The sequence below is a fragment of the Clinocottus analis genome, unplaced genomic scaffold, assembly GCF_023055335.1.
Source record: "Clinocottus analis isolate CAN_PGR_092001 unplaced genomic scaffold, fCliAna1.0.p SCAF_2, whole genome shotgun sequence".
In the NCBI taxonomy this organism is placed as follows: Eukaryota; Metazoa; Chordata; class Actinopteri; order Perciformes; family Cottidae; genus Clinocottus; species Clinocottus analis.
Genome location: NW_027175931.1, coordinates 21,787,447 through 22,058,742, shown reverse-complemented (window position 1 = coordinate 22,058,742; position 271,296 = coordinate 21,787,447). Strand labels below are relative to the sequence as shown.

Here is a 271,296-nt window from a genome sequence, read left to right as displayed (position 1 = left end):
GCCACTTTGTTTTATATTGTATCTATTCACCTTTGCCATCCAAGCTTACGGTTCCCGATTGATGTTTGCATCTCTTAATATTTGCTGTCGACATTCTAAAAAGGTGCAGGCAGTGCGTTTGACCTACGAGAGAGTTTTGAGTCCTGTGCATGTAGCCTGGTGGGGGATGTCACACTTTAGTGCAGCTGATTTTTACTGTTGTGTTCCATTTACAATTTGGTATGTTTACAAAAGTTTGGGTGTTTAATTATTTTTTTTTAAATTATCATTGTTTGTTTGTTGGCAGCAATATTCTGGATCTTTTTAGAAGTCTTTGTTTATAAACCCCCACCCTCCCTCCCGGTAGCACCTCGTGGGAATTAAATAGTGCCGGCTTGGTCGAATTGCCAACTGACTCTGTTGGTTATAGGACCACATGTCTAAAAATGTAGTCACCAGATAATTATTCTTAATTGTAACTTAACACTTTTATTTTAACAAGCCAATTATGGTATTATATTTTTTATGGTACATTTTGATAATGACTAAAAAAATGCCTGTCTGTTCTCATTTTGTATGGAAAATGCTGTAAACGGCTGACAACGCCATTAAAGGGTAACGTTTGATAATCTGAGATGTATTAAATTGAGTAACTACATCATTTGATATTGGTGTTATTGCTGTGATTGGTGGTCTGTCTGTGTTGGGATCATTTGCAGCTTTCACACAGTGTGAAATACTGTAAAGTAAATATTCATATCATACTTTCCTTTCTGTTGCCACAAACCCATAACTGTGAGAACGTTGTGTTTAATCAGTAGCAGCACTAAACCATCGGGAGGCAGTGTGTTTCACTTAAAGATCCAGTCATAATTCTGCAGGTTTGTGCTAAAAAGCCTGCAGAGTACCCTTAGGTACATGTTGAGGTTTTCACACTGCATTCAAATGAGTGTACCAAAACACCAACTCATCTCTTATCTGCATATTGCAGTTGCTTTCGACAGTAATGTCCAGGCAGTGCAATGCCAGCAAATGAAACTTGCAACACGAGTAGTTTTGCAGAAATATCACACTCCACACATGCCTCATAATATTGCTTGTGCTATGTCATGTATAGAGGAACTGGCGGCAATGAACATGTGTAACAAAATCTGAGTTGTGTTAGCACCTTGAGATGTGACAGATGTTCCAAGTCTTCCTGTGAAAGGAAGCGCCTGTTATTCTTCAGGTGTGACTGTTTACATCCTTTATAGCTTTACAGCGTTGCATCACCCAGTCAGACTTCTTCCAGTTGTCAGACAACGACCTGCCAAAAAGATTCAAGGTTTAGTCAGAAGGACGGTGACTTATGATCCAACATGGTGGTGTGAAGCACATATAGAATTTGGGAATTATAGAATGTATGTTTTTACCAGAATCTGGCAAAAGATTTCCATTTGACATGATGAACTTCATAGTGTGCTGAACCCTAACAGACAGCATGTTTGGAAATATCGTGATGAAAGCCAGATCAGCAGCTCACGAACCATAATTCAGTTTCTTTGTTCCAGCTAATGGCTACTCCCAAAACAAATGATGTTAGATTCATGGGCACATGGCTTTGAAGATAACACCCACTGTGATCCACAGTAGATAAGACTTATTTGTTGTTGAGGTCCTCTGCTGATTTTGGCTTTGTATTTACTTTAACTTTGCCTTACAGTTGCCTTTCACCCTACTATGAGGGAAAAGGGGCCTTTTAATAGTGCAGTGTGCACAAATAGGCTGTCAGTCAAGTTTACATGTTGTGATATGAATAAAGCCTCAGACTAAACATATGTACATTGGCACACAAAATTACTCAACGGTGCTGACACGCAAGTTAAACGGTTTTTTTTAAGTAAATGAGGAACTGCACTCGGCTGCCAACGGTAACTGGCACTCTGCCACAAGCAAACACTGGACAAAAAGCCACTAAATTATGGATTCATTTGATCGAAATTGTGCTTTTGTACAGCAGGGAGTAAGCACTTTTGAAACTTACTACCAACTGTATTTTCTATAATTCAAGATAAAGAATCACCCATGAGTGCTGCTCAGAGGGTGGTCGTTAAGTATTGACTAAAACTCAAGCATCCTCCTCTGTGTTGCCAGGAAGTTGTTGGTTTGATAGAAGAGAGTTGCACCGCATGTGTTTTACAATCCGCTATCTGGATGTTGGTGTCGTCTGCGTCTCTCGCGGCTCTGGTCTCCTGTGTGGTGGTCGAGCTGCTCACTGCTCGTAGATGCGAGTGATAATAACACCACATTTCCTTTCTGGCTGGAACAATGTGTTCGTTCCTTTTTTTGAGTCTCTTGCTCCAGTTTCTATGACATTTGTTATCAAACATCGACTGTGTGGTCTTCCCCCCCCTAAATAACTCTCGGCCTTGCTATTCAAGCATGCAGTACAGCTTGTTTTTCCCCCTCGAGACACCAGTAAAATGTGTATTACATGTACATGTAGCTGGAGAATGAAAACCATCTGCATGGCTATTTCTGGTGAAGAATTGTTGAAATACACAGAGTTCATCCAGAAAATGGAAACAACAGGCGAGGTCTTTAAATTCCAAACATGGTGTTCGGGTCAGCGGTGCCTGAAGACTGGGCGACCCCGTTCATGTTTATTTTCAGTGAAGCAGAACTTAACTTAAAACTTTTTGTCCAAAGTGCATGACATTTGCTTGTATTATGCAACATTAAATGATTAATCTAAGGCAGAAATATTGTCGGTCACGCTTTACAATAAGCTCTGCCGCATCCAAAATCACTCGTTACTGATTCCGAAACCACTTTACCTTCACAGAATTGTAAATATAGCATTACAATTAGCTTATTGTTGATGGTTTAGTTGTTGGGGCTTTGCCACTACAGAAACTGTCAAGTGAAGAAAAATAAACGTTGGGAAAACAAGAAGCCAAAACTGTTTATAAGACATACGATAAACAGGCTTTTTAAACTAGTAACGATGCAGTTGGTGGTTATAGCGGGGGAGGGTGAAGTATTTGTGGGAAGGGAGTATTTGTTTTACAAAGCAGTCAAAAGCCTGCTGATAAGGCCTGTGAGGGAGCACCAGCAGCACATGCTTTTCTTTTTTTCTAAACGTCAAAACAATAAATTCAATCATAAGTGTAACTGGGCTCTTTTTTCCAAGTAAAGAAGAAGACGATAACGTTAGGATGATCACTATCATGAAAGGCTCCATTGAAGCGTTACAATCTGGAGAAGGATATTGCAGTCTCACTGATGAAACATCTCTTCCTCTTTGTGCCTTCTCTGGTCATTTAAGTGTTTAGTCTCTTTGGGGAAAGATATTTTTGTTGTATTTGTTCCTAAGGACAATTCTGGATGTGCGCTCACAGACGTTCTGTTGCTGTGGCAGTCCTGGACCACGTCCTTGGCCTCGGCCGTCCGTGTACGGACTGCAGTTCTGTTGGTTTGTGTCCGTTTCACTTGTCATTTGTTTATTTGTTAACGCCAGCTAAACATTTGTGCGGCCTCTGTTTCCAAGGTGAACACGAGGGAACCAGCCAAAAAGCTCTTTGAGTTGCAGCAAAGCTGTTCGTGGACCAGAATGTCTTTTTTTGCCAAGTTAGACATTTGTTCAGCAGTTTTCACTTGAGTTGCTCATTTTGCGTGTTGCAAAGATCAAACACAATGAATTTCAGTGCCGCAGGTTGTGTTATTTTAGATCTTCTGCAAGAGGTGGGATTGAGGGATTGAGCGATTGTTTTGAAAGTCACATGAGTATCAAGTCTCCTAAATCCCAAAGTTGAGTCCCAAATCCAAGCTATTTGGGGGTTTGGAGTCCAAAACAAGTCCATATGCTTCATCAAATGTAATAACATTTTAAAATGTGACACACAACCTCATTTTAATAAGCTTATAGTAACATGCTATTACTATTTACTGACAATGGGTACACTGGGGGCGCTTTTTTAGTCGCGTGGCAATTAAAGTGAAGTCAGGTAACTATTTAATTGCTGTTTAAATGAATAATTCAACATTTTGGGAAGTGATGTCATTCCCTCTCTAGCCGAGAGTTAGATGAGAAGGTAAACTCCACTCTCATGTATGTATGTAAGCTTAGCTTAGCACAAAGACTGGAAACAGGGGGAAACAGCTAGCCTGGCTCTGTCCAAAGGTAACAGCATCCACCGACCAGCACCTGTGAAGCTCACAAACACCAGCTGCTCAAGCAATGCATGTTTTACCAGCTAAGACTAATATCGTAAGGGTTACCTGTTGACTGAAGGTTCACCAATGTTTAGCATCTTTTAGCTTACAGTTCTGGTCTACGACACATTTAACCAGCTGCATTGCTCTCCTGTCAAAAATGTGCTCCAGGCTTCTGTTTTCTGTTCATTGTAACCAGTTAGCTCAGTGTAGTTTGCCTCATCTGTCTCAAAAATAAGTTTTAAAAAAAGGTGTTCAAGTGCGGAGCAATTCAGAAGTAAAACGTGAAGGTTCAGTCATGGCGAGGAACACACCTTTAGTGGAAAGCCACATTTCTGTTGCATTCTTTCAAAAACATTTGTGAATTTTGAAGTCATCACCAAATGTGTAACTCGCGTCCGACTGCGCTTTCTGACCACCTCTGATCTCTGGGACACAACCGTTTATTATGTCACCTGCTATCTTTCTCATGCCTCTTTCTCTTCTATTTTAGAAGCCTTCAGTCTTGGCCTTGACGGTGCCAGACAGTTTCCTGGCATTGTGAGAAATTTAACAGTCAAGGGATTTCAGGCACATGTTTTTGTTTAGCGACCACATACTCGCATGTGAAGAGCTTGTTTTTATGTGCTGTATGGAACTATTTTGCGAGTGAAAGACAATAGTACAGGTTTTCTTGAACATTTCACTCTAGCTTTGATGGTGTTTATGTTGTGGTGGAGCGACAAAGAGAGGCACAGTGGCCATAAAACACCCAGTGTCTCTTTGATTCCCTGCAAGATTTTCCTTCATTTGTTTAGGTATCGTTGCTAACTCTGTGACGTCGAGATGAAACATTGTGGAATTAGTGTCATGTTTCTAAACTAGAGCACATTATGTTTGTATCACTAGAGTCAGTGCCAAGATGGGAAATATTATTGGAATCAATGCAAATTAGCTGACTAAGTCCTCCCGTGCTTGCATGTTTTACTCAGATGTGAACCACAAGAGTGTGAATTTGGAAGAGATGCACTTTTTTTTTTATCTGCGGGACAATCATTTCTTTACTGATGGGAAAACCCCAGTAGGTAGTATTCACCCCATTCAACACAGTTACAGCCGGCCTACACTAAAACAATTTACAGTATTCACTGACTGCGCTGCCGATCGCAAATACTGAGAGCACTTTCAAGATGTGTGAGACTAATTATTGATAAACTTCACATTCCTCCCTGCTAAGCTGCTTCACTCGCAACAAAGGCCTCAATGTTTTTTTGCTGACTGCCAAGTAGGGAGTTTGAACTACAGGAGAACTTGAATGCTATTTTGCAGCGCTGTGAAGAGAAAGCTGTGGGCATGGGCTGACATGGGCGGCTGAAAAAACACTGAATAGAGCGCGCTTTCTGTTCCGGCTCTGTGTTCCTTGTAGAATAAAACAGTGCTTCTATAGCAGAGCTGCTGCCCACACAGGCTGTCAAAGAAAACAAGGAGACAGTTCAATGTTGGTGTCCCACCCATTAGACCTGTGGAGGCCGTCACCACCAGTTTTATAGGGTTTTAGTAAACTTCTCAGGCCATTTCAACATTCATCACTCATGCATTATAAGTAAGCATTTATCATTTTTATATTATTGTAAGATTTTAAGAATATAGGTGACAGAATAACTTTGTCTTCATAGCAAGTACTAATTAGAGATGCTAAATGAATGTAATGAAGTTTAAAAAAAAGGAGTGGATTAAGAATGTACAGTAGTATTTGAGTACATGTACTGCTGTAAAGGGTGGTACAAGGTTTACGAGGTCACAAAAACATTGAAAAGTTATTTTATCTTTACACATTATATCACATTTTAACCAGAAGTCAGAGCTGGTCTTTTGATATGATTATCATGAAATTATGTTTCAACTCCAATAGCAGCCCATAGCACTTAATTCACTTTTATATCTTATAATGTTTTGAGAACTCTAATTAATACAAAACATTGCTCAAAAATGAGCTCAATATTTTTGGTTTTACATGTAATATTGTGTTTTTCTACTTTTGCTCTGTCACTGCTCAAACATTTGTTTTAAAATGATTTATTTCATTTACATTTCTTGATGTATGAATATGTGTTCATATTCGAGCAAATGTTGAGCATGTGTTGTGAGTTTTCGATGAATTGCCTCACCATGCTGAGTGGTTGAATCCTACTCTAACTGGAGAGCAAACAAAGGACAAGGAGGAGTTAGATGGGAGGCAGTGGGAGGGGTTACCACAGCTGCTCTCCCTTCCAAAGTACAAAATCTGCCTGTGATACCGGCACAAAGGAGAAGAAGAGCTCAGTCTGAGTGGGATGTGTGCTGAGCACAAGCTTGGAAAGGGCTGTCAGAGTGAAGAGAGACAAACGGGGAAAAGAGTAGACTCACTGGGTGACTTACAGATAGGGGGAGAAAGTAAAAGAAAGAGGAGGGAAACAGTGAGACACTTACATTGTGACACACTCAAAGCTCCAGAGCTCCTTTGAATGAACCTGGTGGTTCGTAGTGAGGATCTTGTGAGAGGTGGAACGCTAACAACAACTTTGACGCTTTTGGAACTGAAAAGGACAAAAACACGGGACTCAGTTTTTGACAAGGAGAAAGGATTTTGCCATGCGGACGTCACTCTACGGGGCCTGAATGTGGATTTGCCATAGTTCCCTTTGTGGACTCAGCGGCGCGTGGTAATTGTGTGACTGATCCATCTGAGTGAGTGAAACTCAGTCTGCAACTTGTGGGCTGCAGCCTGCTCGGGAGAGACAGGACAGGGGGAGGGGAGACCGCTCCGGCCTGCATCTCTGTCCTCTGGGAGGGGTCTTTTCAATATGAGGTAACCCCCGAGACAGCCACACCAAGACAGGGACTCATGGTGACCATGTGCTGCAGTCCTCTCTAACATGGGCACTTGCGTTGAAAAGAAACCTTTGAACCAATGGCCTGGATTATCAGATGACAGAGTGTATATGTATCGACGGTTCTGTGCTTTACTCTCCATTCATGGTGAAATCATTGTGCAGGGCAGCCTTTTCATTATATAGCTATTGCATAACGGACACCCCTCGTCCCTCCACTCTTTGTCTCTCAGAATGTACAACAGTACCCTTCCTCCCAACAACTTCCCCCAGCGCTGGGCTGAAAATAGCTCCACCTGCGTCAAGAACGATGGGTTCAAATACCCGCTGTACAGCACCGTCTTCAGCATCGTGTTTGTGGTGGGACTGATCACCAACGTTGTGGCCATTTACATATTTACTTGTTCCCTGAAGCTGAGGAACGAGACCACGACCTACATGATGAACTTGGTCGTGTCTGACCTGCTGTTTGTCTTCACGCTACCTCTGCGGGTCTTCTACTTCATCAACCAGAACTGGCCTTTCGGAGGCACGCTCTGCAAGGTCTCCGTCTCACTCTTCTACACCAACATGTATGGCAGTATACTCTTTCTCACCTGCATCAGCGTGGATCGCTTCCTAGCCATCGTGTACCCTTTTCGCTCGAGGGCGCTTCGGACCAAGCGCAACGCCAAGATAGTGTGCGTTGCCGTGTGGGTCTTGGTGCTGTCCGGGAGTCTCCCCACTGGGTTCATGTTGGAGACCACCTCACGCCACAACAACAAGACTAACGCCATGTTCTGCTTCGAGAACTTCTCCTCCAAGCAGTGGAAAGCTCACCTGTCCAAGATGGTGATATTCATAGAGACGGTGGGCTTCGTCATCCCGCTTCTCCTCAACGTGTGTTGCTCCATCATGGTGCTGCACACTCTTCGCCGGCCCCAGGCCATCAGTCGTGGGGGAAAGCTGAACAAAACAAAGATCCTGCGCATGATTATTGTGCACCTCTTTATTTTTTGCTTCTGCTTCATTCCCTACAATGTGAACTTGGTTTTCTATGCTTTGGTCCGCACTAAAACTTTAAAAGGCTGCTTTGTGGAGTCGGTGGTCCGGACGATCTACCCGATAGCACTCTGCATTGCTGTGTCCAACTGCTGCTTTGATCCCATTGTTTACTATTTCACCTCGGAGACCATCCAGAACTCCATCAAGAGGAAGTCTCAGGGGAACCGTTCTTACGACGTCAAGTTCTCCGAGGCGCTGCAGTCAGAAACCAGTACCAACCTGCAGAGCAGCTTGAGGAATCTCAAAGCTAAAGTCTTCCACAATGAGTCGTCAGTGTGATGGCGCATTTGCTACACACAAAATGAAAGGTATATTAACCATTCTTCCTTTGAACAATGAACCTCCTTGAGACAAGGGGAAAGTTTATTTGTTTTTGGTGTGCTTCATGGAACACCTGCCAAAGAGGTATTATCTTCATCTCAGGGCAAATGTTTGGACTTGTTGTCGACAGCCTCGGCGCTGCAGTATTACTGCTACATGCATTTGGGGATTGTTTATTATTCCTCACTCCTTTTCCTTTACTGTGGAGTATTTAGTAATTGTGTGAGACACAACGCACACGCTAAGCATGTGTCTTTGAGGGGAATGTGATCTCTGAACAGAGGGACAGTAAATGATATTGAATGCTACTTGTGCCTGTATATTTGTACATTCGGTGGTAGGTTTTGGTGCTAACTTCAGATTAGCATCTATTAAATTAACAAAATTATATAAAGATATAGATTGTACAGGGTTTCCTTTTTTTATTGTGAATTACAAATAGGTCACAGAAGTGCCTTTTTTGTTCTCGCACCATTTCTTTATCGCCTATGTCTTTATTGACCATTAAATGCACTTACACAGAATTCCACATACTGCACTCATGCCACAGTAATGAATAAAAGTCATGTACTGTTTAAAACAAACGATTGTACCTGAAACTTTTTGTCATTTAAATGAAGAAGATGCTCTTTCTTTTAATACTTAAATAGCTTCCTGTGTGGCAACCAATGATGAATCAGAGAAAGTCTTTATTGATGGTTACTGTTCATTTCCGGGCAAACACTAAATGTGGTGTAGAAACTACCAGGTTTGAATCAAGATAATTGTGTGAGTGTATGCCATTACAACGTCTGCTTGAACATAGTGAGAGAGGATCAGTTGGTACTAAAAGGGAGTGAAGTGCAGTGCAGTGTCTTTTATGTTTAACTTATCCGAGATAGGAATTTCATTTTATCACTGTAACATTTTTTTCCCCGTCACAACAAAGAAGCACCAATTTTAACAGTAAAATTCAAACAGTCATGCGGCATCATTTGAAAAGGATGTTGCCTTATGATCATAAAGATAGAAAAAACATAGGAATGAGATATTTGTCCAGTTTGTGAACACATGTACAAGTGATATGTCATCAGCGAGTGAACACAGTGTGAGAAAGAAGAACAAGAAAGCAACATGTTACTTTAGTTTTATTGACACAGCCTAAAGGTCACGCAGCAGCACTTTATTCATACTCCACCTATAACTCTGGTTCTGAAGCCATGTGAGGGACTCGAAGTCGGGGGTCAAAGACCCGAGCTGTAATGAAAACAAACAAGTACAATTTGACTCGGAGGCAGTTCACGTCATCTGCACAGGAGGCCGTCCTCAGGCGAGTCGCTGCGACTCGGCCGCACACGTATATTGAGCAACTTGAACGAGAACCTGTTCTTGACTAATCGAGTTTCAAGAGCATGTTGCTGTTTAATGCCTCTGCATGAACGAGTCGGGTAGTGTAGTGTGTATGAAGCTCGCACGACCGTTATCTAACCCCAAGGTGTTCATGGCTGCTGTCATCTGGGCCAAAGGTCAGGACAGACAAAGAGGAACAACTGGCGGAAATCACAAATGTAGTTGAGATATGCAAGTAGATTGGTTTTCTCCACTAAACAGTGCAAGCAAATACATTTCTTACTAAAAAACACCAACATTTACTCAGAAAATGAATCAGCACCTTCTTCATAAACACTGACTGATGTAACTGCTAGATGTTTCCTAATTGTTCCCACTTTGCAATGCTGCTTAAAATGTCAAGCACATGAGGTTGTGTATACCACGAAGTCTTGTGGTTGTATAAGCTCTCTGCATCAGGGATCGGACCCCCTCACGTGAGCCCAGCAGGCGGCCCTGCATACACAAAAGTTATCTAATCAGCCTGACCTCTCCTTCCCAGCGGGCTGCAGGGTGAGAAAACACAGGCGCCACGCTGCGTGTCGTCACGTACACTCTGTTCTTCACTTCTCTGGTAATTTCAGATGGTAGCGTGCATCAAAGCGTTTTTCGTGCAGAACAAGATGGCCGGGGATCGGGCAGTGGCGGGCCGTTAGGGCCAGCTTAGCCGTGTCTGCTGGCCTAAATGGTATCGCAAAGTTATTTTAAGCTATTTTATAATTTTATTGTTTTTAACAAATATACCACATGTATTGTAATAACTCATACAATCAGATTTTACCTTTTGTTTCTCCATGCAAAAGTAGTGCGTTAAACAACATGCTAACGGTCAGTTAGCTAGCCTTAAGATCTGCTAGCATTATGGATGTTGTGATTCGTCAGGGCCCGCGTGACCATTAACATGCGCTGTGATTGGTCAGTAATGGTACACACTCAACTGAACTCCGCTAAATTTGTTTTAAGGAGAAACACTGGACTTTATCTTTTATGAACAGAATCTGGTAGGTTTACTGTTTTTTCATCTGCGGTGGCGTTGTGTTGATGTGTCTATGGTGCTGTTTTTACGGGGTTGGGCTGGTCAGGCACTGTGTCAGTCAGGACGCACACCATCGCTGTGGCGAGGTTGAAGGCGTTCATCTGAGAGGCGCTGCGTAACTGTGGGTTGCTCAGCAGGGGTGTCTGCTGGTGGTTGAAGTGGCTTCGTGGGTCGGTCCACGCGTCCCGTGTGAGCTCCTCCCAAGTCCAGAATGGCGCTCCGTAAAAGCGCATAGCTGAACGGGAGCGTCGGCTGTCTCGCGGTGGATCTCCGCAGGTCGGTTCCTCACGACCCCCCCTCCATGCTCGTCGCAGTGCTGTGGATGTCTGCTGTGTCCACACGTAGTAGACTGTATGAACACGCAGTGTATTGAGTGGGTCGGTCTGTGGGGGGGTCAACAACAGTGCGCCGCGAACCGCTGTTAAACTAAACAGCTTGCGTAAGTACTGATTCCACATCCAATAGTTTATCTGCTTAAAAAAGATTTGTACAGCCTTGTACAGCCTGTGAGAATCCATCATGTAGATAAGTCGTTTGTTTTAAGTAAGTGATAGAATCACACAGGGTCATCAAAGTCAGTGTCTTCCTCCAGGTCTTTCTTTTAAACCCAGCATGTTTTTTCCAATGAACCTCCTAATGGCTGCTTTGAAGTTCTGTCAGTCCCAAATGACTAAAGATCCTCTGGTGTGTTGAGAACTCGTGTCAGGAGTAATCTCCGCTCGGGCCTTAACGGGGACCTCTCAGTATGACGGGATATCGTGGTGAGGTCTTCGTCCTCAGATTCACTCCACAACTCCGGATCACAGGATAAGGGAAGCTTCTGTCCCACTAAATGGATCTGTGGTGAAGGGGGGGCGGGGGGAGTCTCTGCAAAGAATAATCAGCCATGTTCCCTGTGTGGCTCACAAGATGAATTTCAGAGGAAATAGCTGTTATTAGCCTGATACGGCCAGTGCCCATTTAGAGATGTGCAACATTTTCCCACAATTACATGATAATCTTATTCCACATTTCTGGTATTTACAGTCCCACCTTGGTTTTTGGAGGGTAAACGGGTATTATTATTGCTGTGTAAAAAGTTTGTCACCCTCCAGGGGGCGGAGGGTGGGGGAATATTTCCTGCACGCAGGCTCGGAAAGCAGAAGGCAATAAAAACAATGAAGAGACAGAACATTGTATTAAACAACCATTCATCAGGATATGGTTTAAAAGAAGAAAAAAAACGAAGGCTGTTGTGTTTGTGCTCGCACAACAGCCTCACTCATTCTAAAATCAGAGGCAGCACTGAGCTAATAATCGGGGGTGGAATGGGCTCAGTGTCCGCAAGGAGGGCGGTCGGCTAAATAACTGCACCAACCAGTCCAATGTCGTCCTCCTCAACTCACTGTCGCCTCGAAACATAAACAGGCCTTATCATTTCTGGAAGAGTTATTTGACCCAGTTGGGCTCTTGATCGCATGACATCATAAGAATGAAACAGAAAGCGCAGACAGAATGTTGATGAAACACTCTCTCCATCTGAGTGCAGTTTCCAAAGATAGTGTTTGCAGCGAACAGGAAAGCTCATGCTTGTCTCGTATGCATTTCAGCAATGCAGACAGGAAATTAAATTTGGCCATTTCAACTGCTTCTCACTGAGGGTGTGCGTACAAAGCCCATCATTGTTCTTCGACCGGATGAGTCTTTATAAGAGTCTGTTTGTGCCATGTGTGACACTAGTATAGAAGATATAATCTGACAGGAGCTGCTTCTGGATGGATGGAACTCTGTGGCTCCAACTAAGAAAAGTCAGGCCTGGGGTGTTTTGATTTTAGGCAATGACAAATACTTGGTAGATTTTGTGATTAGCTTTACTAGTTAATCATACTGTGAGAAGTATGTGTGCAGATTCAGCCTGGGACTCTCCTCACAAGTGCCAGTTTAATCTGTGACTTTATAGGAATAGGTTCTAAAGAAGTACACGCTGTAACACTCATTTCTCATTTTCCCTTAAACACAAGGTTTGTTTCGGTCTGAGTGTTTCAGCTTGACTGAACATATAGTAGTCTCTTGGTGAAAAAACCCCGTTGTGATTAGGTGCGTTCTGCTTGATGGGCCAGGTTGGGCTCTCCTTAACTGAGAGTCCTTCCTCTGTGAACTCCTATGGATTTGAACAATGTCTGGCCATCCAATGTAGACATATCAGTCTTCCCCAGCAGCTACAGCTTCTAACCAGAGAGGACAGCCCACTGGTTCGACCGACGGTCTCGTGAGAGAAAGTAGAGGTCACTGGGTCAAATCCCACAGCAGCCACATGCCCCATGTCAAAATGCTGTATAACTGACTCGAATGTTGCAAAAATTTGCTACAATGTAAAATGTGATGCACGTAACAATCAAATTAGTACAAACAAACAAACTTGAATTGCATTTTTAACAATGGGAAATATTAGGTTAATGTTATTGTGATACACTCAGTTCACTGAGTTTAATGTATGACATTAACAGGTGTATTTATTTTTATTATAATTTAGAGGACCTCCACTGTCACATCTTTTCAAAGTTACGATCTTCTGAATCCTTATCTGCATGTTACTATGGACAGTGGAATAGAAATACCTCAAATGGACTCTGGACAGTCAACACGTTAGAGCTGATCAGCACAACTTGTAATGAAACATGAAAACATAATGAACGTAATGAAGCCTGGAGTCCACCTATCCAGTTTCACACAGGGGCTCCACTAAACCCCTGGCAGGATTAGTGTAACCCGCACCCCACTAATGCTACAGTACAGACTTAGAAACAAATGCCCGTAGCACACCCTGCAGCACAACCACACATAAAAGCTGATGCTTACAGGTCAGCCTTGAGGTCAGCATACTCCCCATAAGGAATTTCCACCGACCACACAATACTTTCCCATTCTTCTTCACCAGTAGTCTATCTCCTACAAACACGTAAAATCACTCTGTAAATCCCCCATGAGGTGGTGTTGTGGTGTTCTCAAACCCGCTGTTGTCAAGAAGCCACAGCTCTTACTAAGACTTAATCATGATTATGGTTGGCTCCGTTATTTAAATAAGGATTTATTCCCCTCGGAAGAACATTGCTGAGTTGTGGTGTCACTCGGGTGGGCCCACAAACGCGGTGCACTGACACAGATGTTGGTGAAGTTTTAAAGGGGTAGTGATGTCGACAGGCTGAGGTTGCACTAGAAAGTAGGCGGGCAGACAGGAAACGCACCAGAATCAGAACATGTAGTTCAAGTTTTACAGGCTGCTGAGAGGGTTGATTCGCTGATTGCAGACAGGTGTGTATGATAAGCAGAGGAGCGAGGCAGGAGGACGCTACCCACATACAGGAAGTAGAAAAACAAGCAGGAGCGCAGGCCGCGGCCGCGGCACGCTGGTTCCTTGTTGAACTTCTAGAGATCAAAAACACAACTTCCACATTCCTTTGAACCAGCCTCCTGAAAGAGACACCTAATTTATTGACACTTTGGCCGTAGGGAGGGAAGGACATGACTCATTGATACCCCCAAGGTTATCTGCATTGTTCAAAACAACTCACACACACACACACACACACACACACACACACACACATTTAGCCCCATGTAACAGACAGATACGATCATTCCACAAAGGTAGCATCACGCTAGAGAGTCCTGTGCCATTTAATCATCATATTTTGATTGAACTATTTCATTTGTTTTCCATGAACACAACATTAAGGGGACATTTTACAAACGATACAGGTGCATTTCAATTGCTATAAACTGTTAGCCATCCTCTGGAGTTTTTTTTTTCTTCCATCCTTTTCCTTCTATTCATAATTTTCTACATGATAAAAAAATGAGTTGATAAATGGATTACACAACTTCTAAATGTCAAGAGTCTATGAAATGATTTCCATCCCACGTGGAAATGAGTTGAAGCTGATGACTGCCCCGACAAAACACATCTGAAACAAAATCTGAAACATTGATTCAGCCGAACCAACTTAAAAGCATCACCGCATAGAACTTTTTCAGAGTTGTAAAAAAAGGTTGTGTGTGTTCGAAAAGTCCAAGTGACACGATGTCTGGTCAAGACATTAACCATAAACTTGTCCTTTCTCCCTGTCTGCACTTGTGCAGTCGGGGTTACACTGTTTTAGATCATTGCAATAAATCCTAACTGTGCCTTTCCAGAGATTCAAACTTGAAATATTGGATTCAAACTGAAGCGTGAACCTTCGTGATATTCTTTGTTATGCGTGGCATACAAAGCAGTTTGGATTTTAAATGAATCTCGGTTGACCTCATTGATAAATAAACATACTATTTTTGAAAAATATATTCTTCCGACTGAATGGCAAAGCTATACTGTGAATCTGTTTATTGGGGGAGTTTCTCTGCATCAAATGTATGCATCCAAATCGACCCATTCCAAAACCACAATGCAGGATGTTGCTTCTCACTGAATACAAGCAGAAATATAGTGGTGGATGTGTGTCACAAGATTCATATTTCAATCGGTGTGTAGATCGGTGAAGTGATAAGGGAGCAAGCGCTTAAATTCAATTTCTACTCTAACATGAAAAAAAAGAACCGATTAGATCCAAGACGTCAACCTGGAATACCTTATAAACTGGAATTTCTCACCATGAGATGATAAGGGAAATTGGCTGCTGCCAACGTCACACAAAAACAGTATTTTAACTGCCTGTAGGCCACAACTGTTGAAGCTTTTAAAGAGTGCTATTGATTGATTATTGACTCCAAGGAAGGATGCTAAAGGGACAGGCCAGCAGAGTCTGTGACCCCGCCCGTTAGGAGTCACCAGGCGTGTTTGAGCCACAAACAATAGCAGGCTTTCAAAGTGCATATGCCCAGATAACCTGAGCACAGCCCGCACTGTCCCACTTCACTGAACACAGGATCCAAATTCAACTGTTCCTGTTTTTTTTTTTTTTATACCTCGACCAGCCGATGAATTGTGGAGCTCCACGATGTCTATTGTCTCATACGGAGCATGAAAACGTCGGCAGGAGACAATGGCGGGTCATTGCAGAGGGCTTGAAATAATCATAACAATGACAGCTCCCATATTTATAGTTGCAAAGAGACCTCCAACTGCAGCGCCTAAGTGCTTTGTTATTAACAGGAAGAGCTGCTCCCCGTGAAGAATAAAAGCACTTCTCTTGACTGGGTGAGTCACGATAGCAGGTTTCATTGTTTCCCTCACTGTGTGGTTGATACCACTGGGGTGATAACTGTCTACTAAAAACTAAAATACTGTACAGAAACAAATGTACCTGAACATCTAAATACAAATGAATGAAACAAAACACAGTAGAAGTGTGAACACTTCTCAGTTTGCTCTGAATAAGAAAAGGAATTTGGTAGAAAATGCCTTTCGAAGCATTAGTTGCCAGACAGAGATCACTGGGTCATCTTGCAGCTGTAGCGCTCTTCCTGTGTGAAACTGGTGAAGAGTGTGTGTGTGTGTGTGTGTGTGTGTGTGAGTGTGAGGGGTGGAGCAAGCCACAAAAACACGACAGAAAGGGAACAGAGATTGCTGGAGATATTCAGCTGCAATATTTCCCTGTAAAAAAAAAGGAGATTCAAGCGAAATAAAAGGTCTCCTGAGCATCATTTGATGCTTGATTGGTCACGCAATCAGGTCCCCAGGATGGAGCGGGAAGAAAATCAATTAGGCCCTTCAGATTAGACGTCGGACCAGGGGCCAGGGAGTAGAATATGTAATGGAGGATGTTGCATGTTTTAAAATGACTAGAACCTCAAAGTAAACTGAACAGAGAAAGAAAAAGAGGAAATGCGATCATGGCCCTCAGTTTCACAGATTTTTTTTTCTTCACTCGTGAGCTGCTCAGCTTGCACGCGATGTTCAAAAACCCAAGGCACTGTGGGTTTTGCGTGTACTTATCCAACAAACCAAAACACTGCGGCGAGTTTGCAGAGGTTTTTATTGCAGGAGAAAGTGACATAATGCATCGATCGTCAAACTGATTTGACTTTGACCTCAATACCTTGCTGTTAACACTCACGGTAGAAATGCTGCACAGAGGAACAATTCATTCAAAGAGAAATTCCTTTTTTGACCCATTTATAGCCATTGAGATACAACAGACACGACTTCACATCCTTCCTGCAAAAGGAAGCCCGTGTTCAACTGCTTGATCCACTCTATGTTTTCCAAAAAGAAACTTCAGAAAATTGTTCAGTCACGATTTAGTTTTTCCCATGCAGCACCCCTAACGTAACAATTAGGCTTGGACTTAATAACATGAACACTTGCACAGTTCCATGCAAATCAATAGTTTTGCAATGCATTCCTTCTTTGTTTATAATTATTGAGACTTTGTTCATTTCTGAGATTTTATGGTGTTATTATTTTCTTATCATTACATAACAGCAATATAGTGTGAGATGCTGTCAATCATTTATGATGAATAAAAACAGCAAAAGCCAAAAAAAAAGAGATTTAGGTCTGCAGCAGACGCTGTGACTCAAGACGAGGTGGGCCTATTTCCTGGTTTGTTCTATTAGTGACACTGAACATTATATTCTTATTAATAGAAAATGAATAATAAGAATAACAAAGATGGGAATAAAACATATTTGAAATGTAAGAATCAAAAAAGAAATTGTAATATAACAGACAAAAAGGTATACTTCCACTGCATGCATCAGCTGTGCATGTTGGCTGTTGCTGACTTCAACATGGTTATTTATTGTAGGACAAAAAGTATTGTGATACTTTATTAAGTCAGTTTGCAACAGAAATCTTGTTGCCAACACCTGGAACCAGAACGAGCGGAGTTTAAAATGTTTGACATTGGTTGTAATACAATGATGTTTTTTGATCGTTTGAGGAACATGAACACGTTTTCACTTTTATTTCGTAATTTAACACAAGGAGACAAATTGCTCAACATTTTAATGTTTGATAAAGAAGAAGAAGAATAAAGAACACTCAATGGTGGAACGAGCTCCCCATTGACATCAGGACAGCAGGAAGTGTCTACTTCTTCTGTTGCAAACTAAAATCACACCTTTTTTCGATGACAACTTAAATAAGGAAGGTAGCACCGAGTAGCACTTAAATTACAATCACTGGTAGCACTTAGTAGTTCAACTTTATTAAAACAATTATACTTTCTTTATTCTTCCTCTTCTTCTGAGTTTGTACACATGGTTGAATGCAATGTAAGTCGCTTTGGATAAAAGCATCAGCTAAATGTAATATCATGTATCTCTTCATGAAATGCTCTTTAAAGATGAAAAATGATTCCTGTTTTGATCAGAAAATATTTGATCAAATAATAAATAATTAAACGTTATTTGATGCCAACTTATAAAACCTTACTTTGTGATACTTAAGGCTAGTCAATATTTTAGTCTCGTAAAGTACTGAGGTTAAATAAATCTCAATTTTTTTTCATTACAGTCCTTAATAAGAACATAATACTTATGAAACCATTTCAGCTCAGACAGTTTACATGATGGCTGGTTTGTCATGGACGCTGATGGGAGACCCTCCTATCTGCAGGACACACAGCATGGTGGTGTTGCACCACTTTATCTGTATCCTTGCTCAACACGGACATCATTGGAGGTACAAGGGGAGATAAAGTAAGAATTAAAAAAAAGCAGGGGGCTGGGGTGTGAGGCCCTGAGGGGGATCCAGTGTGTCTTAAAGATAAGGGGCGAGCTGTGGCCCCCGGCTTCCTCAATAAAACACATCGTGGGCAGATATGTGGAAAGCGGTCAGCCAACTGGAGGCCTCAGCCAGCGGAGGAACTTTGGCAGCAGGATAATGCATCGCTGGTGTGACTGTTGATGGTGAATCAGCACCATTATGGTTTTGTTGACTCAAGGGTCTGTATCTATATCCTGTTGAGCCCAAACCGTCATGGGCGAGGCTTTTATTTTTGTGTTACCAACATGTGGTTGAGTTCTTGCCCGCTTTTACTGCATACGGTTGAGCTTCTAATTTGGCAAAACAAAGATAGAAACCGGCTCTACTGGTTCCCTTTTATTAAATGTCTTTATGCTCTTTGCGGTGCCAATACCTAAGCAGCACGAGCACACCCAGATTTATCGGACTATCCCGGATTTATCGGATTATATTCGATTCTTAATAGCAAAAAAGAAGTTCAATAGAGGTTTAATTACATATTAGCCAGTAGAAGACGTTGCACTACAAACGGCTCACATCAGGGGTTTCACCTCCACCTAGTGGTACATCCATAGACCGGCAGTCCCCTCTCAGCGTCTGCTCCACTATATGGGTCGTGAGTGTCTCACCAAGGAGGGAAAGACAAAGCGTACCCATGACTGGACATGGTTAGTGTACTCATCATATTGCATAGGAAGTGGACATCAAAAGGGCGGACTCAAAGTGCTGCGACCCTGTGGAGACCCAGCTGCTCTTAGGAGAGTATTTCCTGTTCCCCCCACGCCCCCGACCAAAGCAAACAGGAGCTTCCAGACGGCCTCAATCCACTGGGAATGTTATCGTTGGAAACTCGTACAGTATACGCTGCAGATGTGCAAAATCCAATGGGAGGCAGAGACACAAACACACACATCTCAAACATGTTTGTAAAAAAAAAAAAAGGTTTCACAACGACAAGTTTAACAATATCCAACTTAAATAGTCGTGTTTGGCTGCAGCAGTGCGACCAGTTCACTTTGTTACGGGTTTTTTGTAAACTTGGATATAAAGATGCTAGAAAAGTTGGTCCTTTTTTATTTGATCAAGACCTGGTCTCATACATATGATGTGAAATGATTCAGTGTGTATCGTGAATGTAAACGCCTTGTGATTGTGTGGGCTCAGAACAAATGAGGCCTTAGTGTCCTGACAACATTTTCTCAACTTCATCCATCCAGTCGCATGGAGATTCTTCCTCAAAGTCTCTGTGAAGCGAGGAGAAACAGAACAATACACTTAAACTTTGTCTCCATGTTATAGGGGATGCAAAGACAAACTACACATCCCAGACATTCAACAGAGAGTCACACAACCCTGCTCTTCGGACGTTTATATTTAATGTGAATTTATCTTTCACAAGCGATTAAATAAGAGGTAAGTAAGAAGTCGGGGGTTACTTACGTGTCCTCGTCATCAGAGCGTGACTGCAGACGCTCCTCGTCTTCGGCCACTTCAGGCTCACCGCCGTCGGTGTCGTCCCCTCGCGGTTGGGAGAGGGGTCCCACCAGAGGGTCCTCGACTGAAAGAGAGAACCCCAGAGGTCGGTTTATATCACACGCGACGATGACAAAGAAGAAATTTGCATGGTAACAAAAACTAAATACTGCGTTATTCAGATGTCAACAGACCTCCTGTGTTTATTGAAAAGGTGCTAAAGGCTCTGCTGATGCGGGCCTTCTCCAGGAGACTCAGAAGCCTCTCAGGAGGGTCCTTGTCCCATTGTCTCCTCTGCCTGCTTTCCTCTGGCTGTTCTGGCACATCTGGACCAACACAGGAATACAGCTCACACACTCACACACTCTGATACGGTATGTCACGCCACAAACTGTGAGGAAGTGAAGACGTGGCCACTGCTCTCATACCTCCATGAGTAGAAGCCATGCTGTCGGATGAGAGGAGGCTGGCGTTGGCCAACATCTGCCGCACGGTTTCCGATGGCTCGGCGGCCCACTGCTTTCGAGGACCGGGCCCTGTGCTTTCACGGGAGGCTTCGGGAAACTCCACTCCTGAGGTAAAAGGTTGCTTAAGATACTTTAAAAAAAAATCTTTTCTTGTTTTCAGTAAGGTCCTGATGAGAAATCACATACATATTCTGTAGAAGCTGCAAGGATAAAAGCACAAAGAGTACGGGAAGGGAAAAGAAAGCATCACACAATAAACAAAGAGGAGTTTTGTGAAATTCTCTTGATGTCATGAAGATTGGTTTCAGTTGCAACAAGGATGGATTGTTCATTTCTTTCAATTGTTAGCGTTCTCAGGTTTCCCTAAAATAACGCACCTGAAAGTGTTCTAGAGAAAACACTCATGTGATACTTTCCCTGTGTTTTGGCTGTGGTGGTCAGTAGGTATAGCAAATCCCTTCACAAAAACCCTTCGGGGATCAATAAAGTAATTATCTATCTATCAAAGTCCACTCATAAGTTGAAAAAATCCAATAAAAATCATGTGTGACACGTGAGCATTTGTTCACTGCCAACCACACGTGTCCTCCCAAAAATGTCTGTGATGTGGCTCTCCCGGCGTTGCAGCGGTACATCACTTTTTCTTGACAACGCTGTTAACTTTGCTTTGCACTCTACCTTCACATGTTGACGTTTTGATTAAACTCCTCTCTCCCAGAAGATTAGCCACCTTCTTCCCCTCTCGTCTGTCCCATCGACCCGTACGCCTCCCCTGTTCCTGCGTCTCCAGCACCTGTAAAAGATTCAAAGCGCTGTCGTAAATCACAACACATAACATGAGCACCGGGGGCCATCTGAACCAATAGCGCCGTGTCAAAGGTCAGATTCCACACAGACTTCAGCTGGGGAAATTGTGTAAGAGTTTAAATTCTTACTTGGACAACTTATTGCGTGTGTCGCACTGACGGACGAGCGGCTATAAAATCATGCCTGTGTCAACTATATGCAGGAAGCTCAAATTGCAGGGGAATGGCACAATGTGTGTGTGTGTGTGTGTGTGTGTGTGTGTACCTGGGAGGGCAGGTGAGTACGCAGTAGTCTGGAAACGCGGTGAGAGGTCAGGATGCTGTGCAGGGACGGCCGGTCTTTTGGGTTGGTCTTAAACATCTGCTTGAGCAAGTACTGCAGCTCGTAGGGCAGGCGATTGGGAAGGGGAGGGTACGCACCCCGGCACACCTTCAGGATCAGGCTCCTCCAGCTGGATGCCTGGAACTGGACACGAGAGCGAGCCGTGAGACCAAAACACGTCGCAACATCTGAGCCATAAAAAAAATACACAGCAGATGATCAGAACTCAGCTGAAGACACTGGGCCTCCGTCTTCCCACAACAAAGCTTTTACAGTATTTCGCTGTGACGCAGAATGACAGCAGGAATATTGTACACAACCATTCATTGACAATATTTGGAGAGGGGCCCAGAGTCAAAACCTGTGGCGCGAGGAGGGATGGGGGGGGGAAAGTACCGGGTGTCGCAGGGTGCAGAGCTCGTAGAGAACGCAGGCCAGAGACCACACATCACTGCAGGACACACAGACACAGAGATGGTTATTCATCCCACTCCAGACATCAGTCATGTACTGGCACGGGCGAGAAGATAAGACGAGACAGGCCAACCAACGCGAAATTTACATAATCACCACTGGGCTGAGAACACAGGCTTGTTTTGAAATCTCCCGACTGTTATTGACAGTCCACCGCCCAGGATAGAACATTGTGGGCATTGTGTGAAGGAGTTATGTCGATGGGAAACCAAGGTGGAAGGGGAAGTCCAAGCAAACATAAAGTCCAAGCAAACATGGAAATAAAGGAAAAATCATAAGGATTTGTTTTCTTTGATCTAAATATTAAAGTGTCCCTTTAAAATTGTCATGAATGGAGTTTTGGAAATTGTCTGTGCTCGTAATTATGCAGTAATAATGTCAAGAAAACAGGGCGGCTTCACACGTCGGGTCAACCAGCACCAGGAGATGGAGCCAGAGCATGGCTTTGATATATCAGAATTACAGAGGGTAATGTTTGCATCCTGCTCCTCTGTACCTCACGTCTGCGTCTTATAAGCCTCGATTTCCCTCATGGGAATTAATATTGCAAATTGTCTTTACATATGGTCAATAATGTAGATAATGTGAACAGTCTACAGATATCTTATAGGCATTAATATACATATTCTAGTGGGTGTAGTCTTTCCTCAGTACACCAACATTAGCCTGGACACTGTCGTTATGTACCCAGGCCTCTGTACCACATTTACAAATACTATTTATTCATCAGCTTTTCTTTTATTGTTCTATGATTCAGGGTTTAGGTTTTTTGCTTTTACCAAAATGAATACTTCCTGTTGCAATACCCCAATTTCCTCGAAAGAGCATTGATTCAAAGTTATGAAGGTTTATCCTTTTTTTTCTTTGATCCTGTGTCTCAATAGAACACTGAGGCACTAGTCAAACAAACATGGAGAGATACCTCTTATTGTTATATGGCTTGTTGTCCCAGATTTCTGGAGCCACGTAATATGGTGTCCCAACATATGTATGAGCATACGCCTTTGAGCTGCAACACAATTACAAAAAAAAATGGTCAGAGCCCAAAATGTGGCAGCAGCAAATGGAGCACACAGTAGTGATTTAAAAGAGGCAAACTATAAATCGTTGCCGTTCTCTTCCCGTACCTGTTTAGAATACACGCTGAGCCAAAGTCTCCAAGCTTGATTGTCCCATTATCTGTCAGGAAAATGTTCTGGGTACGGAAATGAAAAAGAAGCGACGGCTTGAGATGAGGCCAAAATAAGAGCAACCAAAATGATGATATTATGCATAAGTGGGAGATGAAGTTGTGATCTTATCTCAGTCAGCAATTTCATCATTGTTCATTTCCCTCCCCAGTGTTCACACTGATGAGATTTTATCAACATGCATCAGACCAATAAACTAAATGATCAACTTCCTGTTCCAACTCATCCAGTCTTCCTCATAAGTTTGCAATGTCTGTTCTATGTATGTTAACCGTTTCAGACATACAATGGAATATATGAACTTGTAGCTACAATAACTATAAACTAAGATGTCTCCAGACTACTGCACCTTGGACTTCAGATCTCTGTGCAAAACCCGTCTGTCGTGGATATGCAGTGCGGCTGCACACATTTGAGCAAACCACCTCAAGATCTGGAAACAAGAGATGGCAATAAAAAAAACCCACAAAATACCTAAAACATCACGTGAAACAAAAGAAAGGTGAGAATAGTTGCAAGCTTAGTCAAGGCTTACGTCATCGACAGAGAACTGCACAGCTTTCTGTTGCCGGATCCTCTGGAGCAGGTCTCCTCCACTGCAGTACTCCATTACAATACACAGGAAGTCATCAGCTGAACAAACACAATCACACAGTCTATCCTACAATCCAAACCAGAATAAGTGTATGTCTTGTTGGAAGAGAGATAGTGTTGTGAATACCTTCGAATGCCTCCCTGAAGGCCACAATGTTGGGATGTCTCATTCTGGACAGCAGGATGGCTTCTCTCCTCGAATTTTCCAATTTTGAGTGATTCTATAAAAATGCAAATACGAGCATGGATGCATTCTCTATTATGCCAAACAATCAGCCTCCACGCCTCTGTACAGTCTGGTAGGTTATCTGCACAGAGCAAATACACCTAACATTTTCATATCCTACCCCAGGGACATAACAGTCTGGAATAAAGTAGTCTGCAGCAGGTTGGTTTACACAGGGTGGTGCAAAGCCAACATCTCATTGCGTTTAATTCTCTGTTTTATGACTAAAATCTTTTTTTTTTTTTTTTTTTTACCAGAAAGGCTCGCGTTGGGGGGATTTATTTACTTTGCAGGTGAGGGAAAAGCTGTAGTAACAGTGATATCTCTGTTTGCACATACCTTTGGCAGCTGGACTTCCTTGATCACATACTTATCCTGACTGCTTTTACACCGGACTAACAAGGCCCGACCGAAAGAGCCCTCACCGATGATTTTCTGGAGCGAGTATCTCTCCATCGAGCTCCTTCATAGACCACAAAGAGACCACAACAAAGGCCACAAACAACTACTAAACTAGCTACAATAGAGTGAGCCGATGGAGGCGAGAAGATTGTCTGGATTTCCTCTTCAGTGATCACACTGAGCCATTTACAACGAGTAATAAAAGACAAATTTCCTCCAAAAATCTACCTGACTGGTGCTGTTTGTTCAGCCGCTACTTCCTTATTATTATATGACGTAGGCGAATTACACACTTGTACTGCGCAGCTTGGTCGGTAGATGGCGGGAGATAATACTGTGTAGTTTCAGAGCTATAGTCTCTTCCGGGTAGACTACCCGATAGAGACTATAGCCTCTAAATACTACAATTATCATAACATATTTTAACAATTTGTCTTCGTAATCAAATAATGTAATATTGTGTTTTGTTTTCTAACCTTAGTTTTTGAAGCTTAAGACTTTTTAGGTACCGTTTCTTCGTATGTTATTTATTTATTCCAAATCATCACTTGGTATTATTGTGTCTATACTGTACGTATTGTTCTAAATGTTGCTATACTGCCATGCTAGCCTTTCTATAAAATACAAACTCCACTACAAACCACAAATTGTAATTGGTAATACCGTGCGCTTCCAGCAGAGCCCGGATAGCTCAGTCGGTAGAGCATCAGACTTTTAATCTGAGGGTCCAGGGTTCAAGTCCCTGTTCGGGCGGTAATGTTTTTGACTTTTCTTTGCAGATTGAATCAGTTTTAGGCCAAGATATTGAAGGAGTAAAAGTTTACGGTCTGTGAATGGAGCTGATACAAAACCCTGGTTCCTGATCTGAGACAAGTCCGTTTACATTCATATCAAATGTAGTATAAGATGATGCTGTGCACATTGCAACGATAATTCAATTAATGAAAAGCAATGCAGACTTCACTGTCAAGCATCTTCAAATCTTTATACTGTATCATCAAAATATGCAATACAATATTAAAGTGTATGCCACAAGTTTTGTAGCTGAGGGGCTGAAACTTGAAAACACACAGTGTGCAGCAGTATTCTGCAAACATTGTGTGCAGCACAAACTAAGTGCTTCATAACCAAACGATTGCATAGTCAGTAGGTCCAACCCTGTGGCAATGCTCTTCCACAGGAGGAAAATAAAGGCAATCATGAGGTAAATATTGGGTATGTTACAACATTTTGTCAACAGCTCCTAGATTGTGCCGCACAAGCTGTTTAATAAAATGCGATGGATCCTTTTTGTTTTGTTGGAGCTGAAAAAGTTCCATCCATTATTACCGCAATTCCTCAAGGGATCGCCTGGGACAGGAATCGATCCAGGCTGACATTGGGCGGGCGTGAGGCTCAGTAAATTAGGTCTCCGCCCTGGGCAGGAAGCCGGTCAATCACAGTACTGACACATAGAAATCAAGATAAAGACAGACAACTATACACCAGTTATCATTACCTGCATGTCTCTGGACTGTCGGAAGTTGCAGGACTTGCAGAAAACACTGCACACAGAAGGGCCGGATAGTGGTTTTGAACTTTCAACCACGACTTTCAAAGATGTTTGAGCTACTACTGACAGATGGACGATTTCTGTGTTTTCATACAGACTGAGTGAAATACTCCTGGCAAGGTTGGAAATAATGAGAAACTAGAAAGAGTACACTAAATTTACAAAACGGATCCAACCAAAAAACCCAGTTTTGTCAACTCTTTTCCAATGAATGGAGCAGCACTAACACAACAAGTTGCTAAAACGAGCAAGAAAGTTATCACATCACGCCTCCCTTTCAAAACCACTCCTGCAAAATTATCATTATGAAACTAAACACATCATAATGAATGTAAATAGTAATAAAGCAGCTTGTGGATAGGACGGGCTTCTTACACACCTGCGACAGTCACAAATAGATTTTATCTTTCTTTTTTTTGTCAGAACATTTGATACATTGATTGCTGTTAGGATGTAACCCAGATTTCAAGAACAATGTCAAAACATTGTTTTTACATTTTTGTTCAACTCTGCCTGTATTTGAGCCTTTGAGCCTTTGAGCCAAGATAGCAATAAGCTCTTGTTATTATATAAAAGGCTACCAGTCTCGGGCTAAATCAGAGTCGGCCAACTACCACCTCCATCTGGTGATTTTCATGACAGAAAAATAGATGATTTTCAGAAAAGAAAGTGTCTGAACTAAAAAACATTTTCCTCATACAAAACGTTATGAAGTCCATTCCACCTATGCAAAGATCTAAAAGAAGTTTAAATAAAACCTCAATGGACGGAGAGAGAAAGCATGTTCAGTCTCCTCTATGTTTTTTTTAAACCCCAAATAAGAACTCGGCCCTTCTGAAAGCTGTAACAAGACGTCGTTTGTATACCTGACTGAAGTACTGTCAGGTTTGTTTGAGTCTGATTTGCTCCTTAAGTGACAAACTTTCACAGGACCAACTATCTCATCATTCACTGGGTTTTACTGGTTGTGAAATTAAAGATCACGTTACTCCAGAAACATAGATTTCTGTAAGTGGTTGTGGTGCTGAAGGAGCTTTTAAATGCAGAATCATAACATATGGGATCTGTCAGAGCTTGTGACACTTCTCAGAGTTTGTGCCGACAGAAGACTGACATGAAGCAGCTTCGGGGCAATAAGGAATTAAAACTGAATGACGTTAAGAACCTTGAGTGTGGAGGTTTCTCAATCCAGGGATTGGGCCCCCACGTGGGCCTCTTTGACGTATAGAGCGATTCATAAGAGTTATTTATTCAAATGAGAGAGAAGATGAAAAGTATGACTTATTCAAGTGACAGCTTCATAACTTTGAAGCCCTTTGGGACAATGCCAAGTTTGAGAGCAAAACAACAAGTCGAGTAAATTGTGATGTAAAAATATGTTCAGAGAAAGTTGCCAAAGTGTCATATAATCTGTCATTTGTAAGCTTTGGTTCAATCTTTATGTTTGAGTTTTTTAATAAAATACATCTTGTACAAATACTGGTCTATGATTTACACACATTAAATTCAGGTGAATACTTAGACAGACCCCTTAAAAAACAGAGAAATATATATAAAAAGAGATGTTATATACAAAAATGGATGTGATATATATATATATATATATATATATATATATATATATATATATATATATATATATATATATAAATGACACAGGAAATTGGTTATTTCAAGAGCCTTGTTGTCCAGGCGACACATTTTAAGGTATCAGACAAATTGTGACGGCAGTGTCAAATGTTGAAATTGATGTCCTGTGAGGAATGAAAACCATTATGTGTGCCATTGATGTAATAAACCCATGCACACAGATCCCATTAAAGATGTAGCCTGGTTCCTCGACACATCTTAATATAGTGAATGAATGCGCTGAAACAAAAAGGCAATTCACTTTGATTACCAGGCCATTACAGACGGACATCAAAGAAGCCAAACCACGACCGTGTGCCATGTCGGTGGAGCTACTTTGTGGATGAAGGTCACTCTGTAGGATGATCCAAAGTTGATCTTTAATAACAGAGGTTTGATTCCCACTTTTAAGATGAAAGTATATGTTGATCCCCTGATAATTACCGTGGATGCTGTCACCTTGTTCCTGTTTTTCACTTCACTGTCTTCAGTACTGTTAATATAATATTTTATCCTTCACAGGCTGTCGGGGATGGAATAGGCCGAATTCTCTCCCTTTTTTCTTCCCCACAGAGGCAACAGTTAAACTTCACTAATACAGAGGGAACCTGCCAGTTTTATTATAACTCACAAATAGTAGGACATCACCATACTAGATGTTGGTGTCTTATGTCTTCTGCAGCAGTATCAGAGAGCTGAGACGCTCATAGCAGACCTACAGTCAAGGTCTTTAGAGGGGTGATGAGGTGAGCTGATGAAAGAGTGATGGCTTCGGAAGAAAAAGCCTATTGTGGACAAATCCTAATGAAAGACAAGACATTCTTTTTTGACATGGTGTGAAGAGAGTTACTGCCTAGAACCCCTCGTACCACATGACTGTTTATCAAGGGGGTCCTATTCCAGTCCTCAGAGACTTGTGATCTATTCTTGATAGACTTATCACAGGACCATACCACATGCAGAACCTGTGGTAAATTACCACAGAACATGTGCTGCATTCCTGTGGTAGGTGGCTAAAAAGTCAACATAAGTCTCTGATTACCACAGAAATGTCATAGGAAGACAAAAAAGTACCAAAGGAAGTTACAACAACAACTCTGGGTACTGGCAAAGCAGAAAATGGCATCTGGGAATCCTGCTATATAGTGTCATTTACTTGGTATAGCATGCAGTGGGTTTTATCACGGCTTGTTTGGAGAGTTAGGGATAACTCTTTTCTTTTTAACATTGCACACAATGTATCAGGAAACATCAAACAACAAAGGTTGTGGGGTGATGTTCATCTGGCGTCTTATGTACATAGGCCTTTAATTTCTAGGTTTTTCTAGGTATATCAGCAGGCTCAAAGTAACTTGACAAAAACATCATTTTAAAGTTAGGTCTATGGTTACTGGGGATTAAGGGATCGAGGCTGGATTCTTAAACTTGAAACCGCATAAACACCAGTGGCCAGAGAGCTGTTTGTGACTGATAACATGTCGGGATTAACTTCACCAAAGGCCTTCTGGACGAGCTCTGCTGGGACAACATCTCGGGGATAGGTGATGCCCTTTAGAGCCTCTTTAAAAACACGACAGGAACATAGGTTTGAGACAATTCCAAAAGGCATAAAAAACCGCAGCAGAGTGGGAACCGGCCGCGCACAAGCTTTTGATGAAGGATAAAAGAATCAGCATGTTTCTCCTGGGAGGATTCTGTACGGCAGAGTGCTGATAGCAGAGTTGATTACACTGAACAGTGCCGCGGTGTCGCAATGACTATTAGATAGGAGCTCAGCGAATGCTGCTCTTGCATCTTCTCTGCATATATCTCACATTACAATAGGTCTTCCATAGGGTGCTAAAATATTTGCACTTTATTGTCTCTGATGTTCCATCCCTGCAGGAGTGCACGCTCCCAGAGTAAAGAGAAGCGGTGAGGCTGGGTTTTCCTTTTTCAGTTTGAATAGTTCAACAGAGATCCATTCAGGGAACAGTGCCATCTCTGCAAACTTTGAGGAGTTCATAATATTTTGCTTCTTTCTTTGAAACTATGCCCAGCGCTATGATTCCAGTTCTCTGGAAACTTGTGAGGCGTTACTTTTCGTGTTTAGAAAGTATAACGTTGCTGGAGCCAGGTCTCACCCGGCTTACAGAATAATGCTACTGCCAAAGCTGGAACTTGAACTGAGGTTGCTTGAAAGGCAATGCTGCATCCTTCATCCTGCAGATTGACATTGATGATAGCTGTACGGGAACAGTGGGAGGATACAACAAACATTTTCATTCTTGCTTCCTTCCTCCCTCCCATCCCTCAGCGCCACTCAAAGACAAAATTACTTGGAGATGATGGAACAAAGTGGCGCAAAGGAGTAGGAAGACATTTGATTGGGATTTAGATGTTTCATTCTAGAGTTCTCGCCTGTCCTGTGTGATTTTAAACCCATTTTAAAGAAGCAGTTATATAGATATTAGTGAGGCGCGATCATCCTGCATGCAGATGACTGATGACCTCGTGTTACATCCACACAACTTCCCCAATTTGTCTCTCTTTTGTTGCTAATTACATTTGAATTTTAAGGCTCTACAAACCCGTGTTAAACCCACACAGGTGCTTTACATTACTTTGGCTGATCTCACCTTTCCTCAGGACTGAGCACAAGCGTGCAGCGACACCACTTGATTGACTCTCGGAATCGTTTGTTAGCTTTGCTGCGCACACAATGTGAGGTGGGACAAAATGACCCCGTCATCAGAACCCTTTTCCACAGAAGATGTTTTGAGAGGCTTAAACACATACAAATTAAAAGATGGGGGCATTCTGTTTGGTTTTAGTCTTCTGCTTTTGTGCATGCTATGCTTCTCTTCCAACTGTGACAAATCAAAATGTCTGCGGTGAAAAAAAGCCTGCAATAACGGCCCTGTTTGAACTTCAAGACAGGTTTAATCAGCCATTATTGGAAACACCTGTCTGGGTGTGTATGACCTTTAAAAAGGTAAACAGAGTGGCACTGCTAATATCGAGGACATGACATTTCGTCTTCATAAAATATGGCCCTCCTCGTATGAGGATTACCTTTTTTCCTGAGATCAAACAAACTTCTAATTTAGAAGCCCTGCTGCTTTGACTAACAGCCTCCAATCCTCTTCGCTGATGCAGTTCATCTGGCGTATGTTTAATGAATCATGCGGACAAGGAAATATGGTAATTGACACGCTACTAACTGGCAGTTCCTAATTGCGTGGGGACATGTACGACACAGTATGGGACAAAAATGGAGTTTGATTTGAAATCAGAAAGATTGAGCTAATTTAAATATGCTTGGCCCAAACCACTGCACTTTCTGGGGAACACTGATTGTTTGCGATATAGTTAATGTGAAACTCCTGCGTGACTTTGTTCTCATGCTGCAGATGATACACCGAACAAATATTTTACACTACTGCCAGCGCATTCACATGTAGTAAATTACACAAGGCGGCCACACTGCTATCTTGCTATCCTACAGCACTAGCAAATAATAAAGCAATATCTTTATGGAGATTGTTGTTATTTTAGCACAAAACCTTTTTAAAGCAGAGCTGCTCTTAAGGGCAGTAATTATCTTGCAAGAGTACTGTCGAGGAAAGAGAACTAATTAGAAAGGAATTAATTGATGAATAATATCAGCGCTTTCACCCTCAAAGAATCCCCGCTACTATACTATTAAAACTACAGTACAATTTAAGGCTTTTCAACTGACGCCATGCGATGGTGTCGCTTGCAACTTCAGCAGCATTCACTTTAAGGTATGATTTTGTCTTTCTTTGCTGGCTTTCCTTCAAGGTTAAAGAAAATCAATTAGGATAATTAAAAAAAGAACATTCTCATGCAGACTATATGTTTTGATCCAGATGCTAATTTGCAGCCTGAAGCGCTAATCCAGAAATGTAATCCTGCACCAATTTCCCCAAATCATAAACGTAATGGAAAAAAGGAAATCAATGTCGTTTTTCAAATTGATGTATACTGTATTTAGCTATTTTGACGAGAAGTATTTAAAGTGTTGGCTAATCTGCATTTATTTGTTGGTTCCACCATTAAAGTGATTGCATTTTGAACATTTGCATGAAATCAAATCCAGCAGGTGTGCAGAATTCTCTTAAAGGGCCAGCTCACCCAAATTATAAAAGAAAACTTGAATGGTTCTGTTTTTATTTCCCTCTGAGTTTTCTGCCTCTACTCGATTCAAGAAGTTTTCTGTATGAACTAGTGTGTGGTTCTCACTGTATTAAACAATTATACTTTGCGATTGGCAGCTCAAGTCCTCTTTAATCAGTACCAGCAGTTGTAATATCCCTTTTATCCAGTAGCTGATGAGAGCAGCGGCAGTTCCTCTGCTATCACACATTTTGCATGTTTTAAGACAATCAGCCTCCTACGAGCAGCAACCCCTTAATAAGATTGCATTGTACAACCTGTCTGTCACTCCGGGGTGCGGGTACTGATGTAAAGGAGGGAGCAGTCCAACTTAACCCCAATGTGTCAGCCTGTGCTGATGAGGCATCTGGTTGACACTGTCACAATCACAAGTGATATCAATCAGCACGGCAGATCAGAGCCACAGAGAGCAGAATGCAGAGGAGCCATGCTAACATATTAAACAGAGCAAGTACTGAGAGAGATTTCTCAAGTGACGATGGAGGAGGAGGGCTTGCCGTCATCTGGGGACGCCGCGCGCTGTGAGAAAACGAGCATGCTAATAATGAGGGCCAAATACTTTGCGTACAGCTGCATTGTAAATGAGCTGACTTTGTACACTCCAGCTCGGATGAATCTCTGTAGGTTTGTTTGTTAATCAAAGGATAGTAAAACGGAGAGGAACAACAAAAGGACTAAAAATAGTTGCTGGAAAGCATGGGTGTAGCTCACATAGAGCTGTGCTAATTGCTATGAAAAGGTTGGCGTTATTGTAATTCACGCTGTGAAGGCACGTGGAGGGACCCTAAGATAGCCCTTGACATTAAGCTGATGGATGCGCGGCTACTTCATGTCCCAGGGTGTGATTGCATCTCAGGCTTTGTCTGGAAGACTCAAGATGATTTGAAGTTGAGTAACCTGATCAAAAGGCAAATAATCTGACGAGAGGTCACAGGGATTTACCTCATCAATAGTAGTGAAAAGTCAAATTCACAAGCGCTGCTCGTCCTTATCCTCTTTATCGATTTTGAGCTTGGGGGCTGACTCCAACTTGTAGTGAACACCACGGGGATCAAGAGGTCATGGGAAAAGCTTTTCTGGAATGTGAGACGAGGCCTGTCCAGTTAACCTCAGGGTGTGATGTTCGACCGAAATAACTTTGAATACAACATTTCAATAAACATTTATTTACAAAATGAAAATAATGACAAAGAATACTTCGAAGAGTGAATACAAAACATGTGCTAATATGATAAAATACATTATCATACACAACGTATATCATCTTATGAATGTGTTAAATAAACTATGCTTAGACTTTTGGGATCTGAAAAGGTTGCGTCGAGGAAGCAGGCAGCCAGTGTTGGATTGCTTTACATTATAGGGATTATTGCATTTCAGTTTGTGTTTAAGGCAAGGATGAGACATATAGAGGAGACAGAAACACTTCACGTAACAATGAAGCAAGATTACTTTTCTCTTCATCATCATCATCATCATCACAGGGCACACTATTCACATAACATCAATGACTGAAGAGGAGGAAGACAAAAAAGAGAATACTCTTAAAGAAATGTAACAATTTTACAAATAGGATTGGTCCATACATTTTTCATTTAAGAACAGCTCTTGAGAGAAGAACAAGTTTTTCAAAGCCATGTCTGTGTATGTGTGTGTGTGTGTGTGTGTGTGTGTGTGTGTGTGTGTGTTGTATTATGTATTATGAAACAGTCCCTGCAGTTGTCAGATGAGTTGTGTCCCATGATGCACCATAACGACTTGGTGTCTTTGGTGCCTGATGTGCTGTACTGGTGTGAGTCCACGGGGCCAGGGTCCTTTCCCCCGCACCGCCCGAGGTCTCTGCCTGTCCCCCCTCCCCACCCCCCTTCCCGATGCTCCCCTCAGTACGGGTACTGCTTCTGCTTCTTCCCGGCAAAACAAGACAGCCAGGTGCACAGCAGCATGGCGCCCGCCGCCCCTGCCCCTGTGCAGTAATACGCCCAGCCGATCTGGCAGGAACCTGCAGAGGGAAGCACAGGATTTAGGGTGATATCATTCCACCGTCGGGTTTTCTCTGTCCGTCCGTCAGCAGGACATCTCCAAAAACCCTTGAATGGATTTTAATGAAATTTGTACACAGGTAAGCCTTTGGCCAGGGAACAACTGATTGTGTTTCACCAGAATGTCTGAAGGGTCCTGGACTGTTTATTCTCCACTTTGGGAGTACTGCCCATAAATCTGGCATCACTTCTGTAATAAAGGAGCTCAAATTTAAAACTGTTTACTCCATACATATAAATAAACTGCAGGAGGATTTCTTTCTTATTCAAGTCATGTACCTGAAATGTTAATATTAAAGTGGTTCAAGACACTTTAGTTTTTTAATGAGGCCTATTTATTTTGTTTATAACCCTGGCTGTGCTCATGCTATGAATATCTCTACAGTGTTGTCCAGTGCTCTAACAGGCACTGGACAATAGTTTATGAATGCAGAGCCGAATGGGGATCCAGGTGTGGCATGTCCACCCTTATGCATGTTTGTGGTCAGAAAAAGATTCTTACTTCTTTTAAGATTGGAAATGTTTGAAGAACATGTTTGCATGTTGTGGAAGTTTTTAGTGTTGATGGATGTTTACACTTTGTCTTAGTTGTGTGTTTGTGCTGTGTTTGAGTGAGCATAGATGCAAAGGTCACCACCTTCTGATAATATAACTGTCGGTTCATTTGAAATGCTTTAGTTGTGTGTTTCTGTATGATAAAAATATGACACTGTCTCTACTTTTGGCATTCGATCAAACATTAACATGTAAGTTTTATTTACAGCTCAAAATCATGAATCACAAATACAACACGTGACACTCTGTCCTTTTCTACCCTTGTTTCCGACGAGGAAAACGTCCTCTGAGTTGAGAGCAAAACAATGTTGTGAACTGCTTCACATTTTTGTTCAAGCCCCAGCATTTCCCTTCCTCTTGTGAAAAAGAGTTGTCACTGTTGAGACAAATGCACTGGACATCGTGAAACTTAATTTGCAAACAGACAGACAGTCTGGTATGTGCCAAATGCACTCCTCACAGCACAGACTTTTGGAAAGCACACCAGAGGCAGAATGTGTTGAAAGTGAGCCAAAAGCAAGCCTAAATTAAAACATAAAGGACCTCCTTTTATAATCCTCAAAAGGGAATTATGTGCACTATTAGAGAAGGATCTGACCTAAATCTGCCTCTATATTTGGAAAATGTTGCGATGACCATCAGAGCTTCTCATTATAAACATCAAATTTGGGGAGGATGTCTGATTAAATGCAGTTATCTGATTACCAGCCGGGTGGTAGGAGGAAGAGGCGTCTCATTAACGAATCATATCAGATGTCTTCTCACTGCGGAAAACCTGATTCAGCAGGCAAAACTGAAAACACGTCTAATTTTCTTCTGTTGCAAATTTCTCTCAGTGTCGGCATTACTGAAATTGAGCTTCCCCTCCTTTGAAAAACGTGGTTATACTTTATTAACTATTAACAGGATGTTGGAGTATTCCATTTAAAAACATGCCAGGTCAAAGCAATGACTTGGATCGTCCATGCATTCATTCTGTAGACATAGGTGGGATCATTTCCCCAACTACATTATTTTGTTTCCCATATTGAACATGCATGTAATTACTGTGCTCAGGCTGTAGCGAGACTCAAAGCTATGTTTGAATTAATAAAATACTGACTGCTCTATTCATGATTAATTAACGATCTACTAGGTTATGGCACTTGTGTGAACTTGACTTTGCTCCCGGGAGAACATTGTCATGAATAAAGACCGCAGTGAAGCTGAAACAACTACGATGTTCTGAGATGAAATCACAAAAGTCCAGTAATGAAGATGACATGGTAAGGAATTCAAATCTGACAGAATCATATGGACATGAGTTGGACATCTGCTCACGTTCAGGTCGCTGCGATCTGTGTGAATCTATTTCTGAACTGAAAACTTATTGAATTGATAGCTGTTGTGTTTGCCTTGTTGGTGATGACGAGTGACGCTTTGCCAAGTCACAACTTGACCTTGAGGATCATATGGTCAATCAAAACGGTTGGATTTCACACCCTACTGGGGACACTGAAGGATCTCTAGGACTACGCTACCCACAAAGTGACCATTTGTATCAGTCACTTACTTTCCTACGTGCTACTGTGAATTCTTGGAGAACACATTGTTTTTCTCACATTCCTCCATGGTGAAGAGAGGATCAAAAAACAGAGAAAAGACTTGATAAATTGAAGTAAATGAGGGTCTCTAACAATTTCAACAATTTCAATAACAAGTCTCATTAATCTAGTTTTAGGCTCACTAATTCATCTGGACTTTTTTTTTGGATTCTCTGTTCAAATGGTAATTTAAAGGTTTGGCGGGTGAAGTACAAGTTGTTTTGTAACAAGCTGCACCTTTTTGCTCAGCAGTTAGCCAGTTGTATGAGCACAGAGAAAGTAGAACAAATAGGTCTAACTTCTTTAAACAATAAAAGTAGAAGTGGCAGAACCTCTCGCATGGCGGACGTTGATGTAAATTGAAAAAGAAAGCAAATCTATGCGTACCTGATAAGTAATGGTCTCAACAGCTCTATTAAAAATGTCCTTTTGACATTTAATTACAACGTTACAATCACACCAAGTGATTTTTCCCTGTTAATCAGAGGTTCAAACGCTGTTTGATTAGCGTCAACTAAAAAGAAAAGCAGCTGCAGAATGAAAAGCCCCTCCACCTGCCGAGCGTCTGATACTAGCGTATTATTGTCTATTTCTGAGATAGCCATGACAATGCCAGTTGAATACAGAGCACGACTCTGGCGCCTGCTTTATTCTCGACACATATTCAGAGCTTTAAAACTCTGCAGAAAACTCTCTGTTGACTTTTCATCATTCAGAAAATATATATCTTTTCGCTTTTCTGCTTTTTCATCCAGAAAATCAGTTATCAGTCCTGCGACAGACAAATGTACACAGTCACGGTTGAAGCATCGGTGTGTGGGCTGTAGCCGTGAGTGTGTGTGCTTGTGTGTGTATGTGTGTGTGTGTGTGTGTGTGTGTGTGTTGGATGGACATCTCACCTAGTTGAAACTGGTCTGAGCTGTTGTTGCAGGTCTGCTGCACTTCCTCACTGTCCCATCCCAGTGGATAAAGTGCACAGCCGGATCCTATGAGCAGACCTGAGGATGAGAGAAAGAGTCAGTCAGTGATGAAGGACTCGCACCAAAATAAAGGACTCGCACCGACCTGATCACGTCTCGGGGCTGACAAGACGGCAAGGACAAACTCTCACCATCAAGGTGCTCCATCAGCTCCTTAAGGAAATCTCATTCACTTTTCTTCTTTTTTTTTGAAAGACCTTGCCTTGATGTGTGTTTTCTAATTTGATAATATTTTCATTAATGAGGAATAAAAATGCAAAGCAGTGTGCTGTTTATTAATTAAAACTTGTGCCTGTGGATTCCCCCTCCTTATTTGTTTGTGTTGTTTATGTTTTAATTAAAATTATTAAAAAGACAACAAAAACAATGAGCTGCTGCTCATAGAGTGATGGTCTGTGACTTTACCGCTCCGATTTATAATTTTGTGTCACCTTATCAACTGTTTCCAGCAGATAAACAGTAACTCTGACCCGTTCCAACGGTTTTACCTAACAAGCCTCAAATCCCTTTGTAAAATGACACGGGTTGTGATTTTAACACTCCATCACGTTTTTACCGCGACGAAATAAAGCACTCCTCTGCCAGGAGCTTGCAAAAAAAAAATGAAACAAGGAACATATGCAAATGGATTGGCAATTCCTCACAAAGACAACAGCGAGCAAAAAACAACAACAAAAAAACAAGCATCTTTTTGGTGTGCAATAATTACTGTAAAATCCTTGAGGGACTGCTTTATGTCAGTGATTAACGAGACTTATGACTGCGCTTAAAGCTCCACACAGAGACAAGAGTAAAATCTAGTCAAGGCCATTTACATTAAGGATTAATAGCCACAATATTAGCCTACAGCCGGGTCTTGACAAGTTGTTCCCCGGATGCCAAGGCCTGTCTCTTGAAATTACCCTGTAGGTGGCTCTGCCATCACATTAGCTTAATCCCCTCCGATGTGTCTACCCTGCTATCAGTTTTGGGATGTGAGGATGGCAGCAGAGGAAGAGAAGGCAAGAAAGCTCTGCCTTCCAACCTGATTAGCGCTGTCATCCAGGACTGCCTTATTACATATAGACCGAGATAACAAGCAGGAATTAATCCATATGCTAATGCCGATGGGCCAGACAAACTGGCTAATCAGAGGTAGAGTTGGAAAAGTGAAAAAGACATCTGTGTTTTTCCTCGACCGCGGCCAAAAGGGCGGCAAATGTCATTCGCTCACTTCTGGGGAGAAAATACACCCGCTGATGATGGCACCTGTGGTAGAAAATCAATTCGGCAAAACTCTGGCATGTTGATGAGAACGAGGGGATGTGAAAAAGGCTCGGACCGAGGAGCTCAGGATCAGAGGGGATCCGGGGATTGTCAAACGTAACAACTCTGCCGTTTCTCCTTCAGCCCCTTGAGAAAACTTCAGCGGAGTTTCTGCTTCAGACCCAAAATTACAACCTTTAAGTAACACCGAGGCATTTGATGTAAATCCCTGTGCCAGCAGCCACGGTGGATCTGTGACGAACAGAAAAACACACTATTCTACAAGGTGCAGGACGGGAGCAGGACGAGCACACACACGGTCTTCACTAAATATTCAAAGTTACATAATGTTATCCAATGTGTTTTGATTGAAATTTGTAACAGTAAAGACTGTAAAGCACGCGAGCAAGATAATGTATTCAAGATTAATATTTAACCAAATCAAAAATTCCCTTTCAAGTGTAATGCAGAGAGATACAGCAGCATGCAATCAAATGGAATTTTCCTTGCAGCACACGAGAGCGGGAGGGAAATAATACAAGGCAGAATGCGGCTTTGTTTCCCATGGACATTGTTATTCTGTCCTGCAAACTGTAATATTTCCATTTGACAAAATCTAAATTCATGGGGATTTGCAGCCATTCTTTGAAGAACCGATTTGTTAAAATGATCAAAAGCAGGTCCCTCAGAGAGAAGGACGGAGGAACGAAAGACTTCAGTGAATAGTTTCCACATCAGGTCAGAAGATGTTGATGATGATGATGATGATGATGATGATGATGATGATGATGACATGGAATGCTGAGACTCTAATACTGTACAGACGGGAGGGAAATTACTGCCACAACAAAAGACAAAGGCTCAGTTCCATTGTGTAAGCACAAAACAAAAAGAATCAAAGGTTTCTGGGTGAACTGCCAGTCTTTTCTGTTGTTTTTGGGGATAAACTCAGTGAGCCTGCAACACTGCAGTGGGTGAAATCAATGTGAGCACTCGCTTGTTACCGTGACACTGTGGAGACAGATACTGCGTAACACAAACCACTGTGGGAGCAGATACAAAATAAAAACACATCGCCAAGGTGTAATTCAATACGGTGTCCCACCGTGGCCCTACATTTCTCTTTTGGCTTTTTCTTCATTTGATTTTGATTTTTTTCTACAGTTAATTCCATCAAATCCCATCCTCCACACTCACGATGTGGGTTTTTGAGAACCAGAGGTAAGGAGGCTGGTGACTGGGATGTGGGAGACAGATTACCAAGAATGGAAAATGTTCTTTCACACAATGTTTATGAGGCAAGCAGCTTGAGAGATGTGTGAACCTGTGAGAGAGAGGCAGCTACCTCGGGCTCTGATTCTCCATGCGTGCTGTTGAGGACTGATGCTTCCTGTCCTCCTCATTTCCTAAACTGACACAGATCTGCACAGACAATCAGTTGGGGATTCGTGTCATTTGGCGTGTGGTTGTCAGCTACAGTAGTACTTCTCAACCGCTTTGGCTTGAGAACTCTTAAACTAAGGCCTTCTCCTGACCTCCCATCACAGTGTGACAACACATGTATCATCAGGTCATGGGTTTTTTCCCCCCAAAAAATATTTATTGACCTAAATCTGGTATCCTGGCCTCCAGCTTGAAAACCACTACAAGTGAACCTGCTCCAGGCACAAGCTCTAAACCACATGTTAGACTTCAACTTAATATTACCCTCGGGGAAAAAAACATGGTTTGCTGTTGCTGAAAAGAGCCAAAACATGCAGAGCAAAAACATGCAGTTAACAAGTTAAATGACAAATAAACTCTTGAATGTTATGGAGAACGAATAAATGAAATGAAAACATTCATATTGGATTCCACAAATGTGTTTTTTTTTTTTTTTTGATGAACTCCATCACTTTACCCATCTCAGAGAGGTTCACTCTTCTCCCGCAGACAACACGATCAACTTCAACGAGCGGTTCATTTTTCGGCGAGCAGATGGCCGTCTCATGATGAAATCATTGCACAACTCCACTCAGGCTGCCACGAGGGCTGTAGTGGAACGAGTCACTGCGCGGCTGTTGCTGCAGCCGGTGCGCGGCGACTCCATCGCACTGTGGAACGGACGGACAGAAAAGATCAGAAATTGGGAGAAATCTGCCGCCACCTCAATCCACCGTCGCCCACGTGCGCCTGAATGTTGTTTAGAATCAAAACCAGTTTCCCTTTTTGCATCCTCCCCCCGCGCACTCGGGTCAAACGTAATGATTTCTGTGAGATCGAAAGAGGTTAAAGTGCCGCTCTATCACCACACGCCTGGGAGGTTTGTTTGTTTATTTTGCTGCTTTCTGCCCACAAAAACCTCTTTCCGGGGTCTCGTTTCGGTTGCTACATCAGCCAGCTGGAATGATGGTCTTCTCTGGCAGAGGAGGTGGAGATTAAGAGGGTCAGAGCAGAACCTCAGAGGGACTACGACTTATTCACAGATTGAGTTTCAATTGATCTGCACGAGGTCGTTATCACCACGACTATCTCAGGCCTAATGGCTCCTCCGAAGGGTTATTCTACGAACTGGGATATAGTTCAGATAAATGGACTTAACCAAATACAATCAGTCCCACGTATCAGTGTTCAATCCATAAAATCTGCTCTAACACAGTGAACTTTCTTCTGCACATCGTTGCCGCGGATTTCATCATCGTAGTGGAGCTCACTTCTAAAATGGCTTTAAAAAGCTCACAGAGAGGTGCTTTGTTCCATCAGAGCCGCTTCATTGTTCCCCCGTCCTTTTTTCTGTCGACGCTTTCTACCTGAATGAAAAACTGGCCCCCTTTTCATATCCCCCACATTCTCTGATTTAGGGAGTACTGATGCCTTTTGTCGAGCTTCCCTGCTCTCTGTCAAGAAGAAATGCATTTCTTTACCCTCCCTTCTGCCCCCTCACCCTCCACCCGCGACACAATACCATTCAAGGTTATCATTCAGAGGGCCAAAGAGGACAGGGAGAAAGGGCTGCCGCTAAGCTGCACAGCATTTTGGTGGCCGGGGAATTTGAGTGGTGATGTGACTGAATGGGCCGGCTTAACGTAAGACGTTCCCTTCGGGGATTGGATGATCGTCTGAAAGAGAGACCCACACCTGGGACGGCAGTTTTACAGGAACATGTTAATATCGCAAGGAAAAGGTTGAATACTCAGCGGGTAGTTTGAGTTGTGAACCTTAATATTGTCGAGATATTTGCTTAGTTGCCATTATTATGCACCGTAAACAGCTACCCTAGTTGCTCTTCTGTGGTATTTCTGACAAGGTAGCTGCTCAATGACTGTTTGCTGTAGCACCGCGGGGTTAGCGCTAATACAGTGGTTAGCGTGGGTGTTTCGCACCATTATCACACGCTATCTGGTTCCTCGCATTGGAATTGATAGATAAATAAAGTGTATTTACGATGACAGTGTCAACATGTGTATGCTATTCTGAGATTTAATTAGAGGAAGTGACTGACTGAGTCCCACGGTGTTACTCCAGCCCATGTGACTGATCTGTCAACCGCATCCCTGCATGTCGAGACATGTTGGTTGTTGTTGTTTTTAGCTCCCGTCACTTGAAACACAAGGCACACATCAGCATTCCTGCTTTTCGTGTCATGTTTTGCTTCCCTCTGTCATTCAGTTTGGATCACTGCAGTCGTTTTCAAACGGGCTTACTCCTATGAGAGCGTTTTTCCGCCGCCGAAGCTGGTGTTTTCATGTGAGCGGGACGGGGATCTGGAGATTCCGTTGAAACGTTAGATTCTGGAGCTCTGAGAGATGCAGGATGAGCGGCGGGTACAGAGGAGAGGAGGGATTTAAAGAGAGCATGTGGAGTACGTGAGATATGTGATGTGCAAAGTGATGCACATGAATAGTCGCTGCAGCCTGTGGCTGGCATTCAAGCGTTATTCAGCCAATATTCTACTTTTTTGTTTTGTCTTATCCTCATTACTTTCCTCAACGGCTGTGGTTATCCTGCACAGCCCTCTCCATAACATTGTACCTCAATCATCCAGTTGAATGAGAGGTGTGTTCATGGTGAAGACGTTTTTCCGGTTGAACGATGTTTCCTCCCAACTGTGAAATTTTCATATACAAGTTTCCCACCCGTGTGGCCGTGTGACCGCACATTAGATCTTTCCATTCTTGCAGTCTTCATTACAGTCCGTTGAATTTCAAACACAGGAGACCGTATTACTGACCGGACCAGTAAGAACAGGGCTCTGTGACAAACCGGCTCTCCACCATGCTCTGACTATTCATTCCAGAGTGTGACCATGCTCTCTGTGACCAATTTCTGCCTCTTCCCTCTGGAATCTGCCACCGCCGGTCCCAGAAAAGGTCAGACAGTTACAAACAGTCCTTTTTATTCCAGCAGCCGCCAAAGGACTTAACAAGACGCATTGTCCGTGTCCTGTTCATGTGAGGCCTGCATGGTAATATTTCCATGTCATCCTGCAGACAGGCCGTCATGTTTTTCACTTGCCGCTTTGTCAAGTTCTTATTTTATCTGCTGTGTGTGTCTGTTTCCCTCTGGGACTAATTAATAATAAAGTGAAGCTAACTGTTTTAAACAGCCATCAGCACACTAGGCGGAGTGTTGTGGTCCATCAAGTTCACATTTGTGTAAAGTTTTGCTCTGTCAGGGTTAGGGCTAAGAATTTAAAACAGCCCCAAGAATGTGAAGTGGTTCGGAAAAGGATCTCTTCACATGCTTTGCAGAGACTAACTGGCGGAGGAAGCGATGCTGAATCCAGGTGTGTTCAGACACGGCCGGCAGTGCTGCCAAAAGTCATAAGACGAGAAAATGTGAATGCTTACAAGCCAATCGGTCAATGCTGTTAAACACAGCAACACAGGAGTGCAGCAAAGCATGCTGGGAAACATGACTTGCTCCAATCTATTGAACGCTGTATTGGTTCACCAATGGAAAAACACAATGGAAATACAAAGAAGAACCTTGTGTAAGGGAGACATTATTATGGACAAAACGATACAATTAGATGAGAGAATTTGATCGTTATTGAGAGCGTGATGATCTATCACGATCACTCATTGATTTTTAGGGAGGGACAATGTGGTTTTATTGCACACTTTTCACATGTAAATAAAGAGCACTGCTTTGACTCATGTTGTGTTACTTTCCTGTTCATGTGAACATCTTCATTAAAAGGAGGTTATTCTTCACCTAAATTTCGGTGCATTTTAATCATGCCCGTAAATTATTATTCTACTCTGGACTACAACAACGTTCAGGAAAGTTGTTCACAGGCATGAGAGCTCCCCAATAGTGAAGCCAACACATCTCAATGTCAATCTGTGGGTTTAGGAAGCGCTTGATTTCATATGCAGCAATTTATTTTTTTCTGTGAGCGGAGCACACACTTCAAGTGTCAATACCCAATCTATCATGCTCCTTTCATTGTGGGAATCCAAAACGGTGAGCGCGATTAATATTGATTGATTGTGCAGCACTTAAAAAGTTGAGATTGCGGAAAGGTTATGGTGATGTCGAAGGTGAGATTCGGCTGAATATGTTTTTGAACTCGTTCTTGGCCTGTTCCTGGGGAATATGTAATCTGACAAAGTGATGTACAGTATGTGCTGGTTTGTTGGCTTGTGCCACTCTCCTGTAACACGGTCTCATTTCACTCCATCACCTTCCCTGGCCCGGGGCGGAAAGAGCAGCTTGTGTTGTATTGATCTGTTTCAGTGCTTTCGCTACAGGCATTCTGTCAGGAGCCCACCTTATCTAATCTCACCATTCATTTGTCACACAGTTTCTGGCTCCAACCGGTAATTAATAAACACAGCAATTACGAGAGTGAATTTAACTTCTGGTTCATTAAGCAGTGGCCGATTATTAGGCAGGGAAAGAAGAAGAAAAAAACACATCCGGTCTCTAGCACATTGCATGAACATGGAACTGGGTGGCGGGCTGAATACGCCGCAAATAACTTTCAAAAGACAACGTCTTCTGGACGTGTGGGAAGAATGAGCTCTTCGCACGAGGGTGCAGATATTTTCTGTATGTCTCACTCTTTCCAGCGACAAACCCACGCTCCCCTGCAACCCCAACCATTGCTCCTCTGATCTCATGTTGCAAATTGGTCATTCTTCCCCCTCCTTTCAGTAATGAGGAAAAGTCAAATAAGAGGCGGGAGGGGGGGGGGGGGACAAGGGAAAGAATTCAGCAGGATCTGAAAGAAATTCCTCCTTTTGCTTTTTTAAAAATAATTTTACTTTTCTCTTGTAAATGTCGCCATTCCTCCAGCAGAAACAAAGAGCTCATATATGTTAGTATTCTATCTGAAAAAAAGGCCATGTCCAGACCACCTGACTGCTGCACTTGTGCTAATTTGCTGCCTTTTTTCTCTCTCCGCAAGTCATGGGGAAGATTAGCTTTTGCAATATCTTGCAATATTTTAATGACTTTTTATCATTGTGAGGCATGCTGGCCGGGTGGTGACAATAAGCTACTTTACTTGCACATGACAAAGACAGAGTCAAAGCCAACTTACAGTAGATTCTGGACAACAGCTTTTCAGCCTAATTTAACGGAAATTTCCTTTAGGAAAATCACAGTAAGTTGAAAAGCACGCTTGAAAGGAAATATGAGCACCTTCTACAGAATGTTCAGCAAATCAGCATGCTAGTCTGTAATTCCTTTGTAAAAAGTGATGGCTGTTCAATCCATCAGAGAGGCCAGTGAAGAGGAAAAAGTGCGGGGAGAACAAAGCCAAATCCTCCTCAGGGTAGGATCCACTTTATATGGTCCTACAAGTGTAGCTCTTCTAACTGGGTCATGTCTGATGTGTTGAGCAGCCCCTCCTCCTCCCACTGACAGAAAAGCACGACGGTGTGCCACGTGTCCAAAAGTCAGCGTCCACCTACAGCGATGCATTCCTGCCTCAATGACCTTTTCCAATGAGCGGTAAACATGCTAACACAATGCCTTCTGGGATATGAGGGGAATCCAAGACACCACAATCAGCACTTTAATATTCATCTTAATAGCATCCAAATATGCAATGAATGTTTCAGTATCTTGCACACAGATGCTGGCAGACATCAAAATGCATCTCAGACAGCACTGGGCTCATCATGTGCGCGGCTCCATAGTGCAAACACAAAGAGCCTCCTTTCAAAAGACAATGCAGCGCTTCAGGGATCGAGGAAAAACTGACTCCCACTGCCAAGTGTACAAAGTACTCCATAGCATGTGTTTAAAGCGCCGGCCCACTGCATTCACGCCATCTTCTGGGATTCACAGCAGGCGAGCTTATTACCCCTGGGGAGTGAGTTTACTTCCCATAGTCCCAGAAATCAATCATCCCCTCAACTAACAGGTCACTTCTGTCCTCAGAGTTTCATTGTGTAGGTATGCTGTGCAAACCATTCTCAATCTAAAGGTTGTAATAACACCAAATTATGACCTGATACACTACAACACTCTAAACAAAGCACCACATCTGAAGTAGAGTTTTAAAATACATGTATTTAATTGTCTAGGATTTTAGGAAATGTACCTATTTGCTGTATTGAAAATCAATACCAGTCTTATTTCTGTGCAGCGAATATGAAGCTAACCACCAGCAGCTGGTTAGCTTAGCTTAGCACAACGATTGGTTAAAGGGGGAAGGAAACATTGCACTTACTTCTGCCCAAATGTGACACAATAACCCAAAAACTCATGTATTATTTATTTATTTAATAATACAAAACACAAAAAGTGGAATGATTCGTGGATTTTGGTGGCCTAGCTGTTACTCTATGCTAAGCTAAGCGTATGTCTGAACAGTAGCTTTACATTTAGAGACCCGAGAGTGTGACTCTTCTGATCAAAATGTCAAACTATGCTTTTAAGTGGACGTTTTCAGACATCTGATGTTTCTGAAACTGTTAACTATCCTGACAATTTTTAATTTAGAGGTATTCTTACTTTTGTAATATATGTAGATGGATAAATATTATATGATTCAGCTCAAGTGGCTCCTCTCTCATCACATGCTGTTATCGTGACATTTGAGTCAAAGAGGAAGAGGAGACTAGTGGCAATGAGAGCACATTATGTAACATGTCAAGTAATCTGTGAGCAATACAATGGGGCAATACAATGGAGAGGCTCAGATCAGGTTTTGCAGGGCTGTGTGTGCTCTTTTTTCTGATATTGAATTGGTATTGTGATCCTACATAATCACATGATATCTGGTTTATCCCGTCAGCTCGAAGGATGAAAAGCTCATTCTGCCCTGACGATTGAAACGACGCAAATGTCAAGAAAGAGGCGACCAATTCCATTTCACATGAATATTTACCATAATCTTTTCATGCTGCCATGTCATTTCTGACAGGGGAGTAAAAATAAATGAGGTAAACAGACGCGGATGCTGTTACGTTGAGATAAACATTAGCCTTGTCTTCTTCGCAGTGTTGTTCGGGAGTCCTTTGAACCCACGCATAGTAAAATAACATGGAGCATTCTTAATGCTGATTGTGTGCAAGAAGATACATGACACTGTCATTTGTTTATTTGGCCTTGGTGGTACAGATGCCTGGTGTGCTAAAACACGATGAAAAATGCTGAGCGCCTGCAGGGCTTTTCCCAAACCGTCGATTATTTTTACTACATCAAGGCACCGGTTCAGTGTGACACCTTGCTTCTTGTTTGGACAGGCACAGTCATTACAATCATCATCTTCATTAACAGTTTGTATTTCTGTCGGTTAAGCCCGGAGGCAAACAAAGTAAAAAAACATTGAATATGTCAGGGTAAATAATTAAAACCAGCTGGATCACAGATGAAGCCAAACAAATGTAAACCAAAAGGGTTCAATGATGTGCAGTGGGCTGAGAATGAAGAGGTTTGTATGGGTTAATACAGAAAAACACACATCCAAACCTCTATTTGATATAAATTCCTGCACTTGCTGCTTCCACTTTGGTCAATGTGGGAAAAGCACGACGTAATGCAGAATATACAACGGGCCAGTGTTCCAGCATGATGTGTTTCTAATAAAATGAGAACTTTTCAAAACAGAACGGTGCCCTGGTTTCTTTATATGCTCCAAACAACGCAGACATAACACCTCGATCACACACCAGCCTCGCACAAACACATGGCTTCAATCACGCTGCAGGGATTCATGTCATGCGAGTCAGTAGATGGCATGAATCCAGATATTCCAGCATGGGAGCAAGGACGAATGAAAATCAATAGTTCCCAGAGTCCTTCGCAAAACTGCCTCTCACTGAGAATGTTTCAAAGAGAAAAAAATAAAACTTGCAGAAAGGAACAGTGCTATTTAAGCACCAGTGGTTTCATCCCGCAGCCAAGCTGGTTACACTGCATTTCCACTCCCATTGTCTAACGCTCAATTCACACGGGACTAATAGCACAGTATGTTCATGTAATTCACCAATTAGCTCCATACCCTCAAGTGTGAGGACCAGGGAATGAAATGTTGGATACAAGTCTGTTAAGTGAAACCTTTTTTAGTCGGACATTAAGCACTTCAAATTGACTCTCAAAAGCATTCCCAACCAAGTTCCACAGCTTTCACTACTGCCTCAAGTGTTTTTTTAAGTGCAACATTTGACCTTAAAAGGGAAAATACCAAGAACAAAATCAATTTGCATGCATTTAGTAAGTATTTCCCAGGGACCTCTGACTTCACCGCAATGTGGCAGGTCATTTTTGTTGCTTGAATTGCAACCGTGGCAGACTCACATTGGGATTGAAATCATCAAGGACCTCCCTCAATTATACAAATCACTTCTCAGCCTCAGGTTATATCAGTTTCGTGCAAATAGAGCTTTGTAAAGTTCCATCAGTATTCATGAACATGAACGGCTCTTCTTCAGAGGCTTAAAATGAGATCAAACTTGGGTCTGTTGCCCTGACGGTGATTAGAGATCAATTTTATGAGACAAAACTGTGAAACTTTGCAGCCAAATTAACTTTGTGCCATAAAAGGCTCTTAGTGATGAGGCAGAAAAGTTTGCCTGCGGTGGAGTGTCATGTGTCCACAAAGGCTCCCATTCACTCATAATGGGAGCCATAAGAGCTCCGTCTCCTGATTAAATCAGTTTGAGTGCTCTGAGAGGGTCTTGTTCCTGCCCTTAAATTATGACCGAATTGTCCAAGATCACAGGTTATTGCATGTACTCATATTTTCAGGGATGAATTTTTTTTTCTTCTTCTTGAATGTTGATTACTGTTGCCTCACTGTGACTGAAAGCCTCACTGGGGCTGTTGGGAGTGTACCACTGGACATTTCAGAGCTAGTCAGTCTGATGGATTGAGCCATAAAGTGTTTGTCCGTGGGGCTAAGAGGACTCGGATAAAATATTAGGAGTCCGGTGCTGAAAAGTTGTATATAAACACGTGGCTCGGCGGCCAAATGTACGCACACTGAATTGGAGCGGTTTAAAAGCCAGTGAGGACGAAAACCATCACAGGGTATCCCCGCGAGACAAGCTTAATCCAAACAGAATTGTCTCAACTCCATAATGAGGCAAACAAGCGCATTAACAGGCAGATGAAGCAGGACAGCAACACAGACTAGACTAAAAGAGACAAACAAAGGCAATACATTTCATTTTCCCCTCTCAATCAGAAAGAATGTGATGACGTTGGGAAAAAAATAAAAAAATCCTCTGCATATTTACAGAGGACCATGTCCATGTTAAACCCTGCCCCGCCCCCTGGACTTCGGCTGCCTGATTAGCATTCAGTGAATTCATTAAGACACAATTGCGGGTGTCTGGGAACATGGGAACTCCTGATGGAGGAGAGGTTGAATTCAGCCCCATGGGTAGGGTCTCTACAGAAAGAAGAAGGAAAAAAAGAGAGAAGAAAACGCCCCATCCCCCAAACCTGAAGGTCACCGTGTCCTTTCTCGGCTACTGATCTGATGATCACAGGCAAACAGCAGTTGTGGGGCTCTGCGTTAGGATCTTCATTTGCACACGCTGTGCTGTCGCCAGCATGCAAAAAAGCCGCTCGATCCCGGAGAAATCGGTAAATGTGAGTGTGACTTTTGGCTTAATGGTCACCCAAAGGCAATCCCCCACAATTCATCACCCGGGAGGGAGTGCTGCTGTGATGCGTTATAATGTAGGGTTTCACTATGTAAGTGTTATAAAAAATGTATAACACAAGATCAGACTTTGTAGCCAGCAGACCATCCATCCCTCATAGGTTGTAACCCCTCCCGCCCCCCACATCCACCTCCAACTATTAAAATCAATGTTGAGATGATTGAACAGCAAAAGCCAGTGGTGGGTGGTGGTGTGGGAGCACCTGGTAGAAAAGTCTTCCGGCTGCTCCAGTGGTTCATAAGTTAGAGAGGCGAGGGCTGGTCGCGTCCCGGAAAAAAACGGCGATGAATCATTCCTCAGGGAAGCACTTACACACTTCAGCCAGTTTAATGAAAAACACCAAAAAACCTGTCCTGCATGAAAGCCTCACAATAATAAATCACCGGCAAGGAGAAAATATTGCATACAGCCACGGTGCACAAACCCAATAGAGTTTGGCTTAACTCTCCTCCCACTGCCGGACTGTCAATCTTGTATGTTTCTTCCACTCTGCCACGTTATCAATTGGACCTGCAGCTCCAAATACAAATCCTTATGTCATCACTTCCTACGTCTGCAAACGATTTAAAATTATGAGAAAATAGTCAAACAGGCAAAACAAAAACTAACCTGAGTTGAAAACTGCAATTTAGGCTCCTCTATTTTACTGAGTGTGGTCTCTTGATGGCTGAAGATATATATTTTACCCGCATAAGTTTGAAGGTATTCGCAAAAAAACTAATTACCATTAAAACGAACTAAGGAGAATAATACGAGGAGCAGCCTGACAGTCCTCTCTCCTTCTACAGAGGAATCTGTGCCATATCCTGAAGCTGATTTCGGTTTTCCTCCACCATACGGAAGCAAGACTTTGATCATCCACTATACTGTATCTCACTCACCAGGAGAGGAGGGAAAACAGAGTCAGGGCACACAAGTTGTGTCTTCCACAGAGAGGAATGCAGAGTAGAGGAAAATGAGGCGAACTGTCAGGAAAAGAAAAGCAGAAAAGCTCCAGCCGCTGCAACACACTTGACAGCAAACCAAGCCGCTGAAGCAAGTGTCAAACAAAACAAATTGCTAAACCTTTCCTGACACACAGAGCGGTCTCTGGATTGTCCCGACAAAAGTGGAAATTAAGTTGCCAGGGACAGAGACGGCCATGGATGGATCACCAACGTCAAGATTAACAGTATGACTTTGGTGTTGCAATGGTGGTGAGGTGTGTGTGTGTGTGTGTGTGTGTGTGTGTGTGTGTGTGTGTGTGTGTGTGTGTGTGTGTGTGTGTGTGAGTGAGCTCAAGAGGTATCATTTCACATCTGAGAATTAATTCAGAAATGCTCGGTTATTGGCGGTCCCTTTGTCCAAAAAGCAATTTGAATTCCTTCGTACCACGTTCAGTTTTTGTCATGGAGCCAAAAGCTAAAATGGGCTTCCTCTCAGCAGAGACCAAAGTATTCTGTCTCAAAAGATTTCCTTTTGGAGCCCCGGCAATGGCAGGCACATGAGCACGGACGTGAGCGGGTCAATAAACACACCCAGGTAGCACGCTTTCATTTGGGAAGGAGGGAGTACTTTATAAAAAAACAAAAAAAACAGTCAAGAGAAAATACAAAAGAATGAAGGGGAGTGTGAGCTGGCTGTAAATGTATTTTGAGATGGACAGGTACTGATACCTGTACAATAGCTACGATGAACACATAGGCAGTGCATTCAAGTTCAAGTCAAAAGAAGGAAAAAATTGATTTGACGTGTCTAAACCACGCCTCTATGTTAATCCATTCTGTGCATGTGTGCTGGACCATGTATTTAAAATGTAAACACTGCAGAATAATAAAGTGAGATACAGTATATTATTGCGAGCAAATGCTCCCTCAAAACGGTTTTGTTTTGACAAAATGTCCACATAAAAACAGAGGGTAACCGCTAGCCATAAATCACACTAAAACACCGTGACGCTAATGCAAGAGGGAGTGAAAAACTGCAAAAGGGAGATATACTGTACGAGAGGTATTCCAGAGGAAACGGCAACAAAGAATGGAGTTGGTTTCAGTGCATGTGAGCGATAAGATCGGGGGCATGTTGCAAAGGTAGCCATTACTGCAGAGTGAAGCAGCAATGGGATTACTGGTACCCAGAGGGCACAGATGGCACCGAAAGTCCTCGGAGTCGTTCGGAAAAGGTCACGCACGCAAAACACAGGGGAGCCACCTCCTCACCCGCCCGTTCACCGCCGCTCACAGATTCCTCGGGCGGGTTGCGGGTCGGACTTTTGGTCCCTCATCAGTCATCCGAATGCTCCGCAATCATTCTTTTCAAGTGTGGGACAGGGAGAAGAACGGAAATGCCGTTAAAATGTCAAACGGCGGCGTGCCTCACTCGTGAGATCGGAGCTGTGGCTGTTCTCAATTAAGAAGCTGCTGGCGTCATGGAGGGAAAACCGATTTCATCGCCGCTTTTTTTTGTTACCATGTTTAATGGGACAGGGAGGGGAGAGGGAAGAGATCTAGCGTGATGTATTAAACGTCATTAGTCTTTCATGGCCATGCAGGGAACAAATGAATGGCTTGGCACCTTGTGATTTAGTCTGAAGGTCAGTTTTGACCCTTTCCATTCTCCTGCCTCTCATTTATTCGCCCTTGTCATACTGCATGTGCTCGCTCTAGCTCTGTGGTTTTTGCACCGCAAGCAAAGACACTCGCATTCCTCTTCTGTCTTATTTGTATTTCCTGCCACCATACGGCTGCATCCTCCCCAGGCGCTGGCTCCTTTACCAACACCATATGGCAAAGCCAACGAGACAGGCAGCGCTCCGCAAGACTCTCAGCGTTTCCGTTATCCCGGTTTCTATTTGAGGGATCCGATTACAGAAGGTTATTACTGTATAGAATACACATACATACATACTAACTTAAGGAATTGGAGCACAGAAATGCAGCAGAGCAATTAGACTGCATTGTATACAGACAACCCTCAGGAGGGATTTAAGGTGAGAGGCTGTTTGGAAAACCATGCAGCTTATTTAAGTCCTTATTCTTCTAAAATTATACGAGTAAGCTAAAAAATGTGCATACTTTAATAAATAAACAAGCTTCTTGTGTATGAGAGACATCTTCACTTCACTTGATAAAAGGGCCAGAAAGAGAAAAGTGGAGTTTTTATTTACACCTACGTGTGCATCATGAGGTCATCATACAACAAAAAAATCAATCTCAGGAGGTGAAAGTTTGCCAGGAAGGCTAATAACCTCCACAATCCTCATCCCTCCTCCACCATACAGCTTGTAAACTCACAGAACATCCACTGGGAATGGACCGAGGCTGACAGCTGGCAAACCAATCACTGAACTGCGGGGAGCAATTCTGATGATGACATGAGTCCAAACTCTCTCCACCCGCAAACAAAGTGGTGAATTACAGCTTCCACCAGGTGTTGTGGATGTGAAATGAAGTGTGATTCTGGAGCTGAATGGCTCATTTCTGACCAGTTTTCTTGGATACTTTACTTAACAATACCACAACAACAACTACATCTATTCCGTAGGAAGTCACACGGAGAGCCGGCGACAGCCAAGTGAGCGGCGTGTTCATCCCGTCAGAAGCGGGAACGGGTCATAATAGTGGATGAGTGAAGGAGAGCACTGTCAGTCACCGCTGTACGGCGTGCTTGAATTTCTCTCCAGACCACAAGGAGTCAAATTTGTGGGTTGGCTGTGTGAGCAAACCGTTTCCTTCCAAAACGCAGGAATTACAAGGCGCAGTGCATCCGTATTTTGGTCGGCAGACACTGAACCGCTGGACGGAAACGGCTTCACCTTGGCATCGCCGCGCGTAAACTCGCCTATTATCTCCTCAGCTTGGGAGTTGGGCAGTATTGCGATTGGTTGGAAGGAAGTCAAACACAATTTTGTGCATGCTGACAAAAAGGCTTTTTCTTTAATTTTGGCAGCAGCAGTGTTAGACTGAAACCAACTTGTGATGGAAGAAAGAGTGAAAACCAAATCCGGAGTAGTAGATTGACTTATCAAACTGGGACAGCAGACAGACATGTGGAGTACGTGTTGAAGCATCCGTACCCCAGTATCACACTTCATTGCTTCTCCACCCTCGTTTCAAATGAAGAGGTGTTACCGCTCCATTTGTTCTGTACATCCTGTTGCAAGAACACTGAACTTTGACCCACTATGAGATGAAAATCTTCCATCTATGAATCAAAGATGAAATAAATGAAATCTGTGTTAAAACGATAAAAAAACGATACGTCGTTTCACATGAAATGCTCACATCGAGCTCCGCATTTGGCAGGGACGTACACGAAGCGCATTATGCAGCCACACATACCGGTGTCAACACATGAGGAGTGACAGACAGTCAGCACCACCCCTGACATCTGTGACTGATTACAAGTTGTAATGTGCCGGTGATAAATGTGTGAACATGAGGCGGTGATGAATTTAACACCGCTCCCCAAGGAAGCCAAGCCTTCCATTACATGTCTTATTACTGTCTCTCCTCTCCTGATGGCTTAATTGATCCTTGTGGGCCAACAAAGTAAGCTCTCCTCCACCCACCCAGAGATCATGATACCCGATAGGAGGGGGAGGAAGACAAAGAAAAAAAGGACTGCGGCAGCTTTTAACCCAACTGGCCCTTCGTTCAGCATTCAATTACAGAATTGCGAGTCTCTCGTAATACCATAAAGGTGAACGCATTTTCACTGGATGCAACTTTTTTTTTTTCCTCGGCAGAGAAAAAATATGAAAATAGAGCCCACCGGTCTGATTGGCATGTCCCGCTGCCTGAGCTTCCTCTGCTGTGGTGCGTGCTAAACTGAGCGCCTTCATGGATGATTTCAGAGTAGAAATGCAAAGCATGGAGGAATAGCACCCACAGAGGTTGACCACAGCATATGCTGCCGCTTATTATTCCCTGTGTCTGCCTGTTTTCCGTTGTATTTATAGCAAGTGCGGGGGGCTTGATTTCGATCTGCTCCATCTGGTGATTTGTTGTAGGGATGGGTTCCACATCTTCTGCTCTTCAGCGGAATATGCCCCCCCCCCACTCTGCTTACAGGCCTTTATTCAAAGAAGATGGTAAGGGAGATAGCAGGGCGTCGCTCCTCTCTCCGTCTTCTTCTCTGACACCAGCTGCCGCTGCACACTTTATGATGTTGGCTGGGAGGCATTGGGATGGAGAGAGGGGAGGAGGGTGTAGAGCCTGCAGAGTTGAAAAAAAAACCCTCCCACTTTCCCTGGTGGTATGCAAAGATTCCACAGGCGGCCTCCAGAGCCTCTTTCCTTCCACAACCCTCCCCCAGCCTCAGCTCCCATCAACCTTCAGCAGCCTCTGGAAGGGTGGGGAAGAGAGTGGAGGTAACAAAGCTGAGGATTGGGGCGCAGAGGAGGAAGAGGCTGATTAGAAGCCATTCTTACCCACTGACTTCCATGTTTGTATCTCTTTATGCATCTATAGAAAGAAGCGCAGGGTTTTCAAGCGTTTATGAAGCAAATGTAAGTAGCAAAGTATTTAATTTCCTGTAAATGCACAGGAAATGTAGGGGAAGAAAGCGGAGCTACCAGAAGAAGATTTTTTTTTTTTTTTTATCTAATGAAGCCTCAAAAAAAAAAAAAACGAGAAAAATAACTGCAAAATAAAATTTGCAGAACATTTCAGCAGCACAGACATGAGCCCATTTCCGCTATAATTATATTTTAGAGGAGACCATAATACCTCTTAATGGGAAGGAAAGTCATTGCAATGGACAACTGGTAATGTGATCGTCTACCCATGACTGACACTCTATTCAGATCTATCTTTAAAAGCCTTTATTTCATTAGACTCTAATGTATTCTTTACTCAGGGTGCTGGCGCAGGGAGAAGTGGATAAAATGAGGGAAGGGATGGTTAAAGATGAGCTACTATTGCAAATGCCTCATTTCATGGGCGATTTTTCTGCTGAAAATACCCCTGCAAAACTTTAAAAACCGGGTGATTTAATTGGCATCTGGCTTCAGCTGAAACGTGCCGTTTGTCTCCTCCACTGAAGTGTTACATTGAAGTTTGTTAAGGCTGTATTTGACTTCCTCTCGAAGGGAACAAACAAGCGGCCGGGCCTCCAGCCGCTCTTCCAGGGGCAACCTGTCATTCACTTTGGCACGATTGCAAGACTTTCTGAGTGTACTTGCCAGAGTAAATAAGTCACCATGAGGCCGGCTGTCTGTCTGGCGGACCTTAAATGTTTAATGCTGAATTATATCTAAGCCAGAATAATAAACCAAGCAAATGCAAAGTGCTAACGATTTACACAATGCTAAAACAGACTGTAAAGCCCTCAAACTAGTCGGATGGAGGCATTTTGTGACAAAACACATCCAAAAAAGAAAAAAAAAAAGCACACAATGACTTGCAAACACTTCTTTGTCTTCCTTGAGCTCAGCCGAGAACAAACACACTGATGGGGAGCATCTTTGGCTGCCTCTGCACCATGTGCCCGTGTTTGCATAACTGCGAGAATGATTGTTTGCTCTAATCTGGCTACGTGACAGAGCTACGACGGAAATCTGCAACAGGGGGAAGACAAAAATATAAAATGTTGTTTCAGCAAATATTTATGTGCAATATGTGAGCAGCTTCCAAAACAAAATGGAACCCGTGGCGAGAAACAGGAAACGGCACAAACGGCAGAGCCCGGGAATGTAAGCTCCCGGGCTCTTTGCTCACCGTCACCTCGGAGTGCGAACACTGTCACGCGCGCTTGTTGCCGAGAAGGCAAAAAGGGCCCTCCCCACTTAATTTAATTTGCACGCTCACTGATGGAGCCTGGGGACGGGGGATGCCCGCCTGGTGACCAGATGAAGGCTTCGGGCTTCAGCATCCCCTTCGGCGCTCTGCACTACGCTGGCCCCCGCCTGCAGTCTGTCTTAAAGACGGATGAGGCAATGGCGCTGGGCCTTGGGGCCCCTCTGGCTCCCTGCAGGGACCTCACTATCGGGCTGGTGGATTAGGTCTGGATCACAGTTGACGTGCCACAGCAGAAAGCAATGGGCTGGTGGAGAGAGAGAGGGGGCGGAGTGTTTCTTTCCTCTATACTTCAAAAGAGGAGCAGCCAACATGTGATCTCGGGTTTGAAATAGACAGAGTCTTTGTATAAAGTCATATAAAGGGTAGACACATATCTATTGCTGGGACAGTTAGTCAAACAATCAATTATTCAATCTGCAGAACATTGGAATGTAACCGTTTAAAATAAAACTAAATTATAAATCCTACTGTACTGGTTGGACAAAACAAGCTGTTGGAAGGTGTCACCTTGGGCTCAAGGAAAAGAGCTGCCCCTCCCCTCCCCCCTCCAATTTAAAAGCTTGAAGAACCTGTGTGCAGCATTTTGTGTACTGCTCTGGGAACATAATAATAACATATCGCCCTTCCAATAGTTTCATATTATCACTGGCGAGACCACATTAGCAGCCACTCAAGCGACAGCAGCCCGTTCCCCCCCCCCTCCTCCTTGTTCACCCCACCACAACCACCCATTACTGCTTCCTGAAGATATACAGCCAGCCATATACATGCCAATGAATCACAGCCCCGCTCTGCACGCGACACGTTGCCCTTGGTTAGGTGTTACTTCTCAAGCTCAAGGTCTAACGACGGAGTAATTACCGCAAAGCGATGAGATAAAGGAGAATGTTTGAGGATGGTGTGTTTAGCTGGAGTGGGGCTGGCGGGGGGGTTTCCTTAATTGCTCGACGCACGACCAATCCCTTGAGGGCTTTTTGAGACAAAAATCAGGGAGAAGATCAAAGTGCTACATGTGAAGAATGAAGATTAAAAAAAAAACGTGCGCAGAAACACATCCAGAGTACGCAGCGAGGCAGCCAAGAGACATTCATCACCAAGTGCCAAGTAGTGGTCAGTTGGTAGCTGCGGACAGGATGTATATCTCTTTTTCACAGATCAATAAGTCCCACAGACGGCCCTGCCACAAGCCCGGGGCCCGGCTCCTGCTCGAGTCCCCCCCTCTCCCACGCCGCTCCGACCTACCACTCGCCTCCTGTGTAACTGCCTGCGGGGCTCGCCGAGGATAGAAGTGCCCGCTTCAGAACAACAAAGCCTCCTAGAGCGAGGACGCTGCCTGGCTCCCAGCTGACAGATCCCGAGCTTTGATCATGATTATTACAGATCGCTGTGGCTCTCAGGGCAGGTGTCTTCATGACTCGGCGACACCCTGCTGAGAGCCCATAAGGAGGCAGTCAGGAAGGATGACTCAGTAACACTGTTTGAATGCTGTGGCACGGCAACACACCTTTAAATCCTCACGATGCAAGCTGTCTGCTTTTGAAGTGTTCTTTTGTAAAGTTGCCTTCCAAGAAAGAGGATGTTTGTGAACACTCGGAGGAGCTTCTGACGGGTGTTCAGAAGGAGAGCTCTTCAAGGAAATCACAAACTCTTGCCCAAAAAAGTATTTAAGAAGCGATCAATTAGTTCATCCCATTCATGTATCTGTTCTTTCTTATCAAGCCTATGCAGGTTTTTACTTGCTATCCCTCCATCAAACGTTACAGCAGAGAAAACCATCCATAGTGACATAGTTATTTATTTCTGATGAACTTAAGATCACTTTGCTAGTAAACACACAATTCAAAGTGATACTTATGTCAGATATTTTTTTACTAAGTTGCTGTGGCATAATTCATTAATTTAACAATGAATAACAATTCAGTTTGTTAGGGGTTAGAAGCAATGCTCAGGCCAAGCTTGATGTTGCTTTACTTTTCAGAGAACGATCCCACGTCCACACAGTGAGGCGGAAAGCTTATTGATTCAACACTGGTATCAGATCAGTACTCGTATGGGCCGAGAGCCCAGGCTATCGGTATCTAGACTGAAAAAGCCGGGTCAGTGGGTCCCGAATAATCAAACTGTCGAACAGACCGGTGTAGCAGTCTCTCCTGCAAAGCAAACTGCAAAACAGCCCCTTGAATTTCCATAAAGAGGTGCAGCTCGCTTGCTTTACAGTCTGATCCAAAAGTTGGTCATACGGGATGCATCCGCCAAGATACATAATAAAATCCTGCTCATATCCTAGAGGACATTTCCAGCACGGATCAACAGCCAGCAAGGCCACATGCTTTTCAGCTGTTTCTCATCTCTTTTGACAGGCAAAATAATAATGGATAACTCATCTTCAACTGCATTGCCCGGGGAAGTGGAAGCTCCAGGAACAGTGGAGGCTGTTGGAAGATGCTGAAGCAATAATGGACATTTCGTGGCCAAAACCCAAAAGGGGTTGGCGAGGTCTCTTTCTCTGCTTTTATTGACATTTTGTGCATGCAGCCTGGGTCATTTTACCGGATGGATTACAGACTGACCTTGATGTCGCTGCTGTTCATGGGTGATGGGCAGCGCAACTACTGGATGACAGATGTCAAAGTCGCCTCCCTCCATTATACCCACCTCCGCCACCTCCCTTCAGAGAGCGGATGCAGTTACAGAGGTGGTAAAAAAAAATCGGTTTCATTTCTGGGCAGGTCAAGAGAAAGACCTTGGATGTGACGTGAAATCAAAAATCAGATATCTAGGGGGCGATCAAAATAAAACAACCTACTCTTTGTCCACTCTGCTGTGTGGCTGCTGTTTTATCAGCAGGCCTGAGAGCCTGACTTCTCCACTTCTATTATCTCCCTCTTTGCGAGCCATTCGGCATTCGTCATGAGCGGCTGAGTGCTTTTCGTTTGAAAAAAATAAATAATTTTAAAAAATGCTCCGGCCAACCACTTACTCTGTGGTTATCTTCAAATGTCAGATGGCCAAGCCCATCGCGGTCAAGGCTGAGACACGTTGAGCAGAACAGCTTTGAAGGACTTCATTTCCTGATCCAGTGGATCACTCAGTGATCTAGCAATGTTGGGAAAAATAACATTGACTTCTGGACTTGTCAGAGTCCAGCCAGCCACTGAAACTTTGTTGTTATGACAAGCGATCAGCCGAATCTCCTCATATTTGTCGGAAATGATTGCTCGAATGCGTGCCTTTTGAGAGAGCCAAATACAATTCGAGCATCCACCTCTGGCAGTGCTCTAAATGCAAGCCACATCTTTGGTTTTCCTGCATCTACGTGCTCCAGCAGAGAGACAGGAAACCGCGGGAGGCAGGGAAGGTAGTTGCCCTGAGGGGAATGCCAACAAAGGACCAGTATTAGAGGAGCACTATCTGGACGGCCACGATAGCGACACATTCACTAATGATCAAGTCTTAGCTGGCGGTGCAGGAGATAAGGAGATGTGAGTGATACCACTGGAATCCGAGCAGCACGCTTCACCTCCCGAGGGTTTGGCTTCACGTGTAATCACTCTGTACAAATCCTCCCCTCTGCTTCACCCGAACAGGTGACACCTTTGTCTTTAGTCGTGTCCTTGAGGCTCCGTTGAAATTCCCCCTGCAGCGGCACTTGGGATTGGAGTAAGAAATTGAGGTTTATGCGTTTCATAAACAGAAATACAAAATCAATACTTCTTTCAGATGCTGGATACTAGAACAGCACACTCATTGCCAGAAAGAAACAAATAATAATTTGATCCCATTTTCGCTTCTGAGTGGATTTAGATTACTCTTTCTAGCGACAACATTTTGTAGATGAAAGCCACAAGACAAAGCATACAAATGGCGGTGGTCAGTGTTTGCATTATCTTGGATCCACACACTGATGATTGTTGTTTTCGTTATGTTGGTGAGTCAATAAAGCCAGAGAGTAAGTCACATTTCATAATTTCGATTCCTCCACAACATCCCCCGCCAGAGACAGCAGCTCGTGCGCCACGCTCAAGCAATAGCTGCAATATGTGATTAAAAAGCCCTGGGTTCGGTCACAGTGTGACTTTAGATCACTCCCGTGGAAAGTTCCGGTCGTATCCTGATGCGTCAGGAACGAGGAATTGGTCGGCGTTGCCATGGGGCGAGCCCATGGGCCAGGGGCCGGGTATAGTTGGCCCGTCAGGCCTGAGAGAACAATACCATGAGGCTCAGACTGGTTCAGAGACAGAATTAGTGCAGAGAGCAAAGTCACTCTGCTGGATCAAAGAGTACCTTTGTTTCCGTGCTCCCCTTTCGGAAAGCAGCGGAACTTTTGCAGCCCGCGCTTTTCGTTTCATTTCTCTGTGTCATTTTGTTTCTGTTTCATTTTGAACTTGTACAAGAGTCGAGAAACTTCTGAAGAAAAGACAGAAAAGAGAATATGTGACTCAGGGTAATAAAGGGCATGAAAGCGGCAGAGGAGCAGGCGGAGCGGTCATGGAGGGCAGGTGAGGAAAGAGATACGGTATCGCTGCTGATACCGCTCTCACCACCTACCACACATCTATTTGTAAACCGCTTCTGACACAACATGTCGGAGCAAGTCCCTCAGGTTAGAACTCCGACATTATTTTATGTCTCACAATCGTCTCTGCAACAGCTTCCCAACCTCAGACGGGTCTGCGTAGCCCAACAGAGCAGTTTTTTTTCCCTGTAACAGCCCTATATAAGGCCATCAGCGCTTGCTGATCTTCCTGAACACATGCAAATATGGGTCGAGCGCGTCTGCTGTCCTGTTTATAGCTCTCTCGGAGATGGAGCTCTCTCAGAGCATTCCAGAGACCTTGTGTTATGCTTTCATGGCGCTGCTTTCAAAATACATCCAGCCAGTCTGTCTTACGGGGCGTTCCATCTCTCGGCCTCTTACAGCACCTTCACAGCCTTTGTGTCTGAGTAAAAGCCAGACTTCATGCTCTTTCTTGCCGGGTTTTGGTTTTTCGTCTCTCGTTTGGGTTCACAGGAAGGCCAGTCAACGAGGTGGGGTCAAAATGAGGCCCAAAATGAGCTTTTGGAGTTGAATTCCAATCAGCAGAATGGCGGTGGCGTGTTGATTCTCGTATCTAAAGGCAACTTGTTGCTTCACTTGTTTATCTTGAGCAACAAACCAACAGAAAAGACTCGGGGGATTTCTCCAAATGTTGATCCTCCCTCTCCCTCCCTCTCTGCTTTGGGTCTGCACCCCCTGCTGCTGTGGAAACCAGATCCTATAAGGGGGAGAGCCCACCCAACTGCAGCTGACCAGCTGGAATGAGAGTCTGGGAAGCAAAGCAGAACTGAAATCACAGTGTGTCGCCTTGCACCCAAACATTAAACCCTCCCCGGTCCCCACAAGCACAGACGTGAACCACAAAATGGAGAATATTGTTCAGCTTGTGTCAGCCTTATAAAAACTGAGGCATGCACTTTTTTTTCTTCCTTTTTTCCTTGAGACATAATTTCATGCGGCACAATTACAGGTTTGTCATTTCATGATAATGGCGGGCGTGACATTTTGCTTATTACTACGCCAAGGTGCCTTTGATGGTGTGTTTCTGCAAGGCATCAAAACAAGCCCAGAATGCACATCCCATTCCTTCAAAGGAATTCTTATTTGTATTGATCACTAAAACACACCAACGCTCGCTCTCTCTCTCTCAAGGCGCTTGCTGCCTCTAATTTATATGGGATAAATTCATGACGGAAAAATCCTTGCCTGTGTTAGCACGATCCCAAGCTAAATATAGATTTTAGCCCGCTGCTGTTACGACAACAAGAGGAAAGCTGCGGAATTTATTCAACTCTCACACTTTCACTTGTGCAACACATGCAAGCACACTCATTAAAAGCCTCAAATTAAACTGCTAGTGGTTCTAATGATGGGGGAGTTTTGGTAGAGGGGCAGGGGGAAGGGTGGGGGGGGGGCACCAGAGTATACTTACTCTAAATTCCCAGCATTACTTCGGGCAGACAGTGAATGCAGACCCTGGCCTCAGCGCACATGGGACATTAATAAACTCAGCCGCTGAACTCCCAGCGCTCTCAAACACATATGGACACAGGAAGCAACTTCACACTTTACAAGACTTTTCACACATGTAGCACCGCCACCAAGTGATCCAACAGACAGGTTCCACTGGGGACGGACAAACGCGTGTGCACAGGTGACCCCCTCCTCCCGCCCCCCCACTTCCCCATCCTCCTCCGATCTGATCTCCAGCTGCCTTTTACGCCACCTTCACCTGTCCCTCGCTGTCGAGCAGCGCGGCCACATGTGTTTGAGTGACCCACGGACGGGACAATGCTTCTCTCCCGGAGCTGCACCCTGACCCTGATCTAATTCACCCGGGGACCGAGGCGACTCTTTTCCACACATTACCGCCCGTGAGAGCTCCGGCTTTTTCGTGCAGCTCCTAATGCTATTCCTGGCCTCTCGGGGTTAAGATGCAGGAGATGCTCAGACACGCTGAGTCAAATTAATAGAGACATCCAGGAGTCAACGTGGCGAAAAGGAGAAAAAAATGTCCTTGTTCTTAAGAGGGTATTTCACATTGGCTTTTTAGGACAGGGAAGTGTGTGCTATAATGTATATATGGTTTTATAGGGAAAAAAACTAAAGACAGGCAATTACTGTGGATTCTTTTGCCAAAAATAGAATCCTCTCCCAGCTATTATACGCTGCCATTTTTATTCACAAATCCAGCCCATATTCTATTTCTTCGCTGGCCTGCAATTCGACCTACAAGAAGGCAGCACAAAAGCAGTATTGACCCCCACATTCCCCCTCACTAGGAGGAACAGGGTATAATTAACTGTAGTGTTAAAGGAATGGTGCCTCTGAGACTGTAAAACAGGGTATGCATACTGAGCAAACTACTTCATCCCAAAGGACTCCGGCCCAATCCATCCAATCCATACTTATTCATTTATTCAGCCGACTCATGGCCTCTGACTCCCTCCGAGATGTTTAACAGGTCAAATGTGGGCTTTCCATCTTCTTCATCTCGAATTAGACATAACACGTGAGGAAGTTCAGGAAAACATTTTCCGTTTTTTTTCTTTCCTTCCCTTGTTCTCTCTTTGTGTTTCTGTTCACACAGCGAGGTTTGTCTGCCACAGAAACGAGGTCTAGGGTGGCTTAGACTACATGAAAGGGGTTTATTCTTGTATCCTTACCTGTGACTCAAGTATCGCTCACTGTAAGTACCGGCTAGTGCACTGACACCAAACATGCCCTTCACAATGCGTGTCACCAGCGATACAGAGCAGCGGCGCCTCCACCATCTGTTAAGCATCTGCCGGAGCGGTGATTCACACATATTCACTGTTTTAGGTGTCAGTGGCAAAGACGTGATACGTGTTAGCAATTAATTCTCTGACTGCTTTGCTCCGTCTATAGGAGAACATCCTGGGTAATTATCTCAGGAAAGAAGCAAACTCTTCACAAAGAGGCGAATTTGCTTCCTATGTTCCAATACACTTGTCAGTTGTGATCGTGTAGGCACTCTGATGTTAGCATTTAGTTGCTAGCATGGCTAACTCTTTGTGCTTATTTAGTCTCGCCAACACCCGCAAACTAAAAACGTTAGATTTGTTACATTAATAAATGAATTGAAGATAATCCTCACATTACAATATTGATTAGCTGGCCTGGAACCAGCAACGGTTTGGCATTGTTGCTTGGAAATGATTAATAAATCACCTATTAGTGCCATCAAATTGATATCCCAAATTCATGAATTCCCCACAACTGGCTCTGTGTTTCATAGCCGCATTAAAGCCAGGCTCTAATGCAAACGCACCGCACACGTTTTCTGTAACAGTCCTGTTCCGAGTGAGGAAAAACGAGCCGATATGCAGCACGCCTGCTACTATGGCAGTGAAAACAATGACTTAACAGAGGAGCAGACTGAAATAACCCTTCTGTCTGTGCTTTGGTTGCCCAGACTTCCTGTTTGACAAACCTAAATCCCTGTTGATGCTGGGCTTTCCGCCCTGTTTCTCTCCGTTTCTGTCTCACTCTTTTTTTTTTTCATCACTCTTTCTGTCCTTCTCGCTGAGCCCAGGTCCAGCCTTCGGGTCACCGGGCACTGACTCAATCTTTAAAAAAAAAAAAAAAGTATGACAGACAGCGCACACACCCACTGCAAGGAGGAGGAGGGAAGGAGATGGAGAAGGAGAGAGGAAGGACACAGAGGGGCGGACAGAAAGTAGAATTAGGGGAAAGGTGAAACAAGGAAGTTAAAGACCGAGAGAATTGAAAAGGCGAGAGGAGGTGTGTGTGTGTGTGTGTGGGGGGGGGGGGGGGGGGAGTTAGAAAAGGGGGTGTGGGTTCATCCTCAGAAAGAGTGAGTGAGAAAGATAGACCAGAATGTTGGAGAGAATAGACTGCCTATAGTGCAGAGGCTTCGTCTTCACCACTCTGACTCCCTCCATACACCCTTGCGGTGATGTTGATGGGGGTTTAGGGAACTGTACGTTAAGCGAAAATAGCTGCCGGGCTCAATGAGCCCATTACAGTGTTGCAAGAGGGGCCTGCACTTTAGGTGATCAATCAACCCGGAGGTGGAGACGTCCACTTTATAACCATCAGTGGCCGGAAACGCCAGCGATAAAGAGTGAGATGGTGTTCCAACAAACATTACACGAGACTTGTGTCCGTAGTGGGAAGGCCCGGCTTCCTCCTCTCGAACATATGGGCCAGTGCTATCTCATTAGTTTTATGCAATGCCTACATGACATATGAGACAGAGTAGTCCATCATTGTCACATCAAACTGGCAGGCCTTTGAGGAGGAAGGGATACAGATAGTTTTTCTGGGAGTAAAAGGATAAAAAGGCACGTCAGGGAATATTCATCCATCGCTGAGGAAATGTCTCGTGATCCGACAGGACTGTCAAGAGACACTGCCCCCAGACAGAATACCCCCCTCACCCCCTTCTCCCACTACCCCTAGGAAACATGAGCTGTTCATCCCAAAGCCTTCCTCATGCGGATGTGATTGCATTTTTGTTGTACCTCTTGAAAACGAGTGCTGATGGCGAGAGGGGAGTGGAAGCACACATCGTGGGACTGGGCGCGATCCAGCTGGCAGGAGCTCACAAAGCCGACACAAGGACAAAGCTCCCGGCTGTGGTGGTATGGCTCTCGAACAGGACAACACGCCCCTGTGCCAAATAGCCCTCGGCAACCTCGCGGAAGCCAAAATAGCAGACCATCCGTAAATTATTTCCATGCCTTTACATTTATCACCCTCGCCCGTGCCCTTGACGTACACTTTGAGGTGGCGCATGCAGATGTGACAGATTTAATTTGACCGACACATGACCAGGATGCTGTATTACATGTTACAGCTCACCTCTTAGGGAACAATAGAGCTACTCAGGAAAGCAAACCGCAGTGAAACAGACCCGGAGTTGAAAGTATTTCATGTGCTTTTCATCCTCTCCGCAGCTTCATATTGTTAATTTACTGACATCGCACACCACTGTGGGCAAACGAGATGCTGGCACGGAGATGTAAACGGAGCCATTCAACAAGCAATAGAAACGGCAAAGCTTTTCCAGCAGGCAACGCTGCCAATTATTTGATGGTTCAGATCAACTGCAGCTTCACCGGAGGCAGGTGGGGGAAGTTTTCAACCAGTGCGGCCAACAGGCTTGCGCACCATATGGAGGCTATAAACCCCAAAACATAAACCAACAAACATGTCCTTTTGTTCACACAATCCAGCCCGATAACGCTTCATCTACTCCTTCTGCTACTAAGTGATGGTTCTACGTTCATTCACTCATCTTCAATTCCGCTTTGAAGAAAGAAGAAAAAAAAGTTTTGCAAGCGGTCAAAGCATAAATGCTCGTCAGATAAATTACAAGTTTGTCATCTCTCTCTGGAAGGCTTTACATGGGGGGCATCACAAGGCAGAGATGCATGTGGAAGAAAACCAACATTTTTCATCAAAAACTGTCAGAACCCAGGGGTAATATTTAATGTAATAGACATTAAATGTCTCTAATCTATAATAAATGCTTTTAGCCTATCCCAGAGCAATGGCATTGAATATTCCTGCTAAAACTGTGAAGAGTTCTCAGCACTTCTCCCAACAATGACAGACACAATTAGAATATATGGATTCCCTGCTGACCGCAACCTTCCATTATGGCAGTGAAATATGCTGCGTTGGGCCGTTTTAAACTTCTTCTTTTTTTTTTCCCCCTATGCCTTTGGGACAAAAAACCTAACACAGCAGGCCTGCACCTCCTCTGAATGGCAGCAGCTCACCTGAAGTCTTCTGCTTGCACCAAACTGCTCCAACAAACTCCCCCCGAGAGGCCAAGTGCAGCATCCAATGCATCACATTGTTTGTCCTGCTATTTCACCCTCAATTTGAAGGACGCGGCGGTTCAGCACCTTCTCAATAAAAAGATATAGCCTTTATCCTGCAGCCTCGCACGGCTATATCGCCTGACATTTTTATCAAGAGATCTCAGTCCATCTGACATTCTCCTCGGGTCGAGGTAATATCTTTGAGAGATTTAAGGCATGTTTTGGATCGATGCTTTATCACTGCCTCTCCTAATGTGACTGGCGATGTTATTTGGGCTTCACACGCAGCAAATCAACCTTTGGAGCCTTTATTTTGGGGATCACAGCAGTTTTATTTGATTGATTGGTTTGAAAGGGCGAGGTTGGGGGTAGAAACTGGGTCTAAATTTGCAATTTTTGTTACTAAACGGACATTACCAAAACTTCAGAAACCTCGATAACAACATGCATATAATAACGACGTCACATCGGTGCACAGTTGAGATGTAGCTATTTTAACCTCCCTTTATAATTTAACTCTGGCTGTGGCACAGACAACTATTTAAAGCACTCTCTTTTACAAATCTGGCACCCAGCCCTGACGGTCTCTTTTTCAGCACAGTTCACACACACTCTGACTTCTGTGTGCTGGTATTCTTTCTCTTAACTCCAACTGCACCGCCGTCATTTCAGCCACATTTTAGGTTTATTTATAAGTGAGCGAAAATAGACCCTCATCACTGTTCCTACTATTTAATTGGTGATGGAGCAGACCCGTCGTCCAATCACAGAGCCCGCCAAAGTTTCAGTCACCATGAGGCGATCAAGTAGCAAAATGTCAAAACAAAACCACCTGTCAGGCGCAGAGAGGAAATAAACACCCTAAAAAAGACACGACAGAATAAGTTAAAGGAAGCTTATAAAGCACTTAAAAAAAAGGTACACTGAGGACTTACATCGAGCCGGTGGAAAACAAACGTTAAACAGCTTCCCCCCCCTGCTGCGCACAACCCTGCTTGAGGAACCTAAAAGACAAAGCGAGGCTCTGCAGGGGAGGGGATCCAAATCCCTAACAACCAAATCCAAGTCAAAAATCTTTTACTGTCTGAACCTTTCGTCTGTGCCACAGCCGTTTGCGCTTGCACCGCTGCATAACTAAGACAAGAAATTACCGCACAGGCGGTTGTTTAGTGTAAACAGCACCGAGAGCTCAGGCCTTTGATTTATGAGCCAGAACAGTCTCATAGTCTCATACTCGGACTCAAACTCTCCAGCCCGTAGAGGCAATCTGGACCTCTGCCATTTGCAATTAACCAGCTTTGGAGCAACTTGCCCACAAGTCAACTGTGAGAAAGCAGCATTACAAGAGGTAACCAACAACACAAGCAAGTTTTAAAAGGCACTCTTTCAGCCTTGCAGCTAATGAGACAAAGTCCTGATAAATCCTTTCTGCTCTAATCTATTTCATGGGATTGAGACAAATTACAGAGAGATATTAAAGTGGAGGTTTTGCTCGCGATGGCCCAGAGGCCCCGGCCTCTCTGGTGAGACGCTCTTCATTAGTGGCCAACAATAGGAGCGGAGGAAGCACAAAAGGAGGAAGACACCGGCATCAGACACCATGAGCCTCTTTTACATCTAACGAATACGAAATGGTCTCATTTACTCCCTCTCACTGTTCCCGCTAATTGCTGAGATTTGATCACATCTCACAGTAACATTTCGGTATGACCCCCTGCCCCTCCCACCAGCAGCGGGTCCTCATTTCACAGCGAGCTTCTCAGTTAATAAGAAGTGAATACAGAACGGTATCATCAGGTTTTGTTTTTTTTTCTCTTCCTCTTCTCTCTCCCAATTTACCCTGACATTTCTCCACTCTTTGCGAGCGGGAGAAGACAATGCACGGAGCGGCCCACCGAGCTTCCCAATTGTGTCACTTCCAATTAGCCCTTCTGAGACATCTCTGCCCTTTGGCTCGCCAGCATTCAAGTTAAAAAGAACTGAGTGCTGCCCCTTGTATTCTACCCCGCCCTCCTCCACGCTCCCTCCTTCTACATTCACCCCAGTGCTGGATTCAGGAGTCTAAGAAAAGAGAGAAATTGCAAGAAAGACAGACAGGGATTTTTTTCTTTTTTAATCCTATAACCAAAAATAGCATCTTGCTGTAATACTCTATGTATGGGGTTGCTGTGAGCTTAAAAGGAGCTCTCCTTACATAAAAGTGCACATTTCTGAATAAGCCTGCCAGCCTTCACCTTAATCATCCTCCATATTATACATCAGTAATACTGACATTCCCAAAGCAGCTAAGAACTAGGACATGACACGTTGTGGTGGTCCTCTGTAGATTTATCCTTCTGCAAAAAAAAAGAAGAAAAAAAAACCTGGCAGCTCTGTCAAATCTGCCTGCAACCTGCTTCTCTGTCACATCAGTTTTTAAAACCCGGCTGAAGTGACGGGGATTGGTGGTGAGCCCACAGTATGCGGGCAAACGCTTTTGAGTTAATGAGAAGGCCGGAGCGCTGCAGCTTTTTAAACTGGGGCACAGGAACTTGCAGCTTCAGTGGAAGCCTTCGCTCAGACCTCGCGTCCCCGGGAGAACGCGGCGACGCAAACAAACTAAACAAAAAAGCATTTCCATGGCCAGGACTCCCATCTTTTTGCAAAGAGAAGGAGAACGGGCGTGGGTCTCTTTGCAACTCGAAAAGGATCAAAACCACAACAGAAAACCAGGCTGATGTATTTTGGGCACACTGGCTTGACTTTCCATCATATCATCAGTTGAACTAAAAAAAAGAAAAGAATAGTCAATTGATGCCAAAATCTGCTCCACATAAGAGTTAAAGTAAAATACTCCACACTTTCTTAGTTGAGACCAAAACCACATCTTTGGCGCCAAGACAGGTCAAAACAACAATTCAGTTTATAAATGGTGCATTTCTTCTTGAAAATCTTGTTTCAAATGTTCATTTGGTGCAGAATGCTGGGCTCCATTCCTTGTGGAGCCGTGTATCGGAGGAAACGACAGCTTTTCTGGGCCAACAGAAGGTTTGTTGGCCGAGAAACCTGGAGCCTGAGGTGAAATGTTCACGGTTGTTAAGATTTCTATACCTCCTTGTTCCCTCGCGAATATGATCCCGTTTCCTGAACAAACCATGTGAATCACAGTTCTCTATAAACATCTGAGGAGTTAGATCGGATTTTTTAATGCAAAGCGAACCAACAGGAGGACCATATGTGATTTGAGAGATCAAAACTTGATAGCCTCCTTTATCTTCTCAGAATTCCAACCAGAGCCTCAGCCCAGCACAGAGAAACACACACACACACACACACACACACACACACACACACACACACACACACACACACACACACACACAGAAACATAAACTCACCTCCAACAAACTGAATACCGCCGGCCACGCGGCCGATCGTACGCGAGATGAGGTCCGAGACGCAGCAGCCCATGAGAGCTGTGAGGGCCACCAGCAGGAGGAGGCCGCACCCCACGCCCGTCACCACCGTGCAGATCCTCCACTCCAGGCTCGGGATGCCGAGGAAGGAGGCGTAGCGCCCGCACTGCTCCAGCATCACCGTGGCCTGCCTCTCCTCGTCCCTCACCGGGTAGGAGCAGCGGCGGAACGTGCCAAAGGACACCGGCTTGTCCATTTGCGTCCCCAGGAGCCAGTAGGGCATGAAGAAGCCAACGCAGGAGGCAGCGGCGCACAGCAGTGACAGCAGGGCCCAGATAACACCCGTACATGTCAGACTAGACGCCATGGTAAACAGGCTGCGAGCGGTTTACACAGTCCCTGAACTAACAGCAGTTATACGAGCAGTCGCAGTGTGGTGGGAAGCCTTGCAGTGAGCATTTAACAGGAGCAGCTTTCACCTCCTCAGTGACTCCCGGCCCCTGTCAGGAGGAAGAGATGCAGAGAAGAGGGGGGAAAAGTCATCAGTGGGAACAAGTTGTTTGCTTTTGGAATAACTTAGATAGCCACAGCTCGATAGGTTGATAAGAACCCAAGAAGGAGAATCTAATTGCTTATAGTTAGATTAATTAATTAGATCCCCTCCCCCCGCCCCCCCTTCCCTTTTTCTTTCCTTTAGTGCACTGAAGGATTTTTCCTAAATGATGACCTAAGCAGATAAGTAAACTCAACAAAACTAGACATCATTTAATGATAAGAGGCATAGCTACTCAATACCTTTAATGTGATTTGGATTCACAATTAATCTATTATCAATATCAGGCCTACACTTTATTAACTCAAGTATGATGAGATGAGGGACAGAGCGGTTATTCTCTATTTCTTTCATAATCACACAGAAGAAACACATTACGCATTCTTGTTCGTTCACAAAATGCAGCACCTTTAAGGCATCTCTGAATATGCATATTAACAAGCAGTATATCCCAACAGGTAGACTATTAACGGATAATAGCGCGTGTGGTACTTGTGACTTTAGTTTTAATTTTAAAACAATGTTGACTCTTGTCCAAAAAAGCTAACTCGTTCATACAATACACTTTATCATCGTGGGACTCACATATCAGAGCACAACTGTAACTGTGGGAATACGAATGAAATGAAGCTGGACATAGAGTTGAGGGAGCGACGGGAAGTCGCATCGCAGTGGGTTTTCGTTAGGGGTGACCTCACGGAGCGCGCTGTATTATCGCAGTGCTCACACCGCCGGAATGTAAATCATGAAAACCAGAAAAAGAAAAAGAGAAACGAGCGCTTACATGTCGGGAGAGCTCCGGAACAAGGTGCGCTCGGTGTCCACTGAGAGCTTATTTCCATCTGCTGACTCCAGCTGTGTCGGATCCAAAACGCAAACTTTTTCTTCAGTCGAGGAAAAGAGGAGAGAAATGCGTTCGACCGAAGAATGTTAATCCCCTCCTCTGGCAAAAAAAAAAAAAGAAGAAAAAGTGACCGCAGAATCCGTTCACAAATCACTTCCTCCTCATTAATATATTCAACCGAGGCAAAGATCAATTATTCACTCCTGTGCGGTGCAGAAACGTGCAGCGCGGACTGACTGACTGAACTCCCGGTTTCCACATTCCTGCTCTCAGAGGCAGGAGGGGGAGAGAGAGAGAGAGAGAGAGAGAGAGAGAGAGAGAGAGAGAGAGAGAGAGAGAGAGAGAGAGAGAGAGAGAGAGAGAGAGAGAGAGAGAGAGAGAGAGAGAGAGAGAGAGAGAGAGAGAGAGAGAGAGAGAGAGAGAGAGAGAAGGAGGGGGCGAGTCCATGAAACACTCTCGGGAGGCGACCATCAATCACACAAATCCCCACCCAGGGGCTGGGCTCACTGCTACTATCATTCCTGTCATGCTCCTGATGCATTCAATGACGCCTCGTAAACTGATGGACTAGGAAATAACGATCCTGCATCTAGTAAACCTAAATTGAGTTGTCGTGGCGAAAAAAGATAGGAAAGCAAGGGCAGCTAGGATATTTATGAACGTATTGGTGTAGTAGGCCTTTAGTATTTAAAGCACATGGTGAATATTCGAATTAGTGAATTACTTGCAAGTTTTTGGTGTTTTTCATTGAGCATTTTGTAACAGTAGGGACTTCGAGAGAACAGATCAGAGCTCATATTGTGTATCATATAATGTTTTTGCATGTTTCGTCTGCCTTTGAATTTTAACGTATTGAGACAAAGTTGAAAAAAGTCTCACATTGATGTATTTCCTGTTCTGTAGATCAATAAATACAACCAAAGGAATATTTTTCTAAGACGTAGGTGATTGATAATACTTTGGGTTTAACCTGATGTATTAACATTCATACTGTAGGACGCTTGCTTTTGTTACATCCTGTGGAAACACGTATATGTTTATTAGCCTAGGATACACTATCTATTAACTGAAAGACACTATTAGTGACTCGAAAGGCTACCAAAAGAGTAAAATGTATTTCTGATTTCTGTGGACTGCATTTATGTAAAGATCTCACAGAATATACAATTGCTCAGAAAAGGATGGAGAAGTTGAACTCCTTAAATAAACAATACTTAAGCAAACATATTAATATGCTTTATACACCATGTTGGAACAAGACAATGGACAAGTATAGCAGGTGTTTATTATCAGTGTGTTACAGGTAAAAATAAAAATAAAAAGCGGAAAAATCTGTGTCGGGTCACTGATAGTCACGTAATTTAGTCTACAGGTTACTAAACCTAGGCCTGTGTATCTAGGACATCACCTCACAAACCACAAGGTCACCCCACTATCTCTACTGTCTTCATTCTAAAGAACCGAATGAGGATCTATAACAAGTGGAATATTTCCATATGTACCTGAACGCAGCATCTCCTGAACGTGCGTTCAATCGTTTTTAACTGTGGGCTCGTCTCTCTTTTCTTTTAAAAGTTAATCTGACTCAGATATCGACGCAGTAAATTGAATAACGGAGCGTATCACTCGATCCTTGTTCATATTTACTTTGAATATGTAGTTACATGGCATTACAGTAATTATATAATAACACAGATTCTGGAAGACGTGATGACGCCTAAAATTGAGAAAAGTTATAATTGTATAATTGTATTGCATATATTATCGTATGTCAATCCAGTGGCTATAAAGTAAAAAAATAAATAAATAAATTAAAAAAACTATACCGTATTTTAGCAAAAAGAATTAACTGCGTAACGGAACGCTGTATTGTTTCTCACCGGACGTTCATCTCAGACGGACCAAAACATCTTTCCGAAAGTTGACGTGGAGGAGTTCGTGTACGATGGCTGATACTAAACTAGACGTTACTACTGACAGCTCTGCTGTATTACAGAACCCAAATGCGCCTTCTCAGCCCAATAACCCGCTATCGAGGAAGCTGAACAAAATACTGGAGACGAGGCTCGACAATGACAAGGTACGAGTTTAGCTTCTTGCTAGCTAGGTTAGCTGTCAATGGCTAAATCTACAAGGTAGTTGCGCTAAATTAGACGCTGCTCCCTCGGGGGTAATGTCACCCACCCCATATTGTTCCTCACTGGCTGTAGTATCAACGTCCAACAAGTGTCATTACTTGAACAGTTAACGTGTTGCTGCAGTAGTTTCAAACGTGGGTCCGAGGTCCTGGTTTGTGTCCCTGTCACACAAGTTCTTGTTGTGCTTCCAGGAGATGCTCGAGGCTCTGAAGGCGCTCTCCGTCTTCTTCACCGACAACAGTTTGCGCACCAGGAGAAATCTTCGCGGTGACATCGAGAGACGAAGCCTCTCGATCAACGAGGACTTTGCCCGAATATTTAAGGACGTGAAAGAGGTACGTTTCTAAAGAAAATGCTGTTTATTTACCCTTACACATGTCCAACTCAATTTAACCAAGCAAATTGCCTATGTAGAGATTATTATTATATTTGACTGAGTTGGGTTGACACATATTTTCATGGAGAGGCTGCTGAGTCTTTACATTGTTTACTATAAGTTACTAAACAACGCAGACTGGCCTTTGTGTTTTGTTTTCATATTATTAGAAATGTGTTCATTGGCCAAAGCTGTGATTGTGATGTAGAACAGAAAATCCAATTTAGAAAGTTCATTTTTAAGTCTAGGGCATGAGATGAAGTTTTTAGTCCAAAGAGATGTGTAGTTTTTTTTCTTTTTAGATCATTTATGAGCATCTTACTCTCACCAAGACAGTGGACCGTAGTGGGAAATCTGTAAACCTGAGATTGAAGCAGGCAACTCCACAACATTTAATTGGAACAGTGTTGTTTCACTATACATGTATGAACACGGCTGCATATTAAATTGTAACTTCATGTTCTCCAAAGGAGCTTGAAAGTGTTCATGAGGATGTCCAGGCCATGAGCATATGTTCTGAAGAAATGACCAATCGCTTAAAGGTACAGTATGTTATATCTTATTTGCATTTCCAGATAATGACTTACTAAATCTAAACTCTATTTCATTTTGAGTATAATATTTGCAATCCAACTTTTAAAAACACAGCAACTTTTCTTCAACAGGCCGCAAAGGCGCAAACTCAAGACCTGATAGTAAAAACCAACAAGCTGCAGGGAGAAAAGTGAGTTCAGTCTGAAGAGGCGAAGTGTCTGTGTGTGTGTGTGTGTGGTGACCAGAGTTAAACTTGTAACTTGACACATAGTGTTTGCACTAAGTTAGACAAGGAATAAAAAGGAAATACAGTTAGTTACCTTTTAGATTTTTTTGTCTAGAAATCCTACTAACTGGCTGACTTAGAATCTTCGTAGAAATTTCTAAAACGCATGTATCTTACAGTTATTGGGATACATTTGTACTTTTGCCTCAGATATACCAGGAAAGTACAAACATTTTTAACTTATAATGCAATCAAATAAACAGTAATAATTAACTACCACAATCAAACAATTAAAACAGTAAGTTTACCAAACGTAATGTATCAGAAAGCTAGTTCAACTCGACTGCAAGTTTTGTGGCAGTAGTTTGCCTCTCTTGATTTGGATTGCATTATATGTACAATATGATGTACAGTGTTATTGAGCAAAATATCAGAAGAACCTGTACGGTTCTTCTGATATTTTGCTCAATAACTCTCGTGGACAAAATGTTATGTTTTATTGCACAACACCAAGTTACGCGGAAGAGGTTAGTGAGCATTCAGAACTTTATATTTAGCTTCTGTTCATCAAAGTTATAATGTATTACTCTGATCCAGCTTTGATACTCTCTCCAACTCTCCAAGTGTCGATGTGGGAATTAATCCAGAGACACGGTTTTACTATTTCAAAGCAAGCGCAAGTTGTGTCTGTATGACTGTAGCTAAATCACCAAAATGACGAGACTGCCGCCTGTGAACTTTTATACGAGGGTTTCAGAGTGTCAGCGAGGGATAAGAGAGATAAGGTGGTGACTTTATGCAAAAATGTCTTCAGAACTTTACAAAGAAATCCCAAACTGCCATTCTCCTCTTATCTGTTCTGAGGCCACAAGTAATTCTGGAAAACTATTACAAACGACGCTGATATTCATCTTCATCAAGCCAGAACTCAACTTCCATCAGCTCACTCTGTCTGTAGTCTCATTTCTCTGGTAGAGAAATTACCTCTTTTCTATACAGGCACATTTCAAGACAAATAGCACTTCAATCAAACCACACTGCAGGAACAACGTGGCCCACTTTGGAAGTGATATGTTTGATTGCATACACGATCTTTGGGAAGGGAGACCTCGCCCAATCTGCTGGTACTTCCTTGTTTTCCGAGACTTGCCTCTAAACGTTGTGAACCATTTAGTTAGAGCCAAGCAATTAAATTAGTAGATTTCTAGTCTGCAAAATGCAGCTCCTTTTATAGTGTCAGACGTTTGAGAGATATGGTGCAGGGCAGGAGGAGCTGGCAAGCACATCTTTATTTCTGCTGAGGAGGAATGAATGATTTATGAGTTGGAAGAATATTTCTCCCGCAGTTGTCTATTTGCATAAGGAGGGCAGCAATCATCATTACCGAAACTTCATTTGTGTTATTCGTAAGGTCTTGTGATGTTTGGCTTTGAGATACACATCAAAGTAGTTCTTGTTTACACTACGTTACTCCTTTATCTCATGGAAGTCAGGCGATTACAACTGGAGAGCAGCCCTTCAGTGTGTTCCTGTGTTTGAGCCGGTGCATTGGGGTTTGCTGACAACACATATTAGCAGCCATCAGATATGCAGATCTAATATATAGAGCTCTGCATGACGTGGACTCAAGAGTGAAGTCAAATGGTGCATCTCGCCCAGCTGTTACTTTTGAAATACTGATGGATGATTTTTGGGGTTTAAAGCCCTCCCAATGATATGAGTTGAGCGATCATTAAAGCTGAAGTGCATAACTTTTACGTATAAATGAACATCCGTTACGTTCAAGGCTCTTGCCAAACAAGTTGCCAAACATCGCCGCCAGGGAAAGCTCTCCGTATTCAGCAGTAGTCAGTGGTGTCTGGTGGTGACTTTCGTGTACCTCCAGGTGCGCTCGCTGCATCCCTCCCACCTCTAGGAGCGCTCTCGTCAAGTCTTAATTCCATCCTCTGAACTCTGAGTGTATCTTATTTTATTTTTGTATTTGGTGCAACCACTCCTGATAGCTAGCTGCTGTTCTATCATCATGGCTCGTCCAGTAGTGCTAATCCTCTCACTGCCAGAGGGGGGAGACCAAAGGCCCGTACTCCAGCTTTAATCTATGAATTTATCAGGACAGAGTATTGGACGGGACTGTGAAAAGAAAGCGCATGCTCCTGTTCGCTCGTAGCTAAGGGCCGGGGATTGGATTCATTAGCATTTAGTGTCGATTGTGACCTTTAGTGTTCAGTGACCTTGTGAGCAAACACAGAGGCAGCGGGCACGGGCAAAGATAATGTCGATCACTGGCAGAAGACAACGCATACCGCTGCGATGCACAGAGGCAATTCCATGCTCCGTTGGCACAGCTTCAGGACCTCCTTGTCAGAAAGGTGCCGCAGGAGTGGGTCTGGGGGGGGGTGCTCTCAATCTGACAGCAATGAAAGACACCGGTGGGGATCCGCCACCAGCGAATAAGTGCAGGCAGTGAATTAATGTAAGTCGTATCGTTTTGTGGAGGGAGTTTCTTTTTTTTATTTTATTTTTTGAAGGTAGGTGGTCAGAGGTTTCACATGGTCGCCCTTCTGAGTGCCCGTCTTTGCACACCGGCCCCGTCGGGACCTGCTGTCCGTCCGCGTGACATTTTCATTCGCGGAACTGCAGTGACCCCCACAGCCAGATGGGACAGTGTCTTCACGCGGGGCTTTGACCTTGTCTTTAGCGATTTCTCTCTCAGAAGAGCTGCCAGGGGAAGCGTACAGACAAGCTGTCCTCCTTCAGCCACCCATCAGTCAGCCCTCTGCACCACACCACTCCAGTTTTCTCGGTCAGACCTTTTTCAGGTCGCACAATCCTCTGCAGTCCCCAGCCAATGTCTTTTTTTTCTTTTTGCGGTTTCTCCTCTCGACACTTATTACAGCAGCGCTCCATAATCTCATATTTGGGGCTTACAGGGCTGCTCTGCAGATGCGCCTGATGCGTATTTACCTAGCAGAGCAGGCCTGTCCCGAACTGTTTGCGCACTGTGTCATTTGTCAGCTCTAATGAAACGGAAAGCAGCCGCCCATCGCTTACAGTGTGCAGAAGCCAAGGTGGGAGAGGTCGGGCCGGCGACCCGTGTTTGTCTGCCGGCTCACAGACGTGCTCCTCTTTTGTTTTGGGCTGGCCCTGTTCAAAGGCGCTGTCAGCGAGATCCCTAAATGGGTGTTGTGTGTCGTTCCCTAATGAAACGTAACGCTCCCCAGCTGCCCTGCACCGTGTGATCTTTGCATTAGCGTGACATGTCATCTGCTGAACAAGTTAAGACGTCTCCCTCGCGGATGCTTCCGAGGACTGTGTGTGACCTCACGAGCAGCTGGAGGTAGGAGGGGAGGGGAAGAGGAGCGAGGGGGGGATTTGTTGGTTTAGTTCGCCAGCTATTGCTGAACTGCACAGGTACCAGAAGGCCTGCATGACTGCAGGCAGTGCAGATGCGTTTAATAACCATTAAATGTATGTCAGTGAGACAATGTTCCCTGACATAAAGCAAATGTTTTCAGTATGATGTCACCAAAAAGTCGGAAACCCTCAAGAGAACGATTAGGGACCTCAGAGTGTGAACGACGACTTGTGTACAAGGACACGGTGGCTGGGATCATTGGCGCGTAGCTAACTAGAGGCTCTGTGAATGCCAAATTTCCACGCAAAGCCTTTAAAATGGCCCCTAATAGATTTTAATGGATAATCGACCCACACGGTGTCCAATTTACGGGAGGGTTGGACGTCCGCTTGTTACAAAGAGAACAGTCAATCTCAGCATCATCCACTCTGTATGGATTATCAGTCAGAAATGAAGAAGAGAGAAAAAAAAGTAAATCTTTCAATTGGACAATTAAAATGAGATTGAAATCAAATAAATTCCATTGAGTGTTATCCACCGATCAAGCTCTCATGTTTCATAAACTTGGTACTGCACCACCAGCTCAGCTCTGTGAGGTTATTAAACAGGCATAGGCAGTCCCAGTGTTTCAGTCTGCCAAAGCTGTTCATGAGATTGGGCTGTGTTATGCTACTTAAACGATATCTCTGCTTGAACAGACAAAATCAATTGAGAGAGAATTCAGAGAAATCTGAGCACACAAAGAAACAACCGCTGTAACTGTGGTTCATTCCATCGTGTCGCATTATGTAACCTGCCTCTAAGTTCACTTATCACACATTCTGTAAGAAGAGTTTCCACATTGAGTTAATTTAAGTCCTTCCTTTGAACCACCAGCCCAGAGTCTCCGCATACTTGCCAGTGCAGTGTGACGTTGCAGATTCACTCAAGTATGTTTCCCCTCTCTGGTATTCGATAATTGCAGTCTGGAGAAGAACGTGTCATGTCCTGACAGCGCCGTGGAGAACGATCCTGCTACTTCGCCGTTCCCTTGCTCTCCTTTGCTCTGCTGCTACAGCTCCCACAATCCCCCTCTCCTCTCCTTTCCTCTCTTCTCTTCAGGGGTCTGTCACTTTTGGCTGAACACGGGTTTAGTGAGGTGAATCTATTGCACAGGTTTGCTGGTGCTTCCACATCTGTGAAGTTGACGGAAGCCTTAATAAATAAGAGACTAGGAACAATCGCAGCCTTAGAATAAAGCTCATGAGGTCAGCTAAGTAAATTATTGAATTGCCGGTCAGGTGGCGCAACCCCAGAGAGCACCGTTGCAAGGTGACTGGCAATAAAAACAGATGCTGCCTTTGTCCTTTTTCAAAAATAGCTAATAATTTTGTGTTTTATGCATTTCACTGTCAAATAGTATTACATAGTAATCTGTGGCTTAATCTTATAAAGTCCTGAGTACAGCACCTCAGATCAACTCTCATAAAGACAGGGAACACAATCTAATTTAAAGGCACCATGTTGGTAAGAGTGAATGAACGTCCAAGCTATGGCGTGTTAAATGTGACCAATCAGATGATGCTTGGGAAGCTTTAGTTCATGCCTATTAGAATCAGATGGCAAATCAATTTTATGTCCCATAAAACTGATGCGCTGGACGTTTTTTTTTTACAATTTTTATCTCTGATTCATGTACATTTCCGTCTTTTCCTCTCAATTTTGTGGAGATAATAACTCAACAACCTTTAATGATATAAATTCCCTAAGTGAACCACAGTTTCTCACTGTAGAACCAAGCTCTCTGCACACATTTGCATTTTAGTGATAAAATCTCTCCTCCCTGAGACTTTACATATTTCATGTTAATGTTGCTCATGCGTGGAATTAAGAAAAGCATGTTCGCGTGGAAATAGTTTCCCTAATGTCTGCATCACTTAGTTTAATGAATAGCCTCATTAGCATAGCTTGTTATCTTTCTTATATTTATTACTATAATTGTAATGGTATATCAGGTAGCTGTGCCTCTTGTTTTAACTTGTTATCTCTCAGCATGATGTGTTTTCTCCTCTTTGTCACGTATGCAGGGTCTGGCAGTGACAGATACCTTTTTAAATACAAATAATGTAATATATAATAAATGTTTCTGTCGCCGAAAAAAAATCACTGTAATTATAAATATCGTGACAAGATAAAATATTGCTTTTGACAATCTCAAAGTGAAAGCGTGCAGCCTTTTTTTTTATCTTTAAAAAAAAAAAAATCAATATTGTTACTCCTCCCGTTGCTGTAATGAGTTTGTCTTTGAAAGTATGACGTTTGTGTGTGTGTGTGTGTGTGCGTGTGCGCTCGCGCGCGCGTGTGTGCGCGGGGGGAATTAAACGCACTGGGACAGCCAAGCTGTCGTCTTTGTGCGTCGTAACAAAATCTCAACCCATGAAACACATAAAGGGCAAAGATGTCCTCAAGGTCCCGCGTGTGAGGCTCCGTGAGCTGCACTGAGAAACACTAAATCAAAGAATCCTCTTACACATTTACAACCCGTTATGTTCAGCTGGCTGAGCGCTGGTAATGGCTGTGTGAGAGACAATGGTCAGAGGATGTTAGGTTCCTCTTCTCCACCAAAACAACCTGGTGATTTACCGTTCCTGCCTTGTCTTCACAGACGGGAGGAGAGAATGTAGCCTAAGTGGTTTGGGTGGAGCGCTCCCTGTTGTCCTGCTATCCCGTGACAAGAGTTCCCGGTTTGACTGGGGCGGTTACCATGGACACTATTGTGTTGAGACACTTATAGTGACACGGATAGCGATCGCTCTACTGTTATTGATGGCGACAAAAAAAACCTGGCTGGTATCTGGCCCTGTATTCTTTTTGTGTCTCTTGTCTTCCTCTGTTATTTATTCCGTGCACAGGATATCGTGTGTAGGTGTGTGCGTGTGTGTGTGTGTGTGTGTCTGTGTGTGTGTGTGTGTGTGTCTGTGTGTGTGTGTGTGTCAGTCACTCTGTTGTCTCAGTCTGAGCTCACTGTGATCAGAGGGGTGTGACTGCCATCTGCTGGCCAGCTTCAAACATTACAGCTTGTTGACAACTTCCATCTTTCTTTTTTTTTGAGAAATAAAAGCATACAAGTTTGTCCTAGTTTCCCTCTACTGATGGTTCTTTTTATTTGCACAATGAGGAAAAACAAGGGGGGTGATACAACCCTGTGATGAAAAATGGAAGAAATGACCTGAGTGCTTTTGTGAGGAAAAAAAATCATCAAGGGCCATAAAGACAGACTCCAAAAAAAAGTAATGATGACTAGAAAGGTCCCAGCTGAAATGAACAGAAACTAAATTACAAAACATCACAAGGAAAAAATAATTCTCTATACACAGATATTAAAGTGCAACAATGGCAGGGGAAGAAAATTACAACATGTGTCTCTTTCCCCTCAGTCACCGGCTGGAGTTAAGAGCTCAGGTCGCTAAGGCCTTCCTTGCAAAGTTCCAGCTGTCTAACGAGGAGACGGCAACACTGCGAGGCGCTCGGGATGCACCAATCACCGAGGTAATCTCCATTATAATGTCGGCTACTTAATGGAATCATGTAAAGGATCCTCCCATCGCCACCCAGAGGATGCGAGGATGCAGTACCGGGTATCTGACGCTGTCTTTTCCCTTCAGTTTATTTCAGTTTATCTCTGTCTTCTAGTGTTAGATATTCTCACTTTGCCAACATGCCGCCACACTATCAAATAAGTTTTATCAAGACATCCCATTGTTATAAAATAAATATATTTATTTATTTGTGATGGTCTTTATCTCTTCCTACCATCTCTTTATGCTAAAGACCAAACAATCTAAACACTGTTTACTTTTTAAATGCTTATGCTAATACACATTCAATAATTTTGCACATGAAATAAAACCCCACATCTGTCAGCTTCAAATCAAGGGTATATATCAATCAATATAACATGGTCACGGCAGAAAACCTTTTTTTAACCAAGGCAGTAATTGTTTTGCGCTTGGCCAAACCTGCATCCCATATTGTTCCTAATATATTCACGTGCCGTTCAATTTCCCAGGATTTCTTCAAAGCTCTGAGCCGAGTGAAGCACATCCACGAGGATGTTAAAATCCTGTTGCGAACCAACCAGCAAACTGCGGGGTAAGCTGCACGTCTCTCCCCAGTGTGTTACTCTGTGCTCAACTCCCTCTGACACAATGGAATAACAGAGTTTAAAAAAGTGATTTGGTTATAGATGTTAAATTCATTTTGGACCTGCATGGTGGAACAGATGAGTGGAAAAACATCCTTGTCTGGTATTTATGTCACTGCCGGGGATCTGACACTATGCAGCAGGTTATGGATATATGTGCTTTTGGTTTGTGTGCTTGCTCCAGGTTAGAGATCATGGAGCAGATGGCCGTGTTACAGGAGACATCGTATGAGCAGCTGTACCGCTGGTCTCAGAGTGAGTGCAGCACACACACCAACTGATGGGCGTCTCACTGTGACCCCCAGTACTTTCTTACTGATTTACACCATAATCAGTGATTTAAGTCAGTCTTGTGTCTTATGTTTCTACCGTTTGATGGTTTGGCCACTCAAAATTTTGTTCTTTCAAGTCTAAGTAATGCGTGTAAAGGACACATTTGAGGACTCATGTGACTCATAACCCCTGACTGAGTTTTGCCAAAAGAATGCCAGAAACCAAAATGTTCCTTTGCTTTGCCATGTGTTTTGTTATTGAAATTGAAGTGGAAAGAAAGCATTTAGATCACAGACGCCACAGAACCCAATATAGAGCATCTACTAAATTATGAGCTACAGATGCTCATTTTGCTGTGTAGATTTGCCAAAACACCCAAATCCAGTATTTTGAAAGTTTGGTGATGGTCAAATATGATTTTTTTTAAATGATCATAGTGCTTTCTTGCCAACAAGGTTACCTTGGCCCAAAGAATTTAGCAGCAATGAAGGCGCCACAAGCATAGTTACTGATTAGATACAGTCCCAATCTTATAGATGCACTTCTTGTCCCATGTTCCTTCTCTCCACAAAGACGAATGCAGAGGACTGACCCAAGAGACCTGTGATATCTGTCCTGTGTTGACTCAAGCCATGGAGGCCTTGCAGGACCGGCCTGTCCTTTATAAGTAACTGACAAACACACACACAACATGTTGCATGGTCTGTCTCTTTATTTATCTTCGTCTCTGTGCCAATCTGTGTTTATCACATCTTCTGAGAGCATCAACAGCTGGTAAAAGTAGACCGGTATCGTGGTGCATGTTTTATAATGAGAAATATATGCATTTATTCATTAATTTATTCAAATGAATAGTAACTTGAACCCTAAAAATGTTCTTGACTCACTTCTGTTTCAACTGATCTTAGTCAATAGCTAGAGGCATTCATCAGAGCAGCAGAAACATATATCCGTTAGAGTTGGACATTGAGTGGCACTTTGCAGGGATTTGATTGGAGAAGCTTCAGCCTGAAGCAACAGAAAAATGTCCCCGTCATCCTCTTCCCAGCAGAAAGAGAAAGCCACGAGAAACCACAAGAAAAATATAAAATACAAACATCAGCAATGAAACAAACTGTGTCTGAAGGTTTCTTACAAACATTGTATGAGGAGTACACATTTCAATTGTATAGTTTGCCGAGATTATTCAAAATATATTCACCCAAAGGTTGATAAACAGTGCTCAAATATATCAAGTAAATCTATTACTTGATATATTTGAGACATCGTATGAGAGCCAACAATAAAGCAACTACATTGTTTTATGTAGCTTGTCTATTTAGTTTAGAATTACTGAAAGTGTTTTTCATGAGTTGGGGGATACACTTAAGCAAAACGCATCGAGAGTGCAAGTTGAGTGAGTTTGACACGTTACCCCCACGATATGTTTTAATGGCAAAACCCTCGATCTGTTTGTCTGCCTTTTTTGAAATGCCCAGTAAGAGTTCAAGGTCATGCGCCGGCTGGAGATGTTGAGGCTGTGAGAGCGGAGACTGCTGTTCCCGGTCTCTTAATTCAGCATTATCTTCTGTTTAGTCTGTCGCAGAGACCGCCACCGCCAAATAATTAAAACAACTCCGAAGCATTTCCTTTTGGAGAAGCTGCCCGTGTTGATGTGTGTAAGCGACTGACCTCCGTCACACAGTCTGCACGGTACACACCGCGGCCGGCGTCCTTCTTCCCGTGAGGCCTGGGAGTTGAATGTTTCCTTCTTTGTCGTCTGTTTTGCCAGGTACACTCTGGACGAGTTTGGGACTGCGCGCCGGTGCGCGGTGGTCCGAGGCTTCATCGACGCCCTCACCCGCGGCGGACTAGGAGGGACTCCTCGCCCCATAGAGATGCATTCACATGACCCAATGAGGTACCTCTCAGGGATGACCTGTCATACAACAGGTTTTAGTTCTGATAACCAAAAATACATATTTTCGTTCATGACTCTGGATGAAATGATGAGTTCAGTGTGGCTGAGCTCAATTTAAAGGATGGTTTGTAAAATAAAATCAATCTCCCCTTTTAAAAATATGTATTTTATTTTCAAAGATTTAATTTGATATCATCTAAATTCGATCAAACTTCAAATCTGTTTCCAGTTAACATGTGGCCGACAACCAGAGCTGAGTTTATATATTTTGTAAAATTCAGTCTGTTTCACAATTGTTAGGATTTTGCTTGAAAAGAATTTTCGTACTCACAAAATATTATTACAACTGCAATACTTAAAACGACATTGTATACAGTGCATTTACATGGAATCATATTGTATGATTGCAAATATTTATTTGAATTAGATTTTGTTCCAAACTCATCACATTCTTAATTTTAAAAATACGATCCAAGAAGATGTTTAATGTCTATTTCATCAGCGTCTGCGTGTGTCTGAGTTTCCTGTGGTACTACATCCTCTTCCCTCTTCCTCCTGTGCCCAGCAGCCAAATGGAAGATTTTCTCAGAATACTAGTTGTGTGGAACACAAAATCACCTACACTTTATAGGAGGCATCAACAGTTCTGAGAACATCAAGCTCTTTCTCACCTCCCTCCGTCCACACACACACACGCACACACAGGCTTACACACAATAATTAAAGTTTAACCTTGCTGTTTTCCACCGTTATGTAACACCGTTGTGTGTGTGTGGGTGTGTGTGTGTGTGTGTGTGTGTCTCATGACCCATGCCTCAGTGTAGCTGTGGTCACAGCATGGTCAGATTAGGCCTCTGAGTGGCATATTGTTTCATGCAGACGGTTTTGTCGCTCTTTCAGGTATGTCGGGGACATGTTGGCCTGGCTGCACCAAGCCACCGCCTCCGAGAAAGAGCACCTAGATGCTCTGCTGAAACAAGTCACGCTGCAAGGTAGGATGTTTGCAGCATGTTAATCACGCCTACGGCCATTTTCCTCTTTTGTTTTCATCTTGCACTTATTGGAAATGTTTGCATTGTCGCATATTTGAATTTGGCATAACATAAGTCACGCTGACTCACAAGTAGCGTGTCAATTGGAGAGAGTTTGGGTAGGCAGTCCTTCGGTAAGGATAGACATGTTGGCAACAGTTAGAGAGTGTGAACAGAACTAATTCCAGTACATTTAGTTCAGCTGGACTAATCCGGTGCTTGTTTCCCTCATTTAACTTCTCCACTTCTCATAGCAGTTGAGAACGAACACGGCTCAGGAGGGGGGGGGATCAGTCAAGAACAGAGTTTTTCCTTTGGTCCACTGTGTTATGCTGAGCGGCTGCTATTACATCCAGATTCTCAAATGTATCTCCTATCTCGAAAGTAAATGTTGGGTATACAACAAAGGAAGTTTTCAAATAAGTTTAAATAATGGCATTAATGTCACCTGCTTAAATACAATAAATCATTTTGTATTCATTAATACTGCGCTTGTATTCATGGTCACCTCAAAAGAGTTGATGTATTTAACCCCAGATACGCTGTGTGTGTGTGTGTGTGTGTGTGTGTGTGTGTGTGTGTGTGTGTGTGTGTGTCTCTTCCTCTCACACTAGGTGTGGAGGAGAACATGCAGGAGGTGGTTGGTCACATCACTGAGGGAGTCTGCAGGCCTCTGAAAGTGAGCAGCAAGAAGGCGCCGTTAATAAACACTGAGCAGCTCTGTTGGCTGCATGCCGGTTTCTGTCTCGCTCCGCTCACGTCCTCACTCTGCGTTTTATGGATCTGTCCCTCAGGTTCGGATAGAGCAGGTCATTGTGGCTGAGCCAGGCGCTGTTCTGCTTTACAAGCTGTCCAACCTACTCAAGTTCTACCACCACACCATCAGGTATTTTAACTCACTCAGTCGACAACAGTTTTCAAAGTCTGTTAATAATTTATAGAGCAAAACATACGTTGATATATATTTTTTGCTCATTTGGGTATTTGGCGCTTTTCTCTGTTTTGTGTCTTTGTAAATTCAAAACTCGTTTGCTTTGCAAAGTCAGACGGACAAACAAGCCATTTTAAAATGTTACTTTAGGCTCTCGGACAAGTTTCAATGTGCATTTTTTTTTTTTTAATGTATTTGGATCTTTTGGTATCAAAAGACATGCATCATTTCTAATGTAAATATCTCATGATCTTTGTCCAGTTCCATCATTGGGACCAGTGTGGCCTCTTTGCTCATCACTATTGAAGAAATGCACGTCCTCAGCAAAAAGATGTTCTTTAACAGCCTGAGCCTTCATGCAAGCAGACTCATGGACAAGGTGCAGTATGAGTATTTCAAAATCCACAATATTGCTTTCTCTGCTGCAGATGTGAGAAAGTCACTGTGTAGGTGAACAATGCCATCACCTGTGGAAAAAAAAGCTTTTGAAATGGAGACTTTTTGATATGTTTCATATCATAAAAACGCCTAAACGATGTGCAGTGTGAACCCTGTGTACAGTCATTGTGTGTTTGAGCTCCGCGTTGAAACCCTCAAAGACAACAAAGTTATGTATGAAGCACTTTTGCTTGTAAACATTTTTAGCCTTCTGGCCACAGCATCGAAATGGCGCTAGCTGCCAAAAAACACCAAACTTGTTACCATTTAGTTAAATTGCCATCCAAATATACCTCAGCACGAGCGGGAGCTCTTCCACATAACATGCTGGCTGTGTCCTGATCAATAGCAGTTATAAGAATTATCCCTGTAGCTCGGTGTTAATCAAATTGGAGGCCCTCAGGGTTTTGGTGTCAATTCCAGCTAATGCCAGGAACACAGCCTTCTCATAATTTGCTCTATTAGGTTGACAACGGTGGCTGGGCTCAGTTCTGTGTTGTGAATCCAGCAGCCAATGAAATCAAAACCCTCTTCATTAAAGAAAATGCTCTACTGACTCTGAACAAGCTGCGACTCAGGGTAGCAGCAGGAAGCAGTCGTACACCCGGTCTGTCATGCTGCTCATTAGGGAAGTTTAATGCTTTGATAATGTTACGAGGATCGCTTGTCTTGGTGGAGACTAAAGGACACGCACAACTCATCACCGCGAGAATCGCTTATGCCTTTTTGCCCCATCTACTTCTACCCCGTCTTCTTCCGTCCGTGTCTGCCTGAACAGGTGGAGCTACCGCCTGCAGACCTGGGACCAACAGCCTCCCTCACTCAGACCCTGTCCCTCCTCAGGGAGGTGCTGGCTTCCCACGACTCATCAGTGGTTCCTCTGGATGCCCGCCAGGCGGACTTTGCTCAAGTAAACTCTCACTTAAACAGTAGAAAAGTAAAACACGTCTCCCTTTTGTAGACATTTTGAAATTGCTCAATGTTGATCTGATACCAATGTGTTGATCATTGTTTTTGTCACCCGCCAATGATGTTTCTTTCATATTTAAGGATCTGTCTTACTTTATCTTTCCCAGGTGCTCTCTTGCATCTTGGACCCCCTCCTACAGTTATGCACCGTGTCCGCCAGTAACCTCGGCACTGCTGACATGGCTACCTACATGGTCAACTCCCTGTACGTCATGAAGACGACCTTGGCTCTCTTTGAGTTCACTGACAAGAGGCTGGAGATGCTCGAATTTCAGGTCTGTCCTAATAGTAAACAATAGTCCTAAACAATAATAGTGTCAGACAATTCAATTATTTTTTTTCATGTTTGAGGTATCTATTTGTTTACAGATGACAGACCAAACTTTAGTTCAACAAGACAACTGAAACTATGTCATCTGACATTAAAGCTCAGCTCATAGGTCAAACATTGTCTTTGCATAAAGATATTGTTCATTGAAAATTGTTCTTCTTTCTTTCATTAAAACCCACATAGCCCAAATCTTTTAGTTAAAAGATTGAATTTGCTTTCTAATAAAAGGGTGTGCGTCATGCATTGTTGTTCCTGCTCAAATGCTCCATACAGCCTCTATTTTTAGCGTGTCTTTTGTAATTGTACACCACAAGAGCTCCTGTGGAAGTTTCATTCTCAATGGCACAGCGGCTCTCAATTAACAACAAGTACCATCGGCTCACAGTGCGGCCTCGGACCGAATATAAAACCACTTTCTCCCACATTTTTTTAGATCGAGGCTCACCTTGACACGCTAATCAACGAGCAGGCGTCCTACGTGCTGACGAGAGCCGGGCTGAGTTATATCTACAGCTGTGTCCAGCAGCATAGTGCTGAACAGGTCTCCCATGGAGCACTCACCTCCGCATTCACATGCACTCACTCACCAAGTTGGGAACTGTGTTTTTCCTCTCATCTTTCCTGTTAGAGTCCCTAATGGTCCCCTTTTTATGTATTTTATAGGCACTAACAATATCGTTTATGCTACCTCTTTAGACTTTACACTAGGTATTGCTATGGTTACCACATGACAGATGTCTTTATAGCATTTCGATCACATGTTCATATGAGCAAAAAGAGAACGGGAGGCAGATCATTACATGTTCTATAACAAATATACAAGCCTCTCCAGACTGGTCCTGTGCAAATGAGAGAGCTGATGCCCTGGATTGTTCTTCCTTCTTTGTAATGCTCTGCGCTGACCGAGACCCATAGTTGTGGTTTCGCATGCACGTCTTGAAACCCTGGGTCATGCCAGGACACACCACACCCTGCTGCTGCAGCTCAACGCAAAGCTCAATCAAGAACTGTCATTCTTCTCGCAGGCTACCTCTCTCCTCGGGTGGCCTGTCTCGGGTTTGCTTTAAATAGTCTTCTGTTTGAAAAGATTTAAGTCGAGCTGTCCACTCTCGACAGCATACCAGATGTCAACGATTTATTTTAGACGCTCCAGGTTTACCTTCACGATCCGCTTCCCATTTTATCATTGTTATTGCCTTTTGATGCATCAGATGAACAAGTCACATGCAAGACAGCCCCGATTAAATCAACACGCGCTTGATGCCGGCCGATGAGTTTGCAGTCTCACAGTGTGTTTGTTAATGCGCTCACATCCCCATAAAATACCTCTCGGTACTCTAGTTTTGACCCTTGCACTGTCTCGCACTATATGCTGCTTTTAATGTTGTCAATTAAGGCATTTAAGCTTGAGTTAATGTTGCCGTTCTGGATAATCGGTGTCGACTAATTGCCTTAACGGTACCAGCGGTTGAGTTCACACAAGTTCAGTGATGTTGTTAGCTATCAATAGAAAGGGAGAATATGTGTCTTCTTTTCTCTGGTAACAAATCAACTTTCACAGAGGACAAGTTCAGTGTATTTGGAGAACATATTTTTTTTTTCTCCCAATAAACAGCGTCTGTACAGTAAATTATTCAGCAAAGTGATCAAATCACCAAATTTATGAATCTCTTACCTACTTAAATTGACTAGTTTTTTAATATGTGAATAGTCAGAATCCCATATAATTAGACTACAACAACACATGACATCAAACAGACCACCCAATTAGACGTTTAAAAAGTTATCCAGCACGACAAAAACAGTGTCCTGAACTGATGCACATGCACCATTTATAGTCATTGAGACTATTATATTGTACAGCCGTAAACTACATTTAATGTGTTCTTGTTTTTCATCAAGGGTGGGAAGCAGAAAGACAAAAATGATTGTGTGTTTTTCTTTTTATAAACTTTCTTTAAACAAACTTTTTTTATCTAGGGGCGACTGGCTCAGTCGCCCCTAGATAAAAAAAAAGTTGAGAAAGGAAAAACACTTTTCAAGACTGCCTGCAAATGTGAATAAATACATTGAGATTCAACATTGTTGTTGTTTAAACAGCAACCTTGAGTTGGATTCCAAGCTGATGTTGACTTTTCTGTCTCAGGGTCCTCTGTCGCTTCTTCCCAGCATGGACAGCTCTGCTGTGAAAGCAGCAATGGTGAGTGAGTGAGTGAGTGAAACACATCTTAATACATTTAAACGTAATGATTATAATTCCATGACTCATCACAAAAACACCAGGTCCAGTTCGATCGGTACTTGTCGTCGCCTGACACTCTTGTGACGCCGCAGCTCAACTTCCTGCTCAGTGCAGCCATCAAGTGAGTTTCTGTCCCAATTGTTGATAATAGCTCTTTCTGTTAAATGTTTACACGATGTCGTTTTCAGTAAGGTATGCAGCATATTCAGAGTGATTGAATTAGAACAGGGGTGTTGGCGTAATAATGTTCAACATTCATTAGTTTGCCAGATACAATCATTATTGCATTCCAAACAAAACACTCTAATGCATGCATGGGGAGCTCGGATGCTAAATTGCTAAAGCCACCAAAACATTGGGAGAGTGGTCGGCAGGACCTGTATTTGTCTTACTGATCAGGGAATTCATATGCTTTTAGTTTCCGGTTGCTACATTGGAGGGTTCTTTCTATGAGTCACGTTTACTGGGAAGTGCAGCAGGCTTGAGGAGCACTCTGTACCTCAGGTTAATGTTCTCTATTAATGGACATGGGAGGACTGATGGGCAGGACGCCATTAATTAGGTTGTGGTCCATTTCACACTCGCAGTCGTTCCCTGAAATTGTTCCTGTCCTTTGTGTGTGTGTGTGTCTCTGTCTCTCTGGCTCTCTGGCTCTCTCTTTCTCTCTCTCCCCCCCCCCACCCCACTATCTCTCTCTTTTCTTTCCCCACGCTGTCTCTCAAGTCTGCTTCTCTGCTCACATAAATACACAAAAACACCTGCCAGCACTCTGAAAAGGCTCCTGGATTTCAAAAGTAATGGGGGTTTACTTTTAGACTCCCTTTGTTTCACAGTGCACCTTAAAACCGTAGTGCTGTGTGTAAAACATTACTTCGTACCAAATGCACCATGTTCTCTGTGGGCCAATTAAAAATATGGATCTCAAGAGTCTGAGTTGGATACAACGAGGCGCTCCTGCTGTGTCCTTGAGTCCTCTTAATGGGCTCTTCAGTCAGACTGTTCTTCCATTTGTATTCCTCAGCAAGAAGTAGTCACATTATGTCATTCACTTATTATAGTATTAAATTATTTTAAATCAAAGTTTTTAGATAAATGATGAACAAAATCAAACAAGATATGTTGTTTCTAATTATATATTTTTTAAATGCGCCAAGTGAGTTATAAATCCATGTTGCTTTCAAGACAGTAACAAAGAAAATATCCATCATGTTTTAATTGATTCATGTTCGGTCTCTAAAATGTTAGTGGCACACAAATGATGTGTTTTGTCCAAATGTCCAAATGTAGTATAATTATTATCCAAAAAGCTGTTCTGTGACTTTTTTGCGGCACTCTTTTTTTATCCATGGATCCAGAAAAACTATACTGTATGTTACATTTTTTGATTATAAAACAGCTGCAAATGGGGAATAAATTTAGGGAATACAATATATGATATCAGTATTTGTTGCTGTGGCTGACACTTGATGCTTCTGCATTCATGCAGTGATATATATATATATATATATATATATATATATATATATATATATATATATATATATATATATATATATATATATATATATATAGTAATCAGGAGAACATTCTTCCTCGTAGTGAACTTGCTCAGCTCTTACAGCCTCTGCTCATCTGATTTAGACTTGCAATGTTGGGATTTAAAAGGCCCACTCACTTCTGGTACTTTGTTTTGTGAGTATAAAAATGTAAAGAGCTTTCATCTGTATGTATGTGTGTGTGTGTGCAGGGAGCAGATTTTCCGTCAGTCCACAGAGCTGGTGTGCAGAGCCTACGTGGAGGTGTACACGGCGCTCACCAGCCCAGCCAACGGCTACAAAGACCCAGAGAACCTGCTTCCCAGATCACCTCAGCAGGTTCAGACCTTGCTGTCCTGAGAGACACGTTTGTCCCACCAAGGACCGCCTGCAGCTTATTTAAAGAGCTGTGTAATTTGTACGACATAATAACATATACAATAATATGAAATGTGGTTGCGAAGGTGGGGTTTTTCTTTGTGGGATGCGGGTCACTGACTTCAGAGAGAGACTCTCCTCTGTGCCAGAATGGAAAGAACATTATATGTATGTGATCCATACACTTTCACTGCTTGTGGGCAGTCGGCTTGTTATTCTCTCTGTAAAGCACATGTGTGTCCTCCTTTCTGTCTGTTGTCATGTACTCCCTTCTACCATGTCCAAATTGTACAAAATAATGTATTTTTTTTTGCTTCTTTTTTCTTTTAAATATTGAATGTTATAAAAAAAAAAAAAAAGGCGACACTTGATTTAAGAGACTGGTCTTATTTTTCCACAAAACAAATAAAGACACAATGTGAAGAGGAGCCTCAGAAGCTTCAGGGCCACGTGTTTGTTTTCGTCTCATCTTTTTTCAAGTTGGAGGGACGAAATTGAAAATCGGTCTTATCTCGTTTTGATTTTCAAAAAAAATGAACATGCTGACTAACATATAAATGTACAAACAGAACAAATACTACTTTAAATGAATCTTTTACCATATAACACCTGTGTTTCAGGTGGAGAAAAAACATTTTCATTTGAACATTATGCCTCTGTGCTATCCACAGTTTTGGGCCATAACTCAGGAATGAATTTGTTAATAATGACAATTTCATACAAATGTTCAAAAGGCTCAAATGATAAAAATGTGACATGTTGAACAGACATTGATGTAAACTGCAATATAGCTGGTTGGTAAGAGCGAGGCAGGAACACTAGTTTGATATATGAAGTGATTTTGTATCTATATAATGCAGTGGTGATTGGAAAAAAGATAATATAGCCATGTCTAGTGCTCCTTTTAATATACATATAAATAACAGACTCAAAAAGGCTTTGGTTTCATAAATACAGATCTACAGAATCCAAATGGACTATTTTTCTATATTATCTGTAAAGTAATCAGATGCACATTCAGGATAGCTGATCCCAAAAGTGGGCTTTTTTTCTAGAAATTAAACAAGGTCCGCGTATGATATCATATCTGACCCCACCCGGCCCACATAATCCCCAATAAAGTGCAACTAAAACGGTAGGGAATAAGTGGATATTGATCCAGGACGTTGTTATGGTCTCTGGCCTGAGAGGCAGCATTTCATTCCTGCGGCCTGACATCAAGGTTCACGGCAGCAGGCCTGATCTTGGCATCTCTGCCAGCACTGAGACGCAGGATTTCCCCAGCTCACCGGATGCAACTCCGATATCATTGGCCGGGACATTGAGTACTGGGAATAAATGGAATACCGCAAAGTTCAGCATCTGGACGATTCTCTTAAATCCTTTAAATAGACCAGCTCTCTCTTCCAGTACTGCTTGGCTCCGGTTGGATACAAGCTGGATCTTTTGAGTGTTTTTACTCCGCACTCTTTGGCAAAAAAAAAAAGAAGTGTGATCAACTGAATCACAACATTATTGTGCATGTGTAACGATACACACAGTGCACGGCCTCACTTACTCAGCTTCACTTCAGTGTGTGAATCCGTGTGGGCCTACACAGTTGAGCGTGTGAGAGATTTTTCCTGCCGTTGGCTGTATTAATGAGTTAGCAGATGTGAGAGGTGATGGAGTCACCACTTAGAGGCAGGTAGTGGTGAGCAGGGTGGCAAACATTCATCCCATCATCCGCTCCACAAGACAGCGGCCAGCAAGCTTTTGCCTGCTGAAGCATGAGACCAGCAGGAATCTGGGTTAAAGGATAATATTGAGCACCCCCCCCCCGACCCCCCCACAATCTCGCTTCAGTGACTAATGATTACTGTCGATGCAGAGCTAACAACTCCAGTCGTATCTATTGCCTCAGCAGAAACTTTGAAAGGAAAATGACTCATGCAAATGTACAGCTTACTGAACTAATGCTGCTTATTCTCTACGTTCATGCTTAGAAATGGCATGAGCTGCTTCCTCGCTCCGAAATGAATGAATCATCAGCCCCTTCAAAGTAGGATTTGATAAGTAGTTGAAGAAGAGGAACGAGCACGATGCAAACGCTGAAGAGCTTTTTATTTTAACTCAAAAATTGGAACATGCATCTAAAACACTCTTCAAAACAATGTTGATTTAGTAATTGAGTTCACAATGTTACCTGAATAGATTAATGACGTATATCATTTGTCCTTATATAGGACGCTGCCATCGTGATGATGCTGTTGTCTTACATTTCCAGAACCCAACCATCACTACCATTGACTTCCATGGTGTTTATTTATGATTGAGCGTAACCTGACTCTTAGTAGCATGGACAGAATATTAAAAGTGTAAAATATAAAGTAATAGAGCACTACAAACTCCAAATAGGTAACCACAGATTAACTCAAGTTATGAATTGCAGCCTTAGGTAATTTGGAACATTTTGAGTTTAGAAAACATTTTATGAATGACCAAATAATGGACTTTGAGCCACTAAACAACGTAGGAACACTGCAAGGTGTACAATGTTCCGTGTTATCTGTTTTGAGAACACTTTCCATTAACCGCAAACTTTCTGCAGGAGAGTTTTTTTTATTTATCCGCAACAAAAGTCTTATTTATGGGTCATTAAGTGTAACGTGATCTTAATCAACGCTTATTTTCTGGATTTCAAATTGGATTTTTGGTTTAAATTGAGCCGCTTATCCGCCTCAGCCCTAAAATACATCATCAAAGAAATGACATTGGTTATGTAACATCTCCATGCTTTGTGCCCTAACTGCTTCAAGCCCGGGGCATTGTCATCCATCTTATTGTGAAGCTCAAATAACTCCTGCCTCAAATCATTACGAACCATAATTATTTCTCCACATTGCTTGTATTATTTGAAAAGATTACCTCAGGTCAAACCTCTTTCTCTTCGAAGTCTATTATGTAATTTGTCTATTAGCGCGGGAAAGGGGGACACTGAAGTACTGACCTGAAACAGTAATTAGTTCTCCTTTCTGGTTCTCGGACGTTCCCATCACACTAATCAGCATTTCAGTCAGTGCACTCAGCACAACATGGGACTAAAATTCCAAAACTGCCAAAAAAGTCAATGTTTGCGGCTTGTGATTTTGGCAAATAAGACACAGTTATTAATGCACGTCCATCTGTCACCACTATTGACCGGCACACCCCTTTGCTGACCAGATGCATGTCCAGGTGGCCATGACAAACAAAGCATATCAGAGAGACACTAACAGCACAGTGTTTAGTTAGTTGTGGGATGAGAGGAGAGCGCGGCGATGACTGGCTCTCTCCGGCCAAAGATTAGCCAATGATAGAGCGGCCGTGCCCTCGCGCTGTTGGAGGAGGTTGGACCCCCTGATGGTGCCCCAGAATGCTTGTACAGTATTGCGTGTGGCTGTGATACTGTTTGCTTTTGCTGGTATGAACACTTTGTACGGCGTCCCGGGCCGAGCACAAGCACATTCAGCGGTTTCCGAATTGTTTCACTAATGACCATATTTGTCCTGTGTTGTTGGATTTTGACTCGCCTGTGAAAAAGTCGTGTTTTTCTATATTTTATGAAGTTGTGTGCACCCCTAAAGAGATTTTTTTTTAAACTTGATAGTAGTCTGAGATTATTTTCTATGAAATGTCCTTTGGATATTAAACTGAAGAACTTTTCTTTTTTGCTGCCAGACCTTTTAAAGACCGGGTTTGCAACCAGCACACGACCGCATTCATGAATGTGACAGACAGACAGACCTATTCACACTTACAGAATGGAGAACAAGAACATGTAACAAATTCACCATGACTAATACCTCCGTGAGTAATGCAACATGCTGTCAATCATTACTCACCATGTCTCCGCTCTCGTGGGCTCCCAACGCGGCCCTGCTGCGCGCTTCTTCAAAGCACAGTCCCGTGACTCCCGTCCAGAGGCGAAAGACCACGGCCGAGCCGCGGGAGAGAGAGAGACAGGCAGTGATTATATCGAAAGGGGTCGTTCTTGTCGGCCCGGGTCACGGCCACAGACCCGGTCACCCCACTTTCATGTGTGCCTGCTCAGGGCCAGAAAACAAACATGGCAGCGAGCACCAGCTCTAGCCGCATTACACGCGCTCGTGTTTTGACGCCGGACGATGCAACGGTAGCAGGCCGGGACCCGGTCAGAGGTGGCAACATCCACACTGGTTCTGTGCTCAGTCACGGCATAAAGTGTGAGTTTAAAGTTGAGCATCTGCATCTTGTACTTGGATCTATCGCATTGATCATATGTAAGCTCTTGGCCCATTTAGAGCACCTTAGAACAGCTTTCACACGCCAAATGATTGCAGAGCAACCTAGATTCCTTGAAAGACACATACATGGCATTTCATAATCCTACAAATGGAGGTAAAGTAATGCCTCAGATGCAACAGGTTAACCACACATTTCCCTCAAAGTCCCTGTATTTTCTCTCATGAAGTAGTCGATGTGTCCATTCTGTCTCTCTCTTCCTACAGCTGCCATCCACCCTGCTGTTTTCATTTCTGACATTGCTGATCAACCCAGTCCATTGTTGCTTTTAAGCCTTAGGCTAAATACCTGATGCTGGTTTGAAGTAAGCTATAGCTTGTCACATTCCTTGAGGCAGTCTGTGACAGATATGTATTCACATAAATGAAACTTTCAGGTTTTCCGACGGTGACAAATAGAACATTGTTTGATGATTTCTTCTTTCAAAGAGAGAAGAAAAGAGGAGAGAACGGTGACACATCTGCAGGGTGTGTGTGTGTGTGTGTGTGTGTGTCTGGTGGGAAGTGAGGGGGTTGCGCGGGAACCGCACTAGAGGCCTGAGAGGGGAAGAAGAGAGCCCCAGTTACTGAGTAACCCAGCGGCGCAGTCCCATACTCACCTTTCCCCTAATAGCCCTTCACCTCCCGAACCACGTGAAGTGGGCCTGAATGCTGACTCCCCATAGTGTGCACTCAAACAGACAAACCAACAAAGTTTAGCGAGTGACAGAGAAACACAGCAGCACACGCTTGCAAGAGCATCAAGTGGAAGTTTCCCCTGACAGCAGAACAAGTAGAACAGCAGCAGCATAAAGGTGGAACGTGTGTCCTTTTACTGTCCCGTCACACAAAATGAGCAAAGTGCTCAGCGCTTGGGAGCCGTTGGGCCATGTGTTCACTGTAGTGTTTACTGTGTGATCAGTACTACTATCCCTTTCCCCTTTGTCCCGCCCTCTAATGCAGACCGACCAATGTTAGTGTAGAATCTGCCGACTCCGACCACTTTTACATTGAAATCTATTTTTATTTTTTAACTTGTTTTCGCTTCTGAACTAGTTTGATATCCTGAACATAACTGTCTGTTTCTAACAGTTTTTTATAAACAAATCGGATATTATTTATGCATGGAGTGCAGTTAGTGACAGTGGGGGCTCCATGGCAGCTCTGACAGCTTGACTGAGAAGCATTAGGAGTCAGGGCTTAGCAAAAGGTCAATTGGCTTTACTCAATCCTCATCACCGGTCATTCGACAGAGCGTTCTGACTTGACATTAGAGACAGCTGGCCTGAGCATTTAGTAAAGATTCTCCATGTTACACCTGTTCTCTGGGCTGACAGTGGCATTGCAAAGCAAAACTTTTATTAGCTAGAGTCCTATTTTCATCACGTGGAATCACAATTTGTATTCGGAGCACATGGCGAGATTGTTTGTTTTGGTACACCGCAATGTGTTCAGAGGGCACGCGCACACTACTGACTAGTTATTTCCCCGTTTGAATGTTCAGAACGTACATGCCGTAAACTGTCCGTGGGCTGCAGCGCTGGCTGCGCTCAAGTGAAACTTTTAGCAAGCGTCAGTTCTTTCAGGTTACTCAGCCAAAATCACAAAACATTACAGTTATGAATGTTAATAAGCCTGACAAAGCAGGATTATCACTCCAGTGAATGCAAGGCATTTTAATATTGGGTTTCTTCTTCACTTTTAATGGTTTTCTTTAATTAGCTCGTCGCTGGCGGAGCTCGCAAAAGGCTTACGCTGCTTTAAAGTCAAGCACGTGAACTCTGTGAAGCATGGACGACAGTTGAATGTGGCGGTAAGGAGCAGTGTCTAGGAATGTGTGCACCACTGTGTCAGCAGAAAGCCACTCCTTCCCATTGTAGCTGCTGAATGAGTAAGATGTCAATGGAAAGTATGAGTCACTAAACCTACAACTCACAACAATAATATTTAGCAGGAGCGGGAAACTCTGAGCAGTCTGCTGAAGGTAGATTGGTAATTAGTGGCTTTATATGCAGACTGGGAGTGGCTGCTGGCCTGATGTCATTAATCCACCCCCAGTCCGCACACACTCCACGCCAGACTGGTGAGGGAGGTACCGGCTGAAAGACGGGCCGCCAATGCTGTCCAGGGTGAGGAGCAGAACTAGAGCGATCCAGATCAGCCACACTGAAGGTTTCGCCCGTTCCCGTCACAAGGGTGTGACTGGGACATTTTCTGGTAATGCCCAGGGTCAGAGAAGAAAAATAAATGTGTCACACTCCAGAGGGCATTAATCCATGTCACTTCATGCATACTTTGTGGGTATTAAATGCATAGAAAAATGTGATATGTTAAAAATAAACCAGAAATATATAAAAATGGAGCTTCACGTTTTCTGACGGGGCAATTTGACTTGTGCTCGTCACTTTCTATCAGATTAGTCCTTTACATGTTGTTTAGCAGTAGGGTAGGAATGAGAAGTCTGGATGAGGAACTTCTTTAGGTGACGACTAAAAACTTGAATCATGTGTTGTTTTTGACGACCCCTGAGGAGAACTGTGGTAATGTCCCTTGAGAAAATCTTGACTTTGCTGCGGCCAGGTTTGACAGTCCTCGCCCTGGCCCTCCAGAGTCTCCAGGCCCGGCTATACGGTCTGTGTCTTTGATGAAAACCAGACATAGAAATGCTAAAGACACATACATCCAAATGCTGACCGAGCAACAGAATGTAAACGAATAACAGTGAAATTCGTGCTCGAGATCATCGAAGGTTGTGACGTTCAAAAGCGCCACAGCAGCAGCTCTTTTAATATGTCAGCATTAGTGGAAATCAGGCAACAAGACAGACCTCACAGTTTCTAGATAATATAACTCACATGCACGACTGTCAGCTGTCGCGCTGATTCAGCTGTTCGTCTCTTGTCACAAGAAAAGACCAAGAATCCACCAAACGCTGCCACAAATTCCTTGAGAGCTCAAAATCATTTGCAAAGATCGAATCTAATAAGACAAACAAATAAGAAGCAACACATCATTCTTGTGAGCAAGTTGGATAAGAGAAGCAGCTTTTTAGTTGTGCAGCATTGATGCTTTGGAAACACGGCAGAATGTGTATATTTTTCTTAAAGCGGTCATACTGTCATTATAGAGTGTCTTTATTGCCTTTGCAGTCTCCATGTGGTATTCACACACTAAGTATTTATACTGTACAAATTAAATTGAGTAATCATTCGCATTTACAAATCTGCCTGTGAATCACGAAGCTGGAGTTGGTGGTGTTGACTCAGAAAATGAATCATGGAACCTGCAGAGAGCCCAGATCATCTGAGCAGCTGTCCCAACAAGCCGGGGGCCGGGGCCAGATCAGGCCCTGTTTTCACTGAGGACGGGGGCGAGGAGGGGGGGGAGGGGTTTCAAAACTTTCCACCCGATGTTTTTTAAAAACGTTCAGTTTCAAAATCGTGGAGGCAAATCAAACCCATGCGGTGAAAACAAGCGCTGGTATTTAACCTGAGTGCACAGTAGCAAAGAAGGGGTGTTATCATTGAGTGACTGGCATGGCGGAAGCTCCGCAGACATTTCCTCCCATTCATACACTGAAAGGTCTTGACTTTCTCTTAAGTGAAATCTTGGCTCGGCCGAATGAAATGCTCCGGATTGATCAAGTGTTAGGAAGCTGCGTTTGACCCGAACTAGGAAATCACAGTAGGAAGTGAGATAAAATTCAAGAATCAGGCTTTCACAAAACACATTACCACTTTACTTTGCAGTGTGATTTATGGGGATTTATTTTTGCGTTTGCCTGCGTTCAACATCCATACAGACATCATGTCAAACTAAAAAGATCTGCTCACCTCACAACACTTTGTTTTTTCCCCCGTTCAGCTTAGCTGTTATGCATCGTCTCCACAATCTCCTTGTTCTACTTATTTTTCTCGAACTTTGCAAAAAAGCCCGATTCGTGACAGTCCAGAAGCTAGTTTTCTAAATACTTTTGTGCGTGACAAATTATGGTTGTTGTGGAAACAGATTTTAGCTCGGCCCTCTCATGCGTGGGTGGCCCAACATGTGAGTCAGCGAAATGGACCACTCGGATTGCATCTGCTGTCACGATATGAGAGGGATCATGAACTCTATTTATTTTTTTATTCCCTGATGAGAGCGACCATATGGTCAAGCCTTCTTTCTGCTGGTGCAATCCTCAAACTAGGTTGTCTGGTCTATTTTTTTAAATGGATTTTTCTTGATTATAGCTTAAGGAATGCTGATGTCAAATGAATCAGGAGCAGCAATATGTCGGTTATGCAATATGATGGAATAAAGTGTTTGCTTCAGCTATTTCAGTGTACCCTGATCATTAAAACGCTCCATGAAAGAGGCCGAGCAGGTGGATCCCAGTGAAGCTTTTGGTCTTCAGTTGGATGTGAGACTGGGTTCAGCACAGCAGGCACAAGAGCTTTGACTCGTCAGAGTGATGACATTAACGACATCATTGTTATTAAAAAAGACACCTGCACTTTTCCTTCTCTGACTTGCAACATGTTTGCTGTGAAAAAGGTCAATCATATGGGCAAAGAAAACATATTTTTCATACAGTATTGATGAAGTCAGAATCTGTGCTGCTGTGACCTTTTCATCTTTTTATTCGATGTTTACGTTAAGATATGTGAGAAAATAATTTGACAAAACAACATTAATTCCACTTACGCGGCATATTTCCTTTAATTAAGGCTGGTTCGAGGGGAGTAGTAATTCCTTGAATAAGGAAAGTGGCACGGCAGTAGCACTTAACTGGCACTTACTGATAGCACTTGATTGAATAAATTGTACTTTCTTGATTTTTGTTATTCTGAGTTTGTGCTCATGGTTGAATGCACTTCTTGTAAGTAGCTTTGGATAAAAGCAATGTAAAAAAAAGGTAAAAAAGTAGATGGAACACATTCCAAACTACCATTTGGGGAAAATACATTTGTTTGCTTTCTTGCTTAGAGTTAGAGGAGAAGATTGACACCACTGACTTGTCTTTTAAGTTGCATGAAGCCTGGAAACAAGGATCTCTGTCCAGGCAACAACATCCACCTGTCCCCATCCCAGAGGAACGCGTTGGGTCGGATTTGTTCGAGCTCCAGCTACATATTGAATTGAAAAATATGCATGATATGAATCTTTACATCTAACCATCGACAAAAAGCTGATGACTGTGTTTCTTCAAATCTCAATGTATAAGTTCCAACAAAATAATACAAAAAAAGTTGCAATTGAATGAAAGGGGGAAAAGAAAAAAGGATAAAAACCGACATGAATCCGGCAACCATGAATCAAACACAAAAGTATAGGTCAATAGAGGATTTGATAATTAGTAAAATGAACTGCTGATTGATTTTTGATTGAGTGTTATAGTTCACACTATTTCAGTACATTAATAACAAACATCTCTTTAAAATTCTTTTAACGTCAATAAAAAAAGAATCTCTTGGTTTTCCCGCTGGAAGTCAACTATCCTCTTTCCTCTAGACAGTGAAAAGGCTGGGCTACTGATGAGCTCAGGGAGTCCAACAGGCAGCTGGAGCCTTCCACCTGCTCCCTGGCTCAGGCACCCTTGGGAGCCGGTCTGGATCGCACCTTGCAGGCAGCGCTCCGGCCCCAGGAGATGCCAGGCTGCAGAGGGCCTTGTCCAGACTTGCCGGCTCACAGTCGAATTGACTCCCACCATTCAGGTCAGACCTGTTTTCCTCCGTGTAGCCTGGAGCCGTGTACGGGATAATAAGCAAACTTTCAGGGATGAGTGTGACACTGGATTAACTGTAACACCTGAGCCACCACCATACAGTATGCATGTGATCTTGTGGAAAAGGTTGGTTATTTGTGAAACTGGTCCGACTTCTGTTTCCAGAGCCAAATTCTACTTTCATTTTGAAGTTTCCTCTTCGATTTTTGTCTGTACGCGTCTATTCCATCAATTTGTGTAATTAGAAAAGGGAGAAACAACAGAGAGAGAAGAATAAAACCACATATGGTCTTTGAAAGTTATTAATGTGGTTCAAAACATGCTGGTGTTTTGGGGTTAAATCTAACAAATTTCTAAAATACAACAATTTAATAAGCCACAAGGGGTTAACAACTCATCATTCATGGATTTATTTAGGAATATTAAGTAATTTGTAGAGGCTCTATAGACATTAAAATAATTGCTATGTCCTTACTTTATGCCTTACTAACATAACTGTTAGTAAAGCAGATTTTGTGACTGAATATATTGAGCATTTTAATAATAAAGTCTGCATTTCTAAATGTAATACGGTTGTTCAAGGATTTTGGCCTCAAACTGAGTTGCAGGTACAGTATAAATATAATGTCAGATGTGCTCATGGAATCACCACTTATGACCGACGGTCCATGCAACGACACCCATGTAGTGGATCCTGTCTGGCAGAGTGCACTCTGCAAGCCCTTCCAAAGACTCAAAGTCCACTTGATGCTGCAGTAGCCCGCTGCACGGCAGCTCACTGGGATCTTCAAGCTTTTTAGGGCTGAATACTGTCTGTCATGCATGCAGCAGTGGCCCTGCAAATCGAAAGGTGAGAGGCGCCAGCGAGCAGTCCCGACAGATCTTCCCACAGCTTGTGCAAGAGTGTGGCTGCGTTACAGCGGGCCTTGTGGGCATCAGCTGGGAAAACAAGCCCAGACCGATAACAGACCGGGCCCGCATTCCATCCTGGGCTGTGCTGAGGGACAACGCCGACCACTGATTCTCACACGCGGCGATAGCGATTAGCGTGGGAGAAAGGGTGAGGCCTGCAGAGGCGCACGGTTGGCGGCGTTTCACAGAGCTTCTCTGCTTTGATATGCATCTCATGTCACGGCCAGGTTCGGCGTCACGTGACCGCCTCAATGGGAGAAGAAAACAAAAAACATACATCTCACTGGCTTTAGGCAGTGTCAGTTTTAGGCTCGACTGTTTTTTAATAATGTGAGGAATGGTTCGGCACTGTAAGGCCCAGGTGCTGACAGAACTCCCGACGCGCCGAGCAGGCTCTCTGGGTCCATGCTGTGCAGGCCTGGCTGGACGCCTGAGTGCAGGTTGCCCAGCAGGCTGTGTTGTCTCAGCCTTCAGCCAGGGATGATGGATGGAGCTGGAAACGCTCCCAGAGAGGGGGTGAGCACATGTGTGGCAAGACGTGGCAGGTGGTGAGCGCTGACTTGACAGCAATTAAATGTACAAATCTTTGATTAAGCTCATGGGAAGGCAGTCATTAGCAACACTGAATCGGCTCTACCCCAACACACACACACACACAAACGCACACTGCCTCTCTCTCACGAACATACACACAGGCACACTACTGTAGTGACTAATACAGTGTACACTTTGTAAGGAGGCAGTTTTGAGATTCTTATCAACTGAATTAAATTCAATTGATACATGTGTCTGTTGCTTCTTGTCGACAATCAGACTAAGTTTGTTTAAATTTAATAGAAACGGCTTTAATGTTACTCGAGATAAAGACTCTTTTGAATCCGGGTGGTAAAACGTCAGAGTTCTGTTATTTTGGTTGTAAATGTTGCTCAAGACAAATAATCTTTTGATACGCCTGAATTAAAATGATTATGAATAAAATAATAGCTTTCTTGCATCTAACTTCTCAACTGTGTGTTGTTACGTGTCAGTGGCAGAGTAAAACCCTTTTTTGAGACGACATGGGTCTGCGATCGTTCTTTGAAAATGAAATACGACGATGAAGATTTACAGCAGAACTCAAAGGGCGACGGGAGTGGCGACCACACTTGCTATTAAAACAGTTTTCTGATTTGAATAATATTCTATTATCTCTTGTATTGTGAAATATCGTGCACACACACCTATGAACAATGCATAACTTTAAAGTGGATGCTATTATTGTGGTTGTTACCTCCAAATAAGTAGTTTAGTATTCTGGACTTCTTTCAAACTTGTTGGACTGCTTGTCTTGTTGTCCTAGCAATCTGTTGATTTCTGACATATCTCAGCAATTATCGCAGCAAATAAAATAATGCCAAACACTGATAAGAATGATGGCGTTGTAAAAAGAAATAGAGCTTGTGTTGAAAATACGTAGAAACACGCTGGACGAGTCTGTTGGTACATCCCACTTTCTCACTGAACCTGAAGGCAGCGTCACAGCACTGTGGGTGGAAATGGTATTTAAGAAGTAACGTGCACTCCTCAAAGTTGTTCCCCTGAAATGTATATCTGTATAATATGGAAATGAATACAGTAGGTAACAAAACAAGTCCTCTCAGCCTTTAAGCTCAGTCTTGAAATCCTAAACCCGACATGAAGCGGTCCCTTTATGCCAAACTATGAGTGAATCAAATAAATGAATGAGTCGTCAGTTCAGTATTTATTTTCGTGGTCTTAACCTTTATGAATTTCTCATCCTGAATGCTTCTGATAGAGTGGTTTGATCAATCCTCATATGAGCTGGTGAATTATAACTGATAATTTATGAAACCATGAGATATTTAAGTTCTGTAAGTTTTTCAATGATCCTGATTAACATGGCGTTAGCAGTGCTCTCTGCTAGGGAAAGAGGGGCATTCAAGTCTCTCACTTGTTGTAAAAGGTGACACCTTTATGCACAATGTATCACACACACCTAACAAGTCCCTTCAGAGTTGCCCCTGTCTTCCTGTGGAGCTCAGACTGCTAATTGTCATCCTCTCCCCAGCTCACTAATAAGAGCGATACCCAGGCTGCCCCCGCGGTTTAGACTTATCTCACTGTCTATATCCCATAATCTCATTGTCTAGGAAACAGAGGAATGCTCTACACCTGACAAGCCTCCAGTGTATTCAATCGGCTCTCGGCTACAGCACAGGATTATTCAACATACATCACTACTCAGGCCAACATAAAGGCTCTCGAGCGTCACTTTGTAGCCCAACTTAATGTGTCTTTCACATGAACGGATCATTTAAGGGCACAATTCATGTTTAATCGTCTATTTCTAACAACAGTTTCAGTAGAAAGAACAGTTGTTTCTTTTCTCCAGTCAATCTCGAATGTCTCTCTTTCGAACAAAGCGCTTCATCTTCAGCTGTCGCGTGTGCCGCTCTGCTCCTTTCATGGGAATCTGTCACCGTGGAGATGTAAAGGTGCTCCCTCCTGGCCGGAGCCGGCAGCTCATCCCGCAGGACCAGATCCAACGTCAGGTTTACACCTGTTGACTCTTCATGATGGGATAATCAGAGACATGGAGCCTCATCAGCAACACTGCGACACTATGCCTGTTTCTAATTTGAAAGGAAATCACAAAAATACCGAAATGAAAACAATACCACAGACTTCATATTGGCGTTTCATCACGAAAGCAGACTTACTAGGAAAAAAAAGAAAACATATAATGTCTTTGAGGTCAATCTGCGAAGCATTTTACATACATGGCCATTATTTGAGTATTGTACTCCAATACTTTTTGCGTTCATTTAAAATATACATAACGTGCTTCTCTTGAAACCTAATCAACAATCCAGTTTATTGATATGGAAACACCATTTTTAGGAGACAGGGTAATGAACTGGATGGTGCTCCCATTACATCATTAGTATGAATTTAAGACAGTTAGATGATCAATAACCTTTCCTGGGTCTTTTTTTTTATTTCCCCTCGGGTTCTCCTGCTCCTCCCCTCTTCTAGGAATACGCCGGCCCGCCTAATCACAGGAACCGACCCAGGATGGAGGTGCATGCCTTTGCACATGGCAGCACAAATTAAAATGTCTCCTGCCGCCCGCCTCTCTAATTCCCTGGCACTGTGCCCTGGCCTGTCCCACGAATTACAACCAGACCTCTCCGTATGGTGCAGCCAGCATGGGGCAGGCCAGCTTATTGACATGAGCTTTTTCCTGAACTCTCTGAGTCAATAACCGAGTAGCTCAGAACACAGACGTTTGGCCGTCCACATCCTTGAGCGCTAAGTCCAAAATGCAATCATTCAGAGCAATAGTTAAAGGGCTCGAAGAGTATCAGCAGGATTTGTAATCTCTTATCAAAAGGAGAGGAGCACTTACCAAAAACACCTGTATGATGCAAGAGGCGGAGGAGGGGGGGGTCTCTAGTTCGCCTAAAAACAAAGAGAGGCCGGGCCATGTCCACCCCAGAGCTTTAGCTTTGGAAGCACACTTTTATTGTCTTTACATTTTCAAAGAGTTTTGATTCCTTTGTATTTGTCTGCCATTTTCTACGCTTAAATATTATTATCCTTCAGTTACTGTAAGATGTATCACTCTCTCTTGATGGATACGAGGTGAGAGTTGGGATTATTTTCTTTTTGAGCCTTTATTAGGCAAGACATAGGTACTGTTCATTTTAACAGTCATAGGTTGATGCTATATTTGGTCACTCTGAGAAAGACGGGACTGTGTGGTATTACCATAGCAACAGTAGGTATTGAGACCTGTTTTATAACAGAAAAGGCGCATGACAGTTAAAAAAGGTTATTCAAGCATTAAGGAAAGTATATACGGCAACACTCAGTAGTATTTTAGTGGTAATGTCCTTATCAGGGCGATAATAGAAACTAGGCTGATATGTAGAAACATGTTCAAACAGGTCGAATATGACTCTAAACTGCAAATCTTATTTTTGGAGTTGTACATTTTTGACCAATCCTAGGACAGTTTGTTTCTGTGTTTATGCCGGTAAAAAAACAAACATTTTATAGGCTTTTTAATCAAATAAAACCTTAAAAAATTCAAGTTTAGACAACACATTTTAGGGTGAAAGCAGTGAAGAGAGGTTACAGATGGAGCATAAATAATGGAGCTTAAATAATTGATAACTTGAAATTAAATGCAAGAATCTTTACCGCAACACAAATCTTTTGGTTGCTCAAAAGATGAAATTCATACCATACATTTTGAAATGAAAAGAGGGTTTTGGTTGCCACTTCCTTTGCTTTGTTCTCTGAAGGGTGGATAACTGGTTGGACTTTTTTTTCACGTCTATTCTGTCTGCTTCTCAGCTCTTTGCAGAGGAAGTAGTTCACATTTCCCTTGGTGTAAACCTGCATTGATGAAACAATGAGCTAAACTCCATCATGTAAATTCCCAATGAGACCGAGTGCTGGAGCGAGGGACAGCCCCGAGGCGAAGCAGACATCCCCAAACCAAAACCCAGGCAATGATGTTGTTGTTGACCGTTATCATGAGACAAATATTTGGCTGCAAAGAGGTGGGACAAATGCTGTGGTTGGAACACGGAGACGGACGGCCTCCACCTGCAACACCTGCCAGTCTTTTACAAACACACATGCTGCTTTGTTAGGATCCGCGTTCAGTGTTTGTCAGCCGCGCTCAGTGTTGTCGACGGTGTTGTTTACCCGTCCTGGTTGGACATTGGTTCTCGCCCACATGTGCTCTGGATGCAGATTATCAGACCGGGGCTCAGGTAACCGATATGTTCCTTTTTTTTTTTTTTTTTTTTTTTTTTTACTTTTTATTGCACAAACAAAATAAAGACAATACATAGACATAACATCAACAGGACGACAAAACAGACAGATACAGGCCAACAAGAGACATATTTAGTGTATATAAGTATTGTGTTTGTCCATCAGAGAGAAGAGAAGGGTGTGTGTGTGTGTGTGTATGTGTGTGTGTGTTAATAGTTAGGGGTAGATTGATATGTATGCAAATATGCATGTATGTGGGTTTCAGGCTACAAATAAATAAATAAAATTTAAAAAAATGTGTATTAATAGAATGGGTGGTGATTATGTTTGTAAAAACAGAGTGAAGGATGACCAGATGGAGTGGTGTTCTGTATTATAAATGACGGAGGAGGTTTGGCTTTCCATTGAGATGTGTTGGATCATTAGGTTTTTCCAGTGTGTGAGGTGTATGTTATTCCTTAATTTCCAGTTTAAGAGGATTGTTCTTTTGGCAATAGTTAGGGCCACAAGGAGTAATTGACGGTTAATTCTGTTTAGCTTTATGCTTGTGATGTCTCCTAGCAGGCACAGTGAAGGCGCTAAAGGGATGAGGCAGCCCAGGAAGACAGATAGGGACTCAGTTATTTTTCCCAAAAGTGCTGAACTGGTGTGCAGTGCCAGGTGGCGTGAATGTAGCCATCCGGACTATTTTGAGTGCAATGTGGACAGATGTCTGACGTGAAACCCATTTTAAACATTTTATGCCCATTGTAGTGAATTCTGTGAAGTATTTTATATTGTATTAAATGTAAATTTGCATTTTTGGTCATGAAGTAGATGTTATTGCAGATTTGGGTCCACAAGTCAGCAATCGGTGTGATGGATAAATCTGAATTCCATTTTATTGACGGTATGGATGAGGTTTGGTCAGACTGTGAAATTATATCACATATTTTGGAGATTAGCTTTTTTTTGGAGGTGATATTAATCAATTGTGAAGTTGAGGGAGGTAAATCTAAATTAATGTCCGAAGTGTTAAATTTAGATTGAATAGATGATTTGATTTGCAGATATTCCAGAAAATGATTGCTCCCGATGCCATACTTCTGAACCAAATGGGGGAATGGAACCAGCGTGTTGTTAGTGAAGATGTGTTTCAAATGAGTGATACCTTTAGCAGACCATAGGCGGAGATAAAGAGGTTTTTTGTGGCTTAGAAAGTCAGGATTGTTCCATATCAGAGTAAAATTTGAAGGCGCAAAAGTGATATTTGTAATTTTGTGGAATTTCCACCAGGCAGTCAGAGTTTCTGCTATTGTTAGTGTTTTGAAGCAAGGATGGTGTTTGATTGACTGGCTGATAAAAGGGAGGTCTGAAATCTGAATGTCCTTACAAGATGTCTGTTCTATATCTAACCATGTGTGAGCTGATTGGTCGGGATGAATCCATTTAATAATATATTAAAGTTGATTTGCTAGTGAATAGTGGAAAAAATGAGGGGCTTCAAGACCTCCTTGTGTTTTGTTTTTTTGTAAAGTTGCCAGTTTAATTCTTGGTGTTTTGTTTTTCCAGTAGAATTGTGTGATGATTGAGTCAAGAGATTTAAACCAGGAGTGGGTGGGCTGAGATGGGATTATTGTGAATAGGTAATTTATTTTAGAAAGTATTGTCATTTTAACTGTAACTATTCTGCCCATAAGTGAAAGTGGTAGGTTCATCCAACGGAGGAGCTCGTCAGTTATTGTTTTAAGTAGCAGAATGAAGTTGAGTGTGAACAGCGCTGACAGCCTGGGGGAAATATTTATTCCTAAATAAGTAATGACACCAGTGCAAAAAGGGATAGGTGGTGCATGGGCTGCCCCATCCCAACTGTTATACTGTAGTGGAAGGATGGATGATTTGTTCCAGTTAATGGTGTAGTCAGAGATTTTTGAGAATGAATGAATCAATTATTATACAGTTTCCTGTAATGATCAGTTTGGGTTTTGTAAGACAGCGATATATCGTCTGCATAGAGGCTAATCTTGTGATGGGTGTTAAGTGTTTGAATTCCTTTTATATGGGTGTTCTGACAAATCGCTGCTGCTCATGGTTCAATAAAAATTGTGAAAAGTGAGGGAGAGAGTGGGCATACTTGCCTCTTCCCTCTGTACAGTGTGAATGTTTTTGAAGTTTATCCATTGGTGATAACAGAGGCTGTAGGTGCAGTGTACAAAATCTTAACCCATTTAATAAATGATTCCCCAAAGCCAAATTGTCTAATGTGCTGGTGAGAAAAGTCCAGTTCACTTTATCAAATGCTTTTTCTGCATTTAGGGAGGCTATGATGGTTTTGGCTTGTTGTAATGATGAGTAATTGATTAAATTAAACAGTCTGCGTGTGTTAGAAGATGAGAGTCTACCTTTGATAAAGCTCTGGATGAATTATGGAAGGAGTGACTTTTTCTAATCTGTGAGCTAGTGCCTTAGTGATGATTTTAATATCTACATTAAGGAGTGAAATGGGACGGTAACTAGATGGAAAACTTGGGTCTTTGTTTGGTTTGAGGAGGAGTGATATACAGGCTGTATTCATGTTAGCTGGAAATTGTGAATTTTGTTTTATTTCAGTTATCATTTTGATAAAAAGTGGAGCTATAATTAACCAAAAGTGTTTATAGAACTCAGCAGGGACGCCATCGGGTCCTGATGCTTTGTTATTGGGCATAAGATTGAGGGCAGTAAAAAGTTCTTCCTGTGTCAATGGTGAGTCAAGTATGTCATTTTGTTCTTTATTAACTTGCGGTAGATCAATGCTATTAAGAAATGAGTTGATGTCTTCTTGATTTGGGTTCTTTTCAGTTGAATATAGATTGGCATAGAAACCTCTGAAGATTGTATTGATGTCGTCGGGTGAATTTGTGGGTTTCCCTGCTGAGTCCCTTATGATTTTCTCAGGGTCTAAAGTGGAAAATCAGAGCTCTGCACCTCACAGTTGTAAAATGACCTGGAGCTGCTGTCTCCACAAAAGTGAGTACACATGCAAATGACCACTATTGTTCAAAACCACAAAATGTACTGTACTACGAGCCACAACCCAGCAAAGTACCCAACAATTCCTGTTGTGTTTAGTCTCTGTGAAAGTGTACAGCTGTTTGCTTAGAGAGATTAATAATTCAGTGCCGGATGGATGTATATATGAAATAGAGCATTTGTGTTTCTTTCGTCCCGCTCGTGAGACACACTACAGACTGTTGTTCTTGAGAAAAGGGGAATTTAAAAAGAAAGCATATTTATAATGTGAAAGTCAAGGATCAGAGTTCTTCCATTTCATTGAACTCGTGGAATAATGTGCACAAGTTAAACAGGAAATATTCAGCTCATTTACACTACAGTACTGCAACAATGCACATCGATATCCTTCATCGTTCCCTAAGGTGCTTTGTGATATCTTACTTTATCTTTCTGCCAGTTACAGTTGTATCTTGGAGATCATTTATCTTGACTACTGTGTGTTGTTTTTCCTGTCTTGTCTTTCAACACATTTGAGCATAAATGCAAAGCATGTACCTCAAGTCATTTGTTTGAAAGATGCTACCCAAACAAATCTGCCTCACCTAACTCTTTCCTTCTTCTGTCTGTTGATGTTTTACTTTGTTCAAATCGTTCCCTCTTTTCTCTCCTTTCCCTTTTTGTCCTCTTGTAATTGTACCATAGAAACTTCAGTGTTTACATCCTGTGTCTCTCTCAAGAAGATCTTGTTTATTCTTCAGGGTGCCAGTGTGGGAGTCTCGCACTATCATTCTGGAGGAAATACCATGAGTCGCGTGCCAGTTGCAGCTAACCACAAACCCAAGCTTGGTGGAGAGGGGCATTTTTCATACAAATCATGGAAAATGTCTCTCAGCAGGCCGTTGCCAGGCTGAGTGAACATCCATAAATAGACTCCTATTGCATGTAGTAACAGCTTTGAGCAACACAAAGGCAGACTGTATTAACCATCGCCTGTGGTATAGCTGGGTAAAAGGGCTCTTATTGTTTCTGTGCATTTTCAAGTTAGTCATAAGATGTTACCAGGCTGTCGGCGTTCATTCAGCAGGCATCAGTAGTGCACCTTTAAATTCATTTTAAAACCTTTAAGTTTCCTTCGTTTTCACTTCAGTCCTCTCCTCTCGGCCACACAGGGCACGACATGACAGTAAACTCCCTCAATAAATCCCACCTCGTTGTCAGCGGCCGGAGTCTCTGACACTTACATTAAGTCATAAATGGAGCTCCTTGGAATATGTATACGGTGCTGAGATGATAGATACTTAAATGATGATAGAGGTGGTTCAGGAGGGCTTCTTGAGCGAGAACGTGTGGCAGTACAAAGGCTGCATGGAGCAAAGACTGATGTGGAATGTAACTGCCCTGGAAGCGGAAGTCCTACGGGGATAATCAGTTCCAGTGATGCATAAATTACAAAAGGGGGAACAGTGATGGTCAGCAGCACGTTCAGACACAATGAAAATTAAAAAAAAGGTAAAAGGTATCAGATATTTATGTGTGAATGTATGTCCTGCCATATTGGGTCTTATCTGTGCTGACTGAGAGGTCAAGTCAGGACACAAATCACACTCACCAAGTTCGTCTGTCTCCTCTCAACTTACACAACAGTCGAGCGACATCTGTTTCTCTTTTCCTCTCTCTGTCTCTCTACATTGCCCTCTCTTGTCTCTTCCCACTCCTGAAGTTCGTTGTGCCACAGTGACGTTTGTTGGCCCAAAAATGGAGTTGCTTCGGTACAGGATGACGTGGTGTACAACTTGTCATTGGATCAGTGGCATGTACAGGCTTTTCAGTGGGACAGGGAGGAAGACAAGGTGAAACCTTGATGGTTCTCAGGGGCAGGTCTGTTGTTGGGTTTAAAATTAGATCACATCAGATTAGCACTTGAGCCAACCAAAGGGTCACTTGGCTTTACCATAGGAGCAGCACTTGGAGAAACCAAAAGGCTACTTGAGAGGCAAGTGGAAGAAATGTAGGAACTTAGGACAACGACAAGGGCTTACCATCGGGGTACGTAGGTCAATTAGAGACACCGTGGACATTGGTTTTCAATAAGATGGGGCTAATCAGAGGGTCACTGAACCAGATCAAATAGGCCGTTAGCTGGTTAAGCACTCAACCAACTGGGCACTGACTGGGCTCAATTGGAGAGGCACATTGCCATGCAGCCAGAAGGAAATTGAGGCCAACAAGAAGGTCAAATTGGTCAATCGGAGGATTCATTGAACCAACCAGAGTTCCATGTTGTTTACCGGTTGTGCACTTCAAAGGTATTCCCTCACTGAACATCGTGAGCAAACTATGGGCACTTGGGCTACCAAAGTAGCACTTGCATGTACACTTGCATGTACACGTGCATGTAGCTTTGCATATTACGATGTCTCGCAGTTGTTTTAATGCTATGTTGTAGTCATGACTTTCCTGTGGCCTCCAGGTAAAAATTAATATTTTCTCATTGTTAGTTAAACTGACTGGCATTTAAGTCAACATTTCACTAGTTACAGGTGCCATTACTTGATGTCTTCTGGGTCTAAGACTTATTTGTTTGAAACCACAGAGATCTGGAGACACACCTCCAACGCTCTCACACAGGGTTGCATGATAGTTGAGTACAATAGATACAGTACGTCTCAAGTTTCTTTGTGTTTTTTTTACTATTTACACGTCATACTGGTTCAGTTGAGTCCCTTTATAAATGTTATTCAGAGTATTCAGATTGAAAATGTTTAGATGTTTTGTACAAGAAAGCCCTGTAAAAGGCAGCATTATCTGGCAGTGTGATTTAACTATTATTGATTTTGGTCCAGGATGTGACTTTTTGGTTCCTGTCTAATTATTTATTTTCGCTTCTTTTCTACTCACAGATGTAGTGCTTCACTTAGCCCTTAACACTTTTTTTCCTAGATGAGCAACAATGTGCATGCCTATACACTTAGCAGATGCCCCCTGTTTTTCTTTTGTGAATATCATGTAAATACTACATATAATTTAAAATGTGAAGTCTAACTTTTCTTTCCTCAAAACACTTATGCGATAGTATGACCCACTTCAAGAAACGTGTCAATGTTTTTTTACACTAAAATGCAGCGCAGAGTGTGAACTCCCTGGCATATTATGTGTCCTCGCTGTGCCTGTGTCCTGAGATGGCCCCAACAGTCTCACCACATTTCGCCTTCTAGCACCCAGGGGAACATAAGGATCGCATATGCCTTTGGCAGGAGTCCACACCCACATTCCTCCGCAATGTGCTCACAAGCAGCCTCTCTGCCCAAACCCCCCTCTCCTCCCTCTCCCTCCTACTTTGCTCTGACACCCAAACTTTGGCCCACATCGCTGTGCACTGTAAAGAAATGCAAACACTACTTTTTTCCCCCTCGAAACGGAGGGGGGAGAGGGGGACACACACACACGCATACAGAGTGCCGCTTCTTGCACTAAGTTGAACCTTCCAAGCTCTCCTCTACATGCTAGTGGCTAAACTGACTGTTACGCGTGCAGTTTCTGACTTGGGATTCATTTCAGCAACGATACCTTGACGCTTCTACTCATTTCAAGGAAGCTTTCTTTAGTGTGAAATTCAGCCCTGCAGGAATGAGCAAGAGGATGGACATTTTAAAGTACGACAAAAAGTTGAGCAGGGGAACCAGTCTAGTCTGCAACTTCTTAAGAATACTTCTTAGCCAGGGTGCTTTTTTATGAGACTAGTTCCAGTGGCTTGTTTAGTTAAAGGTTACCTTTTACTCTCAAAGTCAAAGACACTGGGGCCAGCGAGGCTGTGCAGCTTGCTGTCTGGGGTGACTGGGTTCAGTGGTGGGGGGTGCACTGTGAGGAATGTGGCTGTAAGAAAAAGCCAGGGAGAATCATTGTAGGCAAGAAATGAGACGCCAGAACGGGAAGTGCAGCACAAAAGTAGATCATTTTTTTGTCTTTCATAAAACAATCCCCTGTGCATGGCTTCAACCTCCTGTTCTATGATTCTGTATCATTATGTGACGACGCTCACTTTACGGTTAGTGCCAGTGTGAACACTGCATGAAAGACAATATATGCTTCAACTCTGATCTTTGACTGTCTGGCAAAAGATTGATAGCTAACAATGCATATAGCTTTTGGCTTTTTTGACTTGAAATATATTGTCAATGACCTTTCACAACTTTAATAGACGTCTTGTCAAGTACTGTAGGTCTGGAAATGTCAGTTAGCTCATTAGTTGGGATGGAAATGTAATATTGGACCAGACAACCTCATACAATGTATCTTCTGCAAAGCCACCAAGCAGTTTAGATATTGCAATACAAAGAGAAATGGTATACGAGTGAACCAGTGAATCAGTGACTACCTGCTCTGGAGGCAGGAATCAGTAGTAGTAGTAGTAGTAGTAGTAGTAGTAGTAGTAGATGTTATAACTTAGCTTATCTGATTTTCTTTAAAGCCTATAATCCCTCTTGTTATTATTGTCATTATTATGCATACATGTATTGTAAAAAGTGATGATCATTTGGGCTTAGATGTATGCACGGCTGTTTTTTCTTTTTTTGCTTATTTTTATTCTGAAATTAAAATATTGTGTACGTTCATAAACAAAATGTTATATATTCTATATTAAATCAGACACTGGCACAGTGCTGTGTGCGCTGGTTTGGGGGTCAGAAATATTTACATCACTGAAAAAAGGTTGAGAATCATTCCTTCTATTTGACAAATATAATGTTACGAGTTTTCCACTTCATCTCCCCTTCTTCAGCACATGGTGACGGATTATCTCTTGTGTTTGTACCAAACCAAAACTTCTGCATGCAATACCCGTGTTATTGTTGAATGACACATTTGACACATCTTTAACACAGGAGAACATTTATTCAGGTCTTAATACATTAATATTGAACAAGTTACATATTTGTATTGATTGCGAATCACACAGCACAATTCCAATTTATTCCTGTATAGAAATTCAATGTAACAGATTTTCTTTTTAAAATATGTAATGGGAAATCTTCCTCTTGTTGAGGAGCACTTTGTTATAACATGTAAGGAAAAGTGCAATATCTTCCTACTCCAAAAAATTACAAAAATTGGTCCAGAATCTGCATTCTGAGCAGGACTTCTCTGACAGACTAAATATTGTGTTTTCCATTTAAAAAATTCAATATATCTTAACATTTTTTTCATTAATTTGCTTTTCGATGCTATTTTCTAAAAATTGTAGCTAAATACAAGAAATACAACATTGTCAGTTAACAAAAGCTTAGCATATTAATCACTTTATCATCTATTTTCTAAATAAACTTCATTTTTATCCCATATACCTATCTGGAACATAGAGTTTTGACAACAACGACACCATAATATCTCACAGCGCTATGTTACAATAAAATATCTCTGTCATACGTTCAAAGAAAAAGAAAATAGCAACAAAAATTAACGAATACAATGCATAGATTCAATCATTGAAAAATGTAGGGATATAATTTACTTTTAGAGTGAATCCTGTGTGACACTGACTACATGGATTCATTACAGTTTATCCTGACTTGAGTGACCGGCACAAATATATTTAATTCTGACCATGATAAAAATGCTCAATATATCACTTTGACTTCAAAAGGCAAATTTGGCTATAGTACACGATGGCATATTTGGGTAAGAAAAGGCAACACCTGGCACCAAAGCCAAACAGCAGCTTCTTTAACGGCCTTTTGAAATGTTAAGAATTTAATTTTACTCTTCTTAAACCTGCCCCACTTCCTGGATTCTTAAATTTAAACAACATTGGCGGTGTCAGATCATGTGCTATTACTGATCTGGAGTATGCAAGTTTTAATTTCCACCAAACACTCAAACTAAGTAAAGAGCACCCCACCTGTTTGGAGGGGAACTCATTCATACAAGGACTTAAATAAAAACCTGCATACTTAGAGCCCTTTACAACGCATGATCAGACTCACGCTCACGTTGGTGGTTTTTGAATAAATAATGCGATAAACATTAAGGTAGAGTAGGCAGCTAAAGTTTGTTATCTCTAAACCACCCGGTCTTTCAGCCACTGAACCAGTCGACTTCATTAGAAGCAGCCGTGTTCACAGACACCATCTTCACAAAAGGTAACCACAAACTTGCACACAATTTGTGACGGTATTATAAGACAGGCCGACAAGCTCAATGTTAGTACAGCGATAAGTGAGAGAAGCGAGACAGAAAATGCAAATATACACGCTCGATAAAATACTTAACACTTAGTGACGCTTTTCAGGCATAAATTAAAAGCAGACTTGATGTTAAGAAGATGATTGGAGCTATAAAATCACACGTTAACGTTATGTTATCAATCATTAGACTTGGAGATGGGTAGAGGTAGAAGGGGCAGAGTGAATGTGGAGTCTCATTAAAAGCAAACAAGCTGATCCTACCGATAGCATCTGACAGCGCTTTTTGGACAAAAAGTCATCATACTGTACTAAGTTTAATCAGTCACACTAACCGTTTGAGACAAAAAAGAAATTATCTTTTGTAAGTTCTGAAACTATACAGAGGACAGGCTGCTTAAATACTCACAGTGTCTTTAATGACAATCCTCGGCCTCAACGCGAAAACAACAGCGGTACAGAATATCTTATATCCACCAACCTGCCTTGACCTCTTAACATTCACATAGCTGCGAAGCGTTCAGGAAACCCTAACAATAACCATCTTTATTTCTTCTTTACTTCTAAAAAAAAACAGTGAAAGCAGAAAACTGGAAATAAAGAATACACTAAACTTTTTCTTCAAGACTGCTGGATTTGAGTATCTTCTGGACCGTAGACATTTACAATATAAAACCCTTCAAGCCTGCAGTCGATATCTACTTGGTTAGGCACAATAAATAGGCCCCTGTGGTTTTAAGGTTCAGAGTGACGAACGACTCAGAACAATTCTGATGTCTGAGTGCAGGTTATGCACTAGAATAAATCTATATTAACCACAAATAATTTAGGTCTGAAATATATACGAAATTCAATAAACATCTACTACATAATTTTAATATACATTCTTAATGTATGTACAAGAAATCAGAAAGTGTGATACATTTTACAGCCTGATTGAGAAGAATTCCTAAAGCACAGATCGGTCCACTCGATGTGTGTTTCAAAGAATCTGATCCAGTTTTCAACGTGGGCTCACTTCCGCTGCCTTGACTTTTGCTTTCGCTCTGTAAACACTATTTACAGTCTTAGAAAACACACTAAGAGGCTTGATTTTATAAACTGCTTGATGACACTATGTACATTCAGGCATTAACAAAGTGATTTATTATGTAACATGATCCGAGGATCCCTTGAGAAGTCTTTCACTTTACATTACATCAGATTACCTTCATGATTCTCCTGTATTGGTAATCAATTATCACTGCGCTGTACATACGGAGAGGTTTATTGTGGACACCCGGTAAACATCATGGTATGAGTTTGTGCACTTCTTAAGATTGTGCTGCTGCTGCTGATGACATGTAGTTGGCAGTGTCACTTGTAAGGAAATCACTGCAACCTTGGTGAGTAAACCAGAGAGGTGTGTTTCAGTTTGGCTCTTATGTTAAGGCAAATTGTTTGGCACTTAGTTTGTACAAATTATTTGATATTTCAAAGATAACTCCGATTTCCTCTCCACCAGTTCAAGGGCTCGAATGGAGTTGCGTCTCAGTCCGCTGATGTGATCCGAAAAGTATTTTTGAAACGGAAATGTTGATGGATGGTACGATGACTGCAGGTTGAGTTAGGTTGAGGATTAAACATCCAAAGATACACTTTTGTTTTGTCTCAAATGAGTTCCGATTGTGCCTTTTACCAAACAGCAACAGCGCTGCAGTGTCTACCCTGACACCCAGCTGTGCGTGGTGGTCTTCACCCCATGGGAAAAACCTTGTTGGGTCACCATTGGCTCAAAGTTGAAGTCCAGGGAGTCTCCGTCCATCAAAGTGTCGTGAAGGACCGTCTCCATGTCAAACTCAAACTTCTCGATGGACATGTCGTCCAGGTCGCTGGGCAGCTTCTCCGGGTGCAAAGGCTGTGGCAGGCCTGGTCGGCCATATCCGTTGGTGTTGAGAGGGCAGAAGCCACCGGGCATGCCTCCCGCACTGAGGTGGCTGGAGAGGCCATAAGGCATCTGCATGGGGCCTTTGGCTGCAGGAAAACGCGTGGGGACCCCACTGTGGCTCAGGGACATGAGCAGGCGGCCATTCATGGCCGGTGACGTGGCCAGGGCTTGGCTGTGCACACTGCGAGGGTGATTGTGAGCGAGACAATGCGGGTGGCCGTTCCCTCGAGCCATGAGTTTGGCTGCATGCTGGCTGCTGCTGTACGGCGGCAGCATGCAGCCTCCGCTGGACTGAGACACCACGGTGTCCACCGACGGCATGAGCTCACTGTGCTGGTCTGTATCGGACGTCAGCAGCTCCTTCAGAAGACCCGCGGGGCAGCTGTACTGGCCCATACTGGTTCCGAAGCTGGGCTTGCTCTCTGGCAGTGTCTGCAGCGGCATGGACGACAGAGTGTTCATCCCTGCTTGGCCATACGCACACTTGCGGTAATCCTGCTGAGGCTGCGCGGCCATGCTGGCGGAGCTGTAAGCGGGGTAACCAGGGCTCGGCTGCATCATCGGAGAGGGAGAGGGCTGAGAAGAGCCAGGGGCCGTCCCCCCTCCTCCAACCTGAGAGTTGTTGGGCGAGAGCAAGTTCAGGTTGTCCAAAAGGTTCTCCATGACATTCTCGGAGCCGTGTCCCAGAGAGCCTGTCATCTCTGTGAGACTGGGCAGGGTGGCTGTCATCTTGGGCCCGGGGGCTCCCGGGTAGCCCATATGCACGTCTGCCTCCCCGAGGTCGTCCTCGGGCATGAAGGGTGAGAGGCGACCGCTCAAGGTGCTGGCGTTGGAGCTGGTCCGAGGCCTGAAGCTGTTCCACGCGTCAAAGTCATCGTTGCTGTGGGAGTTGGGGCTGCCAGGCCACTTGGAGTATGAGCCTGGGCTGTCGGCGCCGCCGTCAGGTCCGCCCTGCAGGGACAGCTGTGGGGAGAAAAGGAGACACTCAGAGTACTGTATGCACCAGAGACATTCAGTGGAACATGTGTTGTGGGCAGAAACTATTGGCAATACAACCAAGGGTTGGATTTTATTATGAAAAGATAATATTGTCATATAAGTATTATCCCTGTGTACCGTATCAATAAAGTCATACTATTTTGGGAATAGCTTTTTAAGGGATGTTTACAGACATGAAAACTTTTCGAAACAGTTAGATGGATGGATATAACTTCATTTCCTCAGACTCTACGAAGCTATAAAGGCTAGATGATTGTATTTAGCTGTAATGTAGCCATAAAGACCAAGAACGGGCTAATTTAGGGTTAGAATATGACCAACATCCCAAATGATGTCTGGCCTTTATCATGATACATGATGAAAAAAATCTTGGCATGGTTCAAACATTTATAATGTTGGAGCACAAAAGCTAGCGCTGGATTCTTTATTCATCTACCTTTTTCTTAGCAGCTCTTCCTCTGCTCTTCGTGAACTTGCTGTTGTTGTCCATGGAGGCTGCCCTGCGTCGCGGGGACTTGCCGCTCTTGCCTCCCTCCGGGTTCAGCATCCACCACGAGCTCTTTCCCGTGCCCTCATTCTGGACGCGAATAAAGCGGCTGTGCAGCGACAGGTTGTGTCTGATGGAGTTCTGGGGGAGAGGGAGAAAGAGGGAGGCTGGTTGAGAGGCAGACACACCAGAAAGTTGACAACAGAATTATCTTTGACCTTTTCCCACAACACCTCAGATCCGTTTTTGCACATAACTGCAAATCCATCCATACAGATGGTCCTTTTTTAAAAACACATTTGGCTTAAAGGCGAGAAGTGGAGCTTTTAAAGGTTACTCAAGGACGTAACGTTATGTTCAATTCAAAGACATGCACGCGCACAAACACACACCCTCCATGAGCAATACATCATGACCAGAACAAGGATTAATCTCCAGCCACTCGTATCTCCACACATAGTGTACATGAGGGCCTTTATTTCCTACACAAAATCAAAGGAGTCCATTTTAAAACACCAATATACCGACTCACATTCCACCTGACTTTGTGTTTTGTCTGAACCAGCACAGAATCAAATGGAGGAAACCGACACATTAACGTTGCTTAGTGACACCCCCAGTGGAAAAACTAATTTTTGCGCAGGAAGCTAGTGAAGCGGTATTAAAACACTGCAAACAAGAGCGAGAATATTGGGCAAACGCCTGCAAAGCAAACCACAGACAGAGAGACACCATATGTGTCCTTCTTTACTGGAACAATGACTGTACTTGGGCCCTTTCTTTGTTTTTCGTCCTGTTATGGTTTTTGAAACATTTAATCTTTCCAAACTGTTATTGAAGTGACCATTTAACCCTCGGAGGATAAATTACACTCTTTGGCTCCGTATTGTGTCGCGTCCGGGCCACAACATGAAGTAATAAACCTTGGCCAGACATTACTGTGCATGTGTAAAGCTTGTTGTTTTGGAAGAAAGGCTGGAACTCCCGACGCACACACACACACACACAGAGAGCCTAGCGTGCATAGTGGCGCACGTCATCCAGCCCGTTCCTGCTGTGAGTCACTGCTTCACATCTGGTTCACAGCCTCTGCTCTGGTTTCACCTCTGCTTCGCCTTGTCGCCACCATCTCATGTCCCATTCCAACCTAAGTATTTTCATTGTCGATTTCTTTCTTTACTGAAGTATTCAATGATTTGTTAATTCCCCCCCAAACGTCTCAAATTCATAAACAATGCTGGTCCCAGTTTTGCATTGCCTTCAAAAGATATCTTCAAATTGCTTGTTTTGTCCAACAGCCTAAAAAACAAAGCTATTAATTTTTTTACCATGATATAAAACTGTGACATGGAGCAAATTCCACCAGCCAGTTAGTGGTATACGTCCATAAAGTTGGTAGACAAAATCGAAAAGATAAATAATAAGAGGCTGTATCCTGACTTCTCTTAAAACACTGCCTTTCTCATAATTCAACTTGATGCCATCTTTTAATAGTCTGTTAAATGCCAACATATTTCAAAAACCACAACCCGAGTTTGTAATGAAAGGTTTCACCTAGAAAATGTAAATCTCTCGCCCAAACTGAGATGACCCTGATGACGTCATAAGGGTCATGTTCTCAAACTTTGGAAAGCTCCCTCCAGAGCCACCGAAGACAATACTGTTTGTCTCCTCGTGATACGTAAACTGAGCTCCGTGAGTAAAATAGTCTGCCTTTAAACAATGAACAGAATTGTTGTTGAATCATTTTCAGACAATCAATGGCTCAATAATTGAACTAATCTGCGCATCAAACTCTATTAGCTTCCTATCCAGTCTTTCATTTTCCTGTTTCTTGTTTTTTTTTTCTGTAAAACATCTCCTGTTTTTCCTTCCCTCTACCTCTTTTGTCTCCTCTCTGGAGGACCTCAGGCGCTCGGGCACATGGGGGCCTGCATGAACACTGGCCCTTCACAAATGACACCGAATCAAATGACCCAACTGTCTCAGCCAATAGTCTCGGGTTAGTCTGCACTGTCGGAGCGACGTGACAGCCCTTCCCTGATGAGCCTATCAAATGCTTTTCTCCTCACTCCTCACCGCATGCACATCACTGACAAAATGTGAAAAGTAAAGTCTGGTCATGAGCCTCTCCTTTCCATGGCCAATAAGAGTGCTGGCAATTTCAGCTGTGCTGCAACAAGGAATGACTGCAATGTGAGTGCCGATGCCGTGATGCCCTGTTACAGCCCTATATCTTCCTGATGACAGGAAGGAGAAACTCACAGCTAAAGTCTCCACTTCGGAGGCTCTGGTTTCTATTTTGGCTGAGGTCAGAGTCAATACCAGTGTATTGTGATTCTGGAGAACGTTGTAAAAGCAGTTCAAAAGTCTTGATGTAAGTAAAGGGGTCATAAAAACGGCTCTGATGGGAAATACCAGAACTCGGCAGAACTTGGAGTGCTGTGTGGGGAGTGTGGCTGAGATGGTCTGGTGGGGCCAATGGAAAAGACTCGTCTCCCAGTGTGTGTGTGTGTGTGTGTGTGTGTGTGTGTGTGTGTGTGTGTGTGTGTGTGTGTGAGAGAAAGAGAGAGAGCTCATGGTTTGAGTGCACTGGCAGTACGACAAACAGCAGCGTGGTATGGTTTTTATTCTGTCGCTCTCACCACTGCAGCCAGTGTTATTGCGGTTTGAAAACGTGATTTGGGATGAACACACGCACATGAACACACGGTCATACCACACTTAATGACACAAAAACCCACACACACGAACATACAAACACATTTTTTTCCGCTTTTTTTTTTTGTCTGTCCCTTTTGGACTGTATGTGACACTGATCTATCTCAGTACGCAGGAATCTTAACATTCCAGCTAATCACTGTGTGCAAAGTTCATTCGTAATCTCAGCCAACTTGTTAGTATCTCTGAGGAAACAGTAAAGGCAGGATTCCCAGCCAGGCAGCCATCACAATCAACATTCCTCTGCAAGGTTACAAAACTCGCAATTTCACAGAACTGAACTGTGATTACCGTCGCACGAGGACGGACCTATCTTGTGTTGTATAAATATATGACAATAACACCATGCCATCTCAACAGTATCCCATCCCTTTTTTCCCACCAAAAAAAATAGACGGTAAAGACAAAAATAAAAGATTGCATGAAGATAAAGTAACCTGCAAAATACTATGAATACATAATGTTTGTAATGTGAACAAAAACCTTTTTATCGCACTGAGGAATTCAGTCATTGGAAAACAGGTAGTAACTTGACGTTATCTCTGAAGGCTATTCCATGCAGCCAGAGATAATAAAAATACTTTTCTCTGTTCTGTCTGAGCCCGCCGCAACCTCTGTTCTCTGAGTCAACAGAGCGGCGCTGGCTAAACACGAGGAAGTGACCACATGAAAGAGGACTGTGACAGGAAACAGAGCTGACTTCCTGCCTCACAGGAAACGTGGCGGTCATGAGGCAGAGAAAAAGGCCAGGAATGCGAAGCCACGGCGTCGTGAGCCGAGTGGACAGCACAAGTTAAACTTTGGTCCTCACGGCCATCAAGTTTACTTTTTGCAACAGGCGCTAATCCATGATGTCACACTCTTTGAAAAGTAATGCTCACTTTGTCATGTGACTGCTGAAACTGAGTTACATGACTGGATACGTCATGACTTTTCCAGTGTGGGGAAAGAGAGAGAGAGAGAGAGAGAGAGAGAGAGAGAGAGAGAGAGAGAGAGAGAGAGAGCAGGTGAATCACTTTAGATGGGAGGCTATTTGAGAATAGAGAAAGAGGGGTTGTGTGTGACAGAGTGAGCATGCATCAGTAAAGAACACACTGTGCTGGTTTAAACTCCCTCACTGGCAGCTCTACTGAAAGGCCACAGTGTTCAGTACATCACCCTCTCCTCCTCTTTATTCCCTATCTCCTTTCCTACTCATTTAATTTCATCTCCTCTCTGCTATTCTCCTCTCCTCTCCTTCTTTGTCATTATATTGTTTAATTTATTCTCTTTCTCCCTCCTCACCTTCTTTCCTTGTCTTCTGTCACTTCCTTCCAATTCCTACATTTCCTTATGCTGTTTCCTTCCTTGTCGTCTCCTCTCCTCATCCTGTTTCCTTTCTTCTCATCTCCGCTCCTCTGTTTCCCCTTCCTTCACCACTCCTCCCCTGTCCTCTTCCACTCTCTCCAGCAGACAGAAGGAGTGATCTGCAGAAACCTGGAGGCAGTGAGCCCGCTGGTACACTGTCCGAGGTGCTGACGCTCTCAGAGCTGCTTAAATGTCAACTCGTCGATTGAAAAAAATCCCCAGAAAAGCAAACACCAACCTTCTTGCAGAGATGCTTTGAATCAAGTGAAGCCACAAGTGAAACCTCAGCTGCAAAGCTCCATACAGCTATAGAGCATCTGCAGCAATGCACCCTCCTCCCTGACTGAAAGCGAGCAGCAGATTTGAGCTCACACGCCAGCAGAGAAATTTCACAGATATCTACCAGAGATATGGAACCTGTGAAAGTGAAAAGAAAATGTGGTCTCCCTGCACTATTTCCACTGAACTCATTAGCGAAACGGTGCTGTCCTGAGCAAGCCTTTTTCAGTTTGTGAACCGTGTTTCAGACTAAACAGTGGGTGTGCTCCTGCTCTGTAACTAGCTATTTTCTGTGTCATGTCTGCAGATGTGAAGAGGGCAACCTATAGAGTGTGTAGTGCACCACTTCTAACCGCCAAAGTAAGTATCGCTAAAGCTGGAGCTTGGTCATGTCTGGAGCCTTGTGCTGAGTCTGGCTGAGTTTGAGCAATGTGGTTAAGAGAGAAAACACGTAAACCTGTTATTAGCTGAAGGCTAGCTCAGCAGACTGGTTCTCCGGGCTCCTGATGAGCTGGTGAGGCGACAAGTGACAAGGAATTAACACTCACTGAAGTCACAAAGTCACCGAAAGACACTCTTGCGGAAGGGTTTTTAGGTGCGCTAAAGGTGGTGCATTGTGGTGAACTAGCAAGAGTGAAAACCTTTTACAGCCATGGAAAGAGCAAACATGAGCAAGAGGTAATAGTTCATTTAACAATCAGTTTTTCAACTTTAAATATTTCTTTGAGAAGCTTTCGGGACCATTTTGGGATAAGTAATCACTAGGAAATTAGTCAGCGCTGGTATCAATTTACAGTTCATCAACAGCCATTTTAGTGTTGTTCTACTGAAAAGAAAAGGAGACTGTTACACTTCGGTTCTACTGATCTTCACACATAATCAGATGCACAAGTAATCTGGCTGTCTCTTTCTAACACACACACACACACACACACACACACACACACACACACACAATCACACACAATACACGCAATAAAACAATACACCTTCACATTACCACATTCGCAAAGCAATCTGAATAGACTGCGATGACTTCATATGTTTGCAGTTTGATAAGTTATCATCAGTAACAATATTGAACTGACCAGTGGTAATCACTGACCTATTTACTTAAGCCAATACATCAATGATCATAAAAGGCAGTGGAAATAAAAAAGCAGACCACAGGAAATGTGCCCTTTTTTTAAAATATTATTTATACCCTCGGTTTCATTAAAAAAAAAAGGAAATGACTGTTGTCATTAATGTTGCGTAGCAGCGAGCAACACAGCACAGCGCCTCAGGTCGAGAACGAATAAATGTGTCACTGTTCGCAGTGATACAAAAATAAGTCTGTTTGGCCACAATTTCTGTTTTTAAAAGCAGTGCCGAATTAAAAATGGAAACTGACCCTAGCACATGGTTTGAACCAGTAATAGATTATCTCTGCCCTCGCCCTCTGTCCCACCCCCTTTACAGTCTTCTATTCCTCTCTTGTCCTTTTCACATGCTCCTCTGGGACATCATGCACGTACACTACTGCCACAGCTGATCTTACACTCATGTTGCAGCAAAAAGGGTCCCTTCTCGCCCGCTGACGTCAACTTCCAATTATTCAATTTGGCAGAGAGAGGGGAGAGTGAAGGCCCAGACACAGAGCGCTCAGTGTGGCTCTGCTTAAATTCACTTTCGGGTGCTTCGAGCCCGAATGGCGGCATATGACTTCCAGCAAAGTACCTCTTCAAAATGGTGAGTTATAAGACCATCATATGGCACGGATGGAAAGGCAGAAAACACAAGTCATGCAGCAGCAAATCTGTCTGCAAATGTATTTACTGACGGCCTCTTGGCAGGATCTCTTTTTCACAATCCTCTGCAAGGAATCTGAGTGGAACCCAATTCCCTCCCCCCAAACACACACACACACACACACACACACACACACAGCTAAACTTGGAAGCTTGAGCGGATGATGATTGGTTAAGCTTAGGATTGATCGGTCTCACAGACGCTGCTGACAAATGATAAATAGCCCATGAGTGGTTCTGTGCATAGGGTGAGAAGCAGCAAAGCCACAGACACTCCAGGATCTTTCACCGGCGTATGGTAGTGTGAGACGAGTAGACGCAGTCGAGGGGCTATTAGCGAACTTCCTGCTGCATTGTATCCGCACAGGAAGAGCTGGCCGGTCCTGATACTGATCCCATTGATGCTTCTGGTTTCAATGCAAAATGCTGCAGAATGAGGCCCTGGCTGGTGCAATGCAAAGGGACTAGCTAAAGCCAACAGTGGGTTCAAGAGCCAGTACTTCCTAATCAAAACTCCGAAGTCTGACTGGGCGAAATCAGAGGAAAAGGGAAAAGAGGGGGGCTCTTGTCCAGGTACGTTTTTCCAGCAGGTTTACAATGGTGGATAAAGCTCTCACTGTACATCTTAGAAACACTTCCCCCCTTTATGACTCGACCCCATTATGGATCTAAACAAACAAAACCTGGTGCTATTTCCTTTAGTTTGGCCAAGGTCTGTCATTTAGACAAATCGCTTCGAAAGAAAACTTGGCTGAATGAGTGAGTAAGTAAATGGTATATTCAAAACTTTTAAATACGCAATCAACAAGTTTAACAGTGAAAACGGCCATTAACATCTAAAAGACAATAATTATATATAATTATTCCAAGTTTCAGATCAGTAAGCTGACAAATATCTTCGTACGTCATGACAATGGACAAGTAGTTCATTTATATCTTCGCATGTAGCAGCTTAACGTACGGTTGTTCAAGAAATGACAACTGTGGACTTTACCCGCAGCTTTGTGATAATTCAATGTCATCACTTATTGACCTTCACTTTCTATCGTGTTGTCATTATACAAATTTATGTTACAAAGCAAAGTGATAAAAACTAACGAAATTAGTGATTGCACGTTTTTTTAACCCCCAGTTGGCACAACTGTTTTCATTATCACTAACACAACTTCTTGTAATGCTTACACTTCAAAATATTTCATTGCTTCAACTTCAACCATAACTCTCAAAAAGTCAACACGTGTGAGAAGTTTCAAATGTTTGTACTTCACTTTAATGCTATAAAACAATGTATTTAATGTGCCACAAGGTCCATAAATGTTGGCTGCAAAGAAAGAGAGCGACTGATTGAATTACACACACATTTATTTATGATAACTGCTACATTTCAAATAATATCCCAGCAGCGAGTTAACGGCATTGGGTGGCTACATGCTGAGCTCTCCCTTCGCTGATTTCCTGACTCAGATTTAAGCAGCACACAGCTCATGTGTACGGACAGGGACCGGGTTGTGCGGGCCAAGTTTACCATGCTGAAATATGCGCATGTGTTGCTACGTGCAACACAATGTGAGCCTGTAAATGCACAGAGCTGTGACTGTGGAGAGGGGATATTTTTCGCCTCTGATCAGCCGAGCGGCTGGGCTGGGCCGCTGCCTGCTCCGCCTGGATAAAGATGCAGTGTGTGGACCGCTGCTGGGTGCCTGTGTGGCGGCCTGCATCCATAGGCCTGACCCACCACGGCAGGCAGGCAGGGTGGGGAGCCATTGAGGGGTTATATTTATAAGCCCGTTACCCCAGTTCAACCTGGCAAACACGGGGATATCCCCGAGCTGTTTTTATGGCTGGATGTTGATTCCAACCACAAATCCCTAATGGAGTTGAGCCTGCTCTGTAGGCACTGACATAAATAAGTGCACTTCCCAACCGTTTTCATGGGGAAAAAAGCAGTATACTAACGATATTAGTAATGAGTAAACGAACAATGCCCACCCACAGCGTTTGAATATAGATTGTTTTCTTCAAAAGTGCAGCTATGACATGTCTCCTGTTAAATAACAGAAATGTCACAGTATTTTATTTAATTGGCAATGATATTCCCGAACACTAACCATGATGCTGTTTTTCAAGAAATTATTCTTTAATAATAAACTTCTTTGTAGCTTCTTCTTTCCTTTCCTTTTAACTCTCCCACAAATCTGTCCATGATGCAGTCTGCACGTTGGACTGTGATACACTTACCTGTATGACGAGCATCATGACTCATGCTCTGCCACAAATTGTTTTGTGCAGAGCAAACACAGTTTTCTGAGAAAAGAAAATACCTTGAAGAGCTTAGTGAAGCCATTATGTGTTTTTTTTTCACGGGCTCATTATGAAAAGGAAATAACACTATATATATATATATATATATATATATATATATATATATATATATATATATATATATATATATATATATATATATATATATATATATATATAAGAGAGAGAGAGAGAGAGAGAGAGAGATAGAGAGAGAGAGCGAGAGAGAGAGCTCTCAGAAGGGTTGATGTATTTAGCAAATGTTTTCTCACAAACTAAAGATTAGTTTTCTTTTTCCCAGTTGTCTTAATTTTTCATTATCTTTGTGTACTTTTGCAATGCACAACAAAGTTTGTTTAACATAAACACACTGCTTTGTTAAACACTTGTGTACCGTTGCTATTTATTTATTTGATATTATCAGCAGCGTCCTTGTTATTTGGCGTTGTTGCTGCCATCGCCATTTGATGACACACATGAATAACATGAGAACAGCTTGTCTTCATTTTGCTTGTTGAAAGAAGTCCTCAGTAGTCACAGAAAAGAAAAGTATACCAACAAAAATGCCCGCCCAACATTAAAAACATAATCTCAGGAATAATAAAAGACACTTGATCGTTCGCGATGAGGGCTCACATGTTTGGGAGAGACAATAGATAGCACGTGTGACATTCGACCAGGGCACTGAGACCTGGACCTGGCATCCCAATCACAGCGGCCATTATCAAGCTGGCACCAGTACAGGGCAGGGCAGGAGCGCACATGAGCAAACCAGAGCCTCACGCCAGCATTCACTTGTCATTTAACTAATGTCAATACAGTATTTATCAGCTGGTTGTGTCAGCTTAACCACAGTGTAAACCACAATATCTTAATATGATCATTTAAATCAATGTTTTAGAGGAACGATAAGAAATAACACTGATTAATTTGATTACCCGGCTAAGTGGAGCTAAGCGAAAGAATGGAAAATAAATACAAAAATGAATAAAAGGAAGCACTGGAACAGAAGAAAGCGACAAAATTTGGCGTCTTGCTCGGTGTTGCTTCCTCTACTCATGGCATCACCGCCCTGGGGCTGCATACCTTGTGCTTCTTTCATAGCACCCACTTCCTTTGCATCTCTTTAAAGGTACAGGAGGAGGTGGCGGAAGAGAGAAGTAATCGAGTTGATGGGAATTTAAGATAATTCATGCAATCACTGCAGACAACTTCATATCACTGACATAGAAACTATGTTAGGTAATAAAATGAAACTGATATTGGTAAAAACAGTAATGGCAACTGTGGCAACTAATGGCAAGGACCAACTGTGTATTACGTTCACCATGTGGAACATTACATTCATCATAATCATGAGAGAGAGAGAGAGAGAGAGAGAGAGAGAGAGAGCGAGAGCGAGAGAGAGAGAGATTAATGCTGGATAGAAGATGTTGGTAACTGCACAGATGTAAAAATGGCACCATGGTAGATTTTCTTCTTCTTTTTTCTCACCTTCTGCTAAGTACAAACTAAGGACTAATGCTCAGCTCCAAATGGCAGTGTCCTGAAAAAAAAAAAGTTTATGATGATTCATTCTGGATTCTTAACACGACGACACAAACCCCAGCGTCTTTGACAAAGCAAGATTCCTTTTTCTCTCACATGTTAATTACTTCAAAGAGGAGAGGGATGATTCATTGAGAGAATAAATGCCTTCACGTGTGGTCACATGTCTAATCTGCCTGACTGCACTGCTGCATTTCCTAGAATCCAACACAGGAACCTTTAATGGAGAAACTCCACATTCAAGCCATACAGTAAAATGTTTTAATTGCCCTGCCCCGGGCACACGTGAAGACTCTCAGGAAAACTAAAGACATCCCATCATTGCCAGACGTGACTTTGGTTTGAGTCCATGCGGTATGTGCTAGTAGAAGCTCAGGTCAAGAGAAACCCAACCGCTGGTAACTTCTCTCTCCGCGAGGTGTTTCTTTTGTAAACACTAAGTCATCCAAGAGCCTCGCTACACAACACAGACAATAGTGCCGCATTGTTGCTCCACCGATGCGAACCCGAAGTGAACACCCCTGAGGGCGGTTACACTTTGACGCACTTTGACCTTGAAACAAACGATTATTCACCGTGACAACAAAAGCGGGGGGACCTGCTGTCTGACGCACAGTCGTAGCGGCACTTCTGATTCAAGTGTGCATTTAAATTCCGACCCATGCCAGCCAGCTACAGAGCGCCTGCGAGCGTTCATGTACGTAAACGCAATCGCACATGCCTGAACGCACGTGCGATTGTATGATAATGCCCGGCCAGCCCGACAGGCACCGCACTTAATCGCCTTAGGGCGGGAATTGCACAACAATGTGGGTCTGGGTAATGCCTGTGGTTTGGGGCCCTCAGCAGTGAGCGGTCCCGTAAAAAAGTGTTGCTCTACTCCCTCCCGGCGCGTCTGCAGCTGGTTCACATAAACACAAAAGCTTTGAGAAACTGATAGGACATCACATTTTTCATGGTTGAAGAAGCGTTGAGGGCTTTCACTTCTTGTTTGAATGGTGACATTGTCCAAAATCCACAGTTCCTCATCCCACACTGTAAAACACTGTTGAGGTCTTCCAGCTCACCCCACGGGAGAATTTTCCAAACGTTGTGACTGAGGAGAAGTTGTGGTGGAAGACGGAGCAACAGCATATTCTGTGAAACAAACTACCATTCCCGGTTAAACCCTCTGCCAAAACAGACAATCACGTGCTCTCGGCCTGCTACTACCAAACCCGCACTGAGAAAAACAAAACAGTCTGACTCATCCTAAATGACTGTTTACCTGACCACGCTGCTGGAAGTCAACTCTTTTTTTTTTTTTACTCCAGAGTACAGCAGCATGCGTGGGCACCTTTCCTCTCTCCTCTGATGAATGAGGCTCTATGCTCTGCTGCAATCTTTTTAGATATCACTTAAACTCTTGATGCAGTTACTGGACTCCACATTCACTGAATGATCTGTGCTCTGGCCGACAGCCAGAAACAGAACTGACACAACAAAACTCTGGCATCGTTGCTGCGGGTTTGTGTGATGCCAGTGTCTGAGGTGGGTGGAAACACCGTATGTATACACATGATTTGTTTGACTTCACTGAATGAAAGGGGCACTTTGCTGGGATTTTCCTGGGTCCTTTCCAATGAGATAGGCTGCATAAGGGGGAAGTTAGTTGTAGCACCAGATGTGTCATATTTATTCATATTTTTGTATCAACTATAAAATGGTTAGCTAATGCCAATGATGGAGATAAATAGAAAAATATGTAATTTAACTAGAAAACCTTCACGGTCAGTGACATCTATTGAACAAGGGATTATAAAAGCAATCAAATTCAACAGCTGTATAGTGAGGCCAAATGATGTATTTTGCATTGACAAGCACAGAAACGTATCACACAACACTTTTACATTTTAAAGTAAAAATGTCTCGTTGCAGCTAGACATTTCTTGCCGTAGAAAAAAAAAACTTTGATTGTACGGCAGACTATCTGGAATATCAAAAAGCAAATCAAACCCCTCAATTATTGCTTATTGAAAGTAAAACATACTTATTACATAGGTTCTTCGTGTTTTGAGGACCTTTGAGTGGAGAGAATCGTCTGGCAAGAAGAGCAACGACCAGACTGAGTCTGAACTTGTGAAGCCTCTTTCACTCAGACAGAAGGACATGATCCCCTGTGTGTGGTATGTGTTTCTCACAGCTTCTGTTGTTGCCCGGTGGCTTCCTCCCAACGGCATTCTGGACCATGCCGTTATGGAAACAACTGTCAATACTTGTTGCAGTGATGCGACTTCATAGCTGTAGAACGCCTAAATCCATCAATAAGCAAACATCTACCACACACAGAGATAAACACCATTTGATATCCCTGCTGTGCCACACTAACCTGTTTTTTTTTCTTATTGACGCCTGTTGAGTTTTAAGTCATTAATATCCCAAAATGTTTCTTGGTAGAGGAAATGAGAGACAGAAAACAGCAGGGAGCACTGAAGCCGGCCGGTAAACAAATGTGGAGGATAACATAGGGTTGTGAAATAAAACACTGTAGTTTCACAGTTGCCTAACCCAATCAGTGTGGATGGGCACAGATTCATCACTTTGAACATGACAGTAATTTACACTCATCGTCATCACTTTTCATACCATGCTGAGCCAAAAACACCAAACATAGGTTGATCTACTCGTGCTGAACTAATTATTCAGTTAAACTGGTAGTTGTGATGTGCATTTCCAATGTTTTTGGAAATAATTTGATATTCAATTAAAGTAAAAAAAACAACCAACACGTGAGCTGATAATGTAAATAATCATTATTGCACACCTTGTATTGAAGACTAACAGGATTTTTAACACCCATGGTGTGCACATCAAAGCACAAAGTGATGCCGAAGTGAAGCAAAGAGGGTGGAAATAAGCCATTGGAAGGAAAGACTGGATTGATATCAGCTGGGGAGAGAAGGAAAGTCAGAATATCACGCCACAATAATAAAAAAAGAAAGATATAAACGCCTGTGCAGGAATGTTCCCTGTGTTGGCCTGTCTGTCTGCCATCGTGTCTGTGCATCTGCCAGCAGCAGGGCTTTAATTATGAGGCCCAGGTTATGTGCGCACACACACACACACACACACACACACACACACACACACACACAGGAGACTAGCGTCCCACATATCTCTAACACAGTGCCTCACAGTTCCGCTGACTAACCAGTGGCACCAGACTTTGGCCTGCGGCTTCTTGATTCCAGTAAATGTCTTGTTATGCAACTTCTAACAAGTGTCACCCAGTCTGAACTTAGAGCGTTCTGGGTCTCAGCTGCTCCCTCTTTCCTTCTCTTTATCTTTTGAATTTCAATTTCAGTAAGTGCTTATCTTCTTCAGGGTCTGACCAAAGGGGGGACAGTAAGCCTACACAGTGTTAAGTGTGCCCTGCTTTTGTGCGGAGGCAGAAAACCAGGAATGGAGAGAGGCAGGCGGCGCAGGCAGGAAATGGGGAGGAGGGTGAGGAGCACTCCTCCAGCTCTTTGCTCTGAGAAACACAGCTGCCCCTCATGTCTTGGGGCAATGCCAAGGTTGGACTCCTCGGCTGCCTCAGGGGGTGAGGTGTGTGTGTGTGTGTGTGTTGTGTGTTGAAGCAGTAGAAACAGGAGGACTGCTGTTCTATCCAGCTCTGTGTCCTACTAATACACATTCAGACCCAGAGAAACACGCAGTCTGTGATCGGCGATAAAGTACAACCGGCTTTGTGCTAACTCTGGATTAGCATGCTTATTCTTAGCTTCTGTATTTATTTAAGCCATACTGTATACCTTGGGTTCATGGAGGGTGTGTGTGGGGCTCGGGGGGTTTCTACATGAACTGTTGGGAACTGTTAAGGCAAATGAAACAAAACAGGTACAAATGTGACACAAAGTTATCAATTCATTTAATTTGATTCGACTTCAGCTGTTAGCATGACCTTCCATGTGATGTTTACAGTAAGTTGAGGCTGGATAATATATAAGATGACATCAATCTCTAGAACTTGTGCTACACCATTGGTAGCAATCCGGCACTCCCAAGTCATAATACAAGATATCCTCTGTATTCCCTTATCTATATCTTTAATATTGTTGTACTTCAAGCCTGGGTAATCTTAGGTGAAATAGTGTTGCAAAATATAAGCTTCACTTTCCACCAGTATTTTTCTTTGCATTTATTTGCCAATGGCAAGATTGGTGGACAGTCTCTGGAAACATGTCTGATAAGAAAAGGCATCCATTTCAGAATTGTTTGCTTTTATTATGTGTTTACGCTGAAAAACTTATTTACAGCAGATAAACCAGTCACATCTCTGGAAGCCATGCGTTGTGAAGTCACATCACAGTATTACACCCTCACACTTTCTTCTGTTTATTGCTCGACTAAGAGGGATTGCAGTCAATGGGTGCATTTACCTGGTAATGACCCCAATGTCACCTGCTGTACGATCCGCTCGTACCTGCGTGTTTGTCTGCGCCTGCACAGTTTGTTTGGAGATCCGTGGGAGTGTTTACCAGCGTAGGTTGAGGAATTTCAGGTCAAGAGAGCGCTGCGTACAGAGGAAACCTATGACCGAATTGATCTCGATATTGACATCAAAGAGCGGCAGAGGCACCCGGCTTTACCGGCTGAAACCAAATATTTATCCTGTGGTGACGTACGCACCGTGACGAAATACGAGAAAGAACCGATTCTTTCGCAAGTATGCAAGGATGTGTGCGTACTGCATGTATTGTACTGTAAAGATGTTGTGTGTGTGTGTTTGTGTGTGCTGCAGCGTCAAAACACGATTTGTAATACTAGAACTACATACATTTTATGGTGTGAAATAAAAGAAAAAAAGCGGGACATTATTAGAAATAAATAAGCAGCTCTGCAGAGAGCTTTGGTGATGCATAATTTGCGCCATCTGTTCTTCTTCCTGTTGGATGGCATCATGTGCCAGGCCCAGTGTCCAGTCCACTTGCAGAGCCTCTCCAAGCTGGTCCCACCTGGCACAACTGTCCTCAAAAATCACACTGTCGCAGACGGCCCAAAAAGTGTGGAGGCTGCCATGACTCAGTTCAGACACGACCGACTGTGGAGGATCAGCAGCGCTGAGAAACGAGCTCGGCTTCAAACAATTAGAGAGCAGACAGCCTTAATCATAGATTAATGAAAACTTCATGTGCTTCAGTCCGTTCCCTTCGGGAGAGCCCCTTCTGTTCAGAGAGATCAGTCACAGAGAGGAATGATCTCAAGGTAACTTCAGTCAGACTGAACCCAAAGTGATTTACAATCAATGTTTGAGGGTGTCGGAACAGCCATCGGGGTCACCGTCCTGCAGCACAAAAGAAGCCACTTTCACACTCAACTACTGCATCAGCCCATGATTTCCAGGCACCACAAAACGTGTATAGTTCTCTTTCTGTTTGTTTGATTCTCTCTCGGAGGTTAAAGTTAAAATCCATGGTTGTATGATTATTGTTTTGGAGGACTTTTCTGTGAATATGGAGAGTCCCTTTGCAAAGCTGGTGTCTTCCGCATGAGGTCTGCCACACAATTTACATATTTACGTGTTTCCAATCAGTCACGGCGCCTCAGTCGACAACATATAGTCAAATTAAACGGAGAGGATCAAAGAGTTAAATACTGATTAATGAATATCACAGTTTGGGAATTCATATTTACATCAGAGAGCCATTGGAGGAGAAGCAACACAACAGCTTGTCTCTGGCCGCGGCTCATAAGTAAGTTCGCGGTGAAAGGACAATGTGTGATGGCCCCCCTGTGTGAAACCAAGGGGTGCTCCATGAATAACTCCTCTCGCAGCAGTGAATGGCACTCTGCTTTCCCACAGTATTACTCAGTCTACACCCCCAACATGGCAGGATAAGCAGCGAGCCCAGGCGGTGGCTGAGCGCCCCTCTTCAAGCCGCCATTCGCACAATAACCGTTAAATGGAGCCAACGGCACTGACTGAAACAGAGACTTCTGTTTAATGAGGCACATTAACTTGTATTGAAAAATGTAAATGATCCACAATTGTATGTTATGATGCTGGATTCCTATGTCTTGACTACTCTCTAGAACCTGCTAAGAACATAATAACCTGTGTGTTAGTGTTTTGAGCTGCCACCATATCGACCACACTACCTATAGATTCTTTATTCAGATCAACTTTAGCGTCCAAAAACTGTCCCTCGTGGATTTATCCCCACATTAATGCATCCCTCTTCATTTTGTATTAATTTTTCTGGGATGAGTGTTATTTACTGTCCAATGAGACCTTCGCTCTTTTCAAGCAAAACAGAAAGCAAATTCATACAAGCAGCCCTGTATTAAAAGGGACACACACACACACACACACACACACACACACACACACACACACACACACACACACACACACACACACACACACACACACAGCAATGGCATAGGAGAGATGCTGCACCTTTCAAAGTACAATGTTCTCTGATGAATAAGTGGAGGGAAATGTTGCTTTTCCTACTTGCACAACATCCTCTGCCCAGTACCTGCTTTGTGTACTTGCCTGTGCGTGTTTCACCACACTGAGGTTTTTTTTATTTTCTTTTCCCACTCCCATATAATTTGACTGACGGGACGTCGTTTGACAGCTTAACATGACTTGTGTGCCTTTTGTAAACACTGCGGTCAATCAGATGAAAATGGAGCAGGGCGTTGCTGACAACTGCATTTGTAGATTTGTCGACAACCTTTTTTTTTAATGGGTTAAAAAGCTAAATCAGGGTTTGGCAACATAAGAAAGTTGTGACTGAAATATTATAGGGTCCACTATACTACCATTATTGTGATTACATTTTTTTTAAAAAATTTTTTTAAACAGAACTGCCAGCGTTGGTGCCTGACAGGAAAGTGTCATCACACAGCACATGACTCAAACATGGAAGCTGTGACAACGAAAGAAAGAAAGAAAAAAAACCCTCCACAACTGCTTTAAATTTTATTGCCAGCCTACAACAGAGGGAAGCCGCAATAAATCTCTCAATGTGTGACTACAGGCTCAATATGATTTCCTGCTGGGAGAGGAGACTGTCATTAATTTATTGTCAGACACCACTGAAACTATGTGTCTCCGAAGGGAGGTTTACGCCCTTCAATAGTGTTCAGTGGGAGGGCCTGCCGCACCACATCAGAAATGTTAAGTCCCCTCTTGTGTAATGTCTTGGCCAGCTTTCAGGACACATGAACACTTCTGGAATCTCCTTTTAACAAAATAAGGCGCAGACTCTAAAAGAAACTACAACTTTGATTTACCCTTGAAATCCAGAATAAACGTTTGAAAAGACCAGCAGAGACAGGAGATCTGTTTCAAACACAACACGCCAGAACTCACAGCATTTATGAAAAGCACGTTGAGGGAAGCAATAAGGCCGTGCTGTTGAGTCAGCACACTCATATAAATCACATACTGCAGGGAGAAGTCAGATGACTGTCGAAGGTCATGGTAGAAATTGCCCAGTTTACTGAATTGCCATGGATGGGTCACAATGGGAAGGGTGGGAGAGGAGGGGAGGGGGGGAGGGGACATGGCTGGGTGCAAATTCTAAACAACGTAGCATACACTTAAATATTGATGCATGCATGCTCTGTTGTCATTTTGTGGGTGGGCGAGTGGTGCAAATATGACTAAAATACCCTGCAGGACACATATCAGTGACAACCATGCATGATAGGGATAAACAATAAACAAATCAGATAAAACCACATAATAGCCACAAACAAAGACATGGAGGGATATTACAGCAATACCACAGGAGATAAAACATGTAGCATAAAGCACATCTGCGTCCCTTTGTTAACCCACTGCTGAACTGGAAAACTGTGTAGGCTACAAGAACTACGCGCACACACACACACACACACACACACACACACACACACACACACACACACACACACACACACACACACACACACACACACATTATTTCCAAAGTACACCAAATTACAAAACAAACGTACCTTCCAGCCTGCAGAGCTGTTGCTGTCACCTTTGTCCTTGAAATAAGGCACACTCTTCACCATCCAGTCGTAAATCTGAGACAGAGTTAGCCGGTTCTCGGGAGAACTTTCGATAGCTTTGGTTATGAGGTCTGCATATGACATATTCCCCCATGCGTTGCGCCGGGAGGAGCTGCTCTTCCTCTGGGCAGCGGCGGCAGCTGCGGCCGCGGCCGCCGAGGACGACGAGCCCACCGGGGAGGAGAGCAGAGACACCTGTTGCTGCTGCTGCTGCTGCTGCTGCTGCTGCTGCTGCTGTTGCTGATGCGGGAGTTGCGGGTTCGGGTGCTGCTGATGCTGATGTTGCTGCTGATGTTGCTGCTGTGGAGGTTGCTGCTGTGGAGGTTGCTGGTGGACGCAGTTCTCCTGACACTGGAAGTCGGCGCACAGGATGACCGGCTTCTGCTCCGGGAAGTCCTCGGTCTCCTCCAACAGGCTGAGGTTGTTGATGAACTCGTTGCCGGTGGGCTCCTGCTTCACGGACGGCACCGGCGAGGACGTGTTGGAGTCGCCCGGGTTGATGAACTCCGGCCGGGGCAAAGGCCAAGTGCATGACCGGGGCCGCGACAGGGGCTCAAAATCCGGGTCAATTTCCACCAGGTGTGGCTGCTGGGCCGCTTCCGCCATGGTCGAGAGGTGACGGAGCCAAATGTTACAATGTCATGTAAGTGTGACGAAGCTGTCGTCCCTCAAACGTCGCAACTTCGCCTTTGAAATGTGCGAACGAGGTGAAGCTGTCCGGGAATGCTGTGCTCCGCCTGGGCGCAAAGTGTCCACTGAAAGTCACATCCCAAGCCGGTAAAAAGATACAAATCTGTGTTAACAAGAATAAAAAGTATGTTTCTAAAGATCCTTTTCCTGTGAAAAACAAGTTGTCTGAGTGTCCATAGTGTGTTGACCCGACCCGCTGCTTTGTTTTGGTTGTCCCGTAGTAGTGATGTTCCGTGCGCGCCCCGCACAGCCTGTTGACTCTCTGGGTTGTACAGCATGTGAGGATTTACTGGAAGTATCATTTGTCAGCTGACACCGCCCACATTTGATTGACACTAGACGAGCGCCAATGAATGGCATCGAAAGTGTTGGATGAAAAAAGGGGTCCTTGTTTTCATTCTTTCGTCTAGTAAACATCTAATCTGGGCACCAACAAACAAAATACGAAAAAAAAACTTTTATGTCATGTGTGTTTCTATCTCTATCCCCAGACCGGGATTTCCCTTCAGACAATGATGTTACATGTTTAATCAGAACAGTAGTGATCGTGTCAATATCACTAAGTTTATACTTCAAATCAAATATCAAATCTCGAAAATAGGGGTTCTGCATGTAAACACAAATACTGATAATACTAATTCCAACTCTGTAAAGCCTGATTAAAAAAAGAATAATATGTTTTTAGAATATATATATAAGTATATTTTGATAAAGAGACACGGGGAAGAGTGGCACCTCCGTGTTGAAATGATACAACCAAACAGTTTCGGTCTTCAGCTGGAGGTGTGCTGCTCCTCGGTGGTCTGTCTGGGTGTTCCCACCCACTGTGGACTTTATTGACATCTTGTGGCAAATATGAAGAATAACAGCCAGCCTCAGCCAGCATCTCTCTTCCGCATTTCCATTTGTAGTTGTCAGCGTGGCAAAGACAACTCACCGAAAGACAGGTTTTTTTGTTTGTTGAATCACCTACAGCGCTTTCTTGTTCCATTTATCCATCAGCTACACCAGCTACTCAGCTATCAAATGTCATGCTAAGATATGAAATAAACATATATTTTGTAATCGATTTGACAGCCCAATTATTACGCATTGATGATGGTGTTGAATAAATGTGTTCCTGTATTGTTGTTGCTTCATCTAATACGCAACTCATTGTGCGCTCGTGCGTTCCTTTACGCGCGGAAAGAGCGACTTGTTACCTTTGCTTTCACAAGACGTTGCTAAGAAACCGCGAGTTTACGAAGACATTAAATTCGGCTAAATCAATGTGATTAGCGACATTAGCGAATGTGTGAAGTTAACATGTTCTGTGGTAGGGCGTCTAGATTATTTTGTGTCCGCATGGAGCAGCGCGCAGACCGCCATTAGTTCATTCAAAGTTTTCAGAGTTTGTGAGGAAGACAAACAAACAAACATCGAGAGACTGGGGAGTCCAGGTGAGCACGGAAAGTGTCTGGATCTGCTTTACATATGTTTCCTTGCCTTGTGTCGGGTGTGTGTAATACGTATGACGTGACTTTATTGTTCTTTTGTGTGTGTGTGTGTGTGTGTGTGTGTGTGTGTGTGTGTGTGTGTGTGTGTGTGTGTGTGTGTGTGTGTGTGTGTGTGTGTGTGAGGTTGTACATCTTAATCGATCAGTACAAGGTGTAGTACTTTGAGTGTGAAGCTATATGACACGGAAGTTAAAAAGCTTCATTTTCACAGCATTTTCTGTAGATCTTCATGGCGCCACATCCAGTAATCCAGGCAATCATCGACTTCTCAGCTGGAGCAATTGGTGAGTAAACAGTATGTCTGTATTCACATCTATTGTTCTCTCTGTTTGTCTGACTGACTGACCCACAAGCTGCACAGAATTTCTTTAGATCCTTCATTTAAAGAGTTGTTGTTTTTTTGAAAAGGCTGCAGTATTCCATTTCTGATTTAATTTTCATTCATAATTATACTGTAAGCAGTAATCTTACACAAAATGGAAGTCTTTCTGGATTAATTGATTATATAATGAACCATATTATACATATATGTGTGTGTGTATTTAATTGAGTAAACATGAAAAAAGTCTAATTGTTCCTTTTGACTGCTTTGGACACATACACTATGACATCCGTTCTCTCAGAGACAAATAGACACCTCTTAAAATACTTCCCCAGGTGGGACAGCGTGTGTGCTGAGCGGTCAGCCGTTTGACACCACAAAGGTCAAGATGCAGACCTTCCCCACCATGTACCGTGGCTTCATCCACTGCTTCACAATGACCTTCAGGCAGGTGGGAGTGCGTGGTCTCTACAGAGGAACGACCCCGGCCCTCATCGCCAACATCAGCGAGAACGCCGTGCTCTTCTTGAGTTATGGTCTCTGCCAGGATGCTATTCGCTTTGTGTCCAGGATGGATAGAGGGGCAGATCTCAGGTTTGACACTGACATTTCTACATATTACATTTAATACATGTCATACATTTCCATGCGTGCGTGTGTTCCTGTCTCTCTATAAGCTCCATAGCTGGATCGGGTGAGGAGCAACAAACATTTTGACAGATCAGTACAATTGTATGTAAACTTAGAACAACTTAAACTCATCGCAAATAAAAATATCTCACAGTGTAATATTTAATTTAAAAAATTGTAGAAAAATATCATAGTAAAGTGTGCCATCTGTGTGAAAGTCAACTTATAAATAAAAGTACCTTTTTAAATTTCCAGAGTAATCCTAAAAACTGAACGAGGCAGTCTTTCTGTATGCACACAAAATACATTGTATTCATCATTTATCCTATTGTGCTTGTCTTCATTGCTCATCAGCGATATCCAGAAGGCATCTGCGGGCTCTTTAGCCTCCATCTTCTCCTCCATGGCGTTATGTCCAACCGAACTGGTGAAATGTCGCCTGCAGGCCATGCACGAAATGGAAGCAACGGGCAAGATCGCGAGTGGACAGAGAAGGTCAGTGCGGCCAGAAGGAGACACTGGAATGAGCAGAGCGTCACGGGTCTGACTGTGTTTTGTGATGTGACTTCAGCACAGCGTGGTCAGTAGTGAAGACGGTGTTGAAGACAAACGGCCCCCTGGGTTTCTACCAAGGACTGACATCCACCATAGCCCGGGAGATACCAGGATACTTCTGCTTCTTTGGGGCCTATGAAATGTGTCGGTCTAAATTTGCACAGTCCATGGGCACGGACAAGGACGGTATAGGTATGGTTATTAGTTTCCGTTCATTTTGAATGAGGTCTTTTTGCGTTTTGTTGTGTTGACAATGTTGCACTTGTTTCTGTGATCTGCTCCCACAAAATAATTTTGGCCTTCGCAGGTGTTCTTCCTCTGATGTTCAGCGGTGGATTTGGGGGCGCTTGTCTGTGGTTGATGGTCTATCCCATTGACTGTGTGAAGTCCAGGATACAGGTGTACTCTTTAGCTGGAAGGCAAGATGGTTTCATTAAGAACTTCGTGGGTATCATACGTACTGAGGGTAAGATTTGAATATACATTTTTTAATTAATATTCACCCAGATAGTGCATGGCTCTCAACAGCCCAGTTTACCTGATAAAAGGATCAATTATGCCTGTTGTTGATGTCTCTAAAATGTTTCCATCCAGACCCATATTTCACTCACAAAGACCACGATAATACAATATGGTTTATTGTGAGATGGAACGAGATGGTTAGATTTAGGAAGCGGAGAGGATTTAAGGGAGGAAAGGATGTAGGAGAGAAGGAACAAGGAGGGTAGTGGGGGTCATGAAAAGTAGGTTGGAGGGGACCCGAACAAAGTTGTTCAAAAACACCATTTGTGACAACAGCAGAGCACAACTAAAATGACATCACACAACCATATAATCACCATTTAAAGAACAGCAACTGTATAATTTGACTTTTTGTAAAAAACCATTCTGTAGAGACCGATGCTGACTCAAACACACATACTGTCTAGACTTGACTCTCTCATGTTGTTCAAAACCAGCTTAGACATTCAAATCAGAAAATAATTACCCTGCATAGACACACTGCTCACCTTCAGTTAATTGTGAAAGGAGAAATTCTCCAACAATATTTATTTAGTTACTATATGTTTTCTCACCTCCCGTTATCCATCTATAAAAACAAACACACGTGTAGTGTTCAATAAATTGAGACATTGAGGTATTTCAGCCACCATGGCTGTTACCTAGTATTTACCTTTCTTTCTGTAGAGACAGAATAAATCCCTCAGGCAGTTGTTTGATGAGCGGGAGAGGCATCAGGAAGTTTGTTTATAGTTATACTGACTCATGGTGCTTGTCCATGTTCATAATAAGACACAATTATTCAGTGCTATTCAAATTAGCCGAATAAGTGCCGAAGGAGATATGGTTCAGCAAAAATTAAGATTGACACAGATCAGACTTATTACACTTGACAACAACAAAAACAGTTTAGTCAATTAATAATATATGAATGTAATTATGTCTAGTTTGAAGGGTGCCCAGCGTGACAACAGCAGAGCATATTTGAATGCGTTACATATAAAACAACATGCAAAAACAACAACAAAGACCAATGATGCATTGTTCTTGTATGTTGGGGTGCTAAAATCATGGTGTTGGTGTTAATGAGCCTGTGGCGGGCTGACAACACATCTCAGAGCAGCCTCTAAGGGGATATTTTTTTTCCCACGGATCTTTTTAAACTACAAAGTGTGTGAAAAAGGTACCGTGTGACTTGGTCTGTTTAATTGAATATAACCTTACGTCTGCATTCTGAATGCACTGAGTCATAGACACATGTTCCACCCTCTGCAACATCTGTTGGCATGATGGAGAGATACACAAAATAACTTGGTCTCAGAGTGTATGGAGTAGGTCTAATACAGTATAATTTCATTTGAGGAGTACAATGTTTAACCATTAATGTAATATGCTAATTTAAAAATTGCCAAAGCTTGACACTGTAAATGTTTGTTGACATGTTACCAATTAAGCTATCCTGTACGATCCCAATGATTGACACTGTAATCACGTATCAGAACTTGAATGTGAACTTAATGACATGTAACTGTCGACTTAAATAGAGGCCCTGCGTGTTTTAATTGTTGGGTTGAAGTTTTTTTTACTTTGAAAAGCTCTGAACGCACCACTGCTGGTCGAAGGGTGACGCAGTGTGTGGATGCATCATGCCGCTAATTGGCCCAAGCTGGGGAGCGGACTTATCCGCGGGGATGGACCTGTGTATCTGCTTGACTCTCTCATGTCCCACAGGGATCACCGCTCTGTACTCGGGCCTGACTCCTACCATGATACGCACCTTCCCTGCCAACGGAGCCCTCTTCCTGGCCTACGAACTGAGTCGCAAGTTTATGATGGAGCGAGTTGGTAACTGATGTGGAGCATCTTGACACTTGAGAAAAGTGTGACACATCTTTCCCCACTGTGCTGGTTACTGTGATTTTTGATAAAATCTTAAAATCCCAAAGTCAAAGTGTGACGCTTACTGTGAATGTACTTCATCATGACTGAAGACGCCTCGGTTGTACATCGTCACTCATTGTTCAGCAAGTTTTCACTGAAGGTTTTGCCGGTCAAATAATGACAAGAACTCGGAGAGAGCGAAATATAGACAGACAACTCAACGGCTCAGCGACACCAACAATGATATTTAAGAAGATTCATTTGAACCCGACTAAATGCTCATCATTTTCCACCTGTGGTAAAGTAGCAAAAACTTCAAATTCATTATAAATATAAGAATTATGTAAAACTACAAACATATTATTATAAAAGCATGTCCAGTGCAAATGGTTATGTTTGAATGGAAAACCTTTTTTTTTCCTTTTTCCTTTTTTGTGTTTGTGGCCACCTCACCATCAAGACAACGTCTTGATGCACGAGAGATAAAATTGCTTGAAAAGCATATTGTGTGAAATGAAAGTGTCTTTTTTGCATCTCATAAATTACACAAGAGTTGTAGTTTGAAGCATAAAATTGAAGTAATACATAATCTTGACTGAGGGTGTGGTCACACAGTTAGTCGGTTAGTCACAGAAACCCTGAATAAGGAGATCATTTTAAAAAAATTACACATCCTGAACAGTCCTGACACAAAATTAAATTGACAAAAGGAGAAAATGAGCCTGTCGCGTGTAGCGTTGTAAACAACTGTACCGGGATTCACATGCACTCACCATGGTGAGCTGGCTGTCATGTGACCAGCCATCATGGGACAGTCGATTAAAGGGACCTCAGTGGAAAATGATGGCAGTGAGCGGCTCACATGCTGGTTGTTTGGGCTCCACGGCTCACACATACTTCTCACCACAGAAAGGGCTTGTTTTTCACCGCCAAGCCTGGCTGTTTTACATCCTGTGATTATGTATTGACTCTCAGTTACAGCAACACAAATAATTCAATATAATGAATCAGAATTTTTGTGTTTTCCTGCACGTTCCTCTAGCTCCTTCCTTCTCTTGCACTTTATCTATTTCCACTTCTCTTGTTTCGAAAACGTTTTAATACATTTTTGATTGTTTGTTTTTAGGTCAAATGTTTGTACATTCCCATTATAAGGCAGGTGATATGCACATGATCACATCTCCCTTTTGCCTGCACCAGCTCTCATGTTTCACGACCCACGCCACCTATAGTTTATTCATAACCTCCATGCAACAGGTGTCAGACTCCTGCAAGTGGATGTGAGAGTATAATGGAAAGGCACAAGCGCTAAAGTTGAAGGCATCCAATACAGGAGTCACATAGCGGTTAGGCTCTGAGGTTCATGTTACTTATTGGCACCCACTAGGTGAGGCCAAGAGTCACACACCAAGTGCGAGTGGGCGTTATGTGTCAGGCGGTAAGGGAAGAGGACAGGCCACACCCAACACAGTAACCAGGTGCAGCACTGCTTCACTTGCTCCATCGCGCCAGCACAATACACGATCACTAATGATCTCAACCACATCCAGCACGGCCGAGATGGTTACACAGGGTAAACTTCAGATAAACGGCGACGAGAATATCGAAGGTAAATACTCATTTTGACCTTTTAAAGAAACATTTGAGTGATGAGTCTGGCACTTTGACTGTCAGTGTGACAGGGACGCAGAAGGAGAGAGAACCGTCTGAATTATTCAGTGTAAAGATGCCAGGGACCATAATGGGTATTGTTTAAAGGGCCCACAGTCTGCTATTTTAAAGTGACACAGAAACTCTGGAGTCATTGTTAATTGTTTACAAGCCTTTTAGATTTTTCCTAACAAAGTTTTAAATAAATTGTAATATATCTGGGGACGTTACGTCTGAGTCAATCATTGGGTTGAAAGTAAAAGGTGGCAGATCTCTAAAAATGGCTTCATAAAGAAAGATATGCCAGAGCATTACATCACAGTGTTAGCATCGGAAGGTACATCAATGATTTAGTATAGCTTACTTTACACAAGACTCAGGTGGATGTAGAGTAACGTGATTTCCCTCAGAGATTAATTACGCCATTGGTGACAAATTTGAAGTGTGAATCCACTTCATCTCCCGGCTTGATTGCACAAATGTTTTGTGTCATCTTCAATAAAAGATGCTGTCCCACTGGATCCTTTTACTGTCTAATTGACTGAACAAAATAACCACAGCAATCTTTGGCCACAGGTGCACGCGCAAAGGCAAGGAAAATATGCAAAATATTGCACCTCTCCGTACCTTCCAATACAAGCTGGTAAAATGTTTTTCCTTCTCTACAGAAAAGAACTCAGGGAGACTGGGATGTTTCGGTTGGCTGTTGGTCTTGATATCCCTCCTCTTTATAACAGCGACCTTCCCGATTACAATATTTATGTGTGTTAAGGTAAGTATTTATTCTCACTGACGTACAGTACTGAGTATGGGATTATGCCAGTACTGTAAAAGCCGAATACCAGTGTCTTTGTATACTGGACCTACTGGAGCTTCAGTTAGTATCTACTGCTTTGGAATTAGACCATTTTTATTATTAGCCTCCAAATTCTAACAAGGTTCAACTAATTTTGCTTATGAGTTTTTGGCAAGTAAGAAAAGACAAACTAATTCCATCAGTCTATACTGGAAGAAAAAAAATGGAGTGCCATTTACTTAAAAAAGCCTAAGTAATAATTTCCACACATAAATTGTAAATAATCTTTCCTCAGACAATTCTTAAGACAAGTTAAGTTTACTTACTACTAAGAATGTTTTTTCATCCAAAATGTTCAAGTAAATTTTACTTCCTGTGACAAAACATCTAATCAGTCTTTGATAGTAATCATTACTCAGCTTTTGATTATAATAATATTTACCCAGTCTTTGATAGGAATCTTTTTCTCAGGCTACATTGACCGAGTTTAATCTATTTCTAAGGGGAATTTATGTTTGGTCTTTCCTATGATCTCTGGCTGGCCATATTTCTATCATCCAGATAGTGAAGGAGTACGAGCGAGCCGTCATCTTCAGACTTGGCCGGATCACAGACAGGAAACCTAAAGGACCGGGTTCGTTGTTTGATTGATTCAACATTTACGGCAAACAAAACTCTGACTTTTTCTCTTGACATATATATGATGACGTTTTTAATATTATTTTTTCTATGAGTTTTATGTCTCTTTATACATTATATTTGTATGTCTTGTTTATGATAAACTATCACTTTTTAATAACTTTTTTCATGACATATTCATAGCTGACTGTACTACAACTTCTTGAAATCATTAATTTATTTCATACCACGCTATGGCATAGTATGACTTTTTATGACATGTTATGATGTTTATGGTTTAATAAGTGGTTTGCTGCCTTTACAAGTATATCATTTAAAAGGCTTCATCCACAATATTTAGAAACCAAACAGGGTCTTCTTCTCTTTTCAGGACTTTTCTTTGTTCTGCCGTGCACTGACACCTTTGTGAAAGTCGATCTGAGAACTGTGTCCTTTGACATTCCTCCACAAGAGGTACAATTTCTGCTGTTGTAGTTTTTTTTCTGCAGTTGTTGTGAACTATCAATGAAATATAAGTTGTTTGTCCTCCTTTATCTCTGTCCTCAATGAGACAGCATAATAAGTGGTTCCTCCCTCCTTGCAGATCCTAACGAGAGACTCGGTGACGGTGTCTGTGGATGGCGTGGTGTACTTCCGCATAAACTGCCCCATCTCGTCCGTGGCCAATGTGTCCAACGCACACTCCTCTACACGTCTGCTCGCTCAAACCACCCTGAGGAATGTACTTGGTACCAAAAACCTTGCAGAACTTCTATCTGACAGAGAGGGCATATCCCTCAGTATGCAGGTGAGCATACACTGTGTGGTAATGCGGTTTATGAGCAGCCGCAGGGCACACAGAAGTGGGAATGTTAAACATCTTTAATTGGTCCTTTTTTTTAAAAAATCTTTCATAAATATTTAAATACAACATAACCGGTTAGTGGAGCTAACAGTGGTTCTATGTGACTGGAGTATTTGTTATGTGATATTCCCATGCAGGCATCTCTGGATGACGCCACAGATCCATGGGGCATTACGGTGGAGCGTGTGGAGATCAAGGATGTGAAGTTGCCCCAGCAGCTGCAGAGAGCCATGGCAGCAGAGGCAGAAGCTACTCGGGAGGCCAGAGCGAAGGTAAAGTGGTCGTTGGGCGATAATGTAATTTTTCTCTTTACAGAGAGGGAATATTTGTAAAAATAAGGATTTTCTGTCTGTGCTTCAGATCATTTCTGCAGAGGGAGAGATGAACGCCTCCAGGGCTCTGAAAGAAGCTTCCCTGATTATTTCAGAGTCACCCTCTGGTCTCCAGCTGCGATACCTGCAGACCCTCACCTCCATTGCAGGAGAGAAGAACTCCACCATCATCTTTCCTCTGCCCATAGATATAATGCAGAATTTTATGAAGAGAGACTAATTAAATGATTAATATAATCTTTAGTGGCGTCTCTATCAGAGACAGATGCACTATTATGCAAAGTTTCACTGCATAAGATTGGCATGATATAATGTAGCACAGTTATTAACTTAAAGATGCATCCACAACATTACGTAATCTGGCATAATGATTTTCTTATGGTGATTTAATACTTTAATACAAAGTGCAACATATACAGTTTAGACATCAGTGTGTCATTACTGACCACACTATTCCAACAAGCTAAGCTACAGTTGCAGTTCTGGAAAGGACAAATAAATAAACATCTTGATGGAAAAAATACACAACAACCTTATAAAGACATGCTTTCATAAAACCTTATCCAGAGAATAACGTCTTAAAATACAATCTTGACAGAATAGAACAGAAGTCCTGTAAACGGCCAACAGATGAACCGACTTTGACATTGAATGTAAACTGTAAACAAATCTCTCTTTTTCTAGTGTCAGACAAACATTCAGTAAATGAGAACAGGGTCATGTCCACAGGACACAGAGGCAATCAGTGCAACTGGAGTACCTGATGGAGAGAAATATCATTATTTACACCCATAGTAACGCCCACCGAGTCAAACATAATCAACTTTATGTCCAAACAGTAAATGCAGCTCAACTATAACCAAATCCTTGTTTGAGCAGATTTCCACATTGTATGTAGGGGAGCTGATAATTATATAATATTATTATGAGGCAACAATTCAATGTCTTTGTATATATTTGCACACTGCACTTTGCTCTTTAAAATAGTCTTACATATTCTATATATCCAAATCATGTTAGCCAAAGGATATATTGCAAAACAGAAAGTAAACATGAAGAAAAGCTTCAATACAAATAAAATGAATTTTAAAAAAAGATATGTCAGTTGCTTTTCCTTTGTTGACTTATAATTCTCCTTGAGACCTGAGATTATTCTCTACAATGACAAATGAGGTATCAGCTTGCAGCTTTTTAGGATTTTCTTGTTTCAATCATTTCCAATGCTCTGACAAATCTTGGACTGACGCTTTCAACAGGAATTTTGTCAAAATTAACTTGTACGTTCAAATGGTGAATGAAGCTTCGGAAGCTGTGATAGGTTGGTCCATCACATTTGCTTGTGAGAGTTTCTGTGACGCGTTTCAAAACACACCGAAAACAACCAGCGAGACAGACTTAAAGAAAGAGCAACTGCAACATAAGGACCAAACGTTGGATTTACATGTGGACTGCAGTGTCTGCGCCATTAAGAGAAGATTCTGCATCGCTTCACTCCAGAAAGATGACAGCTTACAGCAGTACATACACAACTGCTGTGTTTGATGTTTTCTTCTTTGGTGGTTTCTACAGATCCCGATCGACCTTATTTGAGTTTATCAACCTGACTGAAAGTGAGGGGCACCATCTCACATCAAAAAACCTGTGAGATTATCAATGTTTAATACTTTACTTTAATAATTTATTATTTATTGGCATCACTTGAATAAATCCTGGTCGGTTTGGTTAGGAATAGGAGGTAACTTCTTCTCCATATTGTCACACTGTAGGTAATATTAAAATGAATTTCATTACTGGAAGACAGAACATGCGTTAAAGAGAGCTATACATGTACAGTTTTTACAAAATCAATACAATAGTTACGCTGTGTTGGCAGTTCGATGGATTTATGAGTTATGTTGTTGTAACCATACATTTCATGTCAATACTGATATTTAGTTGCTTCAGAAGAACGTAGGATGGGGGATTGAGGTTATATGGCTAGTCATTCATACACTCCTGATATATGAAATACTTCAGCATTAAAAGATGAACATACCCCAGAGATAGATAAATCCACACGTTTTGAGAGTAACTTGCTGCAGGTAGTTTTGTGATTTTTAATCAAGCTTTCGCCTGAGCCTTGATAGACGTTGCTGGTGAGAGAGAATGGGCGGCAAAGGCGCTTCTTGTGTTCGTTGCTGCACTTTCGATGTTCGCTATGTCTCTCATCCTGATCGCTGCATGGGGAAGTGGTGGAGATGTGAAGCAGGAAAAATGGAAATGAGGCACCGGGACTCCGCTGCAGCCCTCTGAAGTCGACAATGAGCCGGTCTTTCATCCGCTGCAGTATCGCACCACGTCGGTTTTGTGCGGCGTTCCGGTGGAATCCAGAAAGCGGCTGGCGGAGAATTCCCTTTTGAACAATATGAGGCGCGGACATTTATACAATTCATCAGGTCAGAGGGGTCGACGTTGGAAATGCATGGCATTGGTGAGCGGCATTTGCCAAGAAATGTGTCCGTCCGTCTGCATGGAGTAAAATCCTAGGAACATTCAGCAAGGAGTTTTTAAAAAAAAAATCAGGGATGCAAGATAAAAGGAAGCGTTTGATACAAGAGCTTCCACTGAGAGTGTCATTGATGATAGGAGTGTGGGCGGGCTGGAGAGCCTGGTCCGGAGAGGGGCCGATGAAGGGGAGAGGAGCTGGGGGACATATGAGGACTCAGCTCGCCGGTCTGGAGACGCCACAGCAGTTCCTCGTTATTGCGACTCAGACGCTTCTTCTCGTTGCTCTCCTTCTCCACGTTGACCTGCAGGTGGGCGTTGTCTTCGGAGAGTTGCCTGTGAAGGAAGAGGAACAGGGAAATGTCAAAAAACATCAATGCAATGTAGTGGCATTGCAGTGCCTGTAGACAAGCAGCAGAGTTCTGCATGTAGTGGAGTTTATTGCTTTGGATAAAGTGCCATAAACACTGTTGCAGTACTCAACTCTGGATGTGCTGAAGGCATTGATCAAAGTTTGGGCAGCAGAGAAACAATTGAAACGAAGCAGTCTTGGGGATTTGATTGACATGGTGTTAGAAGAAGAGGTTTCTGTTGAACAAGACTCAGAGGTTCTTATGCGTGGCGAGAAAATGGACATTTACTTATATTGGTTTGTACTAGATCGAACAATATCAGATTGCTATAATTTTTGACAGATATTGCAGTTATATGATTCAAGGTATTCTTTTCTTATGTCGGTAGAATAGAATTTGGAGGCTTGGACATTTCCACAGTGTCAAAATACTGAATATGAACGGTGTTTTGATCCATATGTTACCTTTCAAAAAATATTCTGCCTCTTGGGATTTAGATATTGCACTCGTCCATGTAAAAATGTTGCTAATTATGCAGCCATAGCTTTGACTTGGTATAATATTATGCATTCAAACAGGATCTGACCTCGACACAGCAAGGTTCTTGTCTATTCTCTCCTTCAGGTCCTCGTTCTGCTGCTGTAACACTTGTACTCTCTCCTCCAGGTACACATTCTTTTCAGCCTGCTCAAAAACACAGGTGAAAAGTAGACAACATTAAATTCTTCAAATGATGTATGACGTAATATTACAGAAATATACATAAACCAGGCAATATGGTAAGTGCTATGAGTTACTAAAGGAGAAAATTCTCCCATAAAATAATGAGGGTGCGTCGGTGCCTTGTTGTAATTCGAGGCTGCCCTAAACTTACACGAGATGTTAGGTGATATTGGAGTTTGAAAGTCAATGAAATAAAAGCAGAAATTTGAAGCCTACTATTTTCTCCAGTTCGGAGATCTTCAGTTCCTGTTGGTGAATTTGTTGATTCTTCATCTCCAGAACTTCTTTCAGACTTTTCAGGTCCTCGTCAATGTGTTTGTATGGTGCCAAAGCATCCTGGCAAGAGCAGATAACATGAGTGAAAACCACTAGGAGTCACCAACAAGTTCTATCACGATCGTCACCAAAGCGCTCAACATAATGTCCTGTACTGTATCGTGCAGCAGTTACCAAAATCTGCTCATCTGTGCTCTTTCGTAGAGCTTCTTCAAAGCGCTTGGCTCGATCTCTGAGGCTACGATTCTGAAACGTCATCGTGTCCACCTGATCCTGGGGACCAGACAGATATCATCTTGGTAATTACCACCTCTAACAACAAAGTGTATCATTCAATGAATCTGTAAAAAAAAAAAAAACATACATTTTCAAGGAGAATTCTTTTTACCTGCAGTGAAAGTCTGATCTTTTCAAACTCTTCTCCCAGAGACTTGGTCTGCTGCTCATGGGCCATCTTCAGATCTGACACGAGACATAACACATCATTATCTCACGGGCGGAGAGAGAGAAAGAGAGAGAGAGAGTAGAGGAGAGCAACAGGTTTGCATTCTGGCGCTCACTCTTCACGGTGCGGGCATGCTCCTCCTGCAGCGTGGCCAATGTGTCATCGTGAGCCGTCTCCATCTCCGCCAGGGAAGCCTCGTGGTTCTCACTCATCTCCTCAATCTGGAGACGATGTGCGAGGAGTTATCTTATCTTGCACAGTGCGCATCTTGCCTTCTCATATATGATGTGGACTAAACAGACAGGCTTATAGCACACACACACACACACACACATACACACACCTGCTCTTGCTGTGTGGCCCGAAGCTCCTCCAGCTCGGCTCGTTGTTGGGCCTGCAGGCCCTTGGTCTGGGCCACGTGCTGCGTCTTCAGCCGCTCCTCCAGCACTCCCAGCTCCCTCTGCTGCTGAGCCCGCAATCCCTGCAGCTCGGCCTCAAAGCGACGCTCCAGTTCCTCCTTCTCCTGCTGCAGTTGCTCAAAGTGTGCAACACTGAAAGCTGGAACACAACGAGGAGCTTTAGTTTCTTTCGCTAGATCCAAATTCGGGTCACATACGATGTTTCAAGAAGATTTACAAGTAAACCCCTTTATTAAATCATTAAATTGTCATCATGGCATTGTATTGTCTGGATGATTAACACTTGATTTGTTCATTTTTATTTAATTATGCCCTTTTTTAAGACCCCCCTCTGCCCCCATGATGTTCGATCTGTCTAAATAAAGACTTAGATTCCACCTTTCCATGTTGTCTACTGTATAATACATGATAAGCAGTAAGTCCCACTTACCCACTTCATCCCTGATTCTGGCGAGCTCCAGGGACAGTTCCCTCTCCTTCACAATGGCACTCTCGCTCTGAAATGCAAACACAGACAGCAGTGAGCACCTCTGAACTGTACAAACACCTTCACTGCTACAACCAGTTGCCAGGTTAGGAGGTGCATCAAGCCATAACTAATGCAGTCTACAACTCCATAGCGCTTTTTTTGTTGTTGTTATAACTGACTTATATGTTATTTAGAAGGTTTGTGGTCCTGTTTAGTTATTTGTGGTACTGTGAAATTATATATTATACACCTTATTAAACACATCGTAAACACCTTTGTACATTAGTGGTTCAGAGACCAGAGGTTTTTTTATATGCGTTTTTTTTTTACTAAAAACATTGTACCTGGTTTAGTGGTTATGCCTTGTATGTCTTGTAACACCTCAGTTAGAACACGTTTTAATGGTGTAATTCACAATAACCACAACCATTTAGTGTCTTTATTCTTTACCAAACCGAACACAAGAATGCTCTCTGAATAAAACACCTTCTCCTGTTTTCTATCCTCCAGGATGCACTGACATGAGATTAAATGTGATAAACATGACATGACAACTCCATCGGATAACCTGGGGCAATATCCAGGGCTAACAGTCCAGCACACTTTTGATGACGTTAGATGATTAACAACTGACCAGAAACACAACAGACCAGAAAGAAAGACATGAAGAATGGGGACAACATAGTTTGCATCATTTCTGTTTACTGCATCACCCTCGTCTGACATCAGTGTGTTGTCTTGTTCACCCTAGATCATCATAACAAAAGGTCCAACGCTGAATTACAGTAGTTCAGGAGTCAACTACAGCATTTGTGAAACACACAGATGCACAGACCGTCTCCGGGAGCCACCGGGGACTCGTAATGTGTGATGCCCTCAGAGCGCCTTCGAATTACCGAGGAAGACACACCAGGCAGTAAGATGACTATTGATCACAACTTCAAATATGCATTTAGACATTTATGTGCACACTGTTAGGAATCTTACGAGAAACACCAGGAAAGAGTTAGCGAGCAGTGGGTTAAATATGTATGAGATAGTACACGGTGTATCTCGGCAGCAGTGATGTCACCCTCTAAGAGGTTTTACTTGGAGCATAGACTCATCAGGGAGAGACCACTGTGACCTCATGAGAGATGAAGGATGCCCAGCAGATTTTTCTCATTTCTTTCTCCTCAGCTCCACCTTTGCTCCCGTGCATCGTTTACCCAACGCGCCCCACCCACGCTACTTAAATCTACAGGGCGTTATGTGACACACATTCTAACGTTCTCATCTGACATTCAGTCCTCAAATAGGCAACACAATCTATTGTCGTTCCGCAACCAATGATTGTTCCTATTATAGATTCCACTTTTGATTATTCTTGTGATTCTTTCAACAATTGTTTGGTCTATAACGTGAACAATATTTGCCATCACACTTGATTTGTCCAATTAACAACCTGAACATCTTCTGCCAACAATGATGTTAAACAGAACACAAAAGGTAATCAAATCCTAACATTGGAGAGACTGGAAACAGCTCATGTTTGGCATCACAAATTAACACATTATTCTTTTTTTGTATTATCCTTTCAATCTTTTCAGCACTGTTCATTTTACCTTCTGGAAAGGAATACATATGGCTATCTATACTACAGGCACTCATTCACAGCGAGATACTGTAATGAGTTAATTAACCTCTCATAAGTCTGCATCCATGTGATCAATCCAGTTTCAGTGGGACCACAACAAGCTTCTGATGTGCAGCTGTTTTTGTGTTTGGACTTTTTGTCCTGAAGCTGTTCTGACTCAAACACACAGGAAACTGCAAACATCCATGCCATTTCTTGTAAAAATTCAGCAACATTGACTATGGAAGAGACTAACACACTGTAACTTACACCAGCATCCATACAGCAAGGACAACGTGTCCCCGACAAAATAGAGAGACAAGTGTAGGAATATAGCAGAGCAGCAATAGCATGTTATGTAATTTCTCTGAGAACTCAGAGGAGAAAGAGGACAAAGAGAGACAGTGCGACGGACAAGCCTGCTTTGACTCAGCATAATCCTGCCTGGTTTTACTCTCTTTCTCTCTCTTTCTCTCTCTCTCTCCCGGCTCTGTCTCTGGGAAAGGAGTGAATTTAAAGCTCCTATAGACCGACACGCTCAGCCCCCTCTCCCTATAAACACACATGCGCACAACCACACATGCAGACACAAATCTTGGGAGCTGAAGCAGGCGTGTTGCCTTCAGGAGAAACTGTCTTTACCGTTTGCTCCAGAAAGCCCAGAGGGAGGAAACGGAGCCTACAGCAGCAGTGGCCCATACTACGCTAGCAGACAGCAGCATCCCTGAGCCGACCGGGGAGGCAGCAGTGATGGACGCGATTGCCAGAGGGATACAGAAAGAGAGGCAGAGAGGGGAGGGAACTAGGCGAAGGAAGCTGAGGGGAGGCGGGATGGGAAGACCGGAGTCTCACCTCGTTTCCTGGTTTGCGACCGGCGTTTCTCCCTGCAGGAACAAAGACTGCCAGCCTCAGCCCAGCCCTCCCCTTACGCCCCCACCATCACGCCCCGGATCACATCCAAATGCATGGCAGCGAGCAACACACATACACACACACACACACACACACGCAATCTCTCACATCTTTGAGAGAAAAAAGGAGTGGACTAAGAGAAGATGGGGGAGGGACATGGTTAATAAGTGGTCAATTATTTGCTCTATTACTTAGCTCAGAGAATATAGCTACATGCAGGCATTTCAACACATACATAAGCTTCATGGAAAACAATTTCTTCCAGATAGCTCTGACCGATAAAAATGATCTCCAAATAGCCCAATAAAGCTCAATTCAAAGTAAATCTAAAGCACTTTCAATCTTGTTATGTTCTTGCAAAAGAACATCGGCCTATTTTTTAATCAGTCTCAGACACACATTAAGCCCTCTAAAACATCATCAGTGTATGATGTCACTGTTTGTAGACATGAAATCCAGGACAGAGACCGCATGACCAGTAATGAACACAGCAGTGGTGGGTAACAGGGAAGAAGGAGGGGGTTCACGGTGGGAAGATCTAAATCTAGCGTCCGCCGTCACAACAGCATTGAGCCAATATCGAGAAAAATAGACAGGAATTTAGAGATCAAAAACCTAAAGCTGGCTATCAAGTTCATCTGTAGTTTGCATCTGTAAAACACTGCCATTTTTTCATCCTTTTTGATCGCAAAACAACAAATTAAAAACAAGATTAACAGTGAACGGGACATGTTTAGAGAGGGGTCCCATGCCTGTTTGCAGATATATGTCAGATGCACATAATTTAGAGTCTTCCAGGCGTCAGACCTCAGTCTGAGAGACAATCCGTCTCACTAAAAGCACAGGCAGGCCGCTCTAATATCATTTATCATCTCCCACTATACAGCAGGATCTGTGGGTGGGGCTGGGTAATGGATTCAATGCAAGCAGAAGATCAGGAAATGGGCAAGAAACAAAGCGCTTAATCCAGGTTTGAGAAGCAGAACCCACTCAGTTACAGCGTGCAAGCCGACTGGCTGAACGTCCAGAAGCTGTACGATGGCGACTCCGACACCGTTGGCAGTGATTATCTTACACAACAGGAAAATACCCTTGAGACACATCGACCCAGCTTTTTGAAATAAATACCAGAAGTGTTGAGATCCCGTTGAGTCAATCCTCCAGCAGCTGTGGGACAGACCCAACATGACATACAACATCCAATGTCAAGGTATTCATTTCAAATCTCATTTCCTATTGGAAAACCCTTTGGAAATGTTCAGTATTTCCTCAAACCTTCATTACAACATGTACTGACAAATCCTGCTGCTCCAGAGTTACAGATTTAGAAAGCCACAACAATCAGGGTTCAAAGCTTTGCGAACAAAGTAATGCAGAGAACAAAAGCCAGACGCTGCAGGTGTCATGTACTAAAGAGTAGCGTCACACTTTTTAGTTCACTTCTGAAGCTCATACCAGCTTTTCCTTTGTAGATTTTTCCCAGCAGGCCTATGTGTATGAGTCTGGAACAAGGCTGTAAAATGGATTCAACTTTGTAATTTGATAGAAGATAAAAAATTGACGATATTCATAAGCTAATTGATCAGAAATTACAACCATTGCAATTTTCTGGGATTAAGTTCTGATATTATATATTGTGAATGCAATGCTCACACATCTTAGATGTCAGAGCTTCATGAAACAGACTTTAAAATTAAATGGAGCAGATGGGGATGTGACACCTGCTTCAGCCCTGTTTTGCAAATTTTGGACTTTACAACCTTAGACAGGGCTCGTATTGTGGAAGCAAAACCCAGTTTGCTTGCCTGTCAACCGTGCCGAGGTCCCGGAGCACTGCTGTCGCCTACCTTTAGACAGAAGTGCTGGGTAGTGATGCTGAACACGTCCAGGCACAGGGAGGCCTTCTTTAACTGGGCCTGCAGGCTCTGCAACTGCAGGTCCTGTTGCTCACAGCGTTCCCGCAGCTGCTGGATCAGAACACGGTCCAACTCCTGGGCCTTCACGGTCCGAACAGCCCCGTGAACTGCTGCTGTCCGCCCATGAACTACAGCAACAGAATGTACAGAACAAATTACGGACCGAGACACCGCAGATAATATCAGCGGTTTGATTACTCTCTGAGCTCACACACAAATGAATGGCTGGTTGGTTGGACCCGCAGTGGTTTATATGGTCCAACATGGACGTCTCCCTGTTACTCTTCACTGTTCTTCTTCTCCCTTCTCAGCTGCAGTTTTCGCTCTCACCTCCAGATATTATCGCATCATGTCTGCAGAAATGGACCAATTATCACCTGGAACTCCAGCCAGCTGTTATTATGTCTGTCTACTCGCTAAGAAAAGGACAAAATGCTGACTTGCTGCGGTAATCTGACCCAGCGGGATGGCTGCTGAAGGAGCCATCCCAGCATTACAGCTCCTGCAGCTTGTTGCTATGACAACAGCAGGCTGCCATGGGTCTTGTAATAAAGTGAGAGAGAGACAGACGGAGAGAGCGGCAGTGAAATTTAAAGGTACAGTAGAAGCTGATGGCACGATTGACTTCTCTCTTTTTTGCCATTTTGGGACAAAACGAACAATACAATATGATATATATATATATATATATACATATATATATATATATATATATATATATATATATATATATATATACACACACACTGTATGTGCATGTAACACTCACCGGGGGATTGTGGCTTTGGCGAAACCACTGCAAATCTTTTGGGTGAGGACATTGGAGGCACCACAGCCTCTGTGTCCCGCTGTATCTCTCTTCTCGAGGCTGTTTAGTAAAGAGAAATGTTTGTACGTTAAATAACACACACACACATTTGAAGCACAAGACATTTCTAATAAATATTGTTTTCATAAATGTATTACAAGTTAGTACATAATCATGATTCGATAGGGGTATAGCGTTACATTTGAGGTACTCAAATCTCACTTAACTATTTATATTTTTTACGTCTAAATACTTTTCACATGACAATATTGCTATTTTCTTTTACTTTGATTCATATTTTAAGACAGTTACTTTGCTTACATACACAACATATGAGTTTATACATTATTTAAATATAATAAAGACACCTGTATGCAAACTGCTTGTGCATTACAATACTGCTTTAAATATGGGTATGGGTAAGATCAGGGTAGGCTGTCATGAATACAAAGGACCAAACGCATATCAAGCAAATAAAAGAATACACAATTTAAAAACATCAATGTTTTTATTGCAGGACCCAAGTAAATTTGAGGATAGGCAAGGACAAAGATTTAAAGATTTCCACTGAACATGCCTCTTTGAAATGTAATGGAAGTCCATTCCAGTGGTTCGGTGCCCAGAAGGCAAAGGCTCTGAAGCAAACTGATTTATTTGTGCTGCTCTTTATTGTAAATGTTTGATGGGCATCTCTGCATGTATTGTGTAAAGCACATGTTCCCAGTATAAGGGTTTAAATTTAAGAGAATGTGAGATGATTACTGGGATATAAAGAGAAAAAAACATTAATTATTACAGTTTTTTAATTTAACATTTTTACTTAAAATGAGTCTGGCTTCTAATGAAACAATAGGAGAAGGAAAAATCCTACTTTGTTATATAAGTTCACAAAGTAGGGAATTGAGGAGATATTTAGGTGACAGTGTGGGGCAGTCAGTGGCCACTAGCTGGAGTCGCTGCTCCACTTGTTCACACAGGCGCTGATGCTGCTCCGGGCTCATACAGAAGTATACTCTGCCGCCACTGGATGGAGTTGATACGCCACATTCAACATGAGCCACAAGGTGCCCCGACTTTCAACAAAGACACCTACATCTGCCGAGAGGGAGATCATTTATGGACTGTATCACTGCCGTGATGCAACGCTCAGCAACAGTGAAGAATCGTTACAGCAGGACTTTTTTAGTAGGTCTTTTTTCATCCTGTACATGATCCCACTGAGTGTAACATTGAAGACCATGATGTTGCATCTCAGACACAAACAATGATGGGAAAATGGCCTGACAAAAAACTTGTGGCTGGAATGGTGGAACGTGAGTCCTTTTTAGGACCGGTCACTCGCTTATATTTACATTAAATTACATACAAACATTAGCCAAGCAGGAATTGTTCAGTTCCACACAGTACACCAGCATGCATATAAACTGCCCTGCATAGCACATTGTCTTCCTGCTCCCTTATGCAACTCAGTAACCTGACCAGAGAAGAATGACACATGAAAACAGTCCTGGAACAGGGTCTTCAATACCATGTTGGGAGATTCATCTGCCTCTTACTGAGGAGTGAACACCCTGTGAACTGAGGGCTACAGTTCATCCGTTGTCATGTACCCGTAGACTACATTCCAATGCTAAGCTGCCACCTCCCTCTAACACTCCTTCTAACACTCACTCACATATCCAATCTCAAGGCCCATGTGATCACAGAACCCAGTGACCTTGATTCAAGGGTTGTGGAAACAGCAGCACAATGACGATGTCTCTGGAGATTGCCCCAACACCAAATGCACATAAAACGGGCTACGCACCAAGCGGGGAGCAGCGCTGCGGCGGCAGACTGCGGCGCTGGAGGCTGGGGGCGTTGGGAGGGAGTTGCCGGCCCTGAGCGTGGGAGGGCTCGTTGGGGGGCGCCGCGGAGTTGTAGGGAAACGTGTCATCGCTGCCACTGCTGGGATCTGCAGAGCAGAGAAGGATGTCAGGGAAGAGAGAAATGTGGTCTGTGAATGTGTCCAAATTCTGAAAGGTTACCATTTTCAAGGATCTATGAACCCCGTGAGGATGAACAGGAACGAGTCGGGATGGATGAACTGATACTGGCCTCCGCTTTCATTCACTTCATGTTTGCACTTCTTGTTTTGATTGTTGTGTGAGAATAAAAGGATAATTCAATTTAGTTTATTTTGGATAGCCCAAAATCACAAATTACAAATATGCTTCGGGGGGCTTTTTGATAAGTGTTGTACATCTTAGTCCATTACTGTGAATCAAGATTTATCTATCAATACTGGGCTGCAAAAACTCCAAAGACATTTGATCCTTCTATTCTGTTCCTGACAATATACTGTACTACAATAACTTTGCCACTCGGCTTGGTACAGTATGCTTCCTTGATAGTGAATTTTCACATTGAGTCAATTGTTTCTTATGAACAAAGCTCTCATTAAGTTTAGTCAAAGTGTGAGAAAAAAATAAAGCCTGCGGGATGGGAGGATTCTAGCTTTAATTAGTTGATGCATTAACATGTTTCATAATTTGTACATGTTTTGCAGCATTGCTATTGGATCAGGTATCATCAGTTCACTATTTTTCCTTGGAGAGTAGTATTTTTTCTAAACTGCAAATTTTCACTCAGCAGAAAAAGCAGCGGAAAAGCAAAACACTGCTCACATCTTAATTATTCATAACAGCTGTTATTACGCCTCTAGCTTTCAGCAGATATGAAAGGCTTTGATTCATAGACACATTGAGGCTGTAGCAAAGAGTCGTCCAACAGAGAAACAACTCCACGAACAAACATCCCCCACACGAACACGGAGATCCTCACGGTTGTTACACATTGTCAGATGTTGTTGTTTTCTTTCATAACATGTCATCAGAATAAATTCTGAACCGTCTCTGGATTCCAGCACTACAGACCATTCAGCATTTATATTTACTTTGTCGGTGCAAGTGAAACCAGATAGCTCCAATTACTTATCATAAAATATTCAGCTCCTGCAGTCAATAACTCCTATAGGTGCATCCGCACTCTCAGAGAGGAAGGAGGACAGTGTTATGCCCTTGAACTAAAATAGAATTATTCTGACCTGAGAAAAAATAAAAAGGAAGAAAAAATGACATGAAACAACAAGCTGTTGTCGTAAAATATAATTGAATGCAAAATAAAGGAACTTCATGTTGCCCGGGGCCTGTATGCAGCCTCCACTGGGACATAGCTCCCCTCGCTGCAGCAGATTCCCCTGGTAGCCTCAGTAGACGCTTTTCTTTCCAAAGGCAACTTACTAAAAGTCTGAGCCAAGCAGCAGATTGAGTGAAGCAGTCGGTTGGAGGCTGACTCACACTGCATGTACAGTGCAAATCCCCTGCTGTGAGCATCCCCTGATCAGTGGTACACCAGCAACAAGGACTGTACTCTGGAGTAGTGCGTTAAACAACATGCTAATGGCCAGACAAATACGCGCCGCCGGACAGCTCCAGTCCCGCCTGTCATTACATCTTACCCAGATACAAAAGATATGTTTTTCTGATTGGCTATTCGTGTAGCCCATTTATTTTATTTGTTTGATTGGCAGATGAGTGACACCTCACGGCAGAACTCCAGGGGATTCGGGGGAGACGTGCTTGATTCCTCCGTGGTGAGGGCAGCTTGACCAGGTCATGTTAGCACGCCGCGGCACATTAAATAGCCTGGAGTTTTTTTTCAGCGTGAGAAATACGATGTGTGGCGGGAGGACGTGACTAAAGACCGATAATGATTGACAGTCACACTCAATGCGTGACACTTGAGAGCCATGGACTTTGTCTTTAATGAATCAGCTGCAAACTAAACAGCTAGCATAGGTACCGATTCCATGGCTCGCCGCTGCTAAAATTCACATAGTGAAAAAACTATTTAATTTTTATCCGATTAGTTTGATAGTTATTTTTTTAATATTCATTCGCAGGTGAACTAAGCATGTGGGATGACTGCAGCAGCACACTGATGATAACTCTGTTCAGGTGCAGGTCTCTTAAACCCTTTGTAGAAAAGCCCGAGAGCTGTACAGTGAAATTGAAATGAGTCTGGACTGGTCCACCTCACAGTTTTAATCAGATCTGCTCTTCGCAGAAGGATTGAAATATAAAACAGTCCCGGTACAGACTTTAAAGAGAATTGTGTCTGGTGGTGTTTTTTCCTGCAGGGCATGACAGGGTTGAGGGACTAATCCACAAGAAAAGAGGCTTATTATTCATAACATGCCTCAAATATTTGTGCTGCCTTAACTGCTTTGAAGTTTGACTTGGAACTGGTACGCTCAGTCCGAAGTTGGATTATAAAGTAATTATGGTCATGAAGCGGTTATACCAAGTCTACTAAATAGAGAGAGGTCAGGGCCTTTGTACATATCAAATGTGTTTTTGAATCTGGCTCGTTTCAAAATGTGAAAGTTTACATATATAGTTAACTTTAACTGACCGCACGATCAAATGTTGGACAGACTTCATGGAAAACTGATCTGTTGATAAATCAACATCCGAGAAGCGACGCGTCAGAGCTCAGTTTCCGTTACGCGCGGCCGTTCAGCGTGTTTCAATCGCTTGAAAACACCAGGCGGGTACAGTGTAACCACACAGCCCTCTACACATGCAATGCTACTGGCAAACATGCTCTAACGCCAAATACAGCGTGTGTTTTGCCAGCCAGCCAAATCATGAGCCACACAGTAAAACAGACACATAAGCATACTGTGTGCTCAGCGCAAACTCCCACAGAGCTAACCGGACAGATGCATTCAATGCGTCATCAGCATCCTGATGTTCATCATGGAAGGATTTACTCACTCCCAGTCACAACGTTTTGCCGAAGCTCTCCCAGACACAACAGGTTTGTCCTCAGTGAACGTGGATTCGAGGCATACGTTGGCATACTAATGAAGCAGCGCTGTCAGAGCCAACAGCCTGAAGGGAAACACTGCCATTCAAGCTGCCAGTCCTGTCTATGCTATCTGAGCTACTCCCAAGTGTTTTACTATCTAGTACACGCCCATCTATTCAGTACGGCAGCCGAAAGGAACAGAGCTAATGTGTCATTCATTTACATTGAAGCAACATATCCACAGAGAAACTAACAAAGATGGCGATAAAAGACAGAGAAGGCCACACTTACATAACTGTAGGTTTTCATCTTTAGCTGTGGTTGTTTTCTGAAAGATCTGTGTTAAAAATGGTACAAAATAACCCAGTAAAGTGTACATTGGAGACTCCTCGGAGGGATGATGAAGCAGAAAGAAAGAGCATTATCTGACTTGACTGTGGTTAAAGTTTGAGGAGCGGATCCACAGGCAAGAAAGGAGTTGGTCGGAGGTGTCGGAGGAAACACAGCTCCAGCCGATTATCCTGTCATACCACACCCTGACTCTCTCTCTCTCCGTCACGCAGCGCAGCCGTCACCACTTTTTTTTTCACTTCGGAGATTATTAATAGGGAAGAAGAGACTGCTGCTGACATGTGAAGCAGTTTCTGCAGTTGAGACTTGGAGGGCGGGGGGGCGTACCCTGCCTGAGGTAACAGCTGTTTAGTTTTTCTTCCCCCTAGAATCTGAGGATCCTGCCTGCACCAGAGGCTTAAGGGAGTGTCTGAATCCAGCAGGTCAGAACAAGACAGCACGGGAAAGCAGCAGTCAGCTGTCTCAGGCTGGAACAAATGTGGTGCCACTTGAGCGAGGACGGCGTTAACCCATCATCATTTCAGCCAATCAGCACAGTAAGTATGACGTCACACTTTAGCCTGTGCAAAAGACTACACATTACACACACATTACACATTATCTGGACATTCGATTAAAAGATTTGAATACATTTAATTTAATGGAGATGCATCTGTATTTGTGGTCAAAACTACTAAAAGTAAAGATTCTGTACCGCTGCTGGAGGTGTCATTTGGGGACTCAGTCAAACAGGTTTATGGGATGATTGTGAAAACACAAGAGGGAAAAGAAAACCATTTTTCTCAGCATGTCTCGCGTTTTTCAGACAACGGTTGGTTTGAGTCAGCACGAGGAACAAATGAATCTGCTGTAGCTCCACGTTGGAACACACACACACACACACACACACACACACACACACACACACACACACACACACACATTGTGTAATAAACTGGCACCCCTGCAGCTTGTTCTGACACATTTCTTACACTTCTCTTAGATAATCAGCTTGTCAAGTGAATTCTACCAGCATTGATTTCTCCAAATGAAGACTACATGAAGGTTTAGACTGAGCCCCAACATCTGATCCAGATGAAATGCTGCAGGATGCGAGCTAAGCAGAGGCAGCAGAGAGCCGACGTAGTGACTTAAGGATGTGGAAAGCTCTAATGCAGCAGCTTTCAGCGCCTACTCGTGCTAAATGAATGAAAAATGAGAGGAAGTGAGCAGCTGTTACTATAGTAACTGAGGATAGCAGGAGGATGCCGAGACTACCAGCAAACTAACATGGAGATGTAGATGTATATGTGGGGAAAAAAGCAGACAAATGAGATAGAGCAATGTCTGTCTGACGTCTGAAATATTTGTGACTGAGTCTCTCACATTTTAAGCTAAAATGGTAAAGACTCTAGAACCCAATTCAAAGGAAATGTATGCAGAGAGCGTGACTCACGATGAGAGCTGCTTTCGTTGGACTGGTTGCTCGATACAGAGGAGCCACTGGAGGTCCGGACAAAGCCGAAGGTGGCCAAACGGGCAGCTGGCAGGGCGGTGAAGCCTGGAGGTCGGAGACCAGACTGGCCTGGTTTGGGCGGAGCGCTCTTGGGGGCGATTTCTGAACCTCTCTCTCCTGATCGCTTTTGCTCTCCTGGAGGTAGATGAGAAAATATGGAATAAGACAGTACCAGTATGTGAATCTAAAACTAAAATGATTATTTACTTTGATATAAGTAATGGTTGAAGATTTACTGGGATGGAATATTCATACTCTAATGCTGTAGTGAGTCATAACAAGGATTCATGTCATTTAATCCTGGACAAAAGTTAAAAACACATTTTGATTTTTAAAGTTAGACTGCTATCAAATGCTCTGCACTTCTAATAGTTTAGGGGTCAATAACCAAGTCTCATCAATAAAGTATGACAGGAAAAGCAATTAGATAATGCGTTCACCGAGCCGAAGAAGATCACTTCTCTGCAGCCCGACAAGGAGAGGATGGGATGTGCACAGAATAGCAAAGTATGGAGATGAGCAAGTTCTTATAAAATCATTTTCCCACAATGGTCTGAATGTTTTAAAACCACAATTTGTTTGGCAACATCAGCACTTAAGTATGGAGCATGTTAAGAATACTCTTATTATTTAAAGATCTTGGTCCTAAAAAATAAAATAAAATACACATCGCTAATATGTGCTGACGCCACATGTTTTCTTTCATTTTTAACCGATAATGCCAGCAGATAGCGTCTTACCTGCAGAGTCAAGGTAGCCATGAGTGGACGCTCCGCCGGCCTGAGCAGATTGGCCTGGGACCGGAGCTGACCTTTGACCTGTCTGATGAACTCTTGTCTTGGCTGCTGGCTGCCTGGTGACTGCCCCCAAGCCCAGCTGAGGCCTCAAAGCTCTGGGTGAGCGGTAGACACTGCCTTCTTCTTGGGAAACACGCTGGGGAGGAACATTACAAAAAGAATCGCTCACTGTTTTCAAATATTCCACGACAATGATATATATATATATATATATATATATATATATATATATATATATATATATATATATATATATATATATATATATATGTAAATGTGAATGTATGCATGCAATGACAAACTACATTATAATGATTCAAAAGACCATTGTTCACCTCTTGGAGGTATTTCTCAGACATTTCCTCATGAAAACTGCCCGACTTTCCACCCAGCCTTTGAGGTATGGTGCTGCTTGAGGATTTCGGCCCAGTCGCAGCCATGCCTGGAGGATAGTACCCCGCCTTCTGCATCTCCTGTCGATATTTGTCAAACAGAAGGTTGGAGGAACACACCACCGGTGTGGATTTAGGTTGAGGACCAACCTTTGGATCTTTTTGAGCCGGTTGGCTGTAGTAAGACGATAGTCTCAGTGGGAGTGCGGAGGCTTCGAGCGAGGCATCCGTCCCTTGTGATTTTGCTTGAGGATTCTTACGAACATAGGTGATGATTTTCGGTCGGACATTTTTAGGCTTCTGGGGAGGAGAAGTCCTCCTGGGTTCTGGCTCTTTCTGCTGAGACGAGACAGGTTTGGGGATGCAACTGCTCAAACTTGTCTTCCCTGGAGGCCTGAGGGTTTGACTTAAACCTCTCTGAGGGGAGTCACTGCGCTCCAAGCTCAGTGCCCTGATACTCTGGACCTTGGCGGGAGAACCAGGCGGACGTCTCTTGGGGGAACAGGAGGTCATTTTTGGGGAAGTAGGAGCGGCTGGTCGACTGGGGCTTCCCCATGGCTTCCTCCTCTCCAGACTGGAAGAGCCGCAGGTGACAGTGTTCTCAAATGAGCCCTGCTTTTTTATGCTGTTATCAAAGGAAAGCTGCTTCTTTAAAGTATTCTCAAACGACGGCTGCTTTTTGAAACTCTTTTCAAATGAGTTTTGTTTGTTGAACGAGTTATCAAATGATCCTTGTTTCTTTGTGGCTTTGGATTCAATTGATAACTGAGTTCCCTTTGCACCTATTTTGGGCGAGCTGTATTTCACAATAGGTGCCTCATCAGCTTGTGTGCTTTTATCCATTTTAGTGCTTTCTTCATGTGATGTTTTTGAAGTGTGTAAACCTTTGTGCTCTGTACTTCTCCTTGCATAACATTCTCCCTCTGAAATGGTATTCCCTGCTTTATTTCTCTGGTTTTTGTTCTTCATGTGCACCTCAATCTCACCTTCACACAGATCAACTCCATTGCCCACTTGTGCCTGTGATGCCACGTCCTCTGAGTGAACTGTTGAATTCAAATTCATGTCCACATGGTTCCTGTGTATTGTGCTTTTTCCAGAGAAGGAAGGATGCTCAGTGGCCTTGGCTCTTTCATTGATGGTGTTGCCGTTCTGGGAAACCAGAGTCAAGTCTTCTGAGATGGTTGAGTAAGGACCAGAGGTCATGTTCCAAGAGTCTGTTGTCTGGGTCCTGCCAGCAGTGTCCAGAGCAGTGTCCATGCTTGAAATGGTGGACAGACAGGTTACAAAGACATCGGTTTCTGAGCTTAACTCAGTCCTGGAAGCCTCTCTGCTCTCTGAGACATGAGAGGCACTGGAGTCCTGCTCACTGGCGCCATGCAGAATAGATGCTTTCTCCTCCCTGCTCTTATTAGCTTTGCTGCACGACGAAAGCCGTCCTTTAAGTGGTTTCTGATCTACAATCCCCACAAAGTCCTCTCCATCCTCAACCAGGTACGCCTCGAGCTCCTGACACTCCAGCCTCTCAAACTCAGCCAGATCGGGGTCGTCACACTGAGAGTCGGTACCCCAGATGATGACTTTGTCCTGCTGTGCCATTTCAGTCCCAGCCAGAGAGCCAGTATCACCAGCATCGCCAGTTTCGCCCGTCATCCCGCTATCCTCTGTCTGGATTTCATTGGCGTTGGCGTCACCGTCAGCCAGCACGCCAACCTGCTGGTTGTTATTGCTTAATTCCTCATCACCGAATGTCTCTCTTTGTGCGCTCATCTTGGAAATAGCTCTGAGTTGACAGCACCTTCAAGAGCACTTTCAAAATCAATCATCCATCTCATCAATTAGAAAAAGCCTGTCTCCCCATCAAAGAGTCTTTGTGGCACAGCAGGAGCTGAGAATCGAGTTTCACATTTCTTTCCAGGGTGTCTAATTTGGAGGATGAATCTTCATGGAATCTGCGGTCCTTATCCTATATTGAAAAAAAAAGATGACAAATTAGAATACCAACAAATGAGAGATGACTAAGAAAGTATCTGCCAGAAACTAGTTTGACAGCTAGATTTAGCAAAGTGGTCCAAACGTTTGACTTTGGAGTAAAGTCTGTCAAGACAAAAGAATCCAAACTAAAATGTGCGATTGTTTTTAACCTTCCCTCACACATATGCAGTAAATGCAGTCATTTGATTACATTTTGTGAGTCCTTCTGTGTGCATTAATTTATATTGAGACCGATCTGACCCATCCATCAATGCAAAATGAGAAGAGAAAATATTTTCAAAAGGCAAAATTCCACCTACATTGTGGCATTCCCATTATACCTGCTGCAATAGAAGTTACTAAGCTAATTAGAATTGACTAATCATCTTTGCAGCAACACTGAACTGCACTGAACAACACAATAATCTGAGTTAAAAATCCTTGTTTTAAAGCAAACACAATTAATGTTGCTCTTGCTCCACACGAGGATGATGTTATCATTTCTTTGTGGACACTACTGCTGTCCCTACCTGTGTCTGAGACTGACAGACATAACATATCATGCTTCTGCTCAACAATCAGCCTTTAAAACTGTGATTATTCTCAAGCAACTTTGTTAAGAACATTCACATTATGCGGCAAACTGTGATTTTCTACAACCCCCAATTTGCTTACTGTTTCCCTTTCTTCTGAAACACTCCTGTAAATACATGAAATGTTACCAATCCCAGCAACGACGCGTCACTGCTTGACACGAAGAGGAAAAGACGATATCTTTGTGTTACTCTTGCAGGGGAGCTGTGTGGTTGTGGCATAATGACAGCATGCTGCGCTGTGGGGCAAACAGGTGGCGGTTAAGTCTGTTTTTTCTCCCACATTAGCGACGAATGGGTACACAATGACAGTGTTTAGATGGAAGGATATGTGTGAAAGGGCATGTCTGAACTGGAGCCACTGGCACTTATTGAAGTTCTCTATTTGTTCATGGGAATCTTGTCACACACAAAAGGATGCTGATGTGTAACTCTAAGTGGGGAGAAGACATGTCAGTACATGAGGGACTGACCTACCCTGCTTAGATTATTATAGGCTAACATATTGTCAAGTTTGAAAATGAATATATGAATGAACTGGAGATCCACTCAGTGGCGAGTGAAGTCCATAAATCTTCAGTTTCTCTACAGGTGTCCTCCTCGTGTGTGTCCAGGTGTTCCAGTCCACAATGTGCGTCCGCCAGGCACAACTGATCATAAGAGCTGCATCTAATAGTCGATATAACAACCTAATGATTTGAAGTAGCAAGCAGGTATAGTTCTTATATTTAGAGTCTCTGATTTGGACTGTACTGTACATCCATCCCTGCTGTTTTCATTCACGTCTTCATCCAAAGGCACATAAGAAAGGATGTCTGAGATTGACCTATTTCCTAAAAGGCCTCTTGTACAGCACAGAGAGCTTCAGCAGACCCTCAGAAGCACTCGCACACTAAGTTCACACACCGCCAAACATTATTCATCTATGTGTGTCAAGTTCAGCAAGGTGAAGGGGTAATCAGTTAAACTTTTTATTTTATTATCATGTTTTTCCATTAAGTAGTCCTACTTAAAAAAAAAAAGGGCAACGTCGAACAAGGAGGGGAATACTAATGGGACAAAAGATGTTTTTTTTTGTTTTATAACTTTCATATTCCTGGGAGAACAATTAAAAAGAAAACGCAAAGCGGGCCCAGAGACATCAGTGTGTGGTTTGAAGTTCAGGTTGACACTCTGCACTAAATGACGTCTCAGCACCTGCAATGCAGAGCAGAAACCGATGAATCAGATTCCCTTACATCTGCCTCTCCCCACCAGGTCTGTACCACAAGGTTATTTCACTGCTATAAAACCACATGAAGCCACAAACTCCCTCTGGGTAACCAAACAACCAATGCAGCTGGTGAAGATTCTCACATGCGGCATGTTGCTTGACATGAAGTCTTGTTGTAAGAGCTGCAGTAACAGGATTGTTTCTGCTGCAGCCAGTTGTCTTACTGTACATTAGATGGCACTCATCATAACAGGGGTGACATGATGGATATGGGTCACTAGCTCAGTACTATATATGTATGTATTTGGCAAATGACAAAAAAAATATAAATGCAAATGACTATTACAAACATGTAACATTAACATCTCTCAGAATCCCAAAAAGCACTCTTTCTATTTGATTTTTTTTGTACCATGCCTGCCCTACTTTTACCTGCGAGTTACATCAACATGTTTCATACTGTGGAGTTTCTCATTTTCTGCTTTACAGTCTCCTGTGCTGGTTAAAATGAAAGCAGCACAGAGATAATTAAACCTTTTAATTAAAAAAAAAACTCTAGGGAGCTGAGTGTTACGGAAAGAGCGCAATGCTGCTGCTCATCTTACTGACTGAATATTCCCCACTTCCTTTGCCTCATATGTCGTTTCCATCCAGACAGCACATACTGCTGTGCTGTGTATGCCGGTTGTCTCTGTGTTCGGCTCTTAGGCTCCTTCCTGCATTGGCCTCGTTAAATGTTGTCCTGGTTGTTTCCTCTCATGGTTGCAACGGTGACAGAGAGCAAGCATATGTATGCTCGTACCCACAGCATGCTTCCCTGAGCATGTTTCCCCATCCCCCAATTGTTCAGCAAGTCACCGCCGCCACCTTCCTCCCGGTATGCAGCATGATGGTGAGACCTTCACCGGGGGCACCAGAGCATCCTTGCTTGTGAGAAGCCTCAGTCAAACCACTTGATTTCCTCAGAAACACAGGCACTCCTTCAGGTTTATTACTCATATATTGAGGCAGGCCACAGATCAAGGCCTGCATTTATCCACCAAGCTGCACTTGATGTTTAAACTGGAATGCTCATGAAATATTGACACCAGCCTCCCTCCCATTTTAACGCTTCAGCGGCCCTGACTTCTTTGTGTAACCAACTAAAGCTCAAACAAGACCCTCCTTAGCTGTGACTAAAGCTCATTGACACTAGTGGGCCAAGCGAAGGCAAACATACATGCCGGAGCAGCATTACTGTGACATGCAAACACATGAAAATCATTTCTGAATTAACGGACAGACGTGTGCAACATCATCACCATCGAGGCCTCTTACATAATGGGGGGGGGGGGGAAACAGGCCTTTTGAAGATCTGTGGTGACCAGCAGGCATCTGTCACTTCACTGGTTTCATGACTGATGTTCATGTATTCAGCTCGTGCTGCTTCTTCCTCATTGCACAGCTTCTAAATATACTCTCCACACATGACCCGCAAGTGGGCAGGCAAGAGGAGGATGTATTGCGTTTAGGAGAGACACAAAACAAACATGATAGAGAGATGAAAGAATAATGCATGCAGCTCTGACCCCACCACACACACTCACCTACAGCGAGGTTACCTCGTTTTCTTCCTTCGCTTGAGCTTTTGAGAATTTGCGCCTTTGGAAACATCTGGAAAATGACAATAACAGCGCTCCTGCATACACCACCAGCAACCGGGTCCTCCGCAGTCTCACCAGCAGATGCAGCAGTGTCAATAAATCTAATTATCACTGCCGCGGATCTCAGGTTGATATTGAGAGGGAGAGAGACAGAAAACACCCGCCGCGGGGTGAAGCGGTTGACACCTTACCGGTTAGATTCAGGTAATCCGCTGGAGAGGAGATGATCCTCCGTGAAGACACGAAGAAGACGTCCAGCTTTGGACGTGATGAGGAGGACACAGTCTGCACCATCGCTGGAAAAAAAAAAGAGGAGGAAAAGAGAAGAGGAGAGAGGGGACTCAACGCCCATGTCAACACGTGCTCTTGTCGCCCCCTGCAGGTGAGATATTCGTACTTATTCTCCCATCGTCACATGTGGAAAGCTGCATACTTGCAACAGCCTCAGCACGCAGCAAAGAGACGACACAACAAGCTAAAACACAAGCACAATTCAAACAATAAAAAAACACAAGAGATATAGATTGATATCATAGTGCAGGAAGAGGCAAAAAGCCGTCTGAGCGTATTTAGAGCCTCCACCTATATAATATTTTACAAAACTACAAACATAAAATGAAATATGCATGAGACAGACAACAACAAAAAAAGAAAGAAAGAACAAAAGAAAAATAATGGTGTGTGTGCATGTCTTGTGTTTGTCATTGATACAAAGTGGATTGTAGATTTTGCAAGTGCAAAACTTTACATAAAAGCCTTGATGATATTATAATACATATTATTTATACATAATCAAATAAATAGTTGGCTACTAAGTGATCTTAAGTTTTTAGTCAATTCAAACAAAATAGAATGTCATTATTTATACAATATTCAGAATGCATAAAGAGTGGAAAGAAACTGAAACATATCCATAAAACAATTAACAAGAATAACAAAGACAAAGTCTGTTTAACTTTTGGGAAAAATTTATTTACAGCACTAAATATACAAACCACAACCAATATCGACACATGCTGAACAACTGACCTTCACCACTCTGATGCGCTGTAAACCTTTATAACTTAGCAGGACTAAAAAATCAACACACACAAACAAAACATATTGTGCAGCATACAACCTTTTGCATGTTTAAAACAGTGTCATGGACATTCAATTTTCTTTAGATGAAGAGAGCTGAGCCTCCCGTAGTGAATGATTCCTGATGTTGTTGTGCTTTAAAACTAATATATACCATCTTGCACAGTTTCTAACAGTTTTTTACTTTACATAATGCTTGCAACATTAAATGTTAGGTACTGGAACACCAGAATGTATATGTGATAATGTCCCACTGATTCAGACAACAGTTCAAATGAAGGCTTTGCAGACATAAAACGGTAATTTACAGTAGCACAATCATTTTCGACAACACTGAACACACTGTGTTTGTATATACAAAGCTATGTAGCATTTTAATCTTGCACGCTATTCCATTTCCATCGTTAAGAAATCTAAAGCAACGCTGTCAATGAATTGCAACATTGTTTGGATGCAAAATCAAAATAATTCTAACAGAATTTGGCTTCTGGCAACATCCATAGTTCCTCTGAATGGCACATAAAAAGAAAAGGAAAAAAGAAAATTGTCATAGCGTTCATTTAAAAAGCGGACGCCTTGTTGCATTTTCAATCTTTTGTGAACACACAAAAATGTTGCGTTCAGGTTTTAGCGGCCCTGGGAATCTGCACACACTGACAATCAGCTTTCATATCATAATCATTAAAAAGCATCTGAATGACAAAAGCACTCTCAGATACATTACTGTTGAGGTAAACATACCTGTTGGTGTAGTGTGTTTCTGAATATACAGTCTGATTATCTTTATGGAAACAGAACGGTGTTCAAAATCACCAGCTGACACTTCAGCCCGTTCAGATGTATGTGAACTAAAAAGTAAAAATGCTGCACTAAGATGGAATTTCCTCTCATACATCATAAATAGACGCTTTTCAAAGGCCAATGTATACATTATATACAGACATATATGTATTTTTCACAATTCAAGCTGTTGATAGAACCATATCAGACCTCTCATAGTTGTAACATTACCTTGGGAAGTAGGCACTTAAAATACATCCTCTGTTGCATTTAATAAATCGTTCCACAATTAGCAGCTTTCTTTTTCTATGGCTGGTTAAAAATATGAAGTTCCCTGAAGGAGACAACATTGTTTTATCCTGTTAGGAAAACATTTTTCAACTCTAGAAGAAACTGTCACAGTGAGATATACTGATCACTAAGTACTGGAACCAGATAATGATGAATTACTCTGAGTTATGCATTAAATATAAAACACAGGTAGGGGTTACATTTTTTACCCAAGACAAAAAGGCACTCAAGATAACAGTGAAATTCTCAGCTAAGTTTGAAAAGAATTACTTGCGGATTCTCAAATTAAGCTCTGACAAGACCCTTGAACTTTGTGTTGATTTTGGCGGCCCCTGTGGTCAAAGACAGTAATGTTTCCGGCGTCAGATTTCTGGTGAAACTGGACGATTTCCAGTGCAGTGGTCGGTAAATGCACCAACTACAAGCATTTACGTTAACTATATAGAAACAGCCCATTTTCTCCCTGATGCTCTTTACTTATGCAGTTCATTAGTGTGAAATAAAGGGATGTGGAGTTAACAAATTATCTCTCATGGGATTTTGACACAGTAGCCGACGCTGTGCCTCCTTATGCACCACGACGAGGAACAAATATGTGGCAGAAAAATCTGCCAAACGCATACATATTTGCCTTAAAACATAACGGAGAAATAAAAAATAAGCCTCATTAATTTGAATTGAGAACTCTTTTGTAATTCATAATGTATTTTCTGTAAACAGTCAACACATGAAAATGTTGAGCGATTTCAAGCTAGACGAGCAAAAAAAAAGTTCAAATGTGTTATGACAGAAGAAAATCAAGAATGGGGCTGATTATTCTGATTTACTGTAGATTAAGGAACCAAAATACAGTTTTGATGGGTTTGATTGATATATGTGATGTCTCAAAACTGTGTAAACATACTTCTTCATGTCTTTGGTTGATTTAGTGCCACATAATTAATTAGTTGTGTTCAGCGAAATAACAAAGTGCAAAACATACAATAAATACTTTTCAGCGAAAAAAAACATATTAGTTCTCAGATGTTTTACTTTGTATTCGCATCTAATTAGTATTTTCACTTTCATAAAAATGTTTGGCTGCAATAAGGAAATAATGTTTGGAAGGGCACATAAAAGTGGATTCGCAGCCATTTAACAGAACAGACAGAGAGTGAGACATACAAAATAGTGAACCTCCCATTTCCTCAGCAATCGTCCTCATAGTCTCCCGTGGCAGTTTGTGTGTTGTGTAGAAACGCTTCCTTCTCTGTGGCCATGGGCTCGCCCTTAATTGTGCAGGCGGGTGTGTAGATGTTGGACCCGGTCACCGACGCCTCTGCACTGTTGCGAATACCATAGCCAAAGTAGATGAGGAAACCTACAAATGGTGAAGAAACATTGTGCCAAAGATATTAATTCATTTTCAAAACAAGCACAGCAAGAGATCATATTTGGCGTTGTGAGGCCCAAATTCCAAAATACCTAAAACCATCCAGATGGCAAAGCGCATCCAGGTCCCTTTGTCGAGCTGCATCATGAGATAGACGTTGATGAACATACTGAAGACTGGGACAAAGGGCAGCAGGGGAACCTGTGGGAAGAAAGTGTGTGCATGTAACATTACAACCTCAAATATAATAATAATAATAATATGAAGAAAAAGATGACCGGCAATAATGTGAAGTACACACTATTTGCATTTGTTTGGTTTAGAGATGTGTAGAGATGTGTGGGTTGGAAGCAACTGTCTAAAGAGCAAATGCTCTCGTCTGCTTTTCACGGTTTGTTTGGTGACGTTTGCTCTGTTCACTATCTGGTACAACTTGCTGCTGAAGAAGGCTTTTTTTTCATGAAACCTTCTAGTAAACAGAAGTATGGTGTATGAAATGGAGTGAGAAAGCCTTCTACCTTGAAGGCCAGCTTGGTCTTGCTCTGCGGCTGCCTCCACACGATGAAGGTGACAAGCAGACAGGCCGCCATGAGAATGCCGAGTACAGACACCGACCAGACGGCCAGATGTCCATGGACAGCCACGATGCTGAAGACGCACACCAGAACACCTGGAGGGAAGCAAACAAGCATGAGATGATGTGCCGTATCAGTGACGCAGTAAATTATTCCACCGCTATCATCTGATTTTCCCTGGGCTTTGTGCGCGTCTCACCGAGGATGCAGGTGCAAATGTTGACGGCAAACCCGGACAGAGGGGACGGTTCCGTGTTTGAAGGGAAAAGTAAATTCCTGAAGGTGAAGCCATCGTTTGGTTGTGGCAGTATGTCGACGTTGCCCTCGTTAAAAGCCATTTCAGGTTCGTCCTGAGTGTTGGCCATCTCGTAGGCCACGCTGGGCTGCTGGGGCTGGTACCTTCAGATGGAAAAACAGATGGTCAGACCCTGAGAAACTACTGTACTCCCACAACTGCTGTTCACTAAAGGATGAGGACATTTTAGAAAATCCTACCAAAGTTTAAGACTACACTACATCCCCTTCATTATGAGGGGTATGCTTACAAAGAATTATTCATGACTGTAATCAAAAAGGCATTTGATACATTAAAGTCGGTAAAACTGGCGGTCAGTAGGTTTAGCAAGGTCGGCGACTGCAAATTATAATCTTCGAACTCATTAAAAAGTATTATTTTGTATTTTGATCAAATGGAAACTAAAGCTGTGAGGCTCTTTGCGGTGCATTGCACGGGGTTCAGACCATTAATGTGGCATCAAACCGCCATTTGCCGTGTGAATATAAAGTAGAGTAATGAATACCTAAGCAGAGAATAAAGTCGCTCTGTCGTCTGTGTGTGTTGTTAACGAAGCTTGACCTTGCTTTGTTGACCTGCTGGTTGTGCGTGCATGCTTTTAGTGCATGTTAGTGCATGCGAGTGTGTCTCAGTGGCTAGCTAACGGTTACAGCTGATAATGCCCCTCCCCCCCAGTTAAACCCTGTTAGTTTAATCAGCACTGTTGCCAGAGTTTGTTTTGTTAGCTGTCAGCCACCAGCTCAGCTGTTGCCACGTTGATAGCTGTTGAGAGGCAACAACACAAATGCTCCCAATCTCGTATCATGCCCATTTGAACACTTCGACACACATCTGGCGTGACCGAGCCCCTGACTGGGGATTCCTTTACCAGTGAGAGGTTGATCAAATATGTAGAGCTTCAGCCTGGTAATTCCCTAACGCTCTGACATGCTTAGACTGGATGCATGTCAACTGAGAGAGATGAAGTGTACCTGAGGACCATCACACAGGCAGCCACCAAAGTATAGGCCAGCAAAGTACCAATGGACATGAGGTCAACCAGGTCCTTCAAGTCAAACAGGAACGCCATCACAGCTGGAGAAAAACACACAACGTCAAGATTAGAGATTTCTTCAACCTAATCCTAAAAGTAAAAAGCAATGTAAATGCACAATATAATGCAGATATTGTATTTGTTACATAATTCATACACATTTTCAAACTATTGCTGTTGAGCTCCATTTAAATACAACCTCATGTGATTAGAGCCAACATCCTTCTTCCCCAAGAGGGCACTGTTGCCTCGGGCCTCATGTCAGCAACCTACCAGCCATAAGCCCTGACACCAAAGTGGAGAAGTTGGGCGTCTTCCTCTCGCTGACACGCGCCAAAAACGAGAAGAGCAGACCATCGCGAGCCATTGCAAAGATAATGCGTGGCAGTGGAAACATGGAGCCAAGGAGACTAAGCCAAGGAAGAAGGAGGAGGAGGCAGAGATTTCTTTTACTTAAGGAATACGTTTGGGAAGTCAGGTTTCACACAGGGCCTCAACTGCAGCCATTCTCAGCCAGACATCCCGATGAACAGCAGTACTGTTCCTGTGCCAGCTTTGCATATGGCAATAATAGAAGAAACATTACATTTACAGGGCATTTGTGCTGTATCGTCATCTTCGTTTTTGTCCGAGTGCTTGTGTTGAGGCCTTGTGTTCAAAGTGCGTCTTGTCCGGTTTTAGGATGATGGGGACCGGCAGGCAGTTAGTAGGTTTAGGTCATGACCTCACCTGCCACAACACCCGATGTTACTGTGGCTGTTAGAGGGGTTTTGGTTCGTGGGCTGATTTTGGCCAAGCATTTGAACAGCAGGCCATCTTCTGCCATGGCCCAGATCACTCTGGGCATCGGGAACATGGAGCCTAGTAAACTAGTATGGGAGAGAGAAAAAAAGCATGCCGTGCAAGTGAATGCGCACGGTTAGAAATTAAAAGAGAGCACTGCTGCCGCAAGGTTTGTTATAGCATTAATATTTCCCAAAACTAATGTCCGTTAAAAAAATGAATTAAATTACAAAAAAACATTTCAGCTCCAAATAAATAAAACACAACAACTACATCTCCTCATGTACTGAATTAAAGAAAATAGAATATACTAGACATGAACTAATAAATTCTTAAAAGAAAACTACAACTTTTCAGAGAGGTACTGGGAAAGCCTCTTACCTGGTCGACAAGGCACATAAAGATCCAATGGCCACTGCGTAAGTGGCTTCCTCCCAGCCGACATACTTAAAGGCCACTGGCAGAGGGCTGTTCTCATCCAGCAGGTAGTAGGGCATCATCAGAGTGAGGGCCGCGGACACACCAAAGTACGCCACTAAGCAAATAAGGAGCGAGGCCACAATCCCGACGGGAATGGCCCTCTGAGGATTCTTCACTTCTTCTCCTGGGGAGGGAAACATAGCTGGAGATGTGAGTGCATCGGGGTCATGAGTGTTGCTCATCAATGCAGTGTATTCCCCCTCACCTGTCGTGGCAATGCAGTCAAAGCCTATGAATGCATAAAAGCAGGTGGCGGCGCCAGAGAAGACTCCACTAATGCCGAACGGCATGAAGCCGCCTTCACCGAGACTTTCTGCAGATGGTGGGGTTTCAGAGATACTGGAAGTAAAACAAATAAAAGGCATTTGCTTATTTAAAGGCACAACACACCATATTGTATTATCAGGCACACAACATTTTATGCAATAAGCTCTTCATGTCACCCACTTGAGGCTGGAGTTGCCGGTGGCGTTGAGGATTTCCTCAGGGTTCACATTCCAGTTTTTTAGGTTTCCTTTGACCAAGCCGGAGATGATCATAAACACTAGCACCAGCACATTGACGCAGGTAAACACTTTATTTACCAAGGCCGACTCCTTCACTCCAAATATAAGCAGGCCTGCAAGCAGTTAAATAAAAGACAATGTGTAAGACGAACGCCTATCATGTCGAAAGGAAAAACAAGAGGAAACATTTTCCTCAGAGATGTATCCGAGCGGCTCCTCACCCGTCAGAGTGATTATTATGAATACGGCAAATATGTCCGGATACTCTGCCAGGATGCCTGGGGCATTCATGGTCATGTAACGTCGGCAGAATCCCTCAATGTGCCCTCCAATCAGCTCATCGAAGGTCGCGCTCCATGCTCTGGCCACACTTGAAGTTCCTGTGTGAAGGAAAGTGTTCACGTACACTGAACAATATCCGGCTAACGCTTTCCTTCCTCATTCAACGTGTCTCACCAATGACGTAAGAGAGGATGAGGTTCCAGCCTGTGATGAAGGCCCACAGCTCCCCAACGGTCACATAGCTGTAGAGGTAAGCCGAGCCAGTTTTGGGGACGCGGGCTCCGAACTCGGCGTAGCACAGACCGGCCAGGACTGAAGCGAAGGCGGCTATGAGGAAGGAGAGGACAATGGCAGGTCCAGAGCTGTCCCGGGCTACGGCGCCGGCGAGGATGTAGACTCCGGCACCCAGCGTGCTGCCGACGCCCAGGGCCACCAGGTCGAAGGTGTTGAGGCATCGAGACAAACGGGAGTCCTCTGCGTTACAGTCGACGATCTTCACCCGCAGGAGCTGCTTCCCAATGCCTTTTAATGTTGCCAGAATCATCCCGGCCGGCACCAATAACTCGACAGGAGATAATCCACCTGTCGACAAAAACAAGACAGGAATGACATGAGCTCTGAGATTACTATGCATTTTATCAGACAAAGGAGAAAACATATTGATAGTGATGGGAGAGATATGCATATGTGTGAACAAAAATAAAGTGAGCTTGGCGTTAACCCAACGTAATAAACAAACTTGCAGACATTGTTGCAAAAATGTGACTTTATTCATGTCAGGATGAGTCACAGATTATACAACAAGCAGTTTGAAGGACCTGCTTTGAAAAACCAAATTAAAGAATGTATTTGCTTACTAATATTGGATATTGTAATGGTCTAACAGAGCTTCTGATTGGACACACCCTGGATCATGGGGCTCAAACTCGCGGCCCGATATTTTGTGGCCCCCTACTTCACATCAAAGTTTAGAGACGAGAGGAAAAAAGAGTCACGAGGCAGCAAAGTCTTTTTTATAATGCCAAGAAGGAAGACGATGCTGCAGTTGAGGCCAGTTATGTGGTGAGTGAGTTAATCGCCAAAGCAGGTTTTTACTGCGTACTCTGCGTCAATTGACGAAAGCACAGACAAAACCGACAATGCTCAGCTAGCCATATTCATCAGGGGTGATTTAATGAGCAATTTGAAGTGACGGAACAATTGTGGAGTTTGTATCCAATGCACGGACGCACCACAGCCAATATTTCAGGAGGTGATTGAGCGAGCTGGTTGACTGTGGACCAGACTGCTGGGCATTACCACAGCTGTTTGAGCCCTTTTCAGCAAGTGTGAAGAGCGTCCGGAGAACGTTACAAATGGAACTTATTGACTTGCAATGGGACAGTGATCTAAACGCTAAATTCAGAGAGGCACAAGGAAAACCAGACATGACTGGACAATTTATGAGAGAATTGCCTTTCTGCTTCCCTGAGCTGACAAAAGTGATCAGTCAGGTAATGTGCCTTTATGGAAGCGCGTGAGAAACCTTTTCTCGACTATGAACTTCAATAAATGCAAGTACAGGTCCAGGCTGAGTGATGCCCATCATGAAGCTGTACTCAGGGTTTCCAGTGTGACCTCGATCAGGGCCGATGTGGCTCAGCTGTGTGAGCAGAAGCGCTGCCAGGTGTCTGGCAAGAAATAGAATAGAGTACAAATGTATTCAGCGATTGCATTTGTGGGGTTCCTGCAGTTTCAATGAGATAATTAAAAAAAAAAAAACTATATTTGCACTGTTAAAAACTAATATAAAAATGTACAGAAACTGCTCGTTGCCTTTTTTTGTTATGCATGACGAAAATATGTTACGAATGTAAAATTAAATAAATTAACTTTCAAAAGTATTGCGCCGTCTGTGCGGCCGTCCAATGAGATCACAATACAAGCGGTGGCCCCGAGCCAAAGTCTGACTTTGAGACTTTTGCCCTCGATGCACAATAGTACGCATTCTAGAGGAAAAGTATGATCCATTAATATGTTTACGTTCTGTCTACTATTCTGTAATATTCTGTTATGGTTATCTGATATCAACACATTGTTCCAGGTGAGAGTGCAGGCAGCAGTAACACTCCATCTCAGCCAGGTCCCACTGTGGGTGAAGAAGAGGAATAAATCGGCTGCCAACTTCTTTTTCCCATCAAATAAAACAACATGTCAAATCGAGGCAAGTGAACCATGTTTTGGAGTGAAAATATAATGCAATATTAATGCACAAATTCAGCAGTAACATCTTAAATCTCACCGTTCATTATACGATGACAAAACAGAATAAGGTCAACTCAGCCATGATGTTGCGAGACGGTTCATAACAACATTATCTAGTGAACTATTACATTGTGATATTTTGTAAACATTGCATAATCCTGACAATTTGAGATCACACTTCAAAGCATCTGCTAAAAAAGGAACATCAGAGACAGATGTAAATCGGACCAACAATGCACACAAGTACTCACAACACAAGATCTCCTGTCTTCACTACTATACACTGATTTGTTTTTCTCTCAGCTTAGAAATCCACTCAACCACTTACTCCAGTGAGTGGAGCTCTAGATGTCATATCCAGCTGAATCGAGCAGAGAGATACGTTAACAAGAGCTGCTTTCACACGTGACACAGACGCGCCTCTTAGCACACAAACCATTCAGGTGTCCAGCCCAGAAATAGAACAGGGACTCTCCACATGGCCCTCGGGCTAAAGACACAGAGCAGCTGTGATGCCGACCCCCTTTTGTGTTGTCCGTCTAGGTTATGATGACCTGTACATGTTGAGCCAGACATTCCATCGGGCTCACCGTCTGATTAAACCAACATGCAGACGCCAAAACAACCCTGCCGAGTGTACACCAGCCTAAAGCTAAAGAGGAAACCCCAAAGGGAGAAAAAAGGTGCATCTGTAAACTGTGTACTTCTCACATTAGCGTGTCCGACGTGTAATATTATGTCCTCTTGTGTGCTGCGCGAGCGAGAACAATTGTTACGTCGCAGCGTGGAACAAAAAGAGGCGGGAGCAGCCCGAGGTTCGTCATTCAAAGCGGAGGCGTACTTTAGCGTGGACAAGATGTGACATGCAGTGGCCGGGCTAAAAAAAGGAAGGTAGGCAGGGCAGAACCCTGCCCTCGTCTCAGCCAATCGACAAACTCGACACCTGCTCGTGACGCACGGGCCAGCAGTCAGTCACATGCTCGTCACTATTTGGCATGAGGCTAAATATTTGACCTGCTTTAAATGTCTTTTATGTTAGCTGTGATATTGTTTATAAGCACAGAGTTGAGTCCCAATAACATTTTCACAAATTCAAACCAATTGGCTCAGATATCGACATCGATCTAGTATTGGTGTATTTGGTGTAGTTGATTTGCTTTCAGTTAGGCCTTAACATATTGGACTTACATACTTGTGACGCACACACCTGCAGAACCACCTGCATGATGGAAATACACACTATTTAGGGTTAAAGTATGCAACATGGCCTTTTTCCTCACATGAATTTGAGAGAAGCTGCCGAGTATCTTTAATTTCAATTTTCCCTGCATGAATTTGAAAGACTGCGGCAGCACAGAGCCAATTCAGACACCACTGATGTCTCCCTTGGCACGTGGAGTGTGTTTAGCAGCACTACAAAAAGCCCACCTGCCCTTGTGGTGTAACCGGGGATGGAGCAAACAAAGTGCCATGTGAGAGCGATCATAAAACAGACCGCTTACACAAGCCAAACAAACTTTCCTTTCCAGGGAATTAGGCCTTAGTGACATACCTAAGGCCACACTGACCTTGGAGCATTACAGCTACCAAGAGCTGAATGTTACAACAAGAGCCAGCCATGAGGAGGACAGACAGGAAGGAAAGCTTTGCACACACACACGCACATGCACACACACGCATGCACTTCTTGCCCTTGTGGAAAAAAAAAATAGAAGAAAAATAAGATGTGGCCAAAAACACACAACAAAATAGGCTTGAAGCTAAAATGATCGCCTTTGTGATGCAGCAGATACATAATCACTAAGGCCTGAAGATTTTCATTTCTTTCTGTTTAATGACTGAATGTAAACCACGTATACACAGTACAGCCAATGATAGGATCATATGTGGTGGAGACACTAGTTTAAAACCACTCCCCCCTCTCTGTTAGGCATTAGCTGACACGACCTTGCAGGTTTTCACTGATTCTGTGTTCAAATTCTTTCCCTGACCTCCTCATGGTTTGTGACTTAATGCAGAAATGTCAGAGACACAAAATGCAGAATCTACGCAACACCATTCATATCTAAAAACATGTGCAACTTGTATTTTACAGACTCTAGTTCAGGTGTGCATGATTTACAACAGTCTTAGATCTCTTTCTGACCACTAGCTGGCACTGTGCTCCTAATAACTCCCACAACCGGAAAGTTCACATTTTTTTTGGCAGGTGATCACTGTGTATTTAAAATGCTCCAAATGGTTTCATTCCACCATAGTATTTTTTAAAGAAATATGTTAAATTGGCAGGAACAATAGCTAATAGATTGTTTATTCATCGTGTATTCATTTCTAGAAAAGCATTCTTCATTACAGATGTCTGATACATCCACACAAAGTGTTGTATCGTCTCAATGAAAGTAAACTTTAACTGTTAAACTGATGTAAAGAATATATTGATAAACCAATGTACTCCTGGTTTCTGAAGCCATGGCAATGTTTCCAGGGTTAAGGTGTCCATAACCAATGTTATGCAAGTGTGTTGAGGTTCCCGTTCTTGAAAATCTCCACAAACAAATAAGCAAAAACATAGAAATTTAAATGACAGAAGTAAAGCAAATTATTTGGCTGGATGGCCGCTGCCTAAAGATTTAAATCCATGAAAGTCTCTCGTTGCCTCGAGAGTATCAGTCCAATAAGCTGCCTTCACTCCACATGTTTTGTATTTAGTAGAGTCAAAACAATAAGTTGTTTAGACTTCTCGGACTGACTGGATGCAGTATTGACCTTTGTGATCTTTAATTTCAGACTAAAATTTACAGGATTTATATGTTTTATTTTGTTCAGCTTTTTATGGCACTATTTTCTTAAAATAAAGTGTTTCTTAGTTTATTTCACAATCTATTCCAGTCTTTTCCAGTAAGATAGAGGAAGCAGATTTGATCTTGACCTTTTCCATTCTAGTCACACAGAAAAGACCTCTCTCCAGGCAGTATGGATAAGAGAGGAACACGTATACTTGTATATGAGCGAGTACCGTGAGGAAAAACTGTGGACCTAAACTAAACCCAAACAATTACCTCCCTGAAGCACAAATGAATCACTCATGGAACATACCGTTGTCCTCCTTCTGAAACGACCTAAAGGTCAACATTACTTTTTACATTGTTGCACAGGAGGAACATGTAGACTCAGAGACGTGCTTTATATTTGAATTAACATATTCATGAGCATTCATTTGATTTAGTTTGCTTTTAACTCTTTAAACTAATTATTTTCAATACAGAGAAATGTTTAAAAACAATCAAGTCCATCATGGAGCTACAGTGGGCCTGAATTAAAATTGTAAACAAAAAGATATAGGTAGCATTTCACTCGCACATGGAGGTCATAAAACGCGCACAGCTTCACGTGGTATAACAAAATGCATTTTCAAACATGTATTTGATTAAAGTATTCATTGTCTAGTCACATTGTAGGTCATAATTGTTATCAGGTTCATAAAACGGATGGTATAAGCACAGTAATGTCCATGTATTTACATGGAGTGCGTGTTCACATGTCGTGCATGTGCACGCGCACTCCTGCTGGAAACGGCACTCGCTATAAAAGGCAATGCTCCTCCGCACAGTCACCGATGTTACTTCAAACTGCAGCCAGCCACACAAAACACATTCACTTTTATAAACTATGCATCACTACAGTGAATCTCTTTGCTCTAAAGTACCCTGGTCCACAATGAAGACCAGTAGAGTCCAGCAGCTGCTCTTTGTATTGCATCAGCCGGATGGATCCACCTCTCCCTCCATGTCCAACGCTTCCGTATCTACTACTGCAGGACACGCGTGGCTGAAGCACCCTCTTTTTATTTACAAACAACTTCAGCGGAAAAAATGGGAACATTGCTCATAAAAAAAACTACAACTTTGACCTACAAGTAAGAACTAAAGTACTCAACTTAAAACCTCCTACCTTCTTTGAGAAGCCGCCAAACAGCTTTTGCCTCCTTCAGTTGGCGCGAGTCGAAACGCTGTCATCAGTCGGACACGTCCCACTGCTGCTGGTATGTTGTCGGAGACTCACGCGCGAACGTGTGCGCGGAGGCCTGGCACGCCGACGACTGGGAGGTTCAATTGTTCCCCCTTTGCCAGTACCGCAAGTAGCCACCAGAGGGCGCTCTTCACAAGCGAAAACCCCCTCAAGCCTTCCTGTGGCTCTTTGGGGCGAGTAGAAACGGCAACACACGTCTTGAAACTGATTGTGCAATACAGTCGCCATATTTTTGTGCCTTACTTTATATATTTTCCTATCCTATTAGCATTTATGGTCATTTTTCGTATTCTTTATCTTAATTCTAATTTTTACCTTACGTTTATTGTAATTCTGTTTCGGAGGACTGAGTAACATGAGTGTTTCATTGTACAGAGTAACTGTTATCTTTGCATATATGACAATAAAAAATATCTTTAATCTTCATCTTTAATTGAGCCCTATATTAGTGTACATGTGTTATGTGTTCTCGTTGGTCCACCCTTTGCATGGTTGCATACAAACCAGTGTCAATGCAGGATATTTATGAAAATTGCTTGTGCAAAAAGTTGCAAAAAAGTCTCAGTGGGGGAAGCAGAGCAGTTCCGCGCCACTCTCTGAATCCCCTGCTGTGGCTGCGGAGCGGGTACCATGTCGTGATCCTCTTATTTCAGCTTCACTCTCAATACATAGCCCCAAAATCTACACCAGGATTTGGGATTATTAATGGGAGGGGATCCTTTTCTGACTGCAAAGAAGGAGACCACACCAGTTATGACCAAGCTCCATGCAGTCGGGAATTCCTTCCGCCCCCATCAGTACCTTTTAGGCCGCTGCTGCATGCAGGTGTATAGCTGCAGAGGTTGTTGAGATCAGGTGGATATTGGCGGCTTCATGATTCCCTTCTTTGCTTTGACAATAACTACTACATGCATCAAAGCTCACTAAGACGTAATTGGTGGGAGAAGTGCTGTAGACGCTGCCTTATTTGACATTTCTAGATTTATGGTTGACTGGCGCTCACCCTGTGGACCAATTGTGGATTGCTTTGATAAATGGGAGTCAGCGCTCTAAGGTGATTCTGAGGTAATGCAGTTCCTCTGGGACTCAGAGGAGGAAGTACTTCATGAGAAATACTTGCACGCTCCCCCACACCAGATACCGCTGCATTTTGCTCCCTTTTAGATACAGTATCTGTACATTTCTGCTGAATTCTTTCCCCGCCCCCATGAACCTATTTGAAGGTTCTGTATTAGTGCAGTTCCTGCTCTGGTTCTCAAGAGCTGGAGTACTGATGGTTTTCATTCACACTGTTTAATGAGGACTGAATAGACTCGAGATACCAGGAGAATGCGTTTAATTACCTTGTACAAAAGAAAACAAATGGCACTTTGGGTCCTAGAGATCGCCATTGGAAACAGTCGCTGCGGCGTTGCATAAAGATGAACAACTGACTGCAACGAGAAAAAGACTTTCAGCACGAGCTTCTTTCTGCAGAGAACCAACTCGCTGATGCCAGTGCGCTCCAGTAAGGCACCAGTGACCTTTAGAGTCATATCTTTGCAATAAAAGCAACAAATTGAATCAGCCGAAACCAGGAGGAATAGGGATTTATCTATCCAAAGTGTTTGATACTAAGACTCCAATGAGAAGACCGACAGACCTTTTTTTTTTTCTTCATGTTTTCAATATAGAGATTTTTTCTTTGCATTGGAAGCATCTGTCAAAAGGATACATGCATGCTACAAAACTAGTCCCAGTGTGTGGCTCTAATGTCTGGTGAAACTTTTACATTATGAGAGAAGTATTCTTTTTCCAGAAAAATTATTAATACATGCTCAATAACCCTTCTTACCATCTGGATGAAACACACTCACCAGAAATAGTTTGGGCATTGCAGGTTTCTTTACCCCGGTAGATTGAATTTCAACTTTTCTAAACAAAAAACATGTTTCATGTCAACCTTGTATTGGCATTATGAATCAATATATTCTTGTGTTATATGATTTTATATTAAAAAAAAAGAAATATATTCAAAACGTTGAACATTTTAAATTCCACATCTTTTTTTCTTCTATCAACGTTTTGAATATTTTTTTTAAATATAAAATGATGCGGATTATGTGAATAGCTTCAGAATTGCCCTGAATGACCACCGGCTTTTATTTAGAAAAAAGAATGCTGAACTTTCTGAATCCATCGTCATGGTTAAGCATGAGAGGCACAGCATGTGTCAACCCAAGAACGTCCAAATATTGTTTCCATCTTGTATTCTCTCTGTCTGGTGATGCAAGTTTTGAAAAATGATCATTTTCTCATAAGCACTTTTGTTCCACCCCAACATTGGACTACAACTGCAATGTTCTGCTTCTCAAGGCTCCTATGATTGGTCCCATCTGAAGGTTTCATGTGCAAACAAAGGAGGGAAGCCTTTGAGTATACATGAGGCTAAAGTTATGGAGGATTGTATTTTACCATCCTAGAAAAATACAAGCTTTTCACAGAAGCATCGGGTATATGCCCCACTGTGTGCCCCAGGCATTCAAACCTGCAGGAGGGAATCGTCCCTGCACCACAGGCTGCCGCTCTTCATACACAAGAATGAAAATGTTCTTTTCCTGACCGTTACACATATTTATGAGAGGAAAGAGCGAGCACTGTTATGTTTAATTTGAGGGAATTTGGGGATGGTTCTCCAAACATACATATGATGATGATGATGACATAACTTTCATATGAATATGAATTAAATAAGTCAGATGCTGGATGCTGCGACACAATCAGGGATGGTTGCTACATGTTAGAAATATGTTTTGCATTTTTCTCAATGAACATAGTATTGTGAACAATGTGTTGTTTCACAATATTGTTTTTTATTCATACTTTTTATATTATAGTATTATTTATGTCTGTCTTCTTGATCGAGGGAAGGGCCTAACTGAGCATGTGCAGTACGTGTGTCATCCCTCCGGCATGTTTCTGATCGGGACAATCGGCCTGTAACCACTGTTACAGCCTTCCTCGGTCCCTTAAATGTGCTAAAATGAATGTGAACAAAAAAAAACGTACCTCTCCAATAGCTCTTAACATTAATAATGTATTGTTGAATGGAGAACGCAAGGGTGGAAGTAAGCTTAACTCGAACATTTATGCTCAAACCTAACTTGCAGGAATTCTCTTGGGGGTAAATGCTGTTGAAATTTATTTATTTTTTTAAAAAAGGTACTGGTTTTCTCTGCTGTTTATGCCCCGTTATATCACGCGGCAAGGGAAAACATCAGCCACCTTACAGCGGAGAGCCTTTTTCATCAGGGCATTTAATGACATTTGCCATTTGAATCTTATTGCTTTAAACTAGACTTTGAACTATAGTACATGCATTAACATGCACTTGAAGGCACACGTGGCCAGTCTGGCTAAGCAAACACATCATAGAGAAGCTTGAATATTACCCCACTATAGCTTAGCAAATAGTTGTCTGCTGCTATATTTACACTCTGAATGTCACATAGAAAACCTTTTACTTTACATTTCTAATTTCTTTTCTCTTTATCTCAACCTAAGCCTGCGTTTACCTGGAAAGCTCATGTGACACAACCACAGGCATTTTGTATTAAAGCTGCAGCAGCCGGCATGGTGAAATCCCCGCCTGACTTGTGCAGTCACCTGGGTCAACCCCTGAAAGCATCTTCTTTGTGCATGTCAGAGCCTCAATTCTGACTTTGACAATTCTGCATTCTCCAGGATCTTCCCCCCCCCAGGCATCTGTATGCTTGTGCGCCCATAAGAAATACAAACAGACAAACTGTTACAATACAGAATGTACTCCGTGCTTTCAGAGTTACTTATAAAGTCTTTTCAGGTACAGGCAGTACATCAGACATGTCCTGGGTATCTCAGGGCAGGTATATCTCCACGGGTTGCACTCAACCACCTGGAGCTATCAGTGCACCATCTAAAACTGAAGCTTTCGGTTCAGTTTCAGTGCACCCGTTTCAGAAAGGTGTTTATTTAACTCAAGTGAGTTGAGACATTTTGCGGTGGTTTTGCAATATACTCGGGTGTTTCTGCTATTTTGTCTACTGTGAAGAAATTTGCATTGTAATTGGATTGAACTGCGTTATAGTGTACGAGCCATCCCCTGTGGCAGCACATGAATAAAGTTACTGAGAGACATTTTTGGAAAAGGCCAGAGGGTTTTCTTGAGGGGTGCGTATGTATGTATTTTATTAGATACTTGGCAGTGAAGAAACTGAAAAGTTGCACAAGACATGTCCTGTCCCTTTAAAACTTGTTCCGAAACCAAGTGAGTCGTCCAGGAACTCGTAAACCCGTTCTAAGTGGCAACCAGGAAAAATGTCAAGGAAAAAGAGAAACAAATCTAAACACTACAAAAGAAATGCAGCCTAAAAGACCACAGCATTCTTACCCAAACTGCTTTTCATTGGCAGTGAACAAAGCAGCGCGAAGTGGTGATGCCTCGGAAATGGAGATGGAAGTATTATGGTCTGATGAGTCGTCTTTCATCCCCCTTACATCAGGTAGTGGAACCACTGAGGCGGCTGCTCGGTATAGTCCCCTAACAACATTTCACAGCTTCCCTGGTCACCAAATGGAAACTGAAACTTTATGTTCTGGAGTGCTGAGTACAAGGTAAAGTCCTACCTTTGTCATCCCAAACACTTCAGGGCTTTCCTTATTACAGTCTGGTCTAGTACTCTCCAACTCACATACGCACAGCTGTGTGTGATGGGACAGAATCAGTAGTCCGATTGCACATCTAGTTCATCCACGACTTTTCTTGTGGCTCGACAGGCACTGATTTATTATCATTAGTAATAATGAAAGAAATATGCGGCAATAGTTACTGCGTATCAGACATCAATTTTAGTGTTGAGAACAAATGCAGACAATTCCTGTTGGCGGTGGTAAAACGGCAATGACATTGGGTCAGACGAGGGATGATTAAACACTCCACATCAATCGCAACCTCGTTGCTAAAAATTTATGCAGTGATCCACTCCGTGCTTTTCGAGGGGTATAAAAAGGCATTTTTGAGTGCAACACAAAAAGAAATGACATGTTCATGATACTTTTGGCTAAACACAGGAGGATGGTCCTGAATATGAATTGGTTTCCTTCAGCTGCAGGGGAGGCAGATCAAAACCTGCCATATGCTACAATACACAGCTTAAATGGCTGAGAATCTGTGCTAATGCAGTAGGTGTGGATCACACAATCACAGTATCCATGGCAGTGAATCAAAGCGTTAGCTTTTATCTGGGATGCTCAAAATCAGCTCTTGTTTCACTTATAACAATATTGCTTTGATAAAACGTGGGGCGAATGCTGAAAGTTGTCCAATAGACATCGATTCATATGGCAACAGGGGACCTTCAGAAGAAGGAAAAAGAGAGCACATAAAGGCTAGAGACAGATCAATTATCACAGTTTTTTGCGAAACATAATTTCAAAAGAAAAATCCTCTGGTATGAAAGACCATTTTAATGACATTAAGGGTGGAATTCAGCAGTCACAAAAACAGACACCCATCATCAGTTTTAGTTCATCGATAATCTCCACACATAACAGCGATGGGGAACACAGGATGAGGGTTGCAGCTGTTCTTTTCGAGATGTTCAATCATCGAGTGTGTTGGGACAAAAGACACAAACATCGGTGCTAATTGGGAGAGGCACATGTCGTTCTGCATGAATTTAGGCTCCGTCTAGGTTTTCCGCAACAATCCCAGAGGAGTGCTGCAGCATCTAATGAACATGGTGCACATGAATCATGGCATCTTAAAGTCGGGTTGTGAGTCACACTTGTAAAACCCACACACCCAACTTATTTCAGAAGACTACGAAGAATTTAGTGAAATACAGGACATAAACTACTCTAATGGGACTTACTGTGGGAGAACACCATGCTTTACTTTGTGTTAAGTGGAAGAAAAAACTAATTCAGCTAAAAACGTTACTTGTGCATTATGCAACGCACCGTGAACAATCCCAATTAGATGATGTTATCACTTTGCTTTAGCTGCAAATTACTGGCTAAATAACAGGGCCATAAATAACCACATAAATGCTCCCAATAGCTGCATTAATTTAAACATTCCAACACAACTGTTTTAGATACCCATTAAAAGTATAATAATTCAAAGCAGCTTATTACTTTGTGCAAATTGCAATTTCTTTTTATACGCATAGAGTCCCAAAATGTAAATTAGGAAAGATGGATCACCATGTGATTAAATACCTGGACGTTTTGAATTTGAATGTAAATCGTAATACAGTAAATCTCCATCATTTTTATCTGTGTTCGAATACAAAATAATTAAACCAAGTAAATCATTTATCAACACACAACATTTTGGAAATGTTCTTAATTTCTCTGCGTTCCCATCATGTTTGAGAGCTTGATGAATTGCTCCCCTCTGTCACAGTCGCCGGTCATGTGTTTCAGATGGCAGGCCAAATTCAACAGAGCCTATAAATGGCTGCTGGCTGGTGGTGGAAGGACTCGGCAGGGTTTTAAGTTTTAGCATCTAGCTGCTGGTTAGGTTGGACGCTTCCCAAATGGACCAATCTGTAGTAAATGGGGTTACATAGCATCTATGGTTGCAGATGGAGTTTGAAAGCACAAAAGCTCAAAACACTTTCTCTCCCCATTTAGAAAAAGACTCAAACACAAAAAGTGGGTTTGGGTGTTGTGCAAGGTTGACACTTTTAGATGAAGGTGATTGTTAACACTCAGTTTGAGGTTGGAATCCATTCTCGATCCTGGTCTCTGTGGAGACAATCATCCTCTAATAACAGTAATCTATCTCCTCGTTGGCCAGGACAATAGCTGTTCTGCAGGGGATGTAGACCTGAGGGAGAAAGAGAGACAAAGGGAGGGAAGCAAGTGGGGAGAAAAGTGAGTTGACAATTGAAGATTAATGATGCTAACAAGATCACCAATTTTGGAAATTATTGAATCTCCACGTTTATCCTTCTTTAGAAGTCGGCCACGGAGGCACTTGGTAGTGCCTCGATAATCAGGCGTGATTGCTTCTCACAATCAAGGTCGACATGACAGCCACATGAAGGGGAGGAGAGAAAAAAAAAACGGGGAACAGGGAAGAAGAGGAGGGGGCATGTACTCAGATCCGAGCAGAAAAAATAAAAACTCTTCAGAGCCGAAAGTAGACAAACACCACGGCCGTGTTTGAAGAGGAGTGCCAAGGTTAGAGAAGTATAATCAAAGTGTGACAGAGTTGCAGCAACAGAGAGACCTCTGGGTGGCACTGGAGGCAGCAGATCTGCAGCTTGAAGTGTCTGAGCCGGTTCTCTACAATGTCCCGCTCAGCTCTAAACTGTGGAGACCGGGCATCCTGGCGTAGTGGGTGCTGCAAATTTCATGATCATCGACTTAATCTGTGTCAAATTCATTAACATTTTTTCCGCAGTCAAAGCTTGCACGTTCAAGTGAGCAATCCCCAAATGAGCAATCATGCCATAAGTGTGGGGCCAAAAATAAAATAGCCATCATTTCCCATTCTGAACTCTGTAATCAATGCAATTACTTTGTGTTTCATCGTCTCTATATGTTGGCGTTGCATCAACGGTAAACTTGAGATCCTGTGAAGATACAATCTGCCAGTGGGAATAAACTGAGCTACAAGCATCTCCCGGGTTTTGGTGGACTGAAGAAAAAAACATGTCAGCCCAAACTAAAAACACTGAAGGAAAACAAAGAAGGAACCGAGCCTGGAAATGTCAGATTACTTATACACACATAGTACAAAGAAATCTTAGTAAGGGTGTTATTTTGGAGAGGTGCAGCTAATAAAGTCTTTGATCAATCCTTTTGATATTCACTGTGTCGTTTGGAGTCAAGGAGCCACTGTGTACCATTAGTCATTCCAGATTTATGCCAAAGGAAAAGCCGACCAGACATAAATGATGCTATATTTCCCCACAGAAAACTGAAAAAAAAGAGTGCAGAACTGTAAACAATTCAATCACCCCCTGAACTCTTCAAGCCGCCCCTTGGCATCAGTGGATCTGTGCCCGCTGCGGATGTGTTTCTTTGGCAACAGTTTGTCACCGAGGGAGTCGAGCGGCTCGGTGCTGAAACACTGACACAGACATTGGTGACTAATTAAACAGTCACAGTGGGAGAGTCTCCATGCAGGAGCACCGCAGAGAGAAGGGAAGGCAGAATAAATCATTGCACCTGTTTAGACAAAAGCTACCACTGTGCCCAACCTGGAATATGTCAACAGCTTTTATTTCCACCAAATAGATAGCAATAGTGACAAATCCTAAATCAATCTGTGAACAAAGAGCAGCAAATAGTTCCAAATGTTGGCACTGCAACTCGTGGAAGAAATTACAATTAACATGTTCCTTGTCACAACATAAATATGATATCAATTAGATACATACTACATCCTGTAAAGTACTCGTTACTATTTACATCCATCGTTCAGACTAGACACAAATAAGAAAGTGATGAAATTAGTTCTCATTATGTTGCATTTTAGTAAAGATTCTCATGAAACAGAAGCAATCTCATACTTAACGGAGAACAATAGAGACTTGGACATGATTTCCTATTTCAGCGAACCATTTTGCAGATTATTATGCAGTGTTCCTGAGCAATTGTAACATATGTGTCTCTCTGGTTTCCGTACAATAATAAAATCAGTTTGCAGCACCCTGAAACTCCACCCTGTGGAATCAAACACAAGTTTAAAACTTTTTGTTGGTGCCACATCATCTTTTTGTGGTAATGCAATTTAATGCCTTTGTACCTTTTGCTGAACAGTGGCGACCCCAAAGAAATACAAAACGTCCACAAACAGACACACAATATCTATAAATTGACCCAGAACAACCACAAAGAGAAACAAAACTACGACAAGAGATGTAAAATGATCACAAGGTGCAAAACAAAGACATGCACAATGACTATAAAGAAACATAGAACAACTACAAAGAGGCACAATAAGTTCAAAAGAGACACATTCCAACCACAAAGACAAAAACAACCACAAATATACACAAATTGGTCACACAGAGACATAGAACCACCACAGAGAGACACAAAACTACCACCAAAAAACATGGAAACCACCTGAAAAAAGACACAAAACTACCACAACTTGATGTAAAACAACCAGAAAGAGATACAGAACAACCACAACATGATTTAAAATACCCTTTGCGGGTCCAAAAAGCCCCATTACCTCACTATTCGTCCATAAATGGAGACTACATTCAGTTACAAATACCAGTTATATTTTCATATGAGAAACCCAACGCTGCTCTCAGTGCTAATGACTTCCCATTCCTGGTTAACCTTCAGCGTAATGATGTGATTCAGCGCACACATCCAGTCACACAGTATTAAAGTCGTACCATCTTCATCAGTGTATAGCACACATTCTGCTGCTAACGTTTCGAGAAGGCAATGCACAACAAGCAGCGCTGGTCTTCGGGCATCTGACTCGATCTTTTTGAATATTTCCATAAAACCTCTGCTGCCTTCTGATGAGTCATTTGGAGTAGGTGTTTATCACTCCACCAGCAGACTCGCATGAACCACATTTCAGATCCAACAACAGCAGTTACTTACAGCTTCCAGATACAACAGCAGTTATAGTACAACAGACCCTTTGAAAATCTGGCAATTTGTTCCAAAATGTTAATATTAGAGCTGCAAAAAAAAAAAAAAAAAAAGAGATGAAGAGGAAGTAAAGCATGTTTTGAGTACATGTGCTGAATCTTTAAATCGTATTATAATTATTGGTCTTTTTTTTTTTTAAACGTTTTTTCTTACGGATCGTCTCGGAGCACACTGATGTGGTAATTTTGATTTTCGTCTCACTTTAAGAGCAGCATCCAGCCTTTGGGCTCATACTCAATATGATCAATGTTCAAACACACTGATAAAGGATTCATGAGGTGCTTCACAGGAATGTATCATCCAGCAGGTCTCTATATCCTGACCCGGGCTGCTGGAAAAAGCACAACCTTACTATCTGTGATGTAAAGTCTCCAGACATGTCTCCGTTAGAATCCATTAGTTAGGACATTAAGTGTTGATCAGTGAATGTCGTACTCCTGATTATTACGCTATCACAACTCATAAGAAAAATGACAACCCTGTAAAACGGAAGAACAAGATCAGGATACAGATTTATACATTTCGGAGTTTTGTTTGCCATTCGAAAAAGACAATATTCCTAAAAAAAAATGGCTAATTTGGCTAAACGGACTAATTCCGCTCAACGTAAAATGCCACCAATGGGACGGGCCAGTGAATGCCACATGGACGGCATTAAATGACATCAAAACTAGCGCTTGGCACGTTAACGCGTTATAAATGCGTTAACGCGTTAATTATTTATTCATAGCGTTAACTGCATTATGTTACACAGCATTGATGCAGCGCATCGGCGGCGCGTGAGCCTCCAGACGCTCCGTCGTCAGGAGGAAACACAAGTGACTGTTGCTCTCACTGAGACTACTGGACATCGCAGTAACCTCAGTTATCTCAGAGTTACAGTTTGACCAGAGCTTTAGCCTATACGGCGCAATATGCTACTTCCGTTTCTACTACGTTTCTCGCCTTCAAAATAAAAGTACCTTATCGCAAAACATGAAACGGGTGCTGCTTCACATGCTTTGACAGCTTCTGAGTTGTTTTTACTGTTTTTACTGTTGTTAGAGAGCACCTATTATATTGTTCTGATAACATTACTTTAAAATAAAAGTGTGCAATACATTCGTTTTTTTCATTTATTACTGAATTTCACGCATAATGCAATTAATCGCAGAAGAATCATGCGATTAATCTGTCACAGTTTTTCAACTTTGCCCAGACCTATTCAAAACTCAAGTAAGGATGACGCAATCTGTTTCACGTACTGTAGATGTAGCCTCACACTTACAGTGCACGTGTACAGTGCATGTGCTTCTTACAGTATACCAGCATGAGTAAGAGGATTTAGTTGTGCAGGTTTGTATGAACAGTCCCTCATCGTCCCGTCACAGCTCTTCTCTGTAAGTTCACACTTCAGCCTTGGATGTTTCTGGTGGAAAAGTACGTCTTTTGATGATTTGCTACAAGCCCGCTATGTTTCCCTTACTTTCCTTTTCTTCCTCACTTAAATTTCTTTTTGTGAAACTGTCAAAGGAGACAGGCTCTTTGATGCATACAAAGTTTATCAAAAGGTTCTGAAGCGCCTAATTATTCATCAGTGTTTCTTAGCGTTATGTCTTTGACATTATGACACTCAAACAAAACTGTAAATTTGACAATTACCAAAAGAGGTTAAATCTAAAACCTATTTCCTCACATGGAGAGTTGCCGCCCTCACTACACTTAAGTCTTTGCCTTGCTAAATGAATACATTGCAATCGTTCAATAGCAGTAGTCCTTGATGTGTGAGATTCTTATGAAATGCCCTGCTGAGTATATCAAGCTGTCAGTTCACTCAGATGAAGGCTTAGCTGCATTTTGTTATTTGCATAAAGAGAAGAGCATATTTTTCATCTTTTTTACTCTGCTTCATGGCAAGCTGTTCAAACATTCACTCTTTTCATACACTTATGGATTAGATGAAATTACTAATACACCATATACAAAAAAACAACAACAATGGCGTTAAAGAGTGCTGAGAGATGGAACGCAGTGAATGGAAGCGCACAAGTCAATTACTGAGCTAAAACATGTGCAAGGACAAACAAACTGAACATTAAAAGTTTACTTTAATGACATGTGAACCTGCGGTTCATGCCAGAGAATATGACCCGCAGGTCTGACGGACAGTCGCTTGGGGACGCAAGTTTTCACAGCTACTGGATGTCAGTTTTCCACAAGCAGCCAAAACCTGTCGGTTATTAAGCCATTAGCAAAAATGATGATTGGAGTGTGATTTTAGTTCTGTTGGAGGGCTCAGATTCACTCTTTTTTTTTCTTCATTTGAGGTATGGACGCTAGTTTAAACTACTTATAGCACTTAATTAAAAATGTTAAAAAAAATGTAATGTGATTTGTGATGAATACATCTTTCTTCTTACTTCTTAATGAGGCCCCTTTAATCAAATAATGTATAAGTCCTAACTGACAGCTTAATTCATTAATTAATGTTTATTAATTCACAATAAAGCCATTATTAAGATGTAATAATCTTTTTTTATTGGAAATCTAAATATATGTAATTCTAGCAAGCCATATAACAGACGCAGGATATACTGTATAATGTCATGTAAACATCTAATTTGTTTTCCAGTGAAATACTATTTTTGAAGTGACAAAGACGCAGCCTAGCAACGCCTACAACAACAGGCAGCAGTCCTCTGTACTCACTGTCGAACCATCTTACAGCTTCCATTTTGTAATGGTTCCTTTGTTTTCAGGAGAGGTTTTTTTCTCTGTTTTTATAATGGAGAGAAAGACATGACTGAAAGAGCTAAAGAGATGTTCCACAACAACAGCCCAGGACCACATCTGTAAACATCTGCTACTGTTACATGACGTGTGCTCCGCAGCCTAACCGAGGCATCGACTCTGCCTGCTTCATCCAATCGTGTGCATCTGCAGTCTGAGGACCGAGGAGATAGAAGAGTGTATTATTGCTCAGTGACGATGAAGCTGGAGAACTGTAGGAGCCATTAAAAAGACAGGAGGGAAGAAGTTTGCTGCAGACTTTAAAAGCAACAGTTGTTAAATAAAACATGGACGATGTGGGCACCTTTTTCAGCCCCCGCAGAGGCTCTTATCTGATTATTCTTGTCGTAACCAGGTAGGTGTGAGGAGGACGAGGAGGAGGAGGAGAAGAAGAAGCATCCTTATGCAAGACCCCAGTCTCCCTGTGCAATCTCCAGGAAGGAGCCTGTAAAGGAGTTACAGTATGTGCAGAAGGGTCGCCGCCCTGCCGACTCCCTGTCGGCCCCGATCCTCTCACTCCTTTTCATTCCCCATTACTCCATGATGGTGCCAACATTAGCAGATGACTTGTTAACTAAACTTCACATTTTGGCCAAGAGGGACGTGACTGAAGCAGCGGTGTTTGAATTAATAAGAGATTTAAGAGAATGTGAAATTTGAGTCCTCATCTGACGAAAACCTAAGCTAATACGATGGAGGATAACTGTCTGCGTGAGGGAGGAAGAGGCTTTTAAAAGGTTAAATAATGCTGAAACGATGCTCTTAATGGCAGTGTGAGGTTTTCCAAACATATTTTTGATGCATTAAAGTGCTCCGTCCGACTCTTAATATACATGCGGAGCAATATCCTCCCTCCATTAACTGCAACACTTTCAGTATCGATCTGAAGGGGTTCAAGTTGAGTTCAGAGAAACAAACATCTTGTCAGGTGCCACGTCATCTCTGGTACCGACCGAAACATCTGAAGTGCACCGCCTCGAGAGATTTATTATTCGACTAAACAAACTGAAAAGCCACGGAGCGAGATGATGACTGCGTAGCCCACTTCACACACATCGCTATCCTCATGCATTAATTGCATTCATTAACATAAGATCTAACACGCGCAATCAGCCGAGTTACAGTTGGAGTGTTGGGGTATCGGTGCTGATCCTCACTAATTCATCCCTGACCTTATTCATAAACATTCTATTACCTTTCAGCGTTTTGATCGAGCAAGAATTACATAAAAAAAGAAGGAGGCAAACATGAGGAAGATCCTCAAGCACACTTACTTAAAATGCAAATCAGGGCTTCTTTCTATATTTCAAGGACCGACCTATTTCCTAGCGGTTCTTTCGCTCAGATATTATTCTCCTCTCTATGATGCCATGTGAGTTTAAGAGTTGTACACATAAAAAGGTTAAATTCTGACAACATGAATAATGCCCATTGTTTGCCGGGGAATCTGAAAGAGCTGTACATATCAGATTCACACAACGCCCAATGACTTCAGGATCGCTGGCAGCGTCAGTAAAAGGCATACGCGCCAAATAAGATATTCACAAACAATGGATACCATCCCCTGATAGACATAGCGGGCCTTATGCAGGTATTTGATCATTTTCTGGTTTGAGGCATTAAAAGCTAATCGTATTAATGAGGAAGATACTAAATTATAGAGCAGTGGTTAAGCTGAGAAGCCCAGACCAGAGAGCTGGTGGCTTTTTGCCAGAACAGGCAACTCTTTCATGACAACACACTTAAACCTCATTAGAATGGCTCGAAAGGATCCTCGCTACAAACTCCATTTCAAGCTAATTAAATTGATTCGTGAAATCAAACACGAAACATTAAAGGACCAAACATTAATACACTGACAGCTATTTCATCATACTTTGTAATTGCTACTAGCAGGTTGAGAGTGCACCTCTTTCCCTGCGTGAAAGAAAAGCAATAAATCGCTGTAAAATGGGCAAGCATTACAAGTTATAAACTGTTGGCACTGGTGATGCAGACAAAATATAATAATGTGAACTAACTAGTGATTTCTTCCCTAATAGGAAGATGAGTCAATGTAAAGCCTGTGTTTCTACACAGCATTGTTTATGTGCGTCCTCAGATATTAAAGCTATACGTCTGCCAGATAATCATTTGATATATCAGGATGTGAAGGTCAGCATAGAGTAACCATCTCATGTTTATTAATGTTTACATTGTGAAAGTCCTCCAGGAAGATATTCTGGTGTCGACCGGGGGATGATTAATCCGTTGGACTCTTGGATATACATCATATTCCTCCAGATCCTCACTTATATAATTATGTGTATAACTAATAAACACAAATAAATGCTGTTTTATGTGCTATTGTACCAGTGTCAGGACCCAGGTACTCGTTGGTGTGGTTGACTGGGACACTTATGAAATTGAGTCATTGCTATTAGTCACACCACGTGACTTTCTTGCTACGTTAAGTCCAAATATGTTCCAACAGAATGCAATCATCAATCGCTTTTCTAATGACTGCTGACAAGTCAAAAGGTCTGAAATGGAAATAAAGTATGCGAGATCAAAGCTATGCTACATCTAAACAGTCTGCAGAAACCATAAGTATTCAGGCAGGTTATACGCAAGAAGTTAATGCAGCTTTTGTACATTTTGTAATGACATGAGACTAGGAAATGCTACAGGCCAAATACATTTGGACACAACAAAGCACAAAGAATAAATACAAATGTTTGTCCAAAGTTTTAATCCCCACACTTTTGTATTTTCCCAGATACTTCTGGAGCCGTCTCATCACCACCCACAGCTGCTTTTGACATTTTGTAGCCATAAGCAGCTCCTCGACTCGCATGTACACTGCATTGCAGGACAATGGTGTCTATCAAAGCACACTCCATAATCATTTAGCATGCATTCTGACATTTTTGAGCACACTTAATCTTGTCACTATTTCAGCCTGAATGTACAACATCCCCCAACCATGTTTAGAATTAGTATGCAGAGTGGGGTGGTGATACGGCATAAAAGTGGTCTCGAGACTAAACTCGACAACCGAGGCCCGGGACTTATGTTTGGAGTACACTCCATAGAAAGGACTCGCTGACGACAAAAGATGACCTTTGATGAGTCAAAAAAGAATTACCTGCATGGAATGGGGGCGGCCGTTGAAGGGCCTGGGCTCTGTGTGGAACTCTGTGTTGCGGTCCAGCCGTCCGTGACCTCCATACTGATCCTCATCCGAATCCAGCTTGATTTTGTATCTGACAATGATTGACGTTAAGGCTCAAGAGCAGTGGGAAACTAGATTATAAGATCTAAGACGTAAGCAGCACAGGAGAAGGTTTTATCACCAGTGCTTTTGGTGTTCAGACTTGGTTTAGCAGCGCTCAGCTGGTTTATATTCATTGAAATCTTTGCATCCATCAGCATTCATCTCCCCTCCGCAGCACTACAAAGTGACAGAGCGGAGCCCTAACAGACAAAGAGAACGCTGCCTGAAATGAACATAAATACAAAAGTGATTCAGCCATGGCTCAGCCATCCTGCCTGCCTGTCTAATTTATCCACTTCACCGCATAATGATTTAATCAAAAAAGTGATCCGTATGACTGACAACAAGTACACTGTCTCGAAAAAAAGTATCCCTCGTCTAGGACTTGTTCACGTTTTATTAATTAAATCACGGTGGTGTTAAGGTTTTTTGACACAGATTAAGAAACACAACTCATTAATGTCAAACGGAGAGCACATCACTACAGATGGATCCAAATAAAGTACAACGTAACACGTAAATAACTTCCAAAATATTGAAGTTGATATTTGGTGAAGGCACCAGAAGGCATTTCTGCATTTAGGTCTGATACTGAAGCAACAACCTGCATCACAAAGCTCTCATGTCTCTCCTGCATATGTTGTGCATGAGGAATACACAGTATAGTCCACATACCATGAAAAAAAGCTTCACTGTATTCATGCTGTAAAACAATAAAACATGTCAGGGTGCTGGTGCTTCACTACACTGAGATAGTGCTAACAATTCCGTATGCAGTCTTTGAACATGTATAAAAGGTGTGTGTGTGTGTGTGTGTGTGTGTGTGTGTGTGTGTGTGTGTGTGTGTGTGTGTGTGTGTGGCGGAGGGGCAAGCAATGCCCCTTGTCATCCGCCATGCTTCTGAAGAAGGATGCTCAGACACCGAAGAGCTGACTGATGGCAGCCTCCATAATAACGTTAACGCAGTCTCATAAAATGTTCGCTTTCTTGAAGAGGGACCGAGCTGGAAAGACATTGCATTGAAATATAATATACAAACCATGCCATATGCTCCAGTGAGGGCTTCAGCATTAATCTACCTTTTCCCGGAATATAATTATTTTCTACAGCAGGGAGAATACTGACTACTAATGTCATATCTAAATTGCGAGGACTCTTTTCTAACAATTTAGTCGTCAGTATTTTCCAATTCTCCCAAAGTCTGTCTAAAGAAACAAAGGAAATCCTTCCTCCCTTTCTGCTTAGCACAGTTCACTTCTTGTTGCTTGGCAAAAACAAAAAGGGATGGATGTCGGAATCGGTTACAAGGTCGTTATTAATGTCAGCAAGAATATGGAAGATATTTTAAGGGCCCAATTTAAAAAGCAAGAACGTGCACTTTGACAAGAATGTGCATACACATATATTATTTACAGTATTCCTCTAGTATCCTTCATGTACACCCTGATGTATAATGTAAATACCCAGGAACATCTGCGCAGTGCATTTTTTACCCCCGTCTCTGAGGGACAGGAGCTCTGAGGAAAGGTGGTGTAACAAACACCAGGAGAGAGGAGCAGACATGTAAACAGCTTCCTAATTGGCTGGCTGAATAATCACCTGATCTTCCAATAGGCTACATTGTGGCGGTTGAGTGTGATCCTCAAACACAGCCTCGTTCTGCCCTAGAGGCAGGGAAATTCCGTATTTGCTGCCTCCGTGTCTGCTTTGATAGTGATGATTCAAAAAGAAGCGCTGCTGTGTGCATTGTTTCTCCTGAGGAAGACCCCCTCCCCCACATCTCCACTGCTCTGCTGTTTTATTGACAGAACAAACTCATTCTCCTCGGCTGTGCGATATCTGTCAGACGAATATGGAAATATTCTCCCAGGGGTTATAAAGCTTCTGGGAAACTGAGCATGTATGTTCTTTCAAAGGTTAATTTCCCCAATACAAACAATAAAAACCTTGACATTGACCAATTCTAACGGTGCATGGGAGACGTTTGTGCACTGTAAATACTTTCCAATAACTGATTGAGGGTAAGTAACACCGCAGTGCTCCCTCACACAGCTTGTTGTGCCTTTCCAGTCATGTGGATTGCATGAGCACTGTAAGACTGCATGTCGGTGAGGCGGAGCGCTCTGAATTACTGTCACGATACCTCATTTCCAGAGTTCCTTTGCAAACTTCTCTGCAAGGAAGGGAGAAGCAGCACAAATTGGTCGTTGGAGGCTTTGAGCGATTACGTCTTTGTTCGTGGCTACAGACGGAGGCAACAACAGCTTGCAGTGCAGCTGTAAAGTATTGTAATCAATAAAGCCTTTGTGAATAAAGGGGAATGATTTAAGAACACAATCAATTCTCCCAAGAAAAGATGGCAGTCCAAAGCTCGATGATTAGAGCCATTGATGACCTGAAAACAATCTGGCCATGACCGTGATTGCAGACCGAGCTACCACTTAGTTTCTCCATCAGCTTGCCGGTTTTCTTCTGGCTTTATGGAAGTAATAGCCACCTGATGCGGGTAAACAAGAGCTGAGCTGAATGCGTTTGTCCTTTTATAGAATGTGAAAGCATTTGAAACGCCACGTCGCCGCTGGAACTTACATAAACGGATGTTTATTTAAGGGTCCTTTAAGTGTTTTATGTATTCAGTTTCAGGTGAGGCATTTTATTGATTGGAAGAGGGTGCCAATTATGTTGAATGATTAAGAATCTGCTGGAGTCCTTTGTGTGTTTGACTGTCTGAACTACACTATTAGATGGTGTGACGAGAACACTTTTGATTATTGGAATTCAGAAAGGGAGTAGACTTCCTGTCTTTGCTGATGTGGTTGATGAGTTGGAGTGTTTTGAGCTACAGATTATTGGCTGTGCATCAGGAAACTGCTTGCTTTACCTGTTCAGTGTATTTTATTGTTCTGTAGATGTTAACAGAGCTGTGGTTTATTGTACCTTCAACGAAAACAAAACTGTCATCACCCTGTTCCAAAATTGAGGAATTGTTTTTTCTCAGTACAGTGTTATCATTATCAAAATACATTTAATAAACTACCAAAATAAGGCCCAAGTTATGATAAACTGTAACTTCCCTTCAGGTCCGGAAATAAAGCCGGTGCCTCTGTTTGTCTACAGCCTTTGAACACGACAACATTTGGATTTCAGATTAAGCCTCCGGATTGATGACGATGTTTGTGGATGATATCTAGCCGCAGAGAAAAGTAATATAACTTTGCTTAAGCAATCCATCTTGAAGCAGCACGCTGTGGTAAAAAGAAGAAAAAAAAGAGATGCATATTTTCCATTTTCAGAAACCTTATCTGGTACATTCTAGATAATATCCTGAGTAAATTATTGTCACCCATGCACACAACTGTGTGTATTTTATTCCAGTTTGTTAGTGTCACTGCACTTGTAGTTGAATTATTCCTAATGGCATTTAAGTAACGGCTCAGACAGAAAAGGATAATGATGACCTGACACAATCTCAACTGCCTTTTGGCACAGTGTAAATCAAAGACCAATCTGCCCCGACAGGTACAGCTTTCATGATGGGATCCAACTGGGATTTCAAATACTCTAACCAGCCAGATAAAGCCCAGTACCTGAAGAATGTGTCCACCACGAGTCAGAGAGAAAATAAAAAATGAAAAAACTGATGGTTTGAGTGCCTGTCGGAAAGCTCACATTGAGTGCATTTTAATGGCCAACATTTTCAGCTTCACTTTCTGTCCAGTTTCTCGTGGAGGGAGAGAAGAAAAAAAAACATTCAGAAGAGGACAATGAGAAGCAAAAGAGAGGCATGTCTAAAAATATGAAAAAAGGCCAAAAAGTCACTGAATTCAACCAGGGCCTGGTACGGAGGGATGATTGCAGCCCAGTTGTTATTTATCTGAAAGTTACGTTGTACCGCAAACAATACAACCTGCAGCTCTTCAGCTCGAACACACCTGAACCGCATCAAAGCAGGAAAGTTAATTTCATTACAATATTGACAACTATTTTCTTCTGTATAATTAATACTGAAGTATTATGCAGAACATGATACATTTTCAAGCAGTTTGCAAAGAGGCAACATTGTTGGAAGTAAATTAACTTTGAAAATGATACAACAAGCAAAATAGAGAAACCACCTTGTGATCCAGCTCGACCAGCAGCCAGCCATTCAGCCAGCCACCGTGTGACAGACGGCAACAAAAGGTCATTTAATAAAGTTTTTGCTGGAAATGGATGCCCTCTGATATAACACCCAACTTGCCATATCGCCAATCGAAATGACCGACACATTCTCTCGTTCCAATTTGTCAAAAACCAACGCAGAGTCAGTAGCCCTCAGCTTCAAACTGTGACACTCTCGGTACCCCTCTAGTGTCAATTTTGATTCCTTTCATAGTGTCTTTTCAAAAGGAAGGTTGGTTAACTTCAACTATACTCCTCACAAACCTGAGCGGTTATGTTGGCTAAACCTAACAGACAAAATGTCAACATTCACTATTGGTTTTGCATGAGACACAAACGTATTTGGTTGGCTGCTCCACCTCCCCTCCTTTCTCACCGTTGTACGCAGTTGCTCTGAGCGTCTAATGACATGGATGAGTTTACTCTGGCATTTGAGCTTTAATCTGACGCAAAAGGCCACTGGCCAACCGTCAGTATCTGACGAGTCTGAAGTGAGACCGGGTTGAAATAACACCTGTCTTGGATCCATTTACAGTGGTGCACACTATGGTCAGCTGCATCCAGTCATTATTTCCATATGCAGTAGTGATGTGGCGCTCAACTGTGACATCCCTGACCCTCACAGGTAGAAGAAAGTTTAAGTATATGACAGTCGAGTGTAATGAAAAAACACTTTTGGACTCTTTGAGCTCGTCTTGTTTACCTCCTCTGCCTCTTGAGTGGCACTTTCATCTGTCTTCTCTCCTAATTGGATCCTCTGCACACATTCCCATCGGAGGCTCTGCATCTCCTCATACACACGCCACATTTACCTTCCTCACACACACACACACACACAGCACATTTGCCTTTATGTATTTACCGCGTCTCTGTATAATGACAGCCAGAGCTTTGCCCTCACATTTATTTGCATTTCCTCTCAACCCACCAAGTGTCTGAGGCCGCTCCTTACACATCAAAAGAAGCATCGGGAGAAAAAGATGCGGTTCCATCTAAATGAAAATAAACCCTCAAAAACGATGTTACAGACACTGTGCAGGAGGGCTATTAGTGGAGAGCCCCAGATTCACCCCGTGAAGGCTACTACATGAGGCAGAAGGCACAATTACTGCACATCAAACAAGCTTACAATTAACACTTGATTTTAAGAGATCAGGGGTTACTTCTGTGGTTTTTTAATTAAAAATAAGAAAAGTGTTTATTGTTCCGTCTCATGTTTAATGTCTTTATTGTTCCACTTGTTGATTAGCAGATTTTTGTTTTGCTTTTCATTGCCAGCTCAGCCTTCTGTGCTGGCCTAAACAGAGTCACAAAATTATAGCTATTTATTTATTTTAAATATATATACATATACATTTTAATTTAACTGTTTTTCCCAAAAGACACCTTATGTATTAGAATATTTTTTCCCCATTGAATATTTTCTCATTGCACAAGGTCCTGTCTCGTCTGTTCCTCCTTCCCCCGTGTGAGCATTAACATGCGCTGCGATTGGTCAGCGTGTCAGTACACACTCAACTGAACTCTGTAAAAAAAAATAAAAAAATTCAGCGATGCAGTTGTAAAGTTTAAGGAGCGTGGATGGACTTTGTCTTTAATGAACAGCATCTGGTAAGTTTACGGCTTTTTGTGTTTTTTTACCATCTGCGGTGGCGTTGTGTTCATGTGTTTATGGTGCTGTTTTTTACAGGGTTGAAAAATGAAAATGTCATTTGAGGTATTTCATTACATTTTATGAGTTTTAATATTTGTATTATTATTAGAAAGAAGCATCACCTTATCCATCTAAATGAAACAAAAAAAAAAACAAAAGCAGAAATCTGAGGAACAACTGCTGTTTAACAGCCTTGTTTTCATCCATTCGAATCATCATCATTTTTGACCGAATTGCTCATGTGCGGGGATTTGAACCGCGGGCATCCAGAGAAAACTAACAAACTCTGTCGGCGTTTTGGCCCACCATCCCTTTATTTAAAGCATCGCTGAAAAAAGAAAACACTGCTCCGTATCCATGCGGCAAACTGTTGGCGGTGGCTTCAGTGGGTCCCGGAAGAGAATTATGCCTCGTTATAATAAATACAAATCTGTCATCTTTCAGTCCCCCTTCACATCCCTGATCATTAAGCCCGCTGTAATCACAACTGTGGAACTCATTAAATTCCTCTGTGCTGCTCAATGGGAAGACAGACAGCCAATACCTCTAAAGAGAGCGCTTTCTGAATCACTGCTTTGTTTGCTTTTATTCCTCTGTAATGGCATAACAACACCAGCATAAACAACTGACTCAAATTCCTCTCAGCAGTGACTGCTAATATTACATCACAAAAGTATTAGCCTCAGAGAATACTGACATCAAAATCACAGTTCTCCATCAATTGCGTTTACTTTAGTCTGACACTGTTGAGATCCATGATCCACTTTCATGAACACGGACACTGTGACAGGGTACGCACTCCAAATATAGAGCTGAGAATAGTCCCCAACACACGCAACACACATATCCAGTTAAAACAAAAAGTATTAAAAGACGGACTAATGCGCTTTGGTCTTTTAATGGGGTTTGTTGGAAAAAATAAAATACTGAATATTTCTTTCAATATCTATACAGCCACACTAGTGGCACTGTAATGTGAGAGAGTACAGCTGATCTGATGAGAATATGGTTATCCATTTTAGACAATCCTGTCATGAAGTGTTGGAAAAGTGGTGGCGATAGATACAAAGTTACAAGATAACCAAGGTTGATGCAACGTATCCACTGAGGACCATGAATGCATTAATAGTAAATGCCTCCCTCACCTCACTCACACACATAACGCCTTCCCAAAGGCATGTTAACGTCTCATAAAACGCCCATCTTTCCATTTTTGTCCTTTTTAAACAGGCATGCACTGCCTCAGTTGAAATATCCACAGTTAGTGGGGAGGGGGTAGGGGGGGTTTCTCAAAAGGTAAGTCATGTTATATGAAAGAAATAGCTAACAAAGACGTCATTACTCTGAGAGCCGGCGCGACTGTGCAACAGAGTAAAAGCCAATGTCTGGAGAGCTGAAAGGACGAAGCAGTGACGTGACAGATGAGCTGAAAAAGGATACGTTCCTGGAGCTTCTGCAGCCACCCTGTAGTCCTGGAAGCTCTTACTTGGGTGGAAGTTGAAGATAAAGACCACGTGTCCCCTGTCAAACACAATGACCTTGTCCCCTTCATGCTTGGCACTGACAAAGGCCTGGAGGGAGAAAAGAGAGCGAGGGAGAGGGAGAAAAAAAAGCTAATAAAATATTTCCTCATGAATAGTCATTACCTTTCTCATCTTGGATTTAGAGAGTTATAATGGGGCACATTATATCAGCGGACTACACATTTCCAAATAGGCTGAGCAACCCTCCCACACCACATTTCAGGTGGCACTCATCAGCAGAAGGCGGCGGCCCAGGATAGCGCGAGGCACACGCCGTCAGCTTTCGACAGCTGCACATGATAAAGCCACCGCTCTCCTGCGGAGCGAGCTACTGTTAACGTGTCATTAGCAGAGATTATCAATGTCACCCAACCCCCTATTTTTAGTGTCTTGTTCGCCAAGCCAAATTTCAAGGCAGCGCGTTCACGGCTGAACGAGAAGATACGCGCCCCTGCAGCTGGACCGGTTAGAAGGAGGATGCGAGGTGAAGGAGTTAGCAGACTGTCTTTTTTCACAGGTTCATTTCTGAGCGAGAAGTCCACAAGTGTGGAGCAATGTCAAGCTTCTCTGGCTTCCTGCAACTGCTTCCACAAGAACTGCAGCTTGCAGCCCGATGAACAAGTACAATTGACTTATTCTCACTTATAAATAAATAAATGGAAATGCAATCAGCAGACTTGGCGGTGATCATGAAATTATTGTGATTATATTCAGAATCTGTTGTTGGAAAAATACAAATTAGGATCTAACCTATAATTTTCAAGTGCGCAACAAAAAAAAAGACACCTCCCTAAATATCGGAGGGAGGTATTTTTCTATGTCTTACATAGTTTTAACATTTGGCCGAAGAGTGTGTGTGGCGTTTCTAATTCGGTGTCTGCATGCAGCCGCATTCTGACCTGAAGCAACACTTCTGGGAGAAACTTGGCCAGACAATGAGAGCAGCGTGTGTGACCCCTGCAATGAAACTACTATTCAAATTCAATATTTTTTACAAACTGTGACCCTCCTAATAGCTGCTTTTCTCCACTGGAACAGAAGTCAAGTCAGCTGCAGGTGCTGCTGGCACAGTTGGTGATAAAATTGTATTTCGACGTTGGTTTCGCAAGAGCAAATCTTTTATGTATTGGGAGAGACAAGAGACATCGGAAATACATTTAAAGACATAAACCCCGAAATAACGGGTTATGTAAAAAGAAACGGTACGTAACGGAATCATACGGAGTATGATCTCAATTTAGAAAATAATATTTTGAATGTGCACAAAAATCTAAATGCTGTGATACACAGACTACTTTTACGGCGACACATTAAGATAGATTGAGGTTATAATACTGGTAAACAATACAACCTAATAAACAGTAATGGTAAAAGTAATGCTGGTTAAAGTAGAACACAGACCATCGTCTGCTTGACAGTGTGGACTGGTTTATTTACACGTCCTCACAGAAGAACATCTGGAGTGACGCTATCTCCGCACTTAATGTCCAGAGTTGGATCTTTTGAAAAGGCGAGAACAAATCCCACTTTCAAGCAGAGTGCCTGCACACGTCCGTCTCCGCTTAGTTCACTTACAGCTGGTAACAGGGAGAGATGCTTCTTAAACTACAAAACGCCCTTGGAAGCTCCCACCACATAGATATATTGAACGCAGATATAGAATATTCCCTCCAAGCATGATTACCTTGGCAATGTCATTGATAAGCTGTACAGAAGGATTCAGTCTCATCTGGTTATTACAGCAGAATCTCTGAGTGGTTATTGGCGTTATCTGTGAGCGATGTTCTACAAAGTCTTTTTGTGATATTGCATCAATCCGTGAATAAGCCATTTTGGTCGCCGCTGCTTCGAAGCAGTGTCGGAGACGAGAGCGCAGGGTCAGCAACAGAAACTGATTTATTCTCTATAGCTTCAGTCTGGTTTAGGTTTCACATAATGGCTGTTTTGATCCATGTGTCGACTTTGACGCCATCACTTCCTCTGCCTCACTTCTAGTCTTTTAACACCAGTTGCACGTACAATTTAAAAGAGTCACTTTCTGTCTGTGGACCGTGGACCTGGTCTTGAAACTAATTTAGACTAAATCACTTGGACTCTGTCTAATTGTCTATAAATTGGGTTTCAATTTTCTAAAATTGCAAAAATAAATAAATAATAGAAATGTAAATGATCTAAGGATGCGACAGCTTTATGAATTATTTGGATTTCTTCTTTTTTAATAAAAAGGAGAAGAAAAAAAGTGTTGAATTACTAAACATACTAAAAAACCTTTCCAGTGATCATTTGGGAGTTAAATATTAAAACAGAACTTTGTCTCACGTATGACCAAAAATATAAATTTCATGAAAATATCAAAAGAAAACGTGATAAATAATGACATGCACATCTGCTCTGGGAATTGCCTCAAGTGCACTTCATAAGATTCAACTTAAAGTATATGTAATAAAGGCCAATTGTTCAATTGTCCTGGTGATGGATGGTCTTCCTGTTCTCCAGCAGCCAAGATCTTTAGCATAATGATAACCTAAAGGCTGCCATTATATAATGGAAGAGAACCATTTTATACGTGATTTGAGATGATGAATCAGAAGAAGAAAAACACATACATTGTGTCTTAGATATACATTGTAAAGCCGTCATCTGCATGGTTTAACATATTGAAGGGATTGAAAAAGCCAAGAAAAACAGAGCCCAATTTTTAGCAGGTCAGCACTGGTGCCAAATGTATGCATCTTCCCTGCCAGCAGCACCCTTTGGGATCAGCATTCCCTCCCATTCCTCTACAAAAGGTGCTCAGAAATCAGCCGGGCTCTGACATTTTCCTTTGCCTCACCTCCAATGCTTCGTTTCATCCGGTTGTAAACGGTGGAAGAGGTTGCCCCAAGTCAGATCACACTTCTGACTGAAAGGCCAATATACAGAAATTATACTTGTGAACCAGACATGTCCCTAATTATGCTCTCTGATAAATGTTCTCCTCTGCTGCATTTGTCTGTCTGTGGAGGAGAAATACCCAGGCCAGAGTGTAGTGCAGCAAGGTGAAGGAGCTCTAATCTGACGACTGATTCCCAGGGATGTGAGGGAGGGTATTTTTGAATCAATTACACAGACTCACTTCTAATCCCTGTCAATTTAGCCACACTCTCCATTTGCATTATCCCATTACTTTGCTACCGGCCCCTGTAGAGAAAAACATAATTTTTTTTTCTATCTCGTGGGCTTCAAATGTAGTCAAAGAGAGACGCTGCAGGATGAGAGTGAAATCTATTACTGTTCACCTTGACAGCAGCCAGAGAAACAGGACATCTTCTAAATGAACTCTCCTTATGGTGCATTTATCACCACCTGCCCGACTACTCCAATGTGGAAAGAAGACAACTGTAAAAGGTGTGGAAAGAGGGTGGCTTTGGAAATGCATTCATTCTTGAAAAATAATATTAACAGAGCTAAATCATTTATGAACAATTCGCTGGGACACAAGACATTATCAAATGTTCTGTATGCGACTAAAGAATGATGCCTTGACAGTATGTCGTCGTGTGATTTTGTCACTGAGAGTGCACAAAGCCTCCTGTACAATGAGAGAGTGGTGTCCTTACGGGTGGGGCAGCCAGCCAGCCGTACTTGTCTTCGGCGCGGTTCATGTCCCGGTCAAAGGCGTAGAGCTGATAGTAGCGGAGGTGAGTCGTATCCAATAGGTTAAACTGCCGCCGGGCATAGTGGTAACTCTGATTGTTCCCCTCTCGAGGGAAATCCAGCCACTCAGGATGGCCAAACTCATTCCCTGCAAGAGAAAGTGCGTTATTAAAGAACGTACATAATGAAGGGAAAGGCAGACATTCTCCGTGAATTAGCATGCTCTATTGTGCCGTGCTACGTGGGGGCTCTTTTTCAGGTTTTTTAAAGACAAAAGAAGACGGATCAAAGCGACCCGAGTCAGCGACAGTCTGCGACCTTCGCATAACCCCGGCAGAGGTTAGTCATTTTCATATTAAAAAGAGAGCCCCAATGCTCCTGCAATGTTTTCACCATCTACAGTGTGTCAACCTTCCTGTCACCCAGGACCGTGCCCTTTCATGAACAAAAAAAACACGACAACACAAGAGAAAGCATTGCGAATAAATCCCGTAGCATTCAATTGAGTCTCAGTGCTTCAACAAATTCATGCAAAAATAATTCATCAGGATATAGTTATATATTATTTCTCCCTAACGGAGTGCAAACTTCAAGTCAACGCTGGAAACGGGGAGAAACTGCACCGAACGTCTCATTTATCTCACACAAATAATCTTTAAAAAACAAAAGAGGAAATTCTCCAGGAGATCTCTCTTGATCCTACAATTGATTAATTCACATTTATTACAGCGTTAACTACATTTCAGAAGTATTCGACAGCCCCACAACCACCAGAACTGCACTTTTCATGTAACCAAGGGATATTCTTTATTTTCCTTAACATCTTTTAATTGAGGGAAAGCCGACACGGGTGAGAATAAAACACTCTAGACTAGCAGCATCAAGGAAGAAGGTGTCACACCGTCCAGATGCAAAGCTGAACGCATGCTGTCGAAGTGTAGGAAACAGCGGTCGTGTTGCTACAATGCTGTCACGCCCGGAGATGAGATAATGAATCCGTCATCAGATGTCACCACAACATCATAAAACAACAGCCGGGATAATTGAATTCCTGGCAACGGAAGAAACGCACAGACAAGAGACAGAGTAAGATGCATGACAAGAAGGAGAAGAATACAGACTAGAACACAGGCTTGTTTGTGGTGCCAAGAGCCCCCACACCTCCTCAAGAAAAAAAATCAGACTGATGGGATGAATTGGAACAGACAGGGGCTGACAGCAGATTCTAATGAAATACATCATGTAGGTGTTAAAGAAGTAGCAAACACTAAGGCGCGGACTGCCAACAGAACAAGCCCACTGCAGCACTCGCCCAGGATATAGGGCAGCAAAGAAACACAGAGAGAGAGAGAGAGGAAGGGAAGGGCGAGAGAGAGAGACTTTTCTTGTGACATCTGCATGAATAACACACCTCCTACACATCCAAACTTAAAATGCAAAGGAGAAAATTACATCTCAGACTTTAAACACTGGCAGTCAAAGGCATATTTTCTTCCCTGTGCTACAAGTAGAAGAATGTGTAAACCACTCAACTGAAAGCCCTTTATTGATATTTCACATGCAAATAATCTCATCAAGGACACCCTCACACAGACATAAATACACATACATATAAATGCTAGAGAACATCTTGTGATAGTCTGCAGCTATCAAGGGCAAGGACGTAAAGTGGGAAGGCCGCACGGCTTTTGATGTCGACTACACATCTGGAATGTTTCCTCGACTACAACTCGAACAATTGCAACGTTATTGGCGTCACAAAAACACCAGCGCGGATGTCACAGTTGGGAGTTAAAAATATCCTTTTCTGTCAAATCGTTACTTTCTAGTCTTCATTACAGCATTCATAAAGCAAATCAAACCGTGTAGCTGTAGCCTTGTGTCACTGGAGGTAATTTGTTCTGTAATCAAATCAAATTTCCACTGACAAATGTGTTCTCTTTCTTTAATTTTATTTTATTCCACTAAGCTCCCTGTCACCACAGTGGCCCCACAAGCCTTTCAACATGAATGTAACTACTCTTAATAAATCCACAATACCATATCGAAATGTACCGAGATATAAGGTTGCAAATAGATCATTTGACTCGAATCCTGGGAAACTTTGTAAGAGGAGCCAACAGCTGTGTTAGTAAGAGGCCATGCGGTGAGAAGTTTTTCAGTAATGAAGGCACATCAGAAAAGGTCAGGAGGTCAGCAAAAAGAAATAGGATTCTTCCTAAAAAGTAAAACTTGTCTTTGAGACATGTTGACCATTAAAAGATTGGCCTTTCCATAGCGCAAAAGAGAAAAGCAAGAGGATCACCAAAGAGTGGGCGTTTGAATCAATGCATTAAATGTTACTCCAATGGAGACATTCATTTTTGAAACAAATCACAAACATAGAATGAAAGTTGTCAGAAAAATCCTTTGAGGAAGGAGAACCACATTGAAGAAAACAGCTCATTGAAGTGAGAACTTATTTTTTAGAAGATAGAGCATAGTGTAATGATGCTTTGGGATCCATTTGGTGCGATCATCTTGGTTACTTTCTGTTGACGAAGGAGATCAGCTGACCTCAAATCTATTTCAGACGAGTTTCATTCTACATTCATAGCAATAACCTTTCTGACATTTTACAGACTGAAGACAACTGCAGACTTCCTGGCAGGACTGAAGACAATGCCTTCTTGGCCTGCCCATTCTGGGATGGAGGTGAGACGCTCCAGTGTTTTGAAGTCTGTGTCTAGGACCGCCAGGAGTAAGCATTATGGGCCCCAGAGGGCACGTTTTTCATCTTCCAGTGCCTGAAGAAAACTAGTGTGTCAAGACTTCCCGGCAGGAGCCTCTTAAAGTTTCGGGCTCCTAGTTTTGACAGAGCTGTTTTTGTATCTGCTTTAGCGACACAAATGAGCAATTCCACCACGGATGTTGCAGAAGCTGTGGGCCATGCGACGACCCCGGCCACAAGCCAGCAGTTGATATGTCTGGTCGGGATGACTGCCCTCAAGCAAAGAGACGATGAAGTTTTTGATAGTGCTATGCTGCCGCTAGAGGGACTGTTCAATGTGTCAATCTTCCCAGCGTCCTAAGAGCCTTGAGGAAGAAATATCTCAATTCAAGAGACTACCTCAGTGCTCATCATCCTCCCTCTCCGCTCAACAATGACACCACTTTAAGGTTCAACACATTGTGAACAATACAAATGTTGAATTGTCTGGTTACTAATGTGTATTGACCTGTTAGTATTGAGCGATGCAATGAGAGATATTAGCCACTCACGGACAATCCAGCCTTTGGAACAACACTGAGGTATGTGGGAAAAAAAAAACTCAGCTACGGGCAGAACTGCGATGAACAACCTCAGGCGCTGGGGGGAAATGGTTGCAGGCCATGGTGCAGCAGGCCCAATCGGCCCAACTGGACCCTGACAAGGACAAACGGGCGCGTGAAGAACCGATAACAGCTGTTTTGCAGACTGAGCATACGAGATGCAGATGCACAGTTTACCATAGTGACCTGCAGTAACAGGATTTATCAAATCCAATCCTCTTCAATGGAGATTAATAGAAACCGTTAAAAGCACTGTATTTCTTCTTTCTAAGTGACTTAATGGGCATTTTGGGTTTCTCCACATCTGTGCTTAGCACTGGGTACCAGGAACTGAGAGACTTACTATGAGACAGTTTTACAGTATTGATAGACTGCTTGTTCTATACGGCCTATACATGTTGGCCTGTGCAGACGTACCTCTTCCTGCCTGATATATTAGATTTTAGGCTACAGTCCATCAGAATCGAATGCACATGGAGTCTGGTTGTCCACTCTCCTCCGGTTTACAGCACACACAGATGTGGAGTGGTAGATGGTCGGTGGTTCACCGGCTCTGTAGGTAACGGTTAATTTTAACTATTTGTTAAATGACATAAGGAGATTGGTAACAATGTACCCTTCATGAGCATCAGGAGTTGCCTTGATGCTTCCTTAAAATACGTATGGGCATCTGTGGGTCGATTGAGATCATTCTGATTTGCCAAGCACATATGCACAGCACAGAAAATGAGGGACATTAGTGGCTATGTTTCTGTAAGTTATGTAATAAAAATCCAGTTAATACTGAAGAAAACAAGCGGCTGTCTAAGTTCTCAACCCACTTGAAAAGATAAGTATGAAACAGGGGATTGCGCTGTATGACAGATGTCAAAGGCATTCTACCATTTGACAAACTTCCTTCAAAAAAAGAAACCTGATTCCTTAATTTCTTATTGTACAAAGGCAGCCACAGCGTAACATGCTGCGGAGTCAGGTAGCATTCATGTGATATCAAGAGGGAGCGATGGCATAAAAGAAAACACTGCTCGAGATGCTCCTCCCTTTAAGTAGCACCTAAGGAATAAGCCTCACGATTACCTCAGGGAATTCATTCTCAAGCAGAAAAACACAAGAAAAAAACATGTTCAGATGCTCTGTCTCTGCCAGGCATCAATATGTGATGTTCAATGCATCATTTACGATTTTTGTCCTCCCGCTGTCTGTGTGGCTCAACAACATCTGCAGTACTTTTGAGTTCCTTCATTTCCCAGAATGACTTTCGACATGTTCTGTCCTGCAATGTGTTTCACGCGGTTCATGCAGGTGGTGTAAGTGAGAGCAACCACTGTAGTATTGAACATGTTGTGGTGAAAATTGACTGAGAGATGGATCAATGTGTGTAATGCACTGCTCAGACAGCAAAAAGCCATCAAAGAGATTGCTGTACTCCACATGTCACAGACAAAGGATCCATGAAGACTCGAGCTCCAAAGGCATTACACAGGTATTCAGCCGTGTCTTGTGTGTATGTGCACCTAGCTTACAAAGAGCCGTGTGCCAATGCCATGAAACATACTTATTCTAGGTTTTTGGGATGCAGTCTACTATTCTATAGGAATACTAAATGTGTTAATTGTGAGTGTGCCGTTGGTGGACTCGAACGTCCTATAAAGCAAAGCAAAAGGGAAAAGGTGGAGTTACTTAAAGCTGCCAAATTATTTGAACAATTTGTGTATGGAGATAAGAAAAAAAACAACTGAAATCTTTCATCCCACATTGTGTATTGTCTACAAGTAAAAACCAGAAGCAATTTAACCTTTTGAAAACAGTGCACGAAAATCCTCCCGCTACCATTTTAAGTCCCAGCATGCCCCATTCAGACAATCTTTCTGCTCAAAATATGTAATTTTTCCATTTTTGAACTGAACAACACAGTTTTTTTGACTGAAACTCCTTCGTAACAGGCCAAGTCTTTGTTGTAATGTGATTTTTGTTGCAGATTCCGATTCTTTAGGCCCTAATCTTTCCAAGAAGGTGTTTTATTGACCGCTCAAGGAGGCATTTTTGGGGGGATTCTGGCTCATATCATGCTGGATGTTCATAGTTATGATCAAAATATTTTTTTAAAAGTGTTTTTTTTTTTGCAGATATACATATTTTTCCAAGACTTCGCTGAACAAATACATACAATAAACACAAGTATTGGAATTCATTTGTGGGTTCTTACAACGACTCAAACACAGGAAAAAGAAGGTTTGGAGCTAAAACGGGTCAAAAAATTAAAAAGGAATATGAAATCGCCTATAGTGAACACAATTTGCAACTGGTATGTAATTTGGCCTCGGCTTCCAGCCAAAGGACGCACCAGGCGATACTGTATTTCTGATTAGTTCCTACTCTCCGGTTGAAGATGAGAAACCGTCAGAACAGCTCATTGGGACCAAAACTAGTTTTAAACCCTTCATGAAACATATCATCGCACAACGTTCTGAGAGGACCGGAACAACCCGGAACACCGTTACTGCTCTAACGTGAATCAATCTCATTGGCAGTGTTATAAATAACAGTAAAAAGAGTGTACTGCAGACTGGTGTTCCTTCCAGCTGATGCCATTCAGATACTCGCTCTACAAATCATCCAACATTTAACACGCATCCTTTTTCCAATCTCATCCCTCGTCTTCAGTGGGCTCATGCGTGCAGCTATTGATAAACTCGTGGTCCCTGAGCTTAACATTCCTGTGCATCTCGCTGGCTGAGTTAATTGAAGTGGTCGTTGTGTCAATGTTTCGAACAGAGCTCCACCGATACCATCAAACGCACAAGCTGTTTCATGTGCAACTTTGCGACCTGATGTTGGGCCATTTTTGACTCAGTTTCCCAGGATCCATCAGTTATCACGCCTCCAGGCGAGAACTCACCCATGATGAATAGCAGCAACCTCCTCTTTGTTCTCTCCCTCTCCTCACCTCTACTGCAAAAAAGCAGCAGACTTCAGCTGTCTCTTCGCTTTCACCTTTGCAGGCAGCGAGAGCGGCACCGCCGTTCAACTCCTCGTCTCTCAGGTACGGCCTGCCAACTGAGCAGGCATACACAGAACTTTTCTTTCACAGCAGGGACCTGACAGACTCTGGTTAGATCAGGACGCACTGCTAACCCAGAGTAAACAAGTTTAGCACCGGCGGCTACAACAAAGTCTGCCAGCTGACTTCTCAAGCTACAAAAAGCAACAGGCAAGTTTTCCCCCATGGACATGTTAATGTAACTTGGTCTGGGTCAGTACAGACTTTGCCAAAATTGATGCTTTCGTTATGCTTCTCAAAGACTATAGGGGTTTGCATGCACACATATCATCGTTTTCTAACCTGCTGTATTATTATACACATATTACAATCACTTGCATGAAACTGTAAATTGGTTTTAAACACAGACAGTGTAATCTCAAAGTTCTGGCACCGTTCACGCTGAAAATGTGTTCATTCAAGACAAATAGACCACGTGAGGTCCCAGTTGCCATCTGTAATTCAGCCTTTTCTCTAGTTTTACTTTGTCAGCCATTGAGTTTTGTGGGCCATGTCGCCTCAGACACCATGTTGAACCAATAACACCGTCCTTTGTCTCTCCCTCGCTCATGCACACAGACACACACTTTAGTCACGGTTATTAATCTCAGTATTAATCAGAGTTACAAATTGATAACCTTAGTATATCTCATATGACTATTTCATGAGACTATACATTAAGTGGCTATCATTTTCCTTTAGTTAAAGGCCCCAAAGTGATTTTAATATCAATTAAATCAATCAGAATAATTATTTTTGGTAAATAATAATTACTAAGGATAGCAATTGCATTGCCCTTGAGCTGGTGCACCTACACATGTTTAGTGCCCTATCATTATTGATATCATCTATGGCTCATTTAATTAATATGGATAATTAATATGTGATATTTGCCAAAATCCAGACATGTTCAAAAGCATCTCTAACACTGTCTTGCCAGCCACACTGGATCCGAGGGTCTCCCACACCTGCCAAATCCGACCCTAACAACACATCCCTGCAGGCCACACTTTGGCATCCCTGCTCCATGATGGACTTCTTACGTGGGATTTATTCCGAAGTTCATTCGTTTGCTGATGTGAGAAGAAACGGGTCTCGTTCATGTAAGAGTGAGAACACTGCAGTCTATGTCATTGACCAAATAAATGCACTGAGACAAGCGGGATAAAAAACAGTATTGCATCATCTGTGCAACCAATCACAATGCAGCGCACGACAGCCGCTTTTATGTCTGCCGTCTCCAACCTTCCGTTATGGTCTGAACTGCTGATCATGACCATCTGTTTCTTTTCGTGTGAGCTTTTTGTGACTACCCCAGGAAAAAAAAAAAAAAAGAGTAAATACTTCAGGCACCTGTAGGCACAGCATCACTTGCTGTCGGTCACTGAAATAAATTCTGTTTTGATTTTCCCAAATGGGCCCCATCCAGCGCCGCTGATGCAGAATAGGTCACCAAAACTGTCCAATGAATGAGTCACCTGTCAGTCCGTGTTTACAACTCTTGCTTTGTTTGTAATAAGTCAGTGTGAACCCCTAATGGACTCGAACCAAAAAGAAAACAATGGATCATTTTTGGTTCCTTGGTTCAGAATGTGGGGAACCGAACAGGCGTGAACGCTGTCGGTGCAAAATAACGAGCAGATAAAGGAACTGCTACTCTGCGCCGCACTCGAGATATTTTAACGTGATGCCACTTCATCTACAGGCCCACACTTGACCAGCGCACCTAAGAACTCCGCCACACAACAAAATGCACCCATAAATGTAAGGCATGCAAGTGTAAAAGTGTTGTAGTGTGGACTTTTACATCAATGAGCCATTCCTTATCGTCTACTAGCTCTGTGGGAGGGTGTGAGTGTGTGCGTCTGTGGCATACAGGAGGCAGGGGGGGGCATGTTCACACACCAACATACTCACATATACCGGAGGAAGAGGGGGAAAAAACAGTGATCTGCCCATTTTGTGCAAGACAGAGTGCCCAGATACAGGCGGCAGCTCTCGAAAGAGCTACACTTCATTAACAGTGGAAGCGCACCAGCCTCTTTTGCCTGCATTTGCTTTCAGTTTCCTAATGTTATTATTTTATAAAGTCTAGCGGAGATGATTGATTTCCTGTTCAGGTTGATTCAGTGCACCGTGGAAGTCTTTGACTCTTCTTTTCATTTGGGCTTTAAAGAAACACATTGGACACACCTCCATTAGGTAATCATTTCCCTCTCCTCTACGATAACACGCCAATGTTCCTCCCATATGCCTGCATTAATCACCGTGATAATAACCTTCCTCTGCCTCCTCACAGCTGAAATAAACCAGATAGCACAGTTTGCAAAAAGGACAAAATATGATGGATTCTCACCACAACACACACACATGAATAAAATCATCATTTATGTCTCGTAATATATCGGGGGCAGTGTTATCTGAGATAAAATACCGTGAGGGGTTTCAGTGTAATATATACAAAGTTTGCTTTTGGAACATTCATTAAAGGATAATTGCCGTGTTTTACTACGTCTGAGTTCAATAAAGTCAGCCATGTGGAGAAACACTAGTAGTCAGCAAGATCCAGTTGTAAACAAACCAGCCGATTATCTTAACCACTTTATATTTGTAGCTAAATTGCACAGAAAAACACAGAAAGTGTGGAAGGCCACAGTTGACCCAGGAAGTGGAATGGATGGTTTACATAAAACCTAAAAGGTGTGTAGTAATTTTTCCACTTTGATCTCGTGAATTAACATGGTGAGTCCAATGTTATTATTACTGATGGCTAAAATTACATACTTACAAGTAGTTACCCAAGTTGTAATAGACCACTGGTACAAAGAGCAATACAATGTTAGCTGCATGTCTGCGGGCATTGAAGTTTCGATGGGTTAATCTGTTCCAAACTTAACCATCTCAATCACTATTGAACCGATTTAGTCTTGACATTCAGGGTCTCCAGAGTATGAATTGGCATCCTCTCTATTCCCCTCTACTTCCACCAGCTGGGTTACATGAGTGGTTTTAAATGAAACAAGTATTGGATGGATTGCCATCAAATGTCAAGTTCTAACATGTAGCTCAGTGTGCCTTTAGCCCGGCTGTCGACACTCAGTTTTGTAAAAAATGGAATCAAAACTCCCTTAAAAACTTGAATTTAAGGAAAAGGAAGGTGGGTTTATGGTTGAGGGTTCAGTTTAGGGTTGAAATAACAATATTATGTCTGATCTTGGATCTATTGGAGAGGCCTCTAAATAGCAATAGGGGGTTCCAGTTACATGTTATCAAAGCCAATAAAAAGTGATCGCTAAAACACCAAAATAAGAGAGCATTATTACATTTGTTTTAAGAAGTTGCACAAAGATTTTGAACCTATGCTACGAGGTGAAAACGTGCCGGAACTTGTTGATGCTTAAATCTATGCTGCTTCCAATAAAGATATGATTAATGGGAAGCAACCATGTTTACACGAGGTTATGTCAGACAGCTTTTCAGCTGGCACATCCCATTACTCCTCTACACAGCCCTGCATCAGATAAGAGCCTGACAGTGACACAGTCCCCTCAGTAATTAGCAGCACAAGAAGGAGCCAAAGATCAATGTGTTTTCCATTGGAGGGATTCTGGCAAAGGAAGATCAATGAGGGAATCAGAAGGGACGGGGGAGGCGAGAGTCCCAGGTTTCAGATGCAGCGAAAGGAGGAAAGAAAAGAAAAATAGAAGCTGCAAACACGATGCAACGATTATTTGCACTTGCTAGATTCATTTTCTGTTACTGCGTTATCGTACACTCCCACTCCCAGTTTGCACATTAAATACGCATTACTGGTCCGACAGCAGCGGTGGCGGCGCCATATTCCCCCGAAAACCACAAGCTGGCATGCACAGTGAGCGCACAGTGAGCTCTCAGTGAGGTTATCATCCATTTGAAATGTATTCGGAGGGAGAGCTGGTTCTAAATTCACCTTCCATGGCTGCAGTATAATAGTGACCTGTTGCATTGTAGCGATCCATGAATACGGAGTGCCGGGAGAAGTTTTTAGCTCGATGATTTAGATTGTAAATCCGCAAGGTTATCTTGAGTCTCTGTGAGCCCTGAAAGTCAGAAAGTGCAAGTGCCTCTATTCTGTCCCTGCTGATGTAATGATAAAACCACTGAGGCGTTTCATTATTGCCACGCCACTCGGCGCTTTAATGTCATTGACACTCCGCATCCTTGACAGTATCCATCTCCCTGCCTCTGAAATGACGATGCGCCCTGTGTCCTCTTGCTGTGTGGTGTTTGCTATTGGTCACGAGTAAATAAATGGGCTTTTTTTCTAGATTAGACACTACCAATTGATTTGCTTGCTCAAACAATTTGCTCTTGCTCAGCACTGACTAAATGACTGTCGACACTGATCAACTGAGACGACACGTCATCTCACATCTACGTGATTTTCTTTTCCCCTAATGCTCGCCCGACAGCTGGAAGTTGGATGAACTTCAGAGCGGTGTGTCACTGTGAAACTTTCTGATTTTTGTGTTCTTCAGGGTAACTTTTGACTTTCATCCGTTATTACCGTTATCAAGAGATGATAGCGTCATTATTCGAGTCAGCCAGACAGCAGTTCTCAAAGGAGAACGATATTCGGTTTTTGTGCCTCCTTAATACCCGTCTCTTTTCCACGAATGCTCTTCAAACCACCGAGCATTGAACTTGACAGAAGGGGCTGAATTAAAGTCTGAAATTCTCGTATGCCTTATTTGTCCAAGTAAATCTGCCAACTCTGATTTAGGGGAACGGAGCACAATTAAGCATAATTGTGAGGTAATCATATTGAAAAGGAGGACTTCATTTTACTTTATTGGGGTACTTTTGTTTCAGCTCTGTCAATACTACAATATACGTTGTGCTTCTATGATGCAATATATACAAACCAAAACTGACAGATTTACTGATGCATGACAGGTTTAAAGAAAAATCAAAATCAAAACAACCCCTTTGAAGAAATTTGAATAACTGAGTGAGTGGAGGAAAATTGTACGTGTGATAAAGTATCCATCAGTTCCTTCAGTAAAGCGGGTAATGAAGAGCTTGCAGGCTGGATTCAGCAAGAAGAGTTATCATTGATCTAGAGGTTAAAAACGGGTCACACCCAGAAGGAGGAGAAGCCAGATCACCATTAAGGGGCGATTTTACAACAATAACAGACATGTTTCCACATCACATAAAGACAGGTGGAGGACTCGGAAGGAATTCTCAGATTTACGTTCTCTCGTTCACATTTCAAGTAAAGATAAATGCAGAATATTTATTATCGACACCCAGATCTCAGTGTATCATTTTAGCAGCTCAAAATAAAATATATTCTATAAAAGCAGAAAGGACTGATGCGGAAGATGAAAACTCAAGGATTTACAAGTTGGGGCCAACGGGAAGCGCCGAGAAATGTATGGATAGTATAAAGGTTAAAATAGCATTCATATAGTACATGTAGTACATATTACTACTTGGACGAGATATACCTCCCCATTTGTATCAATGAAAACTATAAACAACATAAACCCTCTGATTCTGTTCACATAAAGTGAGTTGTCAACTGGGCTCGGCTTAATAAATACAGTCAATCCTTACAATGAGTTTCATGCCCTTTTATTATTGCATATTTAGCTAGATTGAAAAGATTTCAATCTGCAATGCATCAACTAGTTACTGGTTAATTCAGTCATCAACTGGCAGAAGAGACTTCTGACATATTGTCCTTTAGCTACAGGATATGTTTATGGCTTTGGACTGTGCATTAATACAGCATATGTGATCCAAAGATAAATTGAAAAAAAAAGTATGGCGAAAATGACAATTGAGCATCTGGAGTAATTTTCACAAAAGATAAGGGATTTGCCTGACTTAATAAAAAAAAAAAAGAGCCATTTCAAGTGTTGTTTTTCCAACACCGCACCACCTCCTCAAGACGCCGCACTGATTAAGAGTAAAAGTACACGAGACACACAGCACCGAGAGCACAGCAGAGAGCGACTTTTAGCTATACTTAAGCCAGAGAATGAGATATGATTACTATCAACTGTCCTTCAACTGACTGCCCACATGGGGTCAGTTCTCTGACAACCTGTTCATAATGAGCTGCGCTGGTATGATTGTCAGCCGCTTTGATTGGGCTTCTTTTGCCCTCCGCCGACACATCAGAGCTAAAATTCACAGGGTGTTTCACTTTTTTTTTTTTTTCCACAGAGTAAGACTGGACATCGCAGAGAATACTGAGCAATAATGAATCCGAAGAGGCTGCTCAGGTATTACAGAAATACTTTGATTGTTGGGACTCAGATCTTGACCAGATCGCCCAGTCAGCAGGTGGAGCTAAAAGGCTGTAGATCATGAGGGCAGGCTGTGTTTACATTAGTGAGGCTCATCCGAGGAAATGCATTCCCTTCAACCAAGGTTAAACTTCCAACATCATTAATTATCACTTTATTATCTTTACCAGCAGGCCTCGTTGAAGCATACCGCCGCTCAGATGATGTGAGAAGCATCTCAACAGTGACGATGAATTGGAATCAATGAGAGAGAGAAAACGGTAGCCTATCTGATCTTCGACAGCTTTTGTCCTGCATTTTACCATCAGCTCTGGGAAGTATTAATGTCAACCCCACTTCAAAAGGTTTCTTTGATGCTTATCATCAGCCTTGACTCATTGGTCGCGAGTTACACCGAGGATGTATCCATGAAAGAAATATAAGAAATCTAATAACTGAGTACTTCACCCCGAATGGAAAATAAGTGACAAGGGCTACTTCAAGCTATTTCAAGCCCTCATGAATTAGGATATCATTATTATTGCAAAGATGAATCATGTTTGTCTTGCCCTGAAGCTAAAGAAACACACTATGGCATAATGATATGTATAAAAATAAATGCACAAAACACCCGGGAACAGTTGTGCAAAATAAACAAACAAGGAATAGCTCATCAATAAAAAATTGAGAGTGAAGCCCGTTCCTGCCCGTTCGATGGACAGGAGAATAAATGTGCATTTCTATCTGTTCATTGAACTCTTAGGGATTGTTGTGTCCGCCTGAGGGGAGAGCTTCAAATTCAGGATGAATACGGTACATGAGAGGGGTCTAAAATCAACCCTCCACAAAAACTGAACTAGGCAGGAAGACGATGACTCACAATCACAAACCCGACTGACTCTTGGCTTGTTCATTATACAGCCTATTAATAATACGAGCTGTTCATATGATTTTAATATACAGTACATACGACAAGCAATGTTATGCAATTTGATATGCTGTGTGATACTTTGATATGCAATATGATACATGATGTGAGAGCTGAATCAACATTATTATACAGTATGTATATTGAATTGGAAGGTGTGTAAGTAAAATCCTCTATGCAAACACATAATTACAGTGGATCAGGGTTGCAGCATTTGATTGTTTTTTTTATTAAAGATTATTCTGCCAATTATTCTTTTCAATTCATTTAGTATAAAATGTCTTTGAGACATTATGTCTTACCAACGGTTACAAAAAAACAGAAACGTAGAAGATCCTCACTTGAGAGAAATGTTTGTTTGTTTGGCAGTTTTTGTGAATTAAATAGAGATGTATAATTATAATTCTTGTTGGTTCATTTTCTGTCAATTCATTTGTTGTTTTAATACTGAAATCTTCCATCAGGACACCTTCAAAACACAGCGTTCTTTTGACCTGCCAATACCCATTCATTAATGACTGCTAAATAGTTTTTATCCTTGCACACACACACACACACACAATAAGTTATAGGCAACTGTAGGTTGCTAGATTCTCTTTGTGTTACCACAATCACTCACCGATGAAATTGAGGTAGCCTTCTCCACCCAGACTATGAGTGAGGAGGCGGATCATCTTATGCAGCTGCATGCCGCGGTCGATGACGGCTGTCATGGGAATCAGGGAGCTCATGTTGGTGTACATCTCCTTGTCCATCAACCAGAAGGCCAGACTCTTATCCCCAACCAGCGCCTAGAAAACAGGGTTATGTTTTATAACCCATAGCAAGATAATCCAGACACTTTTCAGGGGGATCTTGTCGGAAGATAGCCTACCTGATCATGGCTTTCTGCATAGGCTATGCATTTCTCTCCATAGCGCCTGTTGGTCAGTGTGTGGACGATATTGCCCATTTCCCAGTCCTCATCCTTTAACTCCTTCAGGATCTACAGGGTGACAGAGACGGGTTATTGAAAAAAGGACGTGATAGATGTGTTGCTGAGAGATCCATTCGGGCTCTGACTGATGTCTAAAGCTCAGTATTTCAGTTCTGGCACTCTTTCTACCTTTCTTAAGTTTTCTCTGGGTTACACTTCTTTCTCAGATCAATCTCAGTTTTGACATCTCTATATCCGCACTGTGAGTTATGTCTACCTTTGAATGGCGGTAATGGAGTTTTTAATAACTTCACTACAGCCTATGGGTAGTAAGGCACCAGCCCTTCCCACCTGAAATGGGCAAGGTCAGAGCCTCTCATCCAAACGGAGGGATTCAACAATAAATCCAACCATGGAATCAATGCCCTGCCACTGGCCTGCCTACATCCACACTTCTTGCTGAAGGGGTCATTTTCTGGAGGTGGAGGCGCTACCAAGAGCACAGGGGCAAAGTGAAGATAATCGCACCGACGGTAGTGGGCAACGGAGATGATTTAGTAAACAAGAGAGATGTTAGAAAGCCACAGTATCTATATCACTCAAATGAAAAAAGGAGAGTTTATGCCCTCAAAGAACCCCTGGTGATAGACATGCAGCATGTCTGATTGGTGGGGGAGTTGGAGAGCCCATCTCAGTGACGGGCTGAAGTCTGCTCGGTGGAATCTGCTGTGACAGCTGATTGACATGTCAGGAAACCTTTATATTACTCTACAGAGCAATGATCCTCGGAGTAAAGAAGGTAATTGTGTAGATCAATACGTCTGAGATGAACTGGCTGGTCCACCTAAATAGAGGCTCTCCCACTCTATATATCACCATCTGTTCACATTCACTCGTACCTAGCCTCAGCCTTGTGTGGCCATATTATTCATTCCCACTGCCACCACAACCCCTCAGTGAGGCGCTGCTCATCTGCATGCGCTACAAATTCTCAGACCTTTTAACTCCCTTTGAGCTCAGTGCGCTGCCTCAGATCCTCGAGCCAAGCCACGCTGGCTGTTCTTTGGTTTTAGCTCACCAGGGCCCCTGATGCAGAGGACCTTATAACTTGGAACAAACATCACTGTAATTTCAACGGTTACAGTCTAAATCACAAGTAACAAGTATTAACAAGCAGACTTTGGCATAGACTGTCTGGCCCCAGCTGCCAGGTTTGATCTGTCCACCTCTTTTTCTCCCAAGTAGTTGGATTTTAATAGTATTCAAATGATTTGATTTTCACCATGTAGTATTGCCTAATTAGTTTATTTGCTTTATTCATTCACATTAAACGATCATGCCTAAATCCACTTTAGAGGAAAATGAGAGATGTTGAGCCACATTTTCAGGCACATTAAGATGTTATAATAAAAGACATTCAATACAAATAAATGGATTAATATGGAACGACAGGAGCAAAGATGGCTTACACAAAGTCTTATTCAAGAAATCACAAAAATATAAACTGTGGATACATTCAAAGAAAAAAGTCTCGCATTTCCGGTTTCATAGCATAATACCACTGTTTTTAAAAGCCACAGCAAGAGTGTATATCGCACTTTGATTTGTGTAGCTTCATGCTGCTCACTGATGTGATTGAAGGTGAGCGTGTCTCTTTGCTCCATTCTCTGTTTTATTCAACAGACACGTGTTTGGGTGATTTTCACCCAGCGTTAGTGATGGAGGGGGCAAACATTTCAGATGGGTTTTAACATGGAAGGGAGACTTGTGTCTTGTGTGTGTGTGTGTGTGTGTGTGTATATATTAGGTTAAATGTACCTGATGTTAGTGATAGTGTGACTATTTTTACCGTTAGTGTTCTCGGGTTAAATGGTAAAAAAAAAAAAAATTTAAAAAAATTACGCATACAATTTGCCTTGAGGTGTTATTTGAATTAAACTTAAAGACGTGTGACAAACTGATGCTTCCGTCGTCCGAGTTTTATATTCAGCGCGTCTGTATATTGGGACAGAGGAAGTCTCTGCATACCTCATGGGTTATTAGTGCAGGCTGGAAAATCAATTGAATAGAAAAACATCGGGGAGATTGTTATGTGCAAACCTGTTATGACTATACATATATATAATAAAATACATTTTCTAATAACCAATGCAGATTGGTCACAGTTATCAGGTTTTTGTTCTCAAGACACTATTAAATGAAAAGTAGATAGGTTAGAAGCATCATGGAGATTGTACAATACATGGTTACTATATGAATACATTGAATAGTAACACAAAGCTAACAAATGCATTTCACATTTCACTCCTGCAGCTGAAGTCAGAATGCAACACCAGCTGAAAATAAATGTACCTTCTAAATGAGACTCTTTTTTTGGGGTTTTTACCCCCCATCGGCTCCAATATAAAAGCCAAACAAGTGAATCTGCAGAATATTCCCCCGGAGATCACACCGTCCGCCTCCCCATCCACGTACATTCAGACACTTTACACTTCCTTATGAATCATTACAATTCAATTCAACCGCAAAAGTGGTCTGGGAGCAATTAATCTGGGAGTGGGGCTGTCGGAGCGGAGACGAGAGTGACTGGGTTGACGACTTCCCTAGCACCAGCTCACCCACATCAGCCCCGACCAGCCGAGCTTCCTGGCACCACTGACACTCCACTTCATCAATGATAATGAGCAGTGCACAAATCTTACTTTACAAGCCTGCTGTCAGGAGCCAACCAGAGTGCTCGGATTAAATAGGCAGAGCCAGAAATAAAATAAGGAAAAAAAAATCTAGCGGCGCAGGATGAGGTCATCTCACTGCCACTGGCGTGCTGTGACTGATTCCACAGCCTCTCCACTACCATCACATCATGCTGGGAAGGACTCTGCGCTAGAGATGTGTTTAGTGTAAAGCTCTTTGTTTTACATCGGTGGCTTGCCCGAGCATCCTGCCTCTCTTGTCTTTACTGGCACCGTGTTGCTATGGGGACATCCTTGCTTCTCACATACAGCGCCGCCCCCAGAGATGAGCAGGGAACAAAGGTGTGCAACGCGCAATCCCACGGATCAAGTCAATGCCGCCCTATCTTTATACTTTCACAGTTTCTTGTGGAAATTAATGAACATTCTGCCCACACAAATGTCTCCGGCTTGACTCGGCTGAAAAGGCACTCCTCTGCTCGTCTCACAGTTTGCTAAAGCAGTCACTGTCTAAATCTCGCACCGCCGGTAACACTGTACAAGGGAGGCCCCAGAGTACAAATAGCCCATGAAATAAAAGCAGAATGAAGCTGAAACGTGGACGTTAAAAAGGAGGCGAGAGGAGGGTGACATCGGTAAGAGATGAAGCTGCTGACATGTTTACACAAAACAAGCCTAAGTCATGTAAAAATAAAGTGTTTCCGGTGTGATGGAGCAAAGTGTGTTGACCAGAAACGGATTTCCCCCATCGATTAAATAAGAAGAGAGCTCTGCAGACTGATATTTTCATTCAATTCAAATAAATGGTGGAACAGAAACAAAAAAAAATCGGGACAATTGACTCAGAGGTCGGTCAAGTTGAAGAGCGGAGAGATGCCGGAGAAGTCTCTGCATTCTCTCCTCCTCGCCGCGACCGACGAGCCCCCTACCTTCTCCGCCTCTAATTGTTTCAATTACATCTCAATCTATTGTAGCTGGAGGGAAGGGTGCTTGTTAAATCTGAGGGCTTTTGTAACATTATCCATTAGGAGTGACAGCATTTTATGCTCATAATCAGATCGAATCATCCAAAACTTGTGCTGTGTGTGCCTTATCTGCTCCTCATTAGGATATCTTAATTTTCCCCAGCCTGTTGGTCCTAACAGCCCTCTGCAGCCAGTAAATGAGTCATATCAATCAGTCATGCTGGGGACGAAGCGCAGCGTGAGGCCTCGCTCGAGGAAGCTGGAGAGAATCACTGGTGCACACGTGAATCTATAAATAAGCTAGCAGCCATGTTGCTCCGTCTCTTTGTCTCGCACTCCTTCTGTTTCTTCTTGCCTGTCTGGCTGTCTGCCTGTTTGCCTGTCTGTCTGTCTGTCTTCCTGAATGCCTGCTACCCCCCTGCGCCATGTCTACTTCTCCACAACACACCCCTCACTGGAGGCTCCACTTGAGTCCATTCAAATCCTTCCCTAATTGACACTCTGTGAGAAGAGGCAAGGCTAGCCCTGAGTGCACTTCACTGACTATACCAAGGCATGTTCATGTGAATGCTCCCCTGCACAGAAATACATGAATTTCGCTGCTCGCTTGCACTGCCTCAGCTTTGCGATTCATGCAATGTCATGTCTCCTCGGAGAGGCAACAAATGTAATTGACAAAAATGCAACCAGAAGAAGTATGTAAAACGAATATTGCGTTGCAAGCAATATTGCTGAAAAAGTAAAAGCGGCAAACAGCCTATCCAGAGGCGTCCCGAAGATAACCCTGTGAAACCTTTGGTTACCGCGGAGGAGGCTGCGTTGCAGCGCCGCAGCACAGCCTGCCGCACAGCCTGCCGCACAGCTATTGCAAGAATCACAGAGGAAGGTCAAGTCTGGGACTATCTTTCTCTCTCTCTCCCTCCCTCTCTCTTGCTCCCTCCATCGTCTCAGAGTGAAACCCACCGCTGTGAGAGACAGACTTGATTAACGATGCATAGACTTCCCCCATCGAGAAACACAAGAAACCGTAGTGCAAGAGGACGCATGCGGCGCCGAGGTCGCACACTCTGCTTTGCTTTATCGCCGAAATATGAGTAAATATAACTTTCAGTCTGGGCTAACTGGGCGGCGTTACATGGACCATATAAAAAAAGACAGCCTTTTTAGGCCATTTCCCCTCAAATATCAAACAAGAAAAGTCCTTTACTTGTTCTAAACACACACACACACACACACACACACACACACACCGCATTCCAGCCAACCCAAACAGACCGACATCCCCACAGAGGACACACGGCTTGTCTGCTTTCCGACAAACTTACTTTCTCAAGTAATACTTGCTGATTTCTTAAAACACTGTGGAGTACTTAGGCCGAGTGGGCGTCATTCCTAATAAAGGCTTCGAGGAACCACCGAGGGGCTCAAGGAAAGAAATGACGAGTTATGTTCTGATCCCGAGTGCAGTAAATCTATTCTCCAGAAGAGGCAAACACCGCAGGGTTAACAGAAGCTTTCCGTGTGTACGGCAGTGTGTGATGGTGCCATCGGTGCAGAAAGCAAATATCAGATAAAGAAATACATCATAACCTTTATTTATCTCTGGGTGGACAGATGAGTGTGCGTACACCTTTCCGGTGTCGCTCGGCTTCCATATCCCACAGTTGTGGACTTTCATACGCGACGGCCTGATGGTTATAAGCAATGTTTTCCCATTGTGGGCCATTAAGTACTTTGACAGTGGCAGTTTGGGCTGAAGTAGCGAGCTAAAGGGTGCTTCAACAGTTGTTGTGGAAGGACGGAGAATATTTGCCGTCCAGCATCTCCCCATCCAGTCTGAAGCCGCACCGGGTGGTAACATTATCACTCAATGGTGTTATTAAGTTTGCTGGCAATGAGTAATCATCCCCTTTCAATTTTAGCAGTGATCACTTAGTTATTCACGCCGCGATTCAAGTTACTGCTTTTGTAATCATCTTACATAAATCCTTTATTTTACTAACCTTTGCAATCATTGCTGCAGGTCCTATAAAGCAACCTGTTGATGACCAGCATATTCTAAATACACAGTCTGTACACTGTATGTCCTCAACACTAAACATCCATGAGTGTTGTTGTTGTAAAGTCGTCTGTCAGAGTGGATGCTGTTCAATGTCTTTTACCATTTTACCATCATTCATTTAATCCTTCAAAACACACCTCTTCCAACTCGCTTTGACCTGTTAAACCCCTACACCTACCCTGTATGCCCCACGCAGCCTCTTCAGCTTGCTTTCCTTTCTTTCTTTGTTACCTAAAATGTTCCGTTTCTTTGTTTTGCCTTCCCATTTTTGTTCTGTTCCGTTTGTCATTGTCTCTTGTCCATAATGTAAAGTGTCTTTGCGTATCCTGAAAAGCGCTAGATAAGTTGAAATTATTATTATTATTTTTAGTTCAGTGCGATACATTAGCTGTAAGTACTTTAGCTACATTTAGTCTGTAAGGGAGCAGAGCGAAGAGCTGCATTTTAGGTTGTGTGGCATGGATGAGGGTAACCTTGAGGAAACATGGACAAAATGAAAATTCTGACAGTAGGCAAGAAAAACTGGTCTCCCTGAAGGGTCTTTACCCACAAGACTTCACTCTTCCAAACCGGCTTTTCTTCGGTACAGAATAACCAAGTGGTGGTGCTTGTCCCGCATACTTCAGCTCATCGCAATGAAGCTTGAGAATTCAGTTCCCAACCACATATGAATGAATTTAAACGATAATGTGGTTAATGTGTCAAATCATCTTAACTTTTTACCGACTAATAAAACTTGAATTGAAATAAATAAATAAATAAAAAATAGGATGGGAACATCATGTAAATAAACAATTGTTGTCAATCTGGTTTTAACACGTGTTTTTCCCTGACTCCTGTACAGCACTTTGCGATCTTTGTCTGTAAAAAGTGCAATATAAATACACTTTACTTACACTACGCTTGTTTAGCACAAGCATCTCTACACATAAACACACAAGCAAGGTATTTTTTACCTCACACAGATACCGCTGTACAGTTTGAAGATATTTTGAAGCATTAGAAATCTGGTTTGGGAACTGTAATTAATTCATGTTTGGACTTTAGGACTATAAATTGTCACGCTCTATTGCAATTTCATTAAATGTATGAATGGAAATTCAAATAATTCAAATTTAATAATTAGATTTTCTATATTTCTTCACAGTTGAAAGTGTTCCCTAATGTCAGAGTGAACATAATTGACCTTTTTCTTCATGAATTCATTACGTCTGAAATGACCCTTTGGCCTTATGAACGAGTGGTGTGTGATATACCTGCTGGTACGAGGGTTTGTTGTCAGGAAAGTAAAATTAACGAAGCATTGATTTTAAACAGAAAAATAACCTTTGCTTTGACATCATGTTATGCCACCCAAGACATATCAGACGGAAAAAGGAATCAAAGTTCAAAGTAAAAGGTGACTGCCAGCCTATTCAAATGCTCCACTTAAAATAAATAAAAATAAAAAACACAAATAGGATTTCCGCTTGGATCAGTGACGAAATGACCTTTTCGTTAACATTATGAAAGTTTGTCTTTATTTTGAAATCACAATTAGTTATTCTCCATCATTTATTCATAACTATGTGTTTGAAGGGATAAATAATGACCTTCCCATTCACACAGCGGGTAGGATTAAGCAGGGGAGGAGAGGAAAAATAAATTAACACTGCCTCACAAAAAGCACAAAGACCTTTCTCAGTTTGATAAAAGAAAATAATTTTCCGCTTTGGGAGAAGAAAAGAAAAGAAAAAAAAACAAACAAGAGACTTTTGACAGTCTTCATAACAGCAAAAGAGGTCTAGAAAAATATTGTGACCTGTTTACATTCGTGAATATGTCGCCCTGTGAATGTGACATTGTATTATGGTTATCCTTGTTAGGCCTTACGCTCAGCAGCTATGATTGATGAAAAGTTATGTTATCCTCAGTTCTATTGTATTTAATATAATATTATGCAAATCACTTGTTTTAAGTACAGGTGTGTGAAAGAAGATCTATTTCATAGTGCAGCAGTGGAATTATTTAAACAATCAAGGGATTTCATCAGTGCAAGCGATCAACGTGGAATACTATCAATGTGTAAATTAAGTTTGCTGTCCATTTGTCGTTCATTTACATATCTATTATATAGCAGGTGCAGGTGTCCTTTGATACGTGTCAGTATCGAAATTTTCAATCCACGGAGAAATGTACGCAGCCCCGTAATAAACGAGCCGGTAGAACAGACCGGAAAGTGCCGACCAATTAAAGGCGACTGGGCTTTTTTTTTTTTTTTTCGCGAGAAGGGGGCTTAAACAGAGAGAAGGATTAATACTAGTGTATTCAGACAGAGTGAAACGTTTTTTTCTGAACATTAAAGCATGTAAAAATGTTCAAGAAAAAAAACTAAATACAAGCATGGACCCAGAACTGAGCATGATATGTCTCCTTTAACCCACTGTTACATTGAGATAATGCATTGTGCAGACCGTTGCTGTTTATTGTACAAGTATAGACACAAACCTTTCTCAGAACATTAGCATTTATAGTATAGTGTACGCCTACATTCAGAAGTCTGTTGATAAGGCCTAGTTTTTAAGTGGCTTAAGCCTCCTTGTCTGTTCAATTCACAGAGCAAAACAGTGTGCAGGTTCCTTCACGCAAGAGCCTCGTGTCACTGTATTGCTCGACAAGTTTTACACTTGAAAGCTTCTTAAAAAAAGGCTCAATTGCGGAGCAACAGACTCTGCTATAACATCGCACAAGAGTGGTTAAGGCATCCCGTCACATGTCCCGTCACTCCCTTTGTCTTTCATCCCCCCGTTTTTGCTTTCAGATTACCTCTGCTGTATTTGTGGATCATACATTCCTGTGTGAGCAGAGGCCTACAGTGTGTGTGTGTGTGTGTGTGTGTGTGTGTGTGTGTGTGTGTGTGTGTGTGTGTGTGTGTGTGTGTGTGTGTGTGTGTGTGTGTAACCTGCTGAGGAGAATACAAAACAAACAGAGGGGGTACAAAAAAAAAAAAGTAAACCATCTTACCTGAATCCACTTGTCAGGGATGGCCATAGCCAGTCGGTAATCAAACCCAAGGCCTCCCTCCTCCACTCCTCTGCAGAGAGCAGGCATCCCCGACACATCCTGCAGAGAAGTCACATTATTTCATATCACATTTTCCCTTTGTGTGCACAGCTTTCTTTCCCAGGAGTCAGCCAAGATCACATCAATACCACTCCACAACAAAAAAACGGACTGAAACTCCTCCTATACCACAGGCCAAAAAAAGAGTGACACCCCATTTCCCTTTGCATTACCTCTTAATTACACCAATGAATGTGCAAGTAAGCCATGCCTGACGATGAAGTGCTTTTAATTAAGTGTGGCTTCAGCCGCATGGGGTCAGAGACCCCATGCTGGAAGCACACTTCATGTTCTCCTGCGGGCTTATTAAGTGTGGCTTCAGCCGCATGGGGTCATAGACCCCATGCTGGAAGCACACTTCATGTTCTCCTGCGGGCTTATTATTATTAGTTGGAATGCTGCAAGCATTCCAACTATTGTTCTTCAAATCTTTATTAAACTTATTATTATTATTATTATTATTCTATTTCTTCCATCCGTATTTTGGACCTCTTCAACTCCTTCATATTTTCAGCTACAGAAAAAAGTTCAATTATTAAAATATTCAGTTACCTAAGGACACGATGGCTGAGACCTTTCATATTTCTGACTTTTCAAATCTTTGAATTATTAAGCTTTTTATGATTTTTTTTATAATGGGACCCAATGAGGAAATCTTCAAATCATCTTCAACTTCAAACGTTTACAGTTTCTTCATACATTGAGCTTCAGACAATATTTAAAATTCCACATGTTGACAAAACCTTCAGCTATTAATCTACGCTTTTACATTTTTCATATTTTCTCAAATTTTAAAATTATTCAGCTCTTTATTTAAAAAAAATGAATGGTTTCCAATGAAGAACATCTTCAAATCCGCTTTCAACTCTTCAACTTCAAAAGGGAAAGGCTCTGTCATGCCTTCAACTAGAGACACCATTCCACCTTTAAAATGTTGACAAAACGTTTAGCTGTTATTGTATTACTCATCTTTTTGATATATCCTATAGTGTTTTAACTGTAGGCGTTTTCGTTTTATGTTTTTTCCGCACCTTTTCTGCCTTTCTCATTATTGTGTGTTGGGCAGCTCACAGCGGTGACGTCATACTCCAGAGCGAGGGCACTTGGCGATACACATATTTTAAACTTGCTCTCTACTCCAAACCGTATACTCTTTGGACATAATTTATAGCTCAAAACGTTGGAAATCTTGTCTTCTGCCGTAAACTGCGGTCGATAGGAATCCAACAGATAAGACTTGTTGAAGTCCGACTGAATGTGAGAGCAGGTCCGTCCCCAGCAGCAGCCCTTTGGTCTGTGCATCTGCAGGCAGCAGGCACGTAAGCGGCCGCACACGCGAACGGGTGGCGCACATGAACGGCCGTGCTCGCGCGTGAACGGCAGCGCACGTAAACGCCCACTAACATGAAACGGCCGCGCGTGTAAACGCTCGCCAACGGGTGCGCCCGCGCCTCAATGGCCGCGCGCGTGAACGGCCGTGCGCGCGTGCGAACGGCCGCATTAACGTGTTATTATGGTCGCGTGCACGTTCGTGTGTGTGTGCGCGCGTGTGTGCAGGTCACTTTGGTTATAGACGTCAGGATGAACAGCTTCACAGACGTTCACGTTCTGAGGTTTGACGGATGGTTTTGTAGACACTCAGTAATATCAGGTCTCTCACCAACTGCACCTGTAGATCAGTGGTTAGCAACTCTGCCTTAGGAGCAAAGGGTCAGTGGTTCAAACCCCACCTATGGCAGATTTTAATTTTTCCCAAAAACTTTTTTTTTTTCTTCTGTTGGACTGGACACTGTGGCGGGCCGGGTCGTATGTTTGACACCCCTGATTTAGATGATGCAGTTTTCCTTTCAACTTTTCCAATTATACATTTAAACGACAAGAATTTTCAACAGTTCAATTAAATGACTTTGAACTGTAAAATGTTAGCAGGTATTTTGCCTTTTCTATATTTTCAATAATGATTTGCTATTTATTTATATATTCATCTATTCCGCTATTTTCAGCTATATTAATATATTCAGCTGTTTTGACATATATTCAGCTATTCTTTCATTTTCAAATGTATTTAGCTATATTTAGCTAATTTAAGCTATATTCCACTATGTTCAGCTATATTCAGCTATTTCTTTCAAATATTTCAGCTATAAGCTTCAGCTTTTTGCATTCCAACGCATTTTCAGCAGGAAATGCTCTTTCTAGTTATTATTATTATTCTTCTTATAGTCAAACCACTACTCCTCCCAGAGCGTTGCCAGCACATGCGTAAAAAATACGTCGAAACGTGCGGTTTGCGCGGGAATCGTGAGGTATGACTTTTCTAAGAGATTCGCCCGTACGTTTTCCCGAAAAATGCAAAAAACATAAAAAAAATTTCACGAAATGTTCGTAGAGGGTGGCGCACCAATTAACAGAGTGAGAAGAAGCGACAGAAACTGTTAAAAAAATAAAACGTATTTTGTCATTACTCCCACAATGTTCACTCTTCATACACCATTGTTGGATAGAAACGTTGGAAATCTTGTCTTCTGTCATAAACTGTGGTCGATAGAAATCCAACGGACTCAGACGTCTTGAAATCGGACTGAATGTGAGAGCAAGTCCACCTCGCTCTGCCATCCGCCGCCATGTTAAATCTCCCTCCAAAGCCACGTCTCCCCTGAAGCTCGTACCTGATTTGTAAATCGCCCGTACAGACACATGTTTTATCGTACAGACTCGCCAGTCACAGTATCTGTTCATCAGGTCTTCCTAACGCTCAATATGCGATATCGAAGCAATAGTGGCTTTTAAAGTACCATTTTTTTAAAATAGTTTGAAAGGAGTTCCACAGTATTTAGGTCTATTAAGCTCAGCGTAAGGAAGTCCCTTTGAAGTCATCACCATGGCAACCTTTGATCTAACGACCCACAGGTGTTCTCGTTAGGGCAGTTTAACAGACACACAGACACTTACACACGCACACACAACACAGATGACTTCTGTCTCTCTGTCTGTTTGTCTCACACACACAGACACACATACACACACACAAACAAACAAACACATACACAAACACACACAGACACACAAACACACACACACAAACACACACACACAAACACACACACACAAAGACGTTTACGTGTGTTTTATATTGTGTAGTTGTCAACACTGTGATCATTAATAAGGTCATATGATATTTCATATACGTTTGTGTGTGTTCAGGACGTTCAGTAGTTTATTTCCTTAAGTCCACAGTCCAGTCTGCCTCTAATCAGTCTGCTGGCGCTCACTTGGTCACCATGACGACGGCAGCACACAGGTGCTTCATATCAGCCAATCAGTTTAACACACAAACCAACTCAAGTGCTTTGGAGGAGAGACGGGCGTCAGAAACAAAAGCTATATATTGCGACGTCTTACGGCAGTAGTAGCCACACTTTCAAAATTTCTTGCGAAATTTTCTAGTTATTATTATTATTCTTCTTATAGTCAAACCACTACTCCTCCCAGAGCGTTGCCAGCACATGCGCAAAAATTACATCGAAACGTGCGGTTTGCGCGGGAATCGTGAGGTATGACTTTTCTAAGAGATTCGCCCGTACGTTTTCCCGAAAAATGCAAAAAACATAAAAAAAATTTCACGAAACGTTCGTAGAGGGTGGCGCGCCAATTAACAGAGTGAGAAGAAGCGACAGAAACTGTTAAAAAAATAAAACGTATTTTGTCTTTACTCCCACAATGTTCACTCTTCATACACCATTGTTGGATAGAAACGTTGGAAATCTTGTCTTCTGTCATAAACTGCGGTCGATAGGAATCCAACAGACTCAGACGTCTTGAAATCGGACTGAATGTGAGAGCAAGTCCACCTCGCTCTGCCATCCGCCGCCATGTTAAATCTCCCTCCAAAGCCACGTCTCCCCTGAAGCTCGTACCTGATTTGTAAATCGCCCGTACAGACACATGTTTTATCGTACAGACTCGCCAGTCACAGTATCTGTTCATCAGGTCTTCCTAACGCTCAATATGCGATATCGAAGCAATAGTGGCTTTTAAAGTACCATTTTTTTTAAATAGTTTGAAAGGAGTTCCACAGTATTTAGGTCTATTAAGCTCAGCGTAAGGAAGTCCCTTTGAAGTCATCACCATGGCAACCTTTGATCTAACGACCCACAGGTGTTCTCGTTAGGGCAGTTTAACAGACACACAGACACTTACACACGCACACACAGCACAGATGACTTCTGTCTCTCTGTCTGTTTGTCTCACACACACAGACACACAGACACACACACAAACAAACAAACACATACACAAACAAACAAACAAACACACACACAAACAGACACACAAACACACACACACAAACAGACACATACACACACACACAGACACACACAAAGACGTTTACGTGTGTTTTATATTGTGTAGTTGTCAACACTGATCATTAATAAGGTCATATGATATTTCATATACGTTTGTGTGTGTTCAGGACGTTCAGTAGTTTATTTCCTTAAGTCCACAGTCCAGTCTGCCTCTAATCAGTCTGCTGGCGCTCACTTGGTCACCATGACGACGGCAGCACACAGGTGCTTCATATCAGCCAATCAGTTTAACACACAAACCAACTCAAGTGCTTTGGAGGAGAGACGGGCGTCAGAAACAAAAGCTATATATTGCGAGGTCTTACGGCAGTAGTAGCCACACTTTCAAAATTTCTTGCGAAATTTTCTAGTTAATAATAGCTGTGGGCAGTGTCATTGCAAAGCAAGTGGAAGCTGAAAGGTGTGTTGTGGAGTGTGTTGTTTTTTTTTTTCACCTCTGCAATGGTGATGCAGTCCGGATAAAGGGTATGGAGAATGTGATTGGCAAGCATTAGGTAGACCAAAGAGTCCTCGTCCACCTGGAGGCCAAAGTACTCGCTGTAGTCCCCTGAGAAGCCACAGCCTGAGGAGCAAACACCCACACCGTCAACACATCACATCTTTCACTAAAAACATCCGTTCCTCAGTATGTTCAAGGTACTGGTGCTGTTTCACTCCGCGGCTTTCATTCTGAACAGTGCTCAACATGAGGAGAAAAGTGAAACGCAGAGCTCGTTCAGTTCAGTGAAGATACTTTGACTCATTATCTGATCACAAGTAGATGAGCTACACAGTAAGATGCCACTTCAGAGACCGTAAAGTAGCACCTAGCATCACTTGTAATATATTTAGGGAGATTCATAATCACATATTACCCATATCACTGATGTGAGACAGCTAATGTGAAGAGCCGTGTGGATTCCTTGCTGTGCTCTCTGCAGAAGGTTTGTGTAAGTAGTCAAAGTTCCTCAGACACCAAAATGCATTGTGCGCATTCAGGCGGCCTGGCAAATGTCACAAATGCATTTCGTTGCTCGCGAAACAAACGCAAAGCTGAACATGTATTGTGTTTACAGAAATTAGCAGTCTTCTTCTATCCCACCTCTGGCTGGCACATTACGATGTATTTTCATAAGATGTTAACAGTTTATCAAGGAGTGAAATTGTTGCTAGATTCAATGAAATTTATTTTCTGAATAATTCTAAAATCGGACAACATTGGAGCATGTAAGATTACACACTTCAGTCAGATGGTTGACCTCATTTGAAAGACTGCAGAGCAACACGTTTTTAAATCAGGCTCCAGTTGTAGTATTCAGTAGTACTATAGTAGTATAGTTCAGTCTGTGAGTATCTAACTTTTTTAGTATTTTACTCAACTCAATATTGTCTTTTAATCACACACACACACACACACACACACACACACACACACACACACACACACACACACACACACACACACACACACAATTTTTACAAAGTCAAAAAAGCAATGCTTAAGTCAAGCCTGATGTTGCATTGATGTTACCTAACACGTGAATAAAAAAATGAGTCCACACAGTGAGGCATTCAGCTTATTGATTAAACACTGGTATGATGGGATCGTTATCGGCCGATGCCAAAAGCAAACGTATTGGTTTCTGTATCAGGACTGAAAAAGTTGGGTCCCTATTTTTTTAATTTGAAACGAGCCGTTTTGATCAGAAATATAAGCGCACAAGTCTGGGCTGCCGACTGCACCGTGGGTTTCAAAGGAGTGGAGGATGACATGCGTTACACACAACATCCAGTCCTGAAATATTAGATGCACACAAACCAGCCTTACCGATGCCATGGTGATGGTACAGCATCGAGGTGATGCCATCAAATCTGAAGCCGTCAAAGCAGTACTCGTCCATCCACCAGCGCAGGTTTGACAGTAGGAACCGCAGCACCTCCCAGCTAGCAAAACACACAAACAGGAACACACACACACACACACACTCAAGGTCAGATAAACAAGAAGCTGTGAATTATTCACACATCTCATCACGCACTATAGGCAGCAGTGATTAATTTTCACCACTACAGGACATTCACGTATTGATATCCAAAGCTCCATTATGTTGAAGATGGAGTGTCATTGACAGGCGATGGTGTTTTCATTAACTAGACTGTAGGGGAGACGCTGCCTTTCACTTATCTGGGTGTCAGGATGAGAAATTAGTGGCTTTCAGTCCGCGGCAAAGTTTTCCCCGATTTCCATCAGAGCACCTGCATGACCACTGAGCGAGCGTTTAGTGGAGCCAGGCCCGTCCCCCGGTATTTGGACTGATAGGTTTTCATGCTACACTTGGGTAACCAAACCCCTTGCAGGGGAATTTCAACAAACCACACACTTCTACTTGCTTCGGCTTCCATATTCGGCGTATGACGAGCTCCTCCGTCTTAAAAGCTAGAGGGGAAAATAATAAAACGAAAAGAATGGGCGAAACCGACCAAATATGTGAATATAAAAGCGGTGGCTGGGTTGTGTTGCCCATGATGCACTACAAAGCAAGAACACGTCCCCCGCGCCCGTTGGCTGGACTGTGCTGACAGCGGTTGGTGGAGGTGGACTCCATAAATGGGCCCTGGCTCCCGTTCCCGCGATGGGGGAGTCATCTGGATCTGAGCAGCCACTCAAGGCAAAGTACACTATGCACCTCACCTCTCCCTGCTCAGTGGCGTGTTTCCATGGAAACGTCAGTTAAAAACCCCAGATTTGGTTCTCTCTATGCTGTGTGCGTAATGAAGCACTGTACACACCGAGACCATGCTCCAGAGCAGCGGTGAAGCCCAGTGGCCGGGAGGCGAATGACACATGCCTCACACGGATTAAATGTGAACCGCTGTCTCTGCTGAGTCTGACGTTCTCCACTCCGGTGCTCTCTGTGCACTCGGCTACAACAACGACTGGGATCATATGCGTGTAGTGGACCCATATTTCATATTGTAGTGAGAAGCTGGTCTATCATTAGCCGGCAGTGCTGTAGGCCCCGCCCCCGCCCTGTTGTACCCTGAAGAGCCAATGTCCTGTGTCTATTTAGGTGGGACCCCCGTTTGCTAAGATGTCGCTTCTGGGGGAAAAGATTGTGGTTGTTAGATAAGATTGAGACCTGAAATATGCAGTTGTGAACTAGCCTTTACTTTTGATTAAAAGTTATATGGAAAGACTGAATAATAAATATCTATATATATATAAAAAAAAACAAAAAAACAATTTAACCTTGATATTGAATGAGGTCATCTTAGATTTGCAACATAACCGGGAATTTTCCTTCAGGCCTGAATTAGAAGAAATTCGGCACTGATTTTCATTTGTCCGAGTTGTGACTCACACCGAGAGGCGCTTGAACATTTCTTGCTTCAATGATGCAATTTCATTGTGTCAAAAAGTTGTTGAAGCAGCGAGCAGTCCCAGATTCATGCTTCAACAACCCTTCGATAATACCTCAAAAAGAACAAAAGTCCATCCAAAGACTAGACATGTATTGTTCTCAAGAATACCCCCGCTTAAAGTTTTATGACTGATTCAACCTCGGAATGTTTCAACATTGAAATTCTGAGGATTACATCTTCTTTGGTGACAGATACAATCCAGATATGTTTGGCCGGGTCGGCCATGACTCAAGAATACATTTAAATGCGTCTCCTTCTGTGCTCCATTCCTCTGAGATGATCAACCTCAGCATTGTTTGACAGGTGTGAAGCTGCATGTTACATTGGCGCTTCCTCATTCCCTAGAGGAAGAGCACAAGGGAGCCTGGTATGATCCGATATAGCAGCCTGGCTGGGTGGTCACGCAGACCCTGTGATAAATAGATTAGGTCCTTCACTCCACTGCGCAGAGCCAACAAAGGCTCAGACACAATGTATCCTCACGGGAGGGAGATAATAGCCAGTGAGAGCCAGAGGCCCCAAGATGAAACCATACTGTCACATTAGGACCCACAATGCCATTCATCATCAAGTCCAATTACAGTGGGAAAGTTAGATCTCTATACCCGATGCAATACACCGCTTATCTATGCAGTTCAATGAAGTTATCACTTGCCCTGTGGTGGTAATACAAAAGCAAATTGCATATTACACCGTCCTCATGCTAAACCTCAGCAATGACAACGAAACCTGGTTAGGGAGCACTAACAGAGTAAACCTCTGATATTGCTGCTTGTAGAGTACGATAAAGTCATCAATCATACGTGCTGTTGTTTTTACCTGCTATAAGACACTACTACAAAGTCAATTCAAATACCAGACTCTTTTTTAAATTCTACCACATCATCAGTTTCATGCTGAGTTGCTCCTTATCAGAGCACATTTCCTCTGACCCATATAACAGTATTTGGGTTCTGTTGCAAGCAGAGCACATGTGGAATCATGCCGCGCGTGTAGAAGTCAACTTTGCATAAGGGGGTCATGGCAACTTGTCGTGATGGGAGAGAGACAGATTAAAGACCCTGTTTCACAACATCCCAGGTAAGCCGCAGATAAGACCAAACAGGTCATTCCACACAAAGTGTGAGGCTCAAACAACGATGCTTGACAGTCTGATGGATGGTGTGCATTCGTTGGACCAAAAAAGGACAAATAAGGTGCCTCATTTAACGCATTTCAAAGTTTTCTCCTCTCCCCGAAGCCATTAATGTGTCCGGTACAGAAAGATTTGACAGTACAGACACCTGCAATAAATTTACATTTCTAGGTTGAGGCTTGATTTATTTATTTATTCAATCATGTAATTATTCATCCAGCTTGAGGGGACATTAAATACACATATGCGCTGCAGTTCCTTTGACGGCTATGACTTGCTGATGTTAATGTATTTTGTATTACATGTGTGACTAAAAAGGTAGATATTTGAATCATGTTTCATCAAATAAGTCACTGTCCAGTAAAACACGGTTCCCTCCGCCAATCTGCAATGTGAAGTTTCTTAAAATGCAAATATGTGCCTTGTGCTGGACGTGTGGAAGAAATACGTCTTGATATTTGGCAGCGCATTGTCGAGCAGCCCTCCGGGCAGTCTGGTAATGCTGGCTGCCGCGCTGGCTAAACTCTCATCTCACTGCCTGACAGATTGTCCCTGTATTGCTGTGCTTTGTGTCAGATATCTGCCATTTGTCTGGCATTCTTTAGGTTGCCTGGCAGCTAGCTGATTTTGCTTGGCATCCTGGGAGGGATACTCTGTTGCCTGTGAGACTATTTGTATGTTTAGCACCCTATAATTAGAATCACCTTGTACTTGTGTGGCAGGCCAATTCTGCCCCATTTGAGTTTTCTCCAGTGGACCATGTTTTAGTAGTGGCACACTTGGAATTGGATGATTAAAAAAAGAAGAAAAAAAAGAGAGGTGTGTCAGAACCTAACAGTGAGTCTTGAGGGAGAGTGCAGCCTTGCAGACTTAGCTGAGGGGAATAGCAGGCCCTGGGGTTGGTAAAGTGGAGGAGGAAGGGCCTCTTACACAGAGCGTGACAACGGCCCCTGGGCCAAAGAACTTTAAACTTGCATTTTCTCTCTAACAGCCAGCAGGGGGAGACTCCTCTTGTTGCATAAAGAAGACTATTTGGATAGAAGTCTATGCGACAACGACCTTACTTCTCACTTGATCCATCTCAGTAAACTATGTAAACATTGAGTTTGTTCCCAATAACTAGTTTCCTAAATACAGTTGTTCTTTTAAAAATGATGGTCCCATTTGAGTAAAATAGACAATAAGGCAGTGTATGCTGCCACAGCGTTGTGCAGTCCAAGTGTGTTTGTTTTAATCTAAAAACTTGTTCACAGTGCTTTCAGTTGATGAAACTTAATGTTACCGTTTTGGTTGCATAACAAAGTAATTTAGCGTCTCTTGTTTCTTCTGATTGCAAAAAAAAAGATAACATGGCGACATAAACAAAAAGGCGTCGACAGCCAAAATATCAAACTCGAGGCTTCAAAACGACAGTCCCGGAGACATCCTGGACCATGTCCACTTCGGCAACACAGTCTATGGCGATGAAAAGCCCTTTTGCGTTGGAGTGGAAGGAATTTTAGTCCAGTTACAAAATTGTTGGCTCGCTCAGTTTACAAAGCTGAGACTTGACTGACTCAACGTTGGCTCTTAATTTACAGCTGAAAAGAAGAAGAAAAAAATCTGTAAATTGAAATAATAATTATATTTCTTTTAACACTTGTATAATCTAAAAACGTGTGTTTAAGATGGAGACTATTCATCACATTTGAATGATACCCAAAAATAACTGGCTGCTAACTGAGAAGCATGGTACCTTTCTGCAATTTGTCATATAGTTTTAAAGGAGCTGAGGGGCATGACGGTGCAGAGCTGCTGAGTTACAGTGGCTCCATCCAGCACCTACTGGAAGCACTACAGGCAGCTCCACCAGCACACCTACAGCTAAGCTCATTAGCTCGAGCCCACCAGAGGGGAAACACAGCTTTCCCCCTTGCTGTGTGACTTGACGGAGCAGGAGAAAGAACTCATGGCTACTAAATACTGAAATGACTGAATTTGGACTGAGTTGACATTTCAAGTGTGGGTTTATTGATTGATCAGGCAGTACCCAGCACCCAGCTGTAGAGCAAAGTTGACCCAAGAATATCAAAACAAAAATGCTCCAGAAAAGAGAGGTTGATTTGATTAGTGATGGTTCTCGCTCAGTTTCCTTAAAATCAAAACAGAGTTTATCAGCAGGATGATTCTTTGCTTCCCTACATGTCTCGCTGACAATAAATTAACACAAGGTATAAAAAAAAGCCTTTCGGAGTAAAAAGGTTTTTAGGCCAGTCTTGAAAGACTATTACAGGTGGTATTACAGGTATTAAAGCACGGATGGAGGAGTTACAAAAACTTGGACCATTTTGTTACAATTTGGTTGGGGGCACGAAGATTTTTCTTTCTCCAAAGTGGGGCGTGACAGAAAAAGTTTGAGAACCCCGGATTTATGCATTTATGGGTGAGATGGGGAGCCAGTGTAGTGAGCGGAGAATAGGTGTCATGTGCTCATATTTCCAGACTCCTTTCAGGATCCTGGCAGTTTTGAATGTATTGTATTTTCTGGATGTTCTCGTCAGTGATCCCAGTGCAGAGTGAATTACAGTAGTCCAGTCTTGAGAAGATAAAGGCGTGGACAAGCTTCTTTGCATCTGACACGGTTAAGGTGGAGCGTAGTTTGGAGATGTTTTTGAGAGGATAAAAGGAGGTTTTATATGGTCATTAAAAAGGTCAAAAATGACCATTTAAAATTCCAAAAAGTCTGGCTAAGGAACAGCTATTCCATAATGTTATCTCTTTCAGAAAACAAGTATGTTAAAGTGTACTGTAAAACAAAGAAATACTACATAGATACCGTTTATAGTAATGCAACCTACATAGCTGATTGGACCGACAGTACAAAGCATACGTTGATCAATGGATTTCACATTATGCATCACAGAACCTATATCATGTGATACCGCCTTATTGGGGCTCTCGTACTGTAGAATATACTTACAATATAAGCAGAGATAATATTGTTCATTGAATGCAAATTTTTGATCCTCATTCATTTAGGATCATCAGCCGCACACAGGCACAGTAACATACACTATTTATATTGCCCCTGCACACATCATTAACAATTATTTGAACGCAAAATAAAAGACACGCAAAGAATAATCTCGTCAAAAGGGAGAATTATTGCTCCTTGGTCCTGAAACCCAGGGCCGGTCTCTCAGCATGAGACCACGCAGAAGAGTTAAAAAAGAGTTTTCAAAAGCCTGGCCGTGGGCCGATTTTTCATATCTTAAGAATTCACACAAAGATTGATGAAAAATGGATGCAAATGATCCTGAGAGAGGTGGGGGGATTACAGAACAAGCCCACATCAAGCTTCTTAGATCCTCACATCTGAGGGCCCTGATCTGTGGAAAGGCTCGGCGTCTCTCCGGCTGCCAGCCCCCTGCACGCCGAACCGTGGGCTCGGTCACTGTCTCAAGGTGACTTTGACATTTTTCAAAAAGGTGTATGAAGGAAAGATTTCTGCCTAGAGCCTGATACATCACTTGTACATTAAATTAAACTCTATAAATGTAAGAGTTGAAAAATTCTTTATCGAATGCTCAATTGTTATGAAAGAAAAATATGTATTGAAGTTTGAAGGGCATATGGAACACTTCAGCTCAACGCACAAGTTTATGCACAGGATTTATTTCCTTTCTCGCCATTGTACTCAAACTATTCATCCAATTCAACCAGTTCGTAGGTGGAAGTACAAGCTACTTTCAATACTAAGACGCCAATACCCTCTTGACACACAACGGCTCTTGTGTCTGCAGCAAGGGCAAGCGGCTATAGTATGTGTCCTATAATGCTGACGCACTTGACTCAACTGGGTATCAGGCATCTATCTAAACAACATTCTCTCCAGACGGAGCTGAATTCATGAGGGAAAGTTAAAGAGAAACGCGTCCAAAAAGAAAAAGAAAAAAGAAGAAGATGCTCTTTGATAAAGATGCAGAAGTACAAGCGGCGCAGAAGAGGCAGCAATAAGGGAAATATATCTCAGCTCCGATAGCCAGCATCAGTCAGCGTCTGTCAACCTAATAAGAACATCATGGTCGGTCTGTGATGGCTGATACCAGTGCTGCTTGATTAAAAACCGCCTCTGTTTCACACCAGGATTGCGGCTTGCCTCCGAGGTTCATTTCCTTCCTAAGGGACTAGCAGAAAAGCTCGACACAAACCGACACGTCCAAACAACCTGTGAGCGGCAGAGAAGACAAATGAACTGGCTTTGACATTGCGGAGCTCCTTCGGGCTTTTACAAATGACTCCTCATATGCCTCCCAGTCGTGGCATATGTCTGCACCGTGTCTAATGAGTGCTGCGGATATGAGGAGAGTTCAATAAGTAATGAAAGGAGAACCTTGTTCCCTTATTATAGCCCCCGTGCCTGACACTAAACATGGTATAATGCATCGGAAACTGCTGCACACAGACACATACTTATTAAAAGCCAGTAAAAAAACAAAACAAGCATTTGATAGACTCAACAGTGCCGGGTCCTCTTTAATGTGCTCTGGGATCACTTTCTGGGTACAGAGGCAGGAGGAGGGACACCTAATTAGCAGGGCCTATACAACAACACCAATCAATAGCTTTGGTGTACACTAAACACCAGAAGAACCGGCTGACTTCAGGCCTTTCATCCTTTGCCTCACACTTTTGTAATTAGCGGAAAATATGAACATTACCAAAAGCCGCCAACGCTGTAACGTCCAATCATTATTCACAACGATTAAAATTCTACACCTGTCTGGGAAAATGTGTAAAGGGTAAAATCAAGAGCATTTGAGGAAACTTACAGTCACCATTAATAGGCCATGCTACGCCTGAGGAATATCAGATGAACAGTGAACCTGACTGCATGGCCATTTTGGTGAGAGATGCAATCTGTCATTTTGAGATCATGTCTTGCTTTTGACCTTCAGCACATCATGCTGTATCAGATAGTCTGAGAAAATAAAAAAGTGGCATGTCAGCTCCCATTTGGCCTCATTTATCAACCTCTTTATATGTCGCTTGTACATTTTTCTTTCCGTTTCAGAACCCCTAAAACCCTACTGCTCATTTATCAGCCCCGTTTTCAAAAGGTAAACATTAGCGACTTGACTTGACCATCATGTTTTGACCATATGCATCATTGCACATCCACAAATATGTTGTTTATCTTTGCGCAACAACAACATATTTTGATGCCAATAAACTTAATGTTAAAACTTGATGCTAAAAAGAAACGGTTTGTGTTGTTTATAGCCGCCCCAGGCCCAGCCGGCTCACCCTGCTGCCGTCTGGCAAGTGATACAGAAGCAGTCGCTGCCATACCATCAGACTACAGCGCAGCATTTGTCATATTTTACTTATGTAGCATTGACTACGACAACTAGAATACATAGCACCTCCGTGTTGTACAATGGAAATAAAATGATCCGGTGATAGCGGGACAAAATGTCCCCTTCAATCTTGATTCATCTGTTATTTGTTTCTTTGAAAACACCCCGTCAATAGCTGCAAGCCATATCCATGCATGCAGTACATTACAGAGTAATGCATTAATACAAACACAGAAAAGTGGAACCAGACAGTGAGTACCTGCCATAGTTGAAGAGGCGGCTGCCCCACAGATTGTGCTCCCCTCTGGGTGGAGAGTGGAAGAAACACGAGTCGGAGCCATCAAAGCAGTTCAGGCCATCCTCTGTGTTCTTGGAGGCGTGGCTGTGAACGACATCCAGCAGCACCACGATGCCCATTGAATGAGCCACGTCGATCAGCTGCTTCAGCTCCTCCGGGGTACCGTACCGACTACAAAACACACACGCACAGATATGCATGAGTCCTAAACCCTTTCTATTTCATGGACAAAATGTAAATTAACCAAACCCCCAATCCGAAAGAAAACGCCAAAGTCAAAATGTCATAATATCCCCCATGTCTAATGCCTAAACTAGATCATAACTTTTCTTCCCCACCCCCCCCAAAAAAAACCCAACCTGGTTTGTGACTTGTGAAAGGTCGTTGTCTTTGAATTTAGTTTTTCTAAAATTAGCATCACGGTGACAACGTGACAGCAATTTAAGAGAAAGTGCAAGGGCACAGGCTGAATTATCATTTTCATTAGAATGCGTTTGTGGTTCAAATAACATGACGATTGAGCAGAACATAATCTCCTTCTCATATCGCGACAGATCATGCGCTTCAACTGATAGCTTTTGTGTCGTATTCTAACACTTCTACAGTCCTTGAATACCATTCAAAGGGTCATAAAGAAGACACTGTGGAAAACTCCATGGAGTAACTGTTTGTATGTACACACACACACACACACACACACACCGCCATGTACAAACACACTCATATCCTTGTGTACACTCCTCATATTGTCCAATAACGTCCCGGCTGTTCTTCCAGCTATCATTACATCAGCTTTCTTTTCACATAGCGACAGTATTACCCTGCTTCCTGTTATTCAACTGCTCAGGTTTTAAATGACACTGAGAGATCAATCATGGGTGAAATTACACTATACACACATTACACTTTGGGGTTATACTCTACTGGAAGCAAGTGAGGATGGATCTCCGAGAGAGGATAAATACTACGACTAGCCCACCTTTATCTAAGACTCCCTCCACTCGCTGGATTAACAGCAAATGTATTTACAGAGAGATTATTGTTGGTGGCAGACTTCCTCACCTTGATTCAAGGTGACTATTTCTATGAAGTGGGAAGTTGCTCGCATAGTTTTGTTCTCATGATGTTATGAAGTGAGGTTCTTGAAAACTTGTTGCATGAAAAGAGCAGCCAGATACTGCAAGTGACAGGTAAAGACGTGTAAATGGGATGCAACATGAAATAAAATGCCTCCAAGTTTGAATCTCAGAAGAGATTACAGAAGATTTCACTCCTGGTTTGAGCTGAAAGGATTGATCACGTCACATTTATCCAATAAAAGGCAAAAGTAGACCACAAGCGATGTCTTCTGGCAAGGTGATACTGAACTCATGACCGCATGTTGCCTTCCACATACCTTTGTCTTCCACGTCACATTCAATAAATTCATGCATCGTTTCTCCTAAATCACTTGATTCCAGCGCAGGAACGAGAGAGCCATCTATTCAAAACTGTGTGAACTACATGTCCTATCATACTTTGAAATTGACTCGCATTTACCTGGAAGCAGCAAAGTAACTCGTAACCTGATATCCAAAGCTTGCATAGTAGGCGTGCTCCATGATCGCCATCAGCTGAATACAGTTGTAACCTGCGAAGAGGGAGGAGAGACATTTAAAAAAAAAAAAAATAGAAGATTATTTGGCTTAACCAGATTATTGAATGCACTTTGTCTAACCTATGCTAACACTTGAGGTATGGCAGTATGATACAGTGTAGCTCGACATCCGTGTTACAGAGTGCATTACATCCCGTCTATTTGGATAGCTCTTTTGCCATCTTTTCTTTTCTTATGATTCCAGCTGCGTCGGACATTATCCCAAACATCGAATCGAAATGCAAATATTCTAATGATGCGTGTGATTGGTTGGGTGGAATAGAACAAGAAGATATTTCTGGAGACTGAAAGCATTACCTCAAGAGATCTCTACTGTTTTCATGTGTTTGGCCACATTACTGCCAGACAGCTGGACTCAATACTATTTGACCCCTGTCAGTCACACCGCATATGTGAGCTGCAGGCATTTCCTTTATGACACGAGCTCTGGTATCCCAAAGACAAGCCGCGGCTACAGGGAAACACCAGCTATCAGAGTCAGGAGGTCATGTACAACATTTCGAAACGAGCTACGAGCTGCTGCTATGAATAAGAGAACAACAGGCTTTTAAACTGCCACTGAGCACTCCAGAGGGAAGCCCTGCGGTTTTTCACTGTTGTGTGGAACACATTTATTTATTTATATCGCAGCTTCTTTTCAGGCGAGAGAGAGCGAGAGACAATAAAAAGTTGGCTTTTGAAAGGGGTGTGACAAAGCACTGGGGTGAGAGGAAGTTTCTTTTTTATATATTTATACACACACACACACACACACACACACACACACACACACACACACACACACACTCTCAGTCAAAAAAATGGAATGGCTGGCAGAGGCAACCGTCTGGAGACGCTGGAGTTTAGCCTACTGAAGAATCCTATTGTGCAGATTCCCTCTGCTGCTGCAGTTAGATTCTTTGACAGCATTTACTGACTGTTTCCTCTGAACAGAATGACACAACCGAGGAAACGGCATTTATCAGATTGCTCCTGCTTTTCTGTGTCAGTCCTATCTGTGCCTTTTAATAATGTCAGTGCAGCAGGCTGCATGTGAATGCAATTCTGCACATATGAGCGATGCCATTATTGTCCAAACTACCACAGGGAGGTGAAAGTCCCTTTTGAATCCAGCTCTTTATTATAAGTTGAGTTATTATAAAAATGCACCACACACTGCAGTTCATAAGTCATATGTGTCATGGAAACACACAAGTTTCTCACAGGTCGACGCCCACCATGTATTGATATTTCTTTGGAGTAGAAGTAATCTTCATCATAGCTGTAAGCAAGCAAATGGACTTCTGGTCATTCTCTGTAGTCATGAAGGGACATATGTATTTCTTAGCATTTGTTTAAATTTTGTGTTGAAAAGAGGACAAATCATACTCGTGCTGAATAGAATGTGTATTTTGGGTTGATACCGAGACGTTTTACGATTCTTTCATTTTTAAAGATTTTTCTTCGTGGTCTAGAGACTCTCTGTTCTAATGAGCCTCCATGAGACGGAGCTCGGTAGCTCAATCTCAGTATTTTTTGGGGGGTTTTTAGAAATAAACAAATTAAAAGAAATACAATTTGGTGTTGATCCAACAGGCAGGCTGGCATTTACTTCAACAAAGCTTTTTCTCTGCGAACCATTTCTTAAGCAGAGTAATCCACCTGTTATTTTATTTTAAAAGATGGGTGGAAAGAATGTATTCCTGCAGAAAAAAAAAATCCTTTGTCCGCGATACTAATTAAACAAAGACCTGATGGATATTGTCTTAAAGATAAAGGGAAATGCAGTAGCATTAATACTCAGTCACCAAATGAATTCAAGTAGTCCATGGGGGAAAAACAGACTCTTTTGTTTATATATCAAGCACAAGTAAGGCTAAATAAGGCTAAGTGAATACATTGACTTGCACACATTGTCATGAGTCATCGTGGTACAAGATTCACAATATAAAAAAAAAATAATTGTTCTATTTAGTTCAACTAAGACAAGAGGATTATACTGAATTAATCTGAACAAACAAATCTGAAGTGAGTCAGCAGGAGAACTGAAATATACTGCTGTATAAAGAATACAGTTAAATGCATTGATAGCAAACTAATTGTGACAGTTTATGATAACACCCATTAGAGGTTGTCTTTATGGTATTTGTTTAACTGACTTATACAACGTGAAAATATATATATATTTTTTTATAAACCGTGGAGTCAAGGTCAAGAAGCTGTGTTGTGTGCGACTAGTGTTGTGGAGCCCTCTTTACTAAACACTGTAACGGCCAGCGGTCCCTTGAGGGCAGGCCGGTAAACAGGATGTTGACTTGCTGGTGTGGCTTTGAGCAAAGGAAGAGTGACAGCTCTGCCACTGAAAACACTGCTACTGGAGGGAGAGTGTTGACAGAGATGGCACAGGACGCTGGCGCTTATAAGAAACGGCTCTCGACGAACCCCTCAAATAGTTTTTTCCCCCCCAGAGCACATTGCTGGCTCTGATTTGATCACCTCAATACTCCACTTTCTCTCTGTTCTTGGCTCAAAGAGATACAGAATGTTCTCAAGTTGAGTCAACAAAAGCTCTCACTGACACTCAGATGAAGAGGATCACAGCAGGATGATTGCCGTGCGCTTTTCGTCGACTTGAGTAGCCAACGAAATAAGAGGGATAAAAAAAAAAAAGGGTAGAGAATAATCTCATGGCGCCTTGTGTCTTACCCAGTTCTTTTATACGAGGCAGCACGTTGGTCGTGAAGTTGGTGTATGAGGCGACCTTTCCCTCCGGTGAAGCGATGCCTACGTGGACCTCGTATATTCTCAGGCTCGTGGGCTTTTTCGGCCGAGGGTGGATTTGCTGGAGAGGAATCCAAAAATACAACGAGAAATCTTGACACGTTCTTAGAATTTTTTTCTAACAAAAAAAGAAAATACAGCACATTGTGTGAGTAATTATCATCCCTAAAAAGGTCAAATACACAGTGTGGCTTTTCACGGCAGATAACGGTGCTGCACATGTTAAACATGAAGAGATATGATTCACACCGTCTGTGTTACACAATGGCAACAGGATAAGTTTCATACAAAGAACACATTTCCTGATGGCTACCCAGCAGTTCTCACAAACACACTACGTGAAGTGCATGATTGAGCCACTTGTGAATAACGTGAATATATTGCCAGTACGAGAGCTCCTCTAATTAAAATGGTTCTAAATAACAAGCGATAAAAAGGCACAGTGGTCTTTAACAGCCTCTTATTGTTTTGCTTGTGCACACTTGTGCTGAGGGCATCAAGTATTGAGACACATTCAGACCCTCTCACCATCAAGCACCCACGTCAACAATGGATGTGAGATGTAAGACTGATTTCAAATGGACACCGAGCCGACCCAACATAAAGGCATTTTAATGAAATTACAGAGGGGTGTAGCTTGACAAAGCATCTTTTTAATCTATTTTAGCCATCAATCCATGAAAGTTGTGATGTGGCTTTTAGAATTCTGCCTCAATGTTATCGCAACCAAAAGAAAATAAAAAGGATTTGCTCAGTTTAAACCGATTTCCACACTAATGTTACCTTCCCTGGCATGCAAATCCAACCATTTGTTGCATTTCGCTGTTGGAAAGAGACACAGATCATGCTGTTTACATTAAACAATGTCCTCTTTCAATATTGGCGGCTCAGAAAACCCTTCCAGTAACAAACCATTTGGGAGAATAAACCAGTCTGTATGAATGATTGCACGGCAGTGATGCTTTTCAAATCTTATTCTTTGAGATTTCTGTCATTCTTCAAATCAGGAATAAAGCAATCATATAGAAGAACAAAATAAAGGAAACTTATTCGTTTTTCAAATAATAACTTACAGTATAGGGCTGAGGGGGATCCCAGTGAACCCAGTCGTAGACGACAGACTTCTCCTCCCTGGTCACATATGTTGCCCAGGGAGAGATTCGGTACAGCCGGTCACCGTTCTTGGTGTGAACTACCACCTAGAAAGAAAGACAGAAAGAAAAATGAGTGTTGTGTTACAGCAAGGGCATTTAAACAAAGACACAAGAGGGTGTTTTACATGAGCTCAAACTAAAGTAGAATGGAAAAAACTTCATGCAAAAGTGAAAACATCATGGCAAAGAAAATAAAAGAATTCAGCTGAAATAATAGTCTTAAAGTTTAAGAGGCCTGGGCTTCAGGGTCTTCTGTGATTCTGGTGCGTTCCTGTCTCTGGATGTCTAAAAGTTTAAAACATCCGCATTTATTTATATCTACCAGCCAAGAAATGCTTACATAATACAACAGTGCTGTTACTCCCCTTCTCTTATACAGGAAGGAAGGTCCACATTGTTCAACTAATAAACCAACATTTTTCAACATGTAAACCACCCCTTTTCCAGGAAGCAGCTCCCTGCTCCCTGATAAAATAAAAAAATCTGAGCTTTAAACCCATTATGCTTTTCTCCCAGAGACACAATGCATAAGCTATAGTATTGAACAGATAAGTTGTTGTGGGAAATTTGAATTCAATGGTGTTTTTTTTGTGTTTTTTTTCCTCTTAACACAGCCACTCACAGGCTCGACTTGAGAGGGGATTAGAGCCAGGGAGCAATTTAGAAAAAGAAGAACATCTAAATCATTATCCTTCGCCTCTCATCTATTATGTTTGGAATTCAGGACTGGCAGGGGGTCAAATAAGTATAGTTTGGAAATCTAACTGAAAACTTATTTCGCTTCCATCAGTCAAAAAGCAAAAGGAGGAAGCCAGCGTGAGAGTTGGAAAAACCCAACGAGAAATCGATCATGTAGCGCTACCCGCAGTATGTGTTCGCCGTGTTTTGTCCCCTGCAGAAACCGGCATTAGAACCCAACTAATTCTGGCAACTGTTGTAAAGTAATGACTGTTCCAATGCCACCTGCCAGCGAGCCGTTGGCCAGACCCCCCTCTGGGCTTTTTTCATTATGGCCGGGCCACCTAGGGGTTAGCTGCCTAGCTCCCCTTATGACATGCTTCACAGTTTATAGGATTAGTAAAAGATAGTTGGATAAATGGACTGGCAGAAAGCCCGAGAGAGCGCTGGTCCTTCAGACAAATTGGCCCGCATTAGGAATATTAAAGAAAAATCAGACTGCTGGGTGAGGCGGAGCATGAACAGGAAAAACAACAACTCTAAGAGCCAGCAATATGCGAGAAGTTTGGGGGGAAAAAAGTGTTAAAGTGGGCATTTGATCACTTTAATAACCTCCGTCCACTTGCATACAAAGTCTTGCATACTCTCAACATAAGGAGCTCATTGTAAGTACTGTATCCGCAAAAGGGCATTGCTTGTTTATGGAGACAAATTGGGCCCTGAACAAGGGGGAGAGGAGGGCAAGCTGCTCTACACCAGAGTGATTGGAGCGAGGCTCGTGCTTCCACGAGGGAGTGCTGTGGAACTAATTCTGAAGTGGGGCTCGCAGCAAGACAGCCATTCATAGGCAGCGGGGGGTGCACAAAGAAAGGCCAGGTGCCAGCTTTTCCATCTGCTTCTTATCGTCCTTAGACTGACCTCCGCTGACAATGGGAGCTGGGCAACCTGTCCAGGGCGCAGGAGTGTGCCAGCGATGACCCGGTCCCAAGGAGAGCGGTGCCACGGCCGCCGTCCGATCCGCGCCTGGCATCTCATTTCAGGATAATTTCTCATTCACGCTATTTGCTTGGGAGACAATGCATAATGGGCGCTGCATCTTTTGCATTTAACCCTGATGAATTATTTACTAGAGCTTAAAAACAATCATGTAGAGTTTTTTTTTGTTGGTGCGCAGACAAACACGGCAGCGTGTCCCCGAGGGAGCGCCGGCGCAGACGGCAAGCTGAAATAAAAGCCATCAGCTGGGCTCCTCAGGTGCATCTACCCGACGCTGTGCAGATTGTGTACATGCAGTAATCTCCCCGCTCGCGCGCTCAGAGTATGACATGTTGTTGACGGCGACACGCCAGGTTTTCACTTGGTCAATAAGACACCACAGCTGACAGGGAATCTCCCTCGCACAGTACGGTGACACGTCCAGGTACCGCGGCGAGATGACACCTGCTGGGGACGCGGCAATAGGCATGAAGATGTTCTGTTCTCTACCTTGAGTTTGGTGTCATGGTCCACAGCTGGTGTCCCGTCATGCTTGGGCGGTACAATCAGTTCCCACTTGCCAAACTCTTTCTTGGTGTAGGGGTGGGAGAATTTGTTCCAGTCATCTATAGAGGGGGGGGGGGCGTAAACATGGCAAGGATTCAAATCACGTCAAATGAATTGGTTTACAACACAGAGCCAGACGTCATTCTGATTAGCAGGGTAGTGATGAAAGAGAGCCATATGATCATAGATGCCCAATTCGGGAAAATGACTCTCTCTCTTGGTATGAAGTGATCACAATATCTCTCCCCCCGCTCTCTCATTATGCATAATTCTGTCTGGTTGTTTTCATACGCCGCACTGCTCGTCTGCATCCTGTGACTTTCGCAACAGTGAGAAAAGCAGCGGGCGGGCTCAGTCATCTAAAAGCAAAACTGATAAAATACCACTCCACTGCTCATTGAATTATAGCTCCGAGGGAACGACAAAGAGGGGTTACATTCGTAACCTGCCGATACCACATTACCAATTGTCATTGACTGACGGGAATATACGAGGACACAAAACATCCACCTCGGCGTGTCAATTTAGGATGTCGTTTTTATTCAGCAATCCACATCTGTTTGCTATTCATGAGCAGAAATAACCGCAGGATGGGAAATGAATCACAGGAGATGCTCCAGAAGTGACCGGGCACAACACCAGCACTTTTCACTGGCAGGGCAGGCACAGCCATATTTTTTTTTTCCCTCACAATTTATTTATCTCCCTTTTTGCTTAAACTGCTCCACAGAAACAGTGCATTATGCATCCAACCTGCACCATATTCATGACTGGGGCTGCTGGGCTGTTTCCACATTTACTATGAAATTGAAATCAAATAATATGACTGAGCCGTGTCAAAATGTAATCTTTCACAAAATTGAATGTTGGAATTGAGCTGCTGCCCAAGGTGCTGGGAAGATGATTAAAAAAGGAACGGATGAAATTATGGAAAGAGGGAATGGCAGCAACAGAACTAACTAGCACAAAAAATGTGTAGGGACAATAAAAACATTGACAAATCTCTGGTTTTGCACACAACATCCATCTGAGGGCATTATTATTATTAGTGTTTGCTTTTTTTTATCATTACCTGCAGGGTGTCAGTTCAGAGTAGCGCTTGTGCTGTGGCCTGGCAACTGGTATCGGAGTTATGTGCACAGGTTTGAATTATTTCACCATCCTTCTTGGGATTTTTTTTCTGTTATTAAATTTTTTTGTTTGTCCGTAATATATTACCACTGGCATGTGTAAAAGAAGCATTAATATATTTGATAAAAGAAAGAAAATGACACTGAGGGCTTGTATAACCTTGTATATCGGCGTGATAGATGAGAGCAAGTCTCATTTAATCTTGTTAATGATGACAAAAATAAATAATCTTGCAGCATTTTCACAGCCCACGTTAACAGAAAATAACACTCAAAAGACTATTAACCTGAAATTACTTTCAAAGTTGGCACCGGAGGGAATAAGAGATTTCAGTGCACACACAGAGGTTGCACTCTCTCAACAACTTTGCAAGCGATGATGAAATAACTAGCTACTGAAATATTAACAAACACTCCCACATTCAAAAGAACCCTCTTCAGTATAAAAGTTTATCCTGTGTAATCAATATTTTCCACATTTCCTACTCCCAGGTTGGTTGATGAAAAGGGCTGCTACCCTTGTGCCGCAGTTCTCTCAGCTTTTTCTTAATTTGTGGCCCCTTTGTGCTCAAGAGATCAGCAATGTCACATTTCTTATTGAATACAGCGCGAAGATATGCAACCTTCCTCTAATGTTCCAGCCCTGAAACCTCTTTGTTCCTTTCTGGCCCCAACAGTGAATGAAACTTCATGTTGAAGTGTTATGTCTTTTCATTAATCCAAACATTGATTGCCATTACACAACTGGATAGAAGGACACTTCCATCCATCAGCCTGCTGCATGCTTCTTTAAAAACACAAATGAAGAAACATTTCTGAACGGGAAAAAGACTCATTACTTTATACAAATTAACTGATAGTGCCGAGTTGCAGCTTGAATTCTAGGGTGTTCACATTCATATTGGGTTACAAGAATTGAGACACCTTAACATGCACGAGTGGGTAATAAATGAGCAGCACTAAAACTCAAGTACAAGCTTGAAAGAAGCTACCTGGATGTCACACGGGCTGACATGTCCAGGAGCTGACAGGAGTTCTCCTCTGGCTACTTACTGAAGTCCCCGGTGAGGAAGAGGGCCTCTGCAGCAGGAGCCCACTCGGTAAAAAACAGGCTGTCGTCAGGCTGTCGCTGCACGCCGAAGGTCTTGTAGCTGCGTGTGAACCGGTCATAGCCTCCTTCTGCCTCTTCCAGCTGGGAAAGCTGCTTCTGTAGCAGCTCATACCTTCAAACCACAGGGAACACACACACACACACGTGGATGAGTCAAAATTGAAAAACCCACCAGCGAAAACATATATACTCAGCTTATTTTATTTATATATATATATATATATATATATATATATATATATATATATATATATATATATATATATATATATATATATATATATATATATATATATATATATATATATATATATATATATATATATATATATATTTCTTTCAGTGTGACTGTTGAATGTCAGAGTAAATATAGTGAGCCAAAGGATTTTGATTTAGGTAACACTGACTCAAAAAAGGCAAAACATTGTGTTTCATGCACTGGTCAATTTAAAGATTTTGCGCGATTTTGCTTCCATAATATGTCTTCTTTCAGACTAGTGGAAAAAAAAATAAAAAAATTTAAAAATACACTATCTATTTCTATTTTGTCTATTTGCATGTATACTGCTCCTAAATTCAACAAGTTAGCATTACATAATGCCTCGTTTCATGTCAAACATAAAAATGTCAGAAAAAAATGGCAAGGTTTTACATTTGTCTATTAGCTAAATAAATGTTCTGCATTTCCATGTTACAACATGTATGACAAACTTAATTAATGTCCTTAAATACACACTGCACAGTTATTCATATTCTCTTGTTTGTGTATATGTTTGAGTTCTTTTTTTATGAGCTAAAGATCGTGTTGATGCTCGACTGTGTAGCGGAATGAAACGATGACGGGGTTCACCTCACGGCCTGTAGCTGCATTGTTTACAACAGCAGCCCAATGTATAAATGACAATGTATATATCCGTATTTTATCATAAATCTTTATGTTTTTACAAAAATATACAGAGAATATCGGTAATATGTGATTAATCCACAAAAACCTGTGATTAATCGGATTAAAAATTCTAATCATTTCACAGCCCTATTTTTTATATATATATATATATATATATATATATATATATATATATATATATATATATATATATATATATATATATATATATATATATATATATAAAATACTAATCATCTCCTTTATTGTACCCCGTCAGTGCTATTACTTATCACCCATTAACAACTATTTGAATAAATAGTTGTTAATGTTAACTATTTAAATAAAAAAATATATCCATTTCACTGATTCATTCATTCTTTTCATAACTTCCAGTGTGATTAACATACATTTATTGGGATGCCCAGATTCAAGCACAGCAACTCGTAATGGTCAACTGAAATAATGTCTTTGACGAGCACTTCTTTGTTTGTATTGTGGCTTGAATCATCGGTTTATAATTCCTGTTTCATACATTTGCAATAAATTAGGTACTTAACATGTCATTCAACCAAGTACTAAATGGAGTATGTCTGTTTGGAGGAAATTAGTGAACACCACAGAAAAAGGTTTGTGAGATCATTTTTATAAATGTTTGTGTACTGTATACCAAAATGTTTCATAGTTGCACATATTTACAAGTTTTGTAAAATATTGCAGCACAAGTTAAGCAACGGATGTTTCCATGCCAACGTTGACTCTTTCAGGTCCATGCCACGGGATGCTAACCTCCCTCCCTCCCTCAACAATGTAAGGCTATGGACATATTCAGAGAGATACACCTCAGTTGCTTACCTTCAACTGGGAAAGATAGACTAACTACTTTGCAATTTATCTCACTTAAATTCCTGCAGCCAGCTGGTATCCATATCAGACCCCCTGCACCCCAGTACAAAAAGCCTCTTTCAGCCAGCTGAGTTAAGTGCACTCTCTCCCCTATAGCCCTGAAGCCAAGCTCAGACTGGCCTGTGAATGCCCTGGGGCTGGTGATGATGGGCTGAAGTAACAGCGCCATTTCTCAGCAGCTGCTCCCTGTGTTGAGCTTAGTAGATACAGGCAGTACTTGCCAAATGTAAACCTTTAAAGTCCAACCAATGATGCCACACGCCTCCTTTGCCACTCTGTCACCATTTCCAAAAAATGCTGAAAGGAAGGACAAGGGAAAGATTTCCCAAAAAAAGGATCCGCGCTCCTCTGACACAATATTAATAGGCATGAAAGTCACGCCTATGATGATAACAAGTGAGTTGCAGAAGGTTGGACAGGTGGGAATAGAGAGCCAAAATCCGGTGGCTGCAGTATTCACCGCACATCTCCTGTGTCTGCTTCCACTCGAGATTGCTGCAGGGAGGCGAGATGAGACCACGCATCACAAATGAATTGTGCGCCAATAAAAAAAAAAAAAAAAAAAAAGGAACAATTCATTTCAGGAAGTCATTAGCGGAGTTGAAGGTATGGGCAAAATCAAAAACGTTGATCTATTTTCCCCGGTAATGATAATGAGACAGAAGCAGCCGTCCTCCGTGCGCTTGTCTTCAAATGTTATTTTGATGACGTCGTCACTCTGCCTCTGCTCCATGCTGCCACAGGAACCCCAACTCCACATCTCGCACCCGGTTTACAACATTATCCAGCATGGGGCTGCACACGGCATCCATAGGTAAAACACTCCCGTTAAGCAGCCAAGTGGCGAGTCTCAGAGAGTGAACACTAATAGCAAGCCTTTATTCCCCTGGCGCTGACACTGAATTCCTAATAAAAGGACAGTCAATGTGGGAATAGCAGACGGGAGATGGATCATTAACTGTTGTCTTCCTGTATCCAGTTGAAGCAGTCACATTTCTTTGTAGATTATGAGGCGCCGAAGCCATGAATGTTCAAATCCATTAAGACTAAAGCTACAGCCACTTGCGGCGTTTACACCCAATGTAACAATAGAGCAGAGAAATAATTAATCTCAGTGTGATAGTCATGTGCCTCAATCAACTGTTGAGGAGCATCTGTTTTGTCCATAGCTTGAAGCCAAAAAAGTGCGGGATTTTCATGGAAATATGCCATCTTTAAAATGATTCAGCTCGCCTAAGGATTTGTTTGTTGTGCATCGCTGTCAGTCCCAGTTCCTTCATTAGATATAATATTGCTCAAGTCAGACAGTTTGAGTCTCGAGTCAAAAAATTGTCCTTCAGTGTAAAGTTTGTCAGAAAATGATGAGCACCTTGATGCTTAATGTGAGAATCAAAGGTTTCTCAAACGATACTATTCTTCAGTTTCCCCACAAATGTAATTCCTAATTGCAATTCAAATAAATGAGACCAGTGTTATAGTTTATGGAGAAGGTTGGACGCATGTTGAATTAAACAATCATTAAAAAGTGATGGTTGCGCTATAGTGCATTAATACTTGGCACCATCTAATAATAATAAATCTGCGTTCATATTTTTTTAGAGCACTTGGGGACGGCGCAGGTTTAACCACATGTTGATATGGCAAACTTGTTCCCAGTTAACTGCTTCAACACATCTGGCATGAGAAACTTCATCACTCGTCGTTTGTAGTCAAATTTTTGTCCAAATGACTGAAACAAGTTCAACATTCGGAGGTTTGCTCTCCGCCAACTCCTGAAGGAAATACTTGGCTCTTTAGCGGCTAAATGCTCCACTCTGTTCCCCAGAATGTCCCAAACTGTGTCTGTCTGCCACTTGGAGCTGGGCAGAGAGCCTACAGCGGGTTTATCAGAGCTTTTTGCTGAAAATAACTGCCTGCTGCGGCTATAAAAGGACCCTGATGAGTTCAGCCACACTGGAGTGGGGATACGGTACGGCCGAGAAACCAAAACAATGAGCTGAACGCGCTGAATCACTCCTTCGATCAGAGAGGAACTACACCGTGAGAGTCTCCTGTTACAGACCAACGCGTCATGTGACCCGTTCTTAATGGGAAAATGTGATGGAGATCAGATTGATAAAATACACAAACTTAAAAAAGGTCAGTTATGCAAGCCTGTATTTTCATCCTAACACTTCTCAATGGAACATAGCAATATTTCAAACTCACTAAAAGCACTGTTGCTCATTGTCAAGTAGTACACGGAGAGAGACTCTACTAATCCCCGTCGCCACAAATTACAAAAGAGTCTGGTTCTGTATCCTATTCAGTGGTAATAGAGCAACAGGAGATTATAGATGGGAGTCACAGATTAAAGTCTTGGCTCTCTTATCTCTCCGTTTGCAAAACTGTTCTCTATCTATGAAGATACTGGAGAAAATGTCATGCGGCAAAACTGAGATATTAGACTTGCTTATTACTGCACACGGTAAAAATGCAAGTGACAGACATCAACATGCCGTCCGATCGCTTCAGTTCGGCGTCGGCTACATTTCTGCTTCTTCTCATGTCAACCCAATTTCCCTGAGAACTTGTCATGTCATAATGCTGCAGAGAGAAACCGCTTCAAATTGGATCGTGTCGATATTCACAAACATAAAAGGAATCTTTCAATTAGTCCCGGAGTCACGAGCAGAGACTTCGACTATGAAGCGACTGAGAGTGGGACTTATCTAGGAAGCTAGGCCCAGCCGGCACAAGAGGAAGCTAAATCGGTCAGCGCGGAAGACGTTCCGGTGGTGCCGGTGAAAGTGGGTTTGTGAAGATCTCATCGAGGCTTCGAGGGTGCTTCACGCGGCACACCAGTTGGGGCGCACTCTTCTGAATAAGAGAAATGAGGCTCAGCTGGAGAGCCTTTCGGTTCGGAAGCACGCCAAGGAGCAGCAGAAGATGGATCATGTGCGGGAACAAAAAGGGAGAAGACCTCCCTCCTCAGAGGCGCCAGAGGAGATCAAACAAGCCCCGCGGAGGACTGAACTGGAGTGGGAAAAGAAGCAGAGCAGCATGACATCCGAGCTGGACCATCTGCAGACAAAAAGTCAAAGAAGAAAAGTTGGACCGCCAAGCTTTTTCCATGCCTGGCCCCAGTGGAAGACCAGTAGCACTCTTCACCTCGACATGCCATGGTAGGAGGCTCTTGCATTGTCCTCCTCAGGCATCTTCTTATAAGCATTGTGAGCTTTTCCTTGGATTCTTAAAAAACACGGCCAGAGATGATAACCTTTGCCTCATGGTTGGATGTGGAACTGGCTTAAAAAAAAGTTTGTAAACGTTATAAGTCCTTGCACAGTCTTGTCTTCAGTTTAGTACATTTTTTTTATATCAAATAATTCCTGCATTGTTTCATTGCTATTGAAATTGTAAGTTTGGCAACACTTCTATGATGTCTATAATGCACTATAAACATACTCAAACACTAACGCCTTATAATGTGCATATAGCACTGTATAGCTATAGTTAAACTCACTTCATTAATATAATAAATATCTATCTATAACAGTTTTATATAATGATTTATACGGTGAAGTATTGTCCTACACAATATCTCCATAATGTATTTTACCAGTATTATAATGAATTGTCATTATGAACTACTCCGAGTGGTCATTGTTTGCTCTAAGTAGATTAATTTTTACAATATTTGGTGTGTTCTTGCTTAGATTTAAGGATGTTTTATCTGCTATGATAATTCTGATCCACTATGATCCTTTCAAAAAAAAAAAAGAAGTATACATTAGGTGCAGACAAATAGAGGTTGTGCTGCATTACTAAAGTCAAATATGCAATATGTTTCTTTTTTTACTTAGCACAATACTAGTACCACCGCTAGTTGAAACTAACTGTAAAACTTTATGAACAAACTCATGATTCAAGAGGTCGACCAAAGTTTATTGAATAGTCCGGTCAATTTCAGCCGATACATTTGGATGCCGCTCTAACATATAGAGAAAGGGGATTTGTTTTTTCTTCCATCGCTACAATGTTGGATTTATCTTCATCACGAGTGAAAGGAATCACTGGGCTAGCTTTATGGTGACCCAATTAATCAAGTGGATGGATTAACATTACAAGAGGCGAGCGAATCAGAGACATCGAGTCAGTTAAAAGAATTGTTCGGACCCCTCGTTTTTCAGACAAGAAGCTCTGCATTTTATAGATAGGGTGGCTTATCTATTTCCAGGAGGGGACTGGGGGGATGTGTGTGTGGGGGGGGGGGAGGGGTAGATAATAAAAAAAAAATGTATTGATGGGTCAAGTCATATCTCTAAAAATGTTGATATGAGGGGGCTGTAACAGTCAGAGTTTAAATCTATCATGATTATAATCCAATTCTCAGCTGAACTTTGTCACCTGTTCATTCCCTCACTGTTAGACAATCGGGCTTCTAAATTTAGAGTGTGTGTTCAGGTCCGTTGCGTTGTGTGTGTGTGTGTATATGACTGATGGCGACAGGTGAAGCACAGAGGTGTCAGGATCGTCCCTTACAGCCTGGAAAAGCACAAGGAGGACAAAGCTTGAACTTTCCTCCAGATCTCTGCTCGCCTACAGGGCCTCCGTGCGGCCCGGCGGCAAGGTGACTTTCAAAAAATGCCATTAATGTCCTTCTTTGACTAAATCCATTAATGAGGCTAAAGAGGGACCTGAACGTTGAGGTTGATTGATGGCAGCGATACTTCCCTGCTCACCTCATGCCTTTGTTGACCCCCAAGCAAGGTGACCGATAAAATGAATGCTGCCCTTTAACGAAGGCACATAAAACATTCACTTATTATAATACAATAGTTCCAGAAAGGGGATCCAGACGTTCTAATAATTCCATTGGAGGAACTGTAAATTGCCTTTTTTTCTACGTAGCCCTGTATTTTAGCTCTTTGCTCTTTAATCAGAGCACACACATCTGTATTCATCACTTCAAACTGTCTGCTTTAAATATATTGCATCACCATCACAAGCATAAGACTCGCACGTATTGCTGCATTTTCACTTTTAAATGGGTTGTGTTGACACTCAAGTCTTTGCAAAAACTCGTTGCCGCAACAAGCAGCATTCCCAATGCTCCCGACTTTCATTTGGTCCAATTTAGGAGATGCGTGTGGAGCCACAAGCTGCAAACACCTTGCAAAACTTCCTGCAGACTTGTGCAACAGGCAGGGTAAATAATGAAGCATGTCAACAGAGCACTGCTCACTGGGGCTGTAACCCGAGTCCGACGTCAACGGTTATATTCGCATTTATTCTGAAAGTAGCATCCTGATGAAATAAAAATGAGAACTGCCCACAAACCAGCCACCAACTCATTAGAATGGGAGGCCTGCAAAACCTGCAGGAGTCATTCTAACAGGCCTGTCCATGCCGAGCTGCATCTGGTGGGAAACAAAGTTCGACCAACCTCAGATGTGGGCGGCCTTGATCCATGACATGGCGGCGCAATCTAAAGAATCGGCCTGCGTGGTCATAGGTCTCTTCCTGATAAGCCAGCTGAATTCTTAGCGCTGTGCAGCTCGGCGAGGGGGACTCAGCGTGGCGCCGCAGCCGAAGAAAGCTCTCGATTGCCATGCCCGAGCTCACGGTGTAGTGTTTGGACCATGGGCCTGAGGACATCGTGGGCTTATCAAGAATTAACCTTCACACAGCAGTGCTCCTATATGTAAAATAATTTATGTGCGAGTTTCATCAGCGTGACAGGTGTTTGAGACACGTCTGGGGCTCTGTGAAGCCGAGCGATCCCAAGCTGTGTCTGAGATGGAACTGACATGCTCATCTCTCTGCAAGACTAGAGCCCCACTCGCATGCTTCAAATACAAAGCAGGGGGTCCCTTACCTGCCACATTAGAGGCAGGATCGGACATGGTAATGAAAATGGATTAAACTAACGTGGTCCTAACAGCAAAATTTGGAGGGCTAGTTTTGGGGACAACCCAACAGAGAGCAGATACCGTAGGAATGAACTCTGTACATCATTATCGCTGTCTGCTTGCAGACCTCACACTCATTTTGCATCAAGAGATCCAGCAGGTAAGGTTAAATTGAAAGGAGGTGTGGAATTGAGCGAAATAACTACTCTCATTTTGTGAGCCTCAGTCATGTGGCCTTTCACCCAGAAACGGGCCGACATAATCCTCTCCAAGAAAACCTAATCATTATGAAAACATTGCGTTACTATGAAATACAACATTGTGTTGCCACTCATTCATTACGCAATTATTTTTATTTAAAGGGCAACCCTAACAGTTTGCTCTGTTTATCAGGTTAAAACCAGAACTCACAGCAATTAAAAAGACACAAGAACCAAAAAGATGAACACAGTTTGTGAGCCAGTGCAGACTATTGACTTAGAGATTGAGTCTATTTACTTTTGCAGATTAGAGTCAGCACAAGGTTAACTGAGAGACACAAGGCTAGTATTTTCGGGTCTCTGTAAGGTGAGGTAATTTAAGTACGTTATTTAGAATTAGTGTCCCAGTTCCATTTAAGCAACTATTCACCCTTTAAATGTTAAATGTCCCATATTATTTCGGTGCTAAAAGTGATCCAGAATGAACAAGCTTGAATAGTTGCTGATTGACTAATTAGTAAAACATGTTTATTAACTTCAAGTTTAGACGTTTCAACTTTATTCTGTTGAAAGGCTTTGAACGTTTTGTCTTTCCTTAGTGCGTACATTTAAACATGACGATGGCGTGCGAGTACATTTGCTGAGCCCACATCTCTAATCATCTTCAAATTATAAAAAAAATAATTTGGATTTAGAAATATAAAGTGTATGCATGCATGTATAACTTCAGGTAGTTAGCAGTACAATAATTGTATTAAGCACAAAGGTTATCATCTGAATGGTTCTGGTTCATGCACAGCTCTCACTATTTTATAAATAACAAGGATGTTACGTTATTATGCATCAGAACTTTCCGCTTTCATTTGTGCATCACTGGCACAAATACATGACTCAGTTACAAAGATGCATCACAGACACATTTCTAGTCTAGTCATAAAATCTTGGGAGTCGCAAGTTGATACCATATAACCTCATACTTTGGAAACTGCACAAACAATGTAATTTGAATGCGTGCTGGACATAAACCCAGATTATTAAATGCACTAGCCCAAAACATGCATTGCACAATCAGGATTTGCATACACCGAAATACAAAGTCAGCTACTTAAGACTTTCACCCTAATAATTAATTTGTATGGAGGCCAAATGAAGGCTGAGAATGGAGAAGAAAAAACATGCAGCATGAAGTCAATTACTGTGTACTTTCTGTTCCAAGAGTCAGAACTAAACATGGAGAAGCAGCGTTCAGCTTTTCTACTCCACATCTCTGGAACAAGGTTCCTGAAAGCTGCATGTCTGCTGAGGCCTTCAGCTCCTTTAAATCCAGATTGAGTATTTTTCTGTTGGCTGTTGCCTTTAATTGAACCAGACTCAATCGCTGCATCTCACTACTGCACTGCAAAGTTCATTAATTTTTGTGTGACTATTTTAATGTTTTCTTAGCTGTTTTTTCTTTAATTCAAATTATTTTATGATAACAATTTGCCTTTAATGGTTTCATGTGAAGCACTTGGAATCACCGTGTTGTTGAAATGTGCCAGACAAATAAACGTGCCTTGCGAGATTAATTGTGTTGCAGGGCCTCTCACATGGTGCGATGTGCTCAGAGTTGGAGGAGTTTAATGCAAAATGAAAGCACATCATAGGACCACTGATGCCTCGATGACAAACCGGATACAATGACGGGGAACACACGTCGTCATTAAAGGGCAGAGGCCTGCGGATGGCGAGGCGGTTGTGATGCTGGACCGCAGCGGTGCCCCGGTGGGCTCAAAGCGAGGCTCAGACAGCGTCTCAGCCCGAAGCAGCAGCTCACGACGCGACGTGGACGTCAGCTGACTGCGAAACTACACGCTGCCCTCGAACTGTCAAACACAGGGAGTGGAGCCACGGCTCGCCTTCTTCGGCAACTTGTCAAATGAAATGCTCGCGGTTCATTCATTTCACACAAGCTGAACAGCCTCTCTCTCTCCCTCCCTCGCGCGCGTGCGTGTTATCCAGCGGAAGGGGAAGACGGCAGGACGGACGGCTCAATGCGACCTCCAAGCACACCATGTCAACCCTGAACCCAACGCAGAGGGCGACGGTCCGGTGTGTTGCAAACATCGCTTTTAATCTGTTAGTTGTGCGTGTTTATTTCAATACACGGACGCCATTAGTAAGCCTGGCTTCTGCTCGCTTCACCGGGCGCTGTTTTGGGCGTCAATCTGTGCACGCGAGCGCCGTTCAAGCCGCGTTTTACCTCCTCTTGAAGTCCTTCTCGTACGTTTTGAGAGAGGGATCCATTTGGAGCAGACAGCTGAAGTCAGGAATTGCAACATTATCCTCTCGGTCTGCCATGGTTTTCTCCAGACGGAACCAATCGAGCACCGACTGCTGCTTGTTCGGATACACTGACAGCGTGCGGCGCCGCGCGGGCATGCACTGTGCGCCTCTTTATAGTGTCCGGACACAACAGCGCATCACGCTGCTTTGTGCCAAGCCCGTCCCATCACAACACACGCTGTTCTGCAGCGGGTCAGGCGCGAGGGAGAGCCGAGCCGAGCCGAGCCGAGCCGCGCGGTGCGTGCCGGGATACAGTGTAACTTTAAGATGACAGCAGAGGAAGCGTCTGGCGCGTCAGAGGGAGATGACTCGGAGTGCAGACGTGCAGCTTTCGCAAGGGGAAAAAAAAAAAAAGCCTAATAAAAATGCAGCGATGTAAAGGCCTCAATGTCGCTGGTGCA

The 271,296-nt window shown here is 42.6% G+C and overlaps 10 protein-coding genes and 1 non-coding gene across 16 annotated transcripts; 5 read left to right on the top strand and 6 right to left on the bottom strand.

The window, feature by feature from the left end:
- Nucleotides 1-6,465: 6,465 nt before the first annotated feature.
- Nucleotides 6,466-8,971, top strand: lpar6a (lysophosphatidic acid receptor 6a). Its single transcript, XM_068585104.1, has one exon. The coding sequence runs from the start codon at nucleotides 7,257-7,259 to the stop codon at nucleotides 8,343-8,345; it is 1,089 nt and encodes a 362-aa protein (XP_068441205.1). The 5' UTR covers nucleotides 6,466-7,256; the 3' UTR covers nucleotides 8,346-8,971.
- Nucleotides 8,972-16,777: 7,806 nt separating this feature from the next.
- nek3 (NIMA related kinase 3) lies at nucleotides 16,778-24,660 on the bottom strand. The gene is made up of 13 exons (XM_068585462.1): nucleotides 24,349-24,660; nucleotides 23,911-24,004; nucleotides 23,725-23,822; nucleotides 23,539-23,622; nucleotides 23,127-23,194; nucleotides 22,922-23,008; nucleotides 21,922-21,976; nucleotides 21,469-21,669; nucleotides 21,076-21,190; nucleotides 20,359-20,502; nucleotides 20,125-20,256; nucleotides 19,898-20,015; nucleotides 16,778-19,701 (listed from the first exon to the last, which is right to left on the bottom strand). Exons 1-13 carry the CDS (start codon nucleotides 24,463-24,465, stop codon nucleotides 19,635-19,637), a joined length of 1,380 nt encoding a protein of 459 aa, XP_068441563.1. The 5' UTR covers nucleotides 24,466-24,660; the 3' UTR covers nucleotides 16,778-19,634.
- A 431-nt stretch (nucleotides 24,661-25,091) lies between these two features.
- On the top strand, nucleotides 25,092-25,164 carry trnak-uuu (transfer RNA lysine (anticodon UUU)). Its single transcript has one exon. It is a non-coding gene; the product is annotated as a tRNA-Lys (tRNA).
- An 8,467-nt stretch (nucleotides 25,165-33,631) lies between these two features.
- LOC137790151 (lipoma HMGIC fusion partner-like) lies at nucleotides 33,632-71,467 on the bottom strand. The gene is made up of 4 exons (XM_068584132.1): nucleotides 71,149-71,467; nucleotides 69,794-70,311; nucleotides 36,848-36,946; nucleotides 33,632-33,770 (listed from the first exon to the last, which is right to left on the bottom strand). The coding sequence occupies exons 2-4, from the start codon at nucleotides 70,176-70,178 to the stop codon at nucleotides 33,652-33,654; spliced, it is 603 nt and encodes a 200-aa protein (XP_068440233.1). The 5' UTR covers nucleotides 70,179-70,311; nucleotides 71,149-71,467; the 3' UTR covers nucleotides 33,632-33,651.
- Nucleotides 71,468-73,104: 1,637 nt separating this feature from the next.
- cog6 (component of oligomeric golgi complex 6) lies at nucleotides 73,105-92,466 on the top strand. Its single transcript, XM_068585770.1, has 19 exons — nucleotides 73,105-73,288; nucleotides 73,538-73,681; nucleotides 74,193-74,264; nucleotides 74,388-74,446; nucleotides 81,254-81,365; nucleotides 81,886-81,968; nucleotides 82,205-82,275; nucleotides 82,867-82,960; nucleotides 84,065-84,193; nucleotides 85,094-85,185; nucleotides 85,839-85,903; nucleotides 86,019-86,110; nucleotides 86,417-86,534; nucleotides 87,372-87,503; nucleotides 87,670-87,837; nucleotides 88,327-88,434; nucleotides 90,040-90,093; nucleotides 90,177-90,256; nucleotides 91,883-92,466. The coding sequence occupies exons 1-19, from the start codon at nucleotides 73,154-73,156 to the stop codon at nucleotides 92,028-92,030; spliced, it is 1,956 nt and encodes a 651-aa protein (XP_068441871.1). The 5' UTR covers nucleotides 73,105-73,153; the 3' UTR covers nucleotides 92,031-92,466.
- A 23,136-nt stretch (nucleotides 92,467-115,602) lies between these two features.
- Nucleotides 115,603-139,296, bottom strand: foxo1a (forkhead box O1 a). Its single transcript, XM_068584959.1, has 3 exons — nucleotides 138,282-139,296; nucleotides 120,253-120,444; nucleotides 115,603-119,780 (listed from the first exon to the last, which is right to left on the bottom strand). The coding sequence occupies exons 1-3, from the start codon at nucleotides 138,945-138,947 to the stop codon at nucleotides 118,593-118,595; spliced, it is 2,046 nt and encodes a 681-aa protein (XP_068441060.1). The 5' UTR covers nucleotides 138,948-139,296; the 3' UTR covers nucleotides 115,603-118,592.
- Nucleotides 139,297-140,253: 957 nt separating this feature from the next.
- Nucleotides 140,254-144,480, top strand: slc25a15a (solute carrier family 25 member 15a). Its single transcript, XM_068585340.1, has 7 exons — nucleotides 140,254-140,470; nucleotides 140,739-140,811; nucleotides 141,185-141,443; nucleotides 141,834-141,974; nucleotides 142,051-142,226; nucleotides 142,342-142,500; nucleotides 144,267-144,480. Exons 2-7 carry the CDS (start codon nucleotides 140,757-140,759, stop codon nucleotides 144,386-144,388), a joined length of 912 nt encoding a protein of 303 aa, XP_068441441.1. The 5' UTR covers nucleotides 140,254-140,470; nucleotides 140,739-140,756; the 3' UTR covers nucleotides 144,389-144,480.
- A 1,391-nt stretch (nucleotides 144,481-145,871) lies between these two features.
- stoml3a (stomatin (EPB72)-like 3a) lies at nucleotides 145,872-148,897 on the top strand. Its single transcript, XM_068584475.1, has 7 exons — nucleotides 145,872-146,025; nucleotides 146,735-146,838; nucleotides 147,424-147,496; nucleotides 147,872-147,954; nucleotides 148,085-148,288; nucleotides 148,483-148,617; nucleotides 148,706-148,897. The coding sequence occupies exons 1-7, from the start codon at nucleotides 145,947-145,949 to the stop codon at nucleotides 148,895-148,897; spliced, it is 870 nt and encodes a 289-aa protein (XP_068440576.1). The 5' UTR covers nucleotides 145,872-145,946.
- A 151-nt stretch (nucleotides 148,898-149,048) lies between these two features.
- Nucleotides 149,049-172,692, bottom strand: mtus2b (microtubule associated tumor suppressor candidate 2b). 5 transcript variants are annotated; one of them, XM_068584472.1, is made up of 16 exons: nucleotides 172,601-172,692; nucleotides 172,353-172,419; nucleotides 166,930-168,952; nucleotides 166,538-166,730; nucleotides 165,738-165,932; nucleotides 160,905-161,051; nucleotides 159,059-159,157; nucleotides 158,221-158,417; nucleotides 153,808-153,874; nucleotides 153,302-153,516; nucleotides 153,074-153,179; nucleotides 152,902-152,975; nucleotides 152,688-152,786; nucleotides 152,454-152,573; nucleotides 152,101-152,201; nucleotides 149,049-151,497 (listed from the first exon to the last, which is right to left on the bottom strand). In XM_068584472.1, the coding sequence occupies exons 3-16, from the start codon at nucleotides 168,754-168,756 to the stop codon at nucleotides 151,290-151,292; spliced, it is 3,648 nt and encodes a 1,215-aa protein (XP_068440573.1). In that variant the 5' UTR covers nucleotides 168,757-168,952; nucleotides 172,353-172,419; nucleotides 172,601-172,692; the 3' UTR covers nucleotides 149,049-151,289. The 5 variants fall into 5 exon arrangements, with proteins under 5 accessions (XP_068440573.1, XP_068440571.1, XP_068440570.1 ...); XM_068584470.1 differs by lacking the exon at nucleotides 172,353-172,419; XM_068584469.1 differs by lacking the exon at nucleotides 172,601-172,692 and having other exon boundaries at nucleotides 172,353-172,584.
- Nucleotides 172,693-173,365: 673 nt separating this feature from the next.
- Nucleotides 173,366-186,161, bottom strand: LOC137790560 (high affinity cationic amino acid transporter 1-like). 2 transcript variants are annotated; one of them, XM_068584913.1, is made up of 12 exons: nucleotides 186,082-186,161; nucleotides 180,061-180,468; nucleotides 179,826-179,984; nucleotides 179,546-179,717; nucleotides 179,304-179,437; nucleotides 179,000-179,222; nucleotides 178,565-178,704; nucleotides 177,774-177,876; nucleotides 176,707-176,906; nucleotides 176,451-176,602; nucleotides 176,025-176,133; nucleotides 173,366-175,920 (listed from the first exon to the last, which is right to left on the bottom strand). In XM_068584913.1, exons 2-12 carry the CDS (start codon nucleotides 180,428-180,430, stop codon nucleotides 175,748-175,750), a joined length of 1,935 nt encoding a protein of 644 aa, XP_068441014.1. In that variant the 5' UTR covers nucleotides 180,431-180,468; nucleotides 186,082-186,161; the 3' UTR covers nucleotides 173,366-175,747. The 2 variants fall into 2 exon arrangements, with proteins under 2 accessions (XP_068441014.1, XP_068441015.1); XM_068584914.1 differs by lacking the exon at nucleotides 186,082-186,161 and adding an exon at nucleotides 182,382-182,445.
- Nucleotides 186,162-190,352: 4,191 nt separating this feature from the next.
- gbe1b (glucan (1,4-alpha-), branching enzyme 1b) lies at nucleotides 190,353-270,987 on the bottom strand. The gene is made up of 16 exons (XM_068585552.1): nucleotides 270,813-270,987; nucleotides 260,627-260,796; nucleotides 258,387-258,502; nucleotides 256,143-256,268; nucleotides 254,995-255,130; nucleotides 252,192-252,282; nucleotides 250,614-250,823; nucleotides 242,286-242,401; nucleotides 240,913-241,040; nucleotides 236,013-236,111; nucleotides 227,248-227,358; nucleotides 226,993-227,164; nucleotides 212,779-212,963; nucleotides 209,097-209,227; nucleotides 201,713-201,830; nucleotides 190,353-193,012 (listed from the first exon to the last, which is right to left on the bottom strand). The coding sequence occupies exons 1-16, from the start codon at nucleotides 270,908-270,910 to the stop codon at nucleotides 192,950-192,952; spliced, it is 2,070 nt and encodes a 689-aa protein (XP_068441653.1). The 5' UTR covers nucleotides 270,911-270,987; the 3' UTR covers nucleotides 190,353-192,949.
- Between the last annotated feature and the right edge of the window lie 309 nt (nucleotides 270,988-271,296).

Bases quoted from the DNA above. Each gene is read 5' to 3' on its own strand.
- stoml3a (XM_068584475.1), top strand. From the start codon at position 145,947: ATGATCTCAACCACATCCAGCACGGCCGAGATGGTTACACAGGGTAAA. The intron at 147,955-148,084 runs GTACAATTTCTG...CCCTCCTTGCAG, and splicing joins TTGACATTCCTCCACAAGAG to ATCCTAACGAGAGACTCGGT. The intron at 148,618-148,705 runs GTAAAGTGGTCG...TCTGTGCTTCAG, and splicing joins CTCGGGAGGCCAGAGCGAAG to ATCATTTCTGCAGAGGGAGA.
- gbe1b (XM_068585552.1), bottom strand. From the start codon at position 270,910: ATGGCAGACCGAGAGGATAATGTTGCAATTCCTGACTTCAGCTGTCTG. The intron at 250,824-252,191 runs GTAAATGCGAGT...TGTGTTTTGTAG, and splicing joins AGTTACTTTGCTGCTTCCAG to TCGGTACGGTACCCCGGAGG. The intron at 236,112-240,912 runs GTGAAAAAAAAA...ACTTCTCTGCAG, and splicing joins ACTGCATCACCATTGCAGAG to GATGTGTCGGGGATGCCTGC.
- cog6 (XM_068585770.1), top strand. From the start codon at position 73,154: ATGGCTGATACTAAACTAGACGTTACTACTGACAGCTCTGCTGTATTA. The intron at 81,366-81,885 runs GTAATCTCCATT...TCAATTTCCCAG, and splicing joins GGGATGCACCAATCACCGAG to GATTTCTTCAAAGCTCTGAG. The intron at 81,969-82,204 runs GTAAGCTGCACG...TGCTTGCTCCAG, and splicing joins ACCAACCAGCAAACTGCGGG to GTTAGAGATCATGGAGCAGA.
- lpar6a (XM_068585104.1), top strand. From the start codon at position 7,257: ATGTACAACAGTACCCTTCCTCCCAACAACTTCCCCCAGCGCTGGGCT.
- LOC137790560 (XM_068584913.1), bottom strand. From the start codon at position 180,430: ATGATTCTGGCAACATTAAAAGGCATTGGGAAGCAGCTCCTGCGGGTG. The intron at 176,907-177,773 runs GTACACTTCATC...TTCCATCTGAAG, and splicing joins GCCTGTGTGATGGTCCTCAG to GTACCAGCCCCAGCAGCCCA. The intron at 176,603-176,706 runs GTGAGACGCGCA...GCTTCCCTCCAG, and splicing joins CATTTGCACCTGCATCCTCG to GTGTTCTGGTGTGCGTCTTC.
- LOC137790151 (XM_068584132.1), bottom strand. From the start codon at position 70,178: ATGGCGTCTAGTCTGACATGTACGGGTGTTATCTGGGCCCTGCTGTCA. The intron at 36,947-69,793 runs GTGAGTTTATGT...TCTCATCCTCAG, and splicing joins CGGTATTCAGTTTGTTGGAG to GTCTGCTCATAGGATCCGGC. The intron at 33,771-36,847 runs GTGAGATGTCCA...TTCCCTCTGCAG, and splicing joins CTCAGACCAGTTTCAACTAG to GTTCCTGCCAGATCGGCTGG.
- foxo1a (XM_068584959.1), bottom strand. From the start codon at position 138,947: ATGGCGGAAGCGGCCCAGCAGCCACACCTGGTGGAAATTGACCCGGAT. The intron at 120,445-138,281 runs GTACGTTTGTTT...CCTCTCCCCCAG, and splicing joins ACAGCTCTGCAGGCTGGAAG to AACTCCATCAGACACAACCT. The intron at 119,781-120,252 runs GTAGATGAATAA...TTCTCCCCACAG, and splicing joins GAAGAGCTGCTAAGAAAAAG to CTGTCCCTGCAGGGCGGACC.
- slc25a15a (XM_068585340.1), top strand. From the start codon at position 140,757: ATGGCGCCACATCCAGTAATCCAGGCAATCATCGACTTCTCAGCTGGA. The intron at 140,812-141,184 runs GTGAGTAAACAG...ATACTTCCCCAG, and splicing joins CTTCTCAGCTGGAGCAATTG to GTGGGACAGCGTGTGTGCTG. The intron at 141,444-141,833 runs GTTTGACACTGA...ATTGCTCATCAG, and splicing joins GATAGAGGGGCAGATCTCAG to CGATATCCAGAAGGCATCTG.
- mtus2b (XM_068584472.1), bottom strand. From the start codon at position 168,756: ATGAGCGCACAAAGAGAGACATTCGGTGATGAGGAATTAAGCAATAAC. The intron at 153,875-158,220 runs GTAGGCGACAGC...TTTGCATTTCAG, and splicing joins CCCAGCACTTCTGTCTAAAG to AGCGAGAGTGCCATTGTGAA. The intron at 152,202-152,453 runs GTAGGCTTCAAA...TGTGTTTTTGAG, and splicing joins TCTCCGAACTGGAGAAAATA to CAGGCTGAAAAGAATGTGTA.
- nek3 (XM_068585462.1), bottom strand. From the start codon at position 24,465: ATGGAGAGATACTCGCTCCAGAAAATCATCGGTGAGGGCTCTTTCGGT. The intron at 23,623-23,724 runs GTAAGCCTTGAC...TCTTGTTTCCAG, and splicing joins TGCAGTTCTCTGTCGATGAC to ATCTTGAGGTGGTTTGCTCA. The intron at 21,977-22,921 runs GTATCTCTCCAT...TGTGTCCTGCAG, and splicing joins AAGCCATATAACAATAAGAG to TGATGTGTGGTCTCTGGCCT.